General features: G+C 41.6%; 4 protein-coding genes and 3 long non-coding RNA genes across 23 annotated transcripts; 4 read left to right on the top strand and 3 right to left on the bottom strand.

Moving 5' to 3' along the window:
* The first annotated feature begins 76,978 nt into the window (after window positions 1-76,978).
* On the top strand, window positions 76,979-157,929 carry LOC131134669 (uncharacterized). Of its 3 annotated transcripts, XR_009131451.1 has the most exons (5): window positions 76,979-77,028; window positions 155,606-155,717; window positions 155,789-155,850; window positions 156,173-156,292; window positions 156,451-157,929. It is a non-coding gene; the product is annotated as an uncharacterized LOC131134669 (long non-coding RNA). The 3 variants fall into 3 exon arrangements; XR_009131452.1 differs by lacking the exon at window positions 156,173-156,292; XR_009131450.1 differs by lacking the exon at window positions 156,451-157,929 and having other exon boundaries at window positions 156,173-156,357.
* A 1,180-nt stretch (window positions 157,930-159,109) lies between these two features.
* phldb1b (pleckstrin homology-like domain, family B, member 1b) lies at window positions 159,110-222,116 on the top strand. 10 transcript variants are annotated; one of them, XM_058080686.1, is made up of 24 exons: window positions 159,110-159,262; window positions 171,300-171,392; window positions 172,837-172,960; window positions 173,760-173,930; window positions 181,994-182,119; window positions 186,277-187,688; window positions 195,498-195,815; window positions 196,829-196,966; window positions 197,177-197,314; window positions 198,169-198,297; window positions 200,121-200,276; window positions 201,306-201,416; window positions 201,512-201,601; window positions 204,233-204,373; window positions 205,513-205,599; window positions 206,617-206,719; window positions 207,287-207,331; window positions 208,143-208,476; window positions 210,568-210,658; window positions 210,912-211,058; window positions 214,555-214,774; window positions 217,444-217,529; window positions 217,624-217,653; window positions 220,094-222,116. In XM_058080686.1, the coding sequence occupies exons 1-24, from the start codon at window positions 159,236-159,238 to the stop codon at window positions 220,232-220,234; spliced, it is 4,458 nt and encodes a 1,485-aa protein (XP_057936669.1). In that variant the 5' UTR covers window positions 159,110-159,235; the 3' UTR covers window positions 220,235-222,116. The 10 variants fall into 10 exon arrangements, with proteins under 10 accessions (XP_057936669.1, XP_057936668.1, XP_057936672.1 ...); XM_058080685.1 differs by lacking the exon at window positions 159,110-159,262 and adding an exon at window positions 169,841-170,041; XM_058080689.1 differs by lacking the exon at window positions 159,110-159,262 and adding an exon at window positions 169,842-170,041 and having other exon boundaries at window positions 195,498-195,758.
* Window positions 221,997-252,775, bottom strand: LOC131134954 (alpha-2-macroglobulin-like protein 1). Of its 3 annotated transcripts, none has more exons than XM_058080697.1 (36): window positions 251,779-252,775; window positions 251,211-251,394; window positions 249,624-249,780; window positions 245,939-245,991; window positions 244,663-244,683; window positions 241,665-241,833; window positions 241,513-241,597; window positions 240,374-240,494; window positions 240,128-240,242; window positions 239,910-240,019; window positions 238,525-238,680; window positions 237,802-238,035; window positions 237,558-237,621; window positions 236,975-237,120; window positions 236,752-236,901; window positions 234,849-235,049; window positions 233,649-233,733; window positions 233,377-233,503; window positions 233,045-233,270; window positions 232,104-232,230; window positions 231,434-231,555; window positions 230,137-230,188; window positions 228,919-229,002; window positions 228,683-228,859; window positions 228,527-228,608; window positions 226,702-226,858; window positions 225,747-225,821; window positions 225,305-225,467; window positions 224,993-225,192; window positions 224,709-224,924; window positions 224,249-224,367; window positions 224,064-224,154; window positions 223,932-224,000; window positions 223,626-223,731; window positions 223,497-223,538; window positions 221,997-222,333 (listed from the first exon to the last, which is right to left on the bottom strand). In XM_058080697.1, the coding sequence occupies exons 1-36, from the start codon at window positions 251,853-251,855 to the stop codon at window positions 222,311-222,313; spliced, it is 4,386 nt and encodes a 1,461-aa protein (XP_057936680.1). In that variant the 5' UTR covers window positions 251,856-252,775; the 3' UTR covers window positions 221,997-222,310. The 3 variants fall into 3 exon arrangements, with proteins under 3 accessions (XP_057936680.1, XP_057936681.1, XP_057936678.1); XM_058080698.1 differs by having other exon boundaries at window positions 233,377-233,500; XM_058080695.1 differs by having other exon boundaries at window positions 233,377-233,521; window positions 251,779-252,774.
* Window positions 252,776-258,404: 5,629 nt separating this feature from the next.
* LOC131134957 (uncharacterized) lies at window positions 258,405-272,950 on the bottom strand. 2 transcript variants are annotated; one of them, XR_009131502.1, is made up of 2 exons: window positions 272,683-272,950; window positions 258,405-258,614 (listed from the first exon to the last, which is right to left on the bottom strand). It is a non-coding gene; the product is annotated as an uncharacterized LOC131134957 (long non-coding RNA). The 2 variants fall into 2 exon arrangements; XR_009131503.1 differs by lacking the exon at window positions 272,683-272,950 and adding an exon at window positions 263,104-265,562.
* On the top strand, window positions 266,859-271,777 carry atf5b (activating transcription factor 5b). Of its 3 annotated transcripts, none has more exons than XM_058080701.1 (4): window positions 266,859-267,082; window positions 267,375-267,587; window positions 267,853-269,029; window positions 270,557-271,777. In XM_058080701.1, the coding sequence occupies exons 2-4, from the start codon at window positions 267,458-267,460 to the stop codon at window positions 270,741-270,743; spliced, it is 1,494 nt and encodes a 497-aa protein (XP_057936684.1). In that variant the 5' UTR covers window positions 266,859-267,082; window positions 267,375-267,457; the 3' UTR covers window positions 270,744-271,777. The 3 variants fall into 3 exon arrangements, with proteins under 3 accessions (XP_057936684.1, XP_057936683.1, XP_057936682.1); XM_058080700.1 differs by having other exon boundaries at window positions 267,375-267,591; window positions 267,856-269,029; XM_058080699.1 differs by lacking the exons at window positions 266,859-267,082; window positions 267,375-267,587 and adding an exon at window positions 267,632-267,739 and having other exon boundaries at window positions 267,856-269,029.
* LOC131134958 (uncharacterized) lies at window positions 272,316-284,198 on the top strand. The gene is made up of 4 exons (XR_009131504.1): window positions 272,316-272,567; window positions 282,791-282,839; window positions 283,027-283,104; window positions 283,543-284,198. It is a non-coding gene; the product is annotated as an uncharacterized LOC131134958 (long non-coding RNA).
* On the bottom strand, window positions 274,238-283,842 carry zgc:113279 (uncharacterized protein LOC553749 homolog). The gene is made up of 11 exons (XM_058080702.1): window positions 283,578-283,842; window positions 283,021-283,142; window positions 281,210-281,234; window positions 281,098-281,138; window positions 280,888-281,020; window positions 280,544-280,823; window positions 278,266-278,371; window positions 276,696-276,842; window positions 276,196-276,256; window positions 275,781-275,944; window positions 274,238-275,560 (listed from the first exon to the last, which is right to left on the bottom strand). The coding sequence occupies exons 1-11, from the start codon at window positions 283,714-283,716 to the stop codon at window positions 275,537-275,539; spliced, it is 1,242 nt and encodes a 413-aa protein (XP_057936685.1). The 5' UTR covers window positions 283,717-283,842; the 3' UTR covers window positions 274,238-275,536.
* Window positions 284,199-286,725: the final 2,527 nt, after the last annotated feature.

Here is a 286,725-nt window from a genome sequence, read left to right as displayed (position 1 = left end):
TTGTCGTTCTGTGTGTGTTCAAAACAACAAATAAATCACACACCAAAACACCCACCCACACATAACAAATGATTCCTTGGCTGGAATCTGTCTGTGGTGTCTTAACACTAAAAGAAACAACAACTACTCATTCTTGAAATGACTAACACAGATTTGTTTGAGCACTCGATCCCGCTATCTACCTTGTTAGGTACGGTGTTTGGCCATACAGCAACAAGATATATTTTTAATAATAATTTTCTTGGGTGGGTCGTTGGTGCTCTTTTGGGATCATTTCGTTTAAAAAGGTTCACCACCACTCCTTGTTTTCATCATTCATATTCTTTCAGAATTCCATGAAAACCAGGATTCCACTGCAAAATTGCTTCAAAATCAATCAATCCATAAGTGAGGCTGCGTATCCTTGGCTGGAATCTGTCTATAGTGTCTTTACACTAAAAGAAACAAAAACTACCCATTCTTGAAATCACTAACATGGATTTGTTTGAGCACTCGATCCCGCTGTCTTACCTTGTTAGGTACGGTGTTTGACCATACAGCAACAAGATATATTTTTTTATAATAATTTCTTCATATTCTTTCAGAATTCCATGAAAACCAAGGTTCCACTGCAAAATTGCTTCAAAATCAATCAATCCATAAGTGAGGCTGCGTATCCTTGGCTGAAATCTGTCTATAGTGTCTTTACACTAAAAGAAACAAAAACTACCCGTTCTTGAAATCACTAACATGGATTTGTTTGAGCACTCAATCCCGTTGTCTACCTTGTTCGGTACGGTGTTTAGCCATAAAGCAACAAGATATATTTTGAATAATAATTTTCTTCATATTCTTCCAGAATTCCATGAAAACCAAGGTTCCACTGCAAAACTGCTTCAAAATCAATCAATCCATAAGTGAGGCTGCGTATCCTTGGCTGGAATCTGTCTATAGTGTCTTTACACTAAAAGAAACAAAAACTACCCGTTCTTGAAATCACTAACACAATCCATTATTGAGGGTGCGTCGATTGTAGAGTTCTGAAGTGTTGAGGTTTGACAAAAGTGTCATTTACCAGTCCTACCAGGCTCACTCTACCCATGGTGTCTTCCTTGTAATCTTCTGACTGTGCCCACCATCTGCCAGGCACAGTCGTACCATGACACCTGCTGCTGTTTCCATGCACTGCAGGCCACCACCTACATCACCCCCCAAGTCCGTTTTTCGTATGCCTCGTGTCTGGCAGTTCCCGGAGTGGTCAACATACCGGCTGGATTTACCCGCCATGGCTGTCAGAATGTGACTCAGCGTGCCAAACTTGACAAGGTCACGTTGATCCACCCAAAGCCGCCCTCCTCGCCCTGCTGGCCTGACCGTTTGCACATGCTCTGTGGTACACCTGTACAAGAAGCTTCTGTGCTGGCTCAGCAGACACATGCCATTGGACAGGAGAGATTAAAAGGCTTACTGCGGCGAGACCTAGCAGGACTGTGAGGCTTTAGGACAAGGAGGCTGGTGAGAAAGAGATAAATTGGGTGCTCACTGCTTATCTAATAAAAATGTATCTGCTATGGCAAAGGCAAATAGCTTTCCAGAGAATGCAACGCGCCTTCAAAACATTGATGGAATTAATGAGAAATTAGATACAGGGATTACCATTTGTTACCTGACAACAGGTATCTCAAATCTGCAAATGTGTGAGTGTGTGTGTGCTCCCTATGGGCGGGTGCTGGCGCTTCGCTTCCTGCCAGAGCGTGTCTAACTCCCGAGCAGAGAAACAACATGGCAACCAGATGAAACACTGCAAAATCCACAGGAGGAGAATTGTCTTCGGATTGAAAGTGTGATGTTGAAAAGCCGCACGGAAACGCTGGAGGGAAAATGCCGAATTACTAGAAAAGAGGGTGTTTTTGGAATGTGGGAAATTGTTAGCATGAATGTTTTAATGCTGGCGTGGGTTGAGAAATATGGGGAACACAATTCACTTCAGTGGGAAATCTTCAGCCAAAAAATGTGGAATTCCAGGAAAAACTGGAATTTGCTTAACTGACTCTGTACTCTTGCTGCTGTGCAATACAAATTTCCCCACTGAGGGACGAATAAAGGCATATCTTAATCTTAATATCTTAATCTTAATTTGTACAATGATGGAAATAGCCTGCATGTTTGGAATCTGCCAAAAGTTTCTGTGTTTTAAATTACCTTAACCAGGTGAGAAATTGTTTTCTGAACTTTTGCAGGAACTCATTCACTACCAGACCTTTTCCAAAATTCAAACCCTCCAGCACCGGCCATTTTAGACCATTTTGAGGAACATCGGATATGTATATCCATCAGATTACAATTGAGTGCATCACATAATCAGTTCACAGTTCCACATGTCCAAAAGGAGTAGGAAGAAGCAAAGCTTATTAAATCCTACCCCTCCATCTGGTACTTTTACAATCACTAACTGTTACATTTGTTCACTTCCTGCTTTCCTAATATAGATTAAGTTTTTTTTGTCACGTACCAAAGTACAAGGTGGTATGACAATATAATGACATAATGGGTACCATAGTAAGTGTCAATATAGTGATATATATAGCACATCATGACTGGTTCATCCTTGTATTTAGCAAACATCAGAACAAACATCATATATAAGCTATATAAGCCAAATTTCCATTAGAAAAAGAAGCTTGTTTCTATCTTGTTTGTTCTTTAGTAATCAGCAGTAGGACATATATATGTAAAGTATATACGTACATACGTAGCTATGTATATTTAGCCAAAATATGCCACAACCTAAACAATCCAAAAATGGTTGTTTACATCCAAATAAAAATGCATTTACAAATATAACAGCATGAACTATTTACAGTTTTCACATTTGGAAATGAAGTGAAAATTAAAATTTCCCTTCTATTTGTGACCTTCTGCACGCTACACCCCTCCATCTTTCCCACTTCCCTCTTGCTGTGGAAAGATGTATGTCGAGATCTTATCTATCCATTTTTATAAACCCGAACGCCAAATTCCAGCAAGGTATTAATACGTCTTTGGGGTCAATTTTACACCAGAGACAAATGCATCTGAATTCACAGCAATTTTACGCCATAAAACGACCACAGAAGTGCATTTGATGACAGCTCGGCAGATATGATGAACGGAAAAAACACAAACACGAATGGGAGGAGTGTAGCATGCAGAAGGTTACGCTTTAGAGGGACGCATGCACACAGGCATGTACTTAGTGATAATTGACAATTAGTCATGGTTATATTTGTAAATACATTATTGTGTTGTAAACAACCTTTTCATGTTGTTTATGTTGGAATATTTGTTTAGGTGTTTGAACTGTCATAAAAACAAAAAAAATACTTGAAAGGTATATTTTCACAAAAAGCTGATTTTCTTCCTTTTCTGGTCAGCAACTTTTCTTAGAATAGAAAAAGGTAGAAACCAACTTCTTTTTCTGATGAAAGATGTCTAATCTTTCTTTTGGAACGTTCCATGTTCATATAGCCATAGGACACAATATTCTGTTTGCCTTGAAAGATCGTCTAAAATGGTAATGGTAATGGTTTTATTTCATTTGAACATGCATCAGATTACAATTGAGTGCATCCCATAATCAGTTCACAGTTCCACATGTCCAAAAGGAGTAGGAAGAAGCAAAGCTTATTAAATCCTACCCCTCCATCTGGTACTTTTACAATCAGTAACTGTTACATTTGTTCACTTCCTGCTTTTTTCAAGTTTTTTGTGCATTGTTTGAGGGTCTTACTCAATCCATTCCATAGTTTGATTCCACATACTGAAATGCTATGGCTTTTTAACGTAGTCCTAGCATAGAAGTGTTTCAAATGTACTTCTTCCCTGAGATCATATTTCTCCTCTCTTGTAGAGAAGTATTGGATGACATTTTTAGCTAATTGGTTATTTTTAGCCTTATGCATTATTTTAGCTGTTTGAAGATGAACTATATCAGCACGTTTAAGTATTTGTGATTTTAGAAACAAGGAGTTAGTATGTTCTCTGTAGGCGGCATTATGAATTATCCTTACTGACTTTTTTTGCAGTACATTTAGCGAGTCAAGATTGCTTTTATAGTTATTAACCAGAGAGCCGATAGCAAAGGTGTCTTTTGAAAAATGGGTTAAATTGCATATCAATCATTTATCAATATCTTATTGCTGCATTCGGAGCCAAGAAGCTAGCTATTGTAATACGTAAACTGTATGTAAAATTGGCCGTATTCCACAATCAAGCAAAAGGACAAAAGCCACACAAGTGGTTCAGTGTGTGGGTGTGTGTGTGTGAAGAAAACATATAGAGAAGAACAAACAGGGTTTCGTTGGAAATGGGTGGGGGCTGGGTGGTCTCCCCAGCATTTTGTCATGGCACACTTGACAAAACAAAGACAAGTCACTTTTCTGCTCCTCTGCCACATTTTATATTCAAGAACAAGTTAAGGCCGCGGCTGCGAGGACCTGATAACGCTGCATGTCGCTCCCCCACTTTCTCTTTTCTATACGCTGTTGTGTCGTGGAGGTTGGGGTGGGTGGGTGATTGGGTTGGCCGGGGGGCTGGGGGGTGTGGGGGGGGTGTGTGTGGGGGGGTGGGGGTGTCTCTCCAGACAGGCACAGCTATTTGAATGCAAAGTCTCAGCTGCTACAATTCACACCCCCACCCCGCATCGCCCTCCACAGCACCACCACCTCCATTCTATTATTTCACTGATATTTTTGGATGGGTTGTTATGCCCGTCCACTATTCTACGTGTCCCTCACATTTACAAAGAAAAAAAAATGACTTTGGGGTTAGTATTATACAATAATAACTCAATGAAAAATCAACCATCGTGGTCACTTAAATATTAAGATTAATATTAAGATTAAGATATGCCTTTATTCGTCCCTCAGTGGGGAAATTTGTATTGCACAGCAGCAAGAGTACAGAGTCAGTTAAGCAGTACAAAATACGCAATATAGAAAAATAAACAATATAAACGACCCAAGTATTAACAAAAATCAACAGTTTTTCCCAGAGTTATATACAATACAGTATGTAGATAATATGACACGAGATGAGATATATGACCAGTCTATACACTGAGATCTTGTTAGAGAGTTAATATGAGGCATTATGGAAATACTTCACATAGAACTTAGTATATTGCATTTAGAGCCCTTAATATTGCACATGGAGGTTGATCAGATATTATATTATATTATATATATATATTATTTATTATATATATATTATATTATATCTTATATTGCTGTAAGATTTGGTGAATATGCTGAATCAATAAGCATGAAGTCATCCCTTTATGACCTTGTAGAGAAAAAGACCTTTGGGATCTTATACAACCCAGGGTTTAAAAGGAATTACAGCTAATTTACTGGGGTTGAGCGATGTTACGGCATCATCAGGGTTCAGTGGTGTACAAGCCATTTTCTTCCTGTAGGACCCCATCGCTATCAGAGAAGAATGAAGAAAAATTGCAAATTGCATGAAAAACAAGAGCAATGATCACAATTTGATGAATTTGTGTACATTTTGCACTGTTGGATCTTCAGGAGGTTCTCAGTAGAGCTTCAAAATGCAAAGAGAATACAAGGAAAACATCTCAGGTGGGATCTTTTACCATGCTAGTAACGTTGGAAGCCATCTGGACCATAAAGGGAATAGCCACGTTTACATGGACCCAAATATTCCGATTCCATTCGGGTTATTTGCTCAAACGGAAAGAATGTAACCTTTGTATACACCTCATTCCGAAAGAAAAGTGCCAATCCGAATGAATATATAATCGGATTCACAGGGGTGGAATATTCCTTTCCCCAATCCGATCGAGGTATCTTGTACCCCGCTCAATCGGAAAGTTGTCAGGATGCGTTCTTTCAGCGCATGCTCAGCTGTGACGTAACACGCAGACGTCTATCAGGTTTTGAAAATGGCGGCAAGCAGTCATCACTGGACTACAGCGGAAAGTTTGTTTTTGATACAAACTTTAAAAGAACTGAACGTTGAAGTTGCTGCTTTAAAAAAAAAGCGTAGCAACTGTCCCAACAACCGTGGTAATCACACTCTCGTCCGCCATCTTTGATGAATAACATGATGTTGTTTACGTTTTACTGCGCTTGCCCCATTGACTATTCGGTTTGATTATAGCGGTACGTCTGGTACGTCATTCGGTTCAGTTTTGTGTCACTGAAGGAAACAAGGTCTTGGGAGATTTATTTTCTTCTTGAAAGTCTTCTCTGGCAGATGGCATCTGATGGTTGTTGGACTGCACTCTGCACCAGAACCAACCTTAATTCGGGCAGATGATCGGACAGCCGTTTTGGGTTTACCATATGACGTTTTTGTTCCAGGAGCCTCAGGATGTTTTTCAGAAGTTTTCGGAAGTCTTACTGTGTCCAACCTCCACAGCAAAGGTGCCCTGCGAGAGGCTTTGCTTATGCTGCTCAACCATCCCACCACATTCAACCAGAAAACAACTTTTTCCCTTGAAGGAAAATCTCGACCCCCCCTTACATTGAGGCGATCTCCTTGTGGATGTCGAATTGAGGATATGGGCAGACTAAAAAACCAAACCGGTATTTATTCCTGATACAAACAATATCTAATACAGACGTCCGGGCTGAATTGTATTCCCTGTATTCCAACAGTAAGTTGGGTCTTAGTACAGCGCAGCTGCAAAAAAGCACCCTTTCTTTCTCTGCCCGGCTTTTTATACATTTCAAGATTGTGCAAGAAGTGGACCAATCAGCACGCGCCGTCGCCCTGGTTTCAACATCACCGGCCCATCTCTGTTTTTTTTGTCCCCAAGGACGATGCCAGGACGTCTGGACCGTTCAGTACAGAACTATGTGTTTGTATTTAACTGTGTTTAAGCTATACGCCGCATCGCGTACTACAAAACATCTTCATACGCTATGTGCGTGATTTTAACTTTATTGTTAGCTAGCCAAAATATGAGCAAATACCTTCACCCTTAACAAATAAGTGACAGATTAATCATAATAAAAAGGGTTACACTGTAGCTCAGTGACACAATTGTGTCAGTATCTGTGCTGACCATCCAAAAAAACAGCAAATATTCCATTTGTACTGATTTTTATTTTATTATTGCACCACTTGCACCAATGTTCTCCACATGTGTAATTCCACACAGGACACACACAATTCCAACCAAAATGATCAAAACAGTTTGTTTGGTCGATAACAACATCTGATGTGCACGAGGGCACTTGGGATTGGATGACTGTTGACAGGTGACAGACTGATCAGTGCCGATCGGACCCTGCAATTCAATCACAGCTGTCATCTAAAGTTATCCATTGCCAGATCTGGGATTTGTAACATAATATATTGATTGCTCAGTATCCAGGACGAATTACAGCCCGCAGGGGATTAAGCATTTTAGCTCAATAAAGGGGATGTCCTTACGCAAACAGGACAGTTGGCAACCCTATCAAAACTCTTTACCCTGTAGGAAGCCATTTGTACTTCAAGTGGTGGTACATTACATACCACACACCCACACCTGCTAGACATTTTAGCATCCTACCTTGATAGTTTTAGAATTTTTATTGCAAATGCTGATCCAAAATCGGAGGAGAAGGTGTTTGCAAAGGTGACAGTTTGTATACACATAAGAAATATTGTCACAAAGCTGACCAATCGCAGGCCACCATGGGTTGGATATACTTTGACTGCGCAGTTTTTATGTTCCATTTTAGAAATCATGGCACAAAAACTTAGCAGTTTAATATATATTCCCTTTTGTTACCTTACTGTACCCCAAATAAACCCAACCATGACCTGTTGGATGTTTTTATTACACCTTTAGAGTCACTCTATTAACTCAGCTTCTCATAGTAGGCCTTCTTGGCACACACTCACATAGCACAATCAGAGTTGCTCATAAATGACTAATGGAAAAATACATTGCTGTCACTCACACGTGCTCACTTCAATGCCAGCTTCACTGTCACTGCTATACACTCCTGATCAAAATGTGAACACCACTTGAAAAATGGCAAGAATGTACATTCTGTACTGTTGAATGTTAAGGAGGTTGTACATGGGAAGTAGATTTAAAGTGCAAAAAGAAGAAAGTCAGACAAAAAAAACATTCAAAGTAGGCAATTTATTGCAAAAAAAAGCATTCATGTGAAATAGGCTGTTCATCAAATGTTTAAGAGCACAGCCTTTAAAATGCAAAATGTTGGCAAAATATGGATTGAATGTGATTTTGTGTCAGGTATTCACACTGTCATGATCTCTTGATGCCTGAGAGAAAGTTACAAATGCTAGTTTTTTACAACCAGTGGTTAGAGTTTTCATGAACTTTTACTAATGATGCTATGGAATGGATTGAGTAAGACCCTCAAACAATGCACAACGGTGAGCCAATTCAAGAAACAATACAAGCAGTTGATGTTTGCTAAATACAAGGATGAAGAGTCTTGAACCAGTCATGATGTGCTATACATATCACTATATTGACACTTACTATGGTACACATTATGTCATTGGATGCTCATATCACCTCCTACTTCGGTACAATACAAAAATACAACTAAAAAAAACTTAAACTATATTAGGAAAGCAGGAAGTGAACAAATGTAACAGTTACTGATTGTAAAAGTACCAGATGGAGGGGTAGGATTTAATAAGCTTTGCTTCTTCCTACTCCTTTTGGACATGTGGAACTGTGAACTGATTATGGGATGCACTCAATTGTAATCTGATGCATGTTCAAATGAAATACAACCATTACCATTACCATTACCATACTACCTGAACCACAGCATTTATAAAGGTTGCGTGGCAACAAAACAAAGCCTGAAAGTAGCATAAATCACTCTTTGTTTGGTCAGAGAATGTGTGTGCTTGCAAGCAGATTTTAGAGCTGCCATGCAGATGTTGAAGGCATTGAGAGGTGGAGATATTAACTTTTCCTTCAATAAAAATCGCCAAATTTGTACATTTCCTGATCAAATACAGAGCAAAAATCCGAGGTGGGGCCTTAATCTCGTTTTAGGTGCAGAGACGATGTCACGACGCGGCATGTCTGTGTTGCGGTGCGACCCCAGGATGCAGAGAGCAGGACCAAATAGCAGGTAAATAATATTTATTCTGGCTATAATAGCAGCAGCAGAAAAAGGCAACTCAGGCAGCAGCAGGACAAACAAACAATGATCCAACACAGGGAGACGCACACACCTGAACTAAATAGACACAAATTAGGGACAGGTGTGGGTGATTGGGACAACGAAGGAAGACAGGGCAAAGACAGGAAGTTCAATACAAAATAAGAGTGTTCAAAAGGGAAACCAAAGCCCAGACAGGGAACATAGACAAAATGTCACGCACGAACCCACACAGGGCGTGATCATACTGAATGCACATTTCTCTTTGTCAGCATTTAATCAATAAAATAAAGCTAGCAGAAACATTTATTATAAACCATGACTTTCTACAGCCGAAGGTCTTTAATGTACAGTAAGTGTGACGTCATATGAATATGGGTTGTGTGTACTTTTGTTGTTGACTTTGCAGCTTTTAAAAAAGTGAATATGTTAATAAATTGCTTCATGAAGGGCCTTACTTAGTGTTGACTACCGTATGTAATCTGTTTGTTAACCAATGTTGTCTTTCCTGTTATTTCACCATAGCGTGTACGGGGGACCTTTGGGAAATCCATATGTGACGGATATTTGCTTTTTGGGCAATGTAAAGACGTTAACAAGCTAAAGGATTAGGATTATTGCTGTTCAGTATGTGCAACTTTGTCCTCTCCGTGAGGTGTTAATGTCAACAAGACAACTATTTGCTCAGCTGGCACAGGTTTTGGTTCTGGCAGCACCAACGTGCCACCTCCTAAAAGGTCCTAAGCTCTCTGGCTTTGAGGTCGGGGAAGCGTGATGTGGTCGAGTAGGTGTGATTCAGTCATTTTTATTGCTTAACCTGGTCAGGCTTTTGTTTGTAAGCTATAACAGAGACTGGGTACGACCAGGTATGTTCGAGTCATGAAGGAGTTGTTCAAAACTTGCCGGTTTTGTACTGAAGCAGGACTCACGAGTGTCAACTTGTAAACTTGCTCACTTAAGCACCCCTGTTACTGCTGATTACGTTAAAACTAAATGTATTTGTAGAAATGTATTAACCTTGTGGAAAAAATAACAGATCAGCTGTTTGCAGTCAACTGTCCTCGATGAAGACTCAAGTGTCAGTGACTCGAAGACTCGAAGACTCAACTCAAGGTTGCTTGAGAAAACTCGGGTTTCAACTCAAGGGAATACCCTTGACAAAGACCTGATTTTCACTGACTCACAAGTTGTTGAGAAAGCTTCACTTGTTCATCCACTCACTCATAGGTGCTGAAAGAAAACTTAAGTTTCACTCCGTCATGTGTACTCGACAATAACACACTCACGGGTGTTCGAGAACGACTTGAATTGAACTGACAGATTTGACACTGAATCACAGGTAGTCGACAAAGACTCACTCATTCACAGATACCCAAACGACACTTTCAGATTCGCCTTTTACTAACTCACATGGTTCTTTCCAAAGACTCAAGTTCATTTATTCCCAAACTCACGTTTCAGTACATCATGGGTGATTGTAACTGACTCAAGATTCAGTGACTCATGGGTATTCAGACCCACAAGCCTTTGGTCTTAGTTGCTGATCTTGTGATATTTGTGACGAGTGACACGGTTAAATGAAGTACTTGGTTCATTTTAGTGAGCGACTCAGAAGAACCCAAGTGAGTGAATGGAGATTCTGGTTGGCGGTGGGCAGAGTAACACATCAACTTCCACTCAGCATTCTCGCCCAGCCCCATCCTTGTTGGGACGCTGATGGAGAAGCTAAGGTGCCAGTCTGAAGGCAACTACAACACCATCCAGACCCACATCCTCTGCCAAAGTGGGGCAGCTGAGCCCCCATATAATCCCTATTGACTGTCTCCTGCTTTGTCTGCCAATTGCCAGCATTGGATTTGTCTCAGTCAATGATGTGCTCCACTCCACTTCTCCCACATGAATCCATATTGTTATTACTTTTCAATACCAACACTAATTATACAGTCCCCCCCCCAAAAAAAACCCCACAATAATCACCCTTCCCAGCCCTATCTTGACATTGTTACAGTTTTGGACATCCTTGTTCAAATCAGTCGGGATATCTCTGTGTGGAGTTTGCATGTTCGCATGTTATGTCGGTTTTTATCCCGGCGTCTTCCCCAATGATGAATGTATGTTAGGTTTCACGGAGACTCTGAACTGTCCACAGGTTTCAATGTGAGTGTGGACGTTGTCTTTGTGTGTGTCCTGTGATTGACTGGCGCCCAGTCCAGTATGTATCCCGCCTGTCACCCAAAGCCAGTTGGGCTGAGGTCCAGTTCAGCATAAAATCAGTCACAAACTCCGCACAACTGGAGCAGAAACTAATAATTGATACACAATTGAGACGATGTTCGACGAGCGTGATGCCGGCGTTTGCTAGTTAATCCTACCTGCAAGTCGTGTATTCACTGATCAAAATGAAGTTACTTACAAGACATAATAACACTTGTTGCAGGTGACTGAGTCAGGATCTTTTCACGTTAAGTACAAGCAAACTTTCCAGTTTCCAGAGAAAAACAGACAAAAAGCACAGTTAATACTAATAAAAGACACAAAGGGAAATGAAACTGGACAGGGAGGGAAAAATGGAATATGACACGTCTTTATTATGCATGCAAATGGGAAGTTGGGGTGAGTGAGACTACTGTGGATTATTGGATTATTTGGAGTCTTTGTATTTGTTTCTATGGCCCACTCTACTGAATTGGTGCCATCCGCATTCCCACAAAATACAATGTATAATGCAATACATTTAACTGTAAAATATTTCTATTAAGGCGGCACGGCGGTCTAGTGGTTAGCACGCAGACCTCACAGCTAGGAGACCAGGGTTCAATTCCACCCTCGGCCATCTCTGTGTAGAGTTTGCATGTTCTCCCCGTGCATGTATGAGTTTTCTCCGGGTACTCCGGTTTCCTCCCACATTCCAAAAACTAATTGGCGACTTCAAATTGTCCATAGGTATGAATGTGAGTGTGAATGGTTGTTTGTCTATATGTGCCCTGTGATTGGCTGGCAGTCCAGGGTGTGCCCCGCCTCTCGCCCGAAGACAGCTGGGATAGGCTCCAGCACCCCTGTGACCCCTGTGAGGAAAAAGCGGTAGAAAATGAATGAATGAATGAATATTTCTATTAAGTTTCTGGACTTTGGAGCAAAGTGCTCAAGCCAAAATCTGTAGACGGTTAAAAAATTTTTAGGAATCACACAAAAAAACACAAGAAAAAATAGCATTTGTTGCCTAAAAATTCCTAAAATGTATGTATTTTTTGCATAAATTAGGCCCTTTCACCCATAAAATGAAGTAAATTACAAATATAAGGCATTCCAAAAGATGTATTCTAAGACATTGTGATAATATGTAATATTGTACACTGGCCACTAGGTGTCAGTAGGTGAAACACCAAACAACAGGCTTTTATTGCATGTTTAAATGATCTCACACTCTCATAACCATAATAATAACCTGGGCTAGTCTTGCGGCCATAACACACGACAAGTTAAAACTCAACTCTGAACCCCAACATCACTTCCTGTTCGCCACACAGAACCCATTTCCTGCGACACACACGGCCACGACTATCCACGTGAATATCTACTTATTGTTTTTCTTTGGGTTTTCTCCGGGTACTCCGATTTCCTCCCACATTCCAAAAACATGCTAGGTTAATTGGTGACTCCAAATTGTCCATAGGTATGAATGTGAGTGTGAATGGTTGTTTGTCTATATGTGCCCTGTGATTGGCTGGCCACCAGTCCAGGCTGTGCCCCTCATGAGGATAAGCGGTAGAAAATGAATGAATGAATAAATGAATGTTTTTCTTTGTCTTTTGGTTTATTTAGACGTTGCACACAAGCATAATAAAGATGTTGCTGAGGAAGCATTCCGAGGAGGACGTAGAGACGTGTTTGCGACTTGGAAGTACGTATGGTGTCACCTTGCTGGTGACGTGTTCAGGTCAGAATGAAGTGATAATAGAGAGTTAGAGTCTGTGTGACTCTGTGGCGATGCTAAAGTGTGCTTCCATCTATCACCATAACAAAGAGGTGTGGCTTAATATGATGTGCATGCATTAATTATGTTAACGCATTCAATGGAATACATTAGTTACCACCATAACACAATATTTTTCACAACCAAATGACAGTATTTTTTTTACACAATGTAACCTATTGTTGTTCTTTGTTTATTTAGGCCACTTTTACATGCACAATAAAGATTGAATGCATCTTGTTGATGAGTTTCAGTGGAGGAAGACGTGTTAGTGAGTTTGAGATACATGTACGATGATTGAATTGCACTGCTGTTGATGTGCTAAGGTCGGAATAAAGTTCTTACGAGTGTCAGACTCCCGTCATAACCAAGAGGTGTGGCTTTCCACGATGCGCATAAATAAGTTAGAGCCGATAATGCATTATTTTTGACAGTCCTCGTTCTAAAGGCAAACCATTCACGGCAACCACGTCCGATGTGCAATTCATTTATCTGCAAATGTTCTTTCCCCGGCTAATAAAAACACGATCAGCGTCATGTTCCTGACTTGCCAAAACAATATCAAATCCATTCCATCCACACAGATTTGGATGTGAACATAATTATTGCTGGGTACATACTGCACATATGGAAATGAGCCAAATCCAATTAACAAAGAATGAAACCGCATGAACCCAAAATGGAAATGAATGTTTGCAATGCAAATACAATTTGGCTTGAAATGAGAATACATCTTTTCCATAAAAGGATTCAGAAAAGAAGCGAAGAGAAAATATAACTAAGATGTTTACCATACATGCTAACATGTGTATGCATACAATGCGCTATTATGCGGACATATCCAAGTTCATGTTTGATAGGACGAGGTGCTGATATCGCAACACACTTTCTCTACTAAAAAGAGGTAACACACACACACACACACACACACACACACACACACAGGGCCATTCTCGTCAGTGAGAGGACCCAGGGGAGAGCCTGGTCTCCTCAGCCTTCTCATGATGATTGATGCTGGCAGGCCCCACACGCCCCAGCCGCCCAGCTAAATTAAAAGCCTATTTTGTAATGTAATAAAGAGAACAGAATGGTTGGAGGGTTGCTTTGGTGTGTGTGTGTGTGTGTGTGTGTGTGTGCGTGTGTGTGTGGGTGGGCGGGTCACAGCCGGCGCACTCTCCAGTGTCTTTAGTATGATCTGCCCCTCAGAGGATGGCCAGAAGGGGGTCTCATCTGTACCTGATGCTGGTGATTCTCGTTATATTTTACGCTCCCACATGCACACCAGAAATATTTGAATATGATGTCACTTTTTATCATTGACAAATGTCACTTTCTGCTCTCATGAAGACACTTTATCATTCTCTGTTAATATTTTTGCATGGTTAGAACCGATTCCGATAAAGGGAAAAATTGCTTCCATTTTTGTGCCATTGGGTTTTATAACCAAATTCATAACCATATGTAACCGTAATCATATATCCTATATTCTTGGAAATCAAGAAAAGATTGCATTGTACGGTTAAAACTCGCTCTGTTTGTGGGCGTACATGTGCGTTTTAGTTACAGTATATTATTGTATGTGTGATTTTGTGTGTATATGGGGAAGAAATAATCAAAAGAAATAATAAAATATAATAATAATATTAATAATTTTAATAACACAATTGCAATTATCACAATTATGTTATATTTTTAATTTAAAATAAATTATATTTTAATAATTAAAGATTCCTTTAATGTATTCAAATGATACTCTTTGAATAATAGTTTTTCCACAAAAAATTAAAAAAAGAATTATCTCGTTAAAATCCTCAAGATGACAAACAAACAACAACAACAACCACAAAGATCATTATTTTGTCTCATATTACATTTGTGGGAAGTTATTACATTTACAAATTTTCATTTCCCACATATGTAATAATTTCCTGCAAATTTTGTGGCTGCAAAATTACATTTGCAGGAAATGTATTACATTTGCAGGATTATTACATTCAAAGCTGCAGATTTGCATTACGATTGTGAGTAGTTATTACGTTTGCGGGTGTAACATACGTATATTATATATATATATATCCAATTATTAGGAAAAATAAACACAGAAGATGATTGCAAGGTACCCCCTTTCCACCCTTAGCGACAAGGCTTTTTTTGGACTGTGCTCCCAACTCCCTTGACATCATCAGCCCTTACCATTGTGGGGCGCTCCCTCACTTTTCTAAAAAATGGAGCTCCATAGCGAGGATGATGGACTGTTATCTTGGACTTCCACTGATCAACGATGGCACCAATAGTGACTTCTTTGGGCATGGAGTATAGTTTTGTGGAGTATAGTCGTTCCTCGTTATTCATTCATTCATTACTGCTTTTCCTCACAAGGGTCGCGGGGGGTGCTGGAGCCTATCCCAGCTGTCTTTGGGCGAGAGGCGGGGTACACACTGGACTGGTGGCCAGCCAATCACAGGGCACATGTAGACAAACAACCATTCACACTCACATTCATACCTATGGACAATTAACTTAGCAGGAAACCGGAGTACCCGGAGAAAACCCACATGCAACTCCACACAGAGATGGCCGAGGGTGGAATTGAACCCTGGTCTCCTAGCTGTGAGGTCTGTGCTCTAACCACTAGACCGCCATGCCGCCCTTGAATGCTTCATGTTACAATTCATAATTCCACGTGTGCGGTAGAAGTTGATATCTTAGACAACAGGCTTTCTTGCTTCTACTGGTCCTCCATTTAGATTGATTTTACTGTTGATGTTCCAAGTGCTTTGCATATTTCCCCATTCCTTAAATCTCGTGCTTTCTTGACAATGTTGGCATCCACACAGCAGCTTTGAATCCCCTATAGGTGAACTTAACGATGATGTTGCTCCTGCCATACAGTGCGATGCAAGTATCAATGGTGTTGATATCTACGTCCACCTCCTTTCATTGTAGGATGTTGGCAATCTGTTGTTTTATTGAATGAGCATCCATTCCATCTGCTTCTCCTCTGTTTTGGACTGCCCTTTCTCTTGACCTGGGGGACCTGGGGACATTGATATCATTCATTCATTCATTCATTTTCTACCGCTTTTTCCTCACGAGGGTCGCGGGTGTGCTGGAGCCTATCCCAGCTGTCTTCGGGCGAGAGGCGGGGTACACCCTGGACTGGTCGCCAGCCAATCACAGGGCACATATAGACAAACAACCATTCACACTCACATTCATACCTATGGACAATTTGGAGTCGCCAATTAACCTAGCATGTTTTTGGAATGTGGGAGGAAACCGGAGTACCCGGAGAAAACCCACGCATGCACGGGGAGAACATGCAAACTCCACACAGAGATGGCCGAGGGTGGAATTGAACCCTGGTTTCCGAGCTGTGAGGTCTGCGCGCTAACCACTAGACCGCCGTGCTGCCAGATGGTTCATATTATTTTGTAAAAATGTTGACATATTAGGTCTTTCTTGCTTAGACTACCAACAACAGGGTGAGACAGGAAGAAACTTATTCAGCAATTTCACTCAAGCCTTCGTATGACTCGATATTGTATTGGTAAGTTTTCTCACTTGCCTTACTTCTGTGTTTCTCTTCCGTGAGGTTACCACGGCAACCCATGAGGACGGATGCACGGATGCGTAAAAGCCGATCTGATCACTTGGAAATCACAGCGCAGCTTCAAGATGCGACTTCATCTGCAAATCAGAATTTCCGCCTGAGATTAGGATTACGGAGTTGGCCATCATGCACAGGTTGGCATCTTGGTTGGCAGCTTTTCCCATCAGTCTATTTGAAACGTAAACACATCCTGTATGAGGTGGTGGCTGCGGTACAAAGCTATTAATAGGTGTTAGATATGTTTTTATGTTGAGATGACACTTACTGGAAGAGACGTTTGTAATCACTGGCCTGACAAATGCTTAGTGTCCTTAAAGACGCTATTGCCCGACTCTCCGACTCTCTAATTGCTCTCAGTGCGTTCTGTACAAGTGTTAATTGCTGTTAATTGCTGTATCATCTACTCTTAAAGTTCATCATTTACAGTAGGAACATTTCGCACAATCATGCAGCCAGCATTGGTGTTTGCAAAACCACCTCCTGTGGTTTTGGGTTTATCAAATGTAAAAATACGTATGTCACTTTAGCCCAGCCATTTTGGCACACCCGACCATCATGGACGACTTGTGGCCACCGTTATACGACATGGTGCCAAAAAAGCGCTAAGCTGTGTGTTGAAGAAGCTTCCACACTGAATTCTCCAAATGAGGGGTGTCCAAAGTGCAGGCAGGGGGCCATTTGTGGTCTGCAGCTGTTTTTTTTTTTTTTTTTTTTTTTGGCCCGTAACACATTTTAAATATATAATATCACAAGGAAACTAAAAAAACAAATACAGTCAAAATATGAGGGAAAATAATTATAATATTGTGACAAACAAACAAAATAACGACTGAAGTTGTAATTTTTGGAAATTCGCCTGCAGGAAAAACTCAGAGAATAAAGTAAAAACAAATGATGAGACCAAAGATGAACATTTACAAGACTTAAATGAAGAGTTGAAATAGAAAAATAGCAGGAATGGAAAATAAATTGCTGCTATTTTAGAAGAACAGAAGTGAAAACATAAAAAAAGTAAGAAAAATAAAGTGATAATGGAAGCATGAATTCTGCTGTCTAGCAGTCTCTCTGTTTGTGACTTCAACTTGGGATAACGACCAAAGACACCCCAACAAGTCCACCTCTGAATGGCTGGATAAAAACAACATGCAGACTTTGGCTTAGCCAAAATACTGACCTCTGGTGCAGTGGAGCTCAGGAGAAGCTGGCCGTGTGGCGTTTCCTCTAACCTCGCCTGCCAGAGGAGGAGCACTCATTGTCGGACATACTTTGTCAGAGGCACGGTTGGTGCCATGGAGCTCAGAATGGTGATGTCTTTACAAGCGTAACAATAATGATCATAGACCATTAGTCTAATTAATTACCAATAGTTTTAGATATAACAAATAAACACAATGTGACTGGTTCAAGACTCTTCATCCTTGTATTTAGCAAACATCAACTGCTTGTATTGTTTCTTGAATTGGCTCATCGTTGTGCATTGTTTGAGGGTCTTACTCAATCCATTCCATAGTTTGATTCCACATACTGAAATGCTATGGCTTTTTAACGTAGTCCTAGCATAGAAGTATTTCACATTTACTTCTTCCCTGAGATCATATTTCTCCTCTCTTGTAGAGAAGTATTTGACTTGACTTAAATTTTCAGCAGTTAAATCAACGTCTCCCTTTCCATACATGTAGATGCAGAGAAACATAAAATGAACATTTGTTATTTGGGATATAAAGTTTTTTTTTAGCAAACCTCCCAACCCAGGGTTGAGGAGATTAACATGTCTGCCTCACAGCCAGGAGGTTCTTAGGTTAGAATCGGACTGTGTGGCGTTTACATGCATGTACTTGCATGTAAATATACATGCATGTATATGGTTGTTCCCTGACTCCGGATTGTTATAACATTCGAGATATCATAGATCCCTGATTTTGGTGGGAGTTACACACTGGGACCACCAGCCAATGGTGAATGGCTATCGGCCAAATGGGGAATTACCATATGGGAACACATTGTCCCTTCTATTTGTGTTGTGTTTCATAGTCTTTCACTTACACTTGCAGGTAATCAATACGTAATATCTATTTTTGACACACGTCCCCTTTCAAAGTTGCTTAACATTGATACATTCCTCCAATTTTGGATCAACTTTTGCAATAAAAGTGAATTATTAGAATAGTTTCTGCCCTTGTTCATTGGGAAGTAACACACTAAATTAACATTAATTTCTGTCCAGGGTACACCCTGGACTGGCCGCCATATAGACAAACCATTCCCACCACACTCACATTTAACCTTAATATTTTTAGAATGTGGGAGAAAACCGGAGAAAACCCACGAATGCGCGGGGAGAACATGCAAACTCCACAAAGAGATGCCCAAGGGTGGAATTGAATCCGGTCTCCAAGCTGTGAGGACTGCGGGCTAAGCACTCGGCTGCCATGCAGACGCCAAATGAACAATCCGGGTCAAATAGGTGCCATTGTTGCCATGACTGGCACACAGAACACTTTAGCTGACTGGCAAACACTTTGGTTGGCTTGAAGTCAACCCAGCTAGAGTCCATCTCACGGGCGACCCTGGATGGATAGATGGACTACATCAGTGTTTTTTATATGTGCTGTGTATTTTAATATTTCATTACTACTCAATTTCTGAGTGAATTATTACCATGTAATAAGCACTTTGGGCCACATGACGAGCATACAAGGGTGTATACTATTAAGACTAATCAAATACACTAAGGCTGTCCAAACTTTTTCAATCAAATACTGCGTGCAGAAAAATTAAAGTTCAGCAGGAACAGGGTGGACTAACTGTTTGCAATGCTAACCAGACTCCTGTTCTGGTTCTCAGGGATCGAATAGCACATAGGAGAGTGCCACTTTTGGCCCTCCATGAGGGACATGATCCAATGCCTGTTCACAAAGACTTGTGGACTGGTTGGGCAAACTCCCATGTACCCTCCATCCATTCTGAGGCTAGAGCTGGTTCAGAGTTTTGTGGCTGGGACGAAAACCACATTGCACCTTCTGTTGCTGAGGTTCAAACACGGATAAATAGACTTCAGCGCAAGCCCCCCCCCCTGTAGATGGAATACACCCTCCAGTCACCCTTCTTGAAACCCCAAGAAGCACTCTTGAAACGCCCCATCACACCGATCAATTTTATTCATAGAAAAAATTAGCTCGGGGGGCAAATAACCTGTGGGGCCGCATTTTAGACACCCCTGATGGCACATAATTAAGCAACATTAATTAACACTTATTGATAAATAACCTTGTAATATCTTTTGACAAACTTGTGTTTGGGACTGTTTAATGCTCCTCCATCATGAAAGTTCAACACTTTGTGCTCATTGCTTGGGTCTGTGTCTTATTTGAATATATTGATTGGGCCATCTGTAAGCCATTTATCTCCTTAAAAGGACCATTGAAGGAGGCAACCTCTCACTTCACCCACCACTGTTTTCCTGACAGAGGGAACATACAAACAGGGGACACACGTGTGCTCCCACAACTCAGATAAACAGAAAATAAACTATTGTATAAATATTTCAATGACTGGATCAACCAATAGGAATCCAGACCCATTTGTGCTTCACAACACATAGAATTTGTCATGTTTTTTTTTCTAAAATTCTCTTCATTTATGTCAAAGATGTGTGATATTAAATGTTCATGGTACATAGTAGGGGTGTGAACACATCTCGATGTACTGCCAGCGATGCAATACTTTAACCATACATGGAATTTTCTGGCGATACGATTCACCCTCTTCACGATGCAATACGATACGATGCGATAATCATTTAGTTCAAATCAATGCAATCTAATATGATATGGTGCAATTTCTTGCCATATGATGGAATTCAACATGATGCTAATAAGCAAAGGGAAAAACTGGAATTCATTATGATCCTACAAAAAGGATTTGGCTTTATTCCTTCGAGGCACTTGGCAGTAAATTCAACAACAACAACTTTCCTCACACTTTCACATTGGCTATGCAATTACAATTAACGGGGAGTACACAGGGAGGCGGTGGCAGACTTGTCCGTGTTGGGGTGTCCCCTTTTTAAGGGGGGGTCTGAATGTTTGTGCCGTTGTACGGCTTCTTAACGCGGCGTTCTTTACAAATGACAGATGTTTTGTCCAGCTTTCTTCGTTATTTTCTTAGAGAGTCCGTAGTGTTTCCAAACATACCATTTAAACGTTGCGGGGGGGGGGGGGGGGGTTAAATATAGAAACTTCCTCGCTGCTGCTTGCGTGCGAACGTCCATGCTGTTTTACTAGTAGTTGTATGTGCCTCACGTCTTCCGTCCGTATTCAATACAAAATGCAAAATAATGATGGTGCATTCAATGCACCTGGGGAACAGCATATGGAGGGAAGTTGAACTTAATAATATTGATTAATATCAATTATTTTCCACACGCTTTGTATATACGTGGTACTTGAGTCCCATTCCTAGACTCTGATGTAAGTCACTCACCTTGTACACAGAACACACAAAGGACATAAAAATGGGAATAAAAGGATGAATTACAAGAAAGAAAAGCACGTCTTGTATTCCTTGCAGAGCATTCTACCATCTTAAAATATAACCCAGACTCGTCTCGTCGTTCCTCCCAGATGTCCTTGTAATAGCGCACAGAATCCATGACCCCTCTAGTATTCATTATCTTTTATCATCTTTATCTTCAATGATGGTTGCCAAAGTTGAGCAGTTAGGACCAAAAGAGCGGCCAATATTCTTTGGCACACTGCCACTTAGGAGCCATAATGAAGTGTAAAAATTGAAGTCATTGTGTTGTTATTCTTCCCTATGTGTGGCTGAGCAAGAGACACATACTGCACCCCATCCAAGAGGTCACAAAAGACCCCACAACAACATCCAAAAAAGTACAGACCTCACTTGCGTCAGTTAAGGTTAGTGTTCATGACTCCACCATGAGAAAGACACTGGGCAAAACCAACCAAACAACAAAAAAAAGAACATTAAGGATGGTCTCAATTTTGCCAGAACATCTTGATGATCCCCAACACCTTTGGGAAAATACTTTGTGGCCTGACCAGACGAAAGTTGTATGTCCCATTGCTTCTGGTGTAAAAAGAACATGATCACAAGAGTAAAATATGGTGGTGGTAGTGTGATGGTCTGCTGCTTCAGGACCTGGAAGACTTGCTGTGATAAATGGAAGCATGGATTCTGCTGAAGTAGAATGTTCTGCCATCTGTTGGTGACCTCCAGCTGAAACCAACTTGGGTTGTGCAGCAGGACGATGATCCAAAAACACACCAGCAAGTCCACCTCTGAATGGCTGAAGAAAAAACAAATGAAGACTTTGGAGTGGCCTAGTCAGTAAGTATTGACCTGAATCCTATTGAGATGCTGTGGCATGACCTTCAGAAAAAGAACATCATAGCAACAGTAAAATATGGTGGTGGTAGTGTGATATTATGACAACAATTCTGCAAAAATGAGTGTGCCAACATTCCTCCACAGCGCTGGAAGAGACTCATTGCAAGTTATTGACTCATTGCAAATGCTTGATTGCAGTTGTTGCTGCCTGGGGGGGCATCACTTCCTCACACAGGGACATGGAGCTTTGGATCTTTTTTTCTCCCTTCATAATAAAAATTTAAAAACTGACTGTAGTCATTGACTTGATTGAATATTTACATTAGTTTGATAATCTGAAACATTAAAGTGTGACAAACTAAAAAGAAATCAGGAAGTGTGCAAACACTTTTTCATGTAACATGTAAGTGTGAAAAACATAAAAAATAAAACAACAATTCACCCACACATTCATAACTAATTGGGAGTCTTCAATTAAGCTGGGGGGAAGCTGGAATACCAGGGGAAAACCCACGTAAATTATATTTCTTATTTGAAAATAACCGTTTTTTGTGCTTGGTACCACAAATGTACGTTGAATTGAACCAAAGACCATATATCCATTATAAATAATTGAAACAGTGGTGAATTACCATTTTTGTTAGTGTGACAAATGCATCATGGAGTAAGTAGTAATATTTCACAGCATAATAAACATTTAAAATGACCATTATTGGGACAAAAAAACACTTCTTGACTCTTTGATTCGTCTTTGTCTCAGGTTTGCATTCTTATTCGTTTTCGTCTCAAACAAGCCTGTTGGCAGGAAGCCATTTCCATGGCAGTGCAAGGGATCATGGAGGGTGGTGTCAGAGGGAGAGGAAAAAGACAAAACTGACAATTAAACAAAAGCAAGCAATGTAAAACGATGGTAACTTTATTTATAACATCTTCTCCAAAGCAGTGACGGGTGAAGGGTGGCAGTCTCTCTCCAGGGGAGATCTTGCCCGTGTGTGTAGGTGCAGGACATGGGCAGATGGTGGAAAACTGGCATTGGCGCTTGAAGTGCACGGAGCATATGCGAAGATCCTGGGCATGAGGCAAAAGCTTAGGACCTGTGCCCGCTGAGCCTGGCACAAAACACAACACAATGCAATTGGCGCTTGAATGAGATAAAAAGGAACCGATGAAGAGTGTGAATGTCTTATCAGTTTATGGAATTGGACTGAAAAGTGTTATATTAGGATGTAATGACAGACCACTCCCATAAATATGTATTTAATCCATATAAAAGTTGGTGTAAAAGCTGGTATAGAAATCCTTTTTGGCAAGCATGGAGGTCAGATGTTTCCTTAGGTTGCTCACCAGGGTTTCACACATCTCGGGATCACCAAAGCAGAATCTTTTCCACTCCATGTGTCACAGCAGGGATGCTGGTGTTGGACTCATAGTCAGGATGTCCCTGACGAGTCCACTTGATGCATGCAAAGAGCTCCATTTTGGTGTCATGTCAAGCCTTATGTGAATCATCAGATGTTTCCATATCAAAGGTTCAGATGGGTCTCGACATATGTCCTCTTAAGCGCACTGCAGGATCTTGAACCTTACTAATGCTTTTCTTGACTTTCTGACTGTGCTCCCAACTCCCTTGATATCATCAACCAGCTCCTCCTCATTTTGAGCCACTCCTTCAACCTGAGGAGGATCCCAGGACGTGAGTTGGTATCTTGGATTTCTTCCATTGATCAATGATTTCACCAATCATGTTTTCTGTCCATTCCAGTCCTGTGCAAGTCCAGCAGCTCTTTGGTCTTGCCCATGGCGGTGGACAGGTTTGAGACAGGAAGAGACTGATATCTTTATCCACATAACAAGTGAGATTAGGAAGAGTGATGCTGTATTGATTCTGTGGTTCTCTAAGTACCTTTGTGTTTCCTTTGCTTTGAGTCAGACCTTCTGGAACGGATTAATGATGTTAGCCAAGGCACACTGTGCTAGATTAGTCAACAGATAACCACCAAAGCTGTACAAGAACTTACAACCAAGACAGTCTGGTGTCCAGCAGGTGTGGCGATAAGCCTGAAGAAGGTCTGAAGCGCTGATTGCAAGCAGGTACGCCACCGTGGCTCCACCCAGGACGCCCAAACAACAGCACTGAAATGGAAGATACCACCATGTGACACAACATACTGCAATTTTGGTCATTAAGACTACATATTTGATTCATTTCAGAATAGAATTAGATTTGTAATTTCGTGTAATTAATCTAAGGCTGTCAAAAATCAGGTGTAAAGGTCAAAAACTAATTGATTTCAATAATTACACTAAATGTTTTAGCATAATTAACGCATGTGCATCATGGAAAGCCACACCTCTCTGTTTTGCTAGCAGATGGACACCCCATGCAGCATGCCCCCAGAGTCACACAAAGTCTCACACTATTTATTCGAACCTGAACATCATATATGCATCGCCAACTCGCAAACGCGACACTGCATCCTTCTTCGGAAAACACGTCCTCATTCTCAAGGTGCATTCATGGACACTCCCAATAACATCTTTATTATTCATGCATGTGGTAATGGTAATGGTTTTATTTCATTTGAACATGCATCAGATTACAATTGAGTGCATCCCATAATCAGTTCACAGTTCCACATGTCCAAAAGGAGTAGGAAGAAGCAAAGCTTATTAAATCCTACCCCTCCATCTGGTACTTTTACAATCAGTAACTGTTACATTTGTTCACTTCCTGCTTTCCATAATAAAGTTTAATAAGGTTTTTGTTTTTTGTTTTATTTTGACAAGAAATGTCCATGTGTTGACATTCTTTTTCACTTTATTCTTGTCATGGAATAAAGTTATTACTTACAATAACTGTTACATTTGTTCACTTCCTGCTTTCTTAATATATTTTTTTTTGTCACGTACCGAAGTAGGAGGTGATATGACCATCCAATGACATGGCATTGTTTGAGGGTCTTACTCAATCCATTCCATAGTTTGATTCCACATACTGAAATGCTATAGCTAGCATAACGTAGTCCTAGCATAGAAGTGTTTCAAATGTACTTCTTCCCTGAGATCATATTTCTCCTCTCTTGTAGGTGTGGTCTCAATAGAAAGAAAGACAAAGAAAAAAATCCCTTTTTAGCAGTTTTTATAACTTTAGAACGCACAGAAAAGAAAAAGATGTGAGTTCATGTCTCATATAAGGGTTATGGATAATTCCCCCAAAAAGTGCACTTTTCCTTCAAAAATGATGTCCTGTTCATATCTTTGGAAGGGGATAAACGTCAACAAAAGCAGCAGGGAATCGAATACATACAGTATTTGCCCCACCCTATACACACAATTTTAACAAAAGCTTTATTTCTGCCTTGTCCTCTCCTAAAAACACATCATTCCCTCTCCAGCCACACACACACACACACACACACACACAGCGTCCTTTATTCCTAAATGTGTGTGTACATGACTCCCTGGCTACAAATCCTTCAGTGGGATGGATGAGTGTCTTCAGCCCATTCATCATCTACCTCATCGCCTCTTTTTCATATCAGCCAGCAGTGACACTGACAACTTATGGCCCCCTTTCCGTCTAGGAATGTCTCTCCATTTCTACTTTTTCTTGTTCCCCGGTGACCTACTTGCTTTGCATCTACGCTTGACAGTGTACATGTTTGTGGGACACATTTTGTCACTCTCCCTCATTTCCCCACAGTGGCACGGGCCTCCTTCCTCCTGCCATTTATTATTTGGCTCACCGTGTCCCTCTACATCTATCTGTCTCTTTTCTGTGCCCCCGTTGGGACCAGAATGGCACCTTCAGAGTAGGCCATAAAAAGGCCCTATAAAAAGCACAACACAAGGAAGAAAGGGTAATGATGAAATTTAACTGCTCCTCTTGGTGCACCTGGGGTCTGGGCCTGGGAGTGTGGATATATGCCCATGTGTGTGTTCAGCAAGCGTGAGGTCTGGCCACTGAACCTGAACTGCCCTGCTAGGAGTGTGTGTGGTGGTGGGGGTGGGGGGGGGGGGGGGGGACGCGGGACGGCGGGGTGGGGGTCAATGTCACGGCAGCACCACAAGAGTGATCGCTTTTTAAAGATGCACTATAGATTTTGTGGGGGAAGTCATTTACACCGGCATAAAATGGAAGGTGGCAGGGGAAGTTTAAAAGCTAAAAGGAGCCGGGGAACTGGGAATACCAGGAGAAAAATAGGCTTGATGGCTTGAGTAGCCTCACTGGTGTAATAGCAATTTAACGCTTTGCCGGGGATGGATGCAGATTTTAGTATTTGAATGATTAATAATCCCGGAATTGGCTCAAGGCACGTACCTTTCTTTGCTCTATCGTACACGCCCGTGACGTGCCGTGTTATTGTGTGAATGCTGAAAAGCAAATCTTTCAGCTCATTCATAACAATTCCCACTTTACCTCAAAAATTTGTGACACAAAAATACTTTTCCATACTGCATCTACACTTGGAAAATGCAATAAGTGAATTTCCAGTCAGTTTCAATATTAATAAATGGAAAATATTTGTAAACGCAGCTTATGACCTCCCAAATACAATCCGTCCATTTTCTATGCCTCTCTGTTGTCGCAGCGGTATGCTGGAGCCTACCCCAGCTGACACCCTGGACTGGTGGCCAGCCAATCACAGTGCACATTTAGACAAACAACCATTCACACTCACATTCATACCTATGGAAAATTAACCTGACTTTCTTCTAAATATGGTTTCTCCTGTTATTAGAGCCCTGTAGACATGAAATAACACAACTACAGTCACCTTTACACTTGTATTACCCAATATAGTCCATATAATAATAGAAAATAAGGCATCATGGAAATTAATAAGATAAGACAGACTCACACACTAGCATTGACAAAATACTTCCTGGTAGCTAATATGAGTGTAGAATATTAATCGACTGTTTATTGTAAAGGAGAGACTGACGATGCACTTCAATGGCTTTATTAACAAGTAGAGAACACATGGAATGAACATTCACACAGGAGCTGCTGTCGGACGCTCTCTACACTGCTTGAAAACTGCTAAAAATGCATTATAATGTGGGTGCAATGTTTGAACCACGACGTATCTCTATTTTTAACATTCCAATTTTGCAACTTTTCACACCAATTCCCTTTAATCTTGAGAATATTTACTACTTCCACATTCCTCAAATGATTGAAACGATTCCAAGGTCCTAACCCTTAGCGCCTTCAGGAAATTCCGGCATTTTCTCACATTTCCCAACCCATTCAAGACATCCCAGCATAAAAAAATAGGCTAATAATTTTCCACCTGTCAGAAATCCACATTTTTCACATCAAATTTCTACAGAATTTACATTCTGTAATTTATACTGTGAGAGTTATGTCACCAGTGAGGTATTTTGCTATATTGTCAACAGATAGCTTCCAAGGAATATTGTCCAACTATGTGTGTGGTTGAAGTCACGCGGACTTACAGGGCTGTCTATGAGAAGGACTATTTTCAGTTCAGTTCCTGGCCTGAGCCCAGAACCCTCTCTGGGCTCAGATGCTGGCTCTCCGGCCTCCACAGCCTGACCCTGCCTCCCACCTGTTCCTGGCTGTGTGCCTCCAAGCTCGGCCCGCCAGCGTGGAAAATCAGCCTTTGATGGGTCTGTGGGGACTGATGAAGGGAGAGTGAGAATCTGTGGAGAGAATGAAAGCCAGGATCAGCAGCATGCACTGACTGACAGGACTTGACACAGGCCTGGCATGTTTCACGCGGTGAACACCAGGCCTCGTAGACTGTCCTGCCGGTCTGCTCGGCAGCAACATTAAAAGCTAGGTCTCGGTCAAGCTACTTTTCATTCAGACCTGCCGTCAATCAAAAATCAATACAGGCGAGTATTTTGGAACTCATCACATGCATGGAAAAAAGGTTGTTTAAAGCAGACGCTCATCATGGCCATGAGGGTAACATCGAATGGTTTGGTTCGTGGTTCTGCTTCAGGGTGAAGTGATTATACAAAATATGTCTGCTTATTTTTGAAGACACTAGCCACGTTTACATGGACCCCAATATTCCAATTCCATTCGGGTTATTTGCTCAAACGGAAAGAATGTAACCTCATTCCGAAAGAAAAGTGCCAATCCGAATGAATATATAATCGGATTCACAGGGGTGGAATATTCCTATTCCCCAATCCGATTGAGGTATCTTGTACCCGCTGAATCGGATAGTTGTCAGACTGCGTTCTTCTTCGTGGTGTTTTTCTTCTTCTGTTGTTTATAGCAGCTTTCATGTGCATTAGCACCATCTGTGGAACAGAATCTAAACCCTTCTATACGCCATTCACAAGTCCAGTTTTATTAAAAAAAGAAAATACATATCTATATAAAACATGTGCCGAGCTTAATGATAAAATATTAGCAAGATTGAACTTTATCTTTTCCTGTTCCCGGGTGCGTTGTTTCAGCGAATGCTGAGATATGACGTAACACGCAGCTCCAGACGTTCTTCGATTTAAAAAAATAGAGGCGAGCAATCGGCACTGGACTGCTGCGGAAAGTTTGATTTTGATTCAAACTAAATTTCAAGACTGGACGAACGAAAAACCGGCAATACGGAATTATTCCGACAAGTGAAAGAAAAACTCGAGGAAGTCGGTATCACGTGATGTTGGTGTTTACGCTTTACTGTGCATGCCCCATTGACTATTCTGGTTGATTATAGCGGTGCATGTAGACACGCGATTGGAATATTCCTTTCCATGGATACCATTGCTTTCGGAAAGAAAAGAATCAATTCGGAAAGAGAAAAACTTCTCATGTAAACGTGGCTAATCATTAAGTATTATGTTGAGTTTACTCTCCTCTAAACATACAAACAGTCCAGAACTTTAATAGAAGATTTATTGTAACTGAGACTGAATGAACTGAATGACAAAAAAAATGTAATTCATCCATCCACTTTCTTCTGCTAAGCCCAGACTTCTCTCTCTCCGTCTACTTTGTCCAGCTCCTCCAGGCGGATCCCAAGGCATTCCCAGTTGTTGAGAGACATTGTCTCCCCCAACATGTCCTGGGTCTTCCCCCGAGGCCCGGGGAGACATGCAGGGCACATCCTACCAGATATCCTGACCAGATGCCTTATCTAGTTCCTCTCGGTGCAGAGGAGCTGCAGTTTCTCCTGAATGACAGTGCTTCTCACCTTATCTCTAAGAGCGAGCCCAGCCACCCTACGGAGGAAAGTCATTTTGGCCACTTGTACCCGTGATCTTGTCCTTTTAGTCACTAATTTCTATGCGCAGCCATGGCACTGAGGTGATCTAGTTTGGTGGTTGCAGGATCAGATCTCTTTTTGTAGATGATGTAGTCCTGCTGGTTTCATCTGGCTCTGATCTCTCACTTGAGTGTGAAGTGGTTGGGATGAGAATCCGCACCTCAAAGCCCGAGTCCATGGTTTTCGCCCAGAAATGGATAGAGTGCCATTTCCGTGTGGGGGATGAGCTCCTGCCCCTAGTGGAGGAGTTCGAGTTCCTCAGGGTTTTCTTCACAAGTGAAGGAAAGATGGAATGTGAGATTGACAGGAGGATTGGTGCAGCGTCTGCATTGATGCAGACTCTGCATCGGTGTGTTGTGGTGAAAAGGGAGCTGAGCCAAAAGCCAAGCTGAGCCAATTCTCAATTTACCGGTCCAGCTACGTTCCAATTTTCACCTACGGGCTTGAGAAAACATGAAATAAACAAACAATAAAGATTATATATTCATTTGTATTTCATCCTCTACCAACCCCCACACAGGGTCCTGTCCTTTTAAGAGAGTACTTCTAACCTCAACCTCAACTTATTATGTGGATCAAACCTCTTCACCCGGGCGGCACGGCGGTCGAGTGGTTAGCGCGCAGACCTCCTAGCTAGGAGACCAGGGTTCAATGCCACCCGCGGCCAGGCCACACTCTGTGTGGAGTTTGCATGTTCTCCCCGTGCATGCGTGGGTTTTCTCCGGGTACTCTGGTTTCCTCCCACATTCCAAAAACATGCTAGGTTAATTGGTGACTCCAAATTGTCCATAGGTATGAATGTGAGTGTGAATGGTTGTTTGTCTATATGTGCCCTGTGATTGGCTGGCGACCAGGGGTGAATTAACCTCTTCACCCCAACGGGCAAGACCAAAGAGCTGTTAAAGAACCCCAAGGAGAAGAATGTAAACACGTGTTTAAGCACATGCTTACCAACGCAATCCCACCCTGTAATTGCTGAAGCTCAAACCCTAGTCCTAAATAGACAGCTGGGATAGGCTCCAGCATCCCCCGCAACCCTTGTGAGGAAAAAGCGGTAGAAAATGAATGAATGAACGAACCTCTTCACCCCAATGGGCAAGACCAAAGAGCTTTCAAAGAACCCCAAGGAGAAGTATGTAAACACGTGTTTAAGCACGTGCTTATCAAGGCAATCCCACCCTGAGATTGCTGGGGCTCAAACCCTGGTCCTAAATAGACAGCTGGGATAGGCTCCAGCATCCCCCGCAACCCTTGTGAGGAAAAAGCGGTAGAAAATGAATGAATGAACCTCTTCACCCCAATGGGCAAGACCAAAGAGCTGTCAAAGAACCCCAAGGAGAAGAATGTAAACACGTGTTTAAGCACGTGCTTACCAACGCAATCCCACCCTGTAATTGCTGGGGCTCAAACCCTGGTCCTAAATAAAGGTTGAGCAGTACTCCCCGGCAAGCTAAAAGCATCAGTGAGTTACCATTGCACTCTGGCACAGCCACATTCATTAAACAAGATTGGAATGGACTACAAGACCATTGGCAAGGAGCTTGGTGGGAAAGCGAGCACGGCAGTCATTGATAAACGGAACAAAGAAAGTTGTCTGCTTCAACAACTTTACACAAAGTTGTAGATTTAGGACATTTCATTGATGTTGTGGATTATTTACTTATTGGATGGCATACACTCACCCTTTAAGGACTTGTCCATGCTACCCAAACACAAATGAAACATGTGCCATGCATATATTACTCCAGCTTCCCTGTGTGTTGCCAAAAGGATTAGCGTGACAAACACAAATAACCAACATACTAATCCTCATTAGCACTGCTCAACGCCCATTTCAGTGGAAGATGAGCAGTTCAAAGGCATGCAGATAGACACAAAGCGGTGAGGGATCTGCAGGTCAGAGTAACAGTTACTAATGCAAATAGAACGACACACAAACACGCCGTACAAACAAGGTGTGAATACGGGGCCTCCATGACAACTCAGAAGGCTGAGAAGTTACTTGGATTCAACGTTTCCAACATAAAAACAGAGACATGGAGGCCATGTTGTGCCGTAAAAGCAAACAGATTGCCAAAGAGAACAGAGGGAGTCGATGTTATGAGGCTCGTGTATGTTATTTGTGCATGTGGAGAGGGGAAAAGACAGAAAGGGAGCTAATGGCCGACATCTGGCATCGGTCGCCCCCATCTGAGTCCTGCGCTCCAGACCTATCGTGTCATAGCGAATCATAAAGCAGAAAGATTACCTCTGAATAGACATACACAGCAATCCCCGAGCTAACCCCAAAGGCCTGGAAAGAAAAGCCTCTTCCAGCCATTAGGCTGCCATTGTGCCAGTTTGTTTTACCCAGTGGTTGGGAGAAAAGCCCATTGTTGATTTCTGCAGCTCTGGGCGTATCCCGGTAAAATGCTTATTTTGCTGAAATTCATTTAATTGGCCGCTATGAAAGGACGACATTACATCAGCTCACCTCTGTTCATGCTGGTCGTCATGCTGTGGTTTGCGTGCATCCCATTGCTCTATATGCTATATTGCTATATATGCCTCATCATTTTCAAGCTTTCCCTTTATTTATTTAAGAGGAAAATCTTGAAAATGATCATACCACTGTATAGGGGTGTGTATTGGCAAGAATTTGGCGATACGTATCACGATACTAGGCTCACGATACGATATATCACGATATATCACAATACTGTTAACAACGCAATATTTGTAGTTAAAGATTATTTCCTGGAAAAACTGAATTACACCAGCAATATGCACTTACTAAACACATTTTTATTCCATTAGAACAGTATGTTATGCTGTATCACAAACTTTACTCTGTAAAAATTTAAAATGTAGCATTTGGCTAAATACAGCTTTAACATCCAGCTTTAAATTTACAAAAAATTACAAAAAATTACCATAAAAAGCAAATAAATTAAATTATGTCTCAAGATCCTGCTCAAATGTTCACATTCTTTTAGCTGTGAAAAAATGCAAATTATGCAGAAGTACTATACAGTCCCTGACTTATCCACCATCAGAAGAGTATTTTTGTGGAACAAAGTAACTAACATCAGTAAAAAAAATCCTTTTAGGATGCTTGAAATACCATTATTTAACAAAATAGTGATATCAATTTGAAAAACAGCAGGGGCCGCTGTTATGTGCTCGCATTCTGCCATGTTGAACTGTGTTTATGTGTGAGGACGTTTCACTCGTGAATCTTGTTCAACGTCCTTGCCTAATTGACTATGTAAGTGCTGCCACCTAACGATCGGAGGTTTAAATTAAAATCAGAAATGAACCTTTGCCGTGTCTGCACTTAATAAATAAATACCATATACAGTCTATGATAAATGCCTAAAATTATCCATATCATACTTTTTAATATCAATACAGCATAGTGGAACGAAGTATCGCGATTTATCACATACTACAGTATTAATTGGCCCTGTACCCTAGAAACCGCCCATGAATGATACGGGAAAAGGCCGAAATGATACTGTAGTATGTGATAATGTAATTTATCACATACTACAGTATTAATTGGCCCTGTACCCTAGAAACCGCCCATGAATGATACAGGAAAAGGCCAAAATGATACTGTGTCAAAGCCCAGGGCAGTGATACTGATAAAATATAGAGTTTAACCATGTCCAGTATCAGCCCCCGTAGCTGTCCACTCAGAGTGCGCTGCTCTGGTATCGTGCCCGTGAAACAACCAATCAGAGAACAGCGCACGAGTGCTTGGTGCCGAGTGCTTCTCCAGTCACCAAAAAAAAAACAAACTTGATTAATGGAAATTAATTGTCAGACATTGATAAGATAAGACTGTTGAAAAAATATTATTGTTGAAATATTTTTGCAATTGTTGTGTTTACACTGTTTAGATATAATACATGTAATAAACTGAACATTTTCTGGAAACAAAATGGTCTTTTGATTAAATAGTATGCGATCATAAGCTCATGATTAAATAGTATGTGATAATAAGATCATCACATAGTTTGTCTGGTATCAGGCCAGGTATCATGCCCCCAAGTGTCAGTATCATGTCATCAGATACATGTGATAACCTATAAATATCACCGAAACGATATTTTCTTACACCCCTACGACTGCTGCATACAACTCTTGACAGTTTCCGCTCAAATTCTAATAAAAGAATGTGCAAAATTGGGATGAGAAAATGAGTTACCGGTATTCTACATTTATATTATACATTAAATGTCATTAAGAAAATGCACACTTACTGACCGGACTGTCGTTCCACAAGCTCTTGGGTGTGGCTGAGGTAGTTGACTTCCACCACCCACAACGCAGAACGGTCTGAGCATGTCCAAAGTAACAAGTGAGTTTGGTTTACTCATCTTACTTCATGAATGTGTATGTTGGCATTTAAAATTAAAACTCTAAAACTCACCGAGCTAGCATCTTCATTTGCTCGTATCCAGTAGTAAAGATACTGCACATACATTTTCACATCTACAATCACCATCAAAGTTTCCATTACCAAGATCATCCATCTTTTACTCATTATTTATTATTATGTTTATTTTATACAAGGCTTTGAATTTGCAATAGAATTTAATCTGTTACTACAATTATAACTATAATTATAACTACAATTATTTCTCACAACCAAAAGACAGGAACCCCGTTTCATGTTTCAGTCTCACTCCTGTCCTACAAGAAGGGGTTACTGTGTGTGTGTCTGTGTGCATGTGTGTGTATATGGTGTGGGAGGTGATGTGTATTTGGACACACTCAGTTTTACACTTGCTTAATCTTAAATGAGTTTGTTGTGGAGGAGTAGATTTGTCGACTTTAGGGGGGGGGGGGGGGGGGTTGCAGGATGCTCCTGTTTAATGGCGCGACAAGAGGAACCATGGTCCGTCGTCCGCTATGTTTCCGCTGTTCCTATACTTTTTCTCTTGGCGTCAGGCTTCATCAGATCTCTGTTACATTACCATCGCCTTTATTCCATACAGTTGAATGACTGATAATACTCAAATAAGATCATCGTAATTGATTCCACTTGTCATTTTTGGTTTGGTTAAATCTGGCATGGTTCATTTGGTGAAGTGTGAAAGAACTCCAGGACCAAACAGGGTTTGCCTGCCATCAAACTCTTGTCCTGAGTGAGGCCGGTGTCTACACCGCAACGCACCAAAGCACTGGATCTGATGTCCCCACATGCAAGCATAACAGGGCGATGCAAATGGTGACACAAATGGTAGGATGAGATTAACGAGTATACGTTTTGCCGGATACGAGTATGAAACGAGTACATTTCGTTATTATCCTCCCCCGAGACGGCGGAAGTGGCTCAGCGGTGCTTCAAACGGTGCAATTGGGCTCAACGTTTGTCACAATGCATCAGGTTTTCTTCAGCTCGCCTCTATTAAGTTACTTGGTTACTTGGTAAACTTGTTCCGTAACATCCGCGATTGCACGATGCACAGCGCAGACACTCAACAACTAAATACATATAACCTACATCGACTGGCCACAACATTAGGTACACTTGCACAGGAGCACAAGCGCGTGTATGGCTGACATAAAATACTACTCCACTCTCAGTATGTTGCAGTATGCACCTTGCAATCTTTAACTTGTTTCATCACTACACGATGCAGCGGGCACGATCGTGCATCAGTCACTGATGATGGCAGGTAAGTTTCATTCATTCATTCATTCATTTTCTACCGCTTTTCCTCACGAGGGTCGCGGGGGGTGCTGGAGCCTATCCCAGCTGTCTTCGGGCGTAAGGTGGGGTACACCCTAGACTGGTCGCCAGCCAATCACAGGGCACATATAGACAAACAACCATTCACACTCATATTCATACCTATGCACAATTTGGAGTCGCCAATTAACCTAGCATGTTTTTGGAATGTGGGAGGAAACCGGAGTACCCGGAGAAAACCCATGCATGCACGGGGAGAACATGCAAACTCCACACAGAGATGCCCGAGGGTGGGACTGAACCCTGGTCTCCTAGCTGTGAGGTCTGTGCGTTAACCCCTAGACCACCGTGCCGCCCCGGTAAGTTTCACATGTCGGTTTATTTTGGCATGCCTGCACTGTGTGAAGGAAAGTGGGAGGAGGTCGCGACCCAAGACACTACACTGCACACAGGGATCGTGATTGACAGTACAAGACACAGGCGATGGGCGTTGACAAGTAATTATTATGTGCTTTTTCACAGAAATCGGTAGGTACTGATCGATGGCCCATCAATCGGAGCATGCCCAGTTAATGCCAAAGTAATAATGCTGGAAATACTCTGGACATATTTGAAATAAATAAAGGCTTCAAGAAATGCTATGACACAAACATAGGAGAACAAGATATAACTTTTGTGGAATTATGCACAGTTATTGACAGACTCACAGGAGGGAAAAGCTCATTGACTGATGCTACCACCAATGGGAAGGCTGGGTGTTTGGTGCAAGGTCTGGAGGTGAGTTTGTGTACAGCAAGTTTTGCTTGTAGTTTGTACTTGGAAACGTTTACTTTGTTGTAAAGTGAACACATCGTCTTTGACAGGGCAGGGTACACCCTGGACTGGTCGCCAGCCAATCACAGGGCACATATAGACAAACAACCATTCACACTCACATTCATACCTATGGACAATTTGGAGTCGCCAATTAACCTAGCATGTTTTTGGAATGTGGGAGGAAACCGGAGTACCCGGAGAAAACCCACGCATGCACGGGGAGAACATGCAAACTCCACACAGAGATGGCCGAGGGTGGAATTGAACCCTGGTCTCCTAGCTGTGAGGTCTGCGTGCTAACCACTAGACCGCCGTGCAGCCCAGCTCATTTTCTACTCTTTATTCTCGCGTTTTTCACACAGAGATTTACATCCTTACAGGTTAATAAAGTCATTTTTCCATATACGTATACACCAGCCATAACTGAGGAAGCAGTCAGTATCAGCTATCAGAGAAGCCAAAACTCAAAATCTTGCATATTAGATTTGAGATTTGAATAATGTGAAGGACACACAGTTGGTGCACACCTGCATGATGGAGGAACGGCATGCAAATGACAGAGTCTTCATGCATCGCTGAGACTCCGTGTTAATAATTTAAAAACCCATTGCTCTCCGCACACCAAGACACAAAGAAACAAAAACTGCAATCGGTACTGCATGGGGTGGGAAGGGAATTATATTCTGCCCTCAGCCGGTAAAGTTCAGCTTTCAAGGTTAGCCAAAATTCAATGTAAAGCCTATGATAAGTATATTTTTTGTCATGTTTTTACATATCGATGACAACCTACTCCATATGTTGTGAGATGGTCTATTTACAGTCCGTTCTCGACACATCACACTTTGAATTTCAAGTTTCACTCTATCACTGTTCTTTACAATACGTATATCAATTAGTACATACAGCTTAGTATTAGTCAAACAAATTCATATTTAAACACGCTTTAAGATTTTTCAGCCCTGCAACTTTTCCTTTGTGACATTTCTGTACTTGTTTGGCTTTTTTCTCCAGTGGATAATTTTTTGTATGAAACCTTTTTTTGTACACATTGAAGTATGTGTACTATATTGGGTAATAGGAATGTAAATGTGCAGTCAGGAGATCAGGGTTACGCATGTTCTCCCCGTGCATGCGTGGGTATTCCCGGTACTCTGGTTTCCTCCCACATTCCAAAACCATGCTAGGTTAATTAGCGACTCCAAATTGTCCATAGGTATGAATGTGAGTGTGAATGGTTGTTTGTCTATATGTGCCCTGTGATTGGCTGGCCACCAGACCAGTCCAGTTCAGGCTACAATTAACCACAATAAACGAGGGATTACTGAGTAGATTATGCCTACAATGCCTTGGTTAATTGCATCATTATCCTTTCCAAAACGTCAAAATCAAACCAAAACAGACTCTAACCAAGGCAAATTATCCCATAGAAATTGATATAAATCCAATGTATCCATTGTGGACACCCAAAATACATTATATAGACAGTAATTATAGTTTTACAGCACAAAATGATGCAAAAATAAATGAAAAATGAATGTACAACTGAATATTTAACATCACTTTAATATATTTTTAAAATTAAAAAAAACACAAAAACAACATAACACAAACATTACACAACCGTAAAATCTGGAGGCCTTGTCTCGCTACGTTCCATTGCCTTTTGTTTATGTGCGGTCCATGTGGCCCACAATGCATTGCGTTATTACGTGCAAGTATCGCAAGATGGCCATGTGATCCAAGATAGCGGCATCAACAAACCAGACAGTATTTCTCATTGTTAAGTGAGTATTGTCATGATCCTTTATGAACAATACTGGTTCCCAGTGTCCCCACTGCAGGCCCAACTACCAAATGACAACCCGCCACTGCTGCTAAGTCACCTGGGACAAAATCGGAAATGTTTTTCTGAACACAAAACGACTCGGTTGTGTCGTTTCACTCTATTTGGGGAGGCAATCCAAAGACCCAAATGCAGTATGTGTATAATAATATTTATACTTTAATTTGCGTCCATTTGAACACATTAAAAGTGTCACTATGGCTTCCTTTGGAAATAAATTTATGTGTGTAAAAGTTGGTGAAAGGCACTATGTACACACATGCATACTGTAAGTCGAGTACACACACACACACACCTTGACACTCATTTTGCTGTACAAGCCCCCCTACTAACACACACACACACACACACACACACAGTTACTAGGCAACGTAATCCATGTGTTGACACCCACCTGCCTTCAGGCTTCAGTGCTCTAAATTTTGTCTTAATTGCAAATTGAGTGGGAGAGCAGGCCAACCCTCGCTGAATGAGAAGTAGGCAGGCGCGGCTCTGACCACCGCACATATCATATACCGTGTACCTAGTCGCTATACTCCCAAAGCCTGATAGCAGCCATCTTTGTTTCTTTTCAACAACTTGGAGGTGATGTTAGATTTTATTTTAGAACCTGTACTCATATTATTTGAAATATCAATCCAGAGGGAAGCATATTATATAAACTATGCTTTAAACACCAAGGTGTTTACCATTTAAATTTGTTTCGGACTTTCAACCTACGTTTTTTAATATGATTAAAGCCCTTGTAGACAAATAACACCTCTATTTTTTGTTTACAACACAACGCTTATGCTGTAAGGACTCAAGACAGCTTGAGCTAACACGCTAGCGAGCTAACCAGTTAGCCTTGTATTTATTTCTTCTAACCCTAAAATGCCAAAAACGTACCACTTCTACACAGAATGGGAGTAGAATGTTTTTTTTTTTCACTCGATCATGTGGGACATGCCATGACTGACTTCATATAGTGTTAAGGTAATGTAGTGTAAGGTAATGACTCCATGTTTTGTCTCATTACTGCCGCACAGTGACCAGAATACTACATGTTACTTGTACTTCAATATGTTTTGACTAATAGTGTACCGCCAAACAGCCATCTTGTATTAATTAGTTCATTTCTGACAAAAATTGATATAGTAAGAGAACCATAATCAAACCGTCGACTGTATTAAATACACTACTCACAAGGACTTAGTCCATTTCAGGATGAAGCTAAAACGTCCTACTGTGTAAACTTTACAGGTGGACTTAATTTCAGCCTTTCAACCACATGCCCAATACGTCATGCTTAACTTGCCCTTTAACATAACACTTATACATATCTATAATATTTTGTGAGTAGTATAAACTTATGTACAAAATATGCACAAACCCCCTGCCCCCTGGCACATTATAAGAGCATACATGCCACACAATTGGAGGAGAAATTAATCTTTTTTTTTCCATTATATGTGTTAGACTGACGTTATTATGGTGTTTGTTAGTTAATCATACAGTCATGTATTCATTGAGCAAAATTACTAACAGAGGAACACATTTTTAATGCAAAAAAACCCAAACTGTATAATAATAATAATGATAATAATAATAATAATAATACATTTTATTTGTATAGTGCTTTTCAAAATACTCAAAGACGCTTTACAGAAAAAATGGAGTTGAATAAAAGCAAGTAAACACAGTAAAAGATACATTAAAATACAACATTCCTTCGTTTATACACAGCTAAAACATGGGTAAAAGTGGGGTATCAACAAACTTATTTGTGAACTGCTAACAACATACAAATATAACATAAAACACTAACAATATCAACAAAATAATGCAATTTTTAATTATTAGGAGTGTTATTAGAACGATTCGTCTTATAACGATTCAATTTGTATCACCATTCATGGATGCCGGTATTGGTTCATTTAGATCGATAGAATCCGAAAAAATTCAGTCAAATTCAAATTGATTCAGGAACTTTTTAGCCTAAAATTCAACCAGTGTGACTGTGACAGGATCCTCCTGATCCGAGCAGCCATTTTATAGAACAGTGTAGCAGCTAGCAAGAATACACTGACAGCAGTTTTGCAGCGCATATTTATGCATTTTTATTTATTTTATTTTTTTGTATTTTGTGCCTACATGAAGCATTTTCAAGCATAAAAATGGCTAAACAAATATAAGGCATTGACAAGATGCATTCAAAAACAACACGACACAAACACAAAAAAGGAAGTAGAATAATGATCCCAAAAGTTTAATGAAAAAGGATGGAAAAAAATGGAACTTTCCCAATGCTAACTTGTGTCAGTCTATGTGACGTATGTCTTATTTTATGTCTTATTTTTTTATAAGCTCACTCTACTCATGTTTTTGTTCTACCAGGTGTGAATTAATGCTAAGATGCTCAAGTAAGAGTGATATTAGAAGAGGACAAGAGACACCCAATTGTAGTGGCAGCGTTGGAGAGAATGGTCAGCCCACTAGCCGAGGTCTTGCAAGGACCAGTGAGTGAAGCTGAGTTCCTCGTCCTCATCAGTCTGTTGTTGAAGGCCGTCCCGATAATCAGGAAACGTCCTATGAACTAGATGTTGTTGACAGGTGACACAAAAGTAACTCATGATGAAACTGTGTGAGAGAGAGAGAGAGTTTGAACCCTGAGTCGGGGCAATAAAGTGCAGCATCAGCTTGTGACGGTAGATTTTCAATGGCACGAGACTTGCGTGAAGAGCGCTTTAACTTCGTAATTTGAATGCGCTCTGCCTCGTTGACTACGGCTCCTTTTCTGATAGCTCCTCGCCATGCTGGTCGATTCTGGGCAAGCGTCTCCCAGGAGTTGTGGTCAATATCAAAAGTCTTTCAGAGCGGCTTTTAAGGCGTCCTTGAAACTCTTCTTCTGGCTACCTTGGAGGAGTGCTCCGATCTGCAATTCTCCATACGGAATACGCTTTGGAAGGCGCCCTGCTCATCGCAATTGAGACTGACGAATCATGGTAAAGACCCTGGACAAGAATGATCCTTGAGCAGTCTGCTCAGTCTGTCTACTACTTTGAGTAACATTAGTGTAAAACTATTTAAAGTCACAAGAAAGTACACTGGAAGTATGTTGTCCAGAAAAAACAACATGTCTGTTATATGATTTATTTTAATTTGAGTGTAAATGTGACTATTGGAGTACTATAGGAACTCTAAAAATGTTATAACTTATCAATTTCTACGTCAAAACTATGAAAATATTCCATTTATTTAGATTCAATCCTACTTCTCGGAAAATTCATTTATCACGGTCCGGCTCTGGAACCAATTAACCGCAATAAACGAGGGATTGCTGTATTCTAATTGCCTGCGGATGCAAACACTTGTTATCTTTCAAGAAAATATCAGCCTTTCCGCCGTGTCCTGTGCATGGAAACGTAGTCACTGATGTGTGGAAAAGCGCTCACAAGCACATTCCTGAGAAACAGCCTTCTCGCTCAATTCAATTACAACAACCATATACACAATCCACGGGAGACAAGGAGACAGCGGTGCACCGGATGCTCATTTCAACTCCTCCTTCCTCAAATCCCCACAGAAATGTCCCTCAGTTGGACAATGCACTTTTTTCCCATTTGGAAAAAAGAAAGAAAATCAATATCTGGTTTCAATACATGTGGAAGCCGATCAATACCGACTCTGGCTCTTTTTTTTCCCCTTTGCAACACCCTTCCTCTCCATCTCTGGTAAATAGAAACAATGCTGGATGGTTATTGCAAGGTCAGGGTGCAGTGGCAGGAGAGAAACGGCTTGAGAAAAGTGCTTGAGTTGGACTCACACAATCCTTGATGGCTTTAACCTTGCTCTCTAGCATCGTGCACAAAGAGATGCGTGGGCGCGGCCAAGGCGTTCAGTACGAGTTTTTCCAACTCTGGTGAACGTCAAGGATCTTTTACCGGATGACACTGTGGTCATGGGATGCTCTCACATCTTTAGTTGAAGATTTGTAAATTCCAAGTCTTTAGCTTGGTTGATACAGCGTCACGTTGGAAACATGCAAATCCAAATCGTTCCGTTGTGTGCTTAGCAGCAGCACCAGAAGCATTAAGGTTTGTAGTAATTGGCCGTAGAATCTAGAGTACATGGCTACATCAAATACTAATAGCAAAATAAAAGTACTTGCTCAATCAAACATTGTTGTCATGCTGCTGTCATAGATAAACAAACTGTCTGTATTATCAGGAACTTTTTTTCCCTCATAAATTCAGGACTTTTTTCTCGAAATCACTGTTTTTTTCCAATGTAGCCCCAATACTAAGTTGTAACAAAGTACAAATATACATACAACAAAGGATAAAGCTTTATTTTCGGGGAAATCCCAGTGAACGGTTTTTGCTGCTGCGCTGTGCAGGGATTGGTATACCAACTGTGAAAATGAAGTCGTGATATTGATCATTTTTCTGAACCAATGCCATCACCACTACAACATGTTCCGGGAATCAGATTTGTTGTGATAACTGCGATATAATACACACAAAAGTATTTATTTGACTACCAGAAAGTGGCACTGACAGCTCTATAAGCTCTGCAAAAAAAAACAAAACCACTGAGCAGCAATCACTGGAATTAAAGTCCATACTATTCGGTGATTCAGAGAATGGATCTAGTCAAAAAATATGGATTTACTAATGAAAGCGACAGATGGACTGCAAGATAGACTAGAAAAACAAGTGAAAGCTAGCCATGTTTTGCTAACAATTCAGGTCTAGAACATTTCCAGGTGACATCGCCAATGAGTTGCAAATGGAGTTGAATAAAAGCAAGTAAACAGAGCCGATCGTGGAGGACATCATACAATGTTGTTCAATCCATTTTCCTTTGCTTATCCGGGTCCAGCCCAGACTTCCCTTTTCCAGTTCCACCAGGAGGACACCAAGGTGTTCCAACCCAGCTAGTATGAAACATAATCCCTCCAGCGTGTCCTAGATCTGCCCTGGGGCCTTCTCCTGACTGGGTATGTGGGCATGTGAGCTGGTCCAATGTTCCATGACCGGTTCAAAAAACACATTTCACCTCCTGTAGTCGAGGTTCGAATAATAGTTGTACCCTTTTATCCAGCACCCTGGAATAGACTTTCCCAGGGAGGCGAGGAGTGCGATCCCGCTATAGTTGGAAAACACTCTTTGGCAACCCTTCTTGAAAAGGGGGACTCCACCCCTGGTGACCTCTGGTGTCGTCCATTGGGTTCGGGGCCCGCCACTATGACTAGCAGCAACCACCTTCCAGCCACAGCTCCGATCGGCTGCCTCAGCGGAATAACGGAATACGGCCCATCCTGGCTCGATAGCCTTGTCCTCTCCCGAGGTGCAGGCAAAGCTATGCCGGGGGTGAGAGTTGTTCTACCTCACTACATGTTTGGGTCTCTTCGATTGTTGCAGTAACCTACCCCGCCATCTAATTCAACTCATTATCAGGTAGTGATCACTTGACAGCTCAGTCCCTCTCTTTAATGGTGTGTCTAGAACAGGGGTCTCAAACACGTGGCCCGCAGGCTAAATGTGGCCCGCAGGACACTAGTTTGAGGCCCCCGCCTTGATATGAAAGTTTAATGTTAGTGCGGCCCGCGCAAGTTTGATATGTGATTAATGTTCATGTTAAAAGTTAAATAACTGTTAATAGTTAACCTCCCTATCTGATAGTGTGGAAGTGGTAAGTTTTTGGCTATTTAAGTTGAAAGGAAATAACTTGAAGGCTACCGTTTAGGTCGCTTGCTCTCTAGCGAGTTAGCATGTGTCTCAAGACCCTGCAGTTGCGCAATATGTTGTAAATAAAAAGAGTATAAATGTGACTATAGTCGTGTTTTGTCATGTCTACAGGGCTCTAATAATGCTTTGTTAATTTTAATCTGAAAAAAATAATTTGTCTACCCACCAACTATATGTGGTTTCTTAAGTTTTTATTATTTGCCGTTTAATTAATATTATTATATTTATTTATTACTGATTGATTGATTTTCTTTATTCTTGATTTGTTTATTTATTTTTCATCTTATTTTGTGCAGAAAAATAAAAATTAAGATATTTGACAACAGTGGAATGTTTTATCAGAACTTTTCTTGTAGAAAATCGAAACCAAAGCAAAGTTTATTCATTTTTCTGTTTTTAATAAATGCGTTTTTTGGGGTTTTTTTTTTTGGAAAAGTTGATGCGGCCCAGTCTCGCCCAGACACTAGCTCCAGTGGCCCCCAAGTAAATTGAGTTTGAGACCCCTGGTCTAGAACATGCAAACGCATGTCTGAAGATACGACTACAAAGTTGATGGTAGGCCTGTGGCATAGGATGTCCTGGTGCCAAGAACATGGTGTTTGTTATGGACATACTGTGGTTCATACCGCACGGGTTCAGATTGAGGAGGCCGTGTCCCAATCACACCCCTCCAGGCCACACTGTCATAGCCACTGGGGAGCGTTTTGATGACCCCAGATACCTCGGACATGCTGATGGAACTGTCCAAACAGCATCCTATGCGTAGGTGACACTTTTTTTCATCCAAAGATGAAGACAAGTGCCAGCACTGTGATAAAGAAGATGAGAAATGAAGTCAAGAAATAATTCATAGAAAAGCACATGGGTACTTATCACCAACTTCGCCAACAAATCATCAGTAATAGTGATGTTAATAGTAATAGTAAAAGTGATGTTAAATGTCATTTGTCATTTATGGATTATTTCACATTGTTTTCTGCATGTTAAACTGGAATTATTATCAAACATGTTTTTTCCTAATATGTTTGGGTGTCTGAAAAGGATTAATTGGATTTACATTATTTCCTCAAAACAATTTTTTCTTCAAAACAATACCTCGATAACCACATCCCCCACATTTCCGCATCCCAACCACACACACACACACACACACACACATTTAAAATGTGTAATATTGAATTCAAATATGGCTTAGCACAGAGGAACCAGGTGAGTAAACACTATCACAGGAGCCCATCAGACCACAGCAACCAGAGCCATGGCCCACCACACCCTGATGGGCTCCTTCTGAGGTGCACTGGAAAAGAAAAAAATAAAAATAAAACACATAAATAAATTATAGTAAAGTGTATTTCTATCTGTGATTAAATCTGATTAATTATGTGTTAACTATCGACAAATTGTGATTAATGCGAATATAATATAATATTGACAGCACTAATACAAATGCATAATATTGGATCCTTGTCTTTTTGTTCCTAAACTATAGTAAAATGGCATATTTCACACATAGTTGTAAATGATCATTAATCATGATTAATTTGAAAAAAATTGATTAATTTAATTAACTTAAATCTTGATTTAATCATTTTATAGCGTTATTGTTTAGAGCAAATTGTTTTCCTCTGCCGTAGTAAACCTACAATAAAATAATGTAATAGTACGTAAGGGGGTAAAGTCAATCAGCAGGGGATCAAATACTTATTTTCCCTATTGCATGGGCATGTCAGTCATAGATCACAGAGCGTTCATACAAGCGATGTGCACCAGAGTTCACTGGCAAGTGAAGCAAGACCCCCAGTTGACTCAGAACGTCCTTTCCGTTTTGGGGGCAAACAAACAAACCAAACAGCTGCAAAGCCTCCAAAAATCTACGGGACCCCATGGTGTAATTGTCTCATGAAGAAAAGGAGATAAAAAAGAAAAGCACTTGAAACGAGCCAATAACTCCAAGACTGGTGACAAGTTTATGACTTGCTAGTGTTCCTAATGACATTGCAGTGAAATAATTAACAAATTTGGGGGTGCATCACTGAAGGACAAGAGAATGGAGGAAAAACAAGGCCCCAAAAGTAAGAGCGGCGAGAAAAAACTGGCTCTCTGTGTTTGTTATCATAGTTCCAGTGCATTGATTTTTACTGCCTGAGGAGAATTTACTAGCTCTCACCATTTACGTAGAAAAGAAATTGGGAGTCTCCAGGAAACGCGACCATTACGATCAACCCCTTGCTGATACCTAATATACCCCGCTTTCCTCTCATGACTTTCCAAAGTGTCTGTAATCATATTCTTGTAAATGTTGGTGCAGTTAATTGCACGGAGAGCAAAATGGGCTACGCTTGGCAGCTTATGGGGAATTCTTTGAAAGTTTGTTTGCCCTCTGGAGTATTGGAGGCGCTAATAAATGGCGGATTGGAGGCAAGCGTGCGAGAACGAGGAACATGGAGATAATATAAAAGCGCAAGGAGGCCAGCACTTCACTTCACTGGTGTTTGCATGCTTTCAACACATCATGTCCAAACAGCCGCCTTAAACGCGAGCGTTTGGAGATGCTGATGTGCATACAATTATTGTTTTATTGCAGCTGAAATAATTAGAATGGCGTAATATAACAAGAAAATCATCAATGCAAAAAACATAGGGCTATCTTCGAAGATGGGTTTTCATGGTTGAATCTGAGTCGTTAGATTTATTTGTAGTCGATTAATAGTCAAATAGACAGTATATATGAACAAACACATCATACTTAAATGTTGCAGATTATCAAACTAATGTAAATATGAATCATTGACAACACAACACAACACAAAATGTAGTTTTCCAAAAATAAACCTTTTTATTATGAAGGGAGAAAAAGATCCAAAGCTCCATGTCCCTGTGTGAGAAAGTGATGGCCCCCTAAAACTAATAAGTGGTAGCAGCAACAACTGCAATCAAGCGTTTATGATAACTTGCAATGAGTCAATGAGAATGTTGGCCCACTCATCTTTGCAGAATTGTTGTCATTCAGCCACATTGGAGGCTCCATGCCACAGCATCTCAATAGGATTCAGCTCAGGACTTGGACTAGGCCACTCCAAAGTCTTCATTTGGTTTTTCTTCAGCCATTCAGAGGTGGACTTGCTGGTGTGTTTTGGATCATTGTCCTGCTGCACAACCCAAGTTGCTTTCAGCTGGAGGTCACCAACAGATGGCCGAACATTCTCCTTCAGCAGAATCCATGCTTCCATTTATCACAGCAAGTCTTCCAGGTCCTGAAGCAGCAGACCATCACACTACCACCACCATATTTTACTGTTGCTATAATGCAGTGTTACTTTTACGCCATATGTAATAGGACACACACCTTCCAAACAGTTCAACTTTTGTCTGGTCAGACCAGAGTATTTTCCCAAAGGTCTTGGGGATCATCAAGATGTTTTCTGGCCAAATGGAGACCATCCTTAATGTTCTTTTTGGTCAGCAGTGGTTTTGGTTTTAGAACTCTGCCATGCAGGTCGTTTTTGCCCAGTGTCTTTATTATGGTGGAGTCATGAACACTGACCTTGACTGAGGCAAGTGAGGCCTGCACTTCTTTGGAAGTTGTTGCGGGGTCTTTTGTGACCTCTTGGATGAGTCCTCACTGTGCTCTTGGAGTCATTTTTGGTTGGCAGACCACTCCTGGGAAGATTCACCACTGTTCCATGTTTTGGCAATTTGAAGATAATGCTCTCACTGTGGTCGGCTGGAGTCCCAAAGCTTTAGAAATGGCTTTATAACCTTTCCAGACAATGATAGATCTCACTGAAATTATATATATTTTAATAGGCGGCACAATCACTTTTTCACATAGTGCCATGTAGGTTGTTTTTTTTTTTATTTATTTATTTGGGCAAATATATGAATCATTACAGTGCATTTCTTACATCAATCAAAATATAACTTTCCATTATTTACATTTGTATTCATCTATCTGATCCCAAGCCCAAAAGGAGTAGGCTGAAGCAAAAGCTTATAAATGCCTACCCCTTTTTGCAAGATATAATCATGTTCATGCCACTGTCTTGTTTCCCGTTATTATTATCATTGTAGTATTATTATTATTATTATTATTATCATTATTATCATTATTGTTATAATCTTTATCATTATTACCATCATTATAATCATCATTAATATTACCATTTTCATCATTATAGTTAACCATTTTTTTTAATTATTTAATTTTACAGACTTCATTGGTTCTTGTAGAGTGCTGTATCATTTCATCTGTTATTTTCTGAAATCCGCAGTCTTTGTGTGTCAATTTATTAGCCCACTTTTTTGTGACATTTACTTATTTTCTGGATTGCATTGGATTATTTTTATTATTTAAAAACTGTATTTTGTTTTCAATTGTGTTGTCATAAAGTAATATTACATTTGTTTGATGATAAGAAACATTTAAATGTGACAAACATCACATCAGGAAGTGGGCAAATACTTTTTCACACCATTGTATATAACCATGGCAGTGTAACGAGCAACTTAAGATAGAAAAAAAAACTGTAAGTAGGAAAACATACACACTCACATTTTATAAAAAAAAAATGGAATGAAAAAAATGAGCAAATAGGCCCCTTGTTTTCACCTCCTACTCTCAGCGTAGACATTCAGTGCTATTTAGTGACTGAAGAAGTCAATAAATAACAAAACACACTTGTCAGGGACATGTCCACATACTTATGCTCACGTGAAAAATGAGTGATAAAATAAATGTATATAAACCAAGGATTTATTTTTATTTTTTCATTTAAACACAAGTTAGATTTCATTTTTCAATCAGAACAGAACAAAGTGGCAGCATTTATTTGCACCACGGGTCAGTCCAAGTCCTGTCCTTGCTTATAATATAGCAGCTCTAATTACAATTCCTAAATGAGTGGCAGGACTAAGACTGTGCAGAGAGAGCATGTGGCATAATATCCTATTAATGAACACTCTAAATTCAAACTCTGGTCAGCGTTGTCATGCCGGAGTATGTGTCAGTGATCTGATAGAAGGGGGGTGGAAGGAAATAACCTTCCTCTAAAATGCACAGCCTCATTTAGAGGGGGAAGGCAGCCCCGCGGGCCATCTCCTTGTTTAACTTGTTTAATTTCTCCTCTGCAATTATTGATATAATATTTTGATGGCAGAGAAGAGGAAAGATAATGTATTATTTAGGATTATTTCATTCAATTTGCTTTTCAATGAGAAGCTTGTATGCATGCCTGCATTCACCCATCTTTTATTCTATAAGGAAACTGGAACTGAACGGAAAAGCCTGGAAAGAAGTAAGAAAAAGAAAGTAAGAAGAAGGTAGGCTGTAGTATTCATAGCAGCCAGTGGAGCTAATTCATTCATTCATTTTCTACCGCTTTTCCTCACGAGGGTCGCGGGGGGTGCTGGAGCCTATCCCAGCTGTCTTCGGGCGTAAGGCGGGGTACACCCTAGACTGGTCGCCAGCCAATCACAGGGCACATATAGACAAACAACCATTCACACTCACATTCATACCTATGGACAATTTGGAGTAGCCAATTAACTTAGCATGTTTTTGGAATGTGGGAGGAAACCGGAGTACCCGGAGAAAACCCACGCATGCACGGGGAGAACATGCAAACTCCACACAGAGATGCCCGAGGGTGGAATTGAACCCTGGTCTCCTAGCTGTGAGGTCTGTGCACTAACCCCTAGACCACCGTGCCGCCCCCAGTGGAGCTAATGAATCCTACAAATGAAGACTTTAAAAGACTCATCAGATTGAACAGTGACCGGTCTCGCCACTTGTCCCAAGGGATGCCTGCCCCCCTCCCCAGAGTTGAAACCCTGTCCTTGAGTTTGTTTAAACAACAGACTTAATCCTCCTCCGCAGCTGCCTCAGCTTAGGCTGCAGTTGGACACAAAGGGATGCAGTCATTGGTTGGGAATGACGCGGAATCAGGACTGTCAAAGTTTTTGGTATTCTCAGCATCATTTTCAATCATTTATGCCTTCACCAGCACATCGAGTGTAATCTCTATCTACCAATACAGCTCGATGCAGTCAATGTAAGGTTCAATGTCTAATGAAAAGTCTGACTTTCACACATTTTCTCCCCACTCATGTGTTAAAAATATTTAATCCACAACAAGAAGGCTAAAGAGCCGCAGGTTGCCGACCCTGCCATTCAGGCCCCGCTATGGCTTGTGTGCACACTGATCATTTGTACTACCAGACTTTTACAGTTTATACCTGCTTTTCATGGGAGTTTTGTTCCAGAGTTACCAGAAAACAGCAAAAACTGCAAGTAATTGATACGCTAATTTATATGATAATTAGTACATTAGGGGCTGCACGGCGGTCGAGTGGTTAGCGCGCATACCTCACAGCTCGGAGACCAGGGTTCAATTCCACGGCTGACGGCAAAGCAGTATGATTCTTTGTAGGTAAACGGAGATTCACAGTCTTTGAATGACGCTGAGACTAGCTGTTAGCGAGGCGTCTTGTTAGTCCACCAGATAAAAATTTCTTGGTAGCCTCGTTAATATACAAGTTAATAATGGAAATGGAACACTGTCAATGTTTTTTCAGGGTTTTTTTGTGAGGGCTTTAGCAGTAAAATACATTTTCCCATGACATCCATTGCTAGCTAGCTACTATTAACTCATTTTTAAGGGAAAAAGAAAAACATGTTCATGTGTCACATAAGGATTGTGAATGATGGGCCAAATTCCCCCAAAAAGTGCAGTTCCTCTATAAATGAGGTATTTTGGCTTAGGAAACTTTTACAAAAATTAATTTGCCAGAGATGGCCAAGTACACACAGTACACATTTTATGATTATTATCACATTTAGAGTTGGAAAATGACAGAAATGTACTTTTAGAATTTTGAGGTATAAAGGTGTAGTTCATGGAAAATAACCATGAGGCTACAAAAATGTTGATATTTGAAAGAGTAAATTACACAAACACCCTTAATTGATTAAAAAAAAACAATGAAATTATATAATAATATATAATAAAAGTAATAATTTCCCAATTTTTGTTTAGTACACTTTCTTCTCATTTATGAGGTTTTGTGCTTGCACTTCACATCGGGCCGGAATCTGCAGATGTGCTCATACAAGGACTCCGCCATGAACAGGAGCTCATCAGCCACAGCACAGGAAACCAAATGGTCAAGTGGTCAACAAATGAAAATGGAAAATTGCTACCACTTGTTGCGCCTGTTCAAGTACATGCATGCGCAAGAGTTGCCGGGGTCATGATGGATGCCCCATGTAGTGGCTGTTGTTGATATGATGAAAAAATACCTCGGCAACTATCTCCCCCATTACTGACCCAATCAGAAAAAGAGATGTGTGCAACTATAGAAAATTGCTTGTGCACAAAATTGCTTTTGGAATGAGAAATGTAGTATTTGTTGTACAAAACCAATCATAGCTTGAAGCCAAAAGTATCTTTTTTAGCTTTTTAACAAATTTATGCCCCTGAGTAAACCAACACTGAATAAAGAGAAAGATGGATTTGTACTATTTAGGAATGCATCTTTAACGTGTTCATTTGGATTCATCATTTTTAAAAGTGTCGCCCACCTCTCAAGCGGTATAATAAAATGGATGGATGGTTTTCAACCCATAAGAAGCCATAAAAAAGACTTTAAAGTTTTTAATTTTAAATGTGTCCTTTACTCTTTTGTACAAGAAGAATAAGAAAGCCAGTAGCGTAGACATTTAGACATTTTTCATTGGGGTGGCCAACCGCTTACTCACATAGAGGTAGCAATAAGTTGATTCCTGAATTGGCCGGAGAGTGACCAAGGGTGGCCACGGCCACCCCACAGCTCTGCCACTATTGAAGGCCAGGTTTTTACATTCTTTCTGGGGGGGTCAAGTGAAAAATCACTTTTTCACACAAGGTCATGTAGACTTGGATGTTCTTTTTCTCTTTCATTTAAAAACTGCATTTTGTTTAATATTGATAATAATGAGTAATATTTTAATTTGATGATGGCCTTTTCACATCACTGTAGCTCATTTCAACCATAAAAGTTAATTTTAAATCTATTTAATAATTGCGGTGCTTCAATAAGGTGTCAAGTATTACAATTCAATTATTCTTACTTGGGATGAGCAGGATAGTTACAGAAAATGCATTTTTTGTGTGTTTTTGTCTTATTTCATGAAGTCATCATAAAAACAGGCATGCTACCTACAATATAAGAATTAATAAATTTATATAAGAATCATGATTATGATTACATTTATTAAGAATTATTATAATTAATTATTATAGATAGATAGACTTTCTTTATTGTCATTGCACAATAACACAGCAGTGAAATTGCCAACGAAATGTTGTTGCCTGGCTCCCGTATAATAATAAATAATAATGTGGAGAATAAATAGATGACATCACATATGAACAATGTACAGCGTAAACAGTAATTTGTACAAATAATTAAATTTGTAAATTTGTAAATAATATTATTAATTATTATTGATAATTAAATTAAATAATTATTAATTATTTTTTAAAATATTATATATTTAAATATTAAATATTAAGAATTAAATAATAAATAAATATAAGAATTATGTTCATTTTCAGTTAGCAGTGCACAGACAGTGGTAACGAAAACCTGCATTGACTGGCCACAACATTAGGTACACTTGAACAGTAGCACAAGAGTGGGATGTATGGCTGACATTGACCTTGCAATCTTAAACACGGAGCACTTTTTTCAAAATGGCAGGCACAGACGTGTGTTTTTTTTCTCGTTTGTTTGGTTTGGCTGGTGATATACAGCCAGTTGGAAAACTGCGAGGTACTTTAAAAAAAATATATACAGTCAACAAGGCCGACAGATTATTTCCCTGTTTACCATGTTTGCATGAATTATCAACTTCACACAGTGTCAGTGTATGTGTGAAGTCACTTACTCACATACACAGTACACATATAGCTGAATAATAAACAATACATATAGCGACATCTGACCATGTCAATTTCTAACTGATTGAAGCCTCACCCACTTCAGGTTTATGCCCCGCCCACACCGCATACAAATACAGAAAATTTAGAGGGTGAACTGATACAGATACAGATACAGATACAGATACAGATACAGATACAGATACAGATACAGATACAGATACAGATACAGATAGTGGTGTACTCGCTCATCCCTAATTCTTACTATAGTTCTTATTTCATCGAAAAACAAGCCAGACGAATAAATTGCTGACATCACGGATGATAAGCCATACAATAAATGTCACTTTTTCAATTAGTTGGTTTAATCCAAATACACAAATGTGTCAAATTGAGTTATATGCAAATAAGGAACACACTTATCTTGAGTAATGGAATATATATATATATATATATATATATATATATATATATATATATATATATATAATATATTTCTCAACATCTTTCACATCAAGTAGGAATATAGTAGTAGAAAAAACAGCTGCTACTGCATGTGATCCACTTGGTCCGTGGTACACCCACCATCATCATTTAACTTTAAGTATAAATACTGTGAAATATTGCATCTTCCAATAGCAAGACTATACTGTAAAGGTGACATTTTAAGAAAAGTGTCTGGGATTCAACCGGGTACATACATACATACATAACGCCGTTCATCTGCACATGGCATTGCACATAAATATTGAATAAATTACATGTGGCCATTTTAAAGATGAATCCTTCATCTCTGGCACACGGTGACAGGTGATGCAGGGAGTGAAATATTAATGCTGAAAAATGGGAGATTTCTGAGTAAATGACTGCATGTCACGTTGCACACTTTGACTCAAAAGGACTCTCTGGCATTTGCCAGGTCGGTACTCCATCCCCATTCTATTTTGCGTTTTTTTTTTTTCTTGTCTCTCCCTCACCGCATCAAAATGACTTTCATTATTTTATTGTTAAGCATGAGTCTCTCCAAGCATGAGGTGAAGAGGAAAGAAAGACACACAAGGAGCCACTGAAAGAGCTAATCACAGAATGGCTCGGGTTGGAGGTTGCCATTGGTGCTTTTGTCTGTTGGAGCCATGCAGCACCTCTGCTGAAAATGGTAGGGCTTCAGTATACTATGGTATACAATCAGTGGTAGTATACAGTATGGTTTATCTACAATGGTAGGGTTGCAGTATACTCTGGTAATGGTAATGGTAATGGTAATGGTAATGGTAATGGTAATGGTAATGGTAATGGTAATGGTAATGGTAATGGTTTTATTTCATTTGAACATGCATCAGATTACAATTGAGTGCATCCCATAATCAGTTCACAGTTCCACATGTCCAAAAGGAGTAGGAAGAAGCAAAGCTTATTAAATCCTACCCATCCATCTGGTACTTTTACAATCAGTAACTGTTACATTTGTTCACTTCCTGCTTTCTTAATATAGTTAATTAATTATTTTTTTATTTTTTTTATATTTTTTGTCACGTACCGAAGTAGGAGGTGATATGAGCATCCAATGACATAATGTGTACCATAGTAAGTGTCAATATAGTGATATGTATAGCACATCATGACTGGTTCAAGACTCTTCATCCTTGTATTTAGCAAACATCAACTGCTTGTATTGTTTCTTGAATTGGCTCATCGTTGTGCATTGTTTGAGGGTCTTACTCAATCCATTCCATAGTTTGATTCCACATACTGAAATGCTATGGCTTTTTAACGTAGTCCTAGCATAGAAGTGTTTCAAATGTAGTTCTTCCCTGAGATCATATTTCTCCTCTCTTGTAGAGAAGTATTGGATGATATTTTTAGGTAATTGGTTGTTTTTAGCCTTATGCATTATTTTAGCTCTTTGAAGATGAACTATATAAGCACGTTTAAGTATTTGTGATTTTAGAAATAAGGAGTTAGTATGTTCTCTGTAGGCGGCATTATGAATTATCCTTACTGACCTTTTTTGCAGTACATTTAGCGAGTGAAGATTGCTTTTATAGTTATTAGCCCATATTTCCACACAATAAGTAAGATATGGTAGAACCAGAGAGCAATAAAGAGTGTGGAGTGACTTCGCTTTGTTCAATATTGAAATATTTCTGGCCACCTTATGTTGTATATTTGTAATATGAGGTTTCCAGCTCATATTTTCATCTAGTGTGATCCCCAGAAATGTATTTTCCTTCACTCTTTCAATGTCTACACCGTCTATATGTACGTATTTGCTGGTACATGTCATTTCTGCTGTTACCAAACAGCATGATTTTAGTTTTACTTAGGTTTAAGGACAATCTATTATCATCAAACCATCTTTTTAGTGTGACCATTTCTTCTCTATACTATGGTATAGAATCAGTGGTAGTATGCAGTATTCAGTATACTATTGTATACAATGAATTAAATTTACATTATTTTCTATGAAATTTGTTTCACTTTTTATTAGGGGTGGCAAAAATAACGCGTTAGCAGCGGTAACTAATTTATTTAATTCATTCATTCATCATTCATTTTCTGCCGCTTTTCCTCACAAGGGTCGCGGGGGGTGCTGGAGCCTATCCCAGCTGTCTTCGGGCGAGAGGCGGGGTACACCCTGGACTGGTCGCCAGCCAATCACAGGGCACATATAGACAAACAACCATTCACACTCACATTCATACCTACGGACAATTTGGAGTCGCCAATTAACCTAGCATGTTTTTGGAATGTGGGAGGAAACCGGAGTACCCGCAGAAAACCCACGCAGACACGGGGAGAACATGCAAACTCCACACAGAGATGGCCGAGGGTGGGGATTGAATCCTGGTCTCCTAGCTGTGAGGTCTGCGCGCTAACCACTAGACAGCCGTGCCGCCCCAATTTATTTAATTAATTACGTAAATTTTTTTAGAAGAAATTAAGGCATGCTCATCATAGCAACGACAGACAGTTACATAGACTCTATTGCCTCTTTATAACTTTATTCTGTGATGAACACATCAACAGCAGTGGATTTAAAACACCATTTATGTATCTCAACTCTAAAACAAACACTTTTATAGTCTCTTCGTCATCGCAACACTTCCTCACTAGACACATTTGGATATGCTTTCACTTACACCCCGAACATCACAACAACAACGTATTTATTATTCGTGCTTGTGTGGTCTAAATCAGGGGTCACCCACAAGGTGCCTTCTTGCACTAGGAGTCTCCAGCCAGCCTGTTCTAAAATTTGCCCAAATAGCACCACCTAGCTGCCAGCTGCATCTAATTTTTTCCTGTTGTTTTTCTTGTTTAAATCACAGTTATATGTAAACTGGAAAAAGGACAATATATTTTAAAATACTTTAAACATTTGTACAAAAGACTGGTTTACTCATGTTCATTCTCTTTTGCTACTTTAAGTGAACATGATTAAACGCAGCTGCCATTAACGACACTATATGGGCACCTGAATGCACCAGGGCATTTGATGTTCAATAAACGTGAGTAACCTGGTTATTTCTCATTCCGTCAAAATTAGACGCTGTTGGAGTGTATATTGGAGTGTGTTGGGATTCAGCCGCCGAGCTGGTTGCTAACTGCTGAACTAACTTAGCCATTGCCACTAATGGATATTGTTAGCATGCTAGTGTGTTTAGTGTACTGCTTATAGCTGAGATGTGTGTGCTGCTAACTGCTAGCTTCATAAACATTGCAGTAAGGGAAGATGAATAATATATAGTTAATAATAACATATAGTTAAAGTCAAATTTTATATTTGAGAAGTGTGTATCAAACTGGTAGCCCTTCACATTCATCAGGACCCAAGAAGTAACTCTTAGTTTCAAAAAGGTTGGTGGTCTACAACAGAAATGCAAATAAAAACAATAAGTGGATATTCTTGTCACTCACTTTGTAACCTTTAATGCTCAGTAAGTACATTTTACTGCATTTAATGATGCTGGGAAATCCCATAAAATTCACTCAAAACATGTGAATTAATTTTAAATGACATGATGTTTTTGAACGCTACTCCTAATAACTCATAATAAAACAGTTCAAGTCGAGTTCAAGTTCAAACAATCTGCTATTAAAGAAACCATCAATCCATCTCATGGTATGCTGGAACCTATCCCAGCTGACTTCACAGGCAAGAATTAAATAAAGCAGTGTTCGATAAATAGATTTTCAGACATGTGTGCCATCTCTTACATTGATTACATTTTGGCGCTGTTAATACATAATACATAATATAATAATACATATATATAATCCTGCCCTATAATTTGTCTTTCTTTCAATAAAAATACGGTAAAAATTGGCATATTTTACACATAGTCAGACATTGTGATTAATCACGATTAATTAATTTGAAAACAGTGATTAATCTGATTAAAATTTTCAATCATTTTACAGCCCTACTTTTTATACAATTTGACCTTCTGCAACAAATTAATAACACAACTGAGCTATCACATTATCTATATTTTTCAATTTTTTTGACTTGAAATTTGTATTTTTTCGAACATGAAGTGAACTCCGGACTTGTCTCTGCATCTGATTTCCAAAACAAAACCTAAATGTTACAATTTGGGTTTTTCTCAGGTTTTTGATTGTGACAGAATCAAAACAAAAAACCTTAATGAAGTGGTCCTGTCATTTTAATCTCTGCCATTAAGTGTGCCAGGAAGACTTGAGGCCAGGGTAACAAGGGTGCACATATAAGAGGGATCTGTGGGGGTGATCAGCCCCCTCCTCCACCCCACCGCTGTGCCTCCTATCCTCTTGTGAAACTTCAATTCTACCTCAATTTTGATCAGGCGATGCTTGCCTTTCATGATGATGGGACTGAAAGTCTGACACGAATTAGCCCTCCAGATTGCCTCGATACCGACACACCCATGGGAGACAGGGAGACAAAAAAGACCCACTTTCAAGCCTCCGCCTCCCACTCCCTCACCTGTTTCCTATCAGCCCCATGTTTCCCTGCTCGCTATAGTATCCCAGTATCCCATGTCTGTGCTATCTGCTGCACATTCCATTTTCTACACCATTGGTTGTTTTCGGTTTTACCCCATCTGTTGCTTCTTGGTGAAATACATCGAGGAACAATGGATAAGATGAAAACAGTGTGCCGTCATTGTTTACTAGAAATTTAGTTTATTAGTCCTACATTTATTTGACCTACATATTTCAGTTCATTGACCATGAATACCCTTAGCAACAGTATTCAAAATGATATCTATATTATTTCAGTAGTTATTCACAAAGATGACATTTTCCGTAATGCCGGTTCCTTGTGGATCTAGCGACGTAGCTTTTGAAAATACAACAAATCTGTTGTCATGCTCCAGATTGCTCAGGGTTTGGATCAGTCTTATATTTTGGAGAAACCGTTGGAAAACCAGTGTAGATCAGACCAGCCTAGACTAGCTACCAGCATGAAAAGACAACACATACCGGTCATGTTTGTGTGTCTTGAAGTCAGCCATGTCATCTCCCACATGGTAAAGTGAAAAAAAGTTCTCCTCCCATTCCGTGTGGAAGTGCTAGGTTTTTATAGCTTCTTATGTTGTGAAGAAATACATTTGAGGCTAACTGGTGAGCTCGATAGCATGCTCGGCTGCAGCCGTCTCGAGTCCCTACAGTATAAGAGTTGTGGTGTGAATGAAAAATAATAGGAATGTAAAGGTAACTATAGGGGTGTTATTTCATGCCTACAGGGCTCTATAAAAATATTCCATTTATAAACATTCATATTGCGGTTGGGTCTGGAACCGATTAACAAACATTAATCGGACATTATCCTTGCCTAATTGATTGACAAATAGCATGCATTTAATAGTTCTTGTCATCAAATAAGGAATGCACATGAACCATGTTGTCAGTCTTTGGACATTTGAGTGGGATTTTCCAATGACAGTTCTCCTGCATTAAAATGGACCCTTGTGCCCCCAACCCCACCTGGGACCCGGCTGTTACTGCAGCAGCATTTGTCACTGGCTCCTTTTCAAATCATGTCATGCAAATGTTCTTGTAGTGTTATTTCCTTTTCTGCTCATTTCAGTGCAGATGGGAATATGTGAGAAAATATCAGACAGTCTCATGTTTTTCTTCTTATAAAGGGCAGATTAAGAGATTTGCCATTTGACGCTCAAGCTCACAACTGTCAAAACAGCAGACAGAAGAGTTCCTTTCTCTCCCGTGGAACAGCCCCCACAAGGAATACATCAGTGGAGATCAATGTGAGGGGGCATATTTATGAGAGAAAAAAATGTGTTTTGGTTGGGGTGGGGATGCATCCGTGCATATTTGTTGCACATTATTTCAGATTATAGAAAATGGATTTCAAGCATGTGTGCTGTTCCTCCACTTATATTCCATATTGGCTTGTTGTGGTGGTGTCAAGATGGAGAAGTCTGATGCTCTTGTATGTGAGAGGTCACCTCTAAAAGTGGCAGATGTAAAGGCTATGTCAAGGCCATTGTTGTTTAAAGTGCTCGTGCCGCCAAAACACATGCTGGTCTTGTTATTTCCACTGTGAAAAATGACATTAAAAGGCATATTTGTTGTGTTAGTTGATGTGTACTGAAATATTGAAATATACAGTGGTATGAAAATGTTGGGATCAGCCATTTCAGTGATATGTTTATCATAAAGCAGAGCAACATAGATGAGAAGGGAAATGAAGTTTATAGGATTTACAGAACGTGTGCAATTATTAGTTAAACAAAACATAAAAATTATATCAATATTTAGTAGATCCTCCTTTAGCAGAAATAAATGCTTCCTCTAGCTTCCAATGAGGGTCTGGATTCTGGTTGAAGGTATTTTGGACCATTCCTCTTTCCGAAACATCTCCTGTTGAGTCAAGTTTGATGGTTTCCAAGCATGGACAACCCACTTTAAATCGCACCACAGATTTTCAATAATATTATGTCTGTGGACTGAGATGGCCATTCCAGAAGTACTCGTTCCTCTGCATGAAGGCCTTAGTAGAATAGGAGCATTTTTTAGAGTCATTGTCCTGTTGGAAGTATCCAGCCAACTTCAACTTTGTCACTAGCCACATATACATGGACCCTAATATTCCAATTCCATTCGGGCTAATTGCTCAAACGGAAAGAATCTAACCTTTGTATACACCTCATTCCGAAAGAAAAGTGCCAATCCGAATGAATATATAATCGGATTCAGAGGGGTGGAATATTCCTTTCCCCAATCCGATTGAGGTATCTTGTACCCCTCAAACAAAAGTTGTCAGACTGTGTTCTTCTTTGTGGTGTTTTTCTTCTTCTGTTGTTTATTGGCGGTTGGCAAGCAGCTTTGGTGTGCATTAGCGCCATCTGTGGAACAGAATCTAAACCCTTCTATACGCCATTCACAAGTCCAGTTTTATTAAAAAAGAAAATACATATCTATATAAAACATGTGCCGAGCTTAATTATAAAATATTAGCAAGATTGAACTTTATCTTTTCCTGTTCCCGGGTGCGTTGTTTCAGCGAATGCTGAGATATGACGTAACACGCAGCTCGAGACGTTGTTTGATTTAAAAAAAATGGAGGCCAGCAATCAGCACTGGACTGCTGCGGAAAGTTTGGTTTTGATTCAAACTAAATTTCAAGACTGGACGAACAAACAACTGGCAATACCGAGTTATTCCAACAAGTGAAAAAAAAACTCGAGGAAGTCGGTATCACGAGATGTTGGTGTTTATGCTTTACTGCGCATGCCCCATTGACTATTCTGGTTGATTATAGCGGCGCATGTAGACACGCGATTTGAATATTCCTTTCCATGTATACCATTGCTTTCGGAAAGGTCACTCGGAAAGATTCAATTCGGAAAGAGAAATACTCCTCATGTAAACGTGGCTACTAATTCTTGAAGACTGTTGGCAAGAATCTGCTGATACTCACTGGAATCCATACCGCCTTCAACTTGAAGATTTCCAGTACCTGCACTGGCCACACAGTCCCACCATGATAGAGGGAAAGAGGGACAACGGTAGTCAGAATGCTTCAATCTTGACCACATGACTTTTTAGTATGACTGGACGGCATGACTCCTTGGAATGGAATCATCGAATAGTCGACAATTCTAAGACACCCACCCCAAAAACATTTTTTATTCAGTGTATTTGAACTCCTATTTGTCTTTACAAACTTTAGCCTTTCAAAAGGAACCAAGGCCATGCCTCTCCTCTGAATGGTTCAGTTCCAGGTTTACCCTCATGTACTTTGGGTACGATGTTCAATGATTAGAAGGGCTTATCTGTTGTCTCTCAAACTGTAGTCCAAGCTGTGGCCTGTTGACTTTTCTGCTGTAGAGAATACCTTCCGTTCCTATTGTCACAGCTGAAACTGGCAATCTGGGCTTTGCTGCCCATAGCAACCGTGCCTCCTGAAAAGCACCACCACAAACCGTTTTCATTTGTCCTCCGCTTTGTAGGATGGGGAAAAATGTATTGATACAATCTCCCAAATGGTGTCAAGGATTTGTCAGCAAACCCTATGAATGACTAAAACGACCCACCTCCTTCCACTCCGATCCTTCTACCGCCCTCCTGAAAAGCATCAGTACTGTAGCAGGCCAAGATGATTGAGAACCAGGACACTTTATTGATTTCTTCTGCTTCCTCACCCTCAACTTCTTAAATAGAAGCTCAAGCTGCAAAAGGCCAGAGCAGCGGCTTTTATGTGTTCAAATGTGGCCAAATGCTTTCTGGAAGGTTGAGGCAAGGATTGAATTGAATATTACACCTAATGCTGCCTCCGGTATATGGACTTTAACGCTGGCTGAAGGGAACGGACAGTGTTTGTCTGGTGCTTGTTGGATGGGTTGTGTAAGGACCTCTCCGCACAAAAAAGTTCTTTTACCTTTTTAGCCTCGCGTCCACACAGCGCCATCATTATTTTTGATATCTGTAGAAATGTATTCCTCTACTTCTTCTCATACCGCCTCATTTTTTGTCCGCTAACTCAGTCCATCTTTGTCAACCAAGTCAAACCAATCCAAAGTCATTGTCAAACGCGTTGGTTTATTTATCTGTCTTTTCCCAAAAATTCACATTTTTACTGTAATTTCGTATTTTCTGTTCAAATTTCCAAATTTAAAGTAAATGGGCATATTATTTGTGGAAAATCATTTTCCATTTCACATCACCATAAGATTGGGAGTCAACTACAGGGTGACATGGCCCAGGAGGAAGGGTGGTTGTTTCCCAACCTGAAGGTAGCTGGTTCGATCCTCAATCCTACGGTTCTCATTCAACTTATTTATAGATTCATTGTGAATTCTCTTTTTCCAACATTTGATATTCATGTCATTCAGGACATGTACGCCATCTATCAGCACATTTCCATTATTCAATTTTTTTGTTTATATTTTTCCATTGAAAATTAATGGACAATTTATTTGGTGCCCCATACTGGTGGACAATCACTTTACCCTAGTGAGGCTAAGCAGCATAGAAAACAGATGGAGGGATATTTCCCCATTGTAAATAAATGAAGTTTCCATGTTGCTCCCTAGTGGTGGAAGTTTGTGTTACATTTAAAATGACATTAACAGTATTCATCCAAGACACAGCATTATGTATGAATTATTTTTGAAAAAACGGTGATAGAGTGAAGCCGCAAATGGGCGAGGGATGACTGTATTCGCAGTATCTCCCCCATAATGTCTAAAGAAGAGAACAGCAGATGAGCCAGGGAGTTAAATCTATCCATGTCTATTACTGTAAAACTATTTTTACAGAAGAGCTTAACATGAAATAGCACGCACGAGTGTTGGTGCTTTCAGAGTCAGCTCACAAGATGAAACAAGGATACTTGCCAACACTAAGGCCTTAATAAAACTTGTAAAATGTCCATATGTCTTCCTAATTCAATTAGGCTCATTTCCAAATGCCCCGCAGACCACAGATTATCTTGTCTCTTTTTCTCCCCATGAAAGAGGCAACCAGACAGTGTTGGACTAGATGGTTACCCCATCACCTCCCCACACACTCGTATCTGATAAGCATCAGATTCTACAGCAGTCAGCACATATCTCATGACATCAGTGGCACCAAATGTCAGCAGAGCAGCACTGCAGCTCTCAGATGGGATGGGGGGGGTTTGGGGTGGGTCCTTATTAGATGTTTTGTGCTTTGTGATGGTGATTTACAAATCACACAGTGAGAGTACAGAGATGCAAAGTTAAGAACCTTCTTGGAAGTGGTCTTTCAAACGGAGCATCAAATAAGTACGTACATGGTAGGATTTTCAGGAGTGCAAGGAGTACAGTTTGTCTGGTCCTGCAAATTATATATGAAAATATATATACATATATAGCAGTGTTGTTTCATTATAACACTAATTACACTATGTCTAGTTTGGAGATTCTATGTGCCCCGTCAGTCACTGGCAAACTAAATACACAAGTATAGGATTTACAGCCTTTTTTCATTCATTTTTGAAAACAAAAAAATGACGTTTTGTGGCATTATCCCGGCACTAAAGCAGGGATCTTATTCTTTGACCGCCCCGACTTGATAAGAAGGTGAATGTAAATGCTAAGACGACCAGTAACTACAGTTTGAGTTTGACACCCCTGGACTAAAGTGATCCGTCCCATGCATGTACTTACATATGGAAACTTACTGGAAATGTTTACTTATTATGTGTGCTTAATTTGACATTGCTTTATTTTTAAATGTAGTAATGTAATCAGATATCTAAATAGGATTATATCAAATTATTAAAATGCTGCTTTGAAATCCATAACCTGAATAAGAATAAATTGCTTACCAGGTCAGAAAATAGCAACCATAAATACGGTTAGTGTTTTTCACAATGTCATCAAGAATGGCTTAAATTTCTTCTAATGTAACATGCATGTACATTGGTTTGAAAACAGTTTATATCCTAGTGATTGGAGTTTCGTAACACCTTCTTCAGTTGTCCATTTCTATTTCTACAATTGCCAAACCAGTTAGACTGAATGTTTGCATAATTTGGGTGATGTCTGGCAGGCCAGATGTGGCCCACGGGCCATCAATTGAGTACTCCTGAGTATTTCAGCTATTTGGACAAAGATTCAATCCCTTGCACAGATCAATTGACATAAGTCACGAGGTGTTTGGAGTTTGACGACGCTTTCTTCGAAAGAAGCTAATCTGGCGTAAGAACTTTGTCAAGGACTGTAGAGTGTGATAGTGAGCGTTGACAGCAATCCACAGTGGGACAGCCAGCTATTGATGTGGGACACATCTTGACCTCAGCTGACACTTTCCATTGACCTTGCTGTGAATGTATAATGAAGTCGTTGAGCCTACAAACTGAAGCCCAGCTCCATATTCCCCTATTGTATATTTACATAGGACAGAGCACATGTCTGATGCCACTTATCTGGGGGATTACCGCCGTGAGGGCTAGCTCCTGCCGATTAGAGACAAAGGCCAAATTAAACCACAGCCCATCAACAAACACTGGGACATGATGGCAGGAAGGTGATCCAATCACACCTGGAGCCACTGGTGAGCAGCAGGAGGACTTCAGCTAACAAAGGTAAACAGATACACGGAGCAGACAAATGTGTGTGGATTCATTTGTATGCAGGTTTATATGACTTAAACATATAAGCTGCTGATATGGCAGTTTTAGCTGTTTTCCTTAGATTTTGTTGACAGGCAGATTGGTGTACGAGTCCATGGTGTTATTCATTCATTCATTCATTTTCTACCGCTTATCCTCACGAGGGTCGCGGGGGTGCTGGAGCCTATCCCAGTTCCTTCCTGCCTCACATTTTCCTTTCATTTTTCACACTTGTTTCAGATTGTCAAACCAATGTAAATATCTGTCAATTACCACACAACTGAACACAAAATAAAAAAAAAAAAATCCAAAACATGCATCCAAATATGCAAGCCCATGTGTGAAAACATGATTGCCCTCCTGTTAAAACATAATTTACCTAAGATTAGATTAGATTATCCACAAATGACCAAAACATAGAACAGCGGTCAACTTTCCCAGGAGTGGCCGGCCTAACAAAATAAGTTGCAACGACTCACCCAAGAGGACACAAAAGACTACACAACAACATCGAAAGAACCATAGTCCATTGCTGAACAAAAAGAACATTAAGGCTCGTCTCAATTTTGCCAGAAAACTTATTGATAATCCCCAAGACCTTGGGGAAATGCTCAAAAAAGTTGTGTCCCATTACACCTGCCTTAAACAGAACATGATAGTAAGAGTCAAATATGGTGGTGGTAGTGTGATGGTCTGCTGCTTCAGGACCTGGAAGACTTGCTGAACTTGCTGAAGGAGAATGTTCTGCCATCTGTTGGTGACCTCCAGCTGAAAGCAACTTGGGTTGTGCAGCAGGACAATGATCCAAAACACACCAGCAAGTCCACCTCTGAATGGCTGAAGAAAAACCAAATGAAGACTTTGGAGTGGCCTAGTCCAAGTCCTGACCTGAATCCTATTGAGATGCTGTGGCATGACCTTCAAACAAAGGACACCATAGCAACAGTAAAATATGTTGGTGGTAGTGTGGTGGTCTGGGGCTGTTTTGCTGCTTCAGGACCCGGACCCTTCAGACTCAATGCAAGTTATCACAAACACTTGATTGCAGTTGTTGCTGCTAAGGGGGGGCAACCACTTTGGCTTTAGGGAGCATCACTTCCTCACACAGGGACATGGAGATTTGGTTCTTTTTCTCCATCAATAGTAAAAAGTTTAATTTAAAAAAATAAAAATTTACATTTTTTGCTGATCTAAAACATTTAAGTGTGACAAACATGCAAAAAAAAAGAACCGAAGAAGCGGGGAAACACTTTTTCACACCCCTGTCTGTCTTCCAGTTGGTCTGTGGTATATCCACCATGATTCTACTAATGGGTCTGGCTTCCGATGGGTTAAGTCAGATAATAGATAATACAATATCAAATAAGAAAATTACAGTCCTTCATAACAAGCTCCTAAAATGGAGGAGGAAAAGCATTTTTTCATCATAGTGCTGTAATGGCAGTGTCATATCTCTGACTCAAGCACTAATGGAAAAGTCACAATGCATGGGCTAACTTGGAAGTGAGTGACAAGGAGCTATGAGATCACCGTGGCCCCCACGATGCCCTCGGCAGCGACAGCAGACAGCCGCCAACCTCCAATTCTCCTTTCAGCCAATTGCAGGCTAGCTCATTACTCCTCCAGCCCTATTGTGTTAATTGAAGCCATGCTAACTCCCGCTCTATAAAAGCCGTGGACTCGTCACCCTCTCTGTCTGCGTCCCCCTGCAGCTACTCAGGTAATTGAATTGTGGCAGGTCTCTCAGTAAGCTGGCTTGTTTTAATAACGTCAGTAGATTATGTTTAATAAGTGTACCTCAAATGCTTGTTTCGTCAGGGCACCGAGGATGAGGAAGGTCAAATGTGATAATAGAAATGAGGAAAAGGGCCATTTTGCAGGCCTTACTCCAGGGGCAGATGTAATCAGTGCAGCCTATCACCTTGTCTGCACGGTGCAGGGTTCAACTGCGGGCCACGGTACCAGAGACCTGATTAGCTCTTTTACAGAGATGCCTAAGCAGATGGACGTCACCCGCTCCATTTAAAGGGGGCTTAAGCCCTCCCTAAAAGGGTCCTAAGCCCCACTTTAATTTTAGATCACACTTTGTTATTGTGTAAGAAATTAGTTAAGGCGTGCATTTAACATACCAGCGAGAATATCCGTCTAAATTAATTATTTAAAAGTTACTATTTGATAAACAATCATCACAGAGGTGGCCAAAAGGAGCTTTATGGTTATTTAGAGGAAAATAGCACTTATTTCAAGTTTTGCCCATCGTTGTGAACACGTCTTTCTCTTTTCTGTGTGTTATAAAGGTATAAAAACAGATAAAAAGGGACAGCTAAATACGCTGGGCCGCATCAATTCTGCCTATAAAGCATCCAAAACATCGGTAGACTGCACAATGTGATGTAAACAAAGAATAATAGGAGTGTAAAAGTGACTATAGGAGTGTTATTTCATGTCTACTGGGCGCTAATATTGTTTAAACCTGAATTCCCTTCATATTAGAAACAGCAAAATGGGGCTGAACATTTCAACATTTCTCCTTGTTATTTTTTTTTTTTTTATTTAAATGATGGGTTTAGGGCGGCACGGCGGTCTAGTGGTTAGCGCGCAGACCTCACAGCTAGGAGACCAGGGTTCAATTCCCACCCTCGGCCATCTCTGTGTGGAGTTTGCATGTTCTCCCCGTGCATGCGTGGGTTTGAATGTGAGTGTGAATGGTTGTTTGTCTATATGTGCCCTGTGAATGAATGATGGGTTTCTGCCCCAGTGGTGCAACGGTGCATGTGGATGGTATGAGTTAGATTCACCACCAGGGCGCCAACATCAACACCCAGCCAATGAAGTCCAGTACAGTACCCATGCTGACAAATGAGAGGGCTTGTCATTGTACAGTCACTAAAAAGCCCTTTGGGATATGCCTGGTATTCTCAGAGCGTCAGGCCAGTATCAGTATATGATCACACATAAAAGGAAGCATTTTGTCTTTAGGGTCCACTTTTTAGGAAATAGAAGCCAAGTGCGAAATGGAATACAGTAAAACCTCATTTATGGCTGCTAATTGGGTCCAGAACTGATCGTAATAAGTGAATCTCCATGAAATAGTGAAAAATACCATCATTGGAGTCCTCTAGACATAAAATAACACCCCTATATTCACCTTTACATTCACATTTCCCAATATAGTAGACATCATAAGAGAAAATAAGACATAATATAGATTCACACATGGAATCTTTGGGAGACTTCCTTCTTCTTGTTTCTTGTTTTTACTTTTGGGATTTCTTGTGATCAATGTGTCTTTCAACTAGCGATGAGCGAGTACACCACTATCTGTATCTGTATCTGTATCTGTATCTGTATCTGTATCTGTATCTGTATCTGTATCTGTATCTGTATCTGTATCTGTATCTGTATTTGTATCTGTATCTGTTCATCCCATCCAAATGTACGTATGTATGTATCCATATCCATACTCATACATCCGTACATTATTTTGAATCTGAAATTGTCGTGGATTGATGAGAAGTTGCTATATGTATTGTTTATTATTCAGCTTGTTATTTTCTCTCAAAGTTTTGAATTTATTTTGGAAATTTTACAGACTGCACAGCGGACTAGTGGTTCGCGCACAGACCTCACAGCTAGATGACCCGAGTTCAATCCCACCCTCGGCCCTGTGCGGAGTTTGCATGTTCTCCCTGTGCATGCGTGGGTTTTCTCCGGGTACTCCGGTTTCCTCCCACATTCCAAAAACATGCTAGGTTAATTGGCGACTCCAAATTGTCCATAGGTATGAATGTGAGTGTGAATGGTTGTTTGTCTATATGTGCCCTGTGATTGGCTGGCCACCAGTCCAGGGTGTACCCAGCCTCTGGCCCAAAGACAGCTGGGATAGGCTCTAGCACCCCTGCGACCCTCGTGAAGATAAGCAGAAGAAAATGAATGAATTAATGGAAATTTACATCTGTTGTTGTTTTCATTTTTGCTGTTTTTATTAACTACTTTCATCTTTTAAATTTGTATTTATGACTTTACTCCTGTAATATTTTGACTTAATTCATGTAACATTAAGGTTATTTTCAATTTGTTTAGAGCTAGGAGTATAAGGTTTGGGGTGGTTAGGAATTAGGTGTTTTTACTAAAAATAAAGCATTTCTTGAATGTTTCAATTGAAAAATCATGAAGGCAGTTTAGGCAATAATTTTATGTTTTTATAATGAAAAAAAAAAGCCGAAAGAAACAAACAAATTTCAAGCCAAATATGAAATGATCCGTCACCTCCCAAGGTGTGGTATGGGACAAAGTAGGAACCAAAGCGTGATGATGGCGTCCCGTTACGTTACTATCATACTCTGTGTTGTTCTCACTCTTAAAAATAACATGCTGTCAAAGGTTAAGTCATTTTCAACCTATTCAAATATAGTAGAGAAGAAATGGCTGCTCAGCATGTGTGTGTGTGTGTGTGTGTGTGTGATGTCTGTCACTACGGCCCTGTAGATTAAAAAACATGGGCAGGGAGGAGGCCTGGGCAGGCTTTTCCTCTGAGACCTCAGTCAATACAAATACAAACATTGAACGACACACTGATGCAGTCAAGGAGGTCAATGCACACACACACACACGCACACAGGTTCACAAACACACACACACACGTATTCATCAACACATGCAAAAAGAAACCAGTCAGCAAAAACGGCTTTAAAAACAAACAGCATTGCATCAGTAATACTTCTATCATTTTTATTTCCATGATGGAAAAATCTAAGGAAAATGATTTCAATTATATCAGGAAAAAAGAGGATTATTCCCAAATGGGATGCAGCAAACAGTAACAACAAATACATACATGATGTCCCACAAGTCTGGACATGTCATGTATGGTACTCAGATAATATTCACATACTGTATAATCAGGGGAAAGAGTCATTTCATTAATAAGCACAATGAACAAAACAGATCATTTACAAACTTTAGCAACATGTCTATTACAGTAATATGCTTAGAATGATATATATGTATAATGATTTATGACATATATGACATATTTGTATTATATAAATTATTATACAATTATATAATGCATTGAAAAAATGTAAATCAGCAGTCATTTTACAAGAATAACATCAAAATATGAAGAAAACATTTGTCATCTAACAAGAAAAACTCTTGTTATTTCTAGAAGAACAATGTTGGAATATTTGTAGAAAAAACATATTGCATCAGTTTAGTAACATCATGTTGGAATATTAAGAAAAAAAAGAAAGTCATAATAGTATGAAAATCAACTAACGAATAAACTTTTGGAAAATTAAATTATGGAGAACGTTACAATGATGTGCACTGTGATTGGCTGTCCACCAGTCCAGGGTGTACCTCGCTTCTCGCCCGAAGACAGCTGGGATAGGCTCCAGCACCCCTGCGACCCTTGTGAGGATAAGTGGTAGAAAATGACTGAATGAAAGTCAAAATATATGGAAATGAGTTAGAATTATAATTTACAAAAATAAAATTCAAATATATGGAAAATGTAAATAAAAAAAACAACAGCATAAATGGGACAAAAATAGTACCAATGTTCATTCGCATTTATTTATTTAACAACTCAATACACTCAATACAATACACTCATATGTGACATTTACTCATCTGTATATACCATTCAATATTTGCACTAAAATTAATATATATTCCGGTGTCTGCAATACATATCTGCTCCTGTGCAATATTATGTGTATATCTTGAATATCTTGTATACTATATCTGGTTAAACTGTCTCTTTATACTTTTAATTTTTGTATACTTTTTTTAACTTTTTTTAAATTGCACTAAAAGGAGAAGCTCTCCAATCTCGTTGTACATCTTGTATAACGACAATAAAGGCCATTCCATATGCATACGAAAAAAAGTGAAAAATCTGTAAAATGTTGAAATTGTTGGAAAATTTTAAACAGCTGCAAATATACTAAAATAAAGTCAAATATTGATAAAAAGTCATATTCTCAAGAGAAAAAAGATTTCAATTTTAGGAAAACAAAATTGTAATAACAATGTAATCATATTGTTTTAGTAGTTTGGAGTTTTCAATGTATTGGAGTGTTGAAATATTGAATAAAAAAAAATACATCCTTAGTCAAGTCGATATGAGAAACTACCAAAACTAGATAAAGTTTGGTTGGGGAAAATTTCAACATATTATGGGAATAAAGTCAAACTATAAAGTTCATAAACTCGTCATATTACATATTGACAAAAATATATATGACAAAAATAAGAAAAGAGTGAAGTTGATGTGAATAATATGCTTTTCACCTCCATGACAAAGCTGAGATGTATTTCTCCTTGAAATAATATATCATGTATAAATATCATATCATCATCTTGCTCTGTGTTGCTTTATAAAATATCAATGTGGTACAGTTGCATCCTTTCATCCGTCACCATAGCTCCCTCACCTTTAGGGACAGTCTGCCAATTAATTTGTCCTGCAGACGTGCAATATCACCAATTTTTTTACGGTCCGATACAGGCTGGTATCAGCAATATCAAAACGATACTGATTTTTGGTGCCAATTCGGGTAATGTTTCTGTTAAATTTGAAATATCGAATTAAGAACAAATAAAGAATTCATTCATTAATGAAATCAATTATTAATGTAAATTAATATAATGCACAATACATAAATTAATAATTATGTATCAAATTCATTCATTCATTTTCTACCGCTTTTTCCTCACGAGGGTTGCGGGGGGTGCAGGAGCCTATCCCAGCTGTCTTCGGGCGAGAGGCGGGGTACACCCTGGACTGGTCGCCAGCCAATCACAGGGCACATATAGACAAACAACCATTCACACTCACATTCATACCTATGGACAATTTGGAGTCGCTAATTAACCTAGCATGTTTTTGGAATGTGGGAGGAAACCGGAGTACCCGGAGAAAACCCACGCATGCACGGGGAGAACATGCAAACTCCACACAGAGATGCCCGAGGGTGGGATTGAACCCTGGTCTCCTAACTGTGAGGTCTGCGCGCTAACCGCTAGTCCACCGTGCCGCCCCTGTATCAAATTGTTTGCGTAATTTTGATTTGTAATAATTTCTCTTTTTTTATAATTTTTATTTTACACTTTGAAGTATTTTGTGCAAAATCATTCAAATAAATGTTGTGATTTACAACATAGAAGCTCATATCAAATATGTGAAAATGGTATTTGAAAGAATAAAATGGAAACCACTCCAAAAAGTGATGGACTGTAAAGAACAAGCCTACGAGTGATACCGTAAATGATGTCATGCCATCATCCATGCATCCAACAGACAAAGATTAGCTGAAATGACTGCAGTATGAAAAGTATGGACAGTTTGATGTGATGTGTGTCCATATGACAGCATGAAGAGCTGCTATCGGAGTCACCGCTGTTCCAGTGTGGACGTCCACGTCGCGGCTGCAGACAAATATGACATTCACACACGTTCTGTGATGTTTCATAAAAAAGTCTTGTTCTTTTTTTTTTTTTTTTTTATCAAAGCAGCGTGATAATAAATGATATTCCTGAAAGCAGGAAAGTCATGTATGGTTTGAATTCGTAGTCTCCCCACTCAAGTGGATTACACTTGGTGTTGAAACAGGAAAGAATAGAAGAAAAGACAAAATGGAATTAGGTGGCCTGTTCATTTATTGTTACCTCCTTCCTGTTCTTCCAGAATAATCCCCATGAGGATGCTAAGTGACGGAGGACATGAATAGTCCCAGGCTGGTTGAGGGAGTGGACATGTGCATCTATTGTGGTTCTTCTCCTGGGATAATCCTCGTCCCCGCCGTGCTTGTGTGTGTGTGTCAGATATGGGAGGAAAACAGAATCAGCTGTCCGAGGCGTGAAGACTTTCTCTCTCTCTTCTGACTGCAAGTGCGGCGCGAGACGGGTGGGAGTCCCCCCACATCGCCCCCTAATTTGTGGGCTTTAGCCCCTGTAGGTCCCTCTGACAAGCGTGAAGGAGCCTTTCCCTTTTGGAAATCAATGCGGCCGCTCACCCACTCCCACTTACACATTCAGTATGTGGGGGCTCACAGGTACACGGCACAGCTGTTTGGTGAGGCCACCACCAGGACTTGATCACAGGAACAGCAGGCTGTATTATCCCACAGCAAGCACAATAATAATAACATCATCCAGCCAAAACTCAACTCTGAACCCCCAAAGTCACTTCCTGTCCACACATTCGTAACATGTTAATTACAACACACGAGAAGTAGTCTTATCATGCCTCAAATGTCTTATTTATATCTTATTATATAAGATATCTTCTTATATAGTGTAAAGGTGACTGTAGGGGTGTTATTTCATGTTTAGAGGTCTCTAATAATGTCAAAAAGCATAATTGGAGGGTTGCAATCGGGTTTTGTATGCCATCATTAGGAATACGGAATAAGGAATTCTGCTTATCATTGTCGGGTCTGGAACCAATGAACCGCCATAGAGGGGGAATTACTGTATATAGTATGTACTGTATATACCGTATCATGTACTGTATATATTTACAGTATGTACTGAATCATACACGGTATACTGTATGTATGTACAGTATACACTGGATTATGTACTGTATACTGTAGACATGTACATGTATGTATACTGTACAATGTGCTGTATATATGTTCAGGATATATTGGTTTATTGTATAATGTACTGTATAAATGTAGAGTATACGTATACAGTATAATGTACCACATGAAAAGAAAGGTATACAAAACTGTGGTGAGACCAGCCATGTTGTTTGGCCTAGAGACAGTGCCACTGAGGAAAAGACAGGAAGCAGAAATGGAGGTAGCGGAGATGAGGATGCTGAGGTTCATATTGGGAGTGACCAGGATGGATAGGATCAGGAAGCAGTACATCAGAGGGACATTAAATGTTAAAAGCCTTGGAGATGAAGTCAGAGAGACCAGACTGAGATTTATCAAGTGTAGAGTATGTGAGTATATGAGTATATGTACATGGAGAGTATATAGTGTATAGATGTAGAGTATATAGTTTATAGATATTGTATATATAGTGTATAGATGTAGAGTATATAGTGTATAGATGTAGAGTATATAGTGTATAGATATAGTATATATATAGTGTATAGATATAGTATATATAGTGTATAGATGTAGAGTATATAGTGTATAGATGTAGAGTATATAGTGTATAGATATAGTATATATAGTGTATAGATGTAGAGTATATAGTGTATAGATGTAGAGAATAGTGTATATAAAGTATATAGTGTATAGATGTAGAGTATATAGTGTATAGATATAGTATATATATAGTGTATAGATATAGTATATATATAGTTTATAGATATAGTATATATAGTGTATAGATGTAGAGTATATAGTGTATAGATGTAGAGAATAGTGTATATAAAGTATATAGTGTATAGATGTAGAGTATATAGTGTATAGATATAGTATATATATAGTGTATAGATATAGTATATATAGTGTATAGATGTAGAGTAGATAGTGTATAGATGTAGAGAATAGTGTATATAAAGTATATAGTGTATAGATGTAGAGTATATAGTGTATAGATATAGTATATATATAGTGTATAGATATAGTATATATAGTGTATAGATTTAGAGTAGATAGTGTATAGATGTAGAGAATAGTGTATATAAAGTATATAGTCTATAGATATAGTATATATATAGTGTATAGATATAGTATATATAGTGTATAGATGTAGAGTAGATAGTGTATAGATGTAGAGTAGATAGTGTATAGATGTAGAAAATAGTGTATATAAAGTATATAGTGTATAGATGTAGAGTATATAGTGTATAGAAATAGAGTATATAGTGTATCAATGTAGAGTATATAGTGTATACTAGATGTAGAGTATATAGTGTATAGATGTAGAGGATATAGCGTATATACAGTATATAGTGTATAGATGTAGAGTATATAGTGTATACTAGATGTAGAGTGTATAGTGTATAGATGTAGAGTATAGTGTATACTAGATGTAGTGTATATAGTGTATAGATGTAGAGTATATAGTGTATACTAGATGTAGAGTGTATAGTGTATAGATGTAGAGTATATAGTGTATACTAGATGTAGTGTATATAGTGTATAGATGTAGAGTATATAGTGTATACTAGATGTAGTGTATATAGTGTATAGATGTAGAGTATATAGTGTATACTAGATGTCGAGTGTATAGTGTATAGATGTAGAGTGTATAGTGTATAGATGTAGAGTATATACGTAGTGTACGTGTATATCCACGTTTCTGCAGACTGCAGTAAAGATGATGTGTCAAGTGAGTCCTTGACAGGAACCCAAGTTGTCAAAGCTCAGATCCCCCATCGGGTCCACCACACGGTCGGGCGTGGATGGAAATGCCCCCGAATCAAATCAGCCAATCGTGGCACAAAAGCTCGGTAATGAGCGTCTCTTACGGAGATGAATTAGTGGCTGGTGCGGGTATGAGTACCCATTTAATAACGTTCAAGGGATGGTCAAGAAATCCCAAGTCTTCTAAATGAGAATTTGATTCCCCCAGGTCCTTCTGTTCATCTTGGGAAAGTTGGAATGCATTTGATCTGTCCTAATTTCAATTAATTAGCAACAATGGTAACTCGGGGAGTCCCACAGGGCAACAGGAAAATGGAAGAAGGGAAGCGAGCATCAGAAAAGTGAAGGGAGAAGTGGCATCAATAAACTGTTAGAGACTCATTAGCCGGCTAAATGGCTCTCCCAAAGTCATGACACTTTCACGTGGACGCCGCCACCTAATCACTGGCCTCAGTATCTATTACAAGCCCCGCCTCCTCTGCTCCACTTCCCACAATCCTGCTTCTTTTATTCCATTTTCTCCCCCACCCTGGAATCGCCTTGTTAATAATCGCCCTACAAACCAAATTATTGTGGGCGTTAAAGATATCGCTTTCCCCTACCGTTTTATTATGGGGGTCAAATTCATTTTATTTTCATTTCCTGTCAATCAATTTACCACCACATCACAACTTTAAGGACTTTAAGGACACATTTTATAGCAAACGACTGACTACATGCATTGTTCGTTTATTATCTATTTACATAACTTTCGCTGTTTTATTTACTATTTTCTATGTTTTTTTTCTTCTTTTCATATTTCAGTGAAGACTTGATTGTTCTTAAAGGGACAATGTGACAGCGAGACAACACATGGACGCAACCTTCCTCTTTTGCCATGAGTTATTTCTGGAATTCAGCAGCGATTCTCACCTCAATAAGCCAAATTGCAGTCAAAGTGGCGCCATTTGATTGACATGTGAGAAACAAAACACTGTTGAGTTCAAGGTGTCCGTGGCTGCCATGTTGTGTCTTTGGGAAAGTCACATCTTTAAATAAGGTTCAAATATTCTGATATCTTCTTTTTTCACACAATCCATCCATCCATTTTCTATGTCGCTTATCCTCACAGGGTACACCCTGGACGGGTGGCCAGCCAATCACAGGGCACATATAGACAAACAACCATTCACACTCACATTCATACCTATGGACAATTTGGAGTCGCCAATTAACCTAGCATGTTTTTGGAATGTGGGAGGAATCCGGAGTACCCGGAGAAAACCCACACATGCAAACTCCACACAGAGATGCCCGAGGAATTGAACTCGGGTCTCCTAGCTGTGTGGCCTGTGCGGTCCGCCGTACAGCCACTGAGGAACTAATGAAAAACTATTCATTCATTCATTCATTTTCTACCACTTATACTCATGAGGATCACAGAGGATGCTGGAGCCTATCCCAGCTGTCTTCGGGCGAGAGGCGGGGTACACCCTGGACTGGTGGCCAGCCAATCACAGGGCACATATAGACAAACAACCATTCACACTCACATTCATACCTATGGACAATTTGGAGTCGCCAATTAACCTAGCATGTTTTTGGAATGTTGGAGGAATCGGAGTACCCGGAGAAAACCCATGCATGCAAACTCCGCACAGAGATGCCAGAGGAATCGAACTTGGGTTCCCTGGCTGTGTAACCTGCGCGCTAACCACCAACAAGTGAGTAGAGTAGTTACTGAGAAACTAATGATTAGGTTAGGTAGTCTGTTGTATACCTGATTGTAATGGCCGACAATCAAATAATCCTGGGAGCATTTCCGCGTGGACAGGGCCTCAACGTTCCATATCTTGCCGGAGAAACATTTGATAGGATTGTGTCTGATGCTGACACATGCTAAATGACACAAACTGATGATTCCGGCATTTTATCCATCTGGGAAAGGGATTAGAACCAAAATACTGAGAGCGTTATGAAAGGAGGAACAAGGGGTGAGTCAAGGTTTTATAAGATGAACATTTGTACCCGTGATGGGGTAACGTAGCTCATCTCGTGTCCTCATGTTTTGTGAATAGGCTCCTAATTGGCGGGACGCTGTGAATAGACAGCTGGCTGAGGCGAGCGACGACAAAAGAAGACGGCGAGGTGGTGCTGGAGATGAGGTCTTCTCTATTTGTCACCTCTACCCCCAAACTAGAAGGAGAGAAAGACGGTGGGATGGAGTGTGGGAGCTGAGTCGGGGGCATCGGCGGTCAGAATGAGTGGAAAGGAAAAGCGGCCAAGCAGAGAAAAAGAAAAAAAGGGGCCGAGCGAGCAAATAAGAGATAGAAGGTAATCACAGGAGATTATGTTCTTGTGATGGAGGCAGAGCTGCAAGGATAAGTAGGCTATCTGAGGATGACAATCCCAAACACGTCAATAAAGCCCGGCGTATGTGGCCGCGTTGGTGTTGTGAGCTTTTTGCTTGAAAAGCAATTAGGTCGGTGAGGGGCCAAAAGTGGTACTCATCATGTAAAGAAGTAACACTTCAGGGGGCCTAATTGGCTCAGACTTCTCTGCATGTGTTCTGGTTCCCACAGAAATCAAAGCATCAGGACCCATTTTATCCAATGTTAGTCATTTTTACAGTCAAAGAAATAATTCCGGTGGAATTATTCATTCAGATAAAGCATTCATCTTCGTCACGTTAATTCATCTTTCCTTTGGTTTGTTGTCGTGTCGTATTCTGCTGGTTTTGTCTTGTACAGTGAAATTTGTCAGGGCTCTACGTTAAAAACAAAAATGACTTGCCCATGGGGAATCCTTAAGGTGAGAACTACTTGCCCGAACTTGCCCCATGTAAAATGAAAAGACTGCCATAATGATATCATATATCAATATATGCTGATAATTCATCAGATAATAGTACTGATGCATTGTATTTGGAGGAATGTCTGAAAATTTGTGGAGATAGATGTTAACATGGCGATCCATGCTACCTTACACATGGTAGTCGTAGTAAGCAGTGATATTTATAAGTTGTGCACCACAATGAAACATTTGACACATTTGTGTACTAGTAAAGTGTTTTTAATCCAGAAAAAAAAAATGCTCAATGGTCAAACAATAATTTGTGAAGCAAAGGTGAGAAAAATACACAGAGAGAAATTGAACCGCTAGATTTTGTAGCTTGTGCAAAATCAGCACTTGGTATTGGATCTAATGGGTGGTGTTTCATTGTGACCACTTCAAATTGTCACAGGAATGTGATTCACTCACCTGTGCCATCATTTGATTTGCTGCCGCTAATAAAATACTTGTTTAGGAGGCACTGTTTCATCACTTTTTGCTGTTTTCCTTCAGAAGTTGTTGAAGAATTAGACGATGTTGGCAGGGACGCCATGATAGATGTTTTCCTACTCAAACCATCGCTGATTGGTTGATCGCGAACAAGAACGGGTGTGGGTAAAACGCGGATTGTGGATTACGGACCGTGGTCTAAATAAACGATTCTGATTGGTCCATTTCAAGATTTGCAAGGATTGGTTTGCAAATTACCACCGGAATTACGCAGTCCGTGTTTTACCAACACCCAACAAGAACCGCTTTAAAAAAAAATCTTGGCAGTACGGCATGCTAAAGTGCACTTGCCCGACGGGAATATTAATGATTGGATTTACTTGCCCGAATTTTGTTTTAACTTGCCCCAGGCCATCGGTACATCGTTATTGTCGAGCCCTGTTTGTCTCTATCCTATCAGAATGGGCTGGCAGCCATTGTCCGGGGTTGGGACTGGGCTCATAGGTCAGTGAAAGCATCCATGTCTGGGTGACCCAGGGGGTCGTGCGGGTGAAGTGTCTTGCCCGAGGACACAACAGCAGTGACTGGGATGGAGGAAGCGGGATTCCAATCCTCTGGTTACTGTACAGCTGTTTGAGCGCCGAATTTATATTCGGGAAGACACGTCAGACCCTCTGCAGGCCATGGGAAAGCCAAAAGTCAATTATTGCATTGTATTTCTATTGTATATTTCTGTATAGTTCAGGGTTGTGTTGACATGCTATTAGCGTAAATTCCATGTCTTTGCTAAGTCTATGCTTAAAAAAAAAACACACAGAGCCAGATTATACAAAAATCGAATCCCTTGTTTATTTCATGACATAACACCCTATAGCAAGGGTCTCAAACTGAATTCACTTGGGGGCCACTGGAGCTAAGGTCTGGGCAAGGCTGGGCCACATCAGGTTTTCCAAAAAAAAAAAAAAAACACACATTTATTGAAAACAGAAAAATAAGAAAAATATCCAAACTTTTTCAGTGCTTTGGTTCCGATTTTCTACAATAAAAGCTCTGATAAAACATTCCACTGTTCTCAAATATCTTCATTTTTATTTTTCTGCACAAAATAAGATGAAAAATAAATAAACAAATCAAGAATGAAGAAAATCAATCAGTAATAAATAAATATAATAATAATAAAAAAACGGCAAATAATAAAAATTTAAGAAACCACATATAGTTGGTGGGTAGACAAATTATTTTTTTCAGATTAAAATGAACAAAGCATTATTAGAGCCCTGTAGACATGACCAAACACGACTATAGTCACATTTATACTTTTTTATTTACAACATATTGCGCAACTGCAGGGTCTTGAGACACATGCTAACTCGCAAACTAGAGAGCTAGCGACCTAAACGGTAGCCTTCAAGTTATTTCCTTTGAACTTAAATAGCCAAAAACTTACCACTTCCACACGGATAGGGAGGATAACTATTAACAGTTATTTAACCTTTAACATGAACATGAATCAAACGTAATAATTTTTTCTGGGTACGTGATACCATACAGCATCCATATCAAACTTGCGCGGGCTGCACTAACATTAAACTTTCATATCAAGGCGGGGTCTCAAACTAGTGTCCTGCGTGCCACATTTGGCCGCGTGTTTGAGACCCCTGCCCTATAGTGACCGTTATATTCCTATCACACAATATGAGTGTCACGAGACAATTCACAAGTCAACATTTTAAATAAGCTGAACAATATATGTAGGACAATATATCAGAATCAGAATGTCCTTGATTGTCATTTTACATACTTTATATTATATTGTAGAATGAAATTGCATTGCAGCAGCTCCATTTTCAGTGCAAGACAGTATGACAGTACAAAATATAGAAATTAGAAGAATAAATAAAGAATAAATTGAAGAATTAGAAGAATAAATAACAAAGGATCTACATTGTAGAGGACGATCGGTTGCCTTGGTTGACAATATGACAATATATCACAATCTACCAATTTAATTTCTCTAATTTCTCACTGTGTGGGTATGCTAGCGGCCCCTGCCTCCGCCCACCAAGACAACAAAACTGTATGACAGACAAAAGGGCTTCATCCGTTCATGTCGTTGTTCTGTGGAGAAAAAACATGCCAACCTGCTGAAAGCGGTGCACAGAGTGAACTCTCTTTCTTCTTGTTTGGGGGCAAGAGACAAGGAAAACAGACACACATGGACAGGGCAATATATTGAGGCCGGGAAAATGATCAAAAATGCAAAAATAATCACAAATGACAAATGTATAAACATCTGAACATTTAACATAACTTTTAGGTTCTGTTGAGTTGAATTCTGGATGTTAACCGAAAAAACATGCTAACCAGGACGGATGTTAACTGAGGTAGCACTGTACTGTACGTTTATATGGTGCTGAAATTTCTCTGCTGTTGATGTGTTCAGGACAGAATAAAGTTATAAAAGAGAGTCAGACTCTGTGTGACCTTGTGGGAACACAAGGTCACACATATAGTCGTGTCCTGTCATTTATCTTTCTGTTTATAAAATACAGTAACAATTAGCATATTTCACACATAGTTCCAAATGTGATTAATGACTATTACATCATTTGAAAATGGCTATTAATTTGATCATTTTTTTTTGTCATTATTTGACAACTGTAATTGTTATTATTGTGCCGGATGTGAAATAATTCAAACCTGCATTGAAAGTCTGTTCTCTTCACTCTACACCGGAAGTATACGGGAATCTAGAGAGGAAATTAAAAAAAAAAAACTGTTAGGAAAACAAATACAAAATAAAAGACAGGACTCAAAAGGGAGGCCTGATTTTTTTTTGGTAGAAAATGTGAAATAAATATGAAAAAGAATACAAGGAAATTGAAAGTACATATGCTGATGATGCATTTGAAATATGCAAAAGCAGCTCCACTGTATGCATCTCATTTGAAGCATCCAGTGTGGGTCATTTGTAGGAAAATGATGTGTTTTGGATGAGGCTGCTTTGATAAAATGGCACCCAGTATGACCTCCATTTTACAGAATGCTTACAATGGTAATGGGAACTGCGGGAGGTGAGGGGGTTGAAGGAAACAAGCGCACACTCACACACACACACACTGTTTAACTCCTCACACATCATCTGATATTCATGTGTTCATAGAAATTAGGGGTGCACAATAATTCTCAAACTGATAATTATTAGGCCAATATAAGGGAATTATGATGTCATACAGATAAATCCCATAACTGATGATGATTTAAAAGCGCTCCTTTTGTCATAACTTCCCGTGAGCTCATTTGTGAACAAACTTTCCGAGTATGACACGTGCAAGATGTCCCAAATGCTTAAAACCAGCAGTGTCAGCAGTTTAAAAAGTGCCAAAGATTTTCCAGAGACCTCCGTGGCGGTGCACCGGCTACTCAGAGCATGTGCCCGAATATAGTGCACCTTGCTGGGCCACAGCAGGTGGCTTCTCCCCCTCCATACTCTGGTTCTCCTGACAGGGGAACTTTTTTTTTTTTCACTCTATTATGTCGGACAAGCCATGGCTGACTTCAAGGTAATCTAATCTAATGTCATGTCTCAGAAATTACTTATATTTCAATATTTTTAACTGATAACAGGTCATGGTCAAGCATGAAACAGCCATCATTTATTAATTCATACATTTATGAGAAATGACAATAAAGTCAGGGAGTGATGTTCACACATGAGTATAGCGAAGAAGCACCGTGTTTGCCTTCATTCTGCGTTGCCGTCTTCATTCGGTCATAAAGACGTGATGAATGCCAATACATAAGCATCTGTTTCCCCTCAAACCGTCAATGAAGGAATCCCACCTTTTCCATCACAGTGGTCCGATGCTATCAGCTGTCGACTTCAGCTGTGCACTCGCTGCTGCTGCATGGCGGGGTACCTCCACCCGTCAATACCACAGATGCTTATGTGATTGGGAGAGCATTCCCTTGTATGTGTCTGTGTGTATCTCAGTGTCTTCCAGCTTATTGCCATCTGGATAATCGTTGATGGTTTGCGATTATAAAAACATAAGAAAAGAGGGAATATGTTGTCTTAAATGCTTGCAGCTTTTTTCATTTCTTTTGCAACATCTGTTTTATTTCTTTGGGTCGTGCCAGTCATTGTGATCATATATTCTCAATTAACTTCCAATAAACAACAGAATATGTGTCATTTTTTTTCATTTACAAAGAGTTGATACAAGCAGTTGATGTTTGCTAAATACAAGGATGAAGAGTCTTGAACCAGTCATGATGTGCTTATATATATCACTATATTGACACTTACTATGGTACTCGTTATGTCATTGTATGCTCATATCACCTTGTACTTCGGTACGTGACAAAAAAATAAAAATAAAAAAAAAACAAAAAAAAACTGTATTATGGAAAGCAGGAAGTGAACAAATGTAAGTTACTGATTGTAAAAGTACCAGATGGAGGGGTAGGATTTAATAAGCTTTGCTTCTTCCTACTCCTTTTGGACATGTGGAACTGTGAACTGATTATGGGATGCACTCAATTGTAATCTGATGCATGTTCATATGAAATAAAACCATTACCATTACCAAAGAGTCGCGTATACTGGTTATTTGTAGCCCTGTGAGAAATTCATGGTAGTTAGTAAGTAGTTCATAAAAAGGTTCATATCATAAAAAACATGGATACGTTCAGATCTTTCATTGAAGAACTTTGGTTAGCAAACTCATTTAAACCATGCAAACTTTTATGACCTACCTCTGAATAGAATTGGACTCAAGAATCGTTGGGAGACAGAATCAAAACGAGGAATTGGAATCGGAACCAGAATTGGTCAAATTCAAACGAACCCTAAGAATGAGATGATGATATTGTATGCTAAGCGGAAAATGTATGTAAACCGAGGCAAAATTTTGGTAAACATTTTTGACGTTCACCGAAAAAACATGCTAACCAAGGTTCCACTGTATTATTACTGTAATTTCCAGACTATAGAATCTATAAGCCTCAGGTGTCCATATTACACATGCACATTAAGATGTTATACATATAAGGCTTTTTTTAATCTATTGGGTAAATAAATGCATTTTTTTAAACAGTGCATGTAAAACGGCTAAACAGCAGCCTATCAAAAAAGTAATTAATCGCTGTCTTCATCCTCCTCCAGGGAACTGAAACCACTAAAGTCATCTTCTTCAGTGTCAGAATTGAAGAGCCTCATGATTCCTTTGCAGACACAGTCTAGTGTCTCCCTCTCTTTTGTTGTCGCTCTTAGTGTCATTTTTGTCTCGAGGCAAATTTGCCCTTTAGCTTGAGCTGTTGTTTTCATCCTGCCGTCGTGGTGAAACACTATAAACCTTGCAATCCCCGCTCAATACAAAGTGCCGTAGTGTTGAGATGTTGCTTTTTTTCATTGGGGTTCAACATCTGGTGCATTCCTAGCAGTCCAAGCAGAAGCTGTAGTAATTCTATACTTGATCAAACTAACTTGTGTGTGTCATATAAAAAACATTGCTTCATAAAACTTCAAAATTATGATATTAGGTTCATTTCACTACTTCCTGAAGCTGCACTCACAGCATCATGGGAATTGTAGTTCTTTCAGCTATAAATTAGCTACATGATATGTCCTGGTTGAAAGTGTGAGAAAAAAAAGTAGCTGCTTATTCCGGTTTATCTTTAAGGTTTGCATCTAAAAAAACAAAAACATTCTTAGATGTTTACAGAAGAAAAAAAGTGAAAAGGTTGTTGCCATTGCGCCTGCTCTGTTTTCTGTCTAATGCAATTCTATTCTCTGCAGTGTCGTCTCGTTTTAGGCATGCCATCTCACCAATTTCCTCAGCCAGGCTACACAGACCCCCCACTTTAGTTCTCAGATGGTTTCCTCCACCTTTCTCCCTGTGCATTATGTAGATTACCCAAGGATGCCATACATCCCCAGCAGTTCACGCCGAGGTCGCAATCACACACTGTGACAGTGGCAGCCAATCCCGGTCCATCATGGAGGAGGGGCGAGTCTGTGGTCCGCATGCAAGGCTATATTAGTATATCCGTCCGTGTGTGTTGTGGTATGAAATCATGATAGATATTTTGAAATGGAATTTAAACTGAATTGTCAGCACCATTGCTAATATTGACCAAATATTTATGTCATTCGGTATAGACTTTGTCCTCTAGACCTTGATGGCAACCTGAAGCCAAGTCAGCCATGTCATCAAGTCCCTAAGCAGCGTATAGGAAACATGCATCATTGTCTTTTTTTTACCTCTTGTGCAAAAATAAGTAAATTACATTGTTGGGATTTAGCGTTGGGGATTCTAAAAACAATTACCGTATTTTCTGGACTATAAGTCGCTCGGAGTATAAAGTCGCACAAGGCCAAAAATGCATCATTAGGTAGAAAAAACATACATAAGTCGCACTGGAGCATAAGTCACATTTTTTGCGGGTAATTTATTTTACAAACTACTTGACCAAAACAGACATTACGTCATGTTGGAAGACAAGTTATAACAATAAAAGAATAGAGAACAGGCTAACATAATGGTTATTCAGCTACACAAAAAATATAAAAATGAACAGAAAAGGTGTCCAGTGTTTATGTAATATAAACGTTTTTTTTTCATTTATAAGTCGCTCTGGAGTATAAGTCGCAGGAACAGCCAACCTATGAAAAAAAGTGTGACTTATAGTCCGGAAAATACGGTAACTACATCTCTGGTATAGAAGGAGTTAATATTGAATCCTACTTCTTGGAAGTTCACTTCATGCTGGAACCAATTGACTGCAATAAACGAGGGACGACATGTATAGCGACTTAGTTTGCAGCCCTACTTAATATGAAAAGGCTGCACAAAACATACATGGTGCACTTGAACTCCTCATCAGCACAGCGCACACAGTGCTTTCTAAGTGGAGGAAAGGAGACTGATACGTAGTTGTTCAGCGTTTTATGTGTCTTTTATGAACAAATAAACCAAACACACATAATAAAAATATTTAAAGGATTCCATTGCAGGAATCTGTCCATTATGTCCCAAGTACCGCTACCCATTTATCACAGAGAGCTTTGCTTGGGTATGATACCCAAGACAGAGCACAAAAACAGACATATTTTTCATTGAAAACCAAATCCTGTGAAAACGGGTGTACAAAAAGCAAGATTCCACCAAACTCACATCACCCAAAAGTTGATGAAGAACTGGGAGGAACCACACGAACGAGTTTGACGGACAAAAAGGTAAGTGCCAGAAATGCACCACAGCTGTTGTGAATAAACGTGGCAAAGAGAAAGGAAACGGTGCGCAATCACAGGCGCTTTCACCCTAAGAACTCCAAAACAGAGGAGTGACAGAAAGAAAAACAGGATCATGACGCCTTTTTGCAGCAAGCTACTTGATTATGGTGAAATGGGAAGGTTAAATATTAAAAAGGAAGACCATACGCAAAGTCTATGAAATATTCAATGATAATAATGCAGTGAATAAAACAAACATCATTGGCTTACGGTAGTGTGAAGAAGTGTGAGGTCACCACCAGCTTTCTCCTTTTAATGACATTTTTCCAAGCAAATTACATTCATTAACTTTCAACTCCACTTAGATTTCAATTTTAGCGAGGAAGGCTTTGGCAATTTGACATAATTGCGCAATTTGTTGTTCAGTTATTTGTTTTCTCTAATTATTTTGACTTAACTGTGGATAATAGTTTGTTTGGGGCTTTTTTGGTTTCTTTTTCTATTCCAACAGAGAGACTGAAAACTAACAATGGGCCATGTGAACAACAATTCATCATAATTATATAAAAAAAGAATTAATAAACATATTAAAGGATGACAAAACCAGGGAAACCGCTGATTAGTTTGTCATCCACAAGACACCAGAAAAGGCACATGTGTATGCAAGAACCCTCCGGTTGACGTTAATATGGGAATCCTCATTCATTTTCTAGGGTGGAATTGAACTCGGGTTTCCGAGCTGTGAGACCTGCGCGCTACCCACTCGTCCGCCGTGCAGCCCATGGATGTCAGCATCAGTGTTCTATTTGAAACATACAGTGGAAACTAATCCATGAGAGAAATCTTGCTGCTGTGCTCCCAACTCCCTTGACATCACCCCAATCATCCTTAACCCATCAGGTGAAATCTGTTATGACTGTTGGGTTAGCTCTTTGGTCTTGCCCATGGTGGTGGAGAAGTGGTTGCTTGACTGATCACATGATGAGTTGAGATTAGGAGTATTTTCTTAAAGGGACAGGATCATTTGTGTGTTTCATAAAGACACATCAACACTTTTTGTAATGTTTCATTCGGTTACAATGAACCTACCATAAAAGTTCTGGACTGTTCATATTTTTTTAAAGGAGTAATACGTATGCTCGACAATATCAGCAGGGGATCAAATACTTATTATTAGCAGCCTGCCGCTACTTTTAGTGTTCTCAATTACATTTCCTTTAATTAGGAGCCATGTTTGACATGAGAGGGTGAGATAGAGGTGGAGTTTCTAGTTTGTTTTTCTGATAACAATCGACTTTGCCTCGAGGGGAGTTACTGCCCCCCCCCCCGCACACATTTGTCAACTTCATTTCATTGGACTCATTCCACCATGCACGGATTATTTTTAATGTCAGAGAAGAAAGTAGATGTGCAAAGCTGGGCTGCTGTTTATTTCTGATATTGGGAAAAAATACAAAGGAGCACCTGCAGTTTTATTAGTTTTCCACATCAATGTGAGTGTGTGTGTGTGTGTGTGTGTGTGTGCTTTGACAACTTGAGTTCCATGTGTGTATTGTGTCTTGTGTGCTCTGGTGACCTTCAGACTATAGTCCCAAAATGTATACCCAGCTTGCCAAACATCCTCCTGCAATTGGCCATCTGAACACACACACACACACACACAAGCACACACACACACACACGGGTTCACCAGAAACATTTGATGCATGTGATTATTTAATTTTGTAAGCTTCAAATATATAAAATAATAATAAATACAGTCATCCCTCGCTACATTGCGGATTCGAACATCACTCCCTCAACCTAGTATTTTTCCTCCAAATCAATGAAATAGTAAATATTCACTGTTTTGTGGTTTACTAGAGTGTAAGATTATTTTTTTAAAGGCAAAAGACCTAAATTAACACACACCAGACAATCATTAAAGACAGGCTTTTATTGTATCGCACAACAGGCACAATAATAACAGAATAATAATAATAATAATAATAGCCATCATCATCATCATCATCATCATCATAACACAGACTGCAGCTTAAAGTGAACTTTGAATTTCTGACATCGCTTCCTGTCCACACGTACAGAAGACATTGAAACACACATTATTCATGTCTTAAATGGCTTATTTTCTCTTATTATGTCTACTATATTGAGTAACATGGGTGCAAAGGTGATATAAGGATGTTAGTATTTGTCTGGAGGCCTCTAATAATGGTAAAACAGGTTTTCTAAGCTCTAACTACAAAAATTAGCTTCATTGTTGACTCCAAATTGTCCATAGGTATGAATGTGAGTGTGAATGGTTGTTTGTCTATATGTGCCCTGTGATTGGATGGCCACCAGTCCAGGGTGTACCGCGAGACAGCTGGGATAGGTTGCATCACCCCTGCAATCCTCGTGAGGATAATCTGTAGAAAATGGATGTATGGAAATATGGACATGATACAAACCGCACTAAGCCAAATGCCTGTACAAAGTGTGACCTTTTAGATCCGGGATCTAAAGAAGAATAAAAATGTTATCATGGAATCATGGAATTCTTCAATTAAATGATTTCAATTTCAAACATTATCCCAGAGGCGCAATTTAACACAGAGAGCAGCATACAGAAAAATAAGAAATGGAACATCAGACAATAAATGACACAAATTGTGCAAAAAGCAATTGTGCATAAAAAGAAAAACTAAATTAAATAGGGATTGAGCAAAATCTGGACGGGTGAGGGTCACAGTTCAGAAGCTGGACCGCTGTGGAGACAAAAGTTACCTGATTGGATGCTATCTATGTCACTTACCAATGGACAATAGCAGAAATGTGTGCTTGGGTACACATAACATATGATGCATTCAATAGCAATACGATGCAGCCATGAAAAGTCAACGTGCCATTCAGTGCGGACCCGGTGATTTTGGCTGGAGTGGCTATCAATATGCAAAAGAGGCCATGTTTCTTTTAAAAGCGCTTTGGCATCGAGCCTTGGCAGTGTGTCCGCCTGTGCACCTTTGAAGCTGTGGGAAATTCCAACGCTGGAGTTCTGTTGCAGGTTTGCTCTTCAGGGAGACGCTTCCTGGTGAACTTTGGGTTTTAAGTCAGCCTTTGCAGCCTCGCCTCTATTACTGTCAGTGTCATGGAAACAAATACCTAGATCAGGGGTGCTCATTAAGTCGATCGCGAGCTACCGGTCGATCGCGGAGGTGGTACTGGTCGATCGCTGGTCGATCGCTGGTCGATCGCGGCGTGACATTAAAAAAATATCATCCTCGCATCAATGGCGTCACTTGATTGATATACAGGGCAGCCATTCAGATGACAACTGAATGTTGCCCTTCGGGCGACCAATCAAATCAAACAACGTCTCTAAGTGCAGCAGAACTTACGATGTCAGCCTATCATCCATCCCTGTTACTTGATTGACATACAGGACAACCAGTCAGATGACAACTGAATTTTGACCTTTAGGTCACCGCTCATGCGTAAACAACGATGTAAAGTGCTAAGCTAGTCGGCGAATTGCGAGATTTTAAGCCCTCGCTAAAGTTTATGGTCACTAAAATGAGTGAAGGAGCTGGACCAAGTAAAAAGGCAAAAACATATCACTTCCATACGGATATGGAATATTATACGGATATTATGATACGGATATTATCCATAACTGATAAACATTTGGAAGTGTGCTTGAGGCTGGCTATCAGCAGCTACTGTCCGGACTATGCATCCCTGGCTGGTTCAATTCAGTGCAAGTCATCAAAGTAAACTCAGGTAATTACAAAAAATGTTAATAGTTAATTATGTGTGTTTTGCAATATTGGCTCATTTGGTTATGTAAGGTACATCAACATACATTGTACGTACAAATAATCCTCAATACATTTGAAAATAAATAGATGTTTTGCATTTTTGTAGTGGGTAGATCATTTTGATTCGGTCATTTTAAAAGTAGCTCGCATGCTGAAAAAGTGTGAGCACCCCTGACCTAGATGGTTGTGGTAATGTGCCCTGTGATTCGGACTGGGATAGGCTCCAGCTTACCGAGGATCCCAAGGATAAGAAGAAGACAAATCGATTTAGATCCCATATTTCCGGCATTTCTGCACTGACTATTGTGCAAACAGTAAAGCATAATATAGTTAATAGTTTTCTCCAGTCCCACAATAGGCCATTAAACACAACTTCTCCTTCAAAGTGATGCGACACAATGATGAATGACTATTCTATTAAATATTTAAGTCAGTGTGTGTGTGTGTGTGTGTGTGTGTGTGTGGAGAATCAGTATCAGAGGGAGCTCATCAAATCAGTAGATAATTAATGAATATTTTAAATGCCATGTTGATGGGAAGCACTTGACAAGAGGACCAAAGACTGACTGGGGGGTGATTAAAGACTCGTTTGCATCACCAGTCCATCACCCTCACACAAATTATGTACACAGAGCAGTCGCTCTCTTTTCAGAGATCACACAAACTCACAGACTCCAACTATTTTATCGTCTTTCCATCTTTCAGTTCCCCATAAAATCCATTTGTTGATTTACGTATTTATTTTGTATTGAATCAATATCAGACTTTGCGGTATCCGATATGCAATACCCAACCCTACTTTCCAGTTTGACTTAGCGACTAAATCATTGCAGTCAACCTGGCCGATCCTTTGGACATTAGCATAAACAAGAGAGAATCATTGAACAAATATGCAAATAAAATGAACAAATGACCCGCTATCAGTCAAGAAATGTCCATGTATTGACATGACAGAAGTGCACTTGTCAAAACTGGCCCTTTAAATATGCCCCCACCTCTTCATCCTGATTTCCTGTGTCAGGGCTGATAACATAAATTGTGGTCTTGTTTTTCAGAGCTCTTATCAGCCTCCCTTATTGTCTGTATTAACCTTTCACAATTGTAACCTGTTCCCGCCTGTAATGTTATATTTGCCCACAACACACCTCCACCAACACGGCACAATGGGAACAAAGGCACACGCTCCATTGTGACGCTAGAAGGCAAAGCCAAAGGGAAACGACGATACTGTCTGAGAGAGAAGAAGAAGAGAGCGTCATAGTGATGCATAATGTACTAAATTACATGCATGCATCAGATTACAATTGAGTGCATCCCATAATCAGTTCACAGTTCCACATGTCCAAAAGGAGTAGGAAGAAGCAAAGCTTATTAAATCCTACCCGTCCATCTGGTACTTTTACAATCAGTAACTGTTACATTTGTTCACTTCCTGCTTTCATAATACAATTTAAGGGTTTTTTGTTTTATTTTGACAAGAAATGTCCATGTATTGACATTCTTTTTCACTTTATTCTTATAAAATGTGTGCTGTTTTTCACTTTTGCTATTGTTGGATTTTTTTGTCATGGAGACGCCTGTTTTTAATACAATTTGAAATAAAAACCTTTCCAATTGTGGGGGCCCAAGAGCCAAGAAGAAAGGCTAAATGAAAGAAACAGCCTTTCAGCACTATGTTGTTCTCAAACTGTGCAGAATTCATCACGAGTCCAGAATAAGATATGGCCGCCGTTTTTGTCATTTACAACCCTCCTCTTCCTCACAACCTTCACCATCCACAGCGGCTGCATTTTAATTTATGCCCGGCATAGGAAGCACTCAATACAGCACAGCGTCTGCAGTGCAGCAGATAGCTGTTAATGAGAAGAGAACTCCACCACCTCCACCACCACCACCCGTCACATGTGCCTTATCTTTTTTTTTTTTCTCCCACCAACCCAGATTATCAGGGTGCAGTCTATAATCGTGCAGTTACCTTACCAGCCCGATAACGCCTCAATAGGCGAGCCGCACTGATGAGCTTTCTATACAGTCTCCACCCGCACAATGTCACTATCAGGAGAGCAGACCTCGGGTTAGAGACAGAGAGATGAGGGCGAGGTCGCCTGCAAATTTGCAACATGGGTACCCATTCAAAACACCGGTCCTCACATGCCGGATTTTGTCCCTCCTCTACCTCTCTGTTTCTCTCTCTCTTTTTTGTTTCTTATCTCAGCCCCTTCTCTCCTCTGCCTGAGAGATAACAGTAATTCTTCTCCATGCTGCACCCCACCAACCCCCCCCCCCCCCCCCCCCCCCCCACACCAACACACACCCCCGCCCCACTCCACCCCACCCCGCCTCCCGTCTCACTTGTCTCCTTGCAGACACACACACGTCTCGTCAGGATTTTCAATCTCGGTGGGTCCGCACAGCATGCACACAATGAATGCCCGGTTAGCAGCGCACGCGCTCACACGCACGACGCAGTCACCCCACCCCCCCACCCCCCACCAGCTCAGTGGAGAAGAGAAGTAGGCGACGTCTTTGTGCTTAGTAGAGATAAAGTCTTAAGACTGCATTCAGACAGCTTTTACTTGTGAGGGGAGAAAATGGCTGGGAGAAATTAAAGGCAAGGAGAGAAATTATACATTCATAGAATACGCTAATAAACAGCCAATCAGAGATTGTCTTCTCCTCAACTTTACACAACATTTGATACACCACAAATCCTTTCTTTTCATACCGTTTACATCACGGGTGTCCAGTCCAACGTGAAGCTTTGGGGCCATTTTTAATTGGCTGACGGCGTTCTAAAAATATCCTTAGACAAGAAACCACAAACACAACCCGGCAGGAGTGGAAATATCTGGATATGTTGCCAACTACCTGCACTTCGCTCCAACTCTGCATCTTGGGGTCACCCAAGTTGAAACATTAACTAAATTCATTCTTTGCCTGTATTTTAAATCAAGTCTTGTCCATTGAATGCATATGAACATGATAAGGTAATGTAACAATAAGTCACAATGAATAATTCATTCATTCATTCATTTTCTACAGCTACGGTCGCGGTGGGTGCTGGAGCCTATCCCAGCTGTTTTCGGGCGAGAGGCGGGGTACACCCTGGACTGGTGGCCAGCCAATCACAGGGCACATATAGACAAACAACCATTCACACTCACATTCATACCTATGGACAATTTGGAGTGGCCAATTAACCTAGCATGTTTTTGGAATGTGGGAGGAAACCAGAATCGCCGGAGAAAACCCACACAGAGATTCCACCCAGGGTGGAATTGAACCCTGGTCTCCTAGCTGTGAGGTCTGCGCACTAATCACTCGAGCACCGTGCAGCCGCAATGAATAATTCATACACCTAATAAATAGTCAGTATAAATATACATAAGAGAACATTGTCCCAGCTATTTTTGGGTGAGGGGCGGGGTATATAAACAAACAACCATTCACACTCACATTCATACCTATGGACAATTTGGAGTCGCCAATTAACCTAGCATGTTTTTGGAATGTGGGAGGAAACCGGAGTCCCCGGAGAAAACCCACACATGCACGGGGAGAACATGCAAACTCCACACAGAGATGGCCGAGGGTAGAATTGAACTCGGGTCTCGTAGCTGTGAGGCCTGCGCGCTAACCACTCGTCCAATGTGAAGCCGGTTCTGGTATCATCCACACATAATACCAACATTACGTCTTGTACAAGTTCAAATGAAGTGAAGTGATGCACAAGTTGAACAGTTCTGGTCCCAGTGTTGACCCCTGGGGTACTCCACACATAATATTTAAACCAGCATATGTGTGTTCTCCTAGCTTTAAATATTGTTTCCTGCTAGCAAGGTAGGTTTGGACCCAGTTCAAAATTAATCCTTTGATTCTGTGCTTTTCTAATTTTATAATTAGGCTGGTGTGATTAATTGCCTTGAAAGGTTTTGTCAGATCTGTAAATATTGCAGCGACACGCTTTCGGTGGTCTATAGCATTGGTAATTTCCTCCGTAATTTTGATCAGTACCATGGAGGTTGAAATGTTAGCTCTGTTTCTGTATTGGCTATCCACAAGTAATTCATTCGGTCTCACGTTACAATAAGGTACACAAAAATACAGGAGTTATGGTGGAGTAACTAATGAGTAGAGGAACTATATACTAACGAGGAACTAAGGCACATATGTTTCGAGTAATTACTGAGGAACTAATGAAGAACTAATGAGTAGTGGTTATGGTTGGGTTAGGTTGGTTGGTTCCTCATTAACTCCTGTTACATTGTCCAACCTGCTGTTGAATAACTTTTAGATAATTTTAGTAATTAAGTAAAACTGGACGGTAGTTTCTACATCGATGATGATGTCAGTTTTTTTTTTTTTTTAAATGGAACTACTATGGCTGTTTTCATTTTGTTTGGGAATTTACCAATCTGGAATGATAAATTACTGATGTACTGATTGCTGATCAGCGGTTCTACAAACCCCTTTTATGTTTTAATTTTGATTCCATTAGAATCAGTTTATGTTTTTGCTTTACATTTATTGAAAATGTCAGCAATTTTTGTAAGAAACATGGAAATAAGATTTCTGTAACCTTACAGTATTTTAGTTATTTTCAACTTCCTTCCTGGGTGCCTTCATGTCATATAACAACATCGCTATGTGGCCTGAAGCACTGTGAGCGAGTGTGTGGTGAAGCTAGCCATAGGATGAGGAAAAACTTTTAATATAAATAAGAAAAAAAATAAGAAAGAATAAGAATAAGAAAAAAAATGGGGGAAAGAGAGCAAAATCATAGTAATAATTTCAATAGATTCTTTAACATCTTGTGTACCTGTTTTCTTTTACCGGCTTTACTTGTCGCAATCTGTCAACACAATCATGACATTTTCCAAAGCGTTGTCTGGCGGACGGCTAAAGCTCACAAGTCACACAAACCCTCCGACACTTCACATCAAAGCAGACAAAATGGCCTTGTCTGCCTCATCTCAAGCCCTTTAGTCAACCTTCAAATGAGCTTCACCTCCAGCTAAACACATTTAATACCATTCCTCACCGCTGACACCCCTCATCCAAGCAGTCTGAGGAGCCCAGATGAAACACTTGCAAACACCGCCACCTGTCCTGGCCTCATAATGGCCAGCACCGCAGGGTGATGAAATCAGTATGTTGGATCTCAGGGGTCAGCTCCCTCCCACCCCCTCTTAACTACCTTCAATGCTGATCCCGGCACAATTTAAGGAAGCGTTGCTGATCAGGACCATCAAGGAGGTTGGAAGGTGGAAAGGCTGATTCTGGGAGGAGAATGAGACAAAAATGGGCTGGAGGTGAAGAGCATATGATGGACCCTTGGAGGGTTTCCGCTATGGAATTGATGAATTAGTTGTTGTTTTTTACTTGAAAACAATGTTAAGTAGTAGTACTACATTATACTGTGTACTGATATACTATAATGTCACACTTAAATCATCAACCAAATGTAAATATTAGTCAATGACAACACTTTATGCACTTTTTACATGAAACCCTTTATTATGAAGGGAGAAAAATCCATGTCCCTGAATGAGAAAGTGGTTGCCCCCCCTCCAGCTGCAACAACTGCAATCAAGCATTTGTGATAACTTGCAATGAGTCTCTTCCAGCGCTGTGGAGGAATGTTGGCCCACTCATCTTTGCAGAATTGTTGTCATTCAGCCACATTGGAGGCTTTTCCAGCATGAAGCCTTTTTAAGGTCATGCCACAGCATCTCAATAGGATTCAGGTCAGGACTTGGACTAGGCCACTCCAAAGTCTTCATTTGTTTTTTCTTCAGCCATTCAGAGGTGGACTTGCTGGTGTGTTTTGGATCATCGTCCTGCTGCACAACCCATGTTGGTTTCAGCTGGAGGTCACCAACAGATGGCAGAACATTCTCCTTCAGCAGAATCCATGCTTTCATTTATCACAGCAAGTCTTCCAGGTCCTGAAGCAGCAGACCATCACACTACCACCACCATATTTTTTGTACTTGGGAGAACTGTACTTTTATGGTGAGAAAAATGTTGGTAGTTTCAATAAAATTCAAAATTAAAAAGGCAAGGTAATTTGTGTGTCGAAAAAAGTATTGAACTGTAACACAAATGTATTTAACTGAACAGTGAATTATACTATGTATGAATTGTATGTGTAAATATGTCTGTTTACAAAAGATAATGATGACAACAAAACTATCTGGTAAGAGTGTAGTTTTAGAGGGTATGCTGTATCAAGCCATTTCTAGCCATTTTTAGCCATTTTCTTCATATTAACCAAAATCAAGTTCTTACATCATAGCTATGGTAATGTACTGCCAAAAACAGTATTGGTGTGTTCATTGTATTCTTGTCGTGGTACCAGCCATTCATTCATTCATTCATTCATTTTCTACCGCTTATCCTCACGAGGGTCACAGGGGTGCTGGAGCCTATCCCAGCTGTCTTCGGGTGAGAGGCGGGGTACACCCTGGACTGGTGGCCAGCCAATCACAGGACACATATAGACAGACAACCATTCACACTCACATTCATACCTATGGACAATTCGGAGTCACCAATTAACCTAGCATGTTTTTGGAATGTGGGAGGAAACCGGAGTACCCGGAGAAAATCCACGCATGCACGGGGAGAACATGCAAACTCCACACAGAGATGGCTGAGGGTGGAATTGAACTCCTAGCTGTGAGGTCTGCACGCTAACCACTCGTACACCATGCAGCCCCCAGCCATTCATTCATTCATTCATTCATTTTGTACCGCTTTTTCCTCACGAGGGTCGCGGGGGTGTTGGAGCCATCCCAGCTGTCTTCGGGTGAGAGGCGGGGTACACCCTGGACTGGTGGCCAGCCAATCACAGGGCACATATAGACAAACAACCATTCACACTCACATTCATACCTATGGACAATTTGGAGTCGCCAATTAACCTAGCATGTTTTTGGAATGTGGGAGGAAACCGGAGTACCCGGAAAAAAACCTATGCATGCACGGGGAGAACATGCAAACTCCACACAGAGATGGCCGAGGGTGGAATTGAACTCCTAGCTGTGAGGTCTGCACGCTAACCACTCGTACACCGTGCAGCCCCAGCCATTCATATGAACAAGAATTTCAAGAAACAAGGCTGAAATCTTTAAATATGCAGATGCAAATATATAAGTACTAAAGTTAGCACAATTTATCAGTAATTTCTTCAATGAAGAATAACTTATTGGTTCTTGATATTGTTGAATTTGCCATAAACTGCTATTGTGGGGTTCTCAATATTTGCTGAGTCACATCTTTGACTCGTGTCTTTTACTCCCCTGGAGTCGAGATGATGCCAATATTTGTCTAGTTCCTTGATGTCCTTGACAAGTTGTGTTGGATGCTTGGTGTGTTTTTTTTTTTCTTCTCCGCCCCTTTCCTCTGCTGAGTGGTGACACACCTGAAAGGTGCATCCCAGGTGTGCCTGATTGCCAATCAGGTGGAGCCCCAGACAGGAAGTAGTGCTCTTTCGCTTCTCTCTCTCGTGTGCTGCTCTTATGGAGGTGTTGCTGTGTGCTGTTTGCTGTGTACTCGGCCATTTTTGTGTCAGCTATTTTTTTTTTCACTAATTTCTGTGTTGGGATTTTTTTTTTTTGTTTCCATCCCCAGTTTTGTGGGGATTGTTTTCAGTTTCTCCTGGAATTAAATAGTTGATTTACGTGATTAGTGTGCTATCTTTACCTTGCTCGGTATTTTCTTTTTATACTTTTGTTATGCCCTAGACACTTTTGGGATGTAACACAAGTACTAATAGTGAATTCAATAGACTGTTTCTTATGATGTAGAATTCAGAGGCTGCTATTCCTCTATTATCTACTATTTACCTCTGAAAGATGGAAGAAGAGTAAACAGGGAAACATCAACAGACCTTGACATCTCGCCTCAAAATCCGTTGGTGCAATTATGAAGTAAACAAGAGAACCCGGAGATTGACCCGACAATGCAGTCACTCATCTTCCCCGTTTTGTTGTCAGCTCCTGTCTCCTTCTGGGCTGCAAAGTGGGTGACGGTGAGGGACAAGGTCTCCGAGTGATAACATGATTGTTCTTGAACAATGTTGACAGTGTTTTCAGAAACGCAGCAACAAATGACACCGTTAGGCACACATCAATGCGGGATGAAGGGGAAGAGAGGCATCGCCGCTGAACACCGTCGATGGCTATTAACACAAGAGGTGTGGCTGCTCCTTTTTAAAACGCTTGCCTCAATCAATAAGAGGTATAATTGGAGTTGTTACGGCAAATTATAACATGGCTATTATGTGACTGTTATTACAGGCTTTGTTGTTTTTGTGTGCGTTTGTGTTCAGCACATGAAGCCGGGATTTAGGCAGAAGGTTGGAAATATTGGAAAGAGAGCAGTGGAATTACTGTTTATCGACATCATTCTCACGTTTTCCTTGCTTTTGTCTAAACTACAGTTTCCTCCATTGTACACTTGTCATTTTGAAGAGTAATTGTGCAACTTTTTAACTGAAATAATTATTAGCCTCAAATCAGATAAACTGGAGACTGCACATCACGCTTTCAGGGTTAACATTTTAAACTAACATATAGTACCACAGTTCATTCAGAGAAAACCATTACAGTGCATCCCCATACAACTTAGCTGATTTTTGGGCAAAAAATTATTTATTTTTGTCCAAAAATAGACTGTTTTCACCTGGTGTTGTTAATATCGTAATTAAAAATATAACACACTACCTTTTTCTCATGCTTTGAACCCTGCGATGTGCCAAATTTATGGCTTAAAAACTACATTTCCCACAATACTTAAAGTGCAGCTTCAGGAAGTACAGTTATCCCTCGCTATGTAACATTTTTTCATTTTTTTAAAGGAATGTTACTGTCATGTCTTTGGGTCAAAGACATTAATAATTCATACGTTTCATAAGTTAGTGAAACTGAAAGTAATAAATAGCTAAAAGTTCTAATAAATATTGTAAAAAATGCTAAGGTTAAAAAGTTTACAGAGTGTGAGACATCTTCTCTAGAAAGTATTGTTTTGAACCACTAGAAACAAACTACAAATTTCCCCACTGAGGGACGAATAAAGGCATATCTTAGAGAGTGAGTGCTCTCGCATATAGACAAGCTTTGTCGTTTTCTCCCGGTGAACAGCAGACTGGCCTCACGGCAGAAACAAAACAGGAAAACCTCATAAACACGCCGAAAGTTGCTCTAAACACTTTTAAATGATCGTCTTTGTAAGTATATTGGTGTATAAAGCGCTTAGATGCATTTCCTATTTCAAAAGTTGTACTTGTTTTGTCACGCTCGCTAACTTCATGCTAGTGCTAGTTTGCATTTGCAGTTGGTGTACGCGTTTGTAAGCTAACGATTAGCTGATGTGTGTTTAGCCCGCAATATGAGCAGTATTGGAATTTTATTTTATTTTTTTTCTGTTTCAGTTACCTCTTATTTTTACAAGAAAGCTTCATAAAGCAGGAAAAGCAAGCCTTGTGTGCAGCGTTTTCTTCATCGGTTCGCTGGCTGTCTAGCAGCATACAGACACAATTACATTCCCTTTCACACTGCATGGCTACTGAGCCGTCAGAGCCAAGTTGACATGCTATGGCTGAGATCGAGTGGAAAAAAGGGTATCCTCTTTTTCTGTGTGGAAGTGGTAAGTTTTTGTCTTTTTTGTCTTCCTTATCCACTCCTTTTGAAACACTTTAAGTTTAGAATAAGCAAACTGGAGAGGTTAACTAGTTAGCTCGCTAGTTTATTATGCTCGGGGCGGCCGTCTGTTATGTCCTGCATTGATCCTATAGCCTGCCCAAAGTGATGTACACAAAGATTAATAGGAGTGTAAAAGTGACGACAGGAGTATTACTTAATGTCTACAGGGCGTTAATAATACCAAAACCCATATTTTGAAAGTCGTAAACAGATTTTGTATGTTCTAACTATGAAAATATTCAATTTATTAACATTGAATCCTATATCACAGAACTACATTTAACTTGGCCGTGTATGTTTTACTCTTAAAGTGCTTGTCCGTCGTAAAATTGTTGTCATGTTCCACGACTTTGCTCGTAGTTTACCCCCACATTCGTCAAGATCAGTGAGAAACCGTTGAGAGCGTTCTATTGCTGGGATTTTGTTGGTAAATGAGAGATTACCATCACACTTATACTTACTTGTACTTACTGTAAATATTGGTTAGAAAGTCGCCATCTGCGCTTGAATGCTAAATTTAATTTAGTTAAAAAGACAAAAGATTGGCCAAAATGTGTAGGAAATTTGTGGAGATTGGACAAATTTGTGGGGTTGCGCACAATTCACTTGAATTGGCGCCATCACATATCAAAAAATCCCGCAGGGCTTGAAGTGAAACTCAACATTTGAAAAATAAATGACAAAAAGTCATCCAAAATCAGAAATCTAAGAAAACAATAGTTATGTAAATAAAGACGATGACAGAGCATTTTTAAAGGGAACCGAATGAGGGCATGCCGGGGGAGAGTGGAACATGTGACATCATAAAAGAGATGTCAAATGAGAATACAGAGTGGCGGAACACTGACAGATCTCAAGAAGGAGGTGGCAGAATCACAGAAAAAGACACCTAACCCCAAGAAGCAACTACTCTAAAAATTAGATGTCACCAGAAAGACGTGACATACTTTGGTCTAGATCAGGGGTGGGCAAACTTTTTGACTCGCGGGCCGCATTGATTAGATCTTAGATTAGATAGAAATAGATAGAAAAAATACTTTGCGGATAAGCATGAAAGTCTTTTGAGTCTGGCCAAGAATCTAAGAAATGTTATCACCACAGTCCAGCCTGAGATCAAGAATCTGAAAAAGGAAAACATTGCATCGTTTCACGAAATCAAGACTCTGAAAGAGAAAAAAAACATAGCATTGTCTTGTGAGGAAAACACCACAGTGCCAGGCTGTCGAGAAAGAGAATGAAGAAAAGGAGCAGATCAAACAGCGAATGAAGTGCAGAATAATACGTGAAAAACACATGCAATAAAGTCCAAAGCAGTCGGGATGGGATAGTCAGGAACAGAAGAAGAAAAGCAGATGAATGATGATGTAGCTTCAACAGCTACATGATAAGGTTGGAAATGAATTGAAACACACATGTTGACTCGTACATATTCGGGGAATATCTAGACCAGGGGTGGGCAAACTACGGCCCGGGGGCCACATCCGGCCCGCCAAGTGTTTGAATACGGCCCGCCCAATCTTTCCAAAGTATTTCATTTAAACTCAACATACAACCTGGCATCATGGCCTAAGCCAACCTTTTGATGGTTTTATCAATTTCGTTTTTTGACATGGTCTATTGTTTACAAAGTGCTCCTGAAAAAAGGGACACAAGCGCATAATAATAATAATAATAATTATTATTATTATTAGATTATTATAATTATTATTAGAACTATTATGATCATTATAATTTTTATATTAATGCTAATTATTATATTAATTATATATAATATTATTGTTATATTTGCATATTTTACATAATAATATTATAATTATTATTTTAATTTTATTGTAATTATTATAATATTTTATTATTTTTAAAATATTTAAATATAAATATAAAATAATAATAGCAGATTGCATGACAATTTTACAGATACAATAATACCAGGTGGACTGTTACGTGTAAAATATATAGTCTGCCCCCCCCCCCCGTAAATTTTGTCATATCAATGCGGCCCGCGAGTCAAAAAGTTTGCCCACCCCTGATCTAGACCAAAGTGTGTCACGTCTTTCTGGTGATAATTGGGCAATGTTCATTTTGAACTTGAGGAGTTTCCTCATCTCCACCTGAGGAATCATCACCTGCCGATCCAGGGATGCGGTCACCGTCAAAGCTGATCTGTTTTGTGGCATCATGTGACTCTTTACGTGGCAGACACAGCTGTTTCTGCAAGTGATGGGCCGCTTGGACTGTTTTTTTACCTGTGCTTTCTAATATCAGAATCGCCTTTATTGTCATTGTATTGCATACAACTAAATTTGAGTGCAACTCAATGGTGCATTTTGTAGAAGGTAAAAATAAGAATAAGGAAAGGATCAAACTAAAACAAGGAATAACAATATAAATATAAAATTGTCAGGTGCTGTTCAAAATAAGTGTTAATATATGTACATCAAAAACAATAGTTTATATAGTAACAAAATGTACAATTGCAATATTTACCCAACATGTTGTGGTTCTCAAACTCTAGCTAAGAGAAGAGTTTGATGAATCTGATTTAAACTTGCAAAATTTGCTAGCGCTGTCGGTGACAATAGTGCTGAATGCTAACATCGCTAACAACACGATCAACATTTTCTATTGTCCCGGATTCCACATTTTCTCTCTGACTTCCCCCTCTTGGTTCAATTTTCAATTTACGATTTGGATTTCATTTTTCAGCAGATACGTCAGTCAACTGATAACAATCGCTACGTCAGTGAGTGCAGCTCGTGTGGCCGTGACGTCATCGCTGCTGATGGGAAAAAAATTTAATTTGCATACAGATGAGCGAAAATTGTACTCTAGTTTGATTCACTTTGTATGGACTTATTTTAGGAGCAAAATGTGAATGAATTGTTAAAATCCGTACTGGTACTCCTATCTAATCTACAGTATTTTTAAGCACATAGGCAAGTACAATACTCTCACTGTACATTACTCACTGTCATGGCATGATTAACAACATAACCTTTATGGTATTACCTTGCAAACAAAGTGTGCCAATTCTGTGTGTTGTTGAGACAAATTCTTAGTTTGAAAGAATAAAGGCGAGACTGGGGGAGTAAGGTACGAGCACAAACACTCGAGTGAGCTATAGTGTAGGGGATGAGGGTTGGTGTATGTGTATATGTCTACGGTTGGTGGCTGGGGGGTGGGGGGGTTCGTGAAAGGAGTTAATAGCAAAGCGGAGGCTCAGAGCTGATCGAAATGCAGCGCGCGTCCCGCCCAATCCTGTGCGCGGTGATGAGTTGGAGCCAAGATTTGGCGGCTGCTATAAAGGAGCTCATTGAAAGTAACTCAGAGTGACGGCTGAGCGGGAAGGGAATGGCAGAATTGAGGGCAGTGTTACCAGATGGACAGCCAAAAGGGTAAAAACGTAAGAAAGCGAGGTGGTGATGGAAAGAAGCAGGTAGACAGACATCGCCGATAGAGTTAATAAGGTGAGAGGGTGAGAAAGGGTCCCAAATTATTAAGGAGATGTGTAGAATAAATAGAGCCGTGAGTGCATGGAAAGGTACCAGACTGACAATTTGATGCTAGACATGCACTCGGGTGCATTGGTCTCTTTGCTATACTGCTTATCCGGTGCACGGTAGCAGGAAGCTGAGGTTAATCCCAGCTGACATTGGGCGAGAGGCAGGATACAGCCTGGACGGAATGGCAGTCAATCGCAGGGCTGAGACACAAATAGCTATTCTTATCTTTGGGTTAAGTCTCCAGTCAACCCAACCTGCGTGTTCTTGGTCCATGAGGGGAACATGAAGCAGCATGAAGGATCGCCGATGTGGATGGAACTCAAAGATTGAACTGTTCAATGTGTGAAAGAAACAAAAACGCATGTCTCAACTCCATACACTTGTTTTTTGTTTTTGTTTTTTTTAATTGTACTGATTATGATGTACTGTAAATAAGTAAAACTAGAACATTTTGCTCCAAAATTCAACATTAATGTTGAATTTGTAAGGAAGATCAGAGGAACTTTAGCTTGCTTCAAGGAAGAGCAACAGACACTATGTTTACATGCCGTCAATATTTGGGTTAAGGTCAATATTTCCATTTCTGAAACATTCCCACGGAAACATTCCAGCTGAAGGATGAGGGACCACCAGCCTCAGAACCACTTGGGCCCCCAAGAAGGTGCAACAGCACCCACCACACCCCACCTCATCATCCAAGAGAGCAGGGCAATGCCTACCTTACTAAGGCTGGCTCATACCAAACATCCAGTACAAGGTTCGGGGAGACTCAGACACACCCACCCCCCACCCCTGGACAGACAGATTGCATGCCCAGCTCCTGCCCTCGCAGATGGGAGGCAGGCTGAAACACCTTACACAGGTTGTAAATTAACCAACTCCACCTAGGAGCTAAACCCAACCAACTCCTCCTAGGGGCCAACCCCAACTAACTCATCCCAGGGGCCAACCCCAACTAACTCATCCCAGGGGCCAACCCCAACTAACTCATCTCAGGAGCCAACTCCTTCTAGGGGCCAATCCCAACCAACTCCTCCTAGGAGCCAACCCCACCTAACTCATCATAGGAGCCAATCCCAACTAACTCCTCATAGGAGCCAACCCCAACTAATTCATCTCAGGAGCCAACTCCTTCTAGGGGCCAATCCCAACTAACTCCTCCTAGGAGCCAACCCCAAGTAACTCCTAGGAGCCAACCCCAACTAACTCCTCCCAGGAGCCAACCCCAACTAACTCATCCCAGGAGCCAACCCCACCTAACTCCTCCTAGGAGCTAACCCCAACCAACTCCTCCTAGGGGCCAACCCCAACCAACTCCTCTTAGGAGCCAACCCCAAGTAACTCCTCCTAGGAGCCAACCCCAACTAACTCATCCCAGGAGCCAACCCCACCTAACTCCTCCTAGGAGCCAACCCCAACCAACTCCTCCTAGGGGCCAACCCCAACCAACTCCTCCTAGGAGCCAACCCCAAGTAACTCCTCCTAGGAGCCAACCCCACCTAACTCCTCCTAGGAGCCAACCCCACCTAACTCCTCCTAGGAGCCAACCCCAACCAAATCCTACTAGGAGCCAACCCCACCAAACTCCTCCTAGGAGCTAACCCCATTCAACTCCTCCTAGGAGCCCACCCCAACCAACTCCTCCTAGGAGCCAACCCCAACTTATAAAAGGAGGCGAGAGCTCACTCCACTGCCTGGAGCATTACTTTACAATTGCTTATTTCCCTTTCTCCCAAACTAGCATTGACCATTCTCTTTCCCACCCCCCTGCATATGATAAATCAGCAAATAAAAAGTTACATTAACCCCACAATGACCTTTCCCACATAATACAGTGCAGCCTGATGGGCCAACCCAGGAGCTTCATCGAAAAGCTGTCATTCTGTGCAATACCAAGCACTACCTGGGGAACATTTACAGGATAATTAATATATTAAATGCATGAAAAATAGTTACACAGGGGCCCCTTTGTCAGCTCTTCCAGCACATGTGGTGAGAGGAATACAGCCTGTGACCATCAATATACAAGCATCCCACTTCAATGGGCCATCATAAAAACTGCTCATAATTTTATGGCCTCATTCACGGGCCGCACTTTAAAGGAAGGCAATATTTCCTCGTAATTCACCGGAGCTCGCCATGGCGTTTTATGATTTGGCGGTTTTAAGCCACCGCTGCAATTATAGTAGTGCTCCTAGACCCTGCATGAAGGACGAGCAAGGGTCAGTGATGAGCGGTGGCACGCCAGAGAGAGCGTGAGCTTCAAACAAGCAACACACACACACAGACACAGAGACACACACTCATGCATCATTGTGCTTCGTCTCATTGTGGAAGCAAATCTGTGTGTTGGAAATTGAAGGCAAAATCACCTTTGCAATAAGAGTGTTTTAGATAAAGTGGCAAAATCTCAAAGACCAATTTCCCTCCAAAATACAACAAAGTGGAAGGTTTTGACATTTGCATTAAGATGGGCTAATTTAACAGGCGCTTGATTTAACTCTGCAAAGTTCACCGTAAAGAGTTTTTCAGGATAATTCCGATGTTTAAGAAAATACTAAAGTGCAACCATCATCTTATTGAGGTCATCTTATATTTTTGGGCATGGTGACTTTGAGAATAATAACTAGAGAAGGCAGAAATTGTGCCTGAATGCTGAAAAGCTGAAATAGGTCAGGGCTGTCCAAACTCTTTCCAGCAAAGGGTCACATCGTGAAAAATAAAAGGACGCACCTTTGTCGCTTTGGTATTTTACCATGCTATAAAGTTCTATATATATCAATATGGCGGCCACAGCGAGGCCGCGGCCTGGCATTGCTTGTGTCTGCTTTTGTGATCGGCCGTGAGAGGCGTTTATCGGCATGTCTTTTGGATGGAAATTGTCCGATAATAAACTGTGGTCAGTTGATGGAAGCACTGAATTTTTATGGAAAATTTTGGTCCATAAAATGGAAATCCAGGAAAACTTGACATTATTGGAATGTCCAACATAAACTGTGTTGGCTGATTTCGTATTGAATCAGTGGAAAATGTGGAATTCTTAAAACGGAATGATATTTGTGCTCGGCATTTCAGGGACATTTTATTTGCGTCATCCGACTGAGACAATTCAATCATGTGGTTATTGTGTGATGAAATAAAAGGAATTAAGATGCATAAGTTCCTAATGAGAACATTCGGTGACAAGCAGCGAGGAAGCTTTTGTGTTTGTTTTGCTCCGTTGCCAAGGCCCTTAAATTGTTCCTGCTCAGCATCTGCAAATTTGCTACTGTGATCAAGCAATGTTTGTCATGTCTTCAAATTAATCCTGGTGTATTAAAAGCATGGCAAATGAAGCCATTTAGGCTTGGATTGATAGATTGGCCTTTACAACCTCAATCCATTTCTCTCTGCTCAAGGGAACATCATATGCTCCTAATTCAAAGAAGAGTGGGGGCGCGGTGGTTGCAGCCAAACTGGCAAGCCACAATGGCGAGTGTACAATGTGCGGTATAAGTGATCCCGGGGAGCTCACACTAAGCAAGCTTAATCCTGTTGAGTAAGAATGGGCACAGGGAGCCATGCCAACCTGCTATGGGCGTACGGAGCAAGACGGCGGAATCATGGCAGGGGTGGTCCTCCGTAGCACCGGCTGTACTTAGCAGTGGCTGCCAACGGGCCACGTTGTTGGGATGGGCTTTTCTTGTCGGCTCTCACTGACGACAAAGCGCCGCCAGCTTCATGGGTACCGACATTTGAAAAGCTTGGCATGGTGGTTTCAGCAGAGACCACTTGTCTTCCTGCCGTTACTCGTTTCTCTTGTCTGTTTTATGAACCTTTATTTTATATTGCATCGCACCTTCAGCCCACCATCATCCTGGTACCCTGGCAACCACCCCTCTAGCCTTTCCACACACCATCCGCCATCATAACTTTACAGTCTTTTACAGCATTGTCCATCCCAGTCCCATACTTAGTCCAAGAACTAAAGCCTAGTGTAAATCGCCAAGTGAATTTCCACACAGTAGGATTCCCTATAAATAAATGGAATATTTTTGGGATTCAAGCACAGACCACCTTTTAAATACGCTTAATAACATTTCAATTTTAACATAACTCTAAACATGAAATAATCACAAAACGTCATCATAAAAGAAAATACGTCATTGGCGGAAGCGGCTCAGGAAGCTGGTTATCCAGAAACCATTCCCTCCACCCAGTCACTGTTGTTGGGTCCCTGGGCAGACACTTCACCCACCGTGCCTCCAGTGCTCCCCACACTGGTGTATGAAAGTGAATGAATGTTTGGTGGGGGTGGGAGAGGCCGTATTGGCGTGAATTGTAAGTCACGTTTCCGTCAGATCACCCAGGATAGCTGTGTCTACGGGTGTGGTTAACCACCACTAGTGTGTGTATGTCTGACTGAGGAGTGAAGGAACAATGGGTCCACTTCCTTGTGATATAAGATCTAATACGTTATTGGAATTATTATTTTGATTATTATAATTTATTATTTAAAGACATCAGAAGCCAGTGTTTTTATTAGGAATGATTGTGTCTGTTATAAGACCCTTCAAAGCTGCAATAAAATCCTGTTGTTCTGGCGATCAAGTCTGCTTCTTGTGAATCCAAACCAGGTTTATAACCAGGTGTAGTTCAGTACGGGGAATTGTTCTGGTGGTTTGGTGCAGCAAAGAAAGCCAAGAAAAAGTTAAAGTTAGAAAACAAGACATGAATAAAAAGTAAAAATAAACATAATCTACAAATAAAAATATAAAAAATATATACGCATATAGCGGGGCAAAACAGCAGCAGAAGATCATTACTAGACACCTAGTGACTAGCGTACAATACTACAATCTTCTGAATGCCTTAAATTTGTATTTTATACTTGAAAATGCTTCGTGTAAGCAAAAGATACATTTGCTTAAACATTCATATGCTTTCATTAATAATAGACTGCATTCAACCACAAAACTGCACCATTCATTCAATCAATATATTTTTGAAAAAACTTGGTTAGCGTCATGAATCCGTTCCAGGAGTTCCGAAACTTAGTCTGACTCCCCTTTTCCCGTAAGAAATACCGCAAACCCAATGAATCCATCCAAATTAATGACGCTAACCAAGGCACCACTGTACAGCAAAGATGATACCAGGTCTTTTAAAATAGCAGTGAACTGTTGGGGGGGGGGGGGGGGGCGTGGAGGGACTTTCAAACCCTCTCAAAGACCTGCCAACATGTCTCCATTTACATTTACATCTTACTCAGCATGCAATATGACTCCTCAATGAACTTGTTTGCTTCTCAGCTCTCCATTTTGTTGCAGTTCACTGGTTCCAGTTTCAAGTTCAGTCTGCACAGTACAGATAAATAAATAGACATTATCAGTTTCACAGTAGTATTTCAAATGGGGGGGGGCATTTCTATTCAACTTTACTTTATTGCCAACTACGGAGAGTTTATTAGCTTTGCACATAAATGAGGGCTGAAGGATTTGGAGTGCAAGTGTAGTTTTATCGTTTTGAAGAATTATACAAGTAGTATTATCATCTGCACACTGAAGGTCAGGATTTCACATTATGAAGAGAGAAAATCCTGTTTAAACCTTCGCCTAATTGAAACTAGTGCATACTCAAGCACGCATAATTTCGAGTCAACATTATTCGGAAGCCTTGAGAGAGATACGTATGTAGGTCTTATATCTTTTAGCAGCCTTTAAAGCTGACAAAACCAGCAGGAGACAAGAATGACACCACAATGTCGTCCTCTTACATCGTGATCTTGAAGGATGGGAGGAGATGCAAAGTAAGATCAGTAGCAGAGCATAGATTAGGGGTGTCCAAAGTGTGGTGCGGAGGTACCTCCTTACTATCTACTAGAGAGAAAAGGAAACACAGGCCACATTGGAACATTATAGAAGATGATCCCAGTTACTCAGAAAACAAAATAGAAATAGTTTAAATCCCCCAAAAGGCTAAATGATTGATGATTTTCTTGCATCCTGTCACAATAAACGTGTACTAGGTTTGCTGTCAATCAGATTCACTCTCTCCTTAAATTATGTAACCTTATAGTGTTCTTTTCAATAATGTGCTACATTTCGACCTACAGTGTAAAAACTGTATTGCAGTGTTGCACAATTGCTCAACTGTGATAAATTAATTTCTGCAAAATAGAATTCTGTGTTAATGAATGGAATATTTTCCTAGCCAGAGCATAGAAAACATGTTTATGACTTTTTAAATATGTTTTTTTACATGATTAGAGCCTTCGAGAAATGAAATAGCAGCCCTATACTCACCTTTGCACTCCTATTATTCTTTGTTTGGAATGGTAATGGTAATGGTAATGGTAATGGTAATGGTAATGGTAATGGTAATGGTAATGGTAATGCTAATGGTAATGGTTTTATTTCATTTGAACATGCATCAGATTACAATTGAGTGCATCCCATAATCAGTTCACAGTTCCACATGTCCAAAAGGAGTAGGAAGAAGCAAAGCTTATTAAATCCTACCCCTCCATCTGGTACTTTTACAATCAGTAACTGTTACATTTGTTCACTTCCTGCTTTCCTAATATAGTTTTTTTGTTTTGTTTTGTTTTTTTAATTTTTAAATTTTTAATTTTTTTTGTCCCGTACCGAAGTACGAGGTAATATGAGCATCCAATGACATAATGGGTACCATAGTAAGTGTCAATATAATGATATGTATAGCACATCATGACTGGTTCAAGACTCTTCATCCTTGTATTTAGCAAATCAACTGCTTGTATTGTTTCTTGAATTGGCTCATCGTTGTGCATTGTTTGAGGGTCTTACTAAATGGAATGGAATGGGAGGTGATTTTTTTTCCATGCTATCAGGTGGGAACCACAATTGCTGACTTTGACTTTAGGCAGTCTCTGCCTTTCGCCCATAGATTCCAGCATAACCGCGCCGCCCTAGTGATGGCAAGCGGCATTTAAAACGGATGGATGGATGGATGTTTTCTCAATGTTTGTGTCATTACTGCCATCTAGTGAATATAATAACACTCATCACTTGTATTTCAATATGGGTTGTCTAATAATAGATCATTGTCTATCATGAAACAGCCATTATTAGTTAATTTCAAAACAACACAACATAGTGAGTGAGTGATAATCCAACCGCAATATTGCGATGGATAACTGTACCTTATATTTTGTACACCCAACTTTTCACATGATTCGTTTTTCACTGAAAATCTTTGATAAAATTTTACCTCAGTTTTCATATGGTGTCTTGGTTATCATATGACCAGACACCGACCATAACAAAGCATCCCAAGTGCGTGGTAACGCAGTCACTGTGCCTTTGTAAATTGTGTAGAACTGCAAAATCACCCACCATGGGGCCAAAGATAGTTGTGAGAAATACTACTGAATTCAAGAAACAACTCATAGTAATGCTTGACTGTACCTCTCCCCTCATTCCCTCCTCTACGGACCTTGACATCTTCACCAACAAGAGTCATCAATAAAAGTAAAGTCATGTGAAATGTTAATTTATCCATTTCATTGATCATGTATATGTAGTTGGCAATGTTTCCTGTATGTAAAACTAATATTTTAGCACATCTGGATTCATTCTCACACTAGCTCCGTGCGGCAGCATTAATGATACAAAACATTGAAATATCACCTTATATTACATTACCTTAACACTGCATGAAGTCAGCCATAATATGTCCCACATGACCAGTTCTCCTCCGATTCCATGTGGAAGTGGTAAGTTTTTGGCTTCTTAAGTTTCGAATAAATACATTTAAGGCTAACTGGTTAGCTTATAGTAAGCTAGCAGATGCAGTAATGTGTTGCATTATGTGATGTAAACAAGGAATAATAGGAGTGTACAGGTGACAAGAGGGGTGATATTTCATGCCTTCAGGGCTCTAATAATGTTAAAAACTGTAGGTTTTCTATTCTCTAACTACCAAAACATTCTGTTTATTAACATTGAATCCTATATCATGGAAAGACATTTATTGCAGTCGGGTCTGGAACCAATTAACCAATTTAAGTGAGAGACGACTGTAATATAAATAATGTAAAAATTTTCGAACCTGCAGACACAAAGCCCGTAGAAAGAAAAATGTGATGAAAATTATTTTCTGCATGTAGGGCGACTCCCAGTCCCGATAGCCGTAGGTGCCGTAGGAAGCCAGTACGCCCATCTTGCAGTTGAAGTGAGCGGTCTGCATGAGCGTACGTTCCCAGTGAGTGAAACGTATGACAGCCATACATAAAGCACACCTAGCACGCACAACTCGGACGCCGCACTCACAATATTACAGCTACCAATGGAGGGCGAGCGGCAAACATGCAGAGCCCATGCGTGTGCTAACACGTATGTCAGCATGTAAGGCTCACTTGACATATAAACCATGAATGAAAGTGATAAATCAACATTTAAGGTTACTTTTACCTTCACAAAAAACATGATTGTTGCCAAAGACACGATGTGACAGTGAGGTCAACACAACACCACCTTCCTGTTTTGCCATGAGTTATTTCTTGAATTGAATAGTGTTTCTCACTTTACGTTTCTGCTTTTCCTTTTGGCCATAGCTGCAAAATGGAGCCAAAATATGTTGCAGCATTGAGCGACTGATGGCGTAACAGTGTTAACTGGCCAAAAGTCAGCTGCTGATTACATCATAGAGGGGTGACGGAGCTGAATTCCACTTCCTGTTTCCATACATGAGCAAGCTAACAATGCCAAATGCACGCAAACCAAGGCATTTTTTTTTTTAGCAAAATGGCCCTGGGTGAAAAACAGATCTGGTTTTCAAGATCTGGGACCCTTAAAAGTTTCAGCCACAGTGGTCCAAAGTGTGGCCTAGGGGCCACAAATGGACACTCCTATGATAAACAATCCACCAGATTTATACCAATACAGTCATCCCTCGCTATATCGTGTTTTTGTAAAACTAATTGATGAATAAATGATGACATATTCTTAAACAAAGATTATAAAACTACAATACTACTGTATATGTAGTATTGTGGTTGCTAGGCATCAGTAATGACGTTAGATGTCATGACCTTGCGCACTGCTGGGTGGCTACTGAGCCAACAGAGCCCAGCCGACATGCCACGGCTGAGATTGAGTGGACAAAAAGGTTCTCCTCTCGTTCTGTGTGGAAGTGGTAATTTTTTGGCTTCTTTGTCCTTCTTCTCTACTCCATTTGAAACACTTTCATGAATTTACAATACGTAAATTGAAGAGGCTAAAGGTTGGGTTATGCTTTCCGCACAAAAACGAAAAGAGCCACACAAATAGAAGGGTCGATGTTTGTAAATAGACAACACAAATGGGTCAGTCATGAATCAGCTTTTGGTATTATTGGATGTTAAAGATGACATGAAGGATAAATGCTATGCAACCAAAACAAGCATTTCACAACATGTACAAATCTGCTTGTAAAATTTAGAGATACTGAGATTGTGTGTGGGGGGGTTGGGGTATGGGGGTGGGGGGCAAGCAGCTGTGAGCAGATGTCAGCGTAAGTGAGCGAGGGACTTGGGAGGAAGAGAGAAACGTGGCCGGGCCAACCCTCTAATTTACGCACGAGTGGCGTTGCGCGGCTGATATTTACATTTAAATTGATGTTTCAGATACTTAATTAAAGACGAGGACCGGGCTCTCCTGGTCAGCGGCAACCTCTTCCTCATCTTCCTCCTCCTCGGCAGAGTGAACAGACTGCTCAGCGGAACCCACAGCAATTCCCCAAGTCCTGTCAACAATACAGTATGTTGCTGGAGGCCAGTTAGCGACAATGCTGTCCTGTACCGAGAGGCCTTTTCTATGCTTATTATTGGATGCACAATGCCCCCTGGTGGTGGAGTGTCACTTCAGTTGTGTGTCAACACAAACGCAACCTCCATTCTGTGGTGTGGTTTGTAAATAACGCCTAATAGCAAATATGACCATATTACAATACACATACTCACAATACAACCATATTTCATAAACCTTAAGGAGCCAGACCCATCAAGGAAATACCATGGACCCATTTCAGCACATACCATTTGTGATGTTCCATTCTGTATATTTCCCTGGATTCACATTTTGTTCACTTCCTGTGGAAGAAGAGAAGAAGGTGCTACAAAATATGGAGCAAATAGAGCAAAAAGCACTAAATGAATACAGAGCCACCATCCACCAGTACCAGCCTGGACTTTGTTTTCTGAGAGATTATATAAGATTATATAAAATTATAGCATTAACATGGGTAACATGTGGTAACAGACAGTGTGCTAGCATAAATGAACTTGAGGTTCATTAGCACTCAATAAGGTGATCAAATGGTACCTTAATGCATTCCCACATAGTATCAGCGTTTGGGACCGAAAGTGAAAGAAAAATGAGAAGCATGTACTGCATTGGAAAGAGTTAGCACAGGCACAATGGTGCGTTCAAGGACCGTCAAACAACATAAACATGCAATAAATGATTTGAACACTCGGCATATCTACGAGGTTTCAGTTGTTGTAGAATTGGCCATGCAATGGATGAAATATGAGCTATTATTATGTTCTATAAACCATACAATACAGCCATCATAAGGAGATTTTGGGCTCCTTTTCCTGTTAAAAAAACAAGCTAGGCCTATTTCACTGTCAAAGTCACACAGTCATGCGCCTTCCTCAACATTGTCAAGCAAATTTTGGGGCAAGTGGGAAAAGCAACGGGCTTTTGTACATTGAAAGGAAAGCAGAAATCAGGTGGTTACATTAGTGTTGACGTTCTCAGGAAATATATTCATATGCTAACTGAGAGCTACCTGTGCTGCTGTTCTTGCTGCAAAAGGTGGATAGACCAAATACCACCAGGACTCACGTCACCTGGAGCCTATCCCAGCTGTATTCGGGCGAGAGGCGGGGTACACTCTGGACTTGTGGCCAGCCAATCACAGGGCACATATAGACAAACAACCATTCACACTCACATTCATACCTATGGACAATTTGGAGTCGCCAATTAACCTAGCATGTTTTTGGAATGTGGGAGGAAACCGGAGTACCCGGAGAAAACCCACGCATGCCAGGGAGAACATGCAAATGGCCGAGGGTGGAATTGAACACTGGTCTCCTATCTGTGAGGTGGTAAAAGTCATGTGAAATGTTAATTTATCCATTTCATTGCTCATGTATATGTATTTGGAAATGTTTTCTGCATTTAAAACTAATATTTTAGCACATCTGGATTTATTCTCACACTAGCTCGGCACGGCGGCAGTAATGATACAAAACATTGTAATATTACCTTATATTACATTACCTTAACACTGCATGAAGTCAGCCATATGTCCCACATGACCGGTTCTCCTCCGATTCCGTGTGGAAGTGGTAAGTTTCTTAAGTTTGCCAATTAACCTAGCATGTTTTTGGAATGTGGGAGGAAACCGGAGTCATGCAAACTCCACACAGAGATAGCCAAGGGTGGAATCGAACTCGGGTGTTCTTGCTGTGTGGCCTATGTGTTAACCACAAATTTTTATATCCATCAAAATTATGTTTTAAATCGTTATGTCATCTTTTTAAATTCATTTTTATGTGTTTAATTTGCAGCTAAAAGCCTGATAGCCATATTTTCCTGGCGTGTTTGATACAAATGAACAAATGAATTGTAATATTTCATGAAATGGTAGTAATTATTATGAGAAAAATAATAATCCATCTAGGCTGGCTGAAACAATGATCTGTTAAGCTTGTTTGGATAAATGGAGTAAACGGATCAAATGATAATGAAGCAACACCAACAGTTAGTAGTTTGGGATAAAACATCTCAAAAATTTTTCCAAAGTCAAGGCAGATGTGTCTTTTTGCTTAAAACACAGAAATAATATATTTCCATTTTTAGTCGATGAATGATCGATTAATCATTGCTTCAGCAATGGATTTCCGGCAGAGGACGGACACCTTTCGTGCCAAATGACAGCGACAACAGTCGCCTCAAGAACTGATTGGAAATGTGATTTCCCTGCAGTGTGAACGAGGCCCAATTGAGTGAGGAGACGCTGCTCTCGGGTCTCCAACGAGGCCAAAGTAGTAATTCCGTGGCACTCTGGGCTCTTGATGAACCATCCTCCCAGCATGCTCATCTGTCCTCACCGGGGCCACCATTCTGCCCACAGGCCACCTCATCTCATCACTTGCAGTCTTTTAATAGATTTTAAAAGAGGGTTATTAACATCACCTGCTAATTATGTTAAGGACCTAATTAGGAAATGAGGGAAAAAAAGCCTTTTTCTAATTGGGTTTTGGTTCTAAGTTCACTGATAACCAAGGGAATGCAAAGATCTCAGATGAAATGAGAGTGCAATGAGCCAGCGAGAGGATGCTTGAGAAAAACAGTTCATTTCAGTTCCTTTCATCAGTCTTGACTCTATTAACGGGCTGCCTGGCAGTGTGCAATTACCACCCAAATCGTTTATTTAGCATGTGTTTATCTGTTGTGGGAGTCTGCGTCATTTAGTGCGTGCTTAAGTCAATGGTAGCTTCATTAGCAATTACACTCACTGGGTGGTATTACCTGCCGGATGCTCCGACGCAGCTTGATAATATCAGCTCACGCCACTGAATTACAAGGTGGCGACCTCATTTTTTACTCAACTACCCAGCGCTTGTAGCGCCAGCAGCATTTCCCTGCATGGGTGCTCGGGAAGGGAATGGGAGCAGCAAAATACACACCTCATCAGAATCTTAGCACCGCTGCAAGAGTGCACATTTTGCACTGTTGGATCTTCGAAGTAGAGCTTCAAAACGCAAAATCAAGAAATGGGAGTGAGACAAAAAATGTTTGAATAAGCAGTTTATTGCCAAGAAGTATTCAAGTCAAATAGGCCATCAAACGTTTAAATGTTGGCAAAATGTGTAATAGGTCCTGAGCCAGAGGATCCCATTGGCTGGCGGACATATTTCAGTATTGAACAAAGCAAAATTTGTTCTCAATCAGAAATCACTCCACACTCTTTATTGCTCTCTGGTTCTACCATATCTTACTTATTGTGTGGAAATATGGGCTAATAACTATAAAAGCAATCTTCACTCGCTAAATGTACTGCAAAAAAGGTCAGTAAGGATAATTCATAATGCCGCCTACAGAGAACATACAACTCCTTCTTCTAAAATCACAAATATTTAAACTTGCTGATATAGTTCATCTTCAAACAGCTAAAATAATGCATGAGGCTAAAAATAACCAATTAGCTAAAAATGTCATCCAATACTTCTCTACAAGAGAGGAGAAATATGATCTCAGGGAAGAACTACATTTGAAACACTTCTATGCTAGGACTACGTTAAAAAGCCATAGCATTTCAGTATGTGGAATCAAACTATGGAATGGATTGAGTAAGACCCTCAAACAATGCACAACGATGAGCCAATTCAAGAAACAATACAAGCAGTTGATGTTTGCTAAATACAAGGATGAAGAGTCTTGAACCAGTCATGATGTGCTATACATATCATATATTGACACTTACTATGGTAACCATTGGATGGTCATATCACCTCGTATTTCAGTACGGGACAAAAAATTTAAAAAAATTAAAAATAAAAAAAAACATAAACAAAAAAACCTTCAACTATATTAGGAAAGCAGGAAGTGAACAAATGTAACAGTTACTGATTGTTACTGTTTTTCAACAAGACAGGGTTGAATATTACTCTTAATGTTAATGTTACTATGGTACACATAATGTCATGTTATGGTCATATCACCTTGTAATTTGGTACGAGGTACATTATTAAAAAATAAATAAAAATAAATAAATAAAAAACCTTAAACTGTATTATGGAAAGCAGGAAGTGAACAAATATAACAGTTACTGATTGTAAAAGTACCAGATGGAGGGGTAGGATTTAATAAGCTTTGCTTCTTCCTACTCCTTTTGGACATGTGGAACTGTGAACTGATTATGGGATGCACTCAATTGTAATCTGATACATGTTCAAATGAATAAAACCATTACCATTACATTACCATTACCATTCCAAACAAAGAATAATAGTAGTGCAAAGGTGAGTATAGGGCTGCTATTTAATTTCTCGAAGGCTCTAATCATGTAAAAAATATATATTTAGACATGTGGAACTGTGAACTGATTATGGGATGCACTCAATTGTAATCTGATGCATGTTCAAATGAAATAAAACCATTACCATTACCATCAAGACATGGGACCACCCTTGGCCCAAATGAAGGTTGTTACTGGTGCTGACTGCAGTCCAATAACCAAATCCTCATGCCATGGAAGACTTTTAATAAGAAAAAAGGAGCCTTCAAAAAGCCTTGTTCTGACCTTCTCTTTGTTACTGGCGTGACAAGGAGATCCCATCTGAGATGTTCTCCACATGGCACAGAAAGGTATTGAAAAACCGGCGGAATAAGAATAAAAATAATAAAAAATAAACATTTTGGTGGAAAAACGTATAAGTGTGAATGAGGGCATTGTCACTGTGATGGAGATTCAGCCCAAAATGAGGCTTTATTAATGGTTGGATGTATTTTTGTATTTCAGATACTATTAAGAAGGGGGTTGTGGTTCATTTAGAGTTGGGACACCACGGAAAGATTCCAGTCAGATAATGGACAATAAAATCAAAACTGTCAAACTGCTGTCAGTGCGACACTTGTAAATCACGGCAAAAAAAAAAAAACACCCACACATGCACACGAAGCCCAAAGTAGGGGATATTTCCAAGACAACAATAAGACAATGTTAGAAAATGTTCTAATTCTAACAGACATCAATGTTAAAGAAAGCTGTGGACAGATACTGCTTTATCATGATTGGTCAACTTTCCCCTTCTATTGGCTATGAAATTAATATGCTGACTTAAACCATAGCCATCCTGAGTCAAGCTCAAATGAAGTCTATTCAAATGAAATGGATGGAAAAGAAAGGATGTCAACATCAGAGTAGAATAAAAAATATAGAGGATGATAACCATTAGCATGTAAATACACATTTTTCACCCACAACATGAATGAACCCTTGAATTATGTTCAATATTTCAAGTTCATTCATTCATTTTCTACCGCTTATCCTCACGAGGGTCACAGGGGTTGCTACCCCAGCTGTCTTTGGGCGAGAGGCAGGCTACACCCCGGACTGGTGGCCAGCCAATCACAGGGCACATATAGACAAACAACCATTCACACTCACATTCATACCTATGGACAATTTGGAGTCGCCAATTAACCTAGCATGTTTTTGGAATGTGGGAGGAAACCGGAGTACCCGGAGAAAACCCACGCATGCACGGGGAGAACATGCAAACTCCACACAGAGATGGCCAAGGGTGGAATTGAACCCTGGTCTCCTAGCTGTGAGGTCTGCGCGCTAACCACTTGACCGCCGTGCAGCCCTAATATTTCAAGTTAATTAACATAATAAGGTTTATGTTTTTGAAGTGTACAGGTGTTGGGGCTAAATGGGTTCAGGTCAAACGTCCAAAGGACTACATGAAAGTAAATGTTTGGGTAGCACTGGTGGAGAAAAATTACATTTGAGGTAACTGGTTAGCTGGCTAGCTAGCAGACGTCTCCAGTCCCTTCAGCATAAGAGTTGCAATGCGGTGTGTAGAATTAGAATGTAAATGTGACCATAGGGGTGTTATGTAATACCAACAGGGCTCTAATAATAAAGTAAAAAAATGATTTCTATGAGCTATCTTGGAAAATATTCATATCACGGAAAATCCTTTAAGACGGTCATGTCTGGAACCAGTGACGCTATAAACAAATAAATGCATATAAAAGCATTAAAAAAGTTTCCAAATGTCAGCAGAGCATCAAACGATGCTGATGTTTTACCAACTATTAATTGACACTGATGGAAATAAGTCCGCATCTATTAGCCGTCACCACAGTTTGTTCCTGCGACTGAAACCTGGAACGAAGGTCAGCCCATCATCTTTTTGCAAATGCTCAGAAAGCAAATTCGCTGTAATTTCCCAACGAGGAGATGACAGCAAAGATAAAAGGGTAAGGAAGGAATGGAAACGAGCGCCGGCCGCTCGGCGTCGGGAACTCGCTGCAGCGCTTCCAGTGTGATTACATGTTTAATTTACTTCACATCTCAAGAATTGTCTGCTATGACAGAGCCAATTTACGGTGATCCCCATGTGAGTGTCAGGCCAAACTAAAGGAAGGCTGCACCCAAAAGCCTTCCCTGCAGCGTCTAATGGAATCTCAATGAACCTTCCAGTCGGCAGGTCCAGAAATGCAGACAGCCCCGCTATTAGAGCCGAGGACCCGCTCTACCCCTCACGCCGGCCCATCTGTTATTATCCCTCCACTCTCCCGGGGTGACATGCCGCCTGGCTGAAAGCGGGGTGGAAATAAGCGGCAGAGAAAAGGGGAGTTTACTCCAACTTGTGTGTCTTGACATTTGCCAGATCCAGTTCAGTCAGGGGTGACATGGGTGGGAAGGAAGAGGAGCAAATAGCCGCTCTCTCAATTGACAGAGCTGGACACTATGTTTAAGGTGATCACCGGGTTGGCCGTGCTGTCCAATTTGGGGGCCAAGCAGGCAAGCAAACATGGATATCGCAAGTGGTAGGTGTCTCTGTGATTTCAGCTGTCTTTCAAACATTATTCAAATGACTTTCATGCTCTGCGTCTTGGGAAATATTCTTGTCATATTGATGTTTTCTCACAACAATCTCCCTTAAACTCAAATTAAAATGCAGAGGCTGGGACATCTTCCAAGACCAGAGCAGCAACGTGCAATGTCCCTAAAGTCTGGACACAGACACAAACTTTCTTTGTAGCACTTTGAGATTTCTGTAATGTAAAGTGCAATATAAATAAAAATAAAAATAAAAATTATTATTATTATTATTATTATTATTATTATTATTATTATTATTATTATTATTATTATTATTATTATTATTATATTGGGCGGCACGGTGGTCAAATGGTTAGCGCGCAGACCTCACCGCTAGGAGACCAGGGTTCAATTCCACCCTCGGCCATCTCTGTGTGGAGTTTGCATGCGTGGGTTTTTTCCGGGTACTCCGGTTTCCTCCCACATTCCAAAAACATGCTAGGTTAATTGGCAACTCCAAATTGTCCATAGGTATGAATGTGAGTGTGAATGGTTGTTTGTCTATATGTGCCCTGTGATTGGCTGGCCACCAGTCCAGGGTGAACCCTGCCTCTCGCCTGAAGACAGCTGGGATAGGCTCCAGCACCCCCGCGACCCTCGTGAGGAAAAAGCGGTAGAAAATGAATTATTATTATTATTATTATTATTATTATTATTATTATTATTATTATTATTATTATTATTATTATTATTATTATTATTATTATTATTATTATTATTATTATACATCACCATCACCATGACAACACATACATAACACCCAGCCAATAGCTACCTATTATTCTCTCTTTACACCACATTGCTCAACTCTTATGCTGCACGGCTACAGACTGCCGCTAGCTAGCGAGCTAACCAAGTAGCTTTTAATGTATTTCGTCTAAACTTAAGAAGCCAAAAACTTACCACTTCCACACGGGCTAAGAGGACAACTTTTTTTTTTTATCTCTATCATGTGGGACACGCCATGACCAACTTCATGCAGTGTTAAGGTAATATATAAGCTAATGTCTCAGTGTTTTGTGTCATTACTGCCACTTAATGACCAGATCATTACCGTGATATTGTGAGGGATTACTACATCATGCAGTTATTTAATATATTTTACAGTAGTGCCTCGATTTTCACTTCTAATATGTTCCCAAAAGTCAGACAAAAACAAAAATGTTAGAATTTTTCCCAGTTTTTCCCAAAATGGCTGATCCCAACAACCAGTGATTTATAAAGGAGAATCTAGAAAATGACCATGGCTGCCCAAACTTTTCCATATCGCTGTATTTCGATCAATCCGCCCACCCAAATATTTAGACAAAACCATCAACGCAGTCGGACAGGATGCTTACTGTTTGTGGCATCAGAGCCACGGACAGACAAGATGAATTTGTAATGTAAAAATAACAATCATAAATCAAGAAGAGGGCGTTATGAGTCTGTGATGAGAGTTAATCAATACAGGCCGACTTGGCCATTGTGCGAAATGGCACTCCATTTATTACAGGCGGACTCGGAGGAGGAAGATAATCCAAACTAAAAGAAAAAAGTTTCAGAAGAAATTCTGTGTGGATGCTGAAGGGATGATGCTGGATGCAATTGGTTTTTTGGCACCTGGCGAAGTGTGTTTTTATAAATGCCAAAACAGGTACTCTTTTATGGACTCTTAGGGTGTACTCATACATGACATCAGTGGTACTGTGTAGTACTGTGTACAGTCGTAGTTAAAGGAAAGGTGCACTTTTTGGCGAATTTTGCCCAAAAAGTGCAGTGTTCCTTTAAAATTATAACCCAGTTTTTCACTCATTCATTTTCTATGCCTAGTTAGGGTCATGGTGTTATGCTAGAGCCCATTCCAGCTAACATGGGGTACACCCTGGACTGATCATCAGCCATCCATCCATACATTTTCTATACTGCTTATCCTGCATATGCATATGCCTATAATAGCCTATAATAATCACCAAATACAATAACTTCTGCCGGACCTTGTTTCGTAAACAGAGCTTGGGGGAGGGCAGAGAGTGTGTCACACTACAGCTACGCCCATATAAGGAAGCCTGGTCCTCTGTGACATCACAAAGGAAGAGTTTTACCACGCCTTTTGAAACCGAGTGTTTTGATCCATCCCAAACTTCTTTCAGGGCTCACTTCCAAATGCCCAAACCTCGTTATCTGAAACTTTGGCATGGTTTAACACCAGAATACAACATTCTAACTGCATTTATAGGTCAGAAAAGTGGAAAAAGCATTATAGGTCCCCTTTCATTGGTGACAATCAAATCTCACCATTACCAAGCTGTAGGTTACCACCACTAGTGTGTGACTAAGGAGTAAATGAATAATGGGCTGAAGCGTTTGGGTGCCTTGTAAAGTGCTATAAAATCTAATCTATTATTATACAGCTCTGTCTTTGATTACAACTCGTGAAACACTGCCCCTAGCTATTTGGTGGAGTATTGCGAGTCACTTGCGTCGACTCATGCCATAAAGCTATAATAGGATTGAGATGGCAAAGTGACAACGCTGAAGCATAATTCAGGCTTCAGTCCCAAAGTGATGCATAAAACATTTTGGAGTGGTCATAGAAAACTAGCTTGTGTAAGGATAGCTTCTGCTTAATAAACTGTTTGGATTCTGACTGATGATGCTGTACATTATTGTTGCAAAGATGATCACACAGTACATTACAGTGCACAAACCACATGTTTGTACTCAGAATAAGACTGCTGTCCATATCCTGGATGGAGAGGATGCAGGAAGAAATCAGAAGGCTGCCAGCCCACTGAGAGTAAAGATTACTGATGGAATCACATTGGAGGATCAGGAATATCAACGAAACCGTGTCGTCTAGGCTGGATCATCCATCCAACATTCCACATGGTATACTCTTCATATAATTTGTTGGGAAATGTTTTGGTTGTCTTTCTTCCAAAGTCCGAACGTGGACTTAACACTACAAAATCTCACTATCAGGCTTTTAGCCTTCAAATTGCTATGAAATGAAATACACACATGCTAATATATAGATACTCAATAAATATTCTTTCATAATCAGTAAAAGTAAGACATTAGACATGATTAAGATAACATAGAAGTTCCTTGTTGTTTTTTCTGGTAGTTATTGTCCCATCAGTATGTTGTAATGGCGCCATTAAATGGCTTTAGCCAATATAGAAGACATATAAAAAGTAAATAAGCCGTTTAAGACCTAAATAAAGCTACTACTTGAGTATGTCACAAATAATGTGTTCCCTAGGGGACACTCATGCACATATGCTACACACACTCCCTCCCCCATCCCATACCTTTGCTTGATGCTGACAGGCGGGGTCCAGGGTATGGGTGGATACCGACCCGTGCTGGAACACCCCCCCCCCCCATCCCCCTCACCTGGTGCAAGTCTTTCTATTGAAGCACAAAACATTCATTCATTCATTCATTTTCTACCGCTTTTCCTCACGAGGGTCGCGGGAGTGCTGGAGCCTATCCCAGCTGTCTTCGGGCGTAAGGCGGGGTACACCCTGGACTGGTCGCCAGCCAATCACAGGGCACATATAGACAAACAACCATTCACACTCACATTCATACCTATGGACAATTTGGAGTGGCCAATTAACCTAGCATGTTTTTGGAATGTGGGAGGAAACCGGAGTACCCGGATGTTGGATAGATGGATGGATGGATGTTGGATGGATGTTGGATAGATGGATGGATGGATGTTGGATGGATGTTGGATAGATGGATGGATGGATGTTGGATGGATGTTGGATAGATGGATGTTGGATGGATGATGGATGGATGTTGGATGGATTTTGGATGGATGTTGGATACATGGATGTTGGATGGATGGATGTTGGATATATGGATGTTGGATGGATGGATGTTGGATAGATGGATGTTGGATGGATGGTTGTTGGATAGATGGATGTTGGATGGATGTTGGATGGATGGATGTTGGATAGATGGATGTTGGATGGATGGATGTTGGATGTTGGATAGATGGATGTTGGATGGATGGATAGATGGATGGATGTTGGATGGATGGTAAGATGGATGGATGGATGTTGGATGGATCTTGGATGGATGGATGTTGGATGGATGGATGTTGGATGGATGGTAAGATGTTGGATAGATGGATGGATGGATGGATGTTGGATAGATGGATGTTGGATGGATGGTAAGATGTTGGATAGATGTTGGATGGATGTTGGATGGATGTTGGATGGATGTTGGATAGATGGATGTTGGATGGATGATGGATGGATGTTGGATGGATTTTGGATGGATGTTGGATAGATGGATGTTGGATAGATGGATGTTGGATGGATGGATGTTGGATAGATGGATGTTGGATGGATGGTTGTTGGATAGATGGATGTTGGATGTATGTTGGATGGATGGATGTTGGATAGATGGATGTTGGATGGATGGATGGATAGATGGATGGATGTTGGATGGATGGATTGATAGATGGATGGATGTTGGATGGATGGATAGATGGATGGATGTTGGATGGATGGATGGATATTTTTTGAAAGACCGTACTCTAGCAAGGAACGGCTGTATTTTCTTTGTTCATTTCAAAGTACATTTGTGGTATTAAGCAGACAAAAGTGCCAAGTACATTTACCATGAGCAGTGTCACACAGCAATAGTAGTATTTTTTTTTAAAAAAAGCTTAGACCCCAAGTGTGATCCTGTGGTGAGGTTCACCTAAAATGTATACGTAGTTCCTCTCAGTATTGTTTGCTGTGAAATTGTTCCTGCTGGAGTGCCGAGGTTTTGAAAGGCAAAAGAAGATTGCCGACACCAGGCTGATCTGACCTCTCTTGGGAAATGCTTCTCAGGAGTGGACTTTCTCCCTGCCTCCAAGCCCTGGCCTGTCCCGATAATGAGCTGGATGCCTCGGCTCCATGCATGGATTGGATCCAACCAATATGCTCCCCTTCAGCCAAGCCACAGCACCTCCTTCATCCTCCTCCCAAACATCTTCTTCCGTATACCAGAGCATCTTTATCTGTCACCTGCTCTCTCAGCTTCACTCACATCAGGCTTCTTCTCCCGCCTTCCCCTCTCAGCCTCCGTGTTGCAGTCATTTTTTCCTCACTTGAGGCTCATTTCTAGCTCCGGGGGAATGTATAGCTTTATTTGTATGGTGCCAGCATTTTATTGGATTCCTATTGCTTTGGAACAGAGCTAGGACATTCCAAATTCATCAAGGGCCAATTTAATTCCAAATTCATGAAGTGGGCATCCGTCAAGGTGCCTGTTCCAATGTGCTCGGTGGACTCTGACTGTGCCTGAGCCTCCCGTGTGTGCAGACGACCATTGGTAATTCTAATGTCATTTTCTTCTGATTATAAACTACCAAGGAGTGCTTTCTGTTTGCTCTGTCCTCAACAATCAATCTTTTTGCTAAATGAGTGTTCTCATTCAAGGGGAATTGATCATCTTGCGTTGCTTAACTGCTTTCAAATGACCCCCCCATCTTTGATATAATCTTGAACTCTTTTTATGCACATTCAAGGATCGGTCCATCTCGCTTGGCAAGAGTCTATGGTTCTCTAATGCTTGGTTCTCCAGTGCTTATCAAATAGTGGGGGGTCGAGAACCAATATCTGTTCCTTTAGGGGGAGCATGACAGAAAATAATTGAGAAGCACTGAATTAATCCATTATCAACACCCAAAACATATTTCATGTTGTTTTACAGGCAGAAAATACCATGAAATACATATGGATGTCAAACGATAATAACATAAATAAATAACATTTCTACGATTCAAAAATATGATTCCAAAATATGTACAAAAAGATTGACTTTGGAGTTCATTTAGGTAAAACTTACCAAAATTTAAGGTACCAACACTAACTCATGGCCTTCTGAGCATGCAGCTCTGCTTCCCATTCCCGTTCCTAAAATGGCCAAAAGATGAGGAGAACGGGTTTGGCAGAACAGAAGACGGGATGCAGCATGGGGATAGAACGAGCGTGGCTGCTTTTACGGAGGGGGGGGGCGGCATTAATCATTATTGGCGCACACCTTTGTCCCCAACACACCCTGACGGCCCCTGCACCTCTGACATAAATCATCATTCCCTTTCAATAGATCCCCTTTCTTTCCCCTGCCCAGGAAAATGTGCTTGTTGCATTGATTTTTCCTCTTTCGCCCTCTGGGTTTGCGTCACTCCAGCGACCCCCGTCCACCTCCACCACTGCTCGACCACAGTGCTGTGTGACTGTGAAACATAACTGATTGATACTCATGGACTACTGCATATTCGTGGTTCGGTACACGGAGTACTTTGATGTTAAGGTTTGGGGACAGTCACAATATTACAAGCAAAGCATGAAACTCATTAGCTTTTATGTAAAAGATGCAAACTGTGAACAAGTATTTCTCCTCCAAAGCCCCATCGTAGCGTTACGTTACGTTACGTTACGTTACGTTCTGCAGCAGGTCATCATCAGCCAGCTGCCGCGGGAGGAGAACTGCTCCTCCTCTACGGCTGTTTTAGAAGGAGCTGTCCTGCTGGCAAGCTTCCAAGTACATTTTAAGAATGTTTGAGGAAAAATAGTCATTTTATGTGGTATAAAGCTGAAATATTTAAGAAAAATATCTAATAAAAAATTTATATGAGAAACCCACAAAACTACAAAGCCGGAATTTTTGGAACATGAGGTAGTAGTTTTAAAATTGACTTAAAAGTCAACATATCATCAGAGTAAAGTCAGAATTTTACGAGAAACTTTGCAAGAAAGTTGAAATATTTGGAAAAAAATTTAAAAATCAACGGCAGAAATAAAAAAAAGAACATTTTGCAAGAAATAAATGAAAATATTTCGAAAAATTAATTGCACTAGAAAAGGTGGGAATTTTACAATAATAAACTTGTAATAATGAGGAAAAATAATGTCATCTTTGTAGCATAGAGTTGAAAGTTTAAATAAAACAAAAAAATGTTCTGTTTTTTAGAGTCATAACATTATGAGAAAAAAACAAGAAACACATTTTAAAAATACATTTTGCTAGAAATAAATGAAAATATTTAGAAAAATACATTGTACTCAAAAAAGCGGGAATTTTACGAGAATAAACTTGTAATAATATGAGGAAAAATAATGTCATCTTTGTAGCATAGAGTTGAAAGTTAAATTAAACAAAAAAAATAAATAAATAAAAATAAATATAATAAATAATAAATACAAATAAATAAAAATAAAGCTGCCATTTTTGGAAAATTAGTTTGGTGAAAAAGTTATGGTTAGTGAATATGGAAATAGGAATTATGGAAATAAAGTCAAACTAGAAACTCCTAGAGATTCCTTGTTTATTCCTTGTTTATTTCTTGTTTATTCCTACTTTATACTCCTTGCCTCTCATGGTGCACCTGACAGTCCACTGGTCCCGCCCCCGAGTGGGGTCCGCCCCCGCTAATTGAGAAGCGCTTCACTAATGGAACATCATTGATACCTAGTGGCTGTAATACTACGTATAACATGTCTTTCAATATTTTTTGACTAATAATACGTCATAGCCAACATCAGAATCAAAAATGGAGAGTTGTACAACATCGGCATATTGGTCGATTCCCTCCATGTACGTAATGTGAGCTGCATATTAACCAAGCCACATTGTTATTATTGATGTTACACCCGAAGAACTACTTTAATGGTGTAGTGACACCTTGCCGCGTCAGACGAGCTAGCGGCTAGCGGCTAGCTTCAACACACCCTCGTTAACAAAGCCAAAGGTAGCACCATACGTTGGAGCTGCCGCCACTGCTGCTATCTTTATCGGTTTGTATATCTTTAGAACACCCAGAGAAGACAAAGACGTGTGTCCACGTCCCACAGAAGGATTGTGGATGATGGGCAACATTTTTTCAAAAAGTGCACTTTTCCTTTAAGCCCATATCTTTTTGATCTGATTATGGATGCGATGTCCCGGGTGATAAGAGACCAATCCCCTGACGTCGGCTGTTTGCTGATGACTTTGTGGTATGCGGTATCAGCACAGAGGTCGTGGGGGTGAAATTAGAACAGTGGATGGAGTCGATGGAATACCTGCGGTTCAAAGATCGGTCTATTGAAGACTAGTTTTTAGGTGGTTAGGTTTGCCTACGATCCACGGCGGCTCAGGACGGACATTTAGGGTGCAGTCAAGGGAGAATAAGTGAAGGAAGACTTTTCTTTTTTTACCTTTATTTACCCAGACTGGTTAGCAAGACGTCTGGGGTTCTGTGAGATCATAGAATCAAGGTCAAGGTGACGTGGAGAGTATATAGGAAGGTCGTAAGAGCAGCAAAGACATGGGGCCAAAAGATGCAGAAGGTGAAACAGGACGAGGCATTGATGAGACCGCTGAGATGGATGTGTGGAATCACCACAGTGGATAAGATCAGGAATGGAAGCATGAAGGGAGCGAACTGCAAAAGTAGTGGAGATATCAAAGAAGCAAGAAGAAAAAAGACTGTGATGAGAAGAGACGAGTCACATGTGGGGAGAAGAGTGATGGCTATGGAGGAAGAGGGGAGGAAGCGAAGTGGAGCTGGATGGACTGTCAGTTGATGATGCGTATGACCCGGCGAGGTGGAGGAGAGCTGTCAGAATCATCCACTCCACAATGAAGTGGGAAATGGAGGTATAGAGACAGACGATGAGGAAACACCAAGGTGCTCTGTGACATCTAAACACTCGTATTGTTTACTAATTCACCTCTTTATTCTTGAAAGATGGATTTCCAAATAGCGCTGTTTACTTCTGCCTGCCAGCTATATTTGTTGATGTATGGATTCTGATTCCACGGCACCTCAGTTCACCGAGGTACGTTAGCGACTGGTGCTACTGTTTTTTACTAACTTCTGTTGGACAAATGTGTTTCCAAAAATATATACTTTAAGCCACAAAGACCTTCTGATCTGGGATCAGGGTTGGGTTGGAGGCCCCTGAACTGAGAATTCACAAAGAACCAAAGGTCTAGGACCTTCTGATCTGGGATCAGGATTGGGTTGGAGGCCCCTGAACTGAGAATTCACAAAGAACCAAAGGTCTAGGACCTTCTGATCTGGGATCAGCGTTGGGTTGGATGCCCGTGAACTGAGAATTCACAAAGAACCAAAGGTCTAGGACCTTCTGATCTGGGATCAGCGTTGGGTTTGAGGCCTGTGAACTGAGAATTCACAAAGCACCAAAGGTCTAGGACCTTCTGATCTGGGATCAGGGTTAGGTTGGAGGCCCGTGAACTGAGAATTCACAAAGAACCAAAGGTCTAGGACCTTCTGATCTGGGGTCAGGGTTGGGTTGGAGGCCCCTGAACTGAGAATTCACAAAGAACCAAAGGTCCAGGACCTTCTGATCTGGGATCAGCGTTGGGTTGGAGGCCCATATCAATAAAGTATAATAACATGAATAATACTAATAACAATAATAATAATAGAAATAAAACTAATTATTGCAACAATTTTGCATAGGTTACAAACCACCGCATGATTACCTTTTGGCGTAAAGTATTCCCATACTTTGGATACTCTGTTTTGATTTGAGTAGTGTTGTGGCGTTCGTGAACGAACAGGTCAAAAGAACTAGTTCTTTTTTGCGAATGAATGAACCGCCCATAAAATACCTGTTCAGTCAGCCGGTCGTTTTGTTCATGACCGACACATCACTAGTTGGTGAGCTGTTGAGTCGGAGTCGAACGGACTGACTCGACACGACTGATCGGGTCTATGCACAGGGGGAGATCACAGGCTAACGACCAACTGACCGAAATGAACGTCTATTTTTACTGAATGAAGTGGAATGATCCTGTTTGCTGAAATGAACGGTTTCGCCCACCACTAATTCTGAGTGAAGGCGCATCGACATGCAGTTCTTGTGTTGACGTATTTTTTGACGTCGACACGTCGTCCCAGCCCTAGTTTGGACGCAGATAAATCGTCCTTACTGCCTTTGGAGATGTTTCCCTCCAAAGGTACAGGAAGACTGGATGAATGGGACCATGAACACTCTCCCCCCTAACATGTTCTGTATTGGACTGGCTTTGTGGACAGGTTCATCATTCAGTAGGTTGGGATTGTGTAGTAAGAGCACAGATGCAAACACAACTATGGTGTTTCTCAGCGACCATAATAATCCCTACGGCCTGAGAGAGCAGCAGGAATCAGGGCCATCCTAAACAGTCCCGTGTCCTAATCAAACATCATTTACAGCTTGTTTTATTTGGGCCCCCAGAGAACCTCTCCCTCCTGCTTTGTTTGCCATGGCAACCAGATTTTCATTTCAGAAGTGTCATGCCGCATTATCATCCGGCCGCCTCACACAAGCCGCATCCTGACAACTTTACCATGGACCCTGGTGAAAAATAGAAAACCTTCTTACGCCGCCTCTTCATCTCATTGCCTGGCCATTCTCCACCTCCCTGTTGTATACCTATTTGCCTTCTCCCCTGCGCTCCTTACCCCTCTCTGCAGATAACCGCTGGAAAATGGGATGTGATATGCCTCGTGTAATTGGAAACAAGTTCAGGCACTGGTAATGGTGACAGAACTAGACGCACAGAAACAGATTCAGCCCAAGGGAGATTGGACATTCATGGCTTCTTATACACATCAAAGTGTCATGATTTATTTTTTCAAGGTCATAGTCAAATCACCATGATCATATCGACATGCAAAAACGTGCTGGCTGTACTGTGTGGTGGAGAACACCACTATCTGGATCTGCTCATCATCGAAATGATCTGCATCCTATCTGTACTCCGAATGGGCGGGGCATGATTTCTGTTCATTTCAAAATAAGAGCAACATATTAGGTGAGAGCGCTGAACCCCAGCACTATCTGTACCGGTATCTGTATCTGTATCTGTATCTGTATCTGTATCTGTATCTGTATCTGTATCTGTACCTGTACCTGTACCTGTACCTGTACCTGTACCTGTACCTGTACCTGTACCTGTACCTGTACCTGTATCTGTATCTGTATCTGTACCTGTACCTGTATCGCTATCTGTATCTGTACCTGTATCTCTACCTGTACCCGTACCTGTACCTGTACCACTATCTGTATCTGTATCTGTATCTGTATCTGTACCTCTACCTGTACCTGTACCTGTACCCGTACCTGTACCTGTACCTGTACCTGTACCTGTACCTGTACCTGTACCTCTACCTGTATCTGTACCTCTACCTGTACCAGTACCTGTACCTGTACCAGTATCTGTACCTGTATCTGTATCTGTATCTGTATCTGTATCTGTATCTGTATCTGTACCTGTACCTGTACCTGTACCTGTACCTGTACCTGTATCTGTATCTGTATCTGTATCTGTATCTGTATCTGTATCTGTATCTGTATCTGTACCGCTATCTGTATCTGTACCTGTACCTGTATCTGTATCTGTATCTGTATCTGTATCTGTATCTGTATCTGTATCTGTATCTGTATCTGTATCTGTATCTGTATCTGTATCTGTATCTGTACCGCTATCTGTATTTGTACCTGTATCTCTACCTGTACCTTTACCACTATCTGTATCTGTATCTGTATCTGTATCTGTACCTGTACCCGTACCCGTACCCGTACCTGTACCTGTACCACTATCTGTACCTGTACCCGTACCTGTACCTGTACCTGACTTTTAACCCACATGCTTAAAGGAAAACGATGGGAATAAAATCAAATTGTATATGGATAAGTGTGATGTAACGTAATTAACCGTGGTAAATATAGTATCCTTTTTAGCAAATAGCTAATTTTTTTCTGCTTCGTACCACCAGACCATGTAACCAAAGCAACCAATCGTCCTCTACAATGTAGACCCTTTGTTATTTATTATTATTTCTTCTTCTAATTTCTAATTTCTATATTTTGTATTGTCATACTGTCTTGCACTGAAAATGGAGCTGCTGCAATTTCATTCTACTATATGTAAAATGACAATAAAGGGCATTCTGATTCTGATTCTGATTCACCAAAGCACTTTAGATGGAATAAAATATCATCATTCAGACTCACATAAGAGATAATTGTATCACGTAATAATAATAATCAGTTGAACCTCAAAAAACGGAGTTTCCAATGACGTATAACATGCCTCGGTACCCAAACGCAAGACGGCGTAAAACGCTGAATGGACTGGTACTCGGTAAATGAACACTACCAAAGTCAGCAGCAAACTAAATTGAATGACTAAATACAACATGTTTAGTCGTATTTGTCAAACAACATGTACATTCACTCATATTTTCCACAGCCGCTGTGAATGTTCACGCTTGTACTGCTGGTAATTGTAATAGCAGGCCTCCTCCACATTCCGCTTGGCACTCCCAACAATCTCTCTCCATTCTAAAAATCATAATCAAATTGTGGGCCTTTATGTGTATGTAAATAAATAATTACATTTACTGTTCACCCTGTATTTTGCCCCCATAACAAATGTACTGTAAAATCAAGCAGGGAAGCCGTCAGCTTGGCCACAATACAGCTGGCAAATTGCGCTGGGATGCAAACATCCCAATGAAAAATCTCATTTCACCCCAAATAAACCACAGGTTCCACTGATTGCGAACCACCACTGTTTTCATATCAAGCAAATCAAAATATATGACAGCCCCCTCCTCTTGCTGACAATCACAACACAGCACGGCCCCTCGCTTAATGGTGGCGGCTCATGCATTTCAGCATGCAATGCAAATGAAGGGGAGATGGAGCTCCTGCATCCTCTTCTTGTTTCCAGCATCATTACAGGGCGCTGTTGAGTTCCAATCACCACCCAATTTGAGTTTCCATGTGGCGCAGCGACATTCGTCCTCATTCTACAGTGATAGCGCTGATATGAGTTATCAGCATGGTGGCTGGCCAGCTGCTTGGCGCCTTTGGAATACCACCAAGTTTATGGCTGAGCTCGTATCGTATTAGCGCTTCTGATCAGTTCCACCAGCTCCAACACTTACAGCTGTGAAGGTTAACAAAGATACTTTAAGAGCACAAACTATATGTCTGCTTCAAGGAAGAGAATTAAGCCAAGGAGCAAATCAAATGAAGTGTAAAATGGAAGAGTTGGAGCGAAGCACATTGGAATCAGGGCATTTGGGAACAGAGGGGGACATCAAGATAAAATGATGTTGCTTGGACAGAGCCACAGGTGGCCACGTTTCGTCGAGGTGGAGGTGGGCGTGAACAACATCGATAGGTGCATCCTAATGCAGCATCTACAAGAATGTCAAAGCACGTCACCAACATTGCCAAGTCACCAATCACGTCACCGTTCTGCTTGAATTTCCTTCTTTGCAGAAAAGACTAATTTTCTCCTTTTTTTGGTCAAAATAATAACGATGCGGCCATCCGATATATGCGAGGGAAATTTAATGGAAATGCATTGGAACGGGAGTGGAGATTTTGTCCGAAATAGGCAAAATCCGTTATAAAAAATCTGATATATGCAATGAATTTTTATTGGAAATGCATTACAGAAAAATCGGTTCTTTTTTATCTGTCCATTGTGAGCGGATTTCCGATATATCCGAGTCCGATATATCCGAGGTTTACTGTATCATCTGTGCTGGGGGTGAATCCGACACAGTCCAAACACAGCTATAGTAGTCCCTCCTGCACTAAAAGGGACCGGGGCCAAAGTCAGAGTAATAACGGTGATCTCTACGTTGATGATCATACAGTAATTAACAGCATAATAACAATAACAGCAGCCATAAAAGTAAAACTAAACAACACAATATAAAATTAAGAATACACACACAGGCAATAGTCTCATCAATAGGGTGCCCATCAAACACCGAGTTGTGCACCCCCCATTTAGGGAACTCTTGACACCTTAGCTCTGTCATAGCGGTTGGAAATTCCACAGCCACAAATGAGCTAATCATTCACAGTTTGTAATGAAGCAAAGGGTTGTCACGTGAAATGTATGCTGTCTTTTCCATTCTGTGTGTGTTGGGGCCAATATTAATGAAACTCAAAGCAGCAAAGGAAGATATGAGTAAGAATAATACTTTTTAAAAATACAGTCGACTCTCGTTTATGGCAGTTAGTGACACCTAAAGACTTTTGGCGAATACTACTGTACTGCCATTGTTTAAGAGGAGACGCAAGATGCACTTTATTCATCAAAAGCACAGAGCATATTGCAGAGTGAACATGCAAACAGGAGCTGCTGTCGGCCACTCTCTACACTGCTAACCTCCTGCTAGCAGTCAGCTAACAGTCAACTCCAGCCAACTGGCATGAGGCATGATTTCTAACCTTGCGTAAACTTTTCCTAACGACCAACACAGTACCAGCACAATTAGGGACTAGCTTGAGGTGTCGTGATTGATGCTGAGACGTCACTCACAACGCCTACAGAGAGACATTGTACTTCCTGTTAGCTGCTCCAAAAACAATATGGCTGTAGCTGGGTTAATACATAGTCCAGTTATTAAAATGGAACCGTTGGCAACTTTTTCAGCGTCAAAACAGCTGTGTCCAAATGACATGCATTGTTAGCTAGCTCATATAAACTCATGTTCTGGCTTTAGAATGCACAGAAAATGATGGGAATGATGGGCAAAATTCCCCAAAAAGTGCAGTTCCCCAATCTTTAACCATTGACCCTGCTTTATATAAGTTCATGGGTTCCAGACTCAACCACATTAAATGAATTCAGGATTCAATATTAATACATGGAATATTTTCATCGAGCATAGAAAAGCTGTTTATGACTTAGTAAATGTTATTTTTAACCTCATTAGAGTCCTGTAGTCATGGAATAAGTCACCTTTACACTCCTGTTATTCTGTTATTCCTTGCAACTTTCATGTTGCAGGGACTCGAGATGGCTAGCTATTCTAAACTTAACCCTTTAGGTGCCAGAGTTATTTCATGAAAATATTCAGTTTGTAGCTTAAAAATGATTAGTGATAAATGCATCATCAGTAAATCATCAGTATGAGCCAAAGTTTGTGATGGAGTAAAATAAAGTCAATTCAAAATAGTAACTTGATAATGCATTATATTTGTCTCTATGGCGTGTTAAAGAGTTCAGAAGAAAAATGGTACCACTTCCACACTGAATGGGAGGATAACTTCATGACTTCATGGCTTCATGCAGTGTTAAGATAATGTAATGTAAGCTAGTGGGCGGCACGGCGGTCGAGTGGTTAGCACGCAGACCTCACAGCCAGGGTTCAATTCCACCCTCGGCCATCTCTGTGTGGAGTTTGCATGTTCTCCCCGTGCATGCGTGGGTTTTCTCCGGGTACTGCGGTTTCCTCCCACATTCCAAAAACATGCTAGGTTAATTGGCCACTCCAAATTGTCCATAGGTATGAATGTGAGTGTGAATGGTTGTTTGGCCTCTCGCCCAAAGACAGCTGGGATAGGCTCCAGCACCCGCCGTGACCCTTGTGAGAAAAAGCGGTAGAAAATGAATGAATGAATGAATGAATGTAAGCTAGTCATTACTGCTCCCTAGTGGCCAGAATACTGCACATAACTGTATTTTGTTCAAATGTGTAAACTCCATGATGTTTTGATATGCAAATATTGCCCTTTCATTGGAAAGGATAAAGAGCAACTGCAGTTATTTCAGGTTATTTCTTTTACCATACTGTTGGTTGCATGTATTTCACTTCAGACAGACCAAGAAGAGTATTTTTGGAAAAGGGGAATGTTGTCTGAACTAAACTAAGCGCATACTCTGAAATGTTGTTTTGGATATTTTCTGAAACGGGAGGTCAACCGCCTCCATTTTCATTCCAGAATAGAGAAGCTGTCCTGGGTTCAATAACCTTTTTGCCAGGCAAGGTATGTGGTATGATTGCACTCTGTGATTCTCCCCAGTGTGGTCATAGAATAATGTGAATGGCTACAGTACAGGAAGGAAACACTGTGTACTGAAAGGTTTGCCCTTTTAAAGCTGAACAGTTGGAATATGTGCTGATGCAGAGGACAGATGGAGATTTAACATGAACACGCTCCCAGAGACAGGATATGTTGGGTATATACTGTACTGCATATGGCTTTTACACGAGCTGTCCCGGCAACCACACACAGAGAAAATGTACAAGGGTGCCTTTTTAAAACCAATGACATTTGTTAGAGGCCAAGATGAAGCGCACCGCTAGCCAACCTTTCAGCTGTGAATTATGGGAATTTACCTTCATGGCTCAGTGTATTTGCTGCAACCCGCCTTTCATGTCTAAATAAAAGGCAGGGAGGTGCAGCCTCAGCACTTTTGGCTTTATATACAAGGGAATGTGCCGCACAAATGCACAATGAAGTGTGACATTTACAGCACACAAATGCTCAGGCATAAAACACAAGAGCGACACCGAGCCAGTCTGAAACAGCAGCATCGCTATGACTTCATAATTCTACTTGGGCGAGTCCTGGTGGGTCAGATGGATGCCAGTGGGTGAGTGCAGCCCAAAAAAAAATGATTGTGGAAGTCCGCCAAAAGACATTGCAGTGTTAGTATTAGATAGACTGGATAGTAATCATCACCACTCATGTGCACCTGATTCACTAACTGCTGCAAAAAAAGCTCAGTTAGGACAAATCCATGTGTCACGTTAGACATGTTCTGGGTTTGTTTCTTCTGTGTGTTTGTTTTTTCATGCTGTGATTGGCTCCTGTGTCTTGCCCTGACCTTGGATCGGACCATGAAGCAGAGACTGCACAAAGAATCCTTGTTTAAATTAAACAAAGAAGTGGAAAAACAACTAAGATAGTGATTGCGTAGATGATTTCCTCCCCCCTTGAATCAGCTGTGTAGTGACCTCCTTGACATGTTTGCAATCAAACAAAAACACAGCAAAGATGCAGAAAACAAGGAACAAAAAGCACCCAGATGTTTTATTTTCATCACTTCATCATTTTCATCAGATTCCAGCTCTGTGATAAACAAACCCCCACTCTGCTTTTTCACTCAAATGTGCACCATGTGGGAACTCTCAGTATGCGTCTGTACTAGGGATGTCCGATTTCGGGACCAATAATTATCGTCCCGTTGTCAGCATCTGTTGGTTGATAAAGTTTTGTCCAATCATGAAGAACTATATTTGATATAATAATAATAATAATAATTATTATTATTATTGTTATTTATTATTATATTAATAATAATAATAATAATAATAATAATAATAATAATAATAATAATAATAATAATAATAATAATATATTATTATTATTATTATTAATATAATAATAATATTATTAATAATAATAATAATTGTTATTGTTATTATTATCATATTATTATTATCATATAAAATAATGATGATATAATAATAGTAATTATTAATTTATTATATAATATTAATATTAATAATAACAATAATAATAATAATTATTGTTATTATAGTTATATTGTTATTATTATAATAATAATAATAATAATAATAATAATAATAATAATAATAATAATAATAATAATAATAATAATAATAATATTATTATTATTATTATTATGTTGTTGTTGTTGTTGTTGTTGTTTTCAGTCCACGACAGGAGATACGTCATGTTGCACATATCGGTATCGGCTCACATCCACATCGGAAATTGAAAGTTGGACAATATAATCGGTTTTCGGCAAAAAAGTCATAATCAGACATCCCTAGTCTATACAAAACAGAAAGTTCCATACCAAAAAGTTTGATTCCAAATATGCATACCATTACTTCCAATAGACACACAACAAGTGTTTGGAATGGTTAGTTCAGGGGTGTCCAAACTATGGCTTGCAGGTCAAATGTGCCCCTGCCTTTCCATCCTAAACTGGGCAGTACAAAAATCTTCATCTCCACAGTCTGGTAGACTGAGGTCATGCAGCAGGGATTATGTCTCACAGCTGGGTGTCCCCAGGTAGAACTGGTAGAGATGGCCTTTCTCTGGACTTTCTTTACCTACACTGCTGCCTCCAAGACCTAGACCCGGGGAAAAGAGAAAGCGAGAAAGAGACAAATCCATCCTTAGCGTCATTGCGCTCTAAAATCCACGGTGACACCTTTTTTGTTTTTCATTCCCAGGCCAGTCCAGGATGACAGTGTGATCGGAGGCTTAACTTAAGACTCGGTATCAGCACATTACACGCCCTGTGCTACGTGGAGGATAAAGCCAGGTTAGACCTTGTCGGCTTGACTGTAAAGACGTTGAGGATGAATTCCTGTGCATACTTATCTCGCCCTGATGTCATTAGTATGTCGCTCAAACTATTCATTCGCTAAGCTGGACTGCCATCAGCCCCGCCTAGTGCATACCGTATCGGCCGAGACGTCACAGCAAAGATGGATGTTGGAGGGGAAGCTGTATGCTTCATGTTTCCCCAGGAACAATGCCATTACTGAGCACCACAAGCTTCAAAGCTCCTTACCCACTTACCCCTACCCCATGTCTGCTTGGGCAGCCATTAAGGCAGAGTTAATTAAACCACAACTCATTGTCTCAGTAGGAGAGGAAAGGTGGATGAGGGAAGGAGTCGGGGAGGTGGGAGACGCAATTACACATTTACCAGCCCGTCCTCGCACTCAGCTGGCGATCACCCGCATCCCACTCAGGTCCCGTGCCGCTACTGTCAGCGCTCAGCTGTGGTTATGTCAAATTTTATATATGATGACACAAATATGTTAGGAATGGAATATTTTCCCTTTGCTTTCAACAAGGCATTTTGCTGGTAGAACACAATGCTACCTTGGCCGATACATTTCTAGATATGCCACCATTTTTATCTCTATTTGAGCAACAATTTAGTCCAATTTAGATTGTTAGAAGTTGGAATGTTAGAATAAAATAATTCTCCCTATCCCTGCTACGTGTCCCGGGCGTGGGCACCATCATTTATCCGCCTTACGGTACCCACGCCCGGGACCCGTAACAGAAACGGCCCTTTGGTTTGGAAAAATGAGGACAAAGCGTAGATTTATTCATTCGTTCAAGTAATTCCAGCTATTTACATTTCGGTTATTACACTCTTAAAAATGCTGGGTTGTTTTTTTGAGCCTGTTGGGTCATTTAATTGGGTAATTTTTATTGAATTGGATATTCTGAGAACCCAATTCGCTGGGTTATCTCTGTTGTTATTTGCTACTGGGTTGGGATTTCCATTATGTAAAAATAAAAATAAAAATAAAAATAAAAATAAAAATAAAAATAAAAATAAAAATAAAAATAAAAATAAAAATAAAAATAAAAATAAAAATAAAAATAAAAATAAAAATAAAATAAAAATAAAAATAAAAATAAAATAAAATAAAATAAAATAAATATATATATATATATATATATATATATATATATATATAGGTTGAAATAACACAGCAGTGTAGTAAATATGAACCCAGCGTTGGGTCATATGAACAACCCAATTGTTGGGTTAAGATAACCAACCCAACTTGTTGGGTTAAAATAACCCAACGCGAGGTTGGTCCAATATTTAACCAGCCCTGGGTTGGGAAACAACCCATATTGGGTTATTTTTAACCCAGCATTTTTAAGAGTGTAATAACTAATCACTTTTAATGCCACTTCCATATGTCACATTTCCGTGTAAGACCATTTACTTGTGACCAACACAGTTAGAGTTTGGCCGTTATTTATGATCAGAATCTTTTTAGTTTAAAAAAAAACACATCAGTTTCTTTGTAATTTGAAACATTCATGGTAAAAATGTCTTTTTGCAAAAGTTTCAAGGTCATCATGGTTGTCATTACGCCATGTCGTGATGAATCTGATCGGAGTTTAAGGTGACAAAAATAGGACAAAAATAGAATTTAGTCAACAAAAAGAACTGACTAAGACAAATTTAGAGAACGAAGACTGAACAGGGTGTCAGCGTGGAGTCAACAACTGCCCCTCTTTGGCCCCCTTGCCAAGCCTTTACCTCCAGATTCCATCACTCCCAGTTTGCGCTAGCATATTAAACTGATTAATAGAACAATGCTCCAGGGAGAGAGCAGCTTGTCAATCTCAGCTAAAACACAAAAGCAGAAAATTAAAAGGGCCCATGGCGGAACGCCATGCGCTGATAAGAGAAAAGCTGGGATCTTGTTTAGAGAAAAGAGGGAAAAAAGAGTCTAAATATTTATTATTGTATTCTGCCGCCAAAAAGGAAATAAAGGAAGCTGAGGAAAATAAGGTGTGACATCATCAAACACTGATGCATGCATTCCTGCACCCCAAATATCTGAGCAGGTCATCTCTGGGACCAGAGGAGGCGGAGAAATGGAAGCATCCTCCAGTGACGTTCATACTCGTCCTGGGACGCGCTACAGAAAATTCAATTTGGTCCTCTGCTTGGTGAGGTGTTGGGAGATTTAGTGAGAACTGCAGATGGGGCCGAGGCTTTCTTTTTTCTTTCGTTCACGCTCGTGTTGCTTTGTGGTAAATAAAGACTGAGAGACAAGACATGCATCCTAACAAGCTCAGAGCGTGCAAACACCGCAGGTGCACAGCACAATAAAACAGACCCGTGAACCTGTCCACGGCTAACATGAAACAAATATATAACAAATATACTCATTTAACTTCATTTAGTCGTCTTTATGCTTGAAAATACTTAAATACTAACATGCTAAATAATATACTAAAATACTTCAATACTAATACAAATATGCTTTAATGTTATTTATATTATGTTATGTTATGTTATGTTATGTTATGTTATGTTATGTTATGTTATGTTATGTTATGTTATGTTATGTTATGTTATGTTATGTTATGTTATGTTATGTTATGTTATGTTATTCATTCATTCATTCATTTTCTACCGCTTTTCCTCACGAGGGTCGCGGGGGGTGCTGGAGCCAGCTGTCTTCGGGCGAGACAGCTGGGATAGGCACCCAGGACTGGTGGCCAGCCAATCACAGGGCACATATAGACAAACAACCATTCACACTCACATTCATACCTATGGAATTTGGAGTGGCCAATTAACCTAGCATGTTTTTGGAATGTGGGAGGAAACCGGAGTACCCGGAGAAAACCCACACATGCACGGGGAGAACATGCAAACTCCACACAGAGATGGCCAAGGGTGGGAATTGAACCCTGGTCTCCTAGCTGTGAGGTCTGCGCACTAACCACCAGACCGCCGTGCCGCCCCACGGCGTTATATTTTATTATATTATATTATATAAATTTTATATACATTTTATATAAATTTTATATTTATTTTATATTATATTAGTATATTTATTATTTTTACAAATTTAAAGAATTTTTTTAGTTTGAAATTTATTTAAGAAAACTGGACTTTTTTTGAATTTTCATCTTCCACAATCCTTATGTAAGACAGGAACACACGTCTTTTTCTTTTCACCTGTTCCACCTATCCCGCCTTCATAATGTGAGCTGCATATTAACCAAGCCACAGCAACATTGTCATTATTATTGTTATTAACATTGCATTGCGGCCAAGAACTACTTTAATGGAGTAGTGACACCTCGCCACACCACACCACTAGCTACCAACCGGCTGGCGACTAGCGACTAGTCCACAATCAGTCCGAATGCCTCAGGCCACTAGCCAAAGGTAACGCTACATATTGGAGTTGCCACCACTGCTGCTGTTGTTTGGTTTTTGATTATGGAAACGTTATGCTAGGTGTCGCATTCCTTTTCTGTGTTCCTATGTGAAATAAATACACCAGGAAGAAAGTGTAAGTATGACACATTATCAAGAATGTACCTGTTACAACATGCCCACAACGGCAGGGATTGAAAATCATAATCAATCATGTTGGAGCTTTTTGGAGGTGTTTTACTAGCGACCTTTATAGGTATCTCCAAGCTGCCCCTTTTTATCCGTTTTCATATCTTTAGAATTTTTTTTAAGCACTTTTCCTTTAAGAACATTGAATCATATTTAGTGGTGGGGGGTTGGTGTTTTCATGGAAACTCACTGAAAAAGTGACATCGAGTGTCTTCATTGCCATTTTTGCTATTGAGACAAACATGTGACACCAGGCTTTCCATCTTTGTTCCACACTGGCCACTAGGTGTCAGTAATGTGACAGTAATGTTGGCTGAGACACACAAGCACCAGACATGATGGGCGGAGCAACAGCTTTAAATTACCTCACAATAATCCCTAACATAGAGTACTCTTGCGGTCATCAACTGAAACTCAACTCTGAACCTCCACCCTCACTTCCTGTCCACCCCACCCCTCAACCCCGACTCCCCTAACACAGGAACACATTTACAGCCACACAAACATGTACCAGTCTTATTGATGTCTTATTTTCTCTTATTTTGTACACTACTTTGAGTAACAGGAGTGTAAAGGTGACTATAGGGGTGTTATTTCATGTCTAGAGGGCTTTAATAATCTTCATTCATTCATTCATTCATTTTCTACCGCTTTTTCCTCACGAGGGTCGCGGGGGTGCTGGAGCCTATCCCAGCTGTCTTTGGCGGGGTACACCCTGGACTGGTCGCCAGCCAATCACAGGGCACATATAGACAAACAACCATTCACACTCACATTCATACCTATGGACAATTTGGAGTCGCCAATTAACCTAGCATGTTTTTGGAATGTGGGAGGAAACCGGAGTACCCGGAGAAAACCCACGCATGCACAGGGAGAACATGCAAACTCCACACAGAGATGACCGAGGGTGGAATTGAACCCTGGTCTCCTAGCTGTGAGGTCTGCGCGGTTGCAGGTAGAAGGTTGCAAACAGGTTTTTTTATGCTCTAAGTGGCAAAATATTCTATTTATGAAGAAGAATCCTACTTCACGGAAATGTACTTGTCAAAAAGAGAATTAACAGTGATAAAGGAGGGCTTACTGTATACTAGTTCAATTAATGAGAGGAACATATGAGGAATATATAACGTCATCTTTGACATCAATATTGATATCAGTATTTTAGTAAAAAAAAAAAAAAAAACATCAGAAATGTCTTCGAGACATCTTCCACTTCCGTTATTGGATTGGAAACGTTGACAGCACACACGTACAGTCAACTGCAGAGAAGGTTTTTGTTTTTTTAAATAGTTTTCCATTAGTGAGCCAAAGATGAGCTTTCCCTGTTTCCCATACGCGGTGAAATACCGCAAATCATCTTTAGAAGCCGTCATCTTGATGGTTCATTACGTTAAACTATCTCTAATCCAATGACTCTCCCATGGCCCCTGGCGATGAGCGTGGGGGTTGGGGGGGGGGATGAGGAGTGATGTGTGTGTTCATTGTAAAATTAGCAGGTTAATTGTTCCAGTGCCAAAGAGAGTCAGACAGCAATAGGATGCCATTTTAGTTAAAGTGTTGATTGTCCTTTACTGGAAGAGCCCTGGTTCTGCATCAGCAGTCCCACGGGCCATACTTCTATGGACACAGTGATTTTTACAGATGATGGAGGGAGGCCCATCATCTGCAATCGCACAGCTCCACCTAATGGGTGGAGAAGAAGACGACACTGTGCTAGATGAAGATGGTGTCCACATTGTGCTGGCTTGTCTGCACAGGACTAAGATGAGATAAAGAGACACTTTAGTGATCTCCAAAAGAAATGTTGTAATAAACGTACATAAACACTTGAGAAAATCTAATTAGTCACATAACGGGTTATTTTGGACAACACTCATATTTATTATTGGGAGACGTTTTTTTTTCTGAATGAAAAATGTTGCCATATATTGATCTTAGCCAGATATTGTGACGCCCCTACTGGGTCTACATTTTGTGGCCCAGGCAGGAATCTAACCCACGCCATCTGCACCAAAGGCAGCAGAGTGTAGCACTACACTAGCGTGGATGAAAGGTAATGATTTTCACTGAGCTGGCACACTGTCCATTCTGTCCATGTTATAAGTAAGATGGTCTGCAGTCTGCTTGCTTGATGGAACAATTAATGGAACCTTTGATGAGAAGCACATCATGGAGCCTGTTGGATGTGGAGCTTCCAAAGATGTTTTTTGTGAGAAAACTGTTCAAATACTTATTAAATAATCAAAAAGAATTATGAAATGAATTGGAGATCCCAAAGAAAAGTAGATTCATGAGAGCTATTGTTTCTATGAAAGAGAAGCTTGGGTCATTGGACACTCAATCTGATATCTCTTGGACTGGAGTCGTGAAGGATGAACAACTTTTCTGAAGGACATGACTACAGTCATGGACAAATATTTTGACTAAATCTGCTATTTATTCAGCAATTTATTGCAAAGTCCCTATCTGTCATGAAAATGACCTTAGTCCCAAAAAAAAAAAGCATTTCCACTGCATTTCAGCCCTGCCACAAAAGGACTAGCTGATATCATTTTGTGATTGTCTGGTTCACATAGTGTACAGTGGTAGAAAAAAAGTGTTTGCCCCCGTCCTGATTTTGTATTTATTAATTTGTTGGTCACACTTGTGATTTAGATAATCAATGACAACATAACTGAACATAAAATGCACTTTTTAAACGAAACATTTTATTAATAATAGACAAAAAAGCCCTGTGTGAATAAGTGATTGCCCCCCTGTTAAAACATAAATTAACTGTGGTTTATCACACCTGAGTTCAAGTGGAAAATGTTATAAAGCCATTTGAAAGCTTTGGGACTCCAGCCAACCACAGTGAGAGCCATTCGGCCAGAAAACTTCTTGATGATCTCCAGACAAAAGTTGAACTGTTTGGAAGGTGTGTCCCATTACATCTGGCAATTCAGACAAAGAACATTCTAGCAACAGTAAAATATGGTGGTGGTAGTGTGATGGTCCGGGGCTGTTTTGCTGCATTCACACTTACCATTCTGTGTTATGAAAGCAAGCAATCTTCTCCATGACAAATCTTCGCTATCGTCACAAGCATCTTCTGTCTCCTTGTATGTTTGTGCAGGTTAGAGGTGTCACCCTGGATGACATCACTTCTGGACATGAGACTGAACAGCGACGTCAAGCTGGTCATGGCTGGCGCCATCAACTATAAATATGACTTTAAATGTGACTTTTTAAAAACCAAACAATGTAGAACATCATCACAAACAAATATTATTATTATAATATATAATATATAATAATAATATAATATTATAATAATATAATATAATATAATATAATATAATATAATATAATATAATATAATATAATATAATATAATATAATATAATATAATATAATATAATATAATATAATATAATATAATATAATATAATATAATATATTAATATAATAATTTATAATAATTTGTAATTATTTATAATAATTTATAATTATTTATAATAATTTGTAATTATATAATTATTTATTATTATTTAGTTGCTCCAACATTTTACAATGTTGACTCTGCTTTACTTACTCTAGATCTGTTTCACAATGAGAGGGGAATTATTTTACAACCGATAATGAAACATGTAAGCTAAATTCTGGTGACTTGTACTACTAGTCCACTACTACTACTATTACTACTACTACTACTAGTCCACTACTACTCGTACTACCCAACACAGGCCTTTAATTGCTACATTTGATCCATGCTTGGCAGACACCACACGGAAGAGACCCACAAGCCCCGCTGTGGGTGGAGGTGTTTGCGCTTGGATTAAGACTGGGATCAGTGCTCAACATGAAGAAAAAATCAGACACAGCTCGAGAGAACTTGATTTACATTTTTTGCATGCCGTCGGTGGCGGACGGATGACCTTTGATGCAGACACGCTCGACTGGGTAACAACAGCGAAACGAGAGCTGTTCCGTCAGACTGCATGAAACGAGCCACATCAATTGGATTATTCCTTTGACTTTCCTCCTTGTGTGCAGTGAAAGGACGGATCCAGCATACATCACATATACAGGCATATAGCCAGCAGTGGACAGTTCCATTATGTGAGTATAACGGGGGTCTATGGATCAGTCCATGCACAATACAGCAGGGGGGTCCAAAGCCATGCTCCTGCTAATTTTCAAGTGTCTGAGCCTACACCACCTGAGCATCGCCGGTTGTGAGCCTCTTCAGATGTGCACGCACATCCAATTCCTGTTGAATCAGACTGCACTTCCGGAATAACAAACAAAAACAGACTGTGTACATATATTTATACTGTTATTCTGTATATTTTGTATTTTCATATTTTGTTTTTCATATTTTGTATTTTTCATTCTTTTTTAATAGATGTGTATGCACCTACTATACCAAAACAAACTCCTAGTATGTGTTTGATCATACATGGCAATAAACCTTTTCTGATTCTGATTCTGATTCTGAATCTTGTAGGACAGTAGGACAGTCCCCAACCTGTTTTGGCCCACAGATCTCTGGCAAAGGGGGAAGGATCCAACATTATGTCGATCAAATGGCCAGCAACCTCCCGTATGAGTCTGGGGTTTGCTTAGCTATGTTCATTCATTCATTTTCTAGGGTGTCGCCAGCCAGATCTATTCTCACATGTTCCAAAAAAAAAACAAATTTCCCCTTAATTCCACATCTCAGCCCATTCCAAGCATTCCCACACCAAATCACTTCTTTTGACATTAATTCATTCTCTACCGCTTAACCTCACAAGGGTCGCGGGGCAGCGATCCCAGCTGTCTTCGGGTGAGAGGCGGGGTACACCCTGGACTGGTGGCCAGCCAATCACAGGGCACATATAGACAAACAACCATTCACACTCACATTCATACCTATGGACAATTTGGAGTCGCCAATTAACCTAGCATGTTTTTGGAATGTGGGAGGAAAACCGGAGTACCCGGAGACGACTAACAATTATATCCTTAGTCGATTAATCTGATGCTTGTTTTATGATTAATCGAGTAATCGGTTCGGCCCCAGACGAACCAAATTAATATGAGTCACACAGTCAATGTTTTTTGCAACATTCATTCATTCATTTTCTACCACTTATCCTCACGAGGGTCGCGGGGGTGCTGGAGCCTATCCCAGCTGTCTTCAGGTGAGAGGTGGGGTACACCCTGGACTGGTGGCCAGCCAATCACACAAATAGACAAACAACCATTCACACTCACATTCATACCTATGGACAATTTGGAGTCGCCAATTAACCTAGCATGTTTTTGGAATGTGGGAGGAAACCGGAGTACCCGGAGAAAACCCACGCATGCACGGGGAGAACATGCAAACTCCACACAGAGATGGCCAAGGGTGGAATTGAACCCTGGTCTCCGAGCTGTGAGGTCTGCACGCTAACCTATGTTTCGCTATGTTCTGCTTACTAAAGAACAGAAAAAGGTATGAAGTAACTTTTATTAATGGAAAATGGAAGTCTTTCTTTTAGTGGGTTCCATGTTTATATAGTCATAGAACACAGTATTGTGTGTGCTTTCAAAGATCAACCAAAATGGCCTAAAATGGCCACTATTGAAGAGGTTGTCTTTTGGAAAATGGCCTGGATTGACTGAGTTGATAGCCGCCCGGCAAATTGCCTCTGTGTTGGCGCCATCCCCAGTGAACGGGAGGGTCACCTCCGTAGACGTTCGGGTTGGGGAAAGTGTCCTGATTGTCATTGGTGTGTACGTGACAAACGACGGCTCAGAGCACCAAACCTTCTTGGGGTCTCTCAACTGAAAGCTAGACCTCTTGAGATGGTGAGCGACCACAACAAACGTATGACCTCAAATACTTATTTACCTCAACCCAATCCAAATCCAGGCTTTTTATATCTTTATCAGGGGTACGTTTGCAAACTCAGCATACGTATTGTCTCCAGTGGAAGATCTATTCCTGGAGGGCCTGTATCAGTAGAATAAATGAAAACACTAGTAGGGTTCTGACACACACAGATGCACGCTGTTGGCGTACATGTTAGCAAAGGAGCGTATGTGTCCATGCATGTGTTTGTGTGTGAGAAAGATGTTCAGATATAGGGTCGGGCAGTGGACTGGGGCAGGGGCGGGGGGCTCCTTTCTGGGGATTTGCAGTAATTACATGACAAAATGCTGGCAAGTCTCTCTGGGTGCACGGCGCAGGCTCACGGGTCAGGGGACGGAGCACTGTGGGCTGGATCATTTCTAAATGTCATTCAGGTGGAGTCCCCTGTCAGCCGACATGGAGGGCAGATGAGTGGTGGAAAGTGTGGGGAGGCGGTGGGTTGGGGGTGTCACAGTGAAGGGAGGAGCTGCAATAGTGTTTTCTTATGTAGATTATTCTACAGCAGATGCCACATCCTCCTCCTTTCTTTTGTCCACAATCACTGCTTTCAGTGTTGTCATGTGTACAAAACACAGCTTGACAAATTACACCGTCAGTGATAGGTGTAACCAAGCGTGACGTTTGAACCCAGATGCAGAAACAAACACTTTATTGGCCAAAACAAGGCTAGCTAGACAATATAAACAATGGGCAAACAGGGAAGCATCATAATATTTTGCCAGTAGTATAGTCATGTCCAAAGTGAAACTGAGTCCCAATGATCAGGAACCTTCCTATTAAGTCTTTGTTGGTGTTCTGGTCTAATCTGGTTTCAGCCAGTCTTGGCAAGGTGACTGGGCACCTCAGCCAGGAGACCGACTCATGATGAAGTTCGGTTGTGATTATGTACGATATGTTGTAGGACCTAACCAAAACACTGTGGAAAATATTCCATTCCTAAAAGTTTTCAAGAGTCTATTGGGACCCCGGGGGGTGCTGTCGAAGTTCAAAGTTTTCCAGTTCTTAGGGGCTCCCAACTGGGCTGGGGCTCCAAGTAAGGGACCGCTTTGCCTCGGACGCAGTGCCTCTGGCACACTGACAAAAGCCTGAAGGTGAAATACAAACAGCAAACACGTCCACCCAGCTGGCGGTGTGCACTTTGACACCCCCACCCCCATCCACACCCGCCACCATGCTATCATGAGACTATTCAGGGTGGATGAACACAACTGTGCACTTCAGTCAACACGGACCATCATCATCAACACCCTAATTGTCTTCTCATTCTCTCTCTCTCTCTCTCTCTCTCTCGCTCTCTCACACAGCTTGGACACGCCCCATCCTTTCATAATGAACGCACCACCACTCTTTGTAGAGATGGTGCCCTGCAACTTACTATAATAATTATTATCAAAATAATAACAGTATACAGTCAGCTATGGCATGTCCCTCCCATTCTGTGTGGAAGTGGTAAGTTCAGAAAAAATAAATTTGATGCCAACTGGTGAGCTAGATGGCTAGCGTCCGTTTGGAGTCCCTGCAGGACAAGGGCTGTCAAAGGATTAAACATTTTAATCAGATTAATCACAATTTTTTACATGAATTCATGGTGATGATTCACCATCAGCAATTCCAATCATGGAAGAAATGATTAGAGCAGCAGATTATGGATCCATTGGAATGGCTGGTACACCTCAAGGTACATTTGTTTGGACAGATATTTCCTGATAACAAAAACATCTCGTACAAGTTCCATTTAAGATGATATCGAGTAACTTCCTTGGCTTCCTGGTAACCTACAGTAGATCTTAAATGTATAGCTCCAGCATTGTACCGCCCAAAAATGTCATCCTTAAATGACTCCAAATAACGGTACCTTTAATTATTCCACTGGATATAATAAATTAGTGTTACTTTTGGCCTAATGTTTACATACTCTTTTTTTTTATTTTTTGTACTATATAGACAGGTGTGTGCCTTTCCAAATCATGTCCAATCAACTGAATTTACTGCAGGTGGACTCCAATTAAGCTGTAGAAAGATCTCAAGGACGATCAGTGGAAAAAAGATGCACCTGAGCTCAATTTTGAGCTTCATGGCAAAGGGTGTGAATACTTATGTAAATGTGATTTCTTAGTTTTCTATTTTTAATAAATTCAAAAAAAGTCAAAAAAAAACTTTTTCACATTGTCATAATGGAGTATTTTGTGTAGAATTTTGAGGTAAGAGATTAAATTAATACAATTTGGAATGAGGCTGTAACATGACAAAATGTGGAAAAAGTGAAGCGCTGTGAATACTTTCCGGATGCACTGTATGTTTTTTATTGAAATTAACAAGGTATTCTTTAATGTAATTGCTCTTTTGTGTCCTTCTTCAACACTGAAAAACATATTGTTGAAGTAAATGATGGTAATTTAACATCTTAACCACGGAATCACACTTTGCTTTATTATATTCACTAAATTTCCAACAATCATTAATTCATTCATTCATTTTCTACCGCTTTTCCTCACGAGTGTCGCGGGGGTGCTAGAGCTTATCCGAGCTGTCTTTGGGTGAGAGGACACCCTGGACTGGTAACCAGCCAATCACGGGGCACACATAGACAAACAACCATTCACACTCACATTCATACCTATGGACAATTTAGCATGTTTTTGGAATGTGGGAGGAAACCGGAGTACCCGGAGAAAACCCACGAATGCACGGAGAAAATGCAGACTCCATGGCCAAGGGTGGTATTGAACCCTGGTCTCCTAGCTGTGAGGTCTGTGCGCTAACCACTGGACCCACGTGCCGCCCTCTAAATGTTAAATATTTGTAATACTTTATGTGACATGCATACAGTTCAATTTCCAGTGTCAATCAAAGAGGATATTTAAGATTGTGCATATGGAAAAATACTAACAATATCAACAAAACATATCTCCATTTCAACCATTTATTTTCCAGAATATTTATATTTATGTTAATTCCTCGATCTAGAAAATGAAACAACAATGCCATCATTACATGTTTGGATACAAATGTCCACTTACGTTATCCAGGAATGAAATCCAAGCATGAGAGCAGGATGGAAGTGTTGGAGTGGGGAGTGTCAGGGTCCTGGTGGCAAGGCATCAGTGCCTGCAGCATCATTACGGCGCCATCTTGTGGTGCCTACTCAGACCTTCCCTCTATATTCAATATACCTAGTATAAAAATATAAAAATATTTGTATATAAAAAAAATATATATAAAAATATATGTATTATAAATAATATAATATAAAAATATATTAAAAATACTTTTTAATATAAACAAATAAAACAAAAAACAAAAAAACAATAAACCTGGTATACTATGTACGTACATGCATTTCCTGGTGGATTAGTTTGCCTTGTCAGTGATTCCAAATCATCATGAACATCATGTGAAAAATGTATCCACATTTTTTGAAATGCACGTCATCTACATGATGCTACCTAAATATTAGATGTGATGATTCAATAAATATGAAGTGGAATAAAGAAGAACCCTTTTAGACACAGCCCTTGCTAACATCGTGCATTCATGATAAGCGTAGAATTGGCCAAATTCAGTTGGAGCATGAAGACCAAAGGCATCATGGCCAAGTCACCTTAAGTTTGCAGTCCAGGCTGTGAAAGCAGCCGAAGGTCCCTGCAGGAGAGCTGATTATCCAGCCTCATGCTGCCAATCTGGAAGCCATTGCATAGCAAAAGACACATCCCTCTAACCCCCACCAGCTCCTTGTAACCTCTCTGCCGCATCCCGGCCCCGGCGCGTCTCTCCTACTGCCGACTGCCGCCGCACCGAGAGGGAATTTACATTTTAATAGGCAGAGCTGCTCACCATCTCCATGAAGGCGTGCGCTCGGATGAACAGTAAGGAATGCGGCCAGCTGCCCAAGTTTCCGGGGAAGCCTCCAGACAATCTTCGGGCCAAAGAAAATGATTTTCTTTGGGGAAAAAATGATCTAGTCAGTCATGATTTCCAACACGCGAGTGAAGATCCGACACATTGCTTCAGACAAACATTTTGTTTCTGTACTCGTCATTTTGACCATCGCGTTCTGTTAGAGTGAATGCAACATGCCAATATCGTTTCCCTCATTTTACCTCATTTTAACTCATTTTACCTCCCAGCCATTTTCCAAACAACCATAGAAAATGAATGAATGAATGAATGAACCCTCCAGTCGGTAGCGGCCATTTTAGACCATTCGGACTGATCTTTCAAGGCACTCAGAAGATTGTCTTCTATGGCTTTGTAAACATGGAACCTACCAGTAGAAAGATTGATCTCCTGTCCTTTTTCTACGTTTTTATCACTCAGTAATAGAACATATGTATGTTTCAGGAAAATATCAGTTCCTAACTAAAAGGCTTTTTTTTGCAACGTGTAACTTTCTCTTTGACACAAATAAGTTTTGCTTGTGAGACAGCTGAAATATCGAAACTATACCAACATGTGGACCTGAACTATGTTTGTGCACACGTGTGCGCATGCGTGTGTGCATGTGCATGCATTAACATTTCTGTAACCATCTGTACTCTACACTCGTCCATGCTCGTTCACTTCTTCCTTCCTGTCGAGCGCTCATCAATTGCACTTCTGCCCCCTTGTGGCCGTTGTTATGTCTTAAAAGTGCTCTGAAATGTTACTGCAGAAGCAGAGAGACGCAGAAAGACGTTGTTGTGATCGGACGTCTTTGGTATTGAAAGATTAAATTGGTTTAAATTTTATTTGTCCAGGCTGCACGGCGGACGAGTGGTTAGCGCGCAGACCTCACAGCAAGGAGACCAGGGTTCAATTCCACCCTCAGGCATCTCTGTATGGAGTTTGCATGTTCTCCCCGTGCATGCGTGGGTTTTCTCCGGGTACTCCGGTTTCCTCCCACATTCCAAAAACATGCTAGGTTAATTAGCGACTCCAAATTGTCCATAGGTATGAATGTGAGTGTGAATGGTTGTTTGTCTATATGTGCCCTGTGATTGTCTGGCGACCAATCCAGAGTGTACCCCGCTTCTCGGCCGAAGACAGCTGGGATAGGCTCCAGCATCCCCCGAGACCCTCGTGAGGATAAGCGGTAGAAAATGAACGAATGAATGTATTTGTCCAATCACCTACAAACTGCAATGAAAGTTAACCATGGCGTCCCACAGGGATGCTCACTCCGACCAGTACTGTTCAGTCTTCACATGCTTCCTTTTCATCCAGGTGTTTGTATTTTCAGGGCGTTGATCGATGCCAAGTAGACTGTTCTGGTCAATTCTGATTTTTGACCTGTATCCAATTGTTTTCATGTCAGTGCAATTCAGATTTTTTTCAAATGCGACTCAGGCCTGGTTTGTATGTTGATATAAATCTGATATTAATCCGACATACTGTAGTCTGATTGGTCAGGTTGCATATAGAGTATATCTGACCTTTGCCACAAACGCGGCAAGAAGGTCACACACTGTTTACAAAGCGACAGACATCGTGCTTTTTCCTATGTGCTTCACTTCCTGGACGCTCTGCGTTCATGGAGCAAGTTACATTGTTTTGTAATGTGAATGACTACATAGGAAATGCAAACTGGGCATCATACCCTGCAGTGTGAAGGTAGCCGAAGAAGGTAGCTCCCTCCAAGCTGCAGCCTTCTAACCGTCATTCCCGCTATTCCAGCATCCAATGTTTATCCAGCCCAAACCAATTCCACTGTACACAAACGGCAATGAAGCTGATGTTATCACGGAGGCTGTACCTCGCTCTCCTCCCTCTTCCTGTCCAGAATGTCCAATCCCAGGGAATGTTCATGTGCGCTGACTTCGGGAGCAGTAGTGGCGAGAGCGGTGGGACTCCAAAGTCTCCACTACTCCTATGCCATGTCTACAGGGGTCACTGACATCATAGAGGTCCTACAGATATGTGTAGTATTAGCATTGTTAGCTTTGATTATATGTTATCTGCTGTTTATTAACATATTTTCCATTTCAAAGCAGCAATGCAAAGATGAATGAAAATACTTCACAGTTCAGCCCTCAGTCTTAATATGTGTACCCGTGTATCATATATCATATCATATATCCATATCATGAACCTTTTTGCATTCATTCATTCATTTTCTACTGCTTATCCTCACAACACGGGGGTGCTGTAGTCTATTCCAGCTGTCTTAGGGCAAGAGGCGGGGTACACCCTGGACTGGTCTCCAGCCAATCACAGGGCACATATAGACAAACAACCATTCACACTCACATTCATACCTATGGACAATTTGGAGTCGCCAATTAACCTAGCATGTTTTTGGAATGTGGGAGGAAACCGGAGTACCCGGAGAAAACCCACGCATGCACGGGGAGAACATGCAAACTCCACACAGAGATGATGGAATTGAACTCCGGTCTCCAAGCTGTGTGGCCTGCGCGCTAACCACTCGTCCATCTAATTGGCTGTACATCTGAATATGCTATGTGTTTGTCATATTCAAATGTGATTGTTGTCTTGTCCATCATAACTTCAATATGCACATTTTACTAACAATAGGACATATTATATACAAATATATACAAATTATTAATATTGGGGTTGATCCGATCCATCCGCCACCCATCAGTATTGGCTGATATCCGTGAAAAAGCATGTGATCGTCCTCTGAAACTTCTGTAAAACAAACAAAAGGACAGGAGGTCAACACTAGGCCAACACTAAAGGACTGTCGTCCAGTCACCTCACTGCTACCCCAACCCACCCACACTAAAACCCGAAACAAACCTGAAAACAGGATCTGGGGCCCGTTGCCCAAAAGTAGAATTCATTTATCCCAGATCAAATGACTGAGCCACCCCAAACCAGAACGTCTATAAGCTAAATTGGTTGCACAAAGCCCAAGCCAGGATGAGTAGACACGGATTAATCAAGCCAGGTGAAACCGAATCTCAGATCAGTGCTCGTACATGGCTTCTGTCCATCGAGTACAGAGTCACTAGTCGACAACGACATACTTTCCCCCGACAGAAGCAGAAATCCTCACGTCTTACGAGGACGGAAAAAAGAGCCAATAAAAAGTGTAGTGTGCTGAAGGTGAAATGTTAACGTGCACACAAATAGTGTTATATTTGTAACTAAATGCTTATTTTCATGGGAAATAAGTATTTTTAGTGTTGTTTATGTTGTGGCATAGTTGTTTAGATATTTTGCCGAAATACATATGCCTACATTGGTGTCAAAATGAAAGTTACGCTTTAAATGTATCTTTTCACAAAAAGCTGTTTTTCTCTTTTTTTGTAGTCGGGAACTGATTTTTTCCTGAAACTTACCTATGTTCTACTGCTGGTTACTAAAGAACAGAAAAAGGTACAAAGACATTTTATTCTCTGTTTCCAATTTCCCCCAAAAAGTGAACTTTTCCTTTAATCCTGTCACCAAAATGTCTTTTTTTCCTCCTCTGACAACTTGTTGCTAAAGGAGACATTTGGGAGGAGCGTCCCTGTGTGAACGGGGCCTTCATTTGTGTCCCGGGTGCCTTATGTTGTTCTCCATCTTGGATGTGGTTTGTTGATCCTCTGATTTTTTATTTCTGATGTTTGTATGGTTTGCTTTTGGACAATAGTGTTCTTCCTGAGGGAGCAATTAATTAGTTTACTTTTTCCCAACTTTGCCTCTGTCTCTGCGTCCACTACAGACCCAGATGTTACATAAACAGTCATGTACAGCTAATTGGTTGCAGGATCTGACAGCACGTTCGAGGTGAAGGTGTCTGTCAGATGGAAAGTCTGTAAAAAAAAAAAAAAAAGTAACTGAGTAACTGAGAGCTTTGAATGTCACCAAAGGCATTAAAGGACGACGGTACATGTGACTGAAGGTCAGATACATGCTAAGTGATGTCACATGAATCTTTCAAGTGATCCACGATCATTTGAAAATATGATGATGAACATGACCTATCAACCTGGGAATAATCCTTTTGAAGCCGAGCTTGCACAAAGCCAGTAGAGGTCCAAGGGTGCTGCATTCTTGGTGGAGGCCCAGTAAATGAACCTAGCTTCACCCCTCCAAAGTAGAGAACCCTTGTACTCAAGACACTACTCAATATTTTAACCTGTAAAATAGTTATACATTAGCATGCAAAATATACACACATCCACAGGATTTGTCCATTGAACTTTTTAACATGTTCTGAAGTAAAAATGGCTGAATTTGTAAATTTCCTGATGAAATGTGGCTTCCACTTGTTGCTCTTCTTGGCTTAGTGCACCTCTTATTACATTATTAAGTCCTGTCTACTATTTGAGTGCATACAATAAGTGTACTGACCTGGGTCATGGTGCCTGTCAGTTTCTGTCTGTCAGCAGGTGGCCAACAATACAGAAACATTTATACACCTTGGTGTAAATTCCCTTGTATTTAATGAATACAATGTTGCAGACAAACATTTATATACCCACACTGTTGTAAATTCCCTCGCTTAAATGTAATGTTTAGTACAGGCACTGTTCAGGGCAGACTTCATGTTGACTTTGTACCAGGCAAATTGCGTGGCAACTAAGGGGTCCTCAGTAGGACCACAGCCTAGCCGTTTGGGCACATCAGAACGCTTGTTCTTGTACTGTATATATATCTGTCTACATTAGTGATAAATGTGAGTTAATGGGCTGTTAACGATCGTTCGCGATATGCAAATTAGGGGGCGAATATCATCATTGTTTTGTGTAGCCTGTGCATTATGTTGACATTTGTGCTAGCTAAACTGTTGGCGCCATTTTCATTGTGAAGCCAAATACAGTATGTGTGTGTAAATTAGCATGTGCTACTCTAAGCTCGTGACTTACATTTATGCTAATGTTAATTCATTACAGAAACCAGACTTGTTAAGACATTATACTACTCACAAATTAACCTGTTTTCAGCAACTTCTGTTCTCTCATTTTTTCCTGCTTAGCTTAGTGCGGGGATTTTTAGTTGTATTTTGCCCACTCTGCTACCCCAGTGTCTAGCAGCTCTTTGTGCTATTCTCGTACCAGTCCTTTTTTTGTTGAATTTTGTTGTTGTTTTCTTATATTTTTGTTCCAGGGCTCTACATTAAAAACAAAAATGACTTGCCCATGGGGAATCCTTTGATTTGCTGCCGCTAATAAAATACTTGTTTAGGAGGCACTGGTTCATCACTTTTTGCTGTTTTCCTTCAGAAGTTGTTGAAGAATTAGACCATGTTGGCAGGGACGCCATGATAGATGTTTTCCTACTCAAACCATCGCTGATTGGTTGATCGCGAAAAAGAACGGGTGTGGGACCGCGGTCTAAATAAACAATTGTGATTGGTCCATTTCAAGATTTGAAATGGTTTGGTTTGCAAATTACCACTGGAATTACGCAGTCCGTGTTTTACCAACACCCAACAAGAACCGCTTTTAAAAAAACTCTTGGCAGTATGGCATGCTAAAGTGCACTTGCCAGACGGGAATATCACTGATTGGATTTACTTGCCCCAATTTTGTTTTAACTTGCCCCAGGCCATCGGTACATCGTTATTGTCGAGCCCTGTGTTCACAGACTTTATTGTAGTAAATTTGTTAGATGGAACCTCATGTCTCTGTATTCTAGAATCCAAATTAGTGGCTACGACCGCCCATGACAACAACATTATTCTTGCTAATCCTGTGATATGAATGTCATAGGTGAGGCACTGCAGTACTCCCCTCCCTGGAAGGATGGGAGCGTACATGAGCTGGGTTGTTGCCATGTTTCAGTCAAGGAAGTCAAGTGGTCAATGAGGAGATGGTGGATAAGGTGACTCTCGCTCGTGAGTGAGCAGATGAAGAACAGACTTAAGCTGCTGCTGAATATGTTTTGTCCGACAGGAGAATTGGGCGAGGCTGGCGTTGTGATCAACAATCCGGCCTGAGTTACCGCAATGGGGACAGTAAGTAGACCAGAAGGCTTTTATTACTTTGGAGTTGTTGTTGTGGACATTTCCTACAAGATGGATCTCCACGGTGTACGGGTGGTTGTGCAGCAGTGGCAGCAGAGCCCGAGATGCTGTGTGAATGTGCTTGAATATTCACACACTTAGATCAACTGTTGATTGTATTCCTATACAAGCCTGCTCCAATAACATCCAAATCAATCATTCATTCAATAGCTGCATAATAGATGTGCTTCAAGACTCTAAGTAGTGCAGTGGAGTCCGCCCAAAGCAAACACAACACTGCAACTCATTGACGACCTGTTCCTCACAACGACAGAATGACAGAACATCAATGGAGGACAGATCAAGAAGGACCAGTGCTCACTTCGCAGCTGACTTGCACTCAGCATCATGCCAACCAGCATCCAGCAGAAGACGTCATGACGCTTCATGGGATGTGGGTTTTGGTGTTGGGCATTGTGCATACATATGAATTGATGTATCACTGGTGGGTGTTGTGGAAAAGGGGCAAGGCAGGGGGGTCGGCCAGGTCGGGGCATGAGCACGTTGGTTTCATGCACACCAGATCAACCACGGACCTCATCTCATTGACAGGGCCTGGGGATCCGGCAAAGTCTGCTCATTGCCTTCATTGATCTCAAGGCTGACTTTGACACGGCCCACTGACTCTCATTGTGGAACCTCCGTGGCCGCGTCCTTCCACTAAAGCTAAGCAGGCTCTTTACGATGCTGAATGATATTGCAGAGACCTTTCATGCTGGCCCCACCCCCCATCACAAGCCTCCGTCCAGGTTTGGGATGGAAAAGGAAGCAGCCTCCTGTCACACCAGCAGAGACTGACAAGAAAGAGGGTGAATTCTGACATCTAATTGGTGTTTGCTCCAATTGGCATTCACTGAACAATTACTGACCTAGTGGCCAATGTAGAGTACTACATTCACAATTACAATTCTTCCTCCACCTTGTATTTGTATTTTAGCACATTTAATTACACAATTTCTATGAAAGGACAATCACATCTATTTGATGCAACTTTCACCTACAATTTTATTGTCATAGACACCTCAAAAAACACTGCAACATCTATTGCTATTTGGGGTAAAAACAAAACAATAACCCCCAGGGCATTAATATACAGCAGGGGTCGGCAAATGTTTTGACTCGCAGTCGTATTGCTTTAACAAAATTTATGGGGGGCCAGACTATATATTTTACACGTAACAGTCCATATATGTAAAAGTGTGTGTTGTGTCCCCTTTTTTCAGGAGCACTTTGTAAACAGTCGACCACATCAAATAACGACATTGATAAAACAGCTACTTAAACCATCAAAAGGTTGGCTTAAGCCATGATGCCAGGTTGTATGTTAAGTTTAAATTAAATACTTTGGAAAGAACAGGCAGGCCGTATTCAAACACTTGGCGACCCGGATGTGGCCCCCGGGCCATAGTTTGCCCACCCCGATATACAGTGTAGGAGAAGATGTAGTGCTAATGCCTGACTATAAAGGCTCCACTGGCGTTTAGTGCTACTTTTTCTAGCTAACTAAACCTGGGGTGTTTGTTATTCATCTGAAGGCAACAAGCACCATGGATGTCTAACACATGATATCTAGCTGCAGCAATCAGCCCAATGCAGGGAAGGAGCAAGGTGTGATTGGGAATCTGTTTTCATGGGAAGATGGGAATCGATTGCCAAGACGCGAGTCTTCCCAGCAACATGGTTAACAGAAACGTCTGCCCAGAGAAATGAGTAATTACAAGAGCCCCCGCAGATGACCCTGGCTTTCTTCTTGATCATCAGTGCTCATAATGAAGAAGAATCCATAGGTGTGTTGGGTTAAAATCCTCAGCAACCTCATCACTGAGCTACTGTGGCAGGAGCTACTGTGTGACACTACTGCCCTCCAGTGGACAAAATGTATGTTTACAGTCCAATTTTATTGTCATAGACACCTCATGAAAGCCTGCAGCTTCTATTGCAGTCAAATACAGTATCTCTATGGATAAAAGTGGACCAACAATAATACGAAAACATTTGGCCTATATTTTTATAAACTGATGGACTTCCCCAGTTGTGTTTGAACCATCTTTTTCCTGAATTACATGGAGGAAGTTAATAAACGTAAGACAATTAATGGATCAGTGCTTTGCTGTCTGGTGTACAAACTAAATCTGTCAATGATTAGAAATTCATCTAAATTCATCATACTTTTCTATGGAATTAATCGCCGTTTGAATGAAATATGCCATATTTTCTGGATTTTATGAGCAGAAAGATCAATGACAGGACGTGAATTATATGCATAAACAGACCATTTGAATCAAGCTAAATCGATTTCCATAACACCAGTCTGTGTTAGTATGAGGCGTTGCGTTCAAAGACGTCATGTCATTTACAATTTACTCAAGTGAATGTATTTTCTGGGATTTCTGAGCATACTTAAATGCAGCAAACTGTGTTTGTGGGGTGGATATACAGATAAAGCATGTTTTTCGGTTAACGTCCTTTTTTTTTTTTTTGCTAAACTTCTGTCTTGGTTTGCGTTCGTCCAGTTGTTTAGGTCCAAAATATCACAAGGTGTGCTTAAGCCGTCAGCTTGGATCATGTGACTGCATGCCGAGTTAAAATATTAAAGTTATTTTATATTAATTGAATTATGGGAAACCATACCAATAACCTAGTTTATTTGTACTTCTGAGGCTAATTGAGGTGTTTTTACTCACGGGAATCGGTTGAGAAATGTGGAACTAGTATCTTTATGCTGTGCTTGGCGGAAGTAGAAAGTAAATATGTGCTAAACTTTGTGACCTGAAATGTGGAATCCTGGGAATGTGTTAAAATGTACCAACTGGGGATGGAACCGGCACAACGTTAAGTGGGATGTTGAATGTAAAATGATTTTCCACCGTTAGGGGGCGCCAGAGACGGCATCATTTGAAATGTTGTCAATTATAAAATGCCGACGAAATGTGGAAATGCGTTGAAAGGAGTCACGTGAACAGAAAAAAACAACAGAAGATGACTTTTAATGGTTTTTAAGGTTGCAGTACCGTGGGAGGGGAAAGTACCATCACACCCTTTGACTTGACGTCAAGTATCGCAACACATGGGGAAGTGTAGGGAATGACGTGTGTGTGTGTGTGTGTGTGGTGGGGGGCGGGTCAGACTGCAGGGTGTTGTGTCGGGGAGGCTCCCTAAAAAGAGGGCGTGTCTGTTTTCCAAGTGAGTGAGCAGGATGATGAACTCGGAAAGTTCTCACAGGAGGAGGAGGAGCAAGGTTGCTGAGTCAGAGCGCATGTCTGGACTGCCAGTCCAAGCCGACACCGCTTGGACTTCCTGACACAAACTGGTGCTTTTTGTTGGGCCGGATGAAGCCATGATGCTGAAGAAGGTACACTTCCAGGTAGGAGCGTTTCTTCACATTGTTTGGAAGCAAGTATACTGGTATAGGATACAATGTTTTTATGACAACAAATCTTCCATCCAAATACACAGCATAGTTTAGGAAATGTTTGGACCTTTTGGGGTGTTTTTATATCTCAGCTTTACGCTCATATTAACCAATATAGTAGGCATGAAAAGACTTTACATTACATAGATTTTACACACAGTAATATGTGTCGCTAGACATGTCTTCCCCAGTGCCAGGACAGACAGGAAGTGATGATTTTCAGAGTTGAGTTTTAGCTTGCTAGCTTACTTTTATGAGGGATTATTATTTGTGCCTGTTGTGAGATGATATGGTTGTCAGTAAAATAAACATGTACAGTATGTTAACTTACCTTTTGGCAGTGTTGCTGTGGAAGATGGCGCTATTATCTCTTCCTCTTTCTTTTCCCATCGTGACAATTCTCACATGACATTTCTCACCTCACATTCTCACATTTAGCACGATTTGCGCTCGTTGGTAGCATGCTAGCTGCTAACATGAGGTATATACCTTATGCTGCATATGGCAAGGTGTCAAATCACCATGACGCTAGCTGCTGTTGAGCTATGCTAATGGTGGTATGCCAACATCGTAGTACTACATACATTTGTACTCTGATTACTGCATCATACGACTGCATTATACTACTATATACATATGTACTCTTGTACTCTGACTACTGCATCATACTACGGTATATGTACTCTTGTACTCTGACTACTGCATCATACTACTATATCATACTACTACATATGTACTCTTGTACTCTGACTACATGATACTACTCCATACGTACTCGGGTACCCTGGCTACTACATGATACCACCACGTGATACCACTACATACCACCACAGGATACAAAACATGACACCACATGATAATACTACATTACATTACTACATCATACCAATACACGATGCTACAATGTGATACTGTATGATATCACTACATGATACTACCACATGATACTACATGCTACCACAAAATGATAGAACTTCAACATGATACTACGTGATACTACTACATGACACCACTACATGATGCAACTACATGATACTACCCCATGATACTACTCCAGTACATGCTAAACTGCTAAACTATCATAAATGATAGTAGTAAATGCTATGACTACATGCTACTATATGATGGTTGAGTGAAGAGAGTAGAGTAGCATCATGAGGTCGCCTGTGTCCACATTCCAGACGGCGGTGTGGAATGTTCCGTCCAAGAGACCTTTCCACATAGACTTGGCATCCAAGTGTCTTATTTCTCTAAAATGTCTCTAAAAAGGTTTCAGTCGTACTTTTCTTCTCTTCATAGCGATATTTACATCAGGTGAGACTTAGGCTGAGGGATTGCCATTGAAAGTCTCGGTAGCCGTGGATTAAAAGCTGCTGACTCCTGCATCTGCTACCTCAGACTAAGTTATGAGCGAGGTGCACAGAGTCTTCAAATAAGTTTTTGGCTTTCCTGAGGCAGATCCTGGTGAGTCTCTATGATGCGAGTGTTTTGCTGTGCTGGAAAAGAATGCTAGGAAGCCACAGAGAGATGTTATTTTTCTCCTCTCAGGAAATAAGTCTCTTCTTCGCCAAATCACAACCCAGGTGGTAAAAAAATAACAATCACTTTCTCTGTGTAAAATAGTACCATCGCTTCTTCTAACGTAGTACATAACTCGGCCCATCCTAATGATGACTGGCACATTGATGAGCCAATCACACTGATATCACACCGGCTGCTTGATGGCTGGACCTTTGTCAAAAGAGCGAGGAACTCCTGCTAAAGTTTCATGGCAATCCAGCCAAGATGCCATGAAGGTTAGTGAAGACTCCGACTAAACGGAACACCCTTTTGGAACATCTGATCCTACTTTGGAAATACGTAATACAGCAGTTTTGAAGTATCACTGTCAAATTTGGTAATGGTACCCATTATGTCACTGTATGGTCATATCACCTTGTACTTCGGTACGTGACAAAAAGAAAATGAAAAATTTAAAAAAAAACTTAAACTATATTAGGAAAGCAGGAAGTGAACAAATGTAACAGTTACTGATTGTAAAAGTACCAGATGGAGGGGTAGGATTTAATAAGCTTAGCTTCTTCCTACTCCTTTTGGACATGTGGAACTGTGAACTGATTATGGGATGCACTCAATTGTAATCTGATGCATGTTCAAATGAAATAAAACCATTACCATTACAATTAACTAAATTGAAATGGGATTAGGTAAGCACTCAAGCTATGACCACATTATGTTTTCCAAACCTTTCTTTCTTTTTCCGTGCATTTTCCAATGCAGGTAATGGGACCCACCTATTTCAACTATAAAGCCCTAAAAAAGTCCCAAAAAGCCAGGAGTCTTCTCTTTCTAGCCCATCCCAAAACAATGTGTTGGGGCACCAATATGTACCAACTGGGAAAGAAGAACCAGTATATGAACAATAGGAATATACAACCAAAAGATGCGTGTATCAGAGTCAGTATCATGGCCACTTACTCCATGGACAGTTGATTTCCAGCTGATTTAGGATAGCAGGAAAAGTGGTGGTGAGGAATGTAAAGCATGTACTATGTATGTACAGTATGTGTATGATTCATAGAGTGCTGTAACTTTGTGTACACAAACAAACAAGCCGTCACAGCAGCGGTCAGGTCACATTGTTGCAGCAGCTTTAGCCACGCTGAGCCGACGAGAAATAAAAATAACAGCTACCGTCAGTCAAGGATCGCTCTTACACTGCTACACTACTCCTTGTACTACTATGACTGTATATGTGTATGTATACTACTACTGGGCGGTGTACTATTCTGACGACTTTAGCACTTAGCTCACACTTGACATTTTATGAACACAAGACCTCTTTATCCAGAAGAATCAAGTCCTTGTGTTCACTTTGGGCCCGACTCGACTGGACTGCAGGGCTGGGAGGGTGAGGCAATGTGTGTATTTTGTGTGTGTGTGTATTCTGTGTGTGTCTGTGTGTGTGGGTGTAAGCCAGGAGAGCAGCTAGTAGACATAGCAGTTTGTTATCCACACTGAGTGTTTTGACAGCAGCAGACGGTCTGTGTGTGTGTGTGTGTGTGTGTGTGTGTGTGTGTGTGTGTGTGTGTGTGTAGGCGTGCGGATACGTGTGTGTGATGGAGAAGTAAGTGAAAGGAAGACATCCTTGGTGGATGTTATAAGTCTGCCATGTTGTGACACATCATATTTCTATCATTACTGCTGCTACATGATTAGGATTATTATTTCAAAACACAATATAGCAACCCATCCACCTCTTAAATCTTTCATCTTTCATCACTGTGTTTTGTATAAACGCAACTGAGTTGATCAGCAGCTTGTCTCCAACTCACGTCTAGTCAGCATGTGTGAGCACAAAGCCAGCATTAGGAATGTTGTATGTTTTAGCATTACGGAACATCCATCCATGCATCTAAAGCACCCTTACCAGTCAATGATGGGGCCATCCCAGCATTCCAGACTATTTGCTCGGAGGGAGAAGGCGATGGATAAGTAAACACTGCCACCATGTGGCCGATGAGTGGTGAAACAGGTGCTGTATGTTTTCATACCTGAAAGTTTCGACTGCAGTCTTCCTCAGGGTGGATATTCCTTGTGAAGGCAGGGCAACAGCGCCACCCCCATCAGACTTCTGACCACATCCCAGGTGTGAGAGAGTGCAGACGCTAACTTTAGTCTGTTAAAAGAAGAGTTCAGAAAGTAGGAATGTTAGACCAAATGAACCTCATTAGAGGTGTAACTACCCTGGTCCAGTAAAGAGTTCATGCTTCTTTTACTGATGTCCTCGATGCATTTATTGCTCTTCAGTGCATTCACACGCCATTGCAGGACATTGAAGCATCGTAAACATATAATATAATAGTTTTTTAAACAAAGTTATATTCACCTTGTTCTCCATGTGGACCAATGGTTAGACGTTCCGTTCTCCAATGTGCTTCTCTACTACAGCAGACCGTATAGTAGATGGAGATAGTAGTACAGTAGATGGACATAGTAGTACAGTAGATGGACTTAGTAGTAGTACAGTAAATGGACATAGTAGTAAATGGAGATAGTAGCACAGTAGATGGGTATAATAGTAGATGGAGATAATAGTACAGTAGATGGACATAGTAGTACAGTAGATGGACATACTACTACAGCAGATGGTATAGTAGGTGGAGATAGTAGTACAGTAGATGGACATAGTAGTAGGACAGTAGATGGACGTAGTAGTTGTATGGAGATAGTAGTACAGTAGATGGACGTAGTAGTAGATGGACATAGTAGTACAGTAGATGGATGTAGTACTAGATGGAGATAGTACTACAGTAGATGGACGTAGTAGTCGATGGAGATAGTAGTAGATGGACATAGTAGTACAGCAGATGGACATAATAGTGCAGTAGATGGACATAGTAGTGCAGTAGATGGACATAGTAGTGCAGTAGATGGACATACTACTACAGCAGATGGTATAGTAGATGGAGATAGTAGTACAGTAGATGGACATAGTAGTAGGACAGTAGATGGACGTAGTAGTAGTATGGAGATAGTAGTACAGTAGATGGACATAGTAGTACAGTAGATGGATGTAGTACCAAATGGAGATAGTAGTACAGTAGATGGACGTAGTAGTGCAGTAGATGGACATACTACGACAGCAGATGGTATAGTAGATGGAGATAGTAGTACAGTAGACGGGCATAGTAGTAGTACAGTAAAGTACAGTACTTCCGATTTATGTGTCACATGACTCACAATACATTTCTTAATAAACTAAATGTACAATAACAAACAATGAAAATTCTTGCTGTTGTAAATGTAGTGACCTCATCAGCGCCAGCTCCAAGAGGTGATGTCTTTGAAAGACCTTCAGTCCTGACTTGGCTCCCCTTCATGTTTCTTTCTGTTGCTTGGGCCACCGACTAAAGCTGAACTTTGTACTTTTGGCAGAGAAAGTAGCGTTCCCAGACGGCAGTAGCGCTCTTGCGACTGATAAGAAATGTTTTGTTACATGAATCCATTCTCTTCCGAACACAGACCCTCTCTAAACCTCCCCCTCACTGTCAACCTGAACTGATAAGCGGTAGAAAATGAATGAATTAAAATATTAAAGATAATCGTGATCAGGATGGGGCTGCAGGACAGCCGCAGGTATGTGGTACTACCATGGAACATCACTGATGGCCTCCAAACCTTGTGAGGAAGGCTAGACCATCTGAATTCACAAGGCTGGTTCGCGGCTGGAGGGGGAGCGTCCAAACATCTGGCCGTAGACCAGGTATCCACTTGGTCTAATAGGATGCAGACCCCGGACTCAGACAGCCACAATCCCTCCAGCGTGTCCTTGGTTTAAGCTGAGGCTTCCTCCTGGTTGGGCATGACACGGTCTGTCCAAATCATGCAGATGCAGGTCTGATGATAGAACCACAATCCTGATCACAGACCTGCGCCCTAAGATGTCCTGGTGCCAGGTCCGCCTACGTCTCATCTGAATTTCCGAACCTCCTGGACAAATTCAGGCTCCTTCTCCATGAGAGAGATGATGTTCAATGTCCCAAGAAATACATTTGTCAGACAACTAGGAGGTTGCCAGGTGAAGGGGAGATCCTGTGTGACTGTCTTGGACCCAACCTGACCAAGCCCAACATCACATGTTCGTCCCTCCTGCAGGCCTGGCTCCAAGGTGAGGACACGATGTCTCACGTCCAGGTGAGGTGTGTTCACTCCTTCACCTGCGCTTTTTAAAGTAATCTTTACTGTCACCTCCATTCGTTGCCCATGTACACGTCATAGTAGAAGGTGATGCGTTGGCGGTAAGGGATGTGAGGTTGAACACAAGGACTGGGATTGAAAGCTAAATGATGATTTACTGCGTCCTGTCAAACTAGCCTACTTTGACAGACAACTGAAGTTTCTGATTAGTTGAGGAAGCAGTGGAAAGACAGCAAGGGTGTGTACATCTCTTGTAGTTTTCCACTCGTGTCCCCCTAAAGACGTATTCATGACAAAACCTTTCCACTGGCTGCTCCCATATTCTTTATACTCAACAGCACAGCATACACGCTATGTCCATCTACTGTACTGCTATCTCCATCTACTGTACCACTATCTCCATCTACTACTACGTCCATCTACTGTACTACTATGTCCATCTACTACTATGTCCATCTACTGTACTACTATGTCCATCTACTGTACTACTATCTCCATCTACTACTACGTCCATCTACTGTACTACTATGTCCATCTACTGTACTACTATGTCCATCTACTGTACTACTATCTCCATCTACTACTACGTCCATCTACTGTACTACTATGTCCATCTACTGTACTACTATGTCCATCTACTGTACTACTATCGCCATCTACGACTACGTCCATCTACTGTGCTACTATGTCCATCTACTACTACATCCATTTACTGTACTACTATGTCCATCTACTGTACTACTATGTCCATCTACTGTACTACTATCTCCATCTACTACTACGTCCATCTACTGTACTACTATCTCCATCTACTACTACGTCCATCTACTGTACTACTATGTCCATCCACTGTACTACTATCGCCATCTACGACTACGTCCATCTACTGTGCTACTATGTCCATCTACTACTACATCCATTTACTGTACTACTATGTCCATCTACTGTACTACTATTTCCATCTACTACTACGTCCATCTACTGTGCTACTATGTCCATCTACTACTACATCCATTTACTGTACTACTATGTCCATCTACTGTACTATCTCCATCTACTGTTATACCCATCTGCTGTAGTAGTATGTCCAGCTACTGTACTACTATCTCCATCTACTTTGACTTGTGTCAATGTGACCAAGACTGAAGAATAGAATGGATGTAAATAGCATTAGCAGTGCTAGCATTAGAGCCGCGCTAGTGAGACACTGGGATTTTTCAAAACAGCAGGCTTTGTTAATTTCAGTTGTAAGATCAATGTCTACATCAACAAATGGAACTGTTGAATGGTATTGTTTGTACACTATGGCTGCCAGGAAATCTCTCGTAGAGACAAGCTGATGTGGTTAGCGTCGGTGATTCCCAGCAACAGAAACATGAACGTTAAATATCCGCCAAACTGTTGACGAAGCCAGAAGCGGAGCGCTCTCATCGGGAATGGTACATTCATGTCGGACACACTATGCCTGTACTCAGTAAACACAGACCTACATTACCACTCTTTCAGTTCAGGGGTCTCCAGCCAGTAGATCATCAGCTACCAGTTGCTCCTAACTAGTTCTCAATTAGCTCTCCAAAGACTTTATTCATTTATTACAACTCCTATATCCACTATATATTAAAAAGTGAGGTTCAGCAATAGTCTAGCGTACTTGGGACTGTGACCAATCACAGTGCTTGGAGGCATGCCGTGGGTGGAATACATTAAAACTGACCGTTTTGGAAAGATAGTGGAAGATCTAGAAAGCTTCCTGTGCTGGTTATTGTTTGTAGTCTATAGTCTATAGTCCACAACTCAATACTAAGGGTGTAAAAATGGGCATAATAGGTCCACTTTAATACCGACATAAACCTCTTTCTGGCTGTGGTTAATCATGAATTAACTATTGACAAAATGTGATTAACTTGATTCCAGACATTTTTCAAAACACATCCCCTTTGCCTGTTGTGCAAAAAAAACAAAAGGATGTATTAATACATCTTTGGGATGGTGCGTTTGGGTTTATAAAAACATATAAATACGTTGTTGGTATTGAATGAGGTAATCACAATTCAATATCTCAATCGACTGACATCTACATGTGTGTGTGTGTGTGTATATATATATATAAACATGCATAAAACATTCATGTATTTTCCAGTGTGGGTTTGTTGCTGGAGAAAGTGTGGGATGGCAACACAATGTTGTTGTTGTTGTGTGTGTGTGTGTGTGTGCCGCACTATTGAAATGTGTTTACTGCATTTCTGTGGCTGCTCTCTAAAAAGACAAAGTATCATTTTGGTGTCAGCACAAACAAACGCTGCTGCTTGTGTCGGCAGACTGCAGAGTCATGTGATTTAAAAAAAACGCCTCCAGTGAGTTTGTCTAGAATTATGCTTTTTTTTATGCTGCAAGAACTCTTTCCTTCAGCAGTGTTGACTGATGGAGCTGTAACTTGTCCACCTTCAAGAATAAAAGTCATCTTTCACTGCTCTGATGCCATAAGCGCTGTTCCATGCGCCGTATGGCTAAAGGGCCAGGTGTGTTTACCTGCCGGGCTTCTTCACCACCACTCAAAGATCTTCTCTTTGTCTCTGCTCAACGATTCGAACTCTGTTCAAAAAGCAAAGCATCCAGCTGCCTGAAAGCTGCCATGTAGGCACGCAAATACGATTTGTCAGCGTGTGGTCAGGAATAGCAGAAACATTTGTTCTGCACCATGGCTTTCTACACCTTGTGCAGTGTCTTTCAGTGTCTTTCATGAAACTGTGTGAAAATGGCTTATCACGAGACGGGACGAGAATTTAAGATGAATTTTAGGAAAAGTACAATTTAAAAAGTACAAACAAAACATAACTGGACAAGCATATGTTTTTATTTAGCCGAGTCACAAAACCACGACAGCGGTTTTGGAATGCTTATTGTCCACAATTGCTGCTAAATGATATAGTAATTGTTTGACACAAATAAGCCACTGTTATGATAGTGATGAATTATAATGCTTTCATGCTGCAAAGAATTGGCCTTGTATTTTCTCACAACACAGTAACTACTTTAAATGTATGTGTCTTGGTCGTTAGTTCCTCAGTAACTACTCTAAATGTGCAGTATGTGTATTGGTCATTAGTTCCTCAGTAACTACTCTAAATGTGTGTGCCATAGTCATTAGTTCCTCATTAACTGCTCTAAATGTACAGTATGTGTCTTGGTCATTAGTTCTTCAGCAACTACTCTATACGTATATGTCTTAGTCATTAGTTCCTCAGTAACTACTCTAAATGTATATGTCAGTCATTAGTTCCTCAGTAACTACTCTAAATGTACAGTATGTGTCTTGGTCATTGGTTCCTCAGCAACTACTCTATATGTATATGTCTTAGTCATTAGTTCCTTAGTAAATGTACAGTATGTGTTTTGGTAATTAGTTCTTCAGTAACTACTCTAAATGTATATGTCAGTCATTAGTTCCTCATTAACTGCTCTAAATGTACAGTATGTGTCTTGGTCATTAGTTCTTCAGCAACTACTCTATACGTATATGTATTAGTCATTAGTTCCTCAGTAACTACTGAAAATGTATATATCATAGTCATTAGTTCCTCAGTAACTACTCTAAATGTACAGTCTGTGTCTTGGTCATTGGTTCCTCAGCAACTACTCTATATGTATATGTCTTAGTCATTAGTTCCTTAGTAAATGTACAGTATGTGTTTTGGTCATTAGTTCATCAGTAACTACTCTAAATGTATATGTCTTAGTCATTAGTTCTTCAGTAACTACTCTAAATGTATGTGTCTTGGCCATTAGTTCCTCAGTAACTACTCTAAATGTATGTGTCTTGGACATTAGTTCCCCTGTAACTACTCTAAATGCATGTGTCTTGGTCATTAGTTCCTCAGTAACTACTCTAAATGTATGTGTCATAGTCATTAGTTCCTCCGTTTGTTTGTTTGTTTCCGCTTTTTCCTGATTACGGAGTCGCTACAGCGGATCTTTTGATCCGCATTCTGATTTTTGGCTTGCACACTTTATATTCCGGATAAATACCAATGATGCTTACTAGTGGAGATTTGAACCCGGGGCTTTTGTCACTCGCACGTCACTCACTGACGCTGGGGACACCAAGGTAGGTTGGATTGCAAAAGCCAGCTTTTTGTCTTTTACCTTAGTGCATTTGTAGCCGCTAGTCCCATGCAAAACATGCTAAATTTGCTCAGTACAGTAGTGTTAATCCTGCCTCATTGGAGTGTTTCTTTTCTTTATTGGTTATCGGAGCAATTTTCAATGTTATTGAATTTATGGGTATGACATCATCATTAATAATAAATTATTTATCATAATTAATTATGAATTAAAATAAATAATCCTGTCGGCGTAGGTGTAGCCCTACTTCATAGCCATAGGAGGTCTACATGAAGGGTGGAAATAATGAAGGCTATGTGGTTTGATAGAACAGGTATCAACACTACGGATTAGCTGTCGAGATTGCCATGATGAATGAAATGGTGGAAATGAGGAGGGTAGAGCTGCACCACTTACATTTATTTTAAAACTACTGTTCAGTTGAAACTAATATTGGTCCCTTCAACGCATTTTCAAGCTCAGACTTTTCCTTTATTTTGAAAAAATGTCCAACCGTGACACTAAAGTATTAAACGGAATAGAACAGTGTGTCGTTACACCTCCCATGCAGATATAATTGAACCTTTCATGTGTACATGTGTCTTTCAATTATGTTTTATAGTACCCTTTCTTCCCTGTGCTCTTTTCTCTCCCTCTCTCTTTCACACACACACACACACATGCACGCACACACACACGCTCACCAGTCTTTCCCCTTTGGTGTGGAATGTAAGTGTGAGAAGAGGAGCAAGCAGCAACAGGTCGTCCTGCTGAGAGTTAGTGTCTAAGTCTAAGCTGCTGGAGACAAAGGGAGACATTTCCACACGGCAGGGAGCAATGCTGTCTTATACTGAATACATGTCTTCCATGGACTGGTATTGAATTGAATGGAGGCAGGTGATGGAGACTTTGCTGGACAAGTGGAAGAAGGTAGACTCATGATCATTTTCACATTAGCATATCAAAGTTAAGATGTGCTTTTTCACTATTGAACGGAATCTTTGTTCCGTCTGGAGAGGAAATGCTGCCGTTCACTCCAGGCAAGAGAACATGACCAGCATACTTTGCTGTCCTAGATCACTGCCTGGCCTACAGAATATGCTTCACCTCTCTGTTTTTCTATTTATTCGGAGTATATGCAGCCTGTGTGTATGAGTACAGTATCTAAGAGATCATGGACATGTAGGCTATCGTGTCCGTGTGACAGCAGGCAATTGGCTGACTTCCATTCAACGAGCACCAAGAGATTTAAATATGCCTTTAAGTTGACGCCTTACCTCCTTTGTGGCCAGAAGGACACGCGGCTAAATACCTCTTACCATCTGCTGTGTGTGTGAGTGTGTGTGTGTGTGTTGACAGGTGCAGCAAAAAGCAGGAATCACTGTTGTATTTATACAATAGTTGAAAATGACATCAGGTAGAAGAAGGCAGTATGTGTAGAAAATAATACACGTATATTTCCATCTAGAGAAGGTAATATGTGTAGGAAATACGGGTGAATGAACTGAAAAGCTGTACGGAAAAGTGGGAAGTTTGGTAAATGTGTGTCAAGTTGTTGTTGGGGCTGCACGGCGAACGAGTGGTTAGCGTGCAGGCCACACTTCTAGGAGACCCGAGTTCGATTCCACCCTCGGCCATCTCTGTGTGGAGTTTGCATGTTCTTCCCGTGCATGCGTGGGTTTTCTCCGGGTACTCCGGTTTCCTCCACATTCCAAAAACATGCTAGGTTAATTGGCGACTCCAAATTGTCCATAGGTATGAATGTGAGTGTGAATGGTTGTTTGTTTATATGTGCCCTGTGATTGGCTGGCCACCAGTCCAGGGTGTAGGCTCCAGCACCCCCGTGACAGTCGTGAGGATAAGCGGTAGAAAATGAATGAATGAATGAATGAATGAAGTTGTTACACTCAAAGTTACACAGAAAAGCCGTCATTTGTGGAATGTCAAAAGGAGTGATTTGGTGTGGGAATAATTTGAATGGGCTGAGATGTGGAATGAAGGGGAAATTTGGGGTTTTTGGAACATGTAAGAATAGATCTAGATCGCCTCTATGTCATGAATGATTGAATGCTTTGCTGTCGGAACGCTTGGAATTGAATTGACAATGTGGAGTCATATGTATTCATCACAGTAACGGGAATTCCTCTTCCATTCAGCAGAATGATCAATATTTCATTTCCTCACACAGGATGTTCATGTGAGCCAAGGAGATGCAGACGTCTCAGTGGACATGGACCATCTGAACAGGAACATGCCGGAACGTGGAGCACAGAGCCAGCAGGTGCTGAAGGCTGAAGCGCTTTTGAGAGGGAATATGGGTGTGAACTGGAAATGTTGGTGGGAATATAGAAGGGAATATGATGGGTATATGTGTAGAAATTGGGAATATAGTTGGTAATATGGGAGAATATATGTGTGGTAATTGGGAATATGGAAATAAATATGAGTGGGAATTGTGAATATGAGGGGAATTATGGGGAGGGAATATGAGTGGGAATTGGAAAAATGTGAGAGAATATGGATGGGAATAGTGGTGGGAATTTGGGAGGTAATTGTGAATATTGGTGGAAATTGAGAATATAGGAGGGAATTTAGAAGGGAATATTAGCGGGAATATGGGTGGGAAGGCTCCATTCAGACAGCATTCCCATGTTTTCCTCATATGTGACCTGTGTCTGATTTGCTTAGAGCTAAGAGTACAATTCCAGGCCTATTTTGAAAGTGGTCATAGATGGGATGTTTATGGGATGCTGGCATCGTACATCCTACGTATGTATAGTGTACATCATTAAAAGGCAACAAAGTCACCTTTCATCAGTAAAATCCAAAGAAAGAGAAAAGAGTGAGGGGGAAAAGAAGATATTTTGTAACCAACTGCTCACGTCCATGTCCCACAGTTCCTGACGTCACAGCAAGTTCCCATAAACCGCCAAAGCTAAAATTCTTCCTTTCTAATCTCCAACACAAAATGGTTTGCTTAAGGACACGGTGAAGGTTGAATCCAGTAGCACAAAATGTGGCAGGACTGAGAGGGTGGAGTGTGGCCATGTTTACTTGTGCTAAAATGTCTGCGATCTACATGTCTACCTTTCTACCTATCTATTTATCTACCTATCCATCTACCTGTCTATCTATCTACTCAACACTTCCTGTTTACGCTGGGACAGGACAATACGAGCCAAGCAGCAGCGATCTTGCCATCACTCCCAGTAACCCCTCACCTCCTTTTCTCACAATACCTACCAGCGACACAGTCTCGCCAATCCTCTTATGCTTGAACCCACTCCACCCACTCAGATGATCCTATTAGCAGGCACAGCCAATGCTCACACACATTAGCTTGAAAGCTGGGACACTCAAATGCTAGCTTTTTTAACCAATTCCACCATATTCCCAAATATTACATTCAGTCCCCATTAACAGTAATCCCTGTATATGGTTTATGTTGGGTAATTGGTTCTACACCCAACTGTGATAAGTGAATTTCCCCAAAGTAGGAATCCTTATTTACAAATGGAATAGTTTGGTAGTCAGAGCACAGATGACTTGTTTAGCACCTTCTAAATACACTTCCATCTAAATAGACTTATTTTACATTATTAGACATCACTGATCTGGTGACTGGGAGCGGAAGATCACACCAAGTGAAGTTGTAGCATCACTGATGTGTTACCTTACATGATCCAGTAGGACGCATCTTTCTAATGCTTGCTTCTCCTGTCCAGAGCACTCCACTGGGTCTGATGGAGACCGGAAAGGGACTGAAGTTCCAGGCGGAGCGGCCTCATCTGGTCAGTCTGGGGAGTGGCCGCCTCAGCATTGCCATCACTCTGCTACCTCTGCCTGAGGGTGAGATGACTTTTAAACACATTCATCATGTCACATAAGCACTTCTACAGATGCACACGTGCCCTGATACTTATGGTGTTTACGTCATATGATTTATGGGAGGGGGGGGGATCGCAAGAACCTGTAAGAATATATAGCAAATGATGAATGATAGCAAACAGATGAATTCATCACACAACAAATTAAAATGAAGTGGATCAATATATTGCCACGTGCATGCGTGTCCCTCGCCTCCAAACAGGCAGGAAGAGATGTCTTTCTTGTTTCATCTTTCATGTTTCATGCTTCCTTCTGCACCACAGATACATGCATGTCCTGTAGGGCTGTCACGAGACACTCACTTCACAAGATCTACGAGATGAGACCCAAGAAAAGTAGAAGGAAAAAAATAATCCAGCATTCAAAGAAATGCTGCAAACGTTTGACAGACGTGCCTGTGAGAACATACAGTATATGTCACAAACACCAATTCTGCAACTTTACAGTTTGAAATATATCAAATATTGCATTCTGATCATATATTGGGGGTGTCACAAGGCACTCAGTTCATGACAAAAGGGCTCACTCCATTCAGGCAGTTGTTCTATGGAACAAAATGCTGAAACAATGCACAGGGTGAACTCTCTCCATGTCTATTTCACACATGACACTATAATGAGGCCGACAAATTATCAAGTTCATTTTCATTTACTATGTGAACTTGTATGATCTTTTGACCCCCCTCCCCCACACTGTCCTTACCCACTGTCCCATACAGTATTTACACATTGCGTGTTTCATGCGTTCCTCTTCACCACAGGCCGGACAACAGTAGGTCGTGGTGCCATGGACATCAGCATCCAAGGCCCCGGAGTGGAAGAGCAGCATTGTTACCTGGAGAATAGGTCAGGGGTCATCACGCTCCACCCATGTGGGAACCTTTGCTCTGTTGATGGAGTCCAGGTGACGCAGCCCATTCGCTTGTCCCAAGGTAGGAGTCCTAAATCTCCATGGAAACATTGTTGTGGTGCGATATGAATATGAACATCATGAACGTGGCTGAGACATGGTGGACTTCAGGTCTCAAAATGGCGTGCTGCAGGCCACAGGTTATTTTGTGGCCGCCCTCCTGATGTGAAGGTAGAATGTAAGTGTGTGCAGGAAGAAAGTTTCCTCTGGCCATTGGTTTCAGCACCTTGTTCCACAGAACAACGGCATGAATGGGAGTGAGGCCTTTTGTCAGTCATACAGTCTCTTTGTCTTGATGGGTGGAGGCGGGGCTGTTAGCATACACACAGAAGAGTGCCGAAGAGCGTATTGTCTCGTCCCATGAGTGTCTGAGTGAGAGACAGGACAACGAGAGCTACGATTAAACTGAAACTTGCTGATGCTACCCTATTGCAGTCTGCTGTGAGTGTCCCCCCCGCCCCCAGGAAAGGGACACTTATCAGGACTTTATCAAGTGCAAGGACGGCTTCTAGCATTATCGGGGCTGGTTGACACGGAAATGCAACTGAAGGAACTTGTTTTGGAGACAAGCAATCTCGAGTCAGTGTGACATTCATGTGTAACTTAACAGATGTACACACAGTACACACATACACATAGAGTACACAGAGTACAGTACACATAGAGTACATGTATGTTCGTGCATCATCACAACTCCCCTTAACAAACCATGTGTTCATAACATTCTTCCAACTATGAGCTTCTTCATTTCTCATAAGCAACACTGAACAGGGCGGGGGTCACTTGACAAAACACCAACTATCATCGCAGTCACAAATAAATATTTATCATCCTCCCTGAAAGCAGCGCTATTATCTTGATGTTTTAGGCAAAACAAGATATTCACACGCATCGGCTTTGACTTTGGAAATCACCCATCCTCGTGTTTGCCTCTTTTCTCGTTTGTGTTTGGTCTAACACATTATTTCATTCACTTTATGTAAACCACAGCCTTTCATCAGCTCACACAATAATCCTTACTTGCAGCCTTAAAAATGACTTGCTATTGAACTACTACTAATATGCATCCATGTATTATTCCGTCATTTAACTTTTTTGTCTCATAAATTAACCTGAATAAAGTGGGATGGTAATTTTCTAATAGGGATGGAAGAAATCTGCAGTGTGTAGCAAAACATAGTGTATATGGTTCATATGTGGTTTATGCAGTATTGAAGGAAAAGAAAGAAGGAACGGTAAAAATGAAATAAAGCCAAAAGAATAAATGAAATATGAATATAGAATGTAAAAGATAAATGGAGTAGACAATCAATGAAAGGAGTAAAAACGTGAGAGAATATTGCTTGAGCAGGGATGACGGACAAACAACTGACTAATAAGGCTAAATAACATGAGAATAAAGACAATCAAATAAGTTGAAATACATAGATTGAATAAATAAAACGTATAAATCAATGGAGGGTGCATCATGATCAATGAATAAAGAAAACAACATCATTTATTGATAGAGTCAGCGTCGATAGTTTATAGTAACAGTTAATATGGTCGCTAACATTGGAACAGATCAGTAAATGTACTGGCTCCATCTTGAGACTGGACAGCTAGGAAGCTTAACTGGATCTGTCCAAAGACGAATCAGGAGCTGGAACACTTCCAGACGACTCACAGAGGAAGCCAAGCGTGTCATACCTTCACCTGACTCACAAAAAACATCAGCGCTTACGAAGGCAAATGTGACAACTCATCCTTTGTCATCGTGCTTCCCCTTCTGTCATCACGTCATAAGTATCAGTAAATATACGTGTGGGAAGAAGTACTTTAGGCAGTGGATGACAACTGTGTTTACTCAGTATTTCCCTAAATAAAAAGTATGTTTGGGGGGGACAAAACATACACAGATATACAGTAGTGTGAAAAGTTTCCCCCTGTCCTGCTGCACAACCCAAGTTGCTTTCAGCTGGAGGTCACCAACAGATGGCCCTCAGCATAATTCATGTTTCCATTCATCACAGCAAGTCTTCCGGGTCCTGAAGCATCAAAACAGCCCCACACCATTACACTACCACCACCATATTTTACTGTTGCTATGATGATCTTTTTCTGAAGGTCATGCCACAGCATCTCAATAGCATTCAGCTCAGGAATTAGACAAGGCCACTCCAAAGTCTTCATTTGGTTTTTCTTCAGCCATTCAGAGTTGGACTTGCTGGTGTGTTTTGGATCATTGTCCTGCTGCACAACCCAAGTTGGTTTCAGCTGGAGGTCACCAACAGATGGCAGAAGATTCTCCTTCAGTAGAATCCATACTTCCATTTATCACAGCAAGTCTTGCAGGTCCTGAAGCAGCAGACCATCACACTACCACCACCATATTTTACTCTTGCTATTGTATTCTTTCTCTGAATTACCAGATGGCATGGGACACACACCTTCCAAATAGTCCAACTTTTGTCTGGTCAGACCAGAGTATTTTCCCAAAGGTCTTGGGGATCATCAAGGTGTTTTCAGGACAAATGGAGACCATCCTTAATGTTCTTTTTGGTCAGCAGTGGTTTTGGTCTTTGAAGTCTGCCATGCAGGCTGTTTTTGCCCAGTGTCTTTATTATGGTGAAGTCATGAACACTGACCTTAATTGAGGCAAGTGAGGCCTGCACTTCTTTGGATGTTGTTGTGGGGTCTTTTGTGACCTCCTGGATGAGTCGTGGCTGTCTTGGGGATATTTTGGTTGGCCGGCAGCTCCTGGGAAGGTTCACCATTTGTGGATAATGGCTCTCATTGTGGTTGGATGGAGTCCCAAAGCTAAAGTTAAAAGTTAAAGTTAAAAAGCTGTGTTGAGTTGTGTTGTCATTGACTATTATTTAAAAGAGTTTGATGAGCTGAAATATTTACAGTAGGTGTGATGAACATGCAGCAAAAATTTAAAAAATCAGGAAGCGTGCAAACACCACTGTATATATTGTACATAGACTGTGTAGAGGTGTTCATGGTCAAATGTTAAAAGTATAGTAAGGTTAGCACGGAGCACCCTCCGGCCCCCCCACCCCCACCAATCCCCCAGCAGCAACTCGTCGCCCCGTGTCTTGTAAATGCTAGTGACGCCCCTGCTTCGACTCCTCCTCTTTTTCCTTCTTTTTCTCTTCTTAGGCTGACATTTAACATGATTCTTACTTGCTTACTCATCACAAGACGCTGCTTTTTCAAGGCTTTGAAAAATAATGTCATTTGCGTTTAGTGGTGTCGCTGGTGTGATTCTGGAACAAAGACTGGAATGAGACTATAAAGACGATGAAAGGACTCTAACGTTGCGTTTTTCTAACTACTACCTTTGGATGATACCGAGACTTTTGTACATTCATCTAAACAATTTGGGATTATCAACTCTTAAAACCATCAACACTGACGATGATTCCTTTCAGGTAGACGTCTTTCATTCATCCCGCTGAAGTAAGTTCTTTAAAAAAAATCATTCTTGACTTCTCACCTTCTTTCCTGCACTCTTTCTGGTACCATACCATCCTTGTTACTCACTGGTATAAAGTCATCTTTTCTGCGGTGTTATACAGCCAAGTGTAAAGTACGGTGGCCGACAGTAGCAAACTCACAGTAGCGTCAACACACGTAAGAAGAAAATGTTGCAAATTAAATTATCTGCAATCACACAAATGCAAAGAAAAAATGAGCCAAAAGCCCAAACACATGCTTGAGACGTATTCACTGAACAAATCAGATGATAGCTAGGCCACCAGGAAGGGAACCAGGCTACCGGGACATTAGCTAGGGAACCACGAAGTTAGCATGGCTTCTGGAAAGTTAGCCAGGATCTCAGGAAGTAGACCAGACAACCACAACGTTAGTGGGCTTCTACAAAGTTAACCAGGCTAGCAGGAAGTTAGCTAGGAAAGCAGGAAGTAAACCAGGTTTCCAGGATGTTAGCTAGGCAACCAGGAAGTTAGGCAGGGTAGCAGGAAGTAAACCAGACAACCATGAAGTTAGCTTGGCTTTTACAAGGTTAACCAGGCTAACAGCAAATTTGATAGGCTGGCAGGAAGTAAGTCAGACATCCATGAAGTTAGCATGGCTTCTACAAATGGAACCAGAAAGTAAGCCAGGCAAGCAGGAAACAAACCAGACAACCAGGAGGTTTGCCAGGTCAGCAGGAAATAAACCAGGTAAACAGGAAGTTAGCATGGCTTCTAGGAAGTTAGCCAGGCTAGCAGGAAGTTAACTCGTCTACCAGATTTGAGAGTAAGGATTCAATAAGTAATCCAAAAAATATTTTTAAGTTTAATTTATTTAAAAAACGTAGACTGCCATAAATACATTTGGCATTACTTTTTTTTATTTTGCACTACTTGGTACAGACATAATAGCAGGACTGTGTGTGAATGTAACTCTGTAAGGGAGTTGGCAGTGTAAGCGTGATCTTAACACTCCTGCTCTAACAGAGAATAAGACCATGTAGCAGGAGGGACCAGTCAGTGTTGCCAACTCATTTAGTGGGCCTTCCCATTACCACCATCTTTATCAAAGCCACTTTTTCTGCTCTTATTGGACACTTTTGCAGACTCTGCCTATGACTGTATGTCATAGGACGTTGTTTCCTACTGTACATTTAATTCATTCCCACGTGCTTGAACATTGCCCGTGCACGTATGCAAGTTCTGTTTATAGGTCCAGTTCTGGCCACCTTCTGACATGAGCGGACCTCAGTGTCTGTGTCTACTGTTACATTTCTATTCCTGGTTGGCAATGTGACCCAGGCAGGCTCCAGACCCAGCAGGAGGAACAGACGTGTCTTTGAATGAACTCCTTCAGAGTTGTTGTGCTTCAGGGATATCGTCACTATTAGCTCACATGCTTGGACAGGAACATTCATCTGCTCCTTTCTGTGAGGAATGGGACACAGCGCATGGACAGGTAGTAAAAGCATCATGGAGGAACACACACTGCAGACGGCGTACTCCATTTCAGGGTGCTTTTCGTATGCTAGGTGATACATTGCTTATGTAAGCAAGCAAGCAGTTTGGGAGTTCAACACATGATAGATAGACACTTACTAGAGAGATAATTGCTTGATTAATCTCCAAGAGAGATTCACAGTTGATACTTTTGTTCATTCTTGTGGTTTCTCCATGCTCATGCTATATCTTCTGTTTCAAATCCATTTTTAACTCACATGTACAAGTCTCACAACCATCACTTGCCTCTCTTTTCCACTGGCAACATTCAGCCTTCAAACAGCAGAACCTTGGAAGGCACGGTTTTCTGTTAACATCTGCCAAAATTATGCCTCGGTGCGAATACATTTCCTGGTTAGCATGCGATATGGCACATGTCTGATGTCTTATTAATGCACTGCGTGAGTCCACCTGTCCAACTTAATGTATTATTATCACAGAATGTCTTTGTTATCGTCCTCTTGTCTTATTGACTCTCTAAAATGTTACCACAAAACACGTTTATAGTGTAACAATTCTAGTTTTATGTGCAGAAAACAAACCACAATGCACATCAATGAGGGAATTATGAATGATGTCATCATAAGGATAAATCAGATAACATTAAAATAGCTTAGATAACCCATAATTGAAGAAAATGCTCCACTGAGGCGTGATTACCAGTACTGTATGGGTGAGCCCATCATAACTTCCCCTGAGCTCCCTTGTAAATTAACCTTCTCCCGAAGAGGAAGGCATTTCACATGCTAGTTGCACCAAATGCTCTGCGATGAAGGAAACAAAAACAGCGAGCACACAAAAAAGCCTTATCAGCCACTTGAAACGGTGCTGAAAAGTGCAAAGGTTTGCCAGAGACGTCTGTGGCGTCACACCGGCTGCTTGGCGTGTCTGCCCGAAGATAGTGCACCTTGCTGGGCCACAACAAGTGGCTCCCTCCCCTTCTATACTGTGGTTAAATCTATGCTCTGAGTAGATCACATCCTGTTAGATAGTAAGGGTAAAGTAAGGGTGTTGGAAAAACAGATTGAATTGGCAATGAAAGTGCTGCTTATTGAGAATGATTGAGAATGACTTTTGTTTCCTATTAATATGGTACATTTTCTACAATTGGTATTGCAGTAGATTTTGTACAAGCAGTGTTTGTGTATGGCCTCATGTGGTCATGTTGAACCGTTTGGAAGGTGTGTGTCCCATTTTATCTATTTATAAAAGTGACACCACAATTCAGAAAAGAACATCATAGCAACAGTAAAATACGGTGGTGGTAGTGTGATGGTCTGGGGCTGTTTTGCTGCTTCAGGACCGGGAAGACTTGCTGTGATGAATGGAAACATGAATTCTGCTGAGGGCCATCTGTCGGGCACCTCCACACCAGCTGAAAGCAACTAGGGTTGTGCAGCAGGACAATGATCCAAAACATACCAGCAAGACCACCTCTGAATGGCTGAAGAAAAACCAAATGAAGACTTTGGAGTGGCCTAGTCCAAGTCCTGACCTGAATCCTATTGAGATGCTTTGACAGCTTCCAAAGCCTCCAATATGGCTGAATGACAACAATTCTCCAAATGTTTCAATTTGTTTGATCCGAGATATTTAAGTGTGACAACACTTGAAGAAACATTTCTTCAGAAATCTTATGGTATATGTGCTTTCCATTCTGGCCATGATCTCAGTCTACTAGAATGTCAAGTTTTCCACCTCCACACATCAAGGCTTCCAAGCAAATGTGCTTGAGGCTAAGCTGACACGCTGGAAAGATGGGTCCAGCTGTTAGAACACAGTGTAGACGTTATGAGAAAGAGGACACGTTGGCATTGCTTCTCTCAATGCCACGTACGCTGTCAGGCAGCAAGGAAAGCTGAACACTGAGACTAAGACTGTCATGCAAGATCACCCTTTCCTTGAGCTTTACAGCTTTGGGGGGTGGGAGGGACGCACATACACGTGCATACATGCATGCATTTCTATTCTAGATTCAACTAGAAAAAAAATATCCACACATTTCTTCGTGTAATCTATTGTGGATGTTGTGTTGTGTCGCTATAGTAGCTTGGAAATGTACAAATAATACACACAGTCTTGTCTAATTGAGGTGCGTCTTTGCCTCCAACCAGTATCCATCCTGTTTATGTGCATGAAGGCAGGATGGATGGTGTGAGTCATTTCTCCAGCAGCTCTTCACCACGTTGGTCAGACGTTCCATTCACACACATTTCATCCAACACGATAAGTCATGCAAGTATGACTTTATGCGTTGCAATTAGGAAAATGCAAAGTGCTGCTTCAGCAGATTTGACTTTCTAGCACAGTTTGTTTTTGCTGAGCTCAGCATTCCAGACAATCCTGAGAGTGTTGCAAACCACGGCCTTCTGGAAGAAGCCTGACACCCCAGTCAGTGAGTTGGGAGGAATATTGTGATGAATATGACACGCAGACATTGCAGATGGAGCTGCAGGAGAAATGTACTTCAAGAAAGGATCAGCTCTGCAAGTCTTTTGCAACATTGGTAACAACCTCAATGAGTGTGGACTGTACTGCATACTGTACAGGGACTGTACACAGACCGGTAGACTGACAAAAGGGCTCCTTCCTTTCATGCCATTCTTCTATGTATTTTTTTTTTCTGAGCTGTTTTTTTAATATTGTCGGATCATATCTCTGCCATAATCAGCATCCTTTTTCACTGTAATGACGCTGTAGTGACACAGCAATAAACATTCTTATCTTTATCGTTGATGGCTCCATGGCTGTCATTTCCACCGAGATCATTGTATGTGTTGGCTCATGTTGCACTACAAGTACAAGTACACACAAATACTTCATTTGCTGTTATTCATGGAGAGAGTGTGCTTTACATAGTATTTCTGTATTGCTTTTAGTTAGCAGTAAATACAAAAATGAGTTCCACTTACTAGTACTTATTGTCTTTTTTCATAGTTTGATTGGTCCTGCCACTTACAGTACTTATCAAAATACACGCTGCATGTAATTGACATCAGTATTGCCTTTTAAGGAGTACTAAGTGACGTAAAAAGAAAGGAGAAATGTCACCGTGTATGTACTATGATGTTGTGCATACTCCATGACTACCAGGATGAAGCCTAATGCAGAATGTGCTCCTATCCAGGCTGTATGCTGTGTTTTGGTCAGTCTGCGTTTTTCCGCTTCAATCACCCTGAAGAAGCCTTAAGGATGAAGAGCATGATGCCCCCAGGAGGAAGCATCTACCCAGGGGACTACAGACAGTGTGCAGGTATGATGCCTCCAAACTGCATGCTCACTGAGGGTGTCCTCTTATGGACTGCTGAGCTGTGCGGGATGTACATAGAAAGTCCTAATATGGACGATCAATAATTGGATGGATCCTGCATCACAGACTGTCAACACAAATGTGACTATGAGGAGCTAGTGGTAGGGACAAGAGCTCATCAGATGGAAACCTGACAAGATTTCTTGTTCTCGTGGGCACTAGGCTTGGTACGATAATAAATAAAGAATCACACCATGAATGAAAATGAACTGGATCATTTTGCCGGGCTCCATATATTGTCATGTGCATGCGTGTGTGTTGTCCTCGTCTCTCGCCTCCAAAGAGGCGGGAAGGGGGTTTTGGCACCATGGCACGTTTGTTCTATAGAACAACTGCATGAATAGAGTGAGCCCTTTTGTCTCTGTGATTGATAATTTTCATTAATTTTTTAATGAAAATTAATTTTCTACCGCTTATCCTCACAAGGGTCGCGTGGGGTGCTGGAGCCTGTTCCAGCTGTCTTTGGCGAGAAGCGGGGTACACCCTGGACTGGTCGCTAGCCAATCACAGGGCACATACGTATATATACACAAACAACCATTCACACTCACATTCACACCTATGGACAATTTGGAGTCGCCAATTAACCTAGCATGTTTTTGGAATGTGGGAGGAAACCGGAGTCCCCAGAGTAAACCCACGCATGCACGGGGAGAACATGCAGGGTGGAATTGAACCCTGGTCTCCTAGCTGTGAGGTCTGCGCGCTAACCACTCGACCGCCGTGCAAGTAGATGGCAATTTATTGTCATAAATTTTAAATGTCCTGGCTGCTGCTTTTGAAAACCCCAAATAGTGATTCAATGTTTCCCATACATTGGTGACGGCATGTTCAACAAATCTCATGGACACTCCCTCCAGGACTTTATTTAAAAATGTGTAACACAATAACACAGTGTAACACAGTGTAACATCATGTAACAGTGTAGCATAGTGTAACACACTATGGACAGCATTTTTTTTTACTATTTCTAACATTTCTTAAAGTGCTCACAACACCAAAACACATTGGTCTTGTTATTTTCACTGCAAAAAATAACATTGAGAAGTAGAGTTGGGCGATACGGACCTTAGCATTTATAGGGATATTTTAGGGATGTATGGCGATATTCATTCATTCATTCATTTTCTACCGCTTATCCTCACGAGGGTTGCGGGGGTGCTGGAGCCTACCCCAGCTGTCTTTGGGTGAGAGGCGGGTTGCACCCTGGACTGGTGGCTAGCCAATCAGAGGGCACATATAGACAAACAACCATTCCCATCCACTGTATGGCGATATGATGATATCATTAAATCAGCGGAGTCTTGTATATAAAGCCATAGAATCATCATTTTTGACTGGGTCAGTGTATTCGTACTCGCTAGCTCTGTCCCACGCTTCATGACACACTCTCGTACACAAGAGATGGTAGAACAGATTTATTATGTTCCCCACCTTTTGCCATCATTCTTGCTTTGCAAACTTAGCATATTATGGTGTCTTGCGCCATTTCTGCTCATTTCATAGAATTATTATAGAGTTATGTTTTGGGTTTTTTTTTTTACATTGTTGTGTGGGTGTCATGAGCAGTGGAAGCTTTGGCAGAGAGCTGTGGTTGTCGACAACCTGTTGAAAGTGCTTCTAGTGGTTGTTAATGTTGTCCTTTTTAAATGCAGTCGTCATTGCTTGAAAGGCATCCAGCTGAGGGCCGCTGCCAAAAAGCATGCATGTTTTATGTGCATCTCATTCCTCGCCGTCTCTGGGCAGACTTTTCAGCTGGAAGAAGATCTTTTCTTAGCGTGTTATTTCCAGTGGCCGCCACTTAGGAGTAAGTATAGCATCCACGCACATCCTGATCCAATAATGAAAGCCTTCCGTTGTTTTTCTTAATGATACATTCCCAGCTTGCATAGCGATTAAAACGGAGGGTACCACTCCCACAATCATCCTGCATATCTGTCATCTGTTTATAAAAGACGTTATCTGCACATGAACAACTATTATGCTGGGCAAGCCCTTTCAGCTTGATTACATCAGACGTCAGACTTAGAAAATGATTACACAGTAGGCACGTAACACAGTGCAGTCATCATGGCTTGAATGGAGGTCTCAGAATACAGTCTGACAGGCCACGTCAGTAGAAATAATAATAATCAGGCGACACACGGAACAAATTACATCATACAATGACCGATAATTTAAAAAAATTAGGCAAGATTACTTGTGTGTGCTGTGTGGGTGAGCAATACATCGAAACGATGCATCGCCGTCGCCGTGAGGTTTGAAAAGCGCAAAGGGTTTGCCCGAGACCTCTTTGGCGGCACTCTGGCTGCTTGGCGCGTGTGCCTGAATACAGTGCACCTTGCTGGGCCATGCCAGGTGGCTCCTCCTGACCTCCATACTCTGGTTCTCCTGATAGTAGTCATGGGGTCGTAGTCATGTCATGATATTTCATTAGGACTCATCAACGGGTACACTTGGTCACATTCTCATATTCCATCCTCAAACTACACTTCACATCTAAATGTTAAAAAGTGGATATAAATAATAATACCAATCTGTTGTTGGTCTTGAGAAGCACAAAGCTATTGGCGTCTGTATCAGTTTGCAACCAAATATATCTGTTGCACTCACAGTGCAATGTTGGTGTGTGTGTGTAAAAGAAATGCACTAAACTGAACATTCCCAGAACACCTTTAAAGTGTTCATAAGTTAGAGTTCAGAATGCAAAGTGTATGGAAGACTTATTTGCCACCTTAATATTATTTTTATGGCGACAAACTTGGTAGGATTGCATTGATAACAGTTTAACACGAAGATGACCAACCAGGCTGCAGACAGGAAGCTCGGCGTCCAAATGGCCGGAAATGTGGCAGCTGTACCTTCAAAATAATCGCAAACTGCATTAATATTGCAATTATGCAGCGTCACTGTGAAAAGTAACAGAAGGGTTTAAATAGTGGTGCTTTCAGAGTCAATCATTCACGACGCTCTATGACACCGCAAAGTAGTCACCATTTTGGGTATGGGCTGGCGTTTATATTGAAGGCTGGAACCGGAAAAGACCCACAAAAAGAGCTTGACAACAGTGGTAACACAACCGCCGCCGATACAGAGCAGAAGCCAAGACCGATTTAAATGTCCGTGCCGACGAACCACGCCGCAGTGCTCGACTCGGTGCGTGGAGTCAGACGTTACCGGACTCAATGAGTGTCAGTCAGAGCCGCCCCGTCTACAGGATGTTTGTCAAGGATGAACGATGCTAAAGCTAACCGTGTTTGACGTGAGTAGCCTTCCATCACAATCACTACCTGACTAAAATGATGCTTCTACCTACTGACATATCCTATTTAATGTCCAACATTTTATGCCGACGTGGACCAGTGGTCACATTTACCTTAACTAAGCAGACATATTGTAAGAAATGCGGGGCTTTATTGATAGATAAGCCAAGGTGTGGAATAATTGCCTGGTTTCCTAATGAAGTTTGGCATGCAGCGGTTAAGCTTCCCATCCATTACGGCCGGCCGTTAGCTAACAAGTCTCTTTATTTACTTTACTCTCTCCGCTGTCTAAGAGAAGTGTCTCTTTGCCTACTTTGCGGTGATTTGTGTGGTTAATTATCCTTGTGTCTGGAGTCAGTTGTGTGGGGCGAAACCGGTTGACGTTTACTGCCATGTGCTTTATTGTGAATGAACGAGGGTATCTCACCGGAAGTGAATCTAGTATGTGTGCTTCTATATTTGACATATGCCAGAAGCAGTGAAGTTAAGACATGCTTTAAGACATATTTTATTATTTACTGTTGTGTTTGACGCTACCCTCTTTGGTTTGAAGTTAGTCTCATTTCATCTCTGTGGTGTCCACTGGGTGACCCACAGCTCCTTTTAAGTAGGGGTATCAATATAATGTCAAATTACAACGTGACAAGTTTTCGCGTTCAGAACAAAAACTGTTTCTTCGGTGCGAGGCCTGGGACGATAATAAATGAATGAATTAATTTTGCCGGTTTCAGTGTTTTCCTTGTCTCTCACCTCCACACAGACAGGGTTAACTATGTGTTGGCTCATCTCGTGACAGCACTAATTATTATGTATTATCATAACTGCTTTTTTTTATAGACACTGAGAGCTTGGTCAATGGGAATCATCCAGCCCCCCCAGCACAGTCTTCCCAAGACCTCGGTGAGACGCTTCAATCAGAGCACAGCGCGATTGTCAGCTCCATCGAGAAGGACCTCCAGGACATCATGGACTCCTTAGCCATGGATGACCCTCAACCTTGCCCCTCAGAAGACAAAAAGCCCCCCGGGGGACAACCTGTGACTCATTCACACTTGTCGCCAATGGTCAATGGTGGGGGCAGGTATTTGCTGTCCCCCCCTACGAGTCCAGGGGCCATGTCGGTGGGATCCAGCTATGACAATACATCACCACCCTTTTCTCCTCTCTCCTCCCCTTCAGCGGCAAGCAGTGGGAGCTTTACTAGCCCATCCCCAGGTGGAGCCCCCCAGGACCCCATTTCTGCTCTGCCACCAGTGCCTGCACGCTCCTCCAGCTATAACTTCACCAGCCAGCCGCCCCCTGTACTACAGCCACGGACGCCCCCATCCAACTTGAATGGTTCCACTGTGGGTCAGAAGGTACCAGGAAGCCCCAGGTTGCAAAGGAACATCATAGGTGATGGTCCCCCGAGCCCTATGCCTAGTCGCAGAGGATTATGCCAAGATGTGTGCGAGGGGTCAAATGAACCTCTCAGTAGCAGGAATCTAGTGCCAAGTAGCCTCACTTCCAAGATCCCGACATGTGTGAGGACCAAGATGACCACTGTGCTTCATGAAAGGCCTGCAAGCCCTTTTAGAGAGCAGACACCCTTAGCCGATTGCTCCGTCTCCTCAAGCCCATCCAGGCAACTTTCCCACCCGACGAAAACCTTTCAGCCTCCTCTTGATCCAGTTGTCCATATCATCCAAGGATCCCCATGCCAGCAGCCTGCTAGCCCCCGCATGGCCCGGAGAAACTTAGAACTGAATGGTGGAGGGGGGAATATGAGAGAACTTCCTCCTCTTAGTCCCTCCATTGCTCGGAGAGGCATCCCAGTACTCCCAGTGTCAATCCCAGGAACGGTAGCTGCCCTGAAGGCCCCAGATAGTCCCTCGTGTCTACGTAAGCCGGTCCCGGAGAGTCTACGGCTTCATCGCAAGACTGGAACTACGCCCGAAGACTTGACTGGCTGCAAGGGAATGCGAGCTCGTAGTCCCTCACCCACCTCTCTGATGGTGGAAGGCAGTAGTGCCGGGTTCCAAAAGGCTGCCTTTGGCAACTCCCTCTCGCCTGCCTACAGTCTGGGTTCTCTTACGGGATCATCTCCCATGGCAAGTCCCCGATGCAACAGGAAGATCTCTACAGGACGACCGCCAATGAGGGAGAGGAAGAACAGCATCACAGAGATCAGCGACAATGAGGACGAGCTGCTGGAATACCATCGACGACAGCGGGAGGAGCGACTTCGAGAGCAGGAAATGGAGAGACTGGTGAGTCACATGCTTCGTCACTGCATCTTTTAGCATGCATAATGAGCTGAGGTGTTATGTTAATGCATCCCGACTGGAGACACTCTTACAGAGGTTGCATTTAAATGTGGGCTCTGGTCTCTTCCTATCTACTTCTGTGTTCTTCACCTTCAAATGTCCAGTTTGTATAGTCAGGAGTCACAAAAGTGTCTCCTACTTCATACAATCAGTAGGTACAAAAAAAATATCTTCTTTAATGTTTATTATTATTAAATTGACCAAAGGATGGCTGCATGGCGTCGAGTGGTTAGCGCGCAGACCTCACAGCTAGGAGACCAGGGTTCAATTCCACCCTTGGCCATCTCTGTGTGGAGTTTGCATGTTCTCCCCGTGCATGCGTGGGTTTTCTCCGGGTACTCCGGTTTCCTCCCACATTCCAAAAACATGCTAGGTTAATTGGTCACTCCAAATTGTCCATAGGTATGAATGTGAGTGTGAATGGTTGTTTGTCTATATGGGCCCTGTGATTGGCTGGCGACCAGTCCAGGGTGTACCCTGCCTCTCGCCCGAAGACAGCTGGGATAGGCTCTAGCACCCCCTCGACCCTCGTGAGGAGAAAGCGGTAGAAAATGAATGAATGAATGAATGAATGAAATTGACCAAAGGGTGCTCCTGCGTCTGTGACGTCTGCAGCACCTTGGAAAAGAAGTTAGTACCTGAATGGACGGCAGACGGAGCAGAGCGGCACAGAGCTGGTGTGGTGTGAGCCTACAACAATCTTACGGAATCTTCCGGGGGCCGCAACAGATCTAGTGTGAGCACATGGTCAGCCAGCTCTGTGAGAACGGAGCCAGCATACGCTAACATGGATGGTCACACAAAAGCCATTCGAAGGTGAAAGCCGCAGTGTGGGAATGTTTCGTTTTTAAATAGAATGAACACTGTTAGCGCATTGACACAGACGATGACATGGACATTTTTTTCAACTAGGAAGTACCGCTGGAGGTGCTCGGGCAGCGGCGCCTTGGTTCTGACAGCAAATGCTTGCTAAGGCCTTTGGTCGGCAAATGGAAACAAAACAGTGCAAAAACATACACACATACAGGCAACTTCTGTGTGGGGAGATGTTTCATACAGGTACACTGTACACTACATACTCTCATGACTCAAATTAATGAAAAAAAAAGCCCAAACTGAACACTGATAAACACCGGCCAAAGTTGGCTGAATCTCTTCTTACTGAACGAGATTGGGAGCTAGCAGGGTTAGCTTGTGTGGTTGTGGTTGTGTGTGTGAGTGGTAAAAGTGGTAAATTATTACCATTAAATTCTGGCTATTTTGTTCTTACATTTTTAACCCTGCAGCGATGCGGCTAATTGATTTGGCAGGAGCCAATCACAAGCTTTCAGTGCTCTCATGAGTTTGTCAACTCATTGGATATTCTATACAACAGCATTACAAAACCGTCAGTGTCATGTTCCTGAAAGGGTATACTCAATAAGTATACAAACATGTATCAATATGAGTGGTGAGTACTTATACATTATATAATGCCTTGAACGTATGATGTTACAGCCCTTAGCCATAGACTAAGATTGGGGGGCACATCCCAATCTTTCACTGAAAGGTTAGCCATGTTTCACTGGTCCAGCAGCAGACCCTCAAAGCAGAATGTACATAGTATGCTGAATAAAGAGTTATATAACCAGTATATGCTGTAGATCTAGCAAATACACGCAACACATGTGCTAAAGAAACTCTATGTTGTTCTAACGCAGACGCTTGCAGCGGGAGGCGCCGCAGGGCCCGTAATTAGTCATTGTTGACTCGATGTCGAGACACATTTTCTAGCCCAGGGCGTATGCACTGAAGTCATTTCACACACAGCTTGCTACTCCATACACAACTGATTACCAAAAAACAAGTTAGATGAAGCGAGTTGATTTAAGAAAAGCAGGCGTATTGTGAAGTCAGCTCACAGGCAACGTCAGCAAGCCAGGAACAGCCAGTTTCACAAAGCACAGTTGGACGTCACCTGTATAGGATGTACATAGTCGGCCTGTCATGATAATAAATCAATTAACCGCATGATAAATCCAAACAAACTGGATCATATTGTGGGCCTGGATACATCGTGTGTGTGCATGTTTGTTTTCCTTTTCCCTCTTGTCGCGCTCTCGCCTGCAAACAGGCTGAATGACACCTAACCATCCTCCCCATTGTCCCAGTGGGGGGAGACGAATACTTTCTTGGTGCCTGTGTAGAGAAAAGTTAATCTGATGTCAATTTCAGTACGTTTGCATATCATCGTTTTGTGACAAAGATAAAGAAATGAATAATACAAAAGGATGGAATTTAAGCTTAATCTGCCGTGATTCCCCAACTATAAGACCACAACATATATGCTACTTTGACTAAAGGCCCCAAAACATCACACCCCATGAAGCGTAAACGGCATATTCCCAACACAATCTTGCTAAAAGTGTACCATATATGCTAATAGGCTGATGTCTGGCATTGGCATTGTTATATCATATTAACATTGCGCTAATGACAAAGAAATACATAACCAATAAATACAATGAATGCTACAATTGTTTATCATCAACTATTGTCCAGCAACATTTGTTATGGTGACAGGCCTTGTTGTACCACATTTTAGTGAGTTTTTGGTGTGTAGCATAACACGTCTCTCTGATGATGACAGGAGTGGCTTCATATTTCACCTTTTATAAATAATATTTCCACTTGCAATGACTCCAAAATACTTGTCCACTAGAGGGGGCTGTCTACCTGTGCACACACACTGCAGAGCTGAAGTCACTGTCCTGCCTGCAAGCCCCTTCTGGGGGCAAGCCTGCAAGATCTACCTTCTACTACAAACATAGAGCATCTTATAAATATAATATATACTTGTGGTATATAATTACTATATTCATAAACATGACTGTTTAACATATTATTATTAAAATGGGGGGTTAATTCACTCACACCATGTATTTATTAACGTGGGGGTTCATTCATTCACACTCATTCACTTCATAAATCATATTATATGTTAGTAGTACTGTGCTTAATATCTGTGTGTTTATCAGTAGAGTGGTATTGATGTAAAGATGATTGACAGATGTTGCCAATGAAAAGCAGAGTGTACTACATATATTTTATTGTGCTCTTTTATGATCCAGAAGGAGCAGCTGGTGTTTTGTAGCAGGTACCACACGCCGACTGCGTAGCTTCAAGCTGCATTAACTATGAATGACTGCATGACGGGGATACCCATACATTACTGCATACATTACATACACAACCCCATACGTTACTGCATTGTATTGTAGTACTTGTATGTAACAGCCGAGCAACTCTTTCTCCTCTGACTCCACAAATATCACTCACAGTTGAGGTAGGGACCACAGCAGTGGCTTTAAATATTTCATATTTATGAACATTTCATGTTTATAGCAAATTGTTGAACTTGCAAGCTGATGCAACTGCACGCACACATCTTACTATCCACAACAATAATCAAGGTGGAAGGCTTCATATTTCCCTAGCAGTGAAAAGTACAATCACTTCCTTTTACATGCACACAATATTACCTTTAAGGCAAGCAATTAAGAATATTGTTAATAACATGTAGGCATTTATGTTACATTTAGTTGCATCATATTCTGATGACATGCATTATTTGTATACGTATTATCAACAACTGTTGAAGTGATCAATCAGTGCTATTGATGGATACACTGCATAATATTGAAGTATTTAAGGTAGTGTTGGAAATCTCTGTGTTAGAGCCTCAGTTCCCAAAGTGGGGGTACCACAAGCATAGTTGGTTGGGGTCACAGGGGTATGTGAATAAGTGCTGAGCTAGCGTTAGAATTCTAAGAATGGTTCATCACATAACTACTTTGACACAAATTGCTACATTCACAGACACCTGGAAATCACAGGAATGACGCCACGACCTATCGCTGCAGTCACGTGACCAAAATGAGCTTTGAAGACAAACCAACATAATATTTCCAGGGATATGACCCATCCCAGTCAAAATACTTTGTTGTCTTATTATCATTATTATTATTATTCGTCGTTATTTGTTGTCTTACTCCATCATGACTCACAGAGCTAATTCCACTTCTCCTGAGCATATCGATTGGTCCGCCACAAAGAGAGTTCCAACCCTACATTAAATACTTCAATATTAGCGCTGATAGCTGGAATATATATAAATATATATAGAACTTGAATATAAACTGAATTGATTGAAACACTTCAACAATTGTTGATAATATGTATACAAATAATGCTTTTCATCAGAATATGATGCAACTAAATGTAACATAAATGCAAGTATTTTGCCATCATGTTGTTATTAACAAAATTGCAAATATTCTTATTTGCTTGCCTTAAAGGTAATATTGTGTGCATGTAAAGGAAGTGACAGTACTTTTCACTGCTAGAGAAATATGAAGCCTTCCACCTTGATTATTGTTATGGATAGTAAGATGTGTGCATGCAGTTACATCAGCTTGCAAGTTCAACAATTTGCTGTAAATATGAAATGTTCATAAACATGAAATATTTAAAGCCACTGCTGTGGTCCCTACCTCAACTGTGAGTGATATTTGTGGAGTCAGAGGAGAAAGAGTTGCTCTGCTGTTACATACAAGTACTACAGTACAATGTAGTAATGTATGTAATGTATGGGTATCCCCATCATGCAGTCATTCATAGTTAATGCAGCTTGAAGCTACGCAGTCGGCGTGTGGTACCTGCTACAAAACACCAGCTGCTCCTTCTGGATCATAAAAGAGCACAATAAAATATACGTAGTACACTCTGCTTTTCATTGGCAACATCTGTCAGTCATCTTTACATCAATACCACTCTACTGATAAACACACAGATATGAAGTACAAGACTATTTCCAAATAATAATAAATGAAACACATTCAAAGCTGGCATCATGACTTATCATTACATTGTTGCCTCCTCGCCCCACTAATGTGTAATAACCACGTCATATTCCAACATTTAGGTCTTTATTTGAGCCCAGGCGTATGCCACAGGTCTCAATCACCTTTTTAATGGAAATCACATAGTTGAGACTAGTCAGTGTGAAAACGGTACAGCATGTCCTATATTATTCTGCTATACATGGATGACACGTGCATGTGTGGAAAGGCAGAGATGTGACATGTAAGCACAGAGGTTTCAGCTGTGTTAGTGCCAAGCACCCCCGCACGCTTTTATCCTCTGTGACATCTTCAAGAAGGACCAGCGGCTGATTATCCAGAGGCTTGTCTGACTTTGATGCATGTATGTACCACCAGAGAGGGGAATAAGAGCAGCGCTAGATTCAATGAAAACATCTCTTGGCAGGATCATCTGGCTGTTCCTCCACCGGGAACTGAAATGTTGAACCCTCCCCCCAAAGGATCACTGCCTCATTACGAGCGGGGTTTGTTTTGCAGACTTTGTTAGCGTGCCTGCAGATATATGGAAAAAACGCCTTTTGTTGAACATGCCGTCTGCGACACGGCGTCACAGGAGCGTACGGCTGTAAACATACTAAGTACTGGAGCTGAGTACTGAGGACTACTGAGGGTCACAACAGGGAAGGCACAAGGAAAGGTCTCCCTCTCAGGGGTTTTGTCAGTGTGAATACACTGGCTGTGTCTCAATTAGCGTATGTGTCTAGTGTAGCTGCCTCCATGGTGATGGTCCAACCACACTTTCTACATTAGAAATGGTTAGAAAGTATTGTGTAAAACAGAAAGTAGTTGTATCATTCAATTCATCTTTGTTAACTGCGTCACAACAAAAGCAACTTATTGTATTATTGCAGGCACCAGTTGTCACCAAATATAAACCAACCACAACAAAAGTACCCCTTGTACTAAATTTACAGTTAATAGAAACTCCAAAATAGACCACACAGTCCAAATAAAGACTCGTCATGTGTCCACTTGACTTTCCTATGAAAGAGCACATCAGTCTGCCAGCATGCAAGTGTTAAATTTGATGCATCAGGTTGAATTATGTGTTGGAGTGTGATAAGAATCTGTCTGCATGAAGACTGTCTAGCAGGCTTTTCATGGAGCATGTTGGAAGAAACAAGAAAGCGGGGCATGAGAGAGCTAAGGAGTGTAATCTGTGTGCCAGCAGATGTTGTGTGGGAGGCAAATGTTAGCATGTCTGACTCTTCTCCAGCAAACAGCACTCTTTAGCCCAAAGGGCTCTTTTGCTGCCACCCACTCACTTAAACTCAAGTACCAATTTATTGCAGGCTTCAGTGCCACCTGTGCCACAGAGATGGTTGTTCCCGCATCGCTGTCTCCAGTCACAAGCCACAGCCAGCATGTACACCATCAAAAACATCATAGAGGACTGGTCTCCAATGAAGGGGGTGCAGCTCGTGTGAAATGACTGATACTGCTTTACTTTTAGAGGCTGTGTAGTTTTTCTCCTAGCTTTAGAGAAGTGCACTCACACTCGGTGGCCCCCTGATTGGTATCAAAGTGTCGTGGAAGTACCAGCCATGCCTCCTGGGGAGACGGTGACAGGCACTTTATCTTGATTAAAAGGAAGCGTCTCTTAATTTGGGCAGAATAAGTGCCATGGAAAAAATATCCCATGTTTTGCAGCACTGTTTAGGCTATGTCCACACGGACATGGATGTTTTCATAAACACACCTTTGCCCCTCTCTGGTATCAAAACTGTCTCCATCCACACGGTGGCTGTTCATAAAAGTACCTCTGTTCACAGCGATACATTCACATGTCATATGTATGCCTAAGTCACCGTGGCACAGCCGCCATGCACTGTTCAGCCAATCAGAAGCATCTGACATAATTTCCATGGACGGCACCATAACAAACAGAAGACACGTGAAATGCTAGCCAAGAGTGCTCCTTGGCTAGCATTTGAATGAATGAATGAATGAGATGGCCCTTTATTCTCGTCACTTATAGAAGTACAAGCGATCATTCAGTACCTTCCAGTAGTTTAGCCTGTGACTTGCGAAGGTACATTACGGAATGGTACGGAGTCAATTATGTGTTTATTTTGTTCTGTTGCGCAGCAAGGATTTCCTCTGCACAGAGAACACAAGATCGGTGCGTGATTGCCCACATACACGGCTTAGCATGCAAGACAAGACAAGGGAGTGCAATATTACAATGGGACAAGATTTCTTGTTCTGTAAAAAAGACTGCCTTGTGGGACAATAATTACACAACAAATGGTGTGGATCATTTTCCCATGTTCCATACTGCCATGTTCTCCAAACAGGCAGGAAGAGAGTTCACTCTGTGCATTACCATTTTTCCAAAAATAATGACATGCTTGTCAAGGTTGTCCCACCAGCTAGAGGTCCGATCGGGTCTTGTCCAAATTGTCGTTGTGTTAATTTTAGTTTTAGTTTTCACAAAGTAGTGCATTTGTTCATCAATGTAGAGCAAAAGCAGGCATTTACCCTTAAGCACTCAACAAGTCATGTGAGTCTGTTGAAAAGCAGCACTGTAATGTTACATTATATTTATCTAGTGTGGTAATAACAGAACATACAGTCATTGTTACCTCATCTGTCTGCACCAAGCCAAAAGCTCTGTTTTTGCTGTCTAGACACATACAATAACCAACATCTTCACCCTGTTTTCCAGACAGAAACCTATGTTGGCCAAACACTTTAAAAGTGTCTATTTGTGTGTACAGAGACTTGGAGTTACCGTTGTTAAGCCATGAAATTCATTCAGTGTTACTTGCTTTATAAATGCTGTCAACATAGTATCAAAGCTTCATCTGATGTTGTTCTTTGGACACAGGAGAGGCAGCGGCTGGAGACCATCCTGAATCTCTGTGCCGAATACAACAAAGGAGAGAGCATCATCCTGGATCCACTGGGCCCCGGGAGGGCAGCTTTCCCTGGGGGGTTTTCAGACGGCTCGATGCAGGGTGCTTCCGCTGAGCGTGTCCTGGGAGGAATGCCGTCGCCATCGTCTCGCCGTCTGGCACAGAGACGGAGAGAGAGCGATGAGGAGAACCTGAAGGAGGAGTGTAGTAGTACAGAGAGCACTCATCAGGAGGTGAGGGCATCAGAAGCTCCCAGCACCGCATCAGCACTGCAACATGGAGACACGCAGGTCAGAGAAAATACTTCTTCCTCACCGCCGATGGCCGGCATGCTGCGGCACATCCCAGCATGCACGCAAGCCATGCATGGCTCTACTCTACTTTGGAAGGTCATCTTTCACTCAACCCCTACTCGTCACTTTTTATTGCGCATTCAATTCCTCATCGAGGCTATGATCTGTGGGATTAACTGTGGGAATTGTAATGGCATATTATTTTTTAAATAAAATAATGCCACAGACATTTGCATCCAAAAAATTTCTTCCCGTGCATGCGTGGGTTTTCTCCGGTTTCCTCCCACATTCCAAAAACATTCTAGGTTAATTGGAGACTCCAAATTGTCCATAGGTATGATTGTGAGTGTGAATGGTTGTTTGTCTATATGTGCCCTGTGATTGGCTGGCTACCAGTCTGGGGTGTGCCCCGCCTCTCGCCCAAAGTCTGCTGGGATAGGCTCCAGCACCCCCGCAACCCTCGTGAGGATAAGCGGTAGAAAACGAATGAATGTTACCTTGCATTGCTCTTCATGAAGCTACATTCTTGTGCACTCCGTGTGTATGCTAGCAGCCCCGCCTCCACACTCGAAGACATCCTCCACTCATGCCGTTGTTCTATGGAACAAAGTCACCAAGGTGGTGAAACCCTCTTTCTGCCTGTTTGGAGGAGAGAAAGGAGGAAAACCAGACAAACATGCACAAGGCAATATCGTCCCAGGCCTCGTGGCTGTGAGATGATGTTTTTAAACACCAGATTCCTAGTCTAGACGATACACGCTTTTCTCTGGGGGAGGGCTTTGACAGTCACGCACACATGCATGCGTGTAGCGTGGTGGACTGTTGTGCCATTCTCCTCCACACTTCCATTTTGGAGGGCTGGGTGTCGCTGACAGCTGCATACCCCAAAACACATTCTGTAGCATTCTGTGTATGTATGTAGAACATGAGTGTCATGACTTTTTCCTACAAATACTGCCGTGAGGTGTAACCATGTAAGCGTACCCACACGTCCCCCTACCTTCCTGCAGGATGAAGATGCGGCCACATCAGATGGGCTGGAGCTGCTTTATCTGGAGGAAGAGCGAGTGCGTGTGCTGTCACGGCTTGATGACCTGAAAAGCCGCCTGACTGAGCTGGAGCAACAACTTGAGGAGTCTAAGCAGGAGGTAGCGTGTGGAGTCAATCAGTGTTGATGGTGGAAATACGCCCCTTTGCCCCGTTGTCACAACAAACAATAGCATACAAAGTACTTAGTAGTCTGTGTACAGCATGCCCCTCTCCACTTAGCACCCTATATTCATAAATCATCACTTTTGTGGTTGAATGCAGTCTTTTAGTGAAGAAATCTGTGATATCTGACTTTTGCCCTGGTGCAGGCAGAGATGGAGCGTGCGTTGCTGCAAGGGGAGAGACGGGCGGAAGTGGAGCAGATTGAGGTGGAGATGGACATCATCAGTCAGCTTCACAGCAGACTGGATGAGCTGGAGAAGGCCACCCAGCAGGAGAAAGACAAGGTAGACATCCAGATCATACCGTACATGACTGTCTGTCTTGGTAACATGGTTGTCAGTGTGAGCAATGGCGAGAAGATACCATACTTGCATGTGTGTGCACACCGCCCCCAAGTGTAACCTTGTTCACAAACTGCTTCTTTAACACTCACGTGACGTTTGATCATCCATGATGCTCTTTCCATACGGCCTGCATGAGTCAACCTGTATGCAAGGAACACCCAGCATATTAATACTGCCATCTAATGTATGTACTGGATAGCTCTTTTTAAGGGGGACTGTTTCACCCCTCAATAGTAATGCCATCTAATGTATGTACTGGATATCTCCCTTTTTTAATGGGGACTGCTTCACCTCTCAATAAATCACACTTTCATGACTCAGTTTCACGAGGAAGCGGAAAAGACAATATTTCTAGCAAATACGGAGAGATGATTCCATACATATTGTGTTCATAGAAAAACAACATACTCTGCTATAGAAATGATAGCAGTGAAGGGTGTGTCATGGAAACAGTGGGAAGGATTTGAGATAAATTTTCATTTTTCATAGAACTGGATGGTTTGTACTATTGTACTATTTCTGAAATGATCTTTATGGAAAGAATTGACAAGGTGGATTATACGCATCCATCACAACCTGCCTGCTTTTTATTGCTAACCTCTTTAATAAGGTTTTTACTTGCATGGAATTACATTGTAACACATTCTTTCTCTCTCTCTCCATCTTTATCTCTCTCTATCATATCTTGTTCACTATTTCTCTCCCCCTTCTATCTTTCTCCTTGTCTCCCTCTCACTCTCTCTACTTTTCTGTCTGTGTGTGTTGCACTGTGTGTGTGTGTGTGTGTTTTGTAGGAGAGGGCTAATGTTGAGGCAGAGCGTCGGGTCGTGCAGAGACTCCAGGAGGGCCACGCTGAGCTGAAGAAGCAGCTGCATAACTGTCCCGAGTCCCTACGGGAACAGTTACAACAGCAGTTGAAAAGGGTGGGTCGTCTCACCGGGATAAAGCAGTCAGTGCTTCCTCCACGGACGCAAACGTCTCAAATCAGTCAGAGTAGCCTCTTTCCCTTCAGAGCATCCCCCTTAGACATCAATATCATAAAGTCCATGCTTCTACAAGACCTGGCGTAAAGAACGGGGTGCCTTGCACCTCTCCCAAGTCAATACCTCTTCTGTGTAAACCTCCCCTGGACTGCATGGAATGTGTATGGAGTAGGGATGCTTCCACCAGGGTTTTATGCTGCCCATCAGCCAATACTTGGGGTGCCACAAGATCTCGCCAGATTACAAATCTTGTGGGCACTAAGCCCGGGTCAAAAATCAATAAAAGTGAACGACTGGCCTCCATATATTGCCGTGTGCACACGTGTTTTCCTCCACACAGGCAAGAGAGGCTTCACTCTGTGCCTTGGCTTCAGCACCTTGGCACGTTTGTTCCCTAGAACAACGGCATGAACAGAGTGAGCCCTTTGATCAGCCTCTTTGGTTCTGTGTTTGGAGGCAGGGCGGCTGGAATACACACGAGTGTAACGTAGTAGAAATGAAAGTCAATATATATTTTTCTATGTATTGATGATGAGTGCTATTGGCCAGAGGTGTCGTATAAGGACGAAAAGGACAATTCCCCCAAAAACAGTAATTATTATAAGAAAATCATAATAAAAGGCGTAATGTGAACATATTTATCCTGGTAACACGCCTGCTGGTGACTTGGTCAATGTCTAATGAGGCCTGCATGTGTGCTTGTGATGTGACGGTTTGTCATGGCTGACATGCAGTATATATAACCTCCCACTAATACTATTAACATACTGTATTTTCTGGACTATAAGTCACTGTAAATACACTGTTTTTCATAGGTTGGCTGTTCCTGCGACTTATACTCCAGAGCGACTTATAAATGAATATATATAGTAACAGTAGACGTTAGCTTACAAAGTCAACTGAGAACGACATAACACAAATGCCCCCCAAAAGAAAATCATATTCTGCAGACTACAAGCTGCAAGTTTTGCAATTTGTAGCTGAAAACGAGTAATCGAGCAGCAGAGAGAAAGTTTGGCGTAAGTGAGAAACTTGTTAGGGACTGGCGTAAAGTGGAGGCTCCTCTTACTGCGATGAAGAACACAAACAGTTACTGATTACTAAAAATAGTTCATTCATTCATTTTCTTGTTACATAAACACTGAACACCTTTTCTGTTGATGTTTATTTCTCGTGTAGCTGAATAACCATTATGTTAGCATATCTTACAACTATTCAGCCTTTTCGCTATTCTTATTAATGTTAGAACTTGCCTTCCAAGATGACGTAATGTCTGTTTTGGTCAAGTAGTTATAAATAAATAAATTACGCACAAAAAATGTGACTTATGTATACTCCAGTGCGACTTATGTATGTTTTTTTTCTACCTAACTATGCATTTTTGGCCTTTTGCGACTCCGGAGCGACTTATAGTCCAGAAAATACGGTACTTGAACTCACATCAAGTGTTTCTGCTGGCCACAAAGATAACCAATCATCACCACGCCACCTTTACATGCCGTGTCATTGTGCAGCAGGGCCACAGGCGGCATTTTATGCAGATATGTTTCTTTCATTGTAGGTGTTAAAAAAACAACTATCCTCAGCCAATCTTGCAGAAATGATAGTCGCACGGTGCATGTCATTAATATCAAGAGCTTCATATGTACCACAAAAATATTCTTAGAATACGCAGATAACGTGGAAAATCAGAGTGGATTTAAAGAGCTTTAATGATGCTAAAGTCTTCCACTATTATGGTGGTGATGTCACGTGTGTGTTAGAAGGGAGAAGCTCTGGAAGCAGAGACCAAGAAGTTTGAGGACCTGGAGTTCCAACAGCTGGAAAGAGAAAGCAGCCTGGAGGAGGAGAGGGAGACCATGAGCAAGCAACTGCTCCAGGAGAGAGCCGAGTACCACCACAGCGTGGCCAAGAGGAAGGTAACCACCATATCATGCCAAACCTTGCAGGATACACAATCACTTCCTTCTTGACCAAGTTTGGCCACTCCACATGGTCCAGCAACTACCAGCAACTCCATCCACCATCGTCACTGCTTTTCTTTTTGGGCTCAAACTCGGCTCTAAAATCTGAGATTAAATAAAATCCCTCACCACTTCACACAGCTTCACAAAATATAATGGCTTATGATAGTCCAAAATATGCTGATTGAAGCCATTTTCACCTGGATTTAGCATTTCAAGCATGAATATGTCAACCATTAAAATGCAACTAGAAGGCATTCAGAAGATGCCTTCAAAGATGTGGAAGAATGTAATGTTGGCTGAGACACACAAGCACCAGACTTGATGCGCGGAAAAACACTTTAATTGCAATGATGCCACAATATGTGCAGTAATCCCTAAACCTTGCCAAGCTAAAGTCTAGTCAAGTCTAAATATGCTTTTTAACATTATTAGAGCCCTCAAGACATGAAATAATACCCCTATAGTCACCTTTACAACCCTTGTCTCTATTTACATCACTTATGCTGCAGGGACTGGAGACGGTCACTAGAGAGCTAACCAATTAGCCTCAAATGTATTTCTTCTAAACGTAGAAGCCAACAACTTACCACTTCCACACGGAATGGGAGGATAACTTATTTTCACTCTTATCATGTGGGACATGCCATGGCTGACTTCATCAGTGTTTATAATGTTGTGTAAGTGATGTCTCACCAATGTTTATGTCATGACTGCTACCGAGTGGCCACAATGTTACATATATAATACACACTTATGATATACAGTACACACTTGTATTTTAATGTTTTGACTAATAGTGGACCACAGTCAGCACAAAACTGATTTTTAAAATTTATTAATTCATTCGGAAACGCTCTGATATAGCGAGGGAGGGTCGCACCTTATCATGAAGGGTTGATGGTGGCCGAAGTACTGCTGTAAATCATGCACACGCCATGTGGTGTTGTAGCGTTCAATGACCATTTCTTTGTTGTTATTCAGGAAAAGGTGTCTGCTTTGGAGAAGCAGGGCGACCAGCTGGGCTTGCAAGCATCTCAGGAATGCGAGCGTCTGGCCAAAGACAGGACGGCCACGCTGCAAATGCTCCAAAATGTAAAATGTCATGAATGATGAGGATGAATATACAGTACAGGTTGTGATGTGCTGTTCATTGATCCTGTGGACATGTTCTTATCTGCGTGGTCCAGGAAAAGGAGAGGCTTACGGCCCTGGAGAAGAGGTACCACAGCATCACTGGAGGAAAGAGCTTTCCCAAGTCATCTACGGCGATGAGAGAGGTACCGTACGCCCACCTTGTAGCCGTGTTGTTTGTCTGCTCGTAAAGTACTTCATGCTTTGTGTTACTGACTCTTGCATCACAAAAAGCATCTGGTATGCTCCGTGTCATTCAGTTTGGGCGCCTTACTGCGTCATAAGCACAACTCGTTGAATTCCAATGGCCACTAGGTGTCGCCTGAAAGGAAAAGTGTCCAATCCCAATGTGCGCCATGAACACACGTGTCTTCCTCTTTTTTTGTGTCTTGTAAAGACATTCATTCATTCATTCATTCATTCATTCATTTTCTACCGCTTTTTCCTCACAAGGGTCGCGGGGGGTGCTGGAGCCTATCCCAGCTGTCTTCGGGCGTTAGGCGGGGTACACCCGGGACTGGTCGCCAGCCAATCACAGGGCACATATAGACAAACAACCATTCACACTCACATTCATACCTATGGACAATTTGGAGTCGCCAATTAACCTAGCATGTTTTTGGAATGTGGGAGGAAACCGGAGTACCCGGAGAAAACCCACGCATGCACGGGGAGTGTAAAGACATAAAAACAAATAAGAAGAGTCATCTTAGGAATATGTATTGGTCGCGTCTTAAAAGTGGGACAAATCGCAGCTCACATTAAACAGTCAAAAACTGGGATTTCTAAGTAATAGCTAGTCTTGTAATAAAATAAATTTAATAATTTAATGTAATATAATTATGAATTTCAATGTATTTAAACAAAATAAAAATAAACAAATCTAATTTGGCGATGACACTAAACAAAAACATGAGGTCTCACTCGTTCACATTTTGGATTTGCTGAACGTTTATGGGCGAGTTTAAGAGCTAATATGCTAATAATAAAGAAAAATAGTAATACAAAAATATGCTTGTTGACAGTATTGTTTAATACTGGCCCATAGTTCCCGAATTGATATCCTTTAAATAAAATTTTATGTAATTGTCAATGTAGTTGTACATCGTTGCACACCTATTTCCCCTACTTGTTGCAGATAAATCTTCTATCTGTGATGAAATACAATTAATTGTGAGTTAACTATGGACAAAATGCAATTAATCGCGATCAAATATTTGAATCAATTGGCAGCTCTAATATATATATATATATATATATATATATATATATATATATATATATATATATATATATATATATATATATGTATATGTGTGTATATATATAGGTGTATGTATATGTGAGTATATACACGTGTGTATACATGTGAGTGTGTGTGTGTGTGTGTATATATGTGTGTATACGTGTGTGTGTGTGTGTATATACATATATGTGTATATAGGGCACACAGGGCACTCACTTAACGAGATGGGACGATACGAGATTGGGTTCACGAGACGTGATTTTAACATTCATATTAACATAAGTATGCTAGTGGTCCCACTTCCACCCACTGTGACAACAGACTGACTAATAAACGACTCGCTCCGTTCATTTTGTTCTATGGAACAAACGTGCAGGTGCTGAAAGCAATGCACAGAGTGAATCCTCTTCTTCATTTATTGTGTGATTTTTTTTTTTAATTTATTCCTGATCATCCCAGGCCTCGTTGTCAACATTTATGTAAGCACATGTTGGCAGTTTGAAGAACATCAGGTAGGGCAAAGAACTAATCACTGCAAAAAAAGCTCTTCAATTTGGCACTTGACCAATACACTACAAGAAATTTGTTGATGTTTTCCTATCAGACAAGAGGATCTAAGAGAAAATGAGGAAAAAACGGATCAAGAAGAGGCTATTTTTCTATGTTGCATGCATGCTGGTGTACATGGGTGAACTAGAAACACACAAAGCCTGAAGCAGGCAGAATAACAATACACTGGATCTTGGCTATCTGAAACAAAACCTTTTTATTTCTCCTTCATGTCTGATGTGTCTCCTTCTCCCTATTGTGTGTGTGTGTAAAGGAGTATGTGACAGTGGGCCAGCTGAGTCGTATGTATGGGATGCCAAAGGTAGAGTCATGTACCACCTCCCTGCAGACTAGAGCTGTAGGTCCCTTGTCTCTGTCTTTGGAGGTGTCTGCTGTCCTGACCTGTGTGCAGTGCAGCGAGACAGCTGTTAAACCTGATTGCATGTGTGTGTTTCTTGTGCGTGTTGAAGACACATCTCAGCAAGGGTTTCGTGTTTCCCAGCATGCCGTTGCAAACTGACGAGTAGTACTTCCACCCGAGGTGGATTGGAATGTTTTTGCGGGGCTTTAGAGACAGAAGCTACTTGCAAAGATGGGTGTAAAATGAAGACTTACTCCAAGCTGGTGTGTCTGCAGTGATTAGAGATTCTGCATGGCAGCCTAATTGAAAGTGCAGGAGAGATACATGAAAGTGAAAGAGGATCTAAATGTTAATGCTACTGTGAGAAAGTGGGCCATTGCAGCAGACCAGAAGAATGAGGATACAGGAATGTAAAACAGGGATATAGCAGCTGGAGGCTATAAGGCATACAGCACTTGATAGGAACAATGTTTTGGAGATATTTTAGAAGAAGAATTTATAATTGTGTAAAATAAAAGTGTTTTGAAATCCTTTCTAATCTCCATATTGTTTTCTCCCATTCATCTTTTCCATGCCGCATGCTCCTTTCTCTCTGCTGCTGCTGCTCGCTGGGCCCTGCAGTGCCAGTCTGAGGGCAGCAGGCCTTCACTACCCAAGTTAGATTTAGAACAATGGTACCAGGCGGTTTTGGCGGGCTCCAGCCAGCTCTGGTCTTCCTCCCTGCCAGCCAAGCCCCTGTCTGGCTGCAGGCCCACGCTGCAGGTAGAGGCTCTTCTTCTGCTCCTTATTCCATTTGTCCTGCTGTTTCTCTTTCACACTGCTTCCTCTGCAAGCCTGCTGGTACTTCCTTTGTGTGACGTGTTTATGAGTTGGACTTACATACATTCTATGCTGTTGGAATTGTGCTGCTGTGGTTCTGTTCAGGTTGTGAAAGAGCATCAGACTCTGTGACTGCATGGAGACGGTACTGTGGCTCCGTCTGCGTCATAACAGAGAGATGGGGCTTGACATGATGCTGAACGTTTGGACCTAATGCATGAATTACATTAGTTAGCACCATTTAACAGCCCTAATTATAATAGAATTGATTAATATTGATAGCGTACATGCATCACATCGCATGGACAATGTGGATGTGGCACAAACATTCATATGAGAACAAAGTAGGAAACTCTGGACTAATGCAGCCTGTGAAAATATAAACTGGCCATATTCAACACGTCTCCTGACGCTTATTGTTTTGCTGCAGATATGCTAGCTGTGTGTGAGTCAGAGATTCTTCCTGTGGTAAAGAATAAATTAGAAGCAATAAAGGAGGATGCCCTATTTTACTTTCGAACCATCGCAATCATCCCAAGGCCAAGTCCCAGACCGGACATTTTGAACTGGCAAGCTAGTTGTGCACAACACAACGTCATCACTCAAAAAAAGTTATATTTTTATGCCAGTGCTACGCCTGATGGTGTGCATGGTCTCCTGTCCGGCTTTACCACCAGATGGGGGCGCAGTGTTTGGGTTTATTTCAAGGAAGCTCTGCAATGACAGCTGTTGTACACATGGCTTGTGGTCATATTTTACTGTAGCAACATGAAACATGGTATGTACCATCGTTCTCCCCATACCCTGGTATTTGGCATTTCCATCAGGGACTTCCTCCTCATGTTGCCCGTCCTGCAGCGTTGCCGACCAGGGTGAGGTGGTTGCACTGTCATGGTCGACCTGTCTTGATTACATGCACAGTATTGAGTGAGCAAGCGTGACCTTTTGGGGGGTGGGGGGACTTTATGACGATTTAGTCTCGATCTCAGTTCCAAGCACTTTTACATTTCATTCCATATTGACCATCATACTTCATATACCAAACTACACTACCTTATCCATTCCGTGTGCTCCTTGTTCAGGTGTTCCGCTCCAAGGTTGACAGTGATCCAGGACAGTCTCCTCTCCAGCAGGGAGCTGCAACACTGGGCCGCAACGCAGGCTCCAAGGTAGACTGGCTGTGTGTTTCTATACAAGTATGTGTGGAGTGTATTCTAATTGGCTCACACGGAGAGAAGAAGTATTCCATTCCAGGGGTGTCTGATAATTAACATTTTTTTCTCCTGCCTGTGACTTTAACGGCCTGTCATAACTTCCCCTGAGCTCACTTGTAAACAAACATTCAATTTAAGAGGAAACTTCCCTATGACAATCGCAAAAGAAACCACCTGAAAGCCACCTGATACGCCATTGCTGTGGCATTTCAAAAGGGCAAAAGGTTTGCTAGGGACCTCGTGGTGTCACACTGGCTGATCTTGGTCACATGACATTTGATTAGGACAAATGAACTCCTTACCTCGAGGTGTGCACAATCTACACTTGCATTCAAAAATAATAATACATATGCAAAGTAATAATGAAGTGTTTGATCTGATGTAGATATGAACATTGCATAATTTTTATGATAGCTTGATTTTAACACAGGGTTTTGATTATGTCAAGGGAGTTGGGAGCACAGTAAGCAAGAAAAGCAGTAAGACTCTTTGCTGTACATTCAGCCGTAACTTTTATTACTTTTTATGTTATACATACACAGCATTCACACACACACACAGCGGTGTGAAAAAGATATGTAAATATTAGTCAATGACAACACAACTGAAGACAAAATGCAGTTAATTAAGGGAGGAAAAACCCAAACCTACATGGCTCTGTGTGAAAAAGTTCCACACCCCACACCACCAACCCCCTAGTTATTTTTTAACCTCTCAATGAAGTTAAAACTAAATGTCATTGAGATATATCAGTGTGGAAAAGGTTACAAAGCCAAGCGGGACTCCAGCCAACCACAGTGAGAGCCATTATAAACATGGAACAGTGGTGAACAGTGTGATGACCCCACAAGCACAGCCGTAAGGGGCCAAACACCTTTTCACACCACTGTGTGTGTGTGTGTACACACAATGATGGCGTCACTTCTCACTCATTCCAGCTCATCCTCTGACCCCGCCCCCCCTGTCTTTCAGAGCCCGCTTCTGCCCGCCCAGAGCTCCAGCAGTTTGCCCAGGAACTTGGCAGCTACCCTGCAGAGCATAGAGAGCAAGAGACAGCTAGCACTGCAGCAAAAAGGTTAGCGAGTTCATGTTTGGTGCATAAGACATGAGACATGGCCATAGAAATAAACTTACTTACTTACATGTTATCAATCTTCACCTCAGAGTGTGCACTACCAGACAAAATCATATTATACATTACGCCCAGGTCCAAGTCTTCCTGCAGGGTGATACAGTACAACCCTAAACCGTGGAAAGGGATTTATTGTGGTTGGGTCTGGACCAACGTCACCACTATATAGTATTCAATGTTTATTTATATATTTTTTGTTGATAGAGCATAGAAAATGGGCTGATGATTTTGTAAATACATTTTTAACATTATTACAACCCTGTTATATATATGAAATTACACCTCCGTGACACTCCTACTATTCTTTGTTTACACCACGTTGAGCTAGTGAGCTCATCAATTAGTCTTAAATGTAGCCCCAATGGCCGCCCATGTCGTTGGTTCCGACTGGCGTAAGGTGATGTCAGGCAGTCGGATACATTTGGAGCTGGTATGGCTCCACTCACCAAGCGTTCTCTAGCGTGACGGTGGTTCAGCTTGTTCACATCTTTCTGTCTTTGCGAATCGTAGACCCTCAGAACTCCAGCCATCCCTCCACAAAGGGAAGACCAGCAGGTAGCCTTTCAAACCGTGTGATCTCCTAACAGCAACAGCAGCAACGTTGAGTCATTCCCATGCCCAGTGTGTTATTAACTCCATCCAAAGCTCTCTCATCTTATGTCCTATCGTTTCTTACCGTCTATGATATCTAAGCCACGCATGCTTACAAGGTTGCTAAGCTATGGGCCTTCCTTCAGATGCCTTTAAGAACCCAGTAAGACACCAGTAGCATGGATTGGAAAGGTGTTGGTCAAACGTGGTGATGGTATTTTATTTGTAAAAACACAGGCTGTGTCTCAATTGGTGCACTCACTTACTTCCACTTCTGCCTTCACACAAGTATGGAGACATGCAGCACACTGTCTGTAAGGTGTACACACCACAAATTGTCATACATTGACCTTTGAATGTTTTGAATGGATTTTTTCCCTGCACTTAATTTTAATTATTACAGAATCATCAACTGGGTAAAATTGCTGGCAGATATTTTACAAGGTGATCCAAATGTTGGTGCCCATGCTCCGTGGAGTGGTTGGAATTCACCCTTAAAACGCGAAAAGAAGAAAAATATTATTTGAGGCATTATTTGAAGTGTACCATGATATGAATGAATACACGGTACACAGTACAGTACAGTATACTGATGCAAGTATTCCATTTGAGACACAGTCCTAGTGTGATATGTGCTGCATGGGTTTGAGTACTCTTGGTGGTGTGTTGTCGATGCGGGACATCTTGGTGCGTGTCTGCTGTCCTATTAGCTTTTTTGCTTGTAGGACAAATCCAGTTAAAATAAATACAAAAAAATATATATCCATTTTCTCAGGTCAACAGGTGATTGAAGAGCAGCGACGTCGTCTGGCTGAGCTGAAGCAGAGGGCAGCAGCGGAGGCACAGTGCCAATGGGAAGCACTCCATGGCTCCCTGCCTCACATCATGGCTTCCACACCCACGTACTCGCCAGGAATGTCCTACAGCCCCGCACTCACTCACCGCTCTGAAGGCCCCCCTCCTCTGGTCCAGCACTCCATCCTGCACCACCATCCACCATCAGCTGGAGAGCAGCCCTACGACACACTGAGTCTGGAGAGCTCTGACAGCATGGATACCAGCGTGTCCACTGGGAACAACTCCGCCTGCTCACCTGATAACATGTCCAGGTACGTATTCTACCAGGCATGGCCAGGTGTCAAGGATTGATCTTCAAGTGTGGTGCGGCTCAGGGCTCTATCACTTGGTGTGCTTCTGTACTTAACATGTAGTCTTTCAAGTGAATCAGAGTGTTTACACTGAGAAGTGTGGTGAGATACAGGGTGGCCCTGTCAGGAATGAGATGCACTGGGGACAATTGTCCCCATCGGGGACAAAGTCAATGACTCAAGCAGTTGGGGAAGGCTCCTCCCAGGCCGGGCTCCTCCCGGAACAGCAAAAGGTCTCATAAGGGAGTGATCAAACACGCTGGCATGGACTGGGGTCGCCTGTGTCCAGCTGTCAAACTGAAACGTTGAGCTTTCTACAGACAAGTGTAGATTCTGGTGGCAATACGGGACAAAGTGCATGAGCTCAGCACTCGTGTTGGCAACCCTACGTAACAGCACACATGTCGGGTTTCAGTTTTTGTGATGGGCTTTCCAAGGCATTTATCGACGAATGCTGATTTTTTTTACGGAAATCATTCAGTACTGATGGGTCCGAGCATCCCTAGCTAAAAGACGATGACGATGACGAACATGACTGTACAGTCACACACGTGAGATTAGAGTGGACAAAAGGTTTTCAGGGTGAAATGTAAAAGTTACAACATTTGTAAGAGAAGAGTCACTTGAGCCTTTGGATGCTTTTACTGCCTTTGTTCTTCATTCAACCAGCATCTTTCTCTTTCATTGGTCCAGGTAAAGTAGTAATACTAATATGTGTTGATGAGCACCCAAGTGAGCAGTACTACAGCAACATATTTACTCATAATAATGAGAGTGGCACCTACGATGCTGGATAATCCCATTTAGCCGTGTTATGAAGCATTCCGTCAGACAAATGCACCCAAAGGCACCGTTTCCCATTCTGCTCCCCACCATTTAGGACTTTATGTGCACGTTGTCATTTGGGCACCATCTGTTGTTGGAAGCATCTTGTGTTGGCAGGAAGAGGCTCTCAGCAGCAGCCACTGTAAAATCACAGCTCACAAGAGACTTGCATTAGTCCAATATTTAACATAACTTTGTGCACTCATTAAAAGTGCACATTGGAAACGACCAGTCAGGGTAGGAAGCTACAGTGTGTACTTTATACTGGGGTGACTTTATGGTGCCACTTGTATGGGGGGAGTTGGTTAGCACCAACTCCGACACAAACCTGCCTACAGCATAGCCGATTCTTAGAGTGACTACCATGGCATTGCTCCTCATCTACTCTGTAAAGTACATCGCCACTTTTGGCGGGGGATACTGCACTTTCCAGGGACACCAGCGGAGTAGCATTCAATATTAATGAATGGAATGTTTTGGTAATTAGAGGATAGAAAACCTGTTTTGACCCTCTTCATATGCTTTTTGACATTATTAAAAGTCTCTAGACATGAAATAACACCCCTATAGTCACCTTTATGCTCGTATTACTTGACGATCCACAGGAGCTGCTTCTCACACAGCTCTTAGGTGGTAAACCGGCTTACTATGCCTAATGTGCTAATGTGCTATGCCTAATGTCTTATTATGTCTTTTGGCATTATTAGAGCCATCTAGACATGAAATAACACCCCTATAGTCAGTCACCTTTAAACTCCTATTGCCCATATATGATTGTTAGGCATAGAAAGCCTTTTTTACCGCCTTCTAAATAGGCTTTTTAACATTACTAGAACCCAGTAGACATGAAATAACACCCCTATAGTCAGCTCTTTTATACTCCTATAGTCCAATATAGTAGACATTCATTCATTTTCTACCGCTTTTCCTCACGAGAGTCGCGGGGGTTGCTGGAGCCTATCCCAGCTGTCTTGGGGCGAGAGGCAGGGTACACCCTGGACTGGTGGCCAGCCAATCACAGGGCACATATAGACAAACAACCATTCACACTCACATTCATACCTATGGACAATTTGGAGTCGCCCATTAACCTAGCATGTTTTTGCAATGTGGGAGGAAACTGGAGTACCCGGAGAAAACCCGCGCATGCACGGGGAGAACATGCATGAATGTATGAAAGAAAGTGGATGGGGTGTTGAGCCTGTGGTGTTTTTGTGTGCACACCAGCGCTGGAGGAGCAGACTTGTTGAAGATTGAAGAGATGGAGAAAATGCTGAAGGAAGCACAGATGGAGAAAGCTCGACTTATTGAGTTTCGGGTAAGGCAGATGTATCACTGTGTTTGAATGATTTGACAGTGCTGCTGTCAAAGAAATATACGTACAAGCGTCCAATACAGTGGCGTGTTGGGGGGGGGGGCGTGCAGTAATAAAGGCTTTTATTCATTTCTATTGGCCCGTTAATGAGTCCATGTCCTAAACCCTAGACACCGCTAAGACTGAATGAATGCATGTAAACCTATTTCATGACTGTCAGCTTGTGCAAACACTGAACACGAGGCATCTCCTTCAGGAGCAGGAGAGTCTTGCACGCCATCAGATGCTGGAGGAAGAGAGGAAGAGGAGGGAGGAGGCTGAGAAGAGGCTGCAAGATGAAACTCTCCATCGGCAGCAGCTGGTGGAGAAAGAGGTGAAGATGAGAGCCAAGAACTTTTCCCAGGTCAGTAAGAGGTCAATGAGATGCTGAGAATGTGTGTTGTCAAATGAAGCAGGCCATTCTTTCAAATGGATCTGTTTGACTTGTCTTTACCCAAATGTTACATTTCAGCTCTTCTTCAATCAGCTCATAGAAATCAGCTAGTCAACATCACTATCAGACTTTTAGCCTTCACGTTCAAGCCTGATGTATTTGTTACAATTAGGGATGCTCCGGGCATTGGACACCGATCAGTATCGGCCAATTTCCGTGGAAAAGCAGATCACCTCTGACTGGTACGATGACAGACTGCCGTAATCCCGAAGTATAGTGTTTGATGCAGGGCTAGGGAACCTGTGGCTCTTTTGGTGACTCTGACATTTCTCAATACAATTCCACATTTTCACATAAAACATGACTTAAATCAATAGTGTTGAAAATAAACTGTCAACATATCAAACTTTCTGATGCATGTAATGCATGCTTGTGGCCCTTTTTACTGCTTAGGGGTGTTATTAGATGGCTCTAATAATGTTAAAAAGTGCACCAAACATGATCTCTTGTATTGTGCAGTTGCGTCATCACCTCTGTGCCTCTTATCTTTGGTAGTGAATGAGTTAATAATGAGAATATTTGATTTATTATTGGTTAGCTTCTTAAAAATGTACACATTTAGTTGTCAAACATATTACATGGAAATACATTTTAACATACGTGGCTTTCATGGCTCTCTTAGCCAAAAGGTTCCTGGTCTAAATTAGGGTCACTTTATGCTTCCTGTTTTCATATCATATAGCCAATAGCAGGGGTACAGCCAATAATTCAGGGCCCCATGAAAAACAAATCATGTTGGGCCCAGCCCAACCCCACCCACACCTGGCCAATAGTAGGCCCATTTACAATTAATCCATGTGATGGGTATTGGTTAGTTTCACTCATGGATGATCAGTGCCAATGAATGTATCCACCCTCTTTGTTCCATTCAAAGTACATATGTTCTACACGAAAATGTGTCAAGTGTACATCACACATCTTCCACATCCCCTAGCATAGTTCATGACTGTAAGTGGCTGCAGGCATCAGTCAAAAAATGTGTGAAAACATATGAAGCCAGCATTTGTTGTTGTTTTCTTTTTCCAAACTAAAGAACACAAACTAAACTATATGAATACAATAAAATCTTAGCTATTTAATTAATGTCCAAATGTTGTGGAGGAAGGCACTTTTAATGCAGGACATGACACCTGGATGCACCCTGGTGTGTAGAAACGTATCAAACAGACATCTTAACAGCAAGACTTCATACAAATGAATGAAAAGAATGGAAATCATACACACATGCATACAGTACATGCATATTTCATCAGTAGCAGACGATCTTCAAGCTTGACATGATTAATGTTTTAATGAAACAATACTGCTGTCTAAAATAGCACATTTATTACTTCATATCATTACACTTGCACATTACTTACAGACGCATACTGTAGGTCTTACACTTGCACATTACTACACATACAGTAGGCAGAAATTTCATAACCAAAGTGTGCAGTATGCTCTATCATTTGTATCATAACATCTGTAGCATAACAAGCTCAACACTGTGAATTATTGTGGCCACTGGTGTTTCCCAAAAAAAGGAACCAATTAAGTCTCAGCTTAAATGGCAGGACACTGCATAATCCAGTAGTACTGTAGTATTTTACAAATAACAATTGTATAGAATGATACAGTGCATCCGGAAAGTATTCACAGCGCTTCACTTTTTCCACATTTTGTCAGGTTACAGCCTCATTCCAAATTGTATTAATTTAATCTCTTACCTCAAAATTCTACACAAAATACTCCATTATGACAATGTGAAAAAGTTTTTTGTTTTTTTTTACTTTTTTTGAATTTATTAAAAATAGAAAATTAAGAAATCACATTTACATAAGTATTCACAGCCTTTGCCATGAAGCTCAAAATTGAGTTCAGGTGCATCTTTTTTCCACTGATCATCCTTGAGATCTTTCTACAGCTTAATTGGAGTCCACCTACAGTAAATTCAGTTGATTGGACATGATTTGGAAAGGCACACACCTGTCTATATAAGGTCCCACAGTTGACTGTGCATGTCAGAGCACAAACACCAAGCATGAAGTCAAAAGAACTGTCTGTAGACCTGCGAGACAGGATTGTCTTGAGGCACAAATCTGGGGAAGGATACAGAAAATTTTCTGCTGCTTTGAAGGTCCCAATGAGCACAGTGGCCTCCATTATTCGTAAATGGAAGACGTTTGGAAAAACCAGGACTCTTCCTAGAGCTGGCCGGCCTTCTAAACTGAGCGATCGGGGAAGAAGGGCCTTAGTCAGGGAGGTGACCAAGGCCCCGATGGTCACTCTGTCAGAGCTCCAGCGTTCCTCTGTGGAGAGAGGAGAGCCTTCCAGAAGGACAACCATCTCTGCAGCAATCCACCAATCAGGCCTGTATGGTAGAGTGGCCAGACGAAAGCCACTCCTTAGTAAAAGGAACATGGCAGCCCGTCTGGAATTTGCCAAAAAGCACCTGAATGACTCTCAGACCATGAGAAACAAAATTATCTGGTCTGATGAGACAAAGATTGAACTCTTTGGTGTGAATGCCAGGCGCCATGTTTGGAGGAAACCAGGCACTGCTCATCACCAGGCCAATACCATCCCTACAGTGAAGCATGGTGGTGGCAGCATCATGCTGTGGGGATGTTTTTCAGCAGCAGGAACTGGCAGACTAGTCAGGATAGAAGGAAAAATGAATGCAGCAATATATAGAGATATCCTGGATGAAAACCTGCTCCAGAGCGCTCTTGACCTCAGGCTGGGGCGAAGGTTCATTTTTCAGCAGGACAACGACCCGAAGCACACAGCCAAGATCTCAAAAGATTGGCTTCAGAACCACTCTGTGAATGTCCTGGAGTGGCCCAGCCAGAGTCCAGACTTGAATCCGATCGAACATCTCTGGAGAGATCTGAAAATGGCTGTGCACAGACGTCTCCCATCCAACCTGATGGAGCTTGAGACTTATTGCAAAGAAGAATGGGCAAAACTGCCTAAAGATAGGTGTGCTAAACTTGTGGGATCATATCCAAAAAGACTTGAGGCTGTAATTGCTGCCAAAGGTGGATCAACAAAGTATTAAGCAAAGGCTGTGAATACTTATGTAAATGTGATTTTTTTGTTTTCTATTTTTAATAAATTCAAAACATGTAAAAAAAAAAACTTTTTTCACATTGTCATAATGCAGTATTTTGTGTAGAATTTTGAGGTAAGATATTAATTTAATACAGTTTGGAATGAGGCTGTAACATGAGAAAATGTAGAAAAAGTGAAGCGCTGTGAATGCTTTCCGGATGCACCGTATATAATACAAATGAGATGATTTGCAGTTCTATAGAACTATGTTGTATAGTTGTTGTTATGCATGACAATGAACATGAAATGATGACACCTGTGATGACAGCCCACTGTGCTTTGTCCTCGTCATGCGCGTCCTTGTATGCAGGCTCGTCCAATGACACGCTACCTGCCCATCAGGAAGGAGGAGTTTGACCTTCGCGCTCACATTGAGGCGTCGGGCCACAGCGTGGAGACCTGCTACCATATCATCCTGACTGAGAAGATGTGCAAGGGCTTCCTGGTCAAGATGGGAGGCAAGATCAAGTCGTGGAAGAAACGCTGGTTTGTCTTTGACCGCCTCAAAAGGACCTTCTCCTACTATGTTGGTAAGGATTTGCATTTCACTACAAGTAGTAGTACTAGTACTTTTTCATGGTAATATTAAAGGGGACCCTTGATGCTTTTTCCACTTTGCTGACCTATAAATGTAGTTAGAATGTTGTATTCTCATGTTAAACGCTAATGAGATAATGAGGTTTGTGCACTTGGAAGTGAGCCCTGAAAGAAGTGCCCTAAAATGTCAACGCCATTTCACACGGGACTGTTTTTGTGAACATCCATCCATCCATTTTCTGTACCGCTTATCCTCACGAGGAACATGAAATATCCGCCAAACTGTTGCTGGAGCCAAAAGCAGTGCGTTCTCGCCGGGAAAGGTGTCGGACACGCTGTGTGTCCATGGAGGTGGAGAGAACCACAGTGTTGTCTAGAACAAAGTAGCCCCACAAAAAACCTGCAATGACCACATTTGTACACCCAAGATTGTCTGCAGTTTGTAAACATGGCGCCTTCACAACCGGCTTCTGAGCTCCACTGCACCAGCGGTGCCTCTGACAATATGTGTCCGACAATGAGTGCTCCTCCTCGGGCAGATGAGGTTGGAGGAGCACCATAACTCCTATACCTACCATATTAGAAAGTGGGGTTTGTTTGGAGCTAGCACTTTGGGCGTATGACCAATCACAGCAGAGTGGGTGTGCCCAGGGGCGTGAAATGAATTAAAACAGACCAGTTTGGCAGGAAGCACAAATCAAAGGAAATGCAGATGGAATAGGTACAGATCCTGGAAGATCTAGAAAGTTTTCTGTGTGGGTTATTGTGTGAAGCTACTCTATAGGAGTCTCCAACTCAATACAAATGGTGGAAAAATGAGCATAATAGGTCCCCTTTCTCATGCTAACGCTTTCACACATTTTCTTTTTTCATATTTCCATTCATTTCTCTGACCACCGTATGATCTACTGAAACATGTTCTATCATGCATTGTAGTAGTGAAACACACAGTAAGTGTACTCGTTGTCTCATGCATTGTAGTAGTGTAACACACAGTAAGTGTACTAGTTGTCTCATGCATTGTAGTAGTGTAACACACAGTAAGTGTACTCGTTGTCTCACGCATTGTAGTAGTGAAACACACAGTAAGTGTACTCGTTGTCTCACGCATTGTAGTAGTGTAACACACAGTAAGTGTACTCGTTGTCTCACGCATTGTAGTAGTGAAACACACAGTAAGTGTACTAGTTGTCTCATGCATTGTAGTAGTGAAACACACAGTAAGTGTACTCGTTGTCTCACGCATTGTAGTAGTGTAACACACAGTAAGTGTACTCGTTGTCTCACGCATTGTAGTAGTGAAACACGCAGTAAGTGTACTCGTTGTCTCACGCATTGTAGTAGTGAAACACGCAGTAAGTGTACTCGTTGTCTCACGCATTGTAGTAGTGAAACACGCAGTAAGTGTACTCGTTGTCTCACGCATTGTAGTAGTGAAACACGCAGTAAGTGTACTCGTTGTCTCACGCATTGTAGTAGTGAAACACGCAGTAAGTGTACTCGTTGTCTCACGCATTGTAGTAGTGAAACACGCAGTAAGTGTACTCGTTGTCTCACGCATTGTAGTAGTGAAACACGCAGTAAGTGTACTAGTTGTCTCATGCATTGTAGTAGTGAAACACGCAGTAAGTGTACTAGTTGTCTCATGCATTGTAGTAGTGAAACACACAGTAAGTGTACTCGTTGTCTCATGCATTGTAGTAGTGAAACACACAGTAAGTGTACTCGTTGTCTCATGCATTGTAGTAGTGAAACACACAGTAAGTGTACTCGTTGTCTCATGCATTGTAGTAGTGTAACACACAGTAAGTGTACTAGTTGTCTCATGCATAAATAATAACGAAATATTGTTGGAAGCAGAAAGAAGAGACAAATGAGCAGCCTTTTCTTTCCTGCCTGACATTGATCAAGAAGAGGACATACTGTGTGTAACGTGTGCTGAATATTTTCCAACATGTGAGGTGCAGCAGGTGGGGAGAGTGGGGGGGGGGTGTAATTGAGGCGCTCTTTCAGCCCTTTGAAGTCCCCTGAAGGTTCCGCTTGGAGCTCCTTAAATGGTAGCTAGTTAAAAGCCGGGGGGGGCAGGCTCCGGGGTGGCAGCGCTCTCCAAGGAGGCCGACTGACACGTACGACTTACCTGTTGAGCGTGAAGACGAGCGAGGAGGATGAACGTCTGCTGATGAGGAGGTGTTAGTTTGCTGTGGGAGCAGGGAGATGCAAACACGGGCTATTTCCATGCTAAACAGGTCATTAGCAGATAATAGCGGCGTTATGAAGGCAAACTATTATTCCTGGAAATGAAGTGCCGCATGTCTACCTACTGCTCTTAAGTTGACTGCTGGAGTGTTTGCGCCTGGAGGTAGAGAAGGGGTGTCGAGTTCCCCACCGGTTCCTTGCTGCAGTTCTGCAGTGGCTGATGAAACAAAGTGCAATGATGTAGCAGAGTAGCGTAAGAAGGCAAGTGAACGTACAATAAGAGCAGCTTTGCTGGGAAAAGTGCTGTGCTTGTCATTTTTTATCCATCACTGAAACGCTTAACGTGATCAAAGTTGGACGTCTTTTTTTTTTTTTTAAAGACGAGACGCGTCTGCGCTGGTTCTTTAAGATGAGGACGAATGAGGCTGACGCTAAGGTCATCGTCGTGTCTCCTTTCTTCCCCCAGACAAACATGAGAACAAGCTGAAGGGTGTCATCTACTTCCAGGCCATCGAGGAGGTCTACTATGATCACCTCCGCAGCGCCACCAAGGTACTCTCTCATCCTCATTTCATCCTTCCTCCACACTACGTCATCCGTCCTTCTTTTCCTTTTCTTTTCTTTGGCCGCCTCTTCTCACCTCAAGAAGGCCTTTTTCTACCTCAATCTGACCAGCGTATGTATCCTCCATCCATATGTGTGTGTGTGTGTGTATAAATACCGTATTTTCTGGACTATAAGTCGCTCTGGAGTATAAGTCACACAATGCCAAAAATGCATAATTAGGTAGAAAAAAACATACATAAGTCGCACTGGAGTATAAGTCGCATTTTTTGCGGGTAATTTATTTTACAAAACATTTTGACCAAAAACAGACATTAGTAAATTCTAACGATAAAAGAGTCGAGAACAGGCTGAGTAGGTGTAAGATATGCTAACATATTACTTAACACAGGGGTGCTCACACTTTTTCAGCATGCGAGCTACTTTTAAAATGACCGAGTCAAAATGATCTACCCACTACAAAAATGCAAAACATCTATTTATTTTCAAATGTATTGAGGATTATTTGTACGTACAATGTATGTTGATGTACCTTACATAACCAAATGAGCCAATATTGCAAAACACACATAATTAACTATTAACATTTTTTGTAATTACCTGAGTTTACTTTGATGACTTGCACTGAATTGAACCAGCCAGGGATGCATAGACAGTAGCTGCTGATAGCCAGCCTCAAGCACACTTCCAAATGTTTATCAGTCATGGATAATATCCGTATCATAATATCCGTATAATATTCCATATCCGTATGGAAGTGATATGTTTTTTGCCTTTTTACTTGGTCCAGTTTTTGCCTTTTTACTTGGTCCAGCTCCTTCACTCATTTTAGTGACCATAAACTTTAGCGAGGGCTTAAAATCTCGCAATTCGCCGACTAGCTTAGCACTTTGCATCGTTGTTTGCACATGAGCGGTGACCTAAAGGTCAAAATTCAGTTGTCATCTGACTGGTTGTCCTGTATGTCAATCAAGTAACGGGGATGGATGATAGGCTGACATCGTAAGTTCTGCTGCACTTAGAGACGTTGTTTGATTTGATTGGTCGCCCGAAGGGCAACATTCAGTTGTCATCTGAATGGCTGCCCTGTATATCAATCAAGTGACGGCATTGATGCTGGGATGATATTTTTTTAATGTCACGCCGCGATCGACCAGCAATCGACCAGTACCACCTCCGCGATCGACCGGTAGATCGCGATCGACTTAATGAGCACCCCTAACATATACTTATTCAGCTACACAAAAAATAAACATGAACAGAAAAGGTGTCCAGTGTTTATGTAACATAAACAGTTTTTTCATTTATAAGTCGCTCTGGAGTATAAGTTGCAGGAACAGCCAACCTATGAAAAAAAGTGTGACTTATAGTCCGGAAAATAAGGTATATGTATGTATAAAAGTACTGTTATTTTATATATAATAAATGTGCTTCCCATCTTCTCTCATAACTTCCACGTCGTCATCTTGCATTATGAAACTCTCCTTACATTAAAACGGTGAAGATATACTCGATCACACTAGCATGCTAAACCAAGCTAGCTTCCTTTCACACTCCCTAATCCTTGACCATCACCCCTACTCCTTTTACTACCACCCCTGTCCTGGTGCCAAGTGCACTACGGACATCCCTATGTTTGAACATGGTGTTAGTTGTTGACAAAGTGGTTCATACAGAAGTCCAGTAACATCACATCGCACGGGTTCAGATCAGGGAGGCCTTTCCAGGACCCTTTCCCTAACCAGAAGGTGTAGGGGAAATGACCTTCTTGTTCACCGGGGATGACCTCAACACAGAGGCACCAAGCTGGGGGGTATTAATAAGCCCACACCAGTTTACCGCCTCTCCCCTGCAGCAACTCCAGACTAGAACAAGTTCCAGTCCCTCTCAAGGAGTGTGGTTCCAGAACCCAAACTGTGTTATTATATCTAGTCGGAATATCTCAACCTCTGGTGGGGAAGAGTTCAGGTTCTTTCCCACCAGAGAAGTGACATTCCATGTCCCAAGAACCAGATTTGGTCGTCAAAGACCAGGGCGCCCAGGCACCCGCCCTTGACCGCCACCCAACACTGACTGCACCGGACCCTTATGCTTGCCCCCGCAGGTGGTGGGTCTATGAGGGGGAGATCCTGTGTGGTTTCTTCGGCCCATTTGGGGTCAGCCACACGGGTGAAGGCCCGACCACCAGGCGCTTGCCTGCAAGCCCCTCCCCCGGGCCTGGCTCCAGGGTGACGCCCGGTATCCCACGTCCAGGCGAAGTGCGGTTTCTCCTCTTTGCTGTCTGCATAGGGGACTTCTTAATCCCTCTTAGTCTGGCCTGTCACCTCGGACCTGTTTGCCTTGGGAGACCCCACCAGGGCCATGTAGTCCCAGACAACATGGCTCCTAGGATCACTGGGGCACTCAAACCCCTCCACCATGATAAGGTGGTGGTTCACGGAGGAGACCCCCACTCCTTTGCCACCACGGAAAAGGAAAAGGGCGGTGGAAAGCATCCACCCCCTTGGTCTTGGTAGCTGAAAGGTGTGATGCATGCTCTCTGTGTCCTTCAGAGTCCTAACCCGACCTTGACCTTCTGTGTGAAGACCCACGACCGCCTCTACTACATGGTGGCACCCTCAGCCGAGGCCATGAGGATCTGGATGGACGTCATCGTGACGGGGGCCGAGGGCTACACGCAGTTCATCACCTGATCATGCATGCACACGCACACAAACACATACACACACAAACACTTCACCACCGCTCTCTTAAAGGGACAGAAACCAAAATGTTTAGTATGTTGCCAAATGTCCAACATGTTGGATGACGTCTTTACAGTATTGATACTACACGTGCAGTACGCAGTACTACTTGCTACACTACTTCTATGTCCCTACATCTCACACAGGGTACTACACACGTCATTCATCATCAGGACAACAAATAGAAACACGTAGAACATGAATAGAACATACTAAATGTGAAGAAAATTTTTTTTAAAATTAGCCAAAAATGGGAAGCTTCTCGCGTTGCTCAACAATAGCTAACGCACTACCTTCCATATACTACATTGCTAGTATGTATGAGACCCCTCCACCCCTACATTAGGATCAAATGGTCCCTGCCCCCACTTTCACCCATCACCTTCCGTATGGCAAATGGTTCATGCTGGGGTGGGGCACACTACAATACACTACATTACTAGTGTCAATACACTCCAAGGTATGATAACTAGACCTGACTTTTAGGTCTACTAAAGACTTGTAGATAGACGATGGGCTCATACCTGACAGGTACTTAGACCGTGTGGCCTTCACCAGAAGTTCACCAGTACGTGCTGCTCCACGTAGTACTTCTCTTTTGTAGTAGTAAGAAATGTTCCACACAATTCATGTCAAGTTGAAGGAGGTACGTTCATGTAACGTTTATGGAACCCTGTTTCTCATGTAATGTTTATGGAACCCTGTTTCCTCATGTAACGTTTATGAAACCCTGTTTTCCTTACTTCTGTGATAGAATTCACGTTCAATCCTCCCAGCCTGCTCAACACGTCTCATCTTTGTACGTGCGTCATTTCACTCGTGCGTGTAGAAACGTGTCGGGCCAATCACGTTCCTGCCTTGCATTGTACGTGGCGCTGCATGATGATGATGATGATGATGATGATGACCTCATGTACACGTGCAGGTGAAATATGAAACACTAAACTCCCCCCCTACCCCGACTGCGGAGCTTTATGACGGCCCAAGGTTCCATCACTGAGGTGGGTGTGGCATCAAAGAGGCTTTGGTTGCCTTCAGGGAACGTAGGAATTCAGTTGCACACTTTATGTAGGCTACATGTGGATCAAATTGTGAGCGTGGTGTGTTCAATGACGTGAAGTCGTGGGAAACTGTGAAAACGCGGTGAAAACTAGCTTTACGTTCAAGGACTAAACTCCCGTGGCTCCGTACTGGAGGGCCTTGAAAGGAAGTAGAGGTCAAGTGAGGTCAAGTAAGACATGACTGGAACTGGTGGCGCAACCAAAGACTAGGAAGGATCTATGCAGCCAACGTAGATCTGTGCCTACTAGAAGGACTGCAGTACCAACATGTTGACATGTTTAGTCGCCCACCAGGCAGACATTTTGAGGATGGAAATGACTTTTGCATGATGGGAAATGTAGTCTCTTGTTCGGTGACCGTGTCTATGTTGTTGTGGATCTAGGTGGGTGGAGAGGCTGCCTGTGCATTCTGATGGTTTGTGCTCTTTGTGCCTCTTGGAAAAAGATGTTAATATATTATCTTATATCTTCCTTGCCTTTACCACACACAAGCAAACTGGACAACGGCGAGGCTGCCAAATGTATCTATATAGCCTGGATCTATATTGAAAAGCAAAGAAAGTATATTATTGAAATGGGACACAATACTTGTTTTTTTATTTTTCTCTTTATTTCATTTCAATGATGGATTGAACTGACTTTGGTTTGCAAATGGTACACACACACACACACACACACACCTTTTCTACAGATTGTTTTTACACTTATTGTACGCATCATCCTCCACCTTGAGTTGACAACATTTATTTGTCAATAAAAAGTGTTACAGAGCACAGTCTCCTTTCTTAAAAGTGTTAAAAGCGTTTCAGAGGTTTGTGAAAAAGCAAAACAAAAAAACAGGGTGGAAGAGAAAAATCACTTGCACAAAAAAAACGGCTGGTAAAATCTTGAAAAAGAAGAAGAAAGATAACCTCCAAAGTTTGTGAGACATCATCTTGCAGCTTTGAAAGTGAAGGTCGTTCATTTAAAGCTCGTTAACAGCATCACCTACAAATAAAACACCGTTTCACCATGGGACACTGAAACATCCAATGAATGAATCAATTTCCAAGCGTGGACATCATCAACGTCCTCATGAAACAAGACTGCTGCCTAAACCAGCACATTAATGCCTTACTGTGTCACAATCACAGGAAAAACCCCACTAACCCCACTTAACTATAAAAAAAAAACACTAACTTTGGTACTTCATCAGTGGGTAAGAACAATGTACAGCTTTTACATGGAAACCTAGCACATGACGACTACCAAGAGAACCAGAGTCTAGAGCAGGGGTGGGCAAACTACGGCCCGGGGGCCACATCCGGCCCGCCCAATCTTTCAAAAGTATTTAATTTAAACTCAACATACAACCTGGCATCATGGCCTAAGCCAACCTTTTGATGGTTGTATCAATTTCGTTGTTTGACATGGTCTGTTGTTTACAAAGTGCTCCTGAAAAAAGAGACACAAGCACATAATAATAATAAAAATTAAAATAATAATTATTATATTATTATAACTATTATATTATATTTATTATATTAATGCTAATTATTATATTAATTATATATAATAATATTGTTATATTTGCATATTTTACATAATAATAATATAATAATTATTTTAATTTTAATTATTATAATATTTTATTATTTTTAAAATATTTAAATATAAATATAAAATAATAATAGCAGATTGCATGACAATTTTACAGATACAATAATACCAGGTGGACTGTTACGTGTAAAATATATAGTCTGCCCCCCCACCCCCCGGAAATTTTGTTATATCAATGCGGCCCGCGAGTCAAAAAGTTTGCCCACCCCTGGTCTAGAGGGGGAGGAGTCACCAGCAAGGTGTACTATATTCAGGCACACGCTCAGAGCAGCCACTGTGACACCACGGAGGTCTCTGGCAAACCTTTTGTACTTTTCTAGTACCTTTTGTACTACTCCAGTGCCGGCATTTCAGGTGGTTACATTTTGAAGTCAGGACAGGCCGTGAACGTCACAGACAGCAGGGTAAAAAAAAAAAAAAGGAGCACTTGAGTTGCTCACCCGCGCAGCACAGGCAATTGGTGCCTTTTTTGTACATTTTTGGTGATCATTATTATAAGTTTGATGAGTATGATGTCATAATTGAAGAATAGATGAAGAATATAAACTTACTCTGTGCACATGAGGACGTGTACTCCGTCACCGCCTCATCACCTGCAACACAAACATGTATTATTATTATTAATATTGTTGTCCATGGTCTTCAATGTGTTTTGTATTCCTGATAGAAATAAGTCTTACTTGTCTGGTAGTAATCGTATACTTTGACCACAGCTGCCTTCAGGTTCCTGACTGGCACGTCCTCTTCCAAGGTCACGCTGTACATCACCTGCTCACCTTTCCTCAGCTGCGCACACACACGCACACACTCTCTAATTTGGGATGCTATCATAATGTGTCACATAATCATGTCCATTAATGTGTACATGGCTAGCATTGGGGTTGCTATGGTAACCATTGTGCCATGCATATACACGTACTATGTGTCAACGTAGCGGCTCAAAGGTCAAATGCGTTTTAGGAAAAGAGAAGGCGGTACGTCCCTACCCCGTCCAAGTAGATGTTGATGGAAGCTTGGTCCACGTCCACACGCTTGACGGAGCGTTCCTTCTTCAGCTGAGGATGAAGATGGTGAGTCAATAGGAGGAAGAGGAGGAGGAAGATGAAGAATGAACTCACCAGACCCAAGGAGCTTTGATCCAGGATGTATCCTGACAGCAGCTTGATGTTGATGATGACCATGTTGGTCTCCTCCCTCCTGCCCTGGTACCTTCGACATACACACACGTCCTTTTCCATCCTACAGTATGTGTACTTCTACTACTACTTCTACTACCTGATTTGTACTTCAGTACACAACAGACCTGGCGTGCACGAAGAGGATGATGCGTGGTTTGTTGGCGTTGCATTTGGACATGGTGCTGGTGGACACGTTGAAGGCAGAGAAGTCAGGGGGAGGTGGGACGTTGTAATGCATGGACAGCTGTCATTGGACAAAGACACTCATCAACCACGCAAAGGACGCTTGGCGTCGGCATCCAAAACATCTCAAGTACTCCAAGAAACCCAGAAGCTTTGGATTGTTGGTTACCTTTGTAACTGAATATGACTTATCCAATCAATATTTAATATTTATGTATATAATAATCAATGCTGCCAGATATCATACCATTCCACTTGCACATGACTTACAGACAGGGGACCTCCAAGGCAGCAGCGCTAGAAAGTATTGTTATGCAAATGGTCCATCTAGCCTTTGGAGTGTTTAAAGGACGTCAAGAAGAATGAAAGCCAACGTGGCATCCAGAGTTCCCGGCGTGGTACCTGTGCCTGAACGCAGCTCTGTCCTTCCGCTTTCAGCGTGTATTCTCCAGGGACGTCACTCAGCTTCTCCTCCTGGTACAGCAGCCGGTTGCTTTGGTCCACTTGGAACTGCTTGCTCAGACCTCCTAGTGACGTCACCGTCACCGTAGTTCTGCCCTCCACGCTGTAGGTGGCAGCGCCATACTTGGCCAGCGCCTGGAGGGCCACCACCGTGTCCTGAGGAACAAAGATGGCGTCAAGCTCGGAGCCGGGCCCGCCCACCTGTGGGAAACGTTGTGGTCTACCTGTGTGGAGGAGAATCCTCCGTAAGGATTCTGCTGCTGCGTGAGCCAGCGCACGATGCCGGATGTGTAGTCCAAACCAAAGTCCGGCAGGATGGGCCCAGACAGGAGCGCCAGAACCACGTAGGAAGTAATCTCCACCTCCAGGGAATCCAGTCCTTTCTTTGAGGCCCCCGCACGCTGCCAGTGACGACTTCCCCCCGCTAGAAGACCAGAGACCAGATAAAGCTTTCACCCTGAGTGGATTGGGACTCACCCTTTGTGTGTGTGTGTGTGTGTGTGTGGGGGGGGGGGGGGGGGGGGGGGGGGGGCTACCATCTGTGGTGGAGCGCTGGTGCAGGTAGCTGAGAAGCTTGCCCCTCATCTCCTGGTCGTCAGCCAGGGTGACGGTGTAGGCCATGAGGGCTGTGGTGTACAAGTTGTCCAACCAGCTGGGTGATGCCTTCAGGCACCTCAGACACTCCTGGACCACATGATCCTGGAAGACCACACACCTTCTTCAACCATTCATCTTGGAACCACCACCCACCGTGGCTCAACCAAAACCACTTTATGTTAGTCCTCTCTTTGGTGCTACGCTGAAAAAACGATGGGGGTTCGTCTACGATAGACCTTCCTGGCTCTTGGTCCAGGTGAATTTCTGCTAAACCTGTAGGCCAGTTGGCAAAATGGAGGCGGGACCTGCCATCTCTTGGCTGGAATCTTTGGAATGACGCGTCCGTCACTGAGATCAGTCGTACAGACTGATCAGACTCACCGATGTGTTGTGGTGGAGTTCCAGCAGGGCGGCGGTGATGTACGCCGTCAGGGACACGTCGTCACTCACTCCTCCCTGGTGGACATCACGACACCTTCACTGATTCATACTCACAGCGCTCGCTAGTTAGATTCTCTCATTATTTACTATTTAGATTGGTAAAGTTAGCTTCAAAGCCCTGGCAGATGGCTCTTGTAGCAAGACAAAAGTTATTTGGATCTACTGTCGCTGTGTTTGATTTATCACGGATTACATGGTGATGTATGTGACGTATGTGATGTATGTATGTATGTATGTATGTATGTATGTATGTATGTATGTATGTATGTCTGTATGCATGCATGTGATGTATGCGTGTGATGTATGTATGTATGTATGCGTGTGATGTATGTATGTATGTATGCGTGTGATGTATGTATGTATGTATGCGTGTGATGTATGTATGTATGTATGCGTGTGATGTATGTATGTATCGTATGTATGTATGTATGTGACGTATGTATGTATGTATGTGACGTATGTATGTATGTATGTATGTACGTATGTGATGTACGTATGTATGCATGTGATGTATGCATGTGATGTATGCATGTGATGTATGTATGCGTGTGATGTATGTATGTATGCGTGTGATGTATGTATGTATGTATGCGTGTGATGTATGTATGTATGTATGCGTGTGATGTATGTATGTGAAGTATGTACGTATGTATGTATGTACGTATGTGATGTACGTACGTATGTGATGTACGTACGTATGTGATGTACGTACGTATGTGATGTACGTACGTATGTGATGTACGTACGTATGTGATGTACGTACGTATGTGATGTACGTACGTATGTGATGTATGTACGTATGTGATGTATGTACGTATGTGATGTATGTACGTATGTGATGTATGTACGCATGTGATGTATGTACGCATGTGATGTATGTACGTATGTATGTCACCTTCATCTCGTTGTGGAAGAGCTTCCCCACAGACCGGATGCAGCCACTGGGGCCCTGGCTTAACGACAGCCATCTCCTGGCATCATCTATGTGCTTTGGATCTACAAAGATGTACGGCCTTGCTCCAGCAAATGACTTCATCACAAAGGAGGTCAGCCTATACACGCACGCACGCACACACACACACACACACACACACACACACACACACACACACACACACACACACACACACACACACACACACACACACACACACACACACAAAAGTTTAGAAAAACACATCCACATTAGTGTGCCTGTGAGGAGAATGGCATCAATGATGTTCATCGCCAAATGTGACACAGCCCTGATCTGGGCTCCAAGACCACCCTGGGGGGTCATGTGGGGGTCCAGCATGCTGGCCATCGGGTCAAAAACCAAAACGGTCAACCCAGCGTTCATCACGGCTCGTAAGGCAGAGAGAGTGAGGATGTTCACCAACATTAGGCTGTCACCATCACCAATACATCCACTCACCACAGCATGAATCATGCAGCTACTGTGGACATGTGATTGGAGACGAGTCCTACTTTCCAACAAACATCCACCCCCAGACGCCCGCAACTAGAGCCAAACTGCCCCCCGCCCCCAGGCACTGTGCTCCACCGCCATGAAATCAAACGGGAAGGTTCCCTGGCAGCGTTTACATCAAGTCCATCATTAGGATGTCCTCTGCTGGACACAAAGACACCGTGTGAGACGCTGCCATTTGTTCTCCTGCAGCAGATGAAGCCTCATCATCTCAGTACTTCAAACATCTTGCATCATCAGTCCTGCTATTTCTGGTGACACCTCAAACACACCATTTATATACGCTACTTTGGGACACGCCATGCTCAATCAATAATGCATCCATGTCTGGAATATCATCTCACAACTTCTTCACTGCTCTTGACAAGCTCATCTACACTAACATCTCAGGACACATTTACACTGCACTGTTTACACTACTACTTATATATACTATATATATATATATATATATATATATATATATATATATATATATGTATACATATACACATGCTGAACATCATAGATAGCAGGGACATGCTAAATAGTGAGCTACTGATAGATCATCATAGATAGCAGGGACATGCTAAATAGTGAGCTAGCGATAGATCATCATAGATAGCAGGGACATGCTAAATAGTGAGATAGCGATAGATCATCATAGATAGCAGGGACATGCTAAATAGTGAGCTAGCGATAGATCATCATAGATAGCAGGGACATGCTAAATAGTGAGCTACTGATAGACCATAATAGATAGCAGGGACATGCTAAATAGTGAGCTAGCGATAGACCATCATAGATAGCAGGGACATGCTAAATAGTGAGCTAGCGATAGATCATCATAGATAGCAGGGACATGCTAAATAGTGAGCTACTGATAGACCATAATAGATAGCAGGAACATGCTAAATAGTGAGCTAGTGATAGATCATCATAGATAGCAGGGATTTGTGCTAAATAGTGAGCTACTGACAGATCGTCATAGATAGCGGTGACATGTGCTAAATAGTGAGCTACTGATAGATCATCATAGATAGCAGGGACATGCTAAAAAGTGAGCTACTGATAGATCATCATAGATAGCAGGGACATGCTAAATAGTGAGCTACTGATAGACCATCATAGATAGCAGAGACATGCTAAATAGTGAGCTAGCGATAGATCATCATAGATAGCAGGGACATGCTAAATAGTGAGCTACTGATAGATCATCATAGATAGCATGGACATGCTAAATAGTGAGACAGATGATAATGTTTTTACAGACCAGGTGTTTCCAGACTCGTCGCTCTTCCCGAAGGCGCTGTAGGAACCGTCGTCATGCTTGTAGGTGAGTTCCCTCTGGTATCCTGAGCACGTACAAGAAGAAATGATATCAATATGTGAGGATGATAGCGTACGTCTGCTGGGGAATGAGACTCACCGCTCTCCAGGAAGCGTGTGGCTCTGTCCTGGATCTCGGCAGTCAGCTGTCCTGTGCTCTTCAGGTAGTTGAGGATGAAGATGTTGGGAGCAAAGAGCACCATGTTCTGCTCCCCGCAGCCGTACGGCATGGCCAAGAGCTGGTCCAGGTTCTTAATGGCTCGGCCCATCAGGTCACCTTCACGCGTAGCCAAATGTCAACTTGGATCATCATCATCATCATCAGGTCTTACTTACCCAACACAGACACCGTGGCCCGGGCCGATCCCGCCACAAACATCTCAGGCATAAGAAGAGAGATGTGCTTCTCCACTGGTCCATCTGGCAACAACACCACAGAATCACCACAGACAATACAATCTGATATCACTCATATACAGTATCACACAGCATGGTACTGTCCTTGGATACCAACACCTTCAATCGGATATCAATATGATATCACTCACAGTATCACACAGCATTGTACTGTCCTTGGATACCAAAACCTTTGGATTGGATATCAATGGCTTATCGGTTACATACTACACATCATGGTACCATGGTTTGATACAAAAATCTGATATTAACATGATATCAATCTGATATCAATCACATATTACACGTCAGGACGCTGTGCTTTGATACAAGAACCCTCAATCTGATATCAATGTGATACCAATTTGATATAATCACAAACTAAATGTCATGGCACTGTGTTTTGATACAAAACCTTCAATCTGATATCAATCTGATGTGATCACAAACTAGACACCATGGCAGTTTGCCTTAACTCTTAAATGCGATATCATTTGCCAACAGACATCATGTCTGTGCGTTGGTATCAACAAATACAATCAGTACACCCTGGATGAGGTCACTCCTGGCCCCCACTCCCTCTGCACTTCTGGGGAAGACAGAGCAACCAACTGACTTACTTTCTCTTCTGATGTCTCCTACATTGGGTAAAAGGAGTTGACTATAGGGGTGTTATTTTATGTTGAGAGGGCTCTAATAATGTTGGAACCTGTATTTAGAAAGTCAAACAGGTTTTCTACTCTCTGATATAATAATAAGAATAAGAAATCCTACTTCACCTACCATCGTGGGTCATGTAGGCAATGAATTAATTCAATCATCATCCCAGTCAACCAAAAGACAACCTCTTCACTACCAGACATTTTTCAGGATTTTTACTGAATATTGTGTTCTCTGGCGATACAAACATGAACCTAGACTCATCTTTCATCTACCTTTTTCTGTTCTTTAGTAATCAGCAGTAGAAGACAGGTAACATTTTATACCCAATCACATCACAGCCTCTTAGAACACAACTTTGAAAGGTGCCAATCAGGCGTCATTTCAACACTTTAGCTTTGTCTTCAAGGGTTATAAAATGGAGATAGAACATCACCTGGGGTAGCGGTGCCTACCATATCAAACATCTAGGAAAGATGAGATGCTGCCAAAGCTCACCTGCAGGACAGAGGAGTCTGTTGTGAGCCACGGACTGAGGCGTTCCTTCAGCCTGAATGACAAACCCACCATGAAAAGGTTACACTGGATCACCAGGAATGAGAACAAAGCAGGCTAACACGAGCTGCACCAACGTTCATGTCATTTCAGTTGTATTTTGACATATAGCAGCAGACCACAATGATAATGTTTACACGTTGTTATTGTTATGAAGCAACAGTATGATCTTATTGACATGACCCCATGACATTTATGTCTGCACGCTCACTTCGGCTATTTATCATCTGTATCACATGTGGAGGAGCAATCGCTCATGTATGTATGTATGTATGTGTACCAACAGATGTGTTTGTCCAATCAGATTTCAGCTTCTATGGTGTTGCTGTGTCAATGGAATCTGCCCAGGACCTTCACAGTGAGGAGCGCTGGCCCATGTTAAACACAAATGTCACACGTCATTGTTTCAAATGTAAATATTAGTCAATGCCAACACCACTCCAAACTTCATGCACTTTTACAGTAAACCTTTTGTTAATAAGGGATTCAAAAAGATCCAAAGCTAGACTCGCTCCACAGCCAGCAGGAAGTGGAAAAGCATGGAGGCGTGTAAAAGGTTCTGCATTGAAGGGACATTTGAATGCGTACATTATAATAGCTGATGGTGTTATATTGGTTTATTAAATATGAGCATGTAAAACAAACATTATTGGTGTTTATGTTGTGGTACGGTTGTTAAGACATTTTGGCTAAATATTATACTGCATATGGCTACATTTGTGTCAAAGTTAGGCTTGAAATGTATCGTTCTCCTGCTCATTACTATAGACCGGAAAAAGGTAGAAACAACCTTTCTTTCCTGGTGAAAGATGAGTGTCTAGGCTTTCTTTTGATATAGTATGTAATGTTCATGTAGCCCTAGAACACTATATTCTGGGTGCGTTGAAAGATCCGATCTTAAATGCCTGGTACCCAAAAGGGACGACTTATGAATGGCTGAGATTGAATGAGTTCATTAAAAGTTTCATTTAAAAGGTGCATTTTGTGTCAGGTTGTGTTGTCATTGGCTAATATTTACATTACACTATATGTGTTTGATGAGGTGAAACACTGAAGTGTGACAAACATGGAAAAAGAAAAAAGGGAAGGAGTCAAAGACAGTGCATGTAAGCCTATATGATATTTGAGTTGAGACCCCATCCAAATGAAGTGTACAGTAAAGTATGTTGCACACCGAGTATTGATTACAGCACGTAATGATCAGGTCTACATTGCCGTGTTGCTTCTGACGGGTGCTGACCTCCACCAGCAGGGTGCGGACCACGGTGTCAACGCGGCCCACGTCGGGCACAGCCGCCACCTCATTTCCACACATCTTGTCGGTCTTCACAGCCTCGGCGCTGACCTTCACACCGACCTTACCTGTGTGCAAACAAACAGTCTTATTCGGACAGCAAGGGGAATATTGATCAGCTTCATCAAATTCAGCATTCGCTGCTTTCTAAGCCAATTTATTCTTAGGCTTTATCCCCCCTCCTCCGTGTTGGCCAGATTCCCGTCCTATTGGCCGTCATTAATCCCCATTTGTTGCCTTATAAGACACGCTCTCCTCATACCTCCATCACCCACCCCCTCCGCTCCTTCACATCCAAAATTGTTCTCACAGAGGCAACGTACAGATCAGCCCCTGAGGGAGAGGTTTCCAAGTGTTTCATCAGTGATGCTACCTGACATGTTAGTACAAGTGATTGTCAGCACGCCTCCAAGGGAGTCTGAGCAGCACAATCTGACATTCATCACAGCCTCGTCCTCATCCCGACTGAGACAGAGACTCCTTTTCCAGGCCAGCTACTGCTGCCTACCAACCCGTTATCCATTATCCACTCCACTTGTTGGTCCTACCTATGGCCACTTGGCAGCATACGCACAATAACAGAGATGTTGTAACAAAGAGATGAACTGATGATTACCAAGGGCGCTTGGAGTGACAATCCAAGAGAAAGTTCTGCTCTCATCACCGCACAGACACATACTGTATTGGCAGCCATCACACTTCCTGAAGGCGTACTGCTCTGAATCAGCCAGTGTCACTTTCACCTGAAAACACATAAAGCAGTATAATCACGTATGACCCAGTAGAACACATGTCAAACAGAACCAGTACAAACTGGGAATGATGACATGCATCATTGGGCAACTTTGGTTTGCTTCTGAATCGGTGATGACTCGTCAACAAAAACTAAACACAGGTCACATTCACTCAGAATGAAAACTACAGGAAGCATGTTTACGTGTTTATGGCGGATAATTCCTTCCAGACCAGACCTTGACCTTCAGGCACATAGTAGTCTTTATGTATAAATGGTGGATTTTGGTAAAAGCATAGCAAACCTGTTTAGCACCTTCTAAACACATTTTAAACATTATTAGAGCTCCCTCGACATGAAATAACACCCCTACAGTCACCTTTACATTCCTAATAGTGTTCTATTTTAGACATCATGGGCATGGTTCATGTTAGATACATACGTACAGTATGTTGGTACAGATATTTCACTAAATCGTAAAATATGTAGTCAGTGTTCAGACTGCCATTTCTCTGGTCTTTGCTGAGCTGATCGGCGTTATAAAGCAAGTATCGGCCGATACCATGTTTTTTCACTAATTTGGAGTCATTTGGAGTCACATTACGGCAGCCTCCACTTTGCTGCCAACGATGGGAAAATTATTTTTAAACAAACAGTAGGTCTTCCTATACCTCACCTTATAACGCGGTAAGTGTAACAAAATATGAAATTAATATGACAACCCCAGCACTCCTCTTGCACGTCACTGTTTCTTTAAACAACCAATGTGAATCCATTTTCTAAAAGGTGTAACATAGTGTGGCTGCAACAGCAGCGCTAGTTACCATGATGCATTTGGAGAGGTAGTTGAAGACAGTTGCTTTGAGAGTAAACACTTCTCCTCGGATGACAGAGTAGGGCAGCGTGAGACTGACAAAGAAGGGCTGGAAGGCCGTCAGTGCGGTGTTGGCTGACACGCCGAAGCCCACAGAAGACACACAGAAAGCTCCAGCGGCCCACTTGGTGATGGTGTCCGGTACCGTCTTCTCCACATTGACAGAGCCCGTGTCTCTGCACAGGAGGCAAATGGACAGAAGCTCAAAAACACGGATACAAAAGTCAATAGAGATCTGTGCCAGTGAATAAGACACATAAAAAAGATTTATCACATATTTACCCAACAGCAACAAGGTCCCAGATCCAGGTCTCTGGGAAGAATGACCTAATGGTCTCCTTCTTCTCCTCCTTTTTCAACACAGGCATCACGTTAAAGGCCATGGAAACAGGAGCATCTAAGACATCTTCTGCAGCAGGAAGCATACCTTTTAGGGACACCAGTACACACTTTTTTGTCAGCTTCCTTTTTCATCTCAAAGAGTAAATAAACTGTTATGATACCTTCCATTGGCTATAAGGGCAAAGATATGACAATATGAGAGGTAAACATACCGTCATAATAATATGCAAATCCTCTTTTTAGACAGTTAACAGGTTTTTTCACATCCGAATTTGTCACCAGTTTCACTCCAATTTCCTGAAAGAAAAAAAAGACATTGATCAGCAAGTCACAAAGCATTCTTCAAAAGGAACACAAGTAGGTAGCAGCAGAAGCAATGTTTCTACCAACATTACATTATTAGGGCACATGACTACAATTTCATTCATATTTCATTAGGATATCAATAATAAATGATTCATGAAATAATCATTTTGGCTGAGGAGTCTCACAGTCAGGGGATCAGGTGTCTTAATCCCTGGGCATCAATTGTTTGCATTTCCACCCGTTACTGGAATGAGGACCAGTGCGATTGCAAAATGTATGAAGGAAAAATTGTATTTCAAAAAGACAAAAAACTGAGATCAGTTGAAACATGGTAAGAATTTGGCACTGTTGGGTCTTACGGAGGTTCTGAGTAGAGCTTCAAAATGCCAAAAGAAGAATGGGAGTGATGAAACAAACAGTTGAATGCAAAGAAGCATCAGCTGATCCAAATCCAAAATGTTGTCAAAAATGTGGATTGAAGCCCAAATGAAGGTTGTTACGGGTGCTGAGTGCAGTCCAATAACCATCAGACTCCGTCTGCCAGAGAAGACCTTTAAGAAAAAAAAAGGTCTTCAAAGGCGATGCCCATTTGGAATTTGCAGGAGCACCAAACATTGAAAGGTGAAGGTTTCATTTCCCCTTGATGATCCTGATGGCTTACTACGCTCCTGGCATGACAAGCAGATCCCACATGAGAGGTTTTCCACACAGCACAGTGGAGGGGGTGTCGTCATGATCCTTCAATGGAACAATGAAGCTTGTGCAGGGGTGTCAAACGGCAACCAGCTACGACTGAAGGCCTGGTCTGTGTGGTCATGACTGGCTTTTTCAACATTTGTAAGAGGACTTCCTCCAGAGGAATTAGCTGACTCTTTTGGACCATCCTGTGTCTTCCCTTCATGTCCATCCAATGGGGATGGATGGCAAGGTACGTTTACAAAAGGGTGGATGCCCTGCGTTAAGCACCTGGAACAACATTCCCACATGATCCCATTGTGTTGAGCTATTTTGAGGGGACAAAGTGTCCCCCCACTGTGTGTGGAGAAGCCATAGAACATGACAACATACGCACCAGTGTTGATAACCGACTGTAGCCACGGTCTTACTTTAAAGATGCTGTAGACGTCATTCTTCTGATTGGTCGGTCCAAATAAAACAGAGCGCTTGTCTCGCCCACCTGGTGCATCATCATCCAAAACGTCAGGTTCAGACTCTGGCATGGGCTCAGGGAGGCAGGGATATGGCTCATCATCTTCAACCTCATGAGAGTATCCTGAGAGTTTCTGCAGAGGCAGCTGGTTGTACACCTGCACAAAAACATACACTTAAGCTCCACCAGACGTTCTTCTTCTTTTTTGTATAACGCTATCACTCACTGCAAATGACAGCACAAACACGTACATTCTATACCTGCCAGGTACTCAATGATCCTGGTAATGTCTAGCGTTATCTTGGACAAAAGGGTTTCATGAAGGCCTTTCGAATTTGATGCAGTGAGCCTGCCATCAGAGAACATACTGTTGAAGGTTTCAAGCCTCCTTGATCCCTGAAACAGATTTTCTTGGCTCTACTTCGTGTTTTCTGCTCAGCCCAGGCTGTGTCTTCTAGCTGGAGGAACTAAAGATGTATACAGTTTGCCTTTGACATAGCTGAAGTTAGCTTAGCAGGTTGTAGGAATCTTCTCAAGAGAGCTTTGCCTTACGGCTCAGCTCTCTCTTCACCATGATGGTCCACAGTGATGAAGGGATGTGTCCACCAAGACAGTCCAAAGACTGACCAAAATCACGCATTTCGATTTATTCATTTATGGGAGCACTTACATCGTACTCCAGTCACTCTAGAGGTAGAATGAGCCAGCATGCCATCGGATGTACAATTATTGGTTTATAAAAAGTATCAGTAAAGATCAGGTCTCATTCTCATAGCTGGCCAGATTGTTTTTAGCAAGCAGCAACCTGTCTAGGTGAATTTGAAGCAGAAAATCAAACATTCTAACTGCACTCTTGTGGTAGTCATGTGGTACAAAAGGTGGAGGTGATGGTGTCTTCGTGCGGAGATGGAGGTGATGGTGTCTTCGTGCGGTGGTGTAAAGGTGGTAGAGGTGATGGTGTCTTCGTGCGGTGGTGTAAAGGTGGTAGAGGTGATGGTGTCTTCGTGTGGTGGTGTAAAGGTGGTAGAGGTGATGGTGTCTTCGTGCGGTGGTGTAAAGGTGGAGGTGATGGTGCCTTCGTGCGGTGGTGTAAAGGTGGAGGTGATGGTGCCTTTGTGCGGTGGTGTAAAGGGGGAGGTGATGGTGCCTTCGTGCGGTGGTGTAAAGGTGGAGGTGATGGTGTCTTCGTGCGGTGGTGTAAAGGTGGAGGTGATGGTGTCTTCGTGCGGTGGTGTAAAGGTGGAGGTGATGGTGCCTTCGTGCGGTGGTGTAAAGGTGGAGGTGATGGTGTCTTCGTGCGGTGGTGTAAAGGTGGAGGTGATGGTGCCTTCGTGCGGCGGTGCAAGGGTGGAGGTGATGGTGTCTTTGTGCGGTGGTGTAAAGGTGGAGGTGATGGTGTCTTCGTGCGGTGGTGCAAGGGTGGAGGTGATGGTGTCTTCGTGCGGTGGTGTAAAGGTGGAGGTGACGTGTCTTCATGCGGTGGCGTAAAGGTGGAGGTGATGGTGTCTTCGTGCGGTGGTGTAAAGGTGGAGGTGACGTGTCTTCGTGTGGTGGTGTAAAGGTGGAGGTGACGTGTCTTCGTGTGGTGGTGTAAAGGTGGAGGTGATGTGTCTTCATGTGGTGGTGTAAAGGTGGAGGTGACGTGTCTTCGTGTGGTGGTGTAAAGGTGGAGGTGATGGTGTCTTCGTGTGGTGGTGTAAAGGTGGAGGTGATGGTGTCTTCGTGTGGTGGTGTAAAGGTGGAGGTGATGGTGTCTTCGTATGGTGGTGTAAAGGTGGAGGTGATGGTGTAAAGGTGGAGGTGATGGTGTCTTCGTGTGGTGGTGCAAAGGTGTAGGTGATGATGGATGAAGATCTTACATAGCTGATAGTAAGTTCCTTCTCCGCCTGCAGCAGCAGCACACTCTGGTCAATGGCTCTGACGGAGCACAAAGAGCCAGGCTGAGCCTGGAGTTTTAGTGTGGTCTTCTGTGCTGGAAGCTCCTGGAGGGAGGAGAACTTGAGAGAAACCTGGAGAGCAGACAGTAGCAAGATTACTCATGATGTCGTATTTAAAGGTCACGCATTCATTAGTGTGTACAACCTTGTTCTTGAAACAGAGCTGGATGGGAAAGTCCAGGCTGTCTGCCACAGCTTCTCCACCCGGCAACAAGGTATAAACAACAACCTGAGCAAAAGGCGCCAGGTTGCCTACTTGATGGAGAGGGATGGACAACTCCCCTTTGTTGACTGTGGCAGGGGCAACATGAAATGAAGAAACATGAGTAGAAATACTCGACAAGTATTTTATGTTTTTACGATATGTTTTTCAAAGAATGGACTAAGGAATGTACATGTATTCATAAGTATGTTTACGTACTGAAACAGGAGCTCAATACTAAGGTATGGATATGGGCGGGATCCTAATACCAAGCTATGTACCGAAGCACAAGCTTAAAACCTAAATATGTACTGAAGTGTGAGCTTAATACTGAGGTAGGTACCAAAGCATGAGGATGCTGTACTAGCGTGCGTGCACTATGGGCCTGTACATGAACCAAGCCATTAACACCACTCCCCCTTTTCAGGTCAAAGGGCAAATATCATTCAGTTCAACTGGTAATTACGAAGAATAGAGATAGAATAGATAGAGGTATAGTATGTATATAGTCATAAATTGAGATTACCAGCATCCACTTCAACAGCCACTGGGAGACGGCCATGTTGGACAATTACTCCTTTGGACACAACCTATAGGAAGAAAAGACAGGGTGAGTGTTTTCCCACATTTACACACACACACACACACACACACACACAGAAACACTTGAAGAGCCGAAGCATAACATTGAAATAGAAAAAAATGGCCTTATCATCATGGCCTTACAGTGTAACTGAAGACACGGAAATCCTGACAGCAAGTGAACTCACCAGATAAAAGAAGTGGAGAAGCTCCTGTCCCTTGCTAAGCTCCTGTCCCTGAATGATGTACTGAGCTCGTACAGTCGCATCTTTGTCACAGGACATCTTCCCGTTCACCTGCATGAGCTTCAAAAAACTGTTGCTCTTGGAGTAGAAGGCCGAAACGTCGCAGTAAGCGGTCCTGTACTCGGCGTTACGCACGTCAACAATGTATGGATGCTCTACCGCAAGTGTGGACTTGGCCTGTTAGGACAACACAAACGTGTACAGAAAAGAATACATGAGATGAGAAAAGTGGAAGAACAAATGCTATTGTGTTGCTAATGGCTTTTTCCAGCGGCCCTGTGTAACTGATGCATTTGTTGACAGAGGGAACTCAACTTCAAGATAAAGTTGGAAATAATTTAGATAATTTAGAATGAACACAGGAGCCGTTCGGAAGCCAAAGCTGGACTGAAATGCTATGGAAATGTGCTAAAACAGAGTGAAAGTTAAGAGTAACTTGGTAGTTTGAGCTCAAATCAGGAATTGAACCAACCAACTCTGCATCTGGATTCACACTCTACCAATTAATTCTCAACTAATTTGCTACAATCGGGGTAGCAGTTGGCTATGCCAAGTAAGTCTAGTGAGATCTCCCACCATTTGCGGCACATAGTTTATATAATGTGGTTAATATTTAAACACATATTTATATATTTACTGTATCTCCATATCTCTGGTCATACAAACCTTCAGATGGACCATGTTCTTCCACAGGGAGGTGTTGAGGGAAAAGGAGGCCACGCCTTTGACGTTTGTGGTGAGCGTTAGGTTGAAAGCATTTGGGCCGTAAAGGTACACAGGTTCATTGGGCACAGGTTTTTTGTCAGGACCGGTCATTTTCACCTGTGAAAAAGATACAGGAGGACCAAAAGTTGAATTGTACTTCATCGCGTGTAGACAAGTACACCATGACTGTTGACTGCCTTTCAGGTTACATGTCGGGTTGCGTAGAAATAAAACTTTGTGTCTCGTATGGAGCTGGTATTCTATATGGCTATGAGAATCCAAAACATTCTATCAAATTACATTGCCAGGAACTGATGCTGGTGTGCTCATCCACATTTCTGTCATCTTTATTTCCTTTTTGTTGGCTGTCGTTCTGCCTTGGGAACTTCCATCTTCCTACCACCAAACCAACCCATGGAGGTTGCTAGATTAGAAACCCTGAGGTATCATCCAGAGTAGAGAGGGAGCCACCTGAGGTAACCCAGCAAGGTGTCATGCAGTGGTTCCCAAAGTAGGGTACGTCAACTGCTATGGCGGTATGTGAATAAAAATGAAAAACAATTCGCGCCCAAACACAGCCACACATGCAAGCGCACCCAAAGTAGGTGATATTTCCAAAACCAAGCACATGTTGCTCATACAACAATAAGACAATGTTAGTAAATGTTCTACTTCTAACAGACATCAATGTTAACCAAAGCTGTGGACAGATACTGCTTTATCATGATTGGTCAACTTTCCCCTTCTATTGGCTATGAAATGAATAGGCTGACTTAAACCATAGCCATCCTGAGTCAAGCTCAAATGTAGTCTTTTCAATTGTAATGTATGGAAAGGGAAGGATGCCAATATCAGAGTGGAATAAAAAATATGGAGGATGATAACTAATCCTAATGTCACCAGGTGAAGATACATTTTAACTTGATTTATTCATGTCAGAATTACCCAATATGGCCCACTAATTACTGTGCACCCCTAATAATGACCTTTATCTTTTTGGCCCCTTTGAAATCCTACCACCTAATAAGGCATCATAAATAAATTCAAACATTTATAGTTAATCCGTGTGACTGATATCAGGATCAACCAATTTCACTCATGGATGATCGGTATCGGCAGTGTAAAACCCTGATCAGCACGCCCCCCCCAACAAGTGCTTGAATATTATGGAGTGCCTCCATCAACACTTCTACAACAAAGACGTACGATTGTTAAGAAGACAGTCATGCATCATACAAGTCATACTTTTTATCTGCATGAGACAACAAAATGTCACAATATGGCAAGCATTTAGCCTTGTTGCCAATAGGCTGATCAGCCTTGTGCATGGAAATATATCAACTTACCTTTCCCTCAAACGGGATGCCTGGCTTGTACGCTTCAGGTACATCTTCAAACGTGACTGTTCTTATAAGACTGCTGAAGCTTGTTTTCCCGCTGCTTTTCAGAATCACTCCTAAATGGGAAAGAAGATCAAGACTATGACAGATCATGGAAAGTACATCCATCAGTCTTCAAGTCATACAGGGAATGGTGGGGAGACTAAAATATTCCAGCAGCCTACCCGTGCCGTGCTCTTCCATCTCAGCATCAACCATAAACGTGTCTTCATAGTTGGTGTTGTTAAGGGCAAAGTGGCTCAGGTCGACCGTTTGTGAAGCACAGCCACTGGCGTCTGTCTGGAAGATGAGCAAAGCAGCCAAGCTTCAGCTTCAAGGTCAAACTGCAACCAATATGACCCCCATAAAACTCCACTCGATGGAAACACAGACTCAAAAACTGCCGGTGTCATTTCCCGTCGAATACTCACTGCCAGCATGTATGTCTTGCAGAGGTTTTCCTTTTGGGAAATTGAATGCCAGAAAAAGTGTACGGCATTCCTACAGAGCTCCGCCTTGACTGACCCAATGACCGCTTTTCCATAAGTGTATCTGCAGCAACGACAACAAACATCCTTTTCTTTACTTTACATGATTTCTTACTTGCAGGATGAGTAGGTGGCATCAGTGAAAAATCCGTATACAGGAAGTGTCACTGGACTTTTCGTGGTGGATCTATACTATTATTAGGAGTGTAACAGCATTAAATACACAGGAGAAGAAGACCAAGCCAGAGGGAGGGGGGCGATGTTTAGACCAACAAGGACACAGACTAACACATTTCTGTCACATTTTTTATGGATACAATAAAACCTTTGTTGTTTAATAAATGTCTGAATTTTGTGGAAGAAGAAACATTTAAACGTGACATGACACCTGGACGCGTCCCGATATGTAGAAAAACATGTGTTTGCACATTACTTACAGACAGCATCCAAGGTATTACAAAGCATTGTCCGGTATGCTCCGTCTCTCTCAATTTGTGTGCTAACTGCGTCACAAAAAGCTCAACCCAAAGAATGATTGCAGCCGCTAGGTGTCACCAAAACAACAAATAGCTCACTTTAACTTATTGAAACCCGATTTTAGGTATGTATTATGGTGAGTGTTGGTAGGTTAAATCTTGTGGTATGAATAAAATATGTGGATGATACCACCAACTTTGCTTGTTTTTCCAGTCATCTTGGATCACACACCAAACACCAAATCTCACAATACTTTGTGTACACAATACTACCGATATGTACAGTATATGGTATGCAATAGTACCGTAATACTTGCAAGTCTCACTGGTTTGGCAAACAAACATAGGTGACTCAATGTTGTGGTGTTATGAATACACTGTAATCATGTGGTGGAGCGATTGCATTCTTCAAACGTTTTTTCTTTGACTTTGTGGATTATTTTAGAGTCGTTCTATGATGAAAGTTTGTCAGAGGTAAGAAGCGGTGAGGTGTCTCACACAGCAAGAACCGCCACTGAATGGAACGTTGGAAGAGCGATTGCAATCCAGTTGGCTGAGTGGTGCTTGTGCGTGTGTGCATGTAAAGGTGACACTGAGAACACTCACTTCCCACAAATCTTCAAAGTGGCTTCCTGGTCCAGGATGGTAATCACACTTGGAAGGTGAACCTTGACCTCATATTTGGGCAAAACTTCAAGAAAAAGTGAGAGTTTTGTGAAACAAATTAGATGTTTATGTGAATGAGTTTGGTGGCAGACCGTATTCCTTGATGTCAAAGCTGTGTGAGATTTTCTCTCCTTTGTCGGTGGTGGCCATGACAGTGTAGCGTCCTGGGGTGGCCTCGGGAATCATGGGATGGGAAAGATCAAGGATGCCGGCGGCAACAAATTTATCCAACCACTGGGAAATGCGATTGGAATTGGGATCCTACATAAAAGACACATGTGCTGCTGACATTGATACGGATTGAAAACACAAAAACCCATCATTGGCCATCATCCACAATCCTTATGTGAGACATGAACACACGTCTTTACCTTTTCTGCCTAGCATGACGGAGCTAACAAGGCACAACTAATAATCCGTCTCAAAAAGTTTTATGTACATGCTGTAACAGGTACATTTATGTTAACATAATATTGTACAGTAATACTGTATTCTGATCACTTTAAACTAGGCCTATCAAACTTAATGCATCCCAGTCCCAGTCCCAGTCAGTACAGACTGGTGTCCTATCACATGTTTTGGAGTGTGACACAGAAAAGGCTAAATGTGATTATGTTTCACGTAAGGATTTTGGACGATGGGCAAATTATACAAAAAAAAAGTGCGGTTTTACTTTAAAAGATTTATTACATTACCTCTCATGCATTTTCTGAGTCAAACTAAAAATGTTATTTGACTAATCAACTAAAACCACAAATCGCATATCGTAATAACATATGATAAAATACTTTTTATGGCCTTTATAACTGCATGCAAAAATATTTTCTGCAAGTAAACAATGATATACTGGGTTTTTGGGTAAACCATTACAAATATTACACAGGAGCATTAACCTTTACATAAACATTCACATTAGTTAGGTCATTACTAGAGCTGTCAAATGATTAGTCAGTAATCAGATTAATCATAGTTTTCAAATTAATTCATCTTCATTCATATTTATAATAATAATAATAATAATACATTTTATTTGTATAGCGCTTTTCAAAATACTCAAAGACACTTTACAGACGAATGAAGTTGAATAAAGCAAGTAAACAGAATCGAAGACACATCAAAATACAACATTCATTGGTTAATACACAGTTAAAACATGAGTAAAAGCGGGGCGGGGCGGGGCACAGCAGTCAGATGTAAAAAGTTAGACATTAAAAACAGATTTAAAGAGGTGAGTTTTTAGTTGTTTTTTGAAACTGGGAAGGTCAGGGCAAGCACAGAGTGAATGGGGCAAAGAGTTCCAGAGGGTGGGGGCAGCGAGAGAAGGCTCTGTCTCCCCAGGTTCGGAGCTTGGTCTTACAGGGGAGTGCCAGGAGGTTTGAGTCTGAGGAGCGAAGGGGACGCGGGGGATTGTGTGGATGGAGCAGGTCTGTGAGATATGGGGGGGTCAGATCGTGGAGGGCTTTGTAGGTGATGAGAAGAATTTTGAAGTGAATGCGTTGCCAGTGAATGGGAAGCCAGTGGAGGTTTTGGAGGACAGGGGTAATGTGTTCACGGGAGCGGGTGGAGGTGAGGAGGCGGGCAGCGGAGTTCTGAATATATTGTAGTTTGTTGAGGGTTTTGGACGTTGTACCGTAGAGAATACTGTTACAGTACAGTAAACCTCGGATATATCGGACTCGGATATATCGGAAATTCGCTCACAACGGACAGATAAAAAAGAACCAATTTTTCTGTAATGCATTTCCAATAAAAAATCATTGCATATATCGGATTTTTTATAACGGATTTCGCCTATTTCGGACAAAATCTCCAGTCCCGTTCCAATGCATTTCCATTAAATTTCCCTCGCATATATCGGATGGCCGCATCGTGGCGCTCCGATTCGCCGAATCGTGACAGGCCGCTATACGACATCATTTGCAGCGTTTGCAGCATTGCCGTCCAGGTACATTGGAAACATAGTCAAGGAAGTGCCTTTTTATAACGGATAAAATCAGATTTACGCATATACCAGATATAAATCCGATATATGCGTAAAACGGACATTTTCCGGTATACGCATATAACGGATTTCGCTTATATCGGACAAAACCAGTGGGAACAATTGAATCCGATATATCCGAGGTTTACTGTAGTTCATTCTGGACGTGATAAATGCATGGATCAGGGATTCAGCGGCAGAGAATGTAAGTGATGGAAAGAGTCGAGCTATGTTCTTAAGATGGAAGAATGCAGTCCGGGTTAACTGTTTGATGTGGGGTTCAAATGAAAGGGTGGGGTCCAGGAGGATACCAAGGTTGCGGACGAGCGGGGATGGAGTGAGGGTGGCGCTGTCAAATTGAAGACAGAAGTTATGGGTGGGCGTTGTGGTGTTTTTGGGACCGATGATGATAATATCTGTTTTGTCACTATTAAGTTTGAGAAAATTTTGTTCCATCCTAGTTTTGATATGAGCTAAGCAGTTGGTGAGGGTGGAGTAGATGTTGGAGGTGATGGAGGTGGTAGAAATGTATAGTTGAATATCATGGGCGTAGCTGTGGAAATTGAGGCCATGTCGACGGATGATATTGCCAAGTGGAAGGATGTAGAGGATGAAAAGAGGACCAAGCACCGAACCTTGGGGAACACCTTGAGGTAAAGGGGCTATGGAGGAGGAGCAGCTATTTATGTGCACGAACTGTTGACGATTGGTGAGGTATGATTGGAGCCAGGACAGAGCAGAATCGATGTGTGACATTTATACTGTATTTCATTAAACAAAGATAAATGAAATGACGTGGTCACTGTATACATATATTTGTATATAGACTGTAATCCCTCATTTAGGGTGGTTAATTGGTTCCAGCCCCAACCGTGATAAGTGAATATTCTGGTAGTTAGAGCGTCGCAAACCTGTTTAGCTCCTTTTTAATATGCTTTTCAACATTATTAGGGGAACTGCGGGGCAATAATCAACAGCTGTGTCCAGCAAATGACGCCACCACCCTACGCAGTCTAGTTGTAAGTAGCCATGATCAGTGGAGGACCAACAAGTACCGGCTGTGGTGCCGTAACTACTATACGATATTTCAGTGAAAATGTGACTCTTACCAACAGCTCTACCAGCGTGTACTGAAAAAGAGCAGAAAAAGAAAAAGACACTTAGTCACCGATAAAGACATCAAAGCAAATAGATATTCCAAATTACGGCATATACGTTTCCTTGGCGCTGTGATGTAGAAGCACACTCATTGGACGATTACATTGTTTGCAGGGTTTCTCATACATTTATTTATTTGTGGTGGCACGGCATGATTAAATTTGGATCGCCACAGAAAGATTGGGCGCTATCCGGTTGCCCTTGCTCACAAATATAACAGAAAGAATAAACCCAGGCTAGTCATGTCTGGGCATGGGTCGGATTCTGACTCTATGATAACCTTGGCCAAAAATAACACTGTATTTTAATTACAGCTCTAAAATGTCTTATCAAATATCTTGAAAAAGAGAAAAAAGTCAAGTCAAAACAGCAAAATGCAGTTCTCACTGCAGTCTACTGTGGCTAATCCTTCAACTCAAATATTTTCTAAAGAAAACAAAATCAATAAACACAATCAGGTGACCCAGGAAGGGTTTATGAACTTGTAATGTTAGGTTATTATTTAACAGTAGCAGGTCACAAGTTTCCACAAACCTTCGGGTTATGTGATTGTTGTTAGCAACTGAGACGTTCAGTGGAGAATAAACGCTTTATAGCACTCATCCTCCCCTTCAGTCCCCTCCTGAATCACATCTCCACGTTGGTAAACCCTATGTCCAATGACCCCAAAATGTCCAAGACAACAGTGACAACAGCGCTGTCGATGCCAACGAGGCAGCTCACAACACCGTGCTATTCATGTATGGCAACACAACACATGCCAGTGGTTTCACATGGAGGCCCAGTTTCCACTGTGACGAATAACAGGACATGACAAGTATTTCACTAGTGAACCTCCACTTTCTCTTACAATGCTAAATTGTAATGGTTTTGAGGCTGACGTTTTCATACTGTGGTATAGACTCCCCTCCAAAAGCTTGGGAACACCTGCAGGTTTGGACCTTGGACGCAGTAACCAGCCCATGCCGATAATACAACAGTCATGATTTTGACTTCATACACAAAGTGAGTGGAATTCACTGGTGTCAGGTATTCCAACATGGCTACTAATGCAAAAGGCCTACAGTCTGTGTTGATTCAGATGCTTGGGTCAAAGACAGTGTGAACTCAAAACACCCACGTTGGCTTGTAAAACCAACAAACAGCCTTCCTCTCTCCTCAACAACAAGACATGCACTGCACCTCCTGCATGGAAATCACACCACAAATAACTTTAAAAAAACTTACCAGACGATCCACAGGGATGAAATCGGCATCCATGGAAACAATTCGGAAGCGGACTTGAAAAGAAAAGAACATTAACATAAAAATAAAGCTACACAAATAATTGGTGTCTCATTGATAACATAACTCATCACATAATCAGTTCACAGTTCCACATGTCCAAAAGGAGTAGGAAGAAGCAAAGTTTATTAGATCCTACCCCCCATCTGGTATTTTTATAACTGTTACATTTGTTCACTTCCTGCTTTCCATAATACAGTTTACTTTTACAATCAGAAACTGTTTCATTTGTTCACTTCCTGCTTTCCATAATACAGTTTAAGGTTTTTTTTTTAAATAATGTACCTTGTACCGAAGTACAAGGTGATATGACCATACAATGACATTATGTGTACCATAATAACTGTTAATATAGTGATATAGAAAGCACATCATGATTAATGTATATTAATTTGTCATACCACGGTATTTATGTGTGCACAGCATCAGCTTTAAAATCGGATACATGAGTTCCTCATCAAATAACTACGTATAATATAGCTCATATTTGGATGGTGTTCATGTTATCATGAAGTTAAATATGTGTCAACTATCTGTCTGGAATTATAGCAATTCATTGTCAACATAATGTCAATCTGCTTTGGAGTCATTACTTCCACCTTTAAATTAAACCGATTATATTATATTCATCTAAAAATGTACAAATGCTCATTCATTCATTTTCTATACCGCTTATCCTCGAGGGTCATGGGCGTGCTGGAGCCTATCCCAGCTGTGCTCACAAAAAATGGAAATGTGTGCAATGTGCCTTAACACCCAACCACTATTTTTTTTAGTTCTGATGCTGTTGACAGCGAACTCGCTAATCTTGGTCTTGTTATGCCACTGCTATGTCCTCCAGATATGATGTTTTTTATTGACTCCAGCTCTCCAACTAACTAAGTTCCACTTCTTTGTCTTGGGCTTCTCAGCAGCCATGAATCAGAAGAAGCCAGTGAAATGCAAACCAAGGCTCACAGCATTCATGAGGTACTTGGCATGGACCATTCATGGTAAAATGTGGGTGTGTCGAGGGCGTCATGAGAGGTGAATCTAGCTGCTTGAGTGTGATTCATTATTTATTAAGCTGGGCCAGAAGGCACACCAGTCGCTATACTTTCCGACCCTCACCCAGGGTCTGAGCTTTGGGTCTGTGAACATGATTGCATATGAATGAATTTCCTCTGAAAGGTGGCTACACATGTCCTAAGAGAGCGGGTGAGGAGCTTATTCAGATATCCAGGAAGAGCTCAGAGTAGGGTCACTGCTCCTTTACATATATAGAATGGCTAAGTGGGTTGACAAGTATTTTTGGAAATTATTTTTGGTTGAGATTCGGCCATAATGCTAACTGCTAAGCAGTGCTATGTAGAAAGGGCTCTAAGGATGGATTTTCTTGAAGAAATCCTTGTTTTGCCTCGTTATTTTCAATAACCTTTACATGAATACCGTGCTGGTATATGAATGCCATTCTTGCCATTTATTTTTCTGCAGGGTGTGATGCAAGCACCAGTGTAGTCAGTTGCTACTACAAGTACAAAAACACAAAGTGGCGTGGAAGACGATGAAACGTCGTCAGAAGGCTGTCGGTGCGGACAGTATAGTGACACACACAGACTGCCTATACATATATAATGTCAGACACACAACATTTGGATGGGATTGAGAAGCAAAGCCTTCTGTATTGCACAGAACAAAACCCAAACATGCCCTGAAATGAGATTGGAAGGAACTGGAGCTGTTCCTTTAAACAGTTGTGTACAGCAGGTGGCTGATGTGAAGCCCCAAGGAAAAGGAAAGGATAAAAAGATGTGTCCTGTTCTATTTAAAATACATTTGTTTGCTGTTTGGTATCACACTGTTGTGTAATTACCGACCATTATGCCTGCTGATTTATATTTATTTCTGTGCAATAGTCAAATTAATCTCAATTTAATTTACCATCTACACGGTGTATCTATTACATAAAGAAAAAGTGGTTGTCTCTTAAATGTTTCAGCTCAACTATCAACCAAATGTAAATATTAGTCAATGACAACACAACTCTACACTTCATGCACTTTTTACATGAAACCCTTTATTATTAAGAGAGAAAAAGATCCAAAGTTCCATGTCCCTGTGTGAGAAAGTGATGGCCCCTAAAGATGAGTAGTTGGCCCCCGCCTTAGCAGCAACAACTGCAATCAAGCGTTTGTGATAACTTGCAATGAGTCTCTTCCAGCGCTGTGGAGGAATGTTGGCCCACTCATCTTTGCAGAATTGTTGTCATTCAGCCACATTGGAGGCTTTTCAGGCATCAAGCCTTTTTAAGGTCATGCCAAAGCATCTCAATAGGATTCAGCTCAAGACTTGGACTAGGCCACTCCAAAGTCTTCATTTGGTTTTTCTTCAGCCATTCACAGGTGGACTTGCTGGTGTGTTTTGGATCATTGTCCTGCTGCACAACCCAAGTTGGTTTCAGCTTGAGGTCACAAACAGATGGCAGAACATTCTCCTTCAGCAGAATCCATAGTTCAATTTGTCACAGCAAGTTTTCCGGGTACTGAAGCAGGAACAGACCATCACACTACCACCACCATATTTTACTGTGGTTATGATGTTCGTTACTTGAAATACCAGATGAAATGGGACACACACCTTCCAAACAGTTCAACTTTCGTCTGGTCAGACTACACAGTATTTTTCCAAAGGTCTTGGGGATCATCAAGATGGAGAGCAGCCCGAATGTACTTTTTGTTCAGCAGTGGTATTGGGCTTGGTGTTTGGCCAGGGCACTATTAGAATCAATCTTGGAGTCCTTTTGGTTGGTCGGCCATGGTTCACTGCTGTTCTATGTTTTCCCCATTTGTGGATAATGACTCTCCCTGTGGCTTGCTTGAGTCCCAAAGCTTTTCTTTCATCTCAGTTAAGTGTTCATTTTTTCATACAGGGTAATGTAGGTTTGGATTTTTGTTCTCCCTTAATAATAAAAAGTACAATTTAAAAACTGCATTTTGTGTTGAGTTGTGTTGTCATTGACAATATTTACGTTATTCACATTTGATGATGTGAAACATTTAAGTGTGGCAAACATGGGAAAAACTTTTTCACACCACTGTAACTAGATGTTCTATTTTGGCGTCAACCGCATGTCAAAGAGAGACATTTTTAGACATTCTGACATGTTTTCACCATTGGCAAGTGGTCCTGGTCCGACTGCAACATGTTTTTCTTATTCTTATCTTGTGTGCCTCATTGTTGCGTCCCAGCTGCCCTTTTGGATGAGACGTTTTCCGTTTCATCTTCTGTTTTTGCCAAGGTCACCTTCGGTTCAGCGTTTTCGCCTCGGGTTTTGTTTGCTCCTTTTCTGTTTGTGAACATTCTCGCTCCACATGAGCAGAATTTAAACAAACAAAAAAAACATAGTTTTACGCCAGATGTCTGGGTCTCTAGGGACTAACTACATGTTTTAAGTTTACTTTTATTATGCTAGCGTTTCTACAAGTATAACAGATAAGATTAATGAAGGTTTTATGATTGATTGACTCCAGTCATAAGAGAGTGGATTGTGCTTGACTTTGGAGGTTCGGCATGACATGAATATTTGAAGATGAAGTCTCAAAGCAGAGATATTCAGCAATATTCAGATATTCTAGCAGAAGATAGTTACCAGTCTGTCCAGGTTTGTAGACGGGTTTGTCAGTCTGGACGATATGGATGAAAGCAGGAGGGAGAATCAGGACCTTGGTCTGCTTGTTCATAGAGGCGCTGTCCCCTTTAAGAGTGACATTTACAGTTGCTACAGTGCTGCCCTTCACTGCCGGGACCTGCCAGCGAACACAAGCACACATATTGTGTCATATTTTCTATTTCAGGATGATGTTCACTTCTCTAAGTACATACTTTCAGCAGCAGAACACTTGGCAGGCTCCACTACAGCACCGCATGTGTTTTCACATGCTATTACGTAAGAGGGACACTGAATGCAACATTTCTCTAGAATGTTTTGTGGTTGTGTGTGTTGGAGTAAGCGTGCAGGGTCGGAATGTCTTCCAGAGGAATGTAGGTACATAGATTGCAGGCCTCCCAACAGAACGTCTTTGTTGAGCTGAAGGTGGATAAATGCCAGAGCGCGCCTGCAGTCAAACTCCAAGCTTTCATCAGAGACGTGATTGGGGTCGTTCAGAAGGTCATTTCACATCAATCAGAAGCACGACCTCGGGGTTGCGTAACTGGGACAGCTCATTGTGCTGTCACACAAGATTTGCCAAACAACCTTGTTGGTCCACCGTCTCATCCACGGTGCCAGCACATGCTAACGTAGCTATATAGACATATACTGTAGATACTGTGTATAGAAATATTCAGTGGCTTCTTGGCATAGGAATTGGATTGGAATTGGAGGGATTGGAACACTAGCCAATCAACCTTTTGTCTATGAATTTTGGAGGCTTGTGTAGTTTTCTGCAAATTCCAGCCTGTCCTCCCCAATCTTTTTGGTTGCATCCGGTAGTGTAAATCAGGGTGCACAATAAATATTGTGCCTGATACGAAGGAATTATGATGTCATCCTAATAAATATTACAACATTAAAAATAGCTCTCATAACCAATCATTTCAAAAAATGCTGCAATCTGTGTAAGTGCGCAAATCAATAACTCCTTTTTTCTACTGCCTGTGTGTAACTTCCCCTGAGCTCTCTTGTAAACAAACATTAATTTTCAGAAGAAGACATTCCACATTCTAGTTGATCCAAATTATCCACGATGTGAGTGGAAAAAAACACATCAAGCACATAAAAAAACCTTATCGGCCACCTCAAACATCAGCACCACGGCATTTGAAACATGCAAAAGGTTTGCCAGAGACCTCCGTGGTGTCACACCAGCTGCTCGGAGCGTGTACCCGAATACAGTACACCTTGCGGGGGCCACACCAGCTGGCTCCCTCTGCTCTATATCGTGATGCAGTAGTAGCATATATAGTCATATTTGATTAGGACAAATCAACATGTACACTTGGTCACATCCTAATTTGTTCCATCCTTCTGACCTCCAGATGTGCACGAATTACACTTCATTTCTAAATATATAAAAAGTTATCAGTAATATTGTTTGTGAGAAGGGATAAGATATCGTGCCTCTCTCGTTAGTGATGTAATAGGACACACCTGTCCAGATTTAAATACTTGGAAATCAAAGCCAGATGTTTTCAGTATACAGCTACAGTACGGGGATAGATGATGGACCACACACACCTGGAAGGGCAAACACTGGTAGAAGTGGCGTTTGACATTGTCCTCCATGATGGTCATGTTGTTGCCAGAGTCTATGAGCAGGTCAGCGGTGATGGACACATCTTCTGTGGGGGCGTGGACCAGGACACACAGGGTCTCCCGTGTCCCTCCTCTCAACTGAGAGCTCACAGTCACCGCAAAGACCCTGCGTGGACAAAAAGACACTCAGACACCTTACATGACTCAGAAATATCAGTATGACCAAAGATGGCACCCATTCATCATCAACACTTGTCAGCTTACTTTATTTATACCATACGTACTCACAACTCTTGGACCAACAAAGGCCACATAATTGCCTTTGCTTCATGTACCAGTAGCACTGCTAATATCAGGCTCCTTTCTGTAGTAAAGTGTGGAGCATTGATACATTGTATTTATCTGCGCAGTGTGGTACATTCTAACACGGTGCTAAAAAAAAAACCCACAGCACTTTACGGACATTATTTTGCAACACAGCAACCTTGTAACACACCTAAACCAACGTGTCGATGATATGAAAGATAAATTGACCATTGCTGGTACTTACGTGTCATTGTGAAGAGTGGATGAGGTACTTTGAAGTAAAGTACATGAAAGTAGGAGCAGTACGAGTACAAGTGTCATGTTTACTGCTCAAACAATCAAGTGAGTCAGCTGGATCAGCCTCGATGGTCATCAACCGGACTTTCAAAAAAAAAGTTCTTGGAGGCGGAACTTGGTGGTCCGAACGGGTCGATCCAAATATCTATACTGTTGATACCGACGGAAGTTGATACTAAGATGTCTATTATTTTCTTGATGTTGTTACTCAAAAGATCAGACAAAAACCCAAACCAAATATGTTTTTTTCATAAAAAGTAATTAAATAATGGGCTGCACGGCTCCCGAGTGGTTAGAAAACAGGCCTCATAGCTAGTAGACCCGAGTTCAAAGATGACTGTTGCAACGACACATCATCAGTAGGGTAAAACTAACCTGTCTCACGACGGTCCAAACTCAGCTCACGTTCCCTATTAGTGGGTGAACAATCCAACGCTTGGTGAATTCTGCTTCATAATGATATGAAGAGCCAACATCAAAGGTTCAAATGGTTTTGGTATTGCTTCAAAAGTGAAAGGTACCTGGGACAGGGCTGCACTGCCATGCAGTCCCAGTCTGTGTCTGTGGTGGTGGCTTGGGGGATCGGGCTGTGTGTTGGGATGGGGCCTGACCTCGCTCGTGGGGATGGGGGCCTGGGTGGCGTGTGGTGGTGGGGGGCAAGTGCCTCGGAGTCGGGCTGCTGGGGGGGACGATGCTGTCCCGGGCGTTTGGGTGTCTGCTGCCACTGGTCTCTATGCTCTGCTGCATGGCTTTCCTTGTCTTTGCCCGTCCCCGGTCTTGTTTTAGGGCGCGTCAGGGATTGGTTCTCCAGAACATGGGTGGTGCGTTGCTGGTTCTAGAGTCAGGGGGGGTCGGGCCTCCTGGTGGATGGTGAGGTCCGTTGGTGACTCCTTGGCTCTGATGCTTGGCCTCCCCGTGGCTTGGAGCTGTGGCACTTCCTCTCCGGGTGTGAGCTGCCCGGCGGGTGTCGGCCTTGCTGCTCGCCTGCGCCCCCCCCCCCCCACCCCGCTTGCTCATGTGCAGGCCTCCCACCCTCGCCCTCTCCTTTGTCTGCCTCACTGCTGTAGCCCCGACACCGTGGTCGAGTGGGGTCTGGGGTGCCATCCCTTGGCGGTCCGTGTCTCCCTAGGCTCGGGGCCTGGTTGTGGGTCTGGGACCCCTGGGTCCCCCGCCCTATAGCGCCCAAGACGCCCCATCCGAGGACGTCCACGGTGTGTGCTTGCGTGTGTGCGTATTGAGTGGATGAGGTGTGCACATGTGTCTGAGCTATTTTTATGTATTTGTTTTAAATAATTTGTTTTAAATACTTATTATTAGTTTTATTAATAATGCGTCGGTGGTCGGGCCTGGGGTTACCTGGGGCGGGCCGGGTTCCGCTTCCTGGGGTGGGGGGTGTGGGCGGAGCCTCTGGTTGGCGGGGGCGCCCTTGTGCCCACAGGTGTGTGGCCCTCGATGCCCTTCTGCCCTAGTGGGGTATGGTCTCCCGCCGGTCTCGGGGGTGTGATTCTCCTCTCCTGTTGCTGGTAGGGATTGCTCCTCCATGGCCCCTTGCTGGTCTCTTTGGGGGGATGCTTCGGGGACGGGTCTTGGAGAGTCGGCCCTGGCTTTGCCCGCACCCACGGGGCCGGTGGTTCTCTGGTGGTGGGGGCTTGACCTGGCTGTGCAGGGCTGGGTTTACTGGGTGGTAGAAGGCAGTCTCTCTCCTTTTGTCATTCTCAGTGACAATTACACATTCACACACACGCATTCACATACACGAGCACACTTACGCACACATATACGAATATGCACACAGAAGTACAGAATTACACACCTCCATATGGGCACTCACAGCACATGGGTGCTTCTCTACACAATCTACCATCTTATCCCTGATGTCTATATGCTATTGGTATGCTTTTATTACAGAAAGAAGGTGTCAAGCAAGGAGATTTTAATTACTGTAACTGTATGGCTGTAATTGTGTTTACTATCACGGTTCATGTATTCATTGTTACTATTGCTACTGGTAAGTTGGACTGTTTCATTTCACTGATATCATCTCCATTAGCCATCATTGACATTTAACTGATGCAGTCCTGTTTGACACTTGTTGTTATGGGAATTGTTGTTGCTGCTGTTTTTGTCTCTTTCTCTACTATCTCTCTACTATCTGCCCCAATGGCTGGACAGGACAAAAAAAAATGGCAACTCCAAACTGTCCAAAAGTATGAATGTGAGTGTAGTGTGAATGGTTGTTTGTCTATATGTGCCCTGTGATTGGCTGGCCAACAGTCCAGGGTGTATCCCACCTCTTGCCCAAAGACAGCTGGGATAGGCTCCAGCAACCCCCATGACGCTCATGAGGATAAGCGGTAGAAAATGAATGAATGAATGAATATTTCATGATATGGAAAACAGGGACCTGGCCCTGGTTTACAGAGCAGGATGTCAAAAGTCAATGTTTTTTGATCTTCAATATATGACTATATTCTTACACTCAAGCCTCTTTGGATCTCCATCACTGGCTGGGTGTCAGAACGTGTGATCGAAGAACGCTGTGTGATTAATAAACAAGTCGCCCTAACCACAGGTGGAGGTCTGGAAGTAATTATTACACTGTCTATATATTTATTTATTTTTCTTTGCACGCATATTAGACTTTGTCTAAACTCACTGTGTGGAAAGAGATCAGGCTATACTTATGGATATTCAACTTAAATATATGGGGATATGAGTTTTAGTCCATATTGGCATGGCTCAGGTGGTACCGTAAAACAGGGTTATAAGGGACGGCGGGGCAATAAGGGACAATTTTCGGCAACATTTTTTAAATGTAATTCTGCCTTTTCATGTTAAACGGCAAGCTGCTTTGTGTTGTTTTTTTTTTTTTCAAAGAATCATATATTCTTGAACAAATCGTTAAAAAAAATTGTCCCGAAAATTGTCCCTTGGGGCAGGATACTCAACCCTCAGTGTCAAAGTGCCTTCAGCCCTAAAGGTACCCATCCCTAATTGTTGTGAGTGAAAGATCAGGTGACAAATGGTGATGGCATCCATGCTAGATCCATAGCAATCTGCTGTTCCCTGCTTTCCAAACGTTGACAGAAACAGGAAATGACAACAATAACAGCATCATCAAGGAAGATCACTACAGTGACCTCTGAGGAATGACCCTGGCAGAGCCTACTCCTGGTCAACAAGGAGCCGGTGGTGGACTTCACTAGGGACACTAGACAACACTAAGGAACACACACAGGTCTGGTACATTGTACTGACAGGTCAGCAGGGCAGGTCTGCCCTGGGGTGCCCTCTGGACCCGGTACAGATGATGTGTCATTGCACCCTTCCTGTGCTAATATTGACCAACAGCATGCGACTGTTTGTTTTTATGTCAGCCAGTATGAATTGGAGTACCAACATTATGTTGGGGTAAGCTATGTGAGGCCAACATGCAGAGGCAGGGGCGAGGTGCAAACAGGCAAGGCAACAAGCAAACAACAAACCCTTCTGCTCCCGCTAACATTACTAGCCCAGCTGACCACAGAGGTCTCTGGCAAACCTTTTGCACTTTCCAAGTGTGTGTTGCCTGTTCATGGTTAAGACAAGCTGAATAATAATTTTCATCTTTATTTCACTCAGAACTTGCACGACGTCATGGTACAACACTTTACCCAATGTTAAACGCAATACAACCTGAGTAGCACATGCACAGTCACGCTAGCATGCTAAACTAATCTGTCAATAAACCATCCGTACAGGAAACACAGTCTGTCAGTCACGTGTTAGGCAAGCCGACTGTACTACACGTGTGTAATCTACACAATCCATCCATCAATTCCACAGCAGTTACAGACAACCTCAAACAACATCTCTAATGTGTATGTGAAATATATACGCCACACCCCCCACTCCCAAAAATCGTATTAAGCTTGGGGAAATTACAACATAATCTTTTTTTTCATACTTTTTTACAATATCCATGGTGCAAGTGGACAAATTATAAATGTGCAGATCGAGCCGATAGCATAGTGACACTAACCCTGCTTGCTTCCATTCATGCTCTGTAAGAGTAGAGTTTGCATGTTTTGCCAGTGTTTCAGGGCACCGTCTGGACATGTTTAGTTCGAGAGGGGATCGGGCTAGTGTTTGGGATGAGATTCACTGCATCTACAGGATCGGACTCGTTTAACCAGTATTTCAAATGTTTGTTCCAAAATCATTGGCCATCCTGTGAGACCTCTTCCTACACACTGCGATCAACAAATAATCCGGACTGCATACAGGATTCTACAGGACCCTTCCCACGCGCTACACCCCGTGTTTGAGTGGCTTCCATCGGGTCGTAGACTAAGATGCCCACGATGTAGAACACAAAGGAGGAGGGCTACCTTTGTCTCTACAGCAGTCCGGCTTCTGAACTTGGACCCCTCCCTATCCAGATTTCGCACAACCTCCCTTTAGCTTGTTATACTTTTTAAATTATTTAATAACTATTTATTCTCTTAGGTACATGTACAGTCCCTGACAAAAGTCTTGTCGCTTATCCAAGTTGTAGGAACAACAAATAATAACTTGACTTGTAGTTGCTCAATTGGAATCAGAAATGACTTATATGAAAGGCAAAGCCCTCTAGATTATGCTTTTTATATAAAAATAAAGTTTTGTACCATTCATTGAGTTTTATCATTTAATTAGGACATAAAGGTCAGATTTTGCTTGGACAAAAGTCTTGTCGCATACAAAAAAATGTAGAAATAATACATATACTTAATGTTGAATACACAAATATGCTACAATAACATCAGAACATAAAGTCATTGTACCTTGGAAAAAAGAATTAATATTGTGTATGGCTTCCATGAGCTTGGAGGACTGCATCCATACGTCTTGGCAATGACTCAAATAACTCATCTGGAATGGCCAAGAAAGCAGTCTTGCAGGACTCCCAGAGTTCATCAGGATTTTTCGGCTTCATCTTCCAAGCCTCCTCCTTCATCTTACCCCAGACATGCTCAATAATGTTCATGTCTGGCGACTGGGCTGGCCAATCCTGGAGCACCTTGACCTTCTTGGCTTTCAGGAACTTGGATGTGGAGGCTGAAGTATGAGAAGGAGCGCCATCCTACTGCAGAATTTGCCCTTTCTTGTGGTTTGGAATGTAATGGACAGCGAGAATTTCTTGATATGATGTTGCCATCAACAGCCAACAAAAAAATCGTGTTGCATTTGCCAAGGCCCACAGCTTGCAGAAAGGATGGACAGTGGAAAAGTGGCAGAAGGTTGCTTTTTCTGACGAATCATCCATTGAACTGCATCCCAATCGCCGCAAATACTGCAGAAGACCTGTTGGAACCCGCATGGACCCAAGATTCACCCAGAAAACAGTCAAGTTAATTAGGAAAAATCATGGTTTGGGGATACATCCAGTATGGGGGTGTGCGACAGATCTGCAGAGTGGATGGCAACATCAACAGCCTGAAATATCAAGAAATTCTCGCTGCCCATTACATTCCAAACCACAAGAAAGGGCAAATTCTGCAGCAGGATGGCGCTCCTTCTCATACTTCAGCCTCCACATCCAAGTTCCTGAAAGCCAAGAAGGTCAAGGTGCTCCAGGATTGGCCAGCCCAGTCGCCAGACATGAACATTATTGAGCATGTCTGGGGTAAGATGAAGGAGGAGGCTTGGAAGATGAAGCCGAAAAATCCTGATGAACTCTGGGAGTCCTGCAAGACTGCTTTCTTGGCCATTCCAGATGAGTTATTTGAGTCATTGCCAAGACGTATGGATGCAGTCCTCCAAGCTCATGGAAGCCATACACAATATTAATTCTTTTTTCCAAGGTACAATGACTTTATGTTCTGATGTTATTGTAGCATATTTGTGTATTCAACATTAAGTATATGTATTATTTCTACATTTTTTTGTATGCGACAAGACTTTTGTCCAAGCAAAATCTGACCTTTATGTCCTAATTAAATGATAAAACTCAATGAATGGTACAAAACTTTATTTTTATATAAAAAGCATAATCTAGAGGGCTTTGCCTTTCATATAAGTCATTTCTGATTCCAATTGAGCAACTACAAGTCAAGTTATTATTTGTTGTTCCTACAACTTGGATAAGCGACAAGACTTTTGTCAGGGACTGTATGTTCAGTTGTGTCTGCTCTTTTACTTGTCCTTGTCTGCTTTCTACATTTTTATTCGATATGCTGCTCTCTGTGTCCTTTAAATTGCCCCTCGGGGATAAATAAAGTGTTTTTGAACTTTGAACTTGAACTTGAATTCTACAGTCCGCCAAGAAAATACATCCCCGCACAAGCGTCCCTTCTCCTCACGATGACAGCATTTCATTCCCATGATCTCAATTCCGACTTCAACAGTAGATTCCATTTCTATTGGCAAAACGTGTAAATCATATACCGATTGTCATCACAACCACAGAGCACAGAGCAAGGAAGAGATGTAGGTGGTTTTCAGTAGGAAGTACAGTGATGGAGGAGGGAAGTGGAGGAAAGAAATGGTGGCAGAGACAGAAGACGAAAGAGATGGACGTTGTCCTTGCAACCTTCATACAAAGCCTGCATGTAACGACAGGTTAGTTCTTTTATTGCAAGCCCAAGCAGCGTCAGATGTCGCATGTTGGACTGTACGTTGGGTGCACGGTGATGTTACTCCTTCATGGTCACCACAATTAAACAAACCATGAATCAAAAAATGCAGCTTGTGACGAGTTGTGACCTCGGCTTTGGAGACACGGCATGAGGTCAAGCGTTTCTAATAGGAGTGATTCCATTCCTAGGAGAAAAAAGAAAAACAGTCACAGTTATGATTCCTGTTTTCTTTGTCATGCAAAAAGAATATAGATTCATTGAAGGTACCGGATGCAGACGGTAAGACTGAAAAAATAAATTGTTCCCAGCCTTTGATCTCAATGTGCTTTTCCATTTCTTCAGGCTGATAAAGCAGATTATCACGACTGGACGGATCTGATCTTTTGTCATCTCAAGACTTCATCCTCTCTGGTACTGACATCAATCAAGACGACAGTATCGCCTGTGAACCACTTTCATCTGCGACCAATCTTCCAGCGAAAACATTCTGCTATCCAAATAAAAGTACGCTACTTCTGATTCCTCAGAACATGAACATCTTACAATTTGACATTTATTTTGATTTAGATGTACAAGCCCTCCATAGATGGCTAATGAACAAATAGACGGTGGGGTGCATGTTAGTACACTTGTGTAGAAACAAAGAATGAGTAACAGAATGAATGATATGGAGGTTTACCACCATTATGTAGAATCAGACAGCATTGAATTAAATAGAAGCCGGAGTCTTCAGGTTGTCTGAGCAAACGCAAGTTTCATCAGTTCATGCTCAAAGACTGGATAGGACAGCTCTAGAGCTTTATTAACTGGGCTGATATTTAACAACAATGAACATCTTTACTCAGTGAGGGAAGTACAGTAGAATGAGGGAACATACCCCCGTGAGTAACAAGAAAGTCATACGCTGCTATGGGGATTTAGATGTTCAAAGAAGCAGTTTGTGCCTGTGGGCCTAAAGCAGGGCTCACTCCAGTCAGTAAACCAATCCTAGGTTTAATAACAAGCCTTTACGGGAATCTTCAACCACTTTTCTAAAGAACCGGGACAAACACAAGCTCACAGTGGTGGTGCCTAGAGAAGTAGTATGTAGGAATCCTAGTAGTTTGGTAAAAGTAAATCCTTGCTGCGTGTTTGTGTGTGCACACAGCTCAAGAAGGGATGGATATTTTACACGGCAGAGTCAATGTTATTATCTTATTTTGGTTTCTAAGGTACAGCTGCAGGAACCTGTCGGAACCAACCATGGCGAGTCGCTGAAAAAGGTGACCCATTAGATTGTAGCACGTCTGTAGTCACCAAACACCGTGCACAAGCTTGGTGCAAACTGTACTAATAATATTCATCCCAAAACACCTGAAGTATGGCTGTTGTTGCCACCATGGGGGTCCTTCAGCACTAGCACGCAACATCTGATCATCAACTTCCCACAAAGCTACACATCCAGCCCTAAAAAGCCCATGTGAGGGATGGTAGGCCTGTTCGGAACCTGGACCCGACCCATGTTGACATCCAAACGGGGACAGGATGACACAATAATACAAGCTTCTCCTGAGTCATCGGAATGGCTCCACACCCTGAACTGTGGCTTTCAGCAGGCGCTAGTTTTCCAAACATAGCTCATCTGCCCACCGCAGGTCACTTGGACTGCACTTTTTATTTGAAGTCTTGAGAATATATTCGTTTCTAATTAATTATTAGTTTTAGTCGTACCTTAGTCACCTAAATCAATCAAGTTTTGGTCCACTAAATTTACAATTTTGCTCAACTAAAATGACAGTCAAATAGAATAATGGTGGTCATTATGGAAAACTGCAATACAATATACCAATCTACTGATTTTATGTATGCTCGCGGCCCCGCCTCCAAAAATCTTGTGGCACACCACTAACCAAAAATGTTACACAATGACACTCTGTACAGTATATTTAATTACAGCTACGTGTTGACACACGGATGAATATTACTTTGCTCAGCCAGTCTTTACACCACTGACACTCGACAATTACATAATATTTGCAGAAAATTATTAATAAATGTTCATTTAAAAAAAAAAAAGTGATATTGGATAATTCCTCATGGCACACTTGACGATTTCTCACAGCACACGGTTGAAAATCCCCACTATAGACTACCTGCTGTTCATTTCCTTTCTGGAATGAGAGTTTTCATGGTGTAAATGTGGATTGAAGCCAAATGCCATTTGAGGGGAGCTTGACCTTGTGAAATAAACACTTTTCATAGTTGGAAAATGTTTGTTGAGGTGGGGTGCCGGGGGGCTAGGAAGTGTTGTACTTGAAGGGTATGTGTACTGCAAAAACACATGTTCCCCATATATGTGTGTTGTTTTCTATTTTTTCGCCTACTTTTTATAGAATTTGTAAGCTTTTTTGGCAATGTATAACTTAATACATTTATGTAAAAGAAGTTGCCTGAAGAAACGATATGTCAGAACATGTGGGGGGGGGGGGGGGGCGGGGGGGTTCTACACAGGACATCATTCAAGCCAGAACCACCACTGACTATGGTTTGCAGGCATTTTAAGGATATGATAGATGACGCATTTCTTACCCTGCTGAAGCCTCACAGCAGTCTATATGTTTAGTCATTATTATATTACAAAACTATCAAATAAAATGACTTTTTGTCGATGTTGCAATATATAGACAAGAAATGAGGAACAAGTGCTGCTAGGCTGTAATAATAATCAGCATTCAGCATACACAGTAATTACTAGTAAATGTGGAATGCATGGAGTCAGTGTGGTAATGCACGTGAATGGAGGGTATCACGGTATCCTAAGACGGTTTCATCATCTTCCAGACCAGGCTGAAGTAAATGGATTATTCATCCTTAAATAGAAGTGAGTATGTACAGTAATAATCTGCTGCGGTAAATGATGATATCAACATGTATCAAGGGGATTACGCTCCATTGTCTATATTTGATATCCTTCCTCCCTCTGCGCCTGTCTTGTTATCAGCATGTCTGAAAAAAAAACATCTCATTACAATGCTGTGTGTGTGTGTTCACTATGAATTGTAATGATGTTGATGATTAATAAGACCAGAATGAAGTCACACTAAATCATTGAGAGCCCATCTTACCACTTCCTTCCAATCCTCTCTTCATTCCATTCAAACAGGGAACAAATTGCATTAGCGTATGTTGTATATTTCTTCATTCTATTCAAGCATTGAACAAATAGCAATACTGTATGTTGAATATTGGAGGCCAAGCGTGTTGATGTGCTGCACTGCTGAGTGTGTGTGTGTGTGTAAAAAGTTGAGGCAGTGTGGGATTGTCAGGGTGGTGATGAAATGATGGTGTAAGTGATGCTAACGTAGGAGAGGAAGAGGAGGGAGTGCATGGCCGCCCGTCTTTGAAGGAGAGCGTGCACGGCTGGAGACGACTCCTGTGCTCTTGTACGTGACAAACACATGGAGGGCAATACCGCACAAAATCCTGCAATCATAGCAAGCAGCCATGCAGGAAGACATACATATACTGTACATAGTGTACACATCACAAATACTGTATATCCACCAACCACTCATTCACTTATTTACTTCAAATGGACTCAAATGAATTTACTTTCAAATTTGCATTTAACCCGGAACAATGTCATGTCAGAAATGGTGGATATGCCACATATTTTCCTCATGTGAAGGATGGGACATTGTGCATACTAAACGTATTTGACATTTTCACGTGTGGCACAAATGTACTTTAAGTTGAACAAAGAGCATTTATTGATTGAAAGTCATTGAAAGAGTGACATTTATTGAGTGTCTTATTAGCATTCTTGCTGTGTTGACTAATACATCACATCAGGATTTCCGTAGTATTATGAAGACCTGATAGCAATATTTCCCTAGCTTCTTTTCGATGGATTCATTGAAGAAATAGCCTAAGAATAGTTGAAATGTCATATTGGACATCATTTTCAAGCATTACAGCTGTTCCGTTGAATGTCAAATTGGATTTCATGGTGAAAAGACAAATAAAAATAAGGGAAATGAGGTTGCCATGGCTTCTTATGGGTTAAGGTTAAAAGCCAGCTAGTTTCTACAGCTTCTTTTCAATTAATTCATTGAAGAAATAGTAATGAGTTAAATTCTTATATATATAATTGCAAAGAAGCTGTAGAAACTAGCTGGCTATATATATATTCCACACCCATTAAAGCAGTACAATTGGTAAATGGCTTTAAAATGTGCTTTTATGGTTTAAAAAAAGCTTGTTGACACACTGCCATTGTGGGGCCGCACCATGGTTAGCTAGCTAGTTAGTTTCCACAGCTTCTTTTCAATGGATTCATTAAAGAAATACAGGAAGAAAAGCTGAATTGTCATTTTTGACACCCCACTAAAGCACTACAATTGTCTCTAAGATGTGATTTTATAGTTTTAAAAAAATTTTGGAAATGAGCTAGCTTACCTGCATGTGATAGGCTACCATTATGGAGCCACATCATGGCTACTTGGGATGTGGATAAAAACTAGCTACTTTCTGCACCCTTTTTTCTATGAATTCATTGACAGAAATGTATAAGAAGAGTTTAATTATAATATTTGACTTCCTGTAAATTCATTACAATTGTCAAATTGATTTCTAATGAGCTTTCACGTTAAAAAAGAGAAGAAAAATAAGCTTTCAGAAATGAGCTAGCTTACCTGCTGTGATAGGCTGCCATATTGGGGCCACACCATGGCTTCTTATGGCTTCTTTTTCATGGGTTAAAGATAAAAGCTAGCTACTTCCTGCAGCTTCTTTTCTATTACTTCATTGAGGAAGTACAATAAGAAGAGCTGAATTGTAATATGTCCCACCCTTGCATTAATGGCTGTAGAATTAGCTTTGAAGGTAAAAAAAGAAAAAAAAAAAACGGACAAAACTGAGGAACGGTCATCCTGTTATGGTCACATGACAGGCTATAGCCACTAAGGGACTTGATGAGTTCAAGTCAAGCACATTTGAAGACGAATAAAGTCTTATTACGTATGGTGAAATACGTACAGTGTCTTGTTGGTAAATGTCAAGCTTGAAGAAATACATCACAACTTCCTTGATGATGTAGAGAAAGTGAAATAAAGTTGTCATTGACCAGCTCAACCAAAACTGTTCAAGCATGAAGGGTATAGAAGATTTGTTGCAGGGGTATTGCACTTAAATCTGCTTTTTCTCTGAGACCTGTGAAGATTAGCAATTAATGGCAGACTAAAGAGGAGGGTGCATTATGCATAATAAAAAGTGCAAGTCGGCAAAAAGAGCTAAGTGTAAACAATGGGGGTGGAAGAGCTCAGAGGACGTAAAAAGCATGGCGCTCAAAATGCCAAAACATGTTTTTTTTACTTGCCTATTACCATAGCAACAGGGAGAATAGCCTGCTGCAATACACACTTTCACTTGGTGCATGGGGGAGGAAACCTAACCACACCATGATAGCACCCTGCTATCCACCGATGGGCTATGGGCTAGCAACCGTCATCTACTCTACCTGCAACACCTCCTTCTGTCCTACACCTCCTTCTGTCCAACACCTCTCTCTTTCCTAAACCTCCTTCCAGCAAACACCTCCTTCTGTTCTAAACCTCCTTCCAGCCAATACCTCACTCTGTCCTAAACCTTCTAGCAAACATTTCCATCTGTCCAACACCTCCTTCTGTCCTAAACCTCCTCTGTTCTAAACCTCCTTCCAGCCAACACCTCACTCTGTCCTAAACCTCCTCTGTTCTAAACCTCCTTCCAACCAACACCTCTCTCTGTCCTAAACCTCCTTCTGTCCTACACCTTCTTCTAGCAAACACTTCCATCTGTCCAACACCTCCTTCTGTCCCACACCTCCTTCTATCCTAAACCTCCTTCCAGCCAACGCCTACTTTTGTCCTAAACCTGCTTCTATCCTAAACCTCCTTCCAGCCAACACCTCCCTCAGTCCTAAACCTCCTTCTGTCCTAAACCTCCTTCTAGCAAACACTTCCTTCTGTCCAAACCTCCTTCCATTCTAAACCTCCTTCTGTCTTAAACCTCCTTCTAGCAAACACTTCCTTCTGTCCAACACCTCCTTCCGTTCTAGACCTCCTTCTATCCAACACCTCCTTCTGTCCTACACCTTCTATCCTACACCTCCTTCTGTCCACAAAGTCCTTCTCTCCAACACCTCCTTCTATCCAGCACCTCCTTCTGTCCTACACCTTTATCCTACACGTCCTTCTGTCCACAAACTCCTTCTCTCCAACACCTCCTTCTATCCAGCACCTCCTTGTGTCCTACACCTCCTTCTGTCCACAAACTCCTTCTTGCCAACACCTCCTTCTATCCAGCACCTCCTTCTGTCCTACACCTTCTATCCGACACCTCCTTCTATCCAGCACCTCCTTCTATCCCAAAGCTGTGGGCTAACCTACATACCCTTTATACTTTGTAAAGTCAGATAGAAGAGTCCGAGTGGGGGTCTTGGCTAGAAGGACACTGTGATACTTCCTGATGATCCACCAACGTAACAACATGAGAGAAAAGCATGTACTGTATTGATCAGTACTCGTAGTATAATTGACATCAGAGGTTCATCCAAAGGAAACCACATTGGACAAGGATGAAACACGCCTACTTAATTTGGGGTCATTTTGTCTTTCCTAGTTATACTTGATGAAATATTTGGAATAGAGATATGTACATGGGGACTGGCATTGTTACACTACACAGTACACAGTACAACAATATCATACACCTATATCATCCTTACTACATGCAGGAAATATCACAACCCAGAGTGATTATTATGGTTGATTATGGTGAGTACTTGTAGTACTTTCATGGCCGGATTTCAGCAGAAGAGCAGAGTAGTTTGAAAAATTTGCAAAATAAATCCATAACCATCAATCACACTATGGATACATATTACTCTCTACTCAGCTACTTGCAATATTTCTTCATCAGTGTTAGCATTTCAGATCATAATATGTAATTATACACACCATGAAACGCTTTATAAGATCGCCATTGTGCTATAAAGAAATGTTCACACTTGATCTCATGCAACAGAACTGTTATTATGCTAATATTTCATTATTAGCAATTTTAAGATACAATTATTGGCAATGCTAATATGCAATTAATAGCAATGTTAATATCTCATTATTAACAATGTTCACATAGGATTAATAAGCAAACTAATATCAAATTAATATCAATGCTAATACAGGATTAATAATTATTCTCACTGCTAATATGTATTTATTCTCAATGCATGTAAGAATCATGCAGCACTCATTAAAAGGCAAAATGATGATATACAAAGATAAACAGAATTGTAGAAAGTACAGTATATTGGAGAAATTGCATAGAAAATAATAATCACAATATCATATCTACATCACAATAATAATCATAACAATCATAGAAAAATAATCTATCAAATGTCAAAAATGTATGCATAAGAGTATGTTGTTGAAATCATACATCAAATATAAATACATAATACATGTAGAAAAGTACTGTATATTTTGGGCACCATGTTGGATACATAATTATATACTGATAATTTAGTATAGATATTTTTAAATGGTAAATATATAGTAGAAATTCATAGTAAAAACACAAAAAGACATAGTACAATACATAATATAAAGACATAAAGAATGTACAGAAAATATTGCTGAAATGGTGTTACATGTATAATAAAATATGAAATAAATAACGAATGTACTGAGTATGTTGAAGACGTTATGATTTTTAATATATCATAAAATATCAAATAAATAAAGAATGTAGATTAGATTGTTGAAATTATGTTAAATATATCATGAAATATAAAAGAAATAAAAAATGTAGAGAGTATATTGGTAAAATACTGTTAAATATATCATAAAATACCAGATAAATAAAGAATGTAGACAGTATGTCGGTGAAATGATGTTAAATATATCAAATAAATAAAGAATGGAGTGTATAATGTTCAAATGATGCAACAGGACTGCAACCCAACTTACACCTTCGCGGTGCAATACAGTGTCCTTCCGCCGAGGCACACCGTAAACTAGTTCTCGTCTGTGACGCTGATAAAGGATGTATTTTATCACAACTAACTTTAATAACACGCCAAGACTAGCGTCTGACTTTTCGTTGAATTTAACTGCTGAACCAAAGAGTACATTTCATGTTTTTGACACTCCACAGGCTTAAAAAAAAAAATAACACACGACTACTTCTTGTTGAGACTTCTTGTTGTCCAGCAGCGGTGTAACGGCGAGTCACGCGCTGGGTAAAATAAAAGAAAAGTATTTAAAGTTGGAGGATAAAACGTGGAAGCGAAGAATGAAAAGAATGAATAAGTAAAAGTAAGGCAAAGGAGACGCTCCATCTCCCTCGGCGGCGGGAAAGTACCGTCCCGCTGGTGACGTCGGCGGCGGCGGAGCGATCCGACGAGCGGTGATGAGGCGGGGGGCGTCAGGAGTTGTAAAGATTGGAAAGTTTGTCTCCGGATCTTCTTCTTGCTGTTCAACATCTTAAAGTTTATCTTCTTGCTCCTCAACATCCTCTATTCGCCTCCCTCTGCTGCCAAAATCTCCTCACTGACGCGGTGAAAGACAGCACATGGATTTTTAAGCACTCTTCGCCCTGAAGCTTGCTGGACTACACACAAACTATGGGGTAAGTACTACTACTAGGACTACTGTACTACTGAAGTACTGCTGCTGTGTCTCCTTTCTGCCATTTCCATCAACAAGTCATAGAGATGATTTACAGAGGCAAACATGACTTTGATCATCTTTTTTAACCATGTTGAATGTTAGAATAAACTTTAAAACAATATATGTATTTTATCAGAACTATCGCTGTATACGTATACATATACAATACATATACAAGAGTGGGAACATCTGACCTGGTGTTTATGTGTCGTGTGTATTGACGTGTTGTGATGGATATTGCATGATTTCAGGTGTTCCGGTGTTGTGGTGACACTTTGCTGGGTGCGAGGCGGCGTCAGCGGCGTAGAAGAATTTGACGGAAGCAGACGACGTAATGGCGGCATCGATCCTTTGCAGAATAATTCACCTCGTTTCCACGCTCCACGTTCTCCCTCTCCGGCAGGCTAGCCGCAGCCAATCACGAGCCGGGGCGGGGGCGGAGCCAAGCGAAAAGGCAGCGATTAATTGGTGAGTTTTTCGGAGATGCTTTTTTATTTTTGCACATCGCGAGGTGGGAGCCGCAGTGCAGCACGGGCTAATGTCGTAGCATCGTGAGTACAGCTAAGTGGATTTTATCCAATGCAGACCATGCTGTTCAATCATTTTCAGATGATCGGTTAGTTGTTGGATTTGCGTATTTTCTTTCATGTTTTTTTTTCCTTTTTTGCTGTTTTAACAATTTGACTTTCTTGACAGGAAATGAATTTGATTTTTCTCCTTTTTTGTCCGTAGGTGATGGTCACTCTGATTGGATGACGGAAAAAGTTGATTTGTCCTCATTTGTGTCAACCAGCGAGTCGTCTCCCAGCTCATCCCTTCCGCCTTCCCCCTTAGAACAAGATGTCAAGGTGCCCTCGGACCTGGAGGTCATGACCTCTCTCTTGCAGGAGGAGCTGGCTCAGCTGGAGGACTACTTCCGCTCCGAGTCTTCCGATACGGCAAGCAAGCTGGAGAAGTCGTCAAAATGTGACAAAGCCATGGGCTCCCCGTCGTATTACCAGTTACCCTACGGCTCGTACGGGAGCAGCCAATCAGAAAGCAGCCCTGTGGTTGTTACCTTGGCAACAGGGGACCTGGACCTGGCCGGCTTCTGCGGCGGTCCCATGGGTCGATCCAAATTGGCGCGGCCGGCTCCGTACAACTACCACCACCGCTACCACCACAACGGCGGGCGAAGAATCCTCAGCGAGGCGGTGAAAGTCGGGGAGGAAGTGGGACTGGACGTGTGGGGCTCCAGGGGAAGTTACTCAGGAAGCGCCGAGTTCTCCGTCAACCACTACTCGGCGCTGAAGACGGTGAGCAAGAATAGCCTGGGCGGCGTAAAGAAGGTGAGAGAATGTGCTTTATCCTTGAAGGAAGAGGAGAGTTATTGTTTTTCCGAAGGAATGTTTTGCAGCGAAGAGATTGCGCGAAGTTTTTGCCTGGGCGGCTCGTACGACAGCCACCACAAGCGAGAGGGACAGCTGATGCACAATGTGAAGGTCAACGTAAGTTATGACAGCACGGGGCTGGAGCTCCTGCACTGTAGCAAAGAGGGAGGAGTGCCTGGAAGTATCCCCCAAGAGACAATGATGGCCGCCGACGGCTACTTCCATCAGTCCATGGCCGGCGCAGAACCCTACCATAGCTTTATCGGCGAACTGGACCCGCCGGCGCAAGCTGTGGAGCCCCAACACGGCCACTACCTCTATCCTGAATGCCTTGCGGACCAAAGCTACGAGTGTCTGTCCAGAGGGGAGGGCGAGGCCACGCTGCTGGGCGCTGCCGTCCACCGCCCCGCCCAGAGGCTAAAGGACGAGTCCTGCTCCGTCAAGTCGGCGCTGGCGGTCGGAGCCGCTTGTCTGGATGTGAGTACCGGGGAGAGGAAGCAGAAGAAGAGGGACCAGAACAAAACCGCTGCTCACAGGTAAAACAACTTTCTCCATCACTTGGCGTCTAGGCAGCACCACCTACGCCTCTCGTATCACTGTGATATCGCATGTCGGTAGGATACACAAGTATAGTATCACTGTGATATCGCATGTCGGTAGGATACACATGTCTAATATCACTGATATCACATATCAGTAACATCCATTCTTTTTCTGTACCGCTTATTGTCACGAGGGCCGCGGGCAAACCGAAGCCTATCCCAACTGTCTTCAGGCGACAATATCAGTAACATAAAATTATAATATCACTGTGATATCACGTCAGTATGATGTCAATCATTAATAGGATGTACAAGTATAATATCAGTGTACTATCACATCAGTACAAGAATACAAGGATATCACTATGATTTCAATCATGTGCAGGATATACAAGTCTAATATCAGTATAAAAGTATGATATATATCATATGAAGCATATGTATCAAGATTTACACATACACAAGTATATCAGTATGGTATCAAATATCTGTAGGATATACACATACAATTATATCCGTAGGATGTCAAATATCAGTAGGGGATACACATATACAAGTATGATATCAGTATTATATCACATGTGAGTAGCATATACAAGTATACAAAAATTATATTGGTATGACATAAATCATCACTAGGATATACAAGTATAACATCAGTATGATATCACATATCCGTAGCTTTTCAAGTATAATAACAGTATGATATCACATATCAGTAGCATATGCAAGTATACAAGGAGGATACCAGTATGATGTCAAATATGAGTAGGCTATACATGTGTACAAGTATGATATCAAATATCAGGATATACACGTCCTGTGATTGGCTGGCCACCAGCCCAGGGTGTACCCCGCCTCTTGCCCAAAGACAGCTGGGATAGGCTCCAGCATGCCCACGACCCTCGTGAGGATAAGCGGTATAGCAAATGGATGGATGGAAGGATATATACGTACACAAGTATATCAGTATGGTATCAAATATCAGTCGGATATACACATACAATTGTGATATCACTAGGATGTCAAATATCAGTTGGAGATACACATACACAAGTATGATATCAGAATGAAGTTCATGTATACAAGTATGATATCAGTAGGATATACACATATTCAAGTATGATATCAGCATGATAATCAGTAGAATATACAGTTTTTCATAAGATATTCAAGTGTGATATCAGTAGGGGTATGAGGGTGTGATATCAGTAGCATATCAAGTATGATATCAGTAGGGGCACAAGGGCGTGATATCAGTAAGGGTCTGAGGGTGTGATATCAGTCGCATATCAAGTATGATATCAGTAGGGGCATGAGGGTGTGATATCAGTGGGGTAGAGTAGAGAGTATAGAGGGGAAGGAGCCACCTGCTGATATATGAGTATTCAAGTACGATATCAGTAGGGGTATGATATCCAAGTACGATATCAGTACGGGTATGAAATCTAAGTATGATATCAGCAGAGGCGTGATATCACCAGGATACAAGCATGACAAGAGCTGAACATTGCCGTGCAGGTACAGGCTGAGGAAGAGGGCGGAGCTGGACTCGCTGGAGGAGGAGCTTCACGGGCTGGAAGGACAGAACCGGGAGCTGCGTGACAAGGCGGAGTCGGTGGAGAGAGAGATTCAGTACGTGAAAGATTTGCTCATCGAGGTCTACAAGGCTCGCAGCCAACGTCTCAAGCAAGACGGCGGTGCCTGAAGCACGGGCGCCGACCCGGCCAGCACCAGGACACGGTTGATGTCTGGCCAGAGTCGCCCGGCCGTTGCATGATGCTCGTACTTTTCCAAAAGATATAGAATATTGTTCCCGGAAGGACAAGACGAACTCTACCAAGCCTTAGGGAGAGGAGATACTCGTCCGTGACCACTGTGACTTTCCTCCATTTCACGATGTTCATCTAGCAGCAAGGCGTGGGCGCATACTCTATGAATCCACCGTATACTGAAATATTGCATGTTTGATTTGTCCAAAGCATGCGTGTTTGATTCCGTTACCTGCATGGCTCCATCACCGCCCACCTCTCTCTTCCATTCTCACCTTTTGCTTTCAGGACACCCGATATCGTCCTCTTCTCTCCTCCCTGCGGCTGTACTTTGCGAATAAACAATCATGCTAATCAATGTGATGTTTGTGAGATCCAGGTCCTCCAAAGAACCAGCGTCAGGTCAGGAAAGGATGAATCAGGTGAATTTACAGCCAAATAAAAGCGTCACATTTCATTCATCTCTGTTGTGCTTCTTCTGAGCCGTGGTTCCTATTTTCAGAAACATGTTTCCTTTCTTACGCTTTACGATTTACCACATTGGTGATGCGAAATAAACACTTGCTCTCCCGCTGTGTCTTTCTGTGGTCACTAGTCACAATATCTTCACGCGGCTCGCTTTTGACACCAGCGGCTCAGAGGCAAGGCTGCGTGTGTGTGTGTGTGTGTGTGTGTGTGTGTGAGAGTGAGTCTCTGTGTCTCCAAGCAGTTGAAGGCCTTTCAAGTGCATGAGGCAATATGACACAATACTTGCATGCAAGTCAGCATCGGAATAAAAAAAAAAGCAGTCAAACATATTCAATCACTCCTCTCTTGTTTGTTTCAATGAGACATACATATACACACTATGTACACTCATTCTACATGGACTACTTCATTATATATGTATTATTTATCCAGGAAATACATTGTAATTCACATAATGATAGTGTATACATGTAGTATACAGACACTACTACAATACAATATGCAAATATCACAATGCCTTTCATAGACACTGTGTGATGCAGTATCTTCCTTATATTTGATGTTTTTCAATAAACGGATGTACTGCATCTTATCAAGCCTCATACTTACTCTATGCATACTACACATGTCACACTTGATATCACACTGATATACCTGTACGCCCTACCCATGTCACACTGATATCATACATGTATAGCCTACCCGTGTCACACTTGGCTAAAACACTGATATCATACCTGTATGGCCTACCCATGTCCCACTTGGATATAACACTGATATCATACCTGTATGGCCTACGCTTGTCACACTTGATATCACACTGATATCATACATGTATAGCCTACCCGTGTCACACTTGGCTAAAACACTGATATCATACCTGTATGGCCTACCCAAGTCCCACTTGGATATAACACTGATATCATGAAAGGTTTGCATGGTTGAAATGAGGGAGCTAACCAGAGTTCTTGGATGAAATGTCAGATCATCTCCATGTTTTCTTTTTTCGTTTTTTTTATGAACATGAACATAAATGTTTATTAGTCTCTTTAAATTGGAGTGCAAATCATTATTATTTCTGAAATCTTATGAAAACAGTGAGACATAGAGTATCCCGTTGTGTATGTGCTGGAGAGTGTCTTATGATGCAGAATAGACAAAGTGTAACTTCAAGAGACCGCCATGAATATCTCCTAAAGTAAGTTGACTACGGTAAACAGATACGGTGAATGGAGTATCACTTAACAGTGGGTCTGCTCAACTTCCTGGCTGAAGGCAGCATTAAGTTTAAGGTAAAGTACACAGCATTATGTTTACATTAGCCGAGTTAGCCGCCGTATTCAGTATAAAATATCATTGCTGCTTCAATGTTGGCATGAGATGGACGGCGTTGATTGTTTTGCTAACCTGATTGGTTGGAAGAAGTTCGGCGTCGCATGTCAAAAACGGGACACTCTCCTTCAACACCGTGAATCTGGAGATGTTTAATAGTGTGAGCGGCTCCTTTGGACCATCCTCCTTTCCTGAACAATTTAAGCCAAACTGGCGAGCGTCGTCTCACTGTCTACGGTTGCAACAGACGAACACTCGCTTCCTGCCGTTTCTTCTTCGTTGGTATTGTGCCGCCATTTTTGGCGGTTTGTGGGCTGATTATCCACAGTAACGATTTAAAACATTCATGATACCGGGAGAATCCGAATGTCACAACTGGTTCCGGCAGTATCCTACCCAATATCCTACCGATATCATGCTTGTATTCATCTACTGATATCATACTGATACTATACTTGTATACCATCTACTTATATCATTTTGGTATATCATACTGATATCATACTGATACATTACTGATATCATACATGTATGCAATCTATGGATATCATACTTTTATATCCTGATATTATACTGGAACTTTGTGCTTCTCAAGAAAGATATCATACCAGTAACTTTTGTATTACTACTTTTTAACCTGTACGTGTAGCTGTAGATATAGTTTAGTGTATACCTGCAAGTAAGAAGGATGGAAGAAATGAGGATGTGACCAAGTGTACTTGTTGATGAGTCCTAATGAAATACCATGACATCACTACTACCACATGACTACTACCAGGAGAACCAGAGTATAGAGGGGGAGGAGCCACCTGCTGTGGCCCAGCAAGGTGCACTGTATTTGGGCACACGCTCTGAGCACCCGTTGTGACGCATGGAGGTCTCTGACAAACCTTTTGTACTTTTCGAATGCCGCGGCATGTTTGTCCCCTACATATTATTGTATGTGTACGCAATATGGAAATGGGTGGCTGGAGTATATACTGTATGTAAGTATGTGAGACATGGCCACAGAATGAGCAGGAAATGAAAACGAAGGCGATGTGCTTTGCAGAGCGGTGTTGTTGTATTGTTCCACAATGCCCCGCAGCCGTCTCAGGCTGTTTACAGCCACATGAAGGCTTTCTTTTCATTGCCATGGCAGCATCAGCATCATCCTCCGAGGAGCGCACGGGGGCGGCTTTGGGATGCTGGGTCACTTGTGCTTTATGCTGCGGGATTAAATGCAAACAATGGAGGCTGCTTGTGTGCCATGCCACGAGAGGGAGGAGTATACATCACCCATGAAAGGATGACATACCCGCTGTTGGGGGGCAGAATCTCATTGACAAGATCAACATTCGAGACCAATGAGTATTACCGTAGTCAGCTATGGAGCATGTGTTGGCTTTTGTTGGGCTATACTTAGGAAACTGGGCTCTGGCTACATTGTTATATTCATAATAATGGATTGTTGTCATACTTATACCATACACACTGTATAGTGTTCAAATGAATGAAGGCCTGCTTTTTACGTTACTCCATTGTTTGGTGTTACACTGAAATGATACCAGAGGTTTTATATACCTTAACATCTGAATCTACATGGAATCTTAATGTGTACAAACAGCAGCAGGGAGACGTCGTCCACCTTCTAGCCTTTATTTATTTATTGTTGGGATATTCACACCGTTTCCATTGAAAAACAAAGTACAATAAATACATACCTGCCCTCAAAAATGCACAAAAAATACACCAGCCTTCCCATATCATAAAACAAAACAACCCTTTTTAAACTTTAACACACCAATCCAAACAATTTTTGTCACTAGAAAAATCCAAAACAAAAACCCTAAACAGGGGTGTATTAACTGCAGCCTGGGGGTCTTTTTACTGGCCCACGGTAGATAGAAATAAAACAAACATGAGGGGTAATATGAGGAGAAGAGGGTTCTACTAAAACGATGAATAGTAAGAAGCTGAGCCACCTGACATGCAGGCTATTTCCCCCAAGCCTTAAAAAACTCTTCTGGGCATGGTTATTGGCACATTCCAAAACAAAAATGACACAAAAAAACCCAAAACAAACATCAAAATATATAAGAAATGGGGAAAAGAGAGATAAGATCAAAAATTAGAAATGCACGATATCTTTTTTACTGATAACGTTGTGCTGCTCAGGAATGACATACCAATTTGTTATTGCTCCATTTTAAAATTTAGATTTAAGTGTAGTTTGTGCACACCTGGAGGTAAGACATACTACATGAATCCTCAAATGAGTCCTAATGAAATATCATGACATGATTACTACCAGCAGAACCAGTATAGAGGGGGAAGGGCCATCTGGCGTGGCCCAGCGAGGTGCACTGTATTCGGGCATATGCGAGCAGCCGGTGTGATGCATGGAGGTCTTTTTACACTTTAAAAAGGAGATACACAAAACGTATTGGTGTCCGTTTGATAAAGATATGGTGCATCTCTAATTTATAGGTGTAAGATCAGCAAAACTGGACTCATCACAGTCTAGGACCGTGTCTGGGAATTGGTACAGGACTGAAGGAGCACACATGCTCACATACTGTACCGTACAGTGTACAGTGAGTATTACAGTGTAAGTGTAACCTCCAAAAACTTTTTTATGCTTGGGAATGTATCTGCTATTAATCCAGACACCTCAGGAACAACGGCGTCTTCGTTTCGTATGTTTTAAGTTGTTACACCAATGTAACAAACAATGAAGTTTCACAGAAACCAGCTAACGAGCACCTAAACTTTGTGTGAAATCATAACAATACCTGCCTGACAGGTATTTGTTTGACTTCCAGCACCTTAGATGCTTTACGTAACAGGACAAATTCATGAGAGACAAACTGAATGGGTCTCATCACAAACCAGCCTGGTCATACTCAGAACATTACTGTCGGGTCTCCACCGGGCTGACTTGCCAGCCTCAGGCGTTCATCCTGCTGCTCCCCTATGAAGAACAAGACATTCAATAATGTGGCAAAGTCTACACAGACAAGAACACAAACTGCAGCTAAGTCACTTTTTTAAAGCTACATGGGTACAATAAGACCTGAGCTGTTTAATAAATGTCAAACGCGTACCACGGGGAACCCCTGTACCAAACAATACAAATATACTATATCACCCCTAATGTATGTACAGTATGTATACAGTCATATAAAAGGTACCATAGCATGAGAGTAGCTGGCCATTTGTAGCAGACACTCCAGGGTCTCCAGGAGCTGCTCCTTGCGCAGCATGTACAGTCGGGTGTCGGTCAAGGATCTGCTCAGTTCCAACTCCTGCAAGGTGGACTTCAAGGCCACCGAAGCACACTGGAGGACACTCATTCCTAAGAAGACGTGTACATCCAGTCATCAAGTATCATATCATCACAGTTGCACATTACAGACACATCGTAGCCAAGGCAGAAGCATAATACAAAGTATTACAGAACAAAAATTATTGTGTAAAGAATTTTACAACATAATATGGCTTCTTTCATCATAATGATGTCATCACAACATCATCATTGACGATGCACTCGAGCTAACAGACCAACATACTGTATTTCAACGATACAGAGAACTTAAAAGACCTTACCAGAGTTATCGGTGGCTTCAACATCAATGTACACCCCCTTCATCATGACACGCTTTACCACCTTAGTGGAAGAAGACATACAGGACCACTTTAAACATGCATCAAGTAGGTCAAATGAAAAACCACGCTAACAACTCTCACCCTCGCTACGTCTAAGTCCCAGTCGATCCGCACATTGCTAAAACACTTTGCATTGCAATATTTAGCAGGTACATTTGGGGTTTAAAAAAAAAAAAAAAGATATTCAGGCTTGCCAAGGTATTCTACCAATCCTGGTGATCTCAACAAAACATCGAATAATTGGCTAATGGTCTCATGCCTGTCATCAATGAGTAATATGCTTTATGTTTTTGTACGGCTAGGCGGATGATCGCCATCATAGCTACTTTTAAAAACACTCCAAGGAAAGGAAAGCTACTTTCATCTATTTGTTGACCGCTAGTGTAAGATCTGACAGTGAAGCCGTCTCTGCCAATCAGCGGCAAGTAAAGCAAAAACACCTCCAGCACGCGGATGAAGCCCTTCTCCGCGCTTAGGTGAAGGCAGGACTTCCCTGAGTGGTTCCTCTCATTGACGCTGGCGCCCAACAGGATGAGATCGTCCACCAGCAGGTGCTGGTTGTGTTGGGCTGCAAGGAGCAGTGCAGTCTGGGAAAACAAATCAGCACACATGTCTTCAGGACACTGATACCCATAACTTTCTGCTTCTTTAGACCGATACAGTCTTTTTATATTTAGATGTAGTTTGTGTACACGTGGAGGAAAGAAGGAGTGGAACAAATGAGGATGTGACCAAGTGTACCTGTTGATGAGTCCTAATGAAATATCATCACATGACTACGACCACATGACTACTACCAGGAGAACCAGAGTATAGAGGGGGAGGAGCCACTTGTTGTGGCCCAGCAAAGTGTACTATATTCGGGCACACACGCTTCAAGCAGCAGGTGTGCCACCATGGAGGTCTCTGGGAAACATTTTGTACTTTTCAAATGCTGCTGTGGTGGCGTTTCAGGTGGCCAATAAGGGTCGTTGTGTGCTCCATGGTTTTTTATCCCTCACCGCAGAGCATTTGGTACAACTAGCACACAAAATGTCTCCCCTGGCAAGTGAATGTTTGTGAAGAAGGGAAGTTCCAACACAGGAAGCGCTTGATCTGTCTAAAAGTGACATTCTTACATTATTTCCAAATGTGTAAAACATCACACCCTCAAGCATATTAATAATAATAAATTTTTAAGTAACTACATCAGATTTTATATAAAGGGATATCAATTTTGGAAATATGGGCCATTATTTTTTTTAAGTAATAATATATTAGTTACAAATCCCCAAGTTTTTGCAAGTTTAATGTGAATGGTGAGTCGTCCTACTTTGTTCAACAGTCCTTGAATGCACCATCTAAAGACTACGATACTTTATTTTTAGCCTTTTTCTTTCACCTCATATTTGCTCCCAAATGCTGAAGTTAAGGTAAGGTAAGATGAGGCTCTCTAAAAAAAAAACAAAGTCCAGGCTGGTACTGGTAGATGGTGGCTCTGTATTCATTTAGTGCTTTTCATTTGATGTTGTTCCCGTCACCTAGTTATACACAATAAACAAGATCAATTAGATGGATGTAATGTACATAAGTTTTACTGATATTACCCAGTGACTAGCTAGCATGATGCTAATGCTATTTAGAGCCATTGTCACACTGACACAAGCCCCAAATAGCTGTCCTCGGCTATGCCTGCCATTAAATAGCAGCTCATAACTCATATGCCGAGATACCACTGTATAAATTAGTTACAGTAGGTAGTAATAACATTGGGCTACCAGGGCTTTGAAGCCGAATTTACCAAAGTACCCTTTTCTTCTTCCATTTCTGCTCAATTGTTGTTCCTGCTTGTATCTCCACATCACCACTGCGATTCCTCAAAATACGGTGTCATTGAATGAAATTCTGCGTGAACTTTGGCAACTAAACCTTGGTTGTGTCCTTCAAGCACCCTCGCACCTTCAAAGACACAAAGCCTTAATGTCTTTGCCATCAGGAAAGACTAAGTCACAGGAAAGACATTTATTTTACCATTCCATCCGAGTCTTTCAGGTCTAAACTGTTGAGTGCAGCCATCCTTTTCGCCATGGCGTAGGCTAGTGCCCTCCTCCCGTCACACACCACACTGTGGAGAGCTCTGGACAGACAAGGAAAAAATACTTACTGAAGTTCATACCATATATCACTGAATAGCAGCAAGGTTCTGGCTTGGATGGAAAAAAGAAACGTTCATGGACTACAAGTCCCACATTCATTCATAGTTTGTTGTTCCTGCGACTTATAGCCAGATGCAGGAAATGTGACATCAATGAAAATGTGACGAGATTTCTTGTTCGGGGAGAAGCAAAAACAGGGCAGCCAGATACCAGATCAGACTGAACTATGGCACCACTACTATGAATGATATCACTCTGTTATCGTTCAGCGTGCCAGGCATCATTATTGCAATTCTACCTACCTTGGTGTTCATAGCGTCAGTGGATGACATGTAGCTTTTTTATTCCAACAGCTGCTTGCTACTTGATGTAGCTGTAGTGATTCTACATTGGATCATTCATTCATTCATTTTCTACCGCTTTTCCTCACGAGGGTCGCGGGGGTGCTGGAGCCTATCCCAGCTATCTTCGGGCGAGAGGCGGGGTACACCCTGGACTGGTCGCCAGCCAATCACAGGGCACATATAGACAAACAACCATTCACACTCACATTCATACCTATGGACAATTTGGAATTTTTGGAATGTGGGAGGAAACCGGAGTACCCGGAGAAAACCCACACATGCACGGGTAGAACATGCAAACTCCACACAGAATTGAACCCTGGTCTCCTAGCTGTGAGGTCTGCACGCTAACCACTCGACCGCCGTGCCGCCCTACATTTGATCAATTGTACCTAATTTGTCTGATCAACCCACGTAGACACTGGGAATTGTCTGCACCCTTAATCACCAAGCTTTTGTTGACGTTCCATTGTTGTTCCATTGGGCTCAGCGCCAATTTTCAAGTACCAGCTCTCATCTGATTCACAACACACCTCAATCATAGAAGAGATCCATGTTGACAATTTAGCGACAGGGTGGATATATTTAGCAAATCAGGGTGTTTCTGGCACCATGCATGTATTGGCTAATTAATACAAGCCAACAACGAAGGTGAAAAAGACACCGAGCAGGTGAGAGGAAGTGAGCTCCATACAATGCATGTCTGAAAGTTGTAAAAATCCCTCCACAATGCAACCCAGCCTTTCACCAGTAGAGCCAAGACAGAAACAATAATATTAAAACCCAGCAAAAGCAGAATAATGGGGATGTGCAACTCTTGGTTTGCTCACTCGCACAGTACAAGTGAACTTGACTCATTCCATCTTTTTTTCTCATAATACAGTACAGTAATATAGTACTTTTTTAATGTTATGTCATAATTCTCTCATATGACAATGGTGAGAGTTTTATAACATCTTCTGACACTTCTGTCACGGTTAGGAATGTTCAAATGTTGGTAGAAACTTGCTTGTTGAGTTAGACAGGTTTTACCATGGCGTGACACAGTACATTTTTATTACTGCCATCAACAGCAGTGTTATAGTATCTACTCTGACATGACTCCTTAGTAGGGGTATTTCTTTGTCTTTCTCAAAATAAAACAATGTCCTGGCAGGGACAAACTCTAGTAGCAAATACGGATGGTCTATGTGGACTGTAGGCCACTGGAAAGCTGGCCAAGACCAGGTGAGCACTGGTATAGCAGAAGAACTAGACAGTGACCGGAGAAGTGTGACGCTTGCATAGTGCCATATGCACAGGTAGCTCCTGACGCCAGTGAGTGAAGTATGGAAACGTTCCTGGGACTTTCTTTTCTTTTGGTGGGTTGAAAATAATTGCATCCACACTGTACCGGATTAGTAAAGAGTGGCATCCAAAGCGGGTGAAAAGGTCGGAATACACAAGGCTCCCCCACACCCCTCGTGTGGCACTGTGAACAGACGCAGACGGAACCATGTGACACCCGAAACTATGGAAGACAGCACACATGTGCATAAGTCTGTGGTCTTCCATTTTCCGGGGTTCATCTAGACTTAGGACCAAGTGGAATTACTTTGAAGAAAAAGACAAGAAAATATCATTAAAGTGTTGACCAGGCACCGACATGTAATGGACTGTGGTGGGGTACTACTATCATGTTTTACTGTTTGGTGTTTATGACTCCCCATGGGGAACAAATAGGTTGAGCAGCTTGCTGGAAGCGACTTTGGCTGGATCTCATGCTGTGTAAAAGAGGAATATGAGACGTATTGGAAACTAGAAACATACGTGCGTCCGTGTCCATCGGTGGCCAGCAGCAAGCCATCAGGGATGTCCCTCAGGTGGACCTCCTCCTTCTGAAGCTGTGTCCAGAAGAAGTGGGAGCTGCTTAGGGTCCATTTGGCTGTGCGGACAGCAAAGCCATCATCTTCCGTCCCACCGAGCTGGAAGGTGGTGCTGTTGGTGCCAGGAGGGGGCGGGACTTGATGGTACTCTGCTATTCCTGGTGAGAAGGTCATGTGGGGCTGGGGGCTGGGGATGACTTCATCCGACTCATCCGTGTTATACCCTATAGAAGCATGTAAGCATGTCAAACTGCTGTGCTCTGTTCTGTTGAAGAAACATCACGTTACCGTTTAGATCGAGCGTGGGAGAAGACGTCTGGAAAGGAGAAGTGTGGGAGGTGCCGGTCCTCAGATCCTCCTCCAGCACCTCCACGATGATTGCCAGCTCCTCCAGGCTAGTTGTGGGGCGTTTCCTCTCCCGCTGAAAGACAGCCGAGGTATTTTTTAATGAGACGTGTGATTTCCAGACAGAGAAGAGAGGTGATCGTGCTGGCTGACCTTGCGGGTTCCCCTGCGAGTGTTCACTCGCTTCTTGGCCCCTGACACAGAAAAAAAAAACTCAAGTGGGACAACAGTCATTCATTCAGTCTCACAAGAGGGCTTTGCTCACCTTGGCCAGTCTTACTGTGCTGGTTCTGTTTGGAAAAACAAGACAAGCACATGTTTTTTTCACAAGGACAAGTATGTACATTACTGTACATTCATACTCTTTAACTGCTCCACGTAGATATGAAATCGGCTTGGATTCATTCGAAATGTTTGAATGTATTTATAATGAGTGCTGTTGGCCAACACTGTAAAGGGGAAAGGTCAAGACAATTCCAAGGTGGGGGCAAAAACATGTGTGACATCATTTTTCACGATATCGATCCCTTGTGAAACTGCGCCGCCTTAAAGAAGAAGTGAGATCACGTATGTTGCTGGAGCTCCAGCAGAACTTCCTGGTAGCACATACTTGGCTCCAATCCCGTGTTGCCAATTTGGCCATTTTGTCATTCCAGCCCTCTTGATGACATATTTTCTCAAAGGAGACTAGCCACAAATTTAGCGACGTTTTCTGACGTAGTTGGGGAGTTTTCTAGTACGGTGGAAGTACGTACTGTTCTGCATGTGGTGTTCTCACAGAGCGAAGGCGGGTTGCTGACAGATCCGCCCCGCCCAAAGGCTCTGATGTGGAGCTCTGGCATCCAATGTTAAAATGAACTGCTGTTAAATATATTCACCAGAAGAGTGACTCATGTTCATGGTGGTCATAGAATAGGTAGAATCATCTCTTATTCACTCTTCAATTGTGCTCAAAGGTTCTTAACAGCCAACGTGTGACGGAGAACTTGGAGAGGGTGGTCAAGATGATTATTTTATTTTGATGACTTTTAAATTAAAGGGGGCTGCACGGCGGTTGTGTGGTTAGCGCGCAGACCTCACAGCTAGGAGACCAGGGTTGAGTTCCACCCTCGGCCATCTCTGTGTGGAGTTTGCATGTTCTCCCCATGCATCCGGGTACTCAAAAGTCTGTGTAATTTACTCCACCCCGCTGTGATTGCTCACACTCCCTACGCACGCTGCATGCACACTCTGTGCATACGCAGCCTGGGCATGCCCATATCAGGAGGTCCGGGTTGCGGTGACGTCAGTGGATACACAGCCATCCCAGGGCTCACTTCTGAATGCATATAACTCATTATCTAAAACTGGCATGGTTCAACAGGAGAATGCAGCAGTATAACTACACATATATGTCAGAAAAGTGGAAAAAAGCATGATAATGAGGCTTTGTTCCTTCAGCATTTTACAACATCATATGCTAATTATATGCAAATTAGACAATGACATCGTTTACTATTTCCAGGACAGCCAATAGCTACTTTTCTTCCTGAAAAGTTGGCAACAATGTCCAAGTGAGAGAGCAGTTAGCAACCTCAGTGTCTTCCACTGCCTGCCTGAGCTGGACCGATCCTTTTGGTGAGCACTAATTGTCAGGATCCTGTCTTTCATTCCCTAAAGGCCCGCCCTGATGTGGAACCATCGCCACTGTCTTTCCTTATGTTGATAGCAGCTCATTTAAAGCTTAGTTTAAGTTTAGTTTTCACTGTCCGTTTCGTGGAAGCAGATCCTTGCACCAGGCATGGAACTGATACATTTTTCCATGACTGATTTCACTTCACGTTCACTTTCCTTTTCTTCTTTGCAGAAGAAGAAGAGTCTGCCTCAGGCTTGGGAGGCATGATGAAAGGAAAAAGGTAGTAAGTAAAATTTGGTTTTGTATGAATAATTCATAAACCTAACATGAAAATGGGTGTGGCCTATATCGAAATTATGGCAACTGGCCATAAAAGTCATGTTGAGACATGAAATGAACTTAGAAGGTATATCCATGTGAGGAAAAACCCCAAAACCAGTCCAGTGTGTTCTAAATGTTACCTGAAGGTCTTGAGGGTTCCGGCCCTGAGCCATGCGGATGTTCTTCAGCAGATCCTTGACCGGCATCTTCACTCGTACTCCAAGGTAGACTTTCCTACCAGCATCGCTGCAAAGCTTTGCAGCTGACAGCATGAATGAAAACATAACATTGACTAATATTTACATTTGCTTGATGATGTGAAACATTCCAGTGTGAAGGGGGCAAACACACTGTATATTTCTACAGATATGCATGCATTTACATATAGTATACTGTATAATATATATACGCATACACACATATATAGAGTATTAAATTAGCATATCTCAATAAGCAAGAATATTTTGTAAAATGTATTTCATTTCAAGGGATTAAATCAAAAAGAGAAAGTGTGAGGAAGTTTAAGCTAACATTCCGCTTTCACATTTGATGAGCTACTGGGTGTGTTTTATTAGCTGTAAACTATCATCACACCAACATTATTGAGTAAATAAATGAATACGTTATTCTAATATTTCCCTCTGTATGTCGTCAATCTACAGGATTCATGAAAAAGTCAAACTAGGAAACGTTTTACCTGCGTCGGCACCGCTGACCGCCTGGAGACTCAGGCCGGGGACAGGTGACTCTGAGTTGGCCAAGTGAGCTGCGGATCCCCGTGGCAGAGCGCCGCTGTTGTGTCTTCCGCAACCTGGCTCCTTATAACGTCCTCTCATCGTGTCAAACTATCAAGAAGCATCGCCGTGTACTACGAACGAACAACTAGTGACACTTTGAGAGAGACTTAGCATCAAATACCAGGTCGAGACAGCACCTGGCAGGTCTGCCGTCAACAGGCTCTGGCCACGCCCACTGCATGTAACCGCGCATGCGTTTTCCTAATGGTAATGTAATAATATAATTACATATTATAAATAAACACCAAAACAACTATCACATTCTTTATAACTGTAAAAAATGTATAGATAATTCCAATTGTAAAAACATTCTGTAGAAAAAAATATGCAAATTAAGTAACTGTACTAAAAATGGCAGCATTGAACTATTACACCCTGTCTGTAGAAAAAAACACCAGGGATGATTTTAACTACAATAGAGCATGCTGGGAGATAAAAAGGGATTGTGATGCTTTTACGTTGATATAAAATATGTAGTTCTTGCTGGACTTTGAGAGAATGATGAAGAGGCGGTTGATCAACTACGGCAAAAATACAACCTAAAGCATCCTGTGTGATTGTGCTGGACACCCCTGCTGTAGAAAGTCATGGTGTATAACAATAAATCATATCATAAATAAGAAAGCATGATATTATGGACCACATGCTGCCTGGCGCCATGATGACCTGGGGCGTGTTGATACTCGACAGAGGTATGATCTGGTTAGAACTCGTGCAGCAGCATTGTGAAGGAGCTGGAGGGTTTTTAGAGCAACCTGTTACATTTACGGCTCACAAAGACAGAGACAAGTTTTTCAACCTCAGCAAGCAGCAGGGATTTTTGAAGTGATGAGAAATTTTGCGAGGGAAAGAGCAAGCACGGGTTAACCCTACTCATGTCTTAACCCTGACCCCTCAACGAGTGGCCTTGTAGAGGTGCGCTGTATTCAGACACACGCTCCGAGCTGCAAGCAGCAGCTGTGCCGGAGGTTTCTGGTCTGGCAAACCTTTGCACTTTCAGGTTGTTTGTTTGCTTCATGGGTTTCCCTCATTGCACAACGTTTGGTCCAACAAGCACACAAAACGTCTTCCTCTTGTTTACAAGTGAGCTCAATTGGTGATTAAAGATGCGCAAGACACCGAAGCTCATTTGAAGTCTTCATTCTTCAGTGTCTGTGTGTGCAATCATGACAGGCGGCCCAAGAAAGCACGCTAAGAATGTTTATTCCTCACCGCATGAAAGCTGCAGCCGACAGCATGATTAGCGTGCTGCTCAGCACCTGAAAGAACATCGCCTTGTGCCGCCTGCCTGGGAAATTCATATTTCAGCTCACGTTGTGATGGCTAAAAGCAGAATGGTGACATTTCTCACTCTGCCAACTCCTTGGGCTTGAAATGCTTCCATTATTTTTTTAAATGTGCAAACAGTATCTTTGTTTGTCCGTCAGGATTAGCATTCCATGATTGATGACAATACAATTAAAATGGAAATAGCTCCAAAAGTCTTATCTGACCTTTATACACCACAACAGAACCATGAATATGTTATTCACGTGTCAGCTATGGTATTTACCATTCTGGAATTATGCAATTCCTTATTTGTGGCGGTTAATTGGTTCCATGCCCGATCATGATAAGTGACTTCCCGCCAGGAAGGATTCCTTATTTATAAATGGAATATTTTGGTAGTTACAACATAGGAAACCCGTTCACCATCCTCTACACGTTGCCCAATTATTAGAGCCCTCTAGACATGAAATAACATCCCTACAGTCACACTTACACTCCTATTATCCAGAAATCACTCCACACTCTTTATTGCTCTCTGGTTCTACCATATCTTACTTATTGTGTGGAAATATGGGCTAATAACTATAAAAGCAATCTTCACTCGCTAAATGTACTGCAAAAAAGGTCAGTAAGGATAATTCATAATGCCGCCTACAGAGAACATACTAACTCCTTATTTCTAAAATCACAAATACTTCAACTTGCTGATATAGTTCATCTTCAAACAGCTAAAATAATGCATAAGGCTAAAAACAACCAATTAGCTAAAAATGTCATCCAATACTTCTCTACAAGAGAGGAGAAATATGATCTCAGGGAAGAACTACATTTGAAACACTTCTATGCTAGGACTACGTTAAAAAGCCATAGCATTTCAGTATGTGGAATCAAACTATGGAATGGATTGAGTAAGACCCTCAAACAATGCACAACGATGAGCCAATTCAAGAAACAATACAAGCAGTTGATGTTTGCTAAATACAAGGATGAAGAGTCTTGAACCAGTCATGATGTGCTATACATATCACTATATTGACACTTACTATGGTACCCATTATGTCATTGGATGGTCATATCATATTGGTACGTGACGAAAAATATAAAAAAAAAAAACTAAAAAATAAAAAATAAATTAAACTATATTAGGAAAGCAGGAAGTGAACAAATGTAACAGTTACTGATTGTAAAAGTACCAGATGGAGGGGTAGGATTTAATAAGCTTTGCTTCTTCCTACTCCTTTTGGACATGTGGAACTGTGAACTGATTATGGGATGCACTCAATTGTAATCTGATGCATGTTCAAATGAAATAAAACCATTACCATTACCATTACATTTAATGAAATTAACTAAAATGGCCACTCCTGTGTGTTGCTGTAAATTTCTTCCCTGGGGGAACCGAGTAGTGCTATTATCAACAGCAACCTGTCCTCTGGTACTGTGCCATCCTGTAAAAAGGCCACTGATGAACCTTTGTTGAAAAACAGGTCTTGATCCTTCAATTTTATTTAATTATCGGCCAATCCCAAAACTAGCTTTTATCTCAAAGGTTCTAGAAAAAAGCGTTCTTGCACAGATGCAGCCTTTTTCAGATGACAATGGAATTTTAGACACTTTATCAGGTTACAGGGCCTGACTAAAGTGTCTAAATGTGTCTAAAGGTGGTTTGTGATAGAAGAGTTTCAGCTAAAATGAACGGAAAGGTGTGCAAAACTGTGGTGAGACCAGCCATGTTGTTTGGTCTAGAGACAGTGCCGTTGAGGAAAAGACAGGAAGCAG

Source organism: Doryrhamphus excisus, chromosome 8, assembly GCF_030265055.1.
Source record: "Doryrhamphus excisus isolate RoL2022-K1 chromosome 8, RoL_Dexc_1.0, whole genome shotgun sequence".
NCBI classification, from domain to species: Eukaryota; Metazoa; Chordata; class Actinopteri; order Syngnathiformes; family Syngnathidae; genus Doryrhamphus; species Doryrhamphus excisus.
The sequence above is the reverse complement of the archived record's forward strand: the minus strand, read 5'-3'. Positions and strand labels throughout refer to the sequence as shown.

Coding starts and splice junctions, on each gene's coding strand:
- phldb1b (XM_058080685.1), top strand. CDS start 170,012: ATGGAGACTTTGCTGGACAAGTGGAAGAAG. Junction 205,600..206,616: donor GCCGCAACGCAGGCTCCAAG/GTAGACTGGCTG, acceptor CCTGTCTTTCAG/AGCCCGCTTCTGCCCGCCCA. Junction 206,720..207,286: donor GCTAGCACTGCAGCAAAAAG/GTTAGCGAGTTC, acceptor TGCGAATCGTAG/ACCCTCAGAACTCCAGCCAT.
- LOC131134954 (XM_058080695.1), bottom strand. CDS start 251,855: ATGACACTTGTACTCGTACTGCTCCTACTTTCATGTACTTTACTTCAA. Junction 251,395..251,778: donor TCCACTCTTCACAATGACAC/GTAAGTACCAGC, acceptor TTGTCCACGCAG/GGTCTTTGCGGTGACTGTGA. Junction 241,834..244,662: donor ACACGCTGGTAGAGCTGTTG/GTAAGAGTCACA, acceptor TCTTTTATGTAG/GATCCCAATTCCAATCGCAT.
- atf5b (XM_058080701.1), top strand. CDS start 267,458: ATGGCGGCATCGATCCTTTGCAGAATAATTCACCTCGTTTCCACGCTC. Junction 267,588..267,852: donor AAGCGAAAAGGCAGCGATTA/ATTGGTGAGTTT, acceptor CTTTTTTGTCCG/TAGGTGATGGTCACTCTGAT. Junction 269,030..270,556: donor AACAAAACCGCTGCTCACAG/GTAAAACAACTT, acceptor ATTGCCGTGCAG/GTACAGGCTGAGGAAGAGGG.
- zgc:113279 (XM_058080702.1), bottom strand. CDS start 283,716: ATGAGAGGACGTTATAAGGAGCCAGGTTGCGGAAGACACAACAGCGGC. Junction 280,824..280,887: donor TCCCACGCTCGATCTAAACG/GTAACGTGATGT, acceptor ATGCTTCTATAG/GGTATAACACGGATGAGTCG. Junction 275,945..276,195: donor TGAAGCCACCGATAACTCTG/GTAAGGTCTTTT, acceptor ACGTCTTCTTAG/GAATGAGTGTCCTCCAGTGT.